Genomic DNA, 288,358 nt, shown 5'->3' with positions numbered 1-288,358 from the left:
CAGACAATGTTTGAGGAACTTTTAGACAGGTGTGTATTCGTCTGATTAAAAATAATAATAATAACACTCCCACAACCTCCGGGTTCCTCACTGCTTTTCTTTGCCTTTCCAGCTTTACCAGGTGTAAGTTATTTGCATTTTATTATTATTTTTTAAAGAGTAATAATTAGGGAGGGTGTGAACACAGAAGCACACTGCATCTGGCTACAACCTTTGCCAAACTTTGAGTCTTCTTTGCATTCCAGGGTTAGGATCAGGGAATTAAGGAGTCTTCTAATGTGGTGCTGTGGAAATACGTATTTCTCAACCAGGGCCTGAATCGTTACTCATTCATATAGATGTAAATCAGAAGTAACTACATCAAATCAGCTGAATGCTGTAGAGTTAGGATTACAAGTAGCAGAAACTTTCTGGCTCTCTTTTTTTCTGGGGAAAAGAAAAAGGGGGGGAGGAGAAGGGGGAACAAAATGAAAGCTTTCTTGTGGACAGTTTGTGTTTGCATATTTATTCCCACAGGTGCAGTTTTCTTTGTGTGGTTACAGAAGAGGTATATTACTTGGACATTAAATGATGACCAGCAATATCCTTAGAATATCCTACTGCTTCCATCAGCAGAAAGGCTTGGGTAATTAAACACAAGCTTGATAGGTCTTAGTCTTTCAGTTGACAAATGTTTCCAGCTTCTCCATGACCCCACTCTCAATGAGCCAGGTTAGAGCACCCATCACCAGGTTGTCTCACGGGAGTACTATTACTGGGTGCTGCAAACACTAATCAGTGAAAAGTCCTAAATGATACCTAGATCAGAGGTGTTCCCATATGTTTTGTTGCAGAGCTTGTGCTTTCTCTACTCTATTTTGACTAATATCACACTTATTGGGACATGGGCTTCACCCCAAAGGGACTGCCTTCACTGTGTCAGCCTCTAGTGTATCTCAGCAGTTTGACATTTGAGTATCTCATTGTATCTCAGCATTTGTCTGTTTTCTAAGCTCTTGAATTCACTTAGAACCATAAACTGATGTTATTCTACAACAGCAGGGATGTGAGGCAACACCTTGGCTAGAACATCTCTCCACTTTTCAGAACTGTTCACCTGTAGGGTAAGTTGGTCATTAACCTCTTCAAAGACTGCATTCCTTTACCATCTCCCTTCCTATTACACCTTACATTTTATTAATAACTCCTTATGGAGTATAATCACTTCTTCAGCTCCATTTCACCCCACATGGACTGTCCAACTTGCCATTGTCCTGGACCAGGACAGCTGAGTGCTGCAGAGGTAGGATATTGTGCTGTCACATGCAAATGATGGTCCATCCTTTCTGCACTACTGTAAAGGATTGTACAAAAAAAAAAAAAAAAAAAAAAAGGCAATGGAAAGACAGTTCTCTGCCTGTGCCCCCAAACGACAACTGCATGCAATGCGTGCAGTACGTTTCTATATACACAAGTCAGCTTTCTTGCCCTAAATGGAAGAAAGCAGTGCTCATACATTTTCCTGATCCCTCAATATCTCTGCAGTCAGAGGTTTTTGCCCATAAACATATATTACATTTCTGAAGTAAACAAAAAGTTCAGGGAATGTCTCATTTATCCAGCCCAGCATATTTCAGTTCTGTGAAAAGAAATAGATCTCAATACAGAGGAGACAGTTGCCCTGCCATGTGCAGAGCTACTTTTTTCCATTAAAAGGACATTGTGTTATAATTAGCCAGCCAGGCTTTGAAATACGTTTTCAGCTCTTAGATAATGGAAGGAAGGAAGGAAGGAAGGAAGGAAGGAAGGAAGGAAGGAAGGAAGGAAGGAAGGAAGGAAGGAAGGAAGGAAGGAAGGAAGGAAGGAAGGAAGGAAGGAAGGAAGGAAGGAAGGAAGGAAGAAAGAAAGAAAGAAAGAAAGAAAGAAAGAAAGAAAGAAAGAAAGAGAGAAAAAGAAAGAAAGAAAGAAAAAGAGAAACTACAACTTTTTAAACTTCAGTGAAGGAGATTATTTATGTTCAAATTATGACATTAACATCTTGTCCCTCAGAGTTTGCTAGTACCAAATAAAACTTGTATTTATTATTTGCAAAGTGAACTAAAACAGTGGCAAGACTGGACAAGGAGAGTGTGACTCAAAAAGGCTTACTTTCAGTAGAGCTTAAGCATCTTACTATCACTAGGATCTTCAAAAACCCTGCTCAGCTGACATCTAGAGCTGCAGGCAACCAAGTTCATGCCAGCAGCAACCTCTTGCTTCTGACACTATCAAACCATTTGATAGCATCTTAGCTAATGCCCAAATCCTGTCTGGGCAGGATTGAACCTAGATATTCTCCCACTTGTCTCCACTGTTCCAAACCAACAGGTATATTCTAGGTATACTCTGTACTTGCTCAGCTATATGGGGCTTCATGGCCAGGCATCACAAAAGACCACTGGTGAGAAGGCTGTTTTATGATTATCCACATCCTAATTTAAGTTTTACCAAGGTGATTCCCCTAGAATGGGGAAAACCTAGGTTCTTTCCTTTTTCCAGCAACTCAGGAGGTGGAAGAATTGGAAAATAGGTTCCTTGACTCCCAAATGACAGGCCTAGCTCTGACTGTCAGGGTAGCATTGAGAAGACATCCCGCAACATAGTGGGAAAGTGCTGGCATGCCTTAATAACATAAGAGATCACCATCACTTACAGTCTACATCAAGACTGTCCTGGAGAAAGACACCCCTTTGAAGGGGTCTAGCTGTTGGGTTTCCCCTCCAGGCAAATCAAAGTTCCTTGCTCAACTTGAGGTTTTCTATAAATCCTGTGCTGGAGTTTTAATGTCTTTAATGTCTTTAAATGTCCAGGCTTTGCAAGAGAAGGAAGTCTGGCTGCCTAACACAGGGCTGGGGATGCCACGAGACAGCGGGATGCCTGGAAGTTAGGCAATACAGTGTCCATGATCACATAAGGAGTTAGCCCAAAGGGCCTCAGAGGTATTTCACAGAGAAATGAAACAGAGCCTCTGACCATTGCAACACTTGCCATCAGAAACTGCAAAGTCAGCTGATTTTCAGAGCAAAATGCTGGTGAATACAAGCATTGGCATCTTGTGCTTTCTACTGACTGACACGTGTCTTGAAACTGCAACATTCTCAACACTAGGCTGAACATTTTATAAATGCTTTATTTTTCCCCTGTCCCCTACCATTAAAGAATGTACATGGCTCATTAGAGAAAATTCTCTCACAAGAACCGCTATCAGCAGGTTAGTGAAACAGACAAGTGCTTTTTCCATATTTGACAGACTGTTCCACACTACCCTTTGCACTCTACCAGCTGATAGAAGAAGTTGAAAATGGCCTGGTCCAGCACACCACGACTTCGGTTCTGGTCCTGGCTCTGACACTGATTTACTGCATGACCTTTGTCTCTTTGGGATGCTATTTCCCATCCCCAGTTCTGTCATATCTTGCTCTTTTTAGACAGAATTCTTCAAGAGAAAGGCTGCTTCTTATTAGTGTGAACTCTTTTGCTTAGTACAGAAGAAGACTGATACAAACTGGAGAGTTTTAAAGCTTAAATGATGCAACTGTCCACCTAGGGGAATTTAAAATAGCCAGCTATTAATGATAGACTAAAACACAATCCTCAGGCTGAAACTTCTTTTAGCTTTGGAGACTGGAAATCATTCCTCTCATTTTTTTTGTATGTCTTGATTCTTCAGCGCTGGTATGAGTGCAGCCGGCAGTAGCTGGATTTCAAGGAGGCCCATGTACTGCCAAGGCAGATGATTTTGTGAGGTCCTCATCATTCCATTTACATGAGATGCTAAGAAAATAAGTTAATTAGAATCTTTTAACACTCACTGGACTGCAAGAAAGGCTTCCTGGGTGCATGGGAAGTCTGCACTGTCTCAACCTTGAATACACTTTCTGTTAGAATTGAATTGCACAAGGTCAGATTTCCTCAGAAAACAGCAGTTTGTTACTGCAATAAGTTACTACAGCTCTGAGAAACATTCCAGATAAGCAAAATCCTCAGAATTCATTACAGCATCTTTGCTTTCAGCATATGTGGCAGTGCTGACCACCTTGCTACGACTGTGTTAAGTTTCCTTCACCTCCACTTCACCACCCAGAAGTTAAACACCAAGGACTTCCCTAATCACTTAAGGCTCACTGTATGGGGAGTTGAAAATAATTTCACCCCAATGCCTTCTTCCCATAGAATTAATACAAAAGATTCACTTTTGATTAGGTCAGACCTGAGTCTCTACCCTGTGTCACACACTCATGTACATCACACAGCCAATGGTGGTTTAGTCACAGATCCTTAAGACTGATCCCTGAAGTTGGAATCAAGGCCATTGTGAGTCTTTCCCCATTTTGTGCTTGTGCTTACACTGCTTAACTCAAGTGCTTTCATACAATCTGAATACAATGAGGTGCCTGCCTTCATACACAAAGTGGCTGATGCTGGCAAGAAGCTCTAATGGGAGATTCAGATTACTAATGGACATTTGTTTTTAAAGATAAAATAGTCCTAAAGTGTCCACACACACACACAAAATATACACTTCCCTTCATTTGTCTTCTTGTGGTGTAATACTGCAATGGGATAAGCACAACTGAATGAAAAAAAAATCAAATTTTAGGCAGAAGCTATATTTTTGTGACCAATAAGCAGGGAGCAGGGCAAGGATAAGGCAGAAAATCTCTTTGTGAATCTAAAGATTCAGCAATTAACGTGTTTTTCAACACTGATGGAGGTCTCTATTACAAGACCTGTTTGCTCCAACATAGATTGCTAGAGAAATATCACCTTCCTCTTTTACTAGTAAATCCTGATTTTTAAGCACAGTGCAGAAAATTGGAAACATGCTGTGAACAAGCATTTAAAAGATATATCCCAACATTTTGGGTGATACACATCTGCTTGTAGGCATTGTTTGTGCCAACAAAATTTGGGCTGGCATCTAAATTCAGGTAAATACCGAAGAAATCTTCCTTGTGGTCTTCTACTGCAACTGAACTTTCTAGTCCAATTTCACCTGTTTCCTACAACCGTTTCCAAGTAAACTTTCTTCTCATTTCAGTTAAGGCAAAGTCCAAAGATAACATCTGTTGCGTGAAAGTTGCTTTTTTTGTGGGCTTTACAGTAGGAACAGGGCACAGAGAGCTGAGCAGAGAGGCCACAGGAAGTAAAGAAATGTAGGACAATTGTATAAAAGGGACATAGCTCGGAAACTGTAAAAATATCTTGTTGATAGGAGAAAACATGCTGAAGATGAACACTGCCCATATTTACTGGGGAAAGAAACACCAGGCAATAACAACCTCCTTATTTTTCCTCTTACCATCAGTCCTGTTTACTCTAGGTATTAAGGAACTGAAAAATTGTCGTGTACTGTTGAGCTCTGCCGTGTTTGCTTACACAAAGGAGAATTCCTTCAGCAGAAAGAATTACTAAGTTAAATGGTATGGCCCATTTCAAGAAGCTGGATGAGATGATCTGCCTGACCCAGCTGACCCTAAAATTACAAAAAACATGCTCTAGCTTCCAGATTCTACCGTTAGGATCAGCATCTCTGAAAGTCAAGCCACTCGTCACATGTCAAAATTTAGGCAACTCTTAAAATACAGTCTTTGTCTTCTTTAGGCCAAATATCAGTTTTATGGTAAACCTATTGGAAACGTAGAGAGATAATATATCCCTGGCATCCCCACCTGTCTCATCACCCTTCTACTAATGTCAGGAGTTTTCAGGCTATAGGCTGGCTTCCTGCTTTATAATTTTGTAACTGTCTGAAACTTACAGTTTTCTTCCAAACTCAATATTAGTTATTTGCATTCATTAGAAGTCATATTTTCATTTAGAACTTTGTGAATAATATTTTCCTTCACTTAATACTTTTAGATCTACATGAATATATTTTTAAATTTGGGAACTGGGGGATGAAGCACCAGAAACTGCCTAGGATTTGGCTCAGGGCTGTAAGTGCTGGCAGTGATCCTGCTAGGTGCTTAAACACATGCTCGACTCAGCACACAGGTATGTCTTCATTGACTTTGCTGGGACAGGTATGCTGGGTATGCAACATCTTATAGGACAAAGCTCTTCACACAGCAGTTCTCAAGCACTTCCCTGTTAAAATGTAGTTTCTGACATTCTCATGACTCTAAATATTAAACCAAACAGTTTAGTATCTGTTGAGTCAGGACGCCACTTGTAACCCTCTTGGGGCATGACCTCTAGGCCAAGAAGAACTGTCCTAGAGCCCTGCAAGCACACGGAGAGTTTCTGTTGTGATTATATGTCAGTGTGTGACCACTACACACGGAAGGAAAACCTCCCCTCTCTCATTATGGAGGCTGGCTTGGGCACTAGTCCAGTGCTGCCAAGTACTTTATCTTCCCATGTAGTTAGTAATCAGTTCGTTTCTACCTCACCCATATTTACGCTGGTGGCTGAGCATCATCTCAATAGGGTGAGCAGCTCATTTTGTATTCCCTTTCCTAATTGGAGCCTTTAGGCATCAGATCATGTTTGTGCAAGACACTGTAAAACATTTCAAATAATTCAAGTTCTAGTTAATTCAGGTAGCAGAGAGCCTTAATATCATCTGCTGCATCTAAGATGAATTGGTTGCTGCAACCCCAAAATGCTCCCCAGCATTTCAGATGAGTTTTCAATACCATTTTAGATCATAGGAACAGAATCTGAAGTACCTAGTAGAGTTCCAGTTTCAATCTATGACCCTACACATGATCATAATGTTAGGTGCTTTCCCATTTCTTTTCATCCTTTGTCTCTTGTGTTAACTAGTTCTTTGAAGAAGAGACAGTCTTTCTGTTCAGTATTTATCAGCCCTTCATTCTGTTCATACAGCCTCTGTTCTGAAACTACAGCTTCCTAGTCCCTGTAATGGAAATGCTTATACCTTCTGCAAGTGAGGGAGCCAAGACATCCCATACTAGGAGGCTAATGGCAGGAAATTAACACAAAGGAAAATGTCATTTCAAATAACTATATAACTGTCAGATAGTGGTAGAGGAGGGCTGCTGGAACCAATAAAAAGCACTCTGCTGCCGTAGAGAAATGTTTAAAAATTATAAATTAGTGCACAAAGGAAATTTTTACCCTGTATTCATGAAACCAGCAGTTGGAAAAAAGAAATCTTAACACTTTCAAACAAGTTCCATCCCTTATTTTTTTCCATGTAAACAAGTATTGCCTTAAAAAAACAACACTGTGGGATTCATCCACATAAGTAAGTGCCTACAAGCTGCACCCTCCGCAGTGCAGTCCTTGAGGCTCCCTCCACGCTGGGTGGTGACACAGAGTCCTCAAATGCAACTCAATCCCATCCTAAGTAAAGTGGGTTTTGTCACCTGATACTTTTTGCTTCCCCTTTAATTGAGTGTTGCCTTGTTCTTTTATAGCTCAAGAGGGTAAACAGGAACACCCCCCTGACTTTCTCTATCCCATTCATTAATTTGTATAGCTCTTAGTCATCTGCTCTCTAACAAAGTAGTCCTATTCTTTTCAGTTTCTTCCTGAGGGAAGTCTGTCCGTGCTTAATTATTTTTGTTGCCTGTTCTCAACCCCCCTGAGTTTCTGCTGTCTCCTTTGTCAAGGCAAACTGCAGTTGGTAGTCCTGATTGTAGGGCTGACAATTCACACTGACAATTCACACTATGCTGACTAGTTATGCAAGACATTCAAGTTAGGGGAAGAGAAACTCCACATATCTTGTGTAACTAACCAAAACCATGTAAATTACTACTGAATATGCAACTAGGACTGCTTTGCTTCCTGCAGCGAAAGAAAAAAAAAAAAAGGTTGGGAGCTTCTGGTAGGCTTTTGTGTGTGTCCTGCTTCCAAGCCAAGAAGAGCCAGGGCTGTGGGAAGGAGCAGAGGAGGATGCCTTATTCTCTGCATGCCCTGCTTGTACTGTTGCAGTATCCTAGTTTTCACCTCACAGTCCTCAGGATTCAGTCCCTCTCTCCCCATACACACATCCCCTTGCCCCCAGACTCTAAACCAGAGCATCCCCCACCACCCTCAGCTACAAACCCCAGGAAAGTCCCTGTCTCTTCTTCTGCCAGACACTCCTCTCTACTTCCACGTCCCCTCTTAAATCATTCCAATGAATGATTTCAGGCACCCCAGTCCTGAATTCTCCCTCTCCTCCCCCCTGGCCCCCTCTCATAGAGGCTGGAGGGCTCAGAGAGGCTGCTCATCCATAGACTTGCCCCGAGGAGGGCAGTAACTGCAGCTGGCAGGGCTGGTTGCCATAACCGAGCACAATCCTGGCCTGCTCTTCCCACATAAAAAAGTTTCGGTTCTTGCTCTGAAAGGTGCAATAGGCTGTATACTTAGTAAAATGGTCTGAACTTTTGGATAGACCTGTGTGGTGCCAGGAATTGGACTTGATGATCCTTATGGGTCCCTTCCAACTTGGGATATTCTATGATTAGGACATCGGCCACACTTCTCAAAAAAATCACCCCCAGTGACACCTGAAAAGAGATGGAAAAGATATGCCTGATGAAAAACAAGAGCTGTTGAAGTCCTCAAAACTGGGGTTTGTTCCCCTCCCCTTTCCTTTTTTATTTCTTTGCCTCCCTTTTCTAAAAGTAGCCATGAGATACTGTCTGATGGGATGGGAAACACGATGCTCCATCCCGCTGCTGAGGCCAAACGCAGGCGGAAAGCACAAGCTGTTCACAACACAAATCATCAGCCTGTGAGTGACTTGTGGGGAAAAAATGCAAGTGATTTTCAGCAGCGAGGCAGTCTTGGGTGTTGGTTATTGGCAACCTCAGCGAGACGGCCATGGGAGGAGAGGCTTTCCCGTGAACCAGCAAGAGGCTGGTGTGTCCCACATAAGCTGGTTAAATAACACAGCATTGACGCTGCCCCTTGACTGGGCATCTTAGGTAAGAGTGAATTGCGAAATCCCCAACCCAGTATTACCATCTGACATTTGCTTTTGAAGAAGTTACCACAGAAACCTCAAAAGCAGGTTTCAACGATAAATACGTAGGGCTAAGGCCCAGCAAGGCCCTGTGTGAAGAAGCACATATCGTGCCTCCCATGGCCCTGGCACTCTATGGGGCCCTTGTGTATCCAAAAGTAGAAATGCTTTTCTTGGGGGAAATGCTCCTTTTCCCCAAAATCCCAGTGGGATGCAGAGAGACCATAGACCCCCACGAGTCCTCACAGGACACAATGGGAAGTCAGTCTGAGAAAATAGACAGCTGAATGGAGGCAGGCAGCGCTGCGTGAGTTTGCAAACCCCAGCCCAGCTCTGGGTATCTGGCTGATGAATAGGGATGGCCGGGGATGGCTGTAGGGGTTCCCATCTTCACCTCCGAGCCCTGCCCCTGCTTCAAGACACCTCAGCTGCTTGTGCGGCAGGAATTGAACCGCTGCAAGTTACAGCTGGGTGTATTAAAGGCAGCCAAAGCTGGTGCCAGTTTTTCTATTAATATTACTGCTCTGCAAACCGTGCTGGTTCAACAGCTGCCTCCAAAACAGCTGAGCCACCTTCGCAGCACGGATGAAAACTTCCGAGAGAGAGGTGGGGCAGACAGCCGGCAGCAGGAATCGCCACAGCCATCTCCGGGTAAGTCATCCTTGCCCGTGAATCAGAGGCCTTACAAAGTGGATCCGAGGCGGGATGTAAAATATTACACATAGCTCTAATAGCTCTGGGGTTTTTTTTGAGCCTCATGATGTATGGCATTCCCCCATGGCACAGACTAAATCCATGACTGCATGCTTTCTAAGAAGCTTAGGAAGTGATTGTATAAAATTAGTATTAACTAGTTTCACTATTATTAAATGGAAAATTAAAGCTCTCAACACTAAGCTATTCAAGGTGGTTGCTACACGAATACTCTGTAATGCCCTCATCAACAATAACCATCATTAAGGCTGCTCCTTAAAAGCTGGGGAAAAATGCATAATCTCTTGCATTACAATCCACTTTCCTAGAGCAGCTATGAATTTAAAAATCTATTAAGAATGGCGTGTACAGGAAGCAATTTCCTGCAAGATCACAGAACTTCTCAGCCATAAATAGAGCAAACCCTATCAGTTAAGTTGCAAAGGGTAATCAGACAGATCCTGCCCTGGATTCAAAGCACCAATTTAGCTGTTTGGCTGACTTTGTTTCACTCTCCATGTTATAGTTTGTGGTTCCAATGTACCAGGATACTTAAGGAAACCAAAAACCATAAAGGATGTTTCCCTTGCACCACTTGTCATTCATCTTAAAAATTATGCATCTTATTGTCCCCTTTTCTCTTATTTTTTGAGGTCCTCAGCATTTATAGACTTTATCCATTGCACTACCTTTAGCCAGGCAAACAAATACAAATTCCCCCTCATGACCCTGCCGTGACAAAGCAAAGGAAAAAGGTAATACCGATGCCAGCAGGGCAAAGTGTTGCCACCAGAACCAGAAGCAGCAGCTTCTGCTGTGTCAGAGCCACCAAGAGCTGCCCATGTGCAAGAAGAGATAAAGGGGGAAAAAGTACCCCAGGTCTGCATGGAGACAGCAAGCTGCTGGTGAGACCACAGTACTTTATCTGAATAGAGCACACTGGAGAGGGTCATCTTGCATCAGACTCCCAAGTTAGCTTTCCTATTTCGCGGATGAGAAAGTAAGGACCAAATTATTTCAGGCCATCTACTGGGTCAGCAGTAGGACCAAGGCTGCTTTTCTCACAACCACTGAGCAATAGGCATAGTTTTTTAGAGTACTGTATTCTGCCCACAGCATTCAAAATAAATGATAAGGCTCAAGACATCAGCAAAGAACAGCACACATTTTCTGCTCTAATGGGTCCTTGATTGCCTCCTTTGCTAGTAACCACCAGAAAGTAAGAGGGAAAAACAGTGGGGGAAGGAGCAGTCTAAAATGCCCTCTAAGGCTCAGATACTTGTAACTATTTGGGTGGGCAAAAATTTGGGTGCACACCCCCATGTTCACTCACTGAATGTGGAGGCTGTAAGTTCTCTAACAAAAGGCCTGCCAGGGAGCCAGGTGAGGTTTTGTTGGGTGAGGTTGTACGTTCAGCAGAAATTAATTGAACATGAGATGTTTTAAATGAGATGTTTCAGTCTGATTCCATGTCAGAAGGACACACCTATGCACTCCCAGAACTGTCAGTCAGGATTTGTTCCTGGAGTGAAGCTTCCAAGACAGCCTTATCTTAATAAAAAGTAGTGGAGGGAAAAAAAAAAAAAAAAAAAAAGGAGAGGAGAGGAGAGGAGAGGAGAGGAGAGGAGAGGAGAGGAGAGGAGAGGAGAGGAGAGGAGAGGAGAGGAGAGGAGAGGAGAGGAGAGGAGAGGAGAGGAGAGGAGAGGAGAGGAGAGGAGAGGAGAGGAGAGGAGAGGAGAGGAGAGGAGAGGAGAGGAGAGGAGAGGAGAGGAGAGGAGAGGAGAGGAGAGGAGAGGAGAGGAGAGGAGAGGAGAGGAGAGGAGAGGAGAGGAGAGGAGAGGAGAGGAGAGGAGAGGAGAGGAGAGGAGAGGAGAGGAGAGGAGAGGAGAGGAGAGGAAAGGAAAGGAAAGGAAAGGAAAGGAAAGGAAAGGAAAGGAAAGGAAAGGAAAGGAAAGGAAAGGAAAGGAAAGGAAAGGAAAGGAAAGGAAAGGAAAGGAAAGGAAAGGAAAGGAAAGGAAAGGAAAGGAAAGGAAAGGAAAGGAAAGGAAAGGAAAGGAAAGGAAAGGAAAGGAAAGGAAAGGAAAGGAAAGGAAAGGAAAGGAAAGGAAAGGAAAGGAAAAAGGACCCATCAATCCAGCAGTTACAGTTCTTGGATTCAGATTTCTTATTGAAAAGAAATGGAGTGGCCTTCAAATCTCCCATGTACCAGAGTAATGCCTCACCAATGGGTGTGCAATATTCAGTGGTCACCTTCCAGACAACATCAACAAGCTTTCTCCAAATGTATTTTACAGGAGGCCTGGTCTTAGTTGTCTTCCAAGTATGTCCTTGAATCCAGCTCCGTAGTCAAACATACCCAAATATGAGAATCCTGTTAGCCTGTTGATTGCCACTGCAAGCACAGGCTGTGACACATCCCATATATCAGCTTTTGGGCAATTTTGCCTACAATCACCTGGGGAAAAAAAAAATAAATAAAAAAAATAAATAAAAAGGAATCAACACTTTTCCCCATCCACAGTACTTCACTCTTCCCCAACTCCGTACAAAGCTTTATCCATGAGTATGCTGGCCTACATTTTGCCATCAAATATCTTAATGCCAACTTACTGGTGATGGAACATGGTCTGTCTTTCATAAAAAAGAGCTTTAAGTAAATCTATGTGAACACACAGGGCTCAGCAAGCAGGAAAAATTGGATTTTCAAGAGCCCTCACTGTTATTTTCATTAAAATTAGCAGAAAAAGTCCCATTAAACTTGAGGGGAATGCTGCAGCCAGTGCTAAGCTACTTTAAAAACCCTGTCTCTATTGACTACAATCTACAGTCTAACTCCAAACAAAAATCAGTCCCATGCAAGAGGCTCAAAATTACTAGACTATGAAAAATCCATAAATTAGCTCATAGGCTAATCAGCTCTTCAAAGTCATTCTTATTTGTTTCCTTGGAAATGAAAAACAGCTAGAAGAAAAAGTCGTCAAGCTCATGAAAGTGTTTTCTCTATAGCTACATGAAAAAGATCTGAGGATTTAAGTGAACGATGAGTGCTCAGTAATAACCTCTTCAAAGTGTGCCCTCTATGCAAATGTCCCTGATTGCGATAGTCAAAGGAATAATAAAATTATACAGGCTAAAATTCACCCCTGGGTGGAAGGATTCAAGTGGTGCCTGACTGATGCTAATTCCCTGCACGGAGGTCAAACTCAAGCCACTGTAAAACTTATAATCAGGTAGTGCTAAGACTAGTAGGAAATCCTGCCAATGTGTTTAAAATATACTGTTGATGTTTTTTTTGTTGTTGTTGTTTTCATAGATTTCTTTTTCTCCTTTTCAGAATGTAAATAGAGCATATTAGGCAATTTAGAGGACTGGAGCATTTTGGGGAAGTTTCATGCTAGAACATTGCCTCACGCTGCAGGATTTGAAAGGGTCATAGTATGACAGATTCTCCACCATAGACATCATTGAGATTAAGTATTCTGGTTTAAAATTGTATTTCTCTTCATATTTCCACATCTTACAGAACTAATACCATGATATCCCATCTCAGGCACACTGGCAAAAAAAAAGCTTTCCCTAAACTACATCCATCTGAAATTTTTCTGCACAACAAGCATAAACTGAGTCCCTTAAAAAAAAAAAAAAAAAAAAAAAAAAAAAAAAAAAGCATCCCACCTTTTGTTATTTTGCTAATTGGTTATTTTTTCAGATTTCCTGGTGATTAAAGAACCTGATAGTTTTACTAAAGTATGAGCTCTTTCCAATCAATTAGTAGAAAAGAAGGTTTTACATATACTTAATGTTTAATATTTTCAGCCCTCTTTACTGGGAAAATCAAAAATAAAAATAAAAATAAAAATAAAAATAAAAATAAAAATAAAAATAAAAATAAAAATAAAAATAAAAATAAAAATAAAAGTAAGACGAAGGAAGGAAGGAAGGAAGGAAGGAAGAGAAAGAGAGAAAGAAAGAGAGAAAGAAAAAAGAGAGAAAGAGAGAAAGAGAGAAAGAGAAAGAGAGAAAGAAAGAGAGAAAGAGAGAAAGAGAGAAAGAGAGAAAGAGAGAAAGAGAGAAAGAGAGAAAGAGAGAAAGAGAGAAAGAGAGAAAGAGAGAAAGAGAGAAAGAAAGAAAGAAAGAAAGAAAGAAAGAAAGAAAGAAAGAAAGAAAGAAAGAAAGAAAGAAAGAAAGAAAGAAAGAAAGAAAGAAAGAAAGAAAGAAAGAAAGAAAGAAAGAAAGAGAGTTCCTATTCTTCCATCCCACAATGGATAAGCTGCTCCCAAATAAGCCTTCCTCTATTCATGGATTTGTAAATGGCTACCTCCTGATATCTCCAACCAAAATCTGACCCAAGAACTGGACCACTTTGCACTCTACCTGACATTATATCAAGTCATTCCAAAGCTGCTTCTTCAGCAAAATGTTCTTGCTTAACTCTTTCCTCAGGAAAAAAAATAATAAAATAAAATAAAATAAAATAAAATAAAATAAAATAAAATAAAATAAAATAAAATAAAATAAAATAAAATAAAATAAAATAAAATAAAATAAAATAAAGAAAAGCTGCCCTATGTCTTCCCAGAAAGTCTAGCAGCAACAAAATGTCCCAGCTTCCCTCTGGCAACTGCAGTCTCCTCAGCATGAAAAGGCCAAACACCATAACAGAAAGCCCAATGTCACTTGCTCTCAAAAGGGTCATTTATTGCCCACATCACAGAAGTGCTTTCACAGAGCATTTGCCAGAGAAACTCTCTCTTTAGCACTTCTGATGCTTTTGCTCAGTCAGCCTGGAGGTCCTTGTGGCTAGCTAAGTAAGACTACAGCATAAGCTCGCACCCAAAAAGTGGCTCTAGGAAAGTAAAATTAAATCCCCTGGTCACCTCTGCCATCCCTGATGAATGCATACAGAGCTCAGGCAGCAGTTAGGCATGTGGAGTCACAAGTACCTTTATGTTTGATGGGACAACAATAGTAAGATGATAGCCCTCTGATAGCCCTCTGTATGCTTATGGAGATGAAAATAAACAAGTCTAATCTGTGCATCAGGAATTCAGTCCACCCTCTTATTCCAGTCCATCTCATTAAAGGGTTGGCTTGAGCCATTGCCAGGGCACTTGAACTTTTCCTTTTGCTTCCCTGAGGGTCCAGGCGGCAGTGATCCTTCCCAGCTGACCTCCTCCAGCCCTTAGAGCAGCGCCCCGAGGTCCTCACCAGAGGACCAGCTCTGCCCAGAGCCCACCGCGGTGGAGCCAGCTCCACACTGCCACCATGTGTCAGGCCCAGCTCTGGGGCGACGTGTCCCCATCAGCTCCCAAAGGGATGGTTTCGGGCTGTAGAGAGGGGCTGGAACCTCAGCATCCTTCCAGGCAATGCCCTGACCGCTGCCTGCAGAACGGGGCTGGCTCAGACCTTCTCTGGTAGACAAATTGATGGCACGCTCACATTCCGTGTTCTGTCTGAGTGTTTTAGCCACAGGAATACCTGGATGCAACTTTTAAGGGAAGTTCTGTTTTCATATGTGTGCTCTGAGATGCCTTTCGGTTCAGGCCCTAGGTGGCAAAAATGGGCAGGAGAAACAGTGGATCGTGTAGGGCCATAGGCATTCCTCAACCCGATGCAAAGCATAAGGAGACATGAAGCAGACGTGCCTAGAAGCAGGAATGTTAGAGACTGACAGAACTTTCTTGGTAAAACCTGATGCCTACTAGCTTTACGTTCCTCCTAATTTGTTTGAAATGAGCAAGTGAGTTAATTTAATGTCTGAGTTTACTCTCCTCTGGGGATAAGACTTCAATGCTGAAGTCTTTTGGTGGATTCAGTGTGACTATAACTGAATGGCTACTGTACTAGGAACCCAACAACAACATCTGGGAGACTCACGTTTCAATCCCTGCTCCAAATAATATTCTTAATGTAAAACAGAAGCCTGTATTCCAGACGAATTCATAATGATTCATAAAGACCCAGCTGTCATAAAGCTGTATGCACACTCTAGTGCTCTACCACCAGCAAAGAGCAGATTTGAGTCCTGGCCTCCTACACATGTAAGTGTTCCTCAACACTCTCATTCTCTCCAGACAGGAGGGAATCTGGTCAGGGCTTCTCTTTTCAGAGTAAAATTAAACCCTCACAGTCAGACAGGTGCAAGTACACCTACCTTGTGAACCTCGTTATCAAAGAAACAAATCAGAGCCAGTTTTCTCCAGAGAGCTGTCCAGAGAAGCATGTGTAGAAGTAATGGAGCAACAGAGCAATGGAGCAAAATATTCTTGGCAGAAATGCCAATGCTGACAAACAAAAAATAAGAGAGGTTTTGAGAGTCTAAGTTGGCAGTTAGGTGCTTAAATCCTTCTTTCAAGTATGTTTCCATCCTTCTAGATCATGTGGGCCTTAGGTAAACTTCTGCTTACAGCAGGTCAACACCTTCCTGCACTACCAGTGTTTGCATAGTAGAAGCAATACTGATATTGCTGTCTCCATACATCACCCTCGCAACAAATGAGGTCATTAGAAAAAGGCAAATAAACTATTCCATCCGTTAAATGCATGGATATAAATGCAAGTAGTCAGGCAGGACAATTAGGTTCAAGGCATCATTATATTCTCTACTTCACACACAAACTTAAATGCTGGATACTGCCTTGGAAAAGGTAACAAGATGAAATGGAAAGTGGTTATTGGGTTGAGGGGTACTATTCCTTAACATATTACACAATTGCTTATTTCCTGGTGCATTGTAATTAACACCACAGTCTTGCCCACACAGGTAAATACCTTCAGGACAGAGCTGAGGGCCACCACCAAAGCAGCATGGAAAGCATAACTAGTGTTATACTCCCTGGGGTACTGGAGGGCATTTTTTCCCTACGCATTAGATGTTGGCTTGTGCTTCCTGTCAAAATCTTGTGAATTTGGCAGCACAACACTGGGACGAGCAGCGCTTTCAGAAATACCCAAGAAAACGTTCAAAGCTGTTAATGTGCTTCTGTTCTTGTTAAAATGATGTAGATGTCGGAGCAGAGGGAGGAAATAGCAAAAATACAAAGGCTTTGCTTGATGTCTTTTTGACCTCTCTTAAGCTGCTGTTCAGCCACGGGAAGTAAGTTCCGGAGATACAACCCTAACAGATGGGCAAACCAACAAGAGAACATGTGACATCTGGGTGAAAAGCTTCTTGCACCGTGGGATGGTAAGGAGCAGGCTATGTTTTGAAAGCAGACCTCTGACACAGGGTCTTGCATTTTGTCTTGCTGTCACACTGTATTACCACACCACATCACGCTGTGTGACATAACCGACAAACCCTGTTGTAACCTGCCTTCGTATGTGTCATGGGAAGGCAACCTGCTGCTTGATGCTTGTAAGGGTGCTTCAGTAAAAAGGCAATCCTTCTACTTCCCCACGCCCAGAAGTGTATCAGAAGCAAAGCTGAATATAAAGATCTGCTCTCTTTCTGCCCGTCTATATTCAGCTCCAGGCAGTCATCACTCGTTCCCCAGAACATTTCAGAAATTCCAGAGTACATAGTGATATAAAGCCTCTGAATGGAGTAACGTCCCGTGAAGAAAGAGTCTGCCTGTTGAAACCTACTATTTCACATTCAAGTAGGAGGTGTATGATGCACACCGCAGCAGAGACCTGGTAGCATATATCAGTGAGGACAAATGAACTTTCCAGTGCTGGCCCAAGGCATTTCAGTTTTGTCTTCCACTTAAGTTTGCTCTTCTAACCCTATTCATGCCTCGTCATCTTGATGGTGGTGATACCATGATATCAGTCTGGAAGTGATACCAAAGAACTACTCAGAATCTGAGAACTTCATACTTTCTTTTTTGCTACGTTCCCCAGGAATTACCAGTTGCATCAATTTGTGGGAGTCCCCGCAGATAACATTTAACCAAGCACTCTCCTGATTTATCTGGTCCCCGGGGTATTTCTAACCTATGTGGACTATGTCTGTGGATAATGAAATACAATGTCATACCACAAATTAAACACATTAAGCTAAATGACGGTCTCTCACACTTTGTGAACTTCTATGCTTGTATAATTTTCCTTGATATGTTCAATACCACAGACTCTCCTTAAATTCAGAGAAATGAATTCTTTCATGCAGCTCAATAAGCAGCATTTTAGAAAGCCTCTTTTTATACTGACCAAGCAGATCACTCACCCCTGGGTACCAGCTCAGCAAAATGGTGAGATACTCCTTTGCACCTTGATTTAAAGGTGGATTTCATCCAGCAAGACAATTTTGCTTCGCCAGCAAACAGAATTGAACTATGAGCTTTGCAGGCAAAGAGGCAAGATATTTCTCTTCTCAGCATCCCCCAAAGCAGGGTTTTTTGTCAGCAAGAGGAATTAGGGAGAAAATGCCCCTCTGTGCAATGTAAAGCACAGTCACCCTTGGTGTTCACCTGTCCTACCAGAAGCTTCATGGTGGATAGGCAGAATGAGATACAAGGCATAGGCCAAATTCCCCCCACCCAGCCTGCATTGCAGTGACTGGGCTTCTCCTTGCAAGGTTGCATGTGTCCTTCAATTCTTCTGCTCTTGCACCCTGAATTTCCTCAGCAAACTCTCCAGCATGACCACAACAGAGCCATTTGCAGCCTCCCTGGGTCTCTGCCTCGAGCAGCACGAGGGGAGCCACACAAAGCCAGCAGATCCCCAGGTGTTTTTGTCAGGAAGTGAGAGCCCATCAGAGCACCAAGGGAGGCATTTCACGGTGTGCGGGAGCAACCCAGGGTGACATCAGTGTGAGTGGTATGGGGAGGAGAGCCGTTTACCCGCTGTGTACACAGCAGCCACCGCGGTGAATGGCTGCAGGCGGTATGATTAATGAGAGCTGGGATGTGCAACTGTCTTGATGAGGGAAGCAGACTGGATTGCTGCACAGGTTACCAGGCGTGTATTTGCAGGAGAAAGGACCATGGTAATTGTTTTCAGGGACAGACAGACATGGCCACAGCCCACTGAGATGCCAGGGCACTGCAGCCATGTGGCTGGCAATGGAGGAGAAGCGAGCTGCCGCCTAAGGCTGAGGTGGAGTGTGACAGATGGCATTTGGGGGACAAAGGCCGGATGGAGGCAGTGGGACTCCACTCCAGCACCTTCCTCAGCTTCAGGGCTGAGATGGCGGCTGGCCAGAACTGCCCTGTGGGATATTGCTGCCATCACAGCCAGCACACCGGCCTCCGTGGGCCAAAGGCATGAGGTGAGGGCCGTTGAGGGCTGATGGCGCTCAGCATGCAAGACCTGACCAGCCCCCGAGCTGGCGGCAGGCATGGGACGGTGACGCAGCCACCGGGGCCGAGCGGCCACCTGCCCTCAGGAGCAGGCCCGGGATCAGTATCTGCAAAGAATGAAATTGCTGGCTCCTGGCAGGCGGCCTGCCCTCCTCGTGCTGTGATCTTGTCAGATCACCTCGGAGAAAATGGCTGAGTGCCTCGGCCAGCTGCCGGGCAGGACAACAAAGAGCGAGCACGGGTGATTCACCGGTGCTGCCAGACGCTCCCCAGCAGCACCCCGCTCTCTCGGGCATGGGTGCCAGCACCCTCTGCTCCCCAGTGACCCCCTGACACCATTTTTAAGAGCTCAGGTTTTAATCTAAACCCCTTGTGAATCCTTCCTGGCTGACTCAGTGCAGTGGCCAATTCCCCAGCTTGCACCTTTGAAAGGCCATTTTAGAGGAAGAACAAGAGCAGATTGCATGTAATTGTACTGCTAAGTCTTTGGTTTCCACTGGTTTGTCCTTGAGTAGTTCCTACTGCAAAAATCCCCAGTCCCAACAGAGACCAGGCTGCTGTAATTAGTGTTGGATAAGATTAAGATAAGGAGTAGCAAACTAGATTATTTATCAGGGATCCAAGAAGGAATACACCCTGAACGTTGATTTATGTTGCACTTAAGGTCTATTGTTCCTCACGTCTTCACTGTCATTAATATTTAGGGGATTCATTAGCACAGCAATGTCAAGAAACTTGTAGAGGCCAGGGAAGGAACCGAATTTAAATCCCACATAGGGACTTGATCGAGCTGTATCGTCATCAAGCTCTCTGCTGTAGCAATGTATCACTGAGTGTTTGAGACACTCATTTCTAAAAGTACTAAAACAACATTTGTGTTTTTCCATTCTATTCCTCAGCAGCCTTTGTGTGAAATAGTATACAGCTTTCAGAGTCAGCAATCCACAGTGGAAAGACTTGAAGAGATTTGTAACCTCACCTTGAATGAAATTTAAAATCTTGATGTTCCTTCAAAATTGCAGGAATTAAAATGTTGCAAGCAAATATACAGATGGTCAGAGAGAAGCAGAAGCTTCAAGGCTGGAGAAATTTTATTGAATGTACATATCATATCAGACACTGCATTGATACATATCAATGCACAGATAGTCCCAGAGCCCTAGCTCCCTAACACAGAAGTTAATGTTTTATTCACTGTAAGTCCAATGCTTTGAGACTAATACAGTTACATATTACAATAAATATACATGCACATCTATATTACATTGTTGTTATCTTATTTCTACTTCATACATAGATAAAAAATACTTTGTGTCCCCTGTGGCTATGTAGGTATTTCTTAAAAGCAGAATACTTTACATCATTGTTGTACAGTATTTTTGCAAATAGATGTACATTAGTAATAAAATGTCCTACTCCAATTTGTATTCAAGCATCTTTTGCTTCTGGCTGGGGAAGCATGCTTGCAGTGTCTGTACAGTCTCTTAAAAGCTATAAACACAGCTATACATCTTCTGTAGAAAAAAAGATATGTCATGATTTATGGGTAACTCTCTCTCTGTTAATCCTAATAATAGGGTTGGGAAAAGCAATTTGCAATCTAGTTTAGCCTTCAGATTTAAGAATTTTCAGTCTCCTTCTGCTGCTCTCCAGTAGAAAAGCGAACAGGCAGCAAAAGAGGAGCAGCACACTTGGCCATCCAGAGTCAGAGCTGCCAGATGAAAAACAGGAAACCAATCCGGTTTAAGAGCAACAGCAAACTGTAAATATGCATCTCGATGGAAACACGTTCTCCATCTGCAATGTTCTTAGCATACACCCTTATGCTTCACAAATGCCTGGAGGAGGACAGCGACATTGTAAAACTGACTCCAAGCAATCTCATCTTCTGAGCTGCAGTCTGGCAGCTGTATAAGTGGCGCAAGAATGACATTCCTCTGTCCCTCACCACTGAGTCACTGATTCCCACCTATTGGCTGGGGAATGGACAAACACTGTCTTTCTGACCCTATATTTTATGGTTTCTGACCCCATTAATACCTGCACAACCCTTAAAGCAGCATGGGCAAGGCCAAGCAGAGTCTTTGCATGAAAGTGAGTCTCCCATCTGTCCCCACACCTCTCTGTCCCAGCCAATGTCATTTCTGCTCCCAGTCCCCATCATTTGCTAGCTCCACGCCTGCTTCCTGCTGCATGTGCTAGACTCCCTGGCTCGAGTGCGTCTCCGTAATGTACTGCAGTCATCAAATTGCCATGATGCATCCTGGTAGCATAGACAGCATGGAGACTATGGTGTGGTAAGTAAGGGTAATGTAATGTGGCCACAGGGCCAAGAGGCCCAAGAGGAGCTGAGACTGGAAGCACAAGAAGCCTTCTCCATGAGGCATTAGAGATACTCATGCAGCCACACTGATTAATACTGCCTCTCCCAAAATGAAATATGCCATCTCAAGGTCAGTATGAATGAAAAGCCACAGCAGAGTAAAACTCTCAGCTTGTTCAGAGTGAAAGAAGGAAAAAAGGAATGCAGAGCAGAGGAAAGCAAGTGGTAATAGCAGTAGAGATTACAGAGGAATTTAGTAAGGATTACTGTCTGTCATGATGTAGTAAAGAGGATAGCTTTTTCTCTCCCTTTTCCTGTTTTAATTCCTTTTGAAGAATAGCATAATTCTGCAGATGGGCAGTGAACAATGAGCTGATCTCAATTCAGGAAGAAGTTCCCGGTACAGATGGCAGGAGATGGAAGAAAGTTCAAATACCTCTGCAGGAAAGTTGGACGAACAGTATATGAACTACAGCAGTTGCCTCAAATAGGGGCCTCTAAGGGTTATAGCTGGCCTTCAAGGAAAGGGGAAGACAAATAATGTACTGACAAAGGAAGGAAAGGACTAATACCACAGGTGAGGATTTGGATGTGTTTTTTTGCCTCTAGACTTCTGGCAGTGACATTCTTAATGGTCTGTGGGGGTGAGGTATTTTGCAGGAAGTCCAAGTAGTTGCTTGCAGGAGATTTGTTTCTATGAGCGCTGTGGTTTCACTACACCTCTATGGATCAGGCCCCATCATGTTTTTGAGTGACACCAGCTCACGGCACTGTCTAAATGTAGTGGTTATTATTAGCACCAATGCACTGTGGATGTACAAGCTTTAACCACTCAGGCCCAGCCTTTGGGAAGAAACAGCTTGTGTTTAGCTGTGTACATTTGCAATGATTCATGAGATTGTCTGCAATCTCTGTAAAAATAGTACTTACGCAATTCAGGAGCTACTACTGAAATCCTGACATTATTGGGTCTTCCCCTCTTAGTCACACTCATTTCAATTAATTTCCATGCCACCGAGAGAACTTCATACAGAAAAGGCATAAACCTGAAAGAGGAACTGGGGGAGTTAGGAAATGCAGCAAAAGGGGATGATCATTTCTTTGCAATTGTGATGAGGAAAGATTGCAGCTGTTATTCCCCCTGTAGAAGTGAAATGTGCAAACTCAACGAAAAAAGGGAGACAAATCTGTAAGGGCTCTTTTTTTTTCTTTTGTATTTTGCCGAGCTGTTTTCCTTTACTTTTAAACTGAGCAGCTAAGACATGGCTGGAGGGTAGGAGTGGTTTTCCATTCACTTTATACCAGTGTCCTATTCTTTCCCCATTTTCATCTTGGGCCCAGCTCTACAGTTCTTACTGTACCTGCAGCCTAGTATGTGTCCGCTCTGCAGCACCCTGCTGAGGACTATCTGAAGGATGGCTCAGGGCACACATAAGCGCATGGGGTTTAGCCCTTCTACACCTAAACAGCCTCCCAGAACTGTGGTTCATATATAGGGCTCATTTCCCCCACACCTAGGGAGATTTCCTTGCCCAGGCCCTATGCCTCCACCACACAAGCCCAAATGCAGTGAAGAGACCTGTGGGTCTGGATAGGGACCAGGACATCTTTCGGTGTTCACAGCTACCCTTAAAAGAATTTTCAAGTAGAATCTGTAGGGTCAGATGATGAGCTCCTTTTCTGGCAAAGAAGCTGCCACAGCTTCCAGACCTGTTGAACCCATGGGAGTTGCTTGTTCCAGGCTGCTCCCTAATGTAATGAAGACACAGGGTAATCCACAGGCTGTCCCTAGGCTGTCAGAATAGGGGCATCTTTATCACAGGAACTGTGTGGGTTCCTCTTCACTCCTGTGTTACCTTCAACCTGTGCTGTTACATATCCATGGAGTTACACGGGAGCAACTCCAGATTGGGATCAGATTTATAACTGGTTTCAAGTCATCTGATATTCAGATGAAATTAGCAGAGCTCTGTGCATTTGGCACGCTATGAAACAAGGCTTTTGGACTGCACTCTCTCAAAGTGCCCCTTCCCTGGGAAAGGAGGGGAATATTGACAATTACACATGCTGGAGCACCAAAGGCCTTCAGAAAGTTCTTATCATAAAGTTTGTCATGTATAGACAAAAGAAAAAAGACAAAACGCTTCACAGAAATCAGGCCTGAATGAATACTGCTCAACATTCACAGCAAAGTCGGTGTGCAAAATGGGATTGAAAAACAGCTGGAAGTAGCTAGGAGCTAGGCTGACTTGTACAATAGTGTGGTATATCAGCTGAATTTGGATCCCTCCATAGTACGCCTTCACAGATGACAATGATCAAACATCTGCTTGCATCTCACTGCATTCCTGCAGAGGCTGCAAATCATTTATTTGCTTTCTCACTCTGGGATTCTTCCTAATCCACCATCCTGGCATGGAAATAGTATTTCAAAGTTCAAGGTGCTTAACACAAGCAGAAGCAATGTTGGCTTCCTACTTGGTTAAACACAGCTTGTAGCTCACTGGGCCAACAGTTTGCCTCTTCATGACTACATGGTAGAGGATGCAAAGAGACACATAGGCTTGGTAGAATAGAAAGATCATAGCAATCAAGCATGTTTCCTCAGCACTCTGGATGCTTTTCACCCGTAACCTTGAGATACCTGTTAGGCCTCCAGGTGTTATAAAAAGGAGCACTCAAACAGACAGCTGCAGTCACGGCAGAGCATGGAGTTGGAATACATATAAAGAGACTCAGGGCCATCACATCATCTTGGGCAACTTTTATATGAGCAGTGTTTCAAAACAATGTACAAAACTAGATTACAGTCTACCAGAGTGTGTGATCAGGCAGTGTAAAAAGAATAGTCATGGATCTCAGGAGCCTGTCTGAAGCAATGAGCAAGAGCAGGGAGAATTCAGGTGTGAAAGAGGTAGGCAGGTCATGGAAAAATGCTCATTTCTAGTGTTCTCTGACCTTTTTAGCAATGTGATAAAATGGGCATTGGTGTAATCTAGCTCTAAAATTCATATTTGCCTTTTCTCTGAAGAACATAGGGAGGAGTTGTAGTAGGTCAATGCTATTTGCAGTCAGCTTGCTGTGTCTCCTGATACTGAAACAGAGAGATGTCCTTCAGAGAGATGTCCCTTGTTCAGTCTGGTCTCTAAGCCAACAGAGGTGGTGATTTGCATATAGAGAAGACCAAGAAAAACAGGCAAGATGGCAGGGAGGGATATAGACTAAGATTAAGAAACAACCAAGTAGTTTAATGTGAAAATCCTGCCACAAATAAGAAAAAGCGAGAAAGGAAAGTATAAACCTTGCTTGTGCCCCACCTGCTTCCCAACATAACAGCCTGGCTGAGCTGTTATGCAGAGTACAACCATGGACACTTAGTTTATGGCATTAAAAAAGACCAGAAAGATCTAGAATAAATCAAAACATGAAGTGACTGTATAGTAAAACACTGGGTTTTCTCTACAAGCAGGGAAGCTTAGGTAAGAAGCATAAATTCCCTGAGGCATCTATAGCCCTCCTCTGAGTGCCAAGTGCTTCCTTTTCACTCTGTTCCCAAGAGTTCCCACTAATTTGGCACTCAGAAACAAGCCAGGAATTTCTGTGTGGTTTGGGTCCTTGTTGCATGAGCTTCTTGCTTCAAAACTCATTGTCAGAAAGCTTTCTCCTGAAATCCATCCTCACATTCCTTTTCCCTAACTGCCTGCTGTCCTCCGGTGCTGCACACTTCCTTTGGATGAGGGGGACCTAAAGCTGCGTGTGCCCACCTATCATGTTAGCTTTCCCTTAAAGCTGGAATCATCATTCTCACCAAGTAATACGGGCATGGGGAGCTTGGGATAATGGCAAAGAGAGCTGAGGTGTTCATGTCGCAGCAGTGAGCTGTACCACTGGGAATCACACAGTACTGGAGGGCCCTAATGAAATACATTGGCACCAGTATAAACCATTGTCTCTCTGATTACAAAATGGCTGTGTTGAAATGACTACCAGGCCCTGCTAAAACACCAAGCTCTTATATACCACTTGTCAGCCATCGTTTTCAAAGCACTTTCAGAGGGTGGGAAATGATTTATGCAAGGTCACTGAATAGAAGTAAAATTAAACCCCTCTGTGCCTGAGTCATCTGCCAGCATCCTAACCACTGAGATACTCCAGGAAACCCTGGTGTCTTTGTCCTATTAGCCATCTACAGGGCAGGGTATAGCAGCAGCAGCAACAGCTATACAGCTGGGATTTGCTTAGACAGAGTTATCAGGACAGTTTTAAGTGGGGCAGTGCTGAAGCACTACGTGTGAGAAATCTCTCATTGCAAAGGCAGCAGAGTAATGCAAGTCATGGCATATATTTTTCTCAGGAATCTATGGGACAAAGGTGACCAAGAAGTCCACACAAATATCACATTTACATTTAAAGTCATCAAAGCAGGAAACAAACAATCTGTGGGATAGAAGAAAACACTGTAGACTCTACAGTCCTGAGTGGTTAATGATCTCTCCGTGACCTTTCAGTTTTGCACCTCATCTTTTATTTAAACTATCTATTTAGAGCCGCAGGGCTGGGTATGAAGCACATGCCTGGATCCCTTTTCTTACAGCATTTCAAGATTAAAGTGTGAGGTTTTGTTAAGGAAGTTAGAGGGAGTGGAGCCTGATGTTTGTCTCTAAGCAGTTTTACAGAGCTAAGCAGGGAGTCTGCCCAGCAAGGCATGAAGGAGACTGGGGGAGAAGACTCCAGCCTTTGGCTCGCCCAGTAGCATCAGATTAGCCACCTCATCACTCAGCTTTCAGTACTTTGCTAAACTGGGAAAATGGTTACCTCAGCTCCCTGCACTGTCAATAAAAAGAGGTAATAACTCTGAATTACTGCCTAAATTCAGGGTCTATAAAGAGCAGGGCAACATGGCCTGTAGGGACACCTGCTAGCTAAAGGTGGGTGCCTGGCCTTGTTCCCTCTGTGTCTAAGGTCACCCTTCTCTAATCCCTCAATTTTTCTGACAGGATTGGGAACCTTACAATAACTCTTATGATATCAAAAAAAGTATTCCTGTAGAGGAATTTGTGAAGGATAGATTTGACAAGGATTTTAAAAACCAGACCCCAAACTTTGAGCCCATGTGCACAGTTTTCAGAAGTGGGAGCACCGGAAAACTGTCTTTAATCTGCAGGCTATTTGCACACCATGTCACATGGAAGGAGCCAGAAACCCAGGCTGAGGACATCACTTTGAGCATCTCCTTGAGAAAAGGGTTGGCCCATCATCCTAGCATGCTCAGCTCCCACTGCACAGCCGGCGCTGAAGTGTTGTGTGTCACTCCCTCTGTTTGCTGGAGCCATGAACTCATCCCATTCAGTCTTCTGGGAACTGTTTTGCCATTAAAAATGTAAATAATAGTAGCTAAAAAACTAACTCATAAAAAGCTTTGAAGTTTGCTTACAAACAAAATACCTTCATAAACTCTCCCAATCCTGTTTGTGCTAAAATATTGACTTTTCAGGGAGGTAAATATTTCTCCATTGCTCATTGCATAGAAACTTATTCCTGCTGTCTATTCGTATGCCAAGGCCAGTAAGTACTGCTGCAGTGTATATAATCCTGGTTTACAGGCTGCTGTACAGTTCCCAGCCTGTTCCCCAGGAAACTGGCCAGTGGAAATACTTTCATTAACTTCATGGAGAGCCAGGTTTTATTTGCCTGCTTGCAGTGCTACTCTGTACCTTAAAGTGTGCTTAAGAGGCTGTTGTGGTCTTTACAAAGACTCCTATTGCAAGCAGATTGTTGATCTCTCTTTTGTCCTGTGGCTGGTCTACAGTGCCTTGCACATGCCCCTCTACAAAGTTTGAATCATTTGTTTTTCTGGGGTAACAATCAATTGCAGGTGATATTTGTGGCTGAGTCACTTCTAGCAAGGGCAATAGGCAATGCCTGTTTGTGTACGTGTAAGCCATATCCCTTCTTGGGGCTGTGCCATTTGACTACAGCCGGTGATAATTCTGCCCATCCTGCTCTCCCTTACATCTCATTTAGGTTTTATTTTGCATGTTCTATTTGCAGAACAAGGTAGTTCTCTCATTCTAATATTTATTTATTTATTTATTCCTGTGATCGTATCTCAGAGTAACCTGACAAACACTGGACAAGCTCATGTAAAGTGCACCTATCTATGCAGAGGAGTAACAACTATCTACCCTAGGAGACAAGAAAATATTTCCCTGGAAACAAGAAAAATAAACCAATCTGTTCTATTTCCCTAACAAAGTCACCTCCATATCCTCCAAAACACCCCATTCATTTCCAGCCTCCCAAACACGCTCCCAGGAAAAGAAGAAAGGGAAAGAAGAAGCACCACCACAGCGCTGAATTCAATCCATTGCCGAGCATGGGGAAGATGGACCAAACCTGTCCCTCTGCAGTGAACATCCACAACTCAGACAGAAGATCAGTGGAGGCTGAGGTCACAACCTCATTACAAGAATGAGGAAAAGCTCCTGCAGTAGAGAAGCTTGTGTATCTGTTTGAGGCACACAGGGAAGAGAGCTACACAGCCGCATAACTGCCAACTTCACATGACAGAAGGCACGTGCCTACTGTGTGCAGGCTTAGCAGCATGGAAGTATGGCTAGATCTTCCTTGGCCAAGCCCTTCCTCTTCCCTATCCTGCCTTCAGCACATCTGCAGCTGGAGAAAGGGGGAAGAACAACCTTAAGAAATGGTAGGCCTTACCTAAAGATATATTCCAGATCAGTAGTGGAGGTATGGCTTGAATCAGTCTTCTGGCAGCCATGGTAATGTTCTACACACAAAGATTTACTTGTCTTGCTTTTTTTTCCTTCTTCTTTTTACCTGTTCTCAGTTACTCATCCCTTCTCCAATCCCCATCCTCACCATTTCCACAGTCATTTTACCATCTCTTACATCTCCAGAAGTTTCTGATAATTCTCTTTACCTAGTCCAGCAAGAGGACTTGGGAAAGGTGAGTCAGATGGCCTGTAGTGAACTAGTCTCATTTAATAAAGACACCTGCCCAATCCTTCCTGATCTCCTGACAGACAGCAACAAATCCAGAGGTAGCTCTTGTCTTGATGCAGTAGCAGAGGTGGTGCAGGCAGATGGGATGAAAATAAGGAGATCCATACTTTAATCCTCTATTTTTTCAGACCACAGTCAGGAAACAAATCCCCTGAAGATCCCACATGGCAATTTCCACTTCCCCACACAGTGATGCACCTTTATATAGCGATAGACCTCATGGTCACCAACATGGAAGGACTGGTCTGGGATGTGAAGGTCAGGAGAAGTCTTGGCTTCCTTGACCATGAGATGGTGGAGTGCAGGATCCTGAAATGTGGGAGCAAAGGAAAAAGAAGGATCACAACCTGGACTTCAGGGTACATCACCATCAGAAAGAAGACTAGGGAAAATACGTACCCAAAGCTGAATGGGTTTGGGGACCTGGTGAAAAGGACATGGAAAAAGCCAAGCTCCTTGATGTCTTCTTCACCTCAGTCTTTACTGGTCAGTTTGATTTAAGATTACCTACAATCAAGAATCCCACAGCTCTTAGACTGGAGGGAAAGTCTGGAGCACAGAAGGTTTACTATTGGTGGGTAAGGTCCAGGTTAGGGAATTTAAACAAAATGAACATATGCAAGTTCATGGGCCTGATGGGATGCACCCTTTTGTACTGAGGGAGCTGGCCAATGTCAGTGTCATCTCACTCTAGATTACATCTGAAAGGTTGTGGCAGTTGTGGAGGTTCCTCAGGACTGCAAGATAGTAAGTGTTAATGCTATCTTCAGGAAGGGCAAGAAGGAGGAACTGGGAGATAACAGACTACTGAGATTCACCTCAGTCCCTGGTAAACTGATGGAGCAAATGGTCTCAGAAACCATTTCCAAATATTTGAATGGAAAGAAGGTAACTGTGAGTAGACAGCATGGATTTATGAATGGAAAATTGTATTAACCAACAAAACAGCTTTCTACAATAAGATGACTGGCTTTGTGGATGAAGGGAGAGCAGTGGATGTTGTTTATCTTGACTTTAGAAAGACTCTCAACATTGTCTCCCACAATATACTCATAGACAAACTGATGAAATACAGACCAGATAACTGGATAGTGATGTGAACTGAAAACTGACTGAGTTGCCAGGCTTAAAGGATTGTGATCAGTAGCATAAAGCCAGCTCGAGGGCAGTCATTAGTGGTGCACCTCAGCAGTTGATACTGGGGTCAATACTCTAAGATTTTCATTGATGACCCAGATGATGGAAAACATCATTGCAAGTTGATCCTTCCCATCTGTTCAGCCTTGGTGAAGCACATCTGGAGTGCTGTGTCCAGTGTTGGGTGCATTTGCCATACCGGAATGAATCCATTGCAAGGCCACAAAGATAACTGAGGGACTGGAGCATTTGTTATATAAGAAAAGACTGAGAGAACTGAGACTGTTCAGCCTGGAGAAGAGAAGGCTCAGGGACATCTTATCCCTGTTTATAAACACCTGATTGGGGGCCTTAAGAAGATGGAGCCAGACTCTTCTCAGTGGCACAAAGGGATAGGACAAGATGCGAAGGGGAAAAGAAATGAAATACGGGAAATTCCATTTAAACTTACAAACAAACAAACAAAAACTTTGTAAATTATGATTTGTCAAATCCTGGAAGAGATTTCCCAGAGAGTTTGTAGAGTCTCCATCCCTGCAGATACTCAAAACTCGACTGGATGGGGTCCTAAGCAACCTTATCTAGGTGCTTCCACTTTGAGCAGCCAGTTGGGCTGGGCCATCGCAAGAGGTCCCTTCCAACCTCAGCCATGTGATACTCTGATTCTGGATTGCCTAAAGCATGGCGTCTCACACCCCAGGAAAACTGGTAGGATCTCTAAAGATGATCCTTCTTGTTTCACAACAATAGCCTTCTTTTAAAAGAATAAGCTGTACCTGTGTAATTCCTGACGCATTTGTGCATCTTGTCCTGCAAGCTCTACCGTAACAATTGATTCTAGTGTTTCATTGTCTTTCATCATTAGATTTTTTTTCCCAGTGACTAATCTGAATCTTTCCTGATGAAATTTAAGCCACTGTTTTTGTTTTCCATAGTGCATCCTACATTTCCAAAAGGTTAAATAGTCCTTCTGTGTTTGCAGAATGCTGTTGTGTTCCCTGTCAATCTTCTCTTTAAGCTGACTGCAATTTCTTCAGTCTCAGCATGACAAAGTAATTCTTTTCAGATGGCTGATCTTTTCTATTTCCTCCTTCTGGGCTCTTCCCGGTTGGCCCATATCTTTACTGAAGTGCCCCAGACTCAATATAATACCACAGCCAAGGCCTCACTAACGATAAGTGGAGCAGAAGGATGACTTCACCCATCTTGCAAGCTACATTCCTTTTACCAGAACCTAATACAATGTTTGCTTCTTTTGCAATCCAATGACACATCTGATTCATGTTCAGCATGTGATCTACTATAACCCTAGAGTCTTCTCAAAAGAGAAATAAATGAAGGTTAAAAAATTGTTCCATGTCCAAAATTGGTCTTGTTACTCTATTTCTGCTCATGTGTAGCATTTTGCACCTGCACCACTAAATTCTTCCTTTTTCATTTCATTTCTGTAATTTGTCCCAAACATTTTGAATTCTGACCACAACCTCCAGAATATGTGCAGCTTTATCATTACCCAAATCATTATAGAAGAGTATGACCCCAGGGCAGACCCTTTCAGAACTCCACTGGCTACAGTTTTTCATACTGATAGTGATTAATTCATGGTTAAACTAATAGAATATTTTCCAAGGACAAGCTAGGAAACAAGCTAGCTACAACATCAGTAATTTATTCTAGAGCATATTTGCTTATGGGACTATGGGACTTATGGGACTTATTTGCATACGGGACTATGTCAAGACAAAAGTTGAGATGGAAACTCTCCCTATTCCCTAAACCTTTTACCCTACTATAAAAGGAAAGACCAATTTTACATGAGTTGCTTTAACAGCTCCATGTTGACTGCTGTCCATCTCTTGTGCTTGCAGATGGTTTGTTTGATATTTGTTCCAGAGTTTTTTCAGGATTTGGAAAGTGGTCATGATTCTATCTCTTCCTTCTCCACACCTATATTCCTTATTTTAAACATTTATCTGATGTTAATGTTGCCAAAAGGATGGCTACTTCATGGGAGGGACTAGAGAGAAAAAAGATGTGTAAAAGATGCAGATGGATCAAAGCTTCAGATCAGAACCTCAGTACTGACCAGGTTTCTGGGACTCTTGTCCCAGGTCCAAGTCTCTGATGCATGAGTTATCCCTTCCTGTTTTGATTATGACAGAGGGCATTGACCTACTAATGTATGGGTAAATTTGAATAACACCTTCAAAATGCCTACCTCTAAATGTCAGCACTTGGGGAATAATGTCTGACTAACAAAAATTGATGGCTCCTGTGCCAAAACATGGAAAGACTGAGAATTTTAATATGCAGGTATCTTAGATTTCCAGTCCTGGAGAGTAATTGGCTTCAGAATAATATATCTATATTCTGGCATTTTGTTATGAACTTTCTCCTGATTATTGCTCTGCTTTTGCTTCTTTTTTTTTTTTTTTCTTTTTTTTTTCTTTTTGAGGTAAACTGGTACATTTTATCATGGGTCTCGTTTATCAGATGTAGTTTTAAAAGCAAATCGTGCATGCTCTTGCAGAGTACATGTACTTCCAGGCCAGACTGCCTTGAGCAGTCAAATCAAATCAAATCGCTCCAGGCTATGTGCTGTGAAGGATCTAATCAGTCTCAGAAAAGGGCAAAATCTCCCACTAAACCTTTCCCCTCTCTCACCTTTCCCCTGACTGGCAGGTTTTCCCTCCAGTATTACACTTGCTGGCTCCCTGACAGGCTTTATTTTCCAGCAGCCTGACTGTCACCAGCCCCTGTTTTCCCAGAGATAACATTTCTGTACGTCAATGCCCACTATCTAGCTGTGTCACATTTAGCTTTAATCCTTTCTTAGACTTTTTTGTGAGGCCTTTGCAGTCGGTACCTGTTGCAATGGGGGTCTTGTAACATTTGCTTGCAAACTTAGTTAGGCAACCTGATAGTGTTTGATGGAAGTATCTTGAGTAAACAGCTTGTTATGTACATGGCCACTTGCTCAAGAGGTTGAACGTTGCATTACTCATTTACACATGGGATGTTTTGAAAATAAAACCCAAAACACTGCCTTCTTATCAGATAGTGTTTAACTCATTCATGTTTGCGAAGGATGATTCTGGAATTCCCTTTCTATAGTTCCTTTCCTCTTATGACTGTTTATAAAAGGTGACCGAGCTTATGACTACCTCAGGGAGGTAGCTGTAATTAATCAAAGCACAATTTAGGTATTTACATCCCGCCTATCTGAAATCTCTCTCTAGTTTCAATTGAATGAGGCTTTCCTTTCCACTTCCTAGCCTAAATTGTTGCTCTGGAATGTTAAATATTTGCCTCAGATCACTCCAAAGCTGGCTGTACTTCAGCAGGAGATAAAGTGACCTCCGGGAACTATTTGTGACATTTTCAAGAGGTTTTGAGATCCTACAAGGAGGGATAAAAGGCTCCATATACAAAATAAGATTTTGTGCATGATTAATCAGCATTATATTCATTTTGCAAACAGATAAACTGAATCAGAAAGCCCTCAACCTTGTCTGCCTACTTAAGACAGAGCCAACTGCAACTGAAGAACACTTTCAAGAATTTGACACTAACACCATGGTTCCCAATAAAAGGGGTCAAAAGCCCAACTAGAGCGTCTGCAGCTACATGCAGGGTCATGAGTCTGACAGAAACTCACTGTAATCCAGGATTTATCCCAGTCCTGGGGCTATGCTGAATGACCAACACGGCAGGAAAGAGTTTGAGGAATGTGGTCTCCAAGTAATCAGACTGATGAAGGGAAAACATGCTAAATCACATCCAGTTCCATTTAAAATCTCCCTTGCTATTAACTTAATGTAGGTTAAAGAACATTAGGTAATTTAATAAGCTGAAGAAATAAGAAAAAGAAAAAAAAAAAGTATTTTGCTTAGAGAAAGAAATCCTATTATGATTCTTAATGAAAAATGTAAGGTTTTTTTTGTTTGTTTGTTGTGTTGTGTTTTGTTTTAAGAGAGCTAATTAACGCTATCAAAATAATCACTTTAATTCACCTGCTTCCATGATCCTAGTTCTGTGGACCAGGCCTCAAGCAGCCAGAACTGATGATGCTCCAATAGCTGCAGGCCTTCTTTTTTGACCATTAGTGTTCTTTTTCTCTTCTGGAATCTCAAGGATTCCACTTTCTAGCTTGGCAGTTTTCTCTGAAGAAAAATGTTGAGCCTGTTTTCTTTACTTTCACATCCATCTGGCCAGCCACAATAAGCCACAAATTTCAAAAACTGCCATAAAGATAAAACAAACAAACAAAAAGCCCCAACCCAAACCACCATGGAAATAGCCAAGTCAACTGCTCCTATTGAATTCTACCAGCCTTACATAGACCCCTGGGGCCAGGTTTTCAAGTGCTTATTACACTCAATTACTGCTTCTGGTTTAAAAGAGGGTGCGTATTGGGTGCTGGGCACCCACCCTCTTTTAAAGATCTGGCTTTCAAAATTAATCCAAGCAACAATTGTGCAATCCTAATTACCTGTTTATACACACTTAACTAAGTGGTCCAACCAAAGGCTATGTCTGTACAGTAAAATAAATGTGCTTGGGACCATTTCTGGCCCTGAGGCCAGATGGCATGGAGCACCACGTCCGTACAGTTAAATTCCCTCATCCATCAAAACAAGGTAGCCATATCCAACCTGCCCACTGTAAGCTGAACAGCCTGTGTTAACTCCCAAACAACCATGCCTGGGAATTGTTTGGGAGCCTAGTAGTTAACACTGGCCAGAACTGCACAATGGAACATTTTAACTACTAAATAGCATGGATGATTGTGTATAGGGCCCAGGAATGCATGCTGCTTAATATACTAATATGGACATCACCTGAGAGTCAGTTATGACCTGAAATCTTTCTATGTTTTTTTTTGTTTGTTTTTTTTTTTTTGTTTGTTTGGTTTTTTTAATCCAGAACAAAAATAAATTGTCTCACTGTAAAACCAGTGAAAGCTCTCTATGCCTGTCTATGGACCTCATTCACTTTTGGCTCAGCTGCTAGAAAATATATATTTATAGGCATGTTGTTAGTATTTATGTTGCAGTATCACTAAGGCATGCCAGTCAAGGACAGGCATCCCTTGCAGATGCAAAACAAGATGTGTCTGCTTCAAAGGGTTTGGGAGATAAGCGTTCTAGCAACTCCAGCATCATCAGCATCTACAGGACTGACTGCTTTGGCTGCTGCAGATAGATGGGAGCTCTCTCTGCCCATGCTAATCCCAGGATTGGCCATGTGGGAAGCGTGGTGTTGAGAGATTCATTCAGGCTGGCCGGGAGCCAGGTGGAGTCCAGATGCAGTCTAGACAAATCAGGCTGTAGCTGCCAAGAGCTGGGGCTTGGGAGCTCATGGACAACATCATGTAAATACAGCCTGAATTCTTCAACCTGGAGACAGCCAGATCTTTGCTGCACCTCGTTCCACACAATGGATGTGCCCTCCCTCTATGCCGGTGTCCTCCGAGCATGCAGCCCCCAGCCAGCACGGCTGGGACATGTCCATGTTGGAGCAGCAGAGGTGTCTCTGTTTCGGAGTTTGCCAGAGCTCAACACAGGCTGCACGACTCACCCGTGGAGCTCCCCCAGCTATTTCTGTGCCATGGGAAGCCCTGTGTGTCTGACCACCACATGAAAACATGTGTCTGGAGAGCCCGTGGTTAACACCAGCTGAATTAGTAAGTGAAAAACATTCAGCAGCACAAACTTAAATTACTCTTGAAGCTGTCAGCATCAGCCAGGTTGAGTTGTCCTTGATCCACGAGTGAATCAGCATGATATTTTGCCATAGGCATCGGAATTATTTTTTATATTGCAAAACATATTTCATACAAAAAAATAAGAGAAAGTCTTTGCCCTTTATCATACCCTTTGAAAATTATTGAAATTTTTCTCAGTGATGAAAAAGAAAAGCAGCACCAAGCAATCTGGAAAGATTACACAGCCTGGTCATAGCAAAAACAGAGCCTCCTGCTCCAGCATGCTCACCGCTCAACACCGCAGCCATAGCCACTGCTCATCTATTCGTGGTCTCACAAGGTGCTTGTTACATCCCCTGCATTTATTCACAGGTTCTGCTCCTGCAAAACGTCTGATCTCAGCTGTGGAGCCCACATCCCCCTAAGCCCCCTCCTGTGTCTGTGGTGCTGTGACTGTCAGCTCTGGGGCAGTTTGTCCCCCAGCCTCCCCGTGAGCCTCTGCATCCCACTGCTTGTTCACAAGGAAAAGATGTTTCACCTCTCCTGAGCTCAGCACTGAGCCTCTTGATGTCCTCCTCTACTGCAAAGGCATTTTTGGGAGGTCTGAACCCAGGTGAAGGCTGCCAGCCCTGCCCCCTTGGCACAGCTGCATCATCATCTCCAAGGCTTCTGCAGCTGCTGGGCATCATATGCTTGGTAATATCAGCTGGTGAACCCAGGGTTACAGCGTCTGAGGACAGCTTTTGAGTTTGCTCATGATTCCTTCTAATTCCAGTGCTTCCAAAGTCACTCAGAGTAATTAGGCTTATTTGGAAATAGGGAAGTGTCCTACCAGGTGGGTTGTCCATGTACCAGGTGGAAACAGAAAAGCCACGGTTCCAGGACTCCCCTGGCACTCCAGTGCTCTTGAAACTTTGGTTTAGCTTTTCCTAGAGGAAATAAATGGGAGTGAGGGCTCCCTGCGTGCTCTCACAGGGAATGATCTCCATCAGGACGTAGCACCAACAGACACACTTTGATCCCATTGAAATTTTAGTTTCAGCTACAATGCAGTGTCAATGGCTGTAGTGTGATGCTTCCAGGAAGCGGTGATTCCCCCTGAAATATGTACGTGAGCTTAGGGAGGAGGATTTGCCATCTTTCTGTGAACTGCAGTCAGTGAGCATGCATCCAACAGCAGCACCGTGGAGCCAGCAGCGAGGTGACGTCTTGCTTATCTCAGCCAAGAGCTGCGAGCCCATCCCGTGCATAGGAAGAAATTACATAGTTTCTGGGAAAATGGGTAACCTCTGCCATGTCCAGGGGCAGGTGGGCTCTGAAACTACTCAGATCCACCAGGATGGGGTTTCCTGGCTGTCCCAGGGGTGTCAGAGCGGTGGCAGCCCCAGCACCTCCGCATCAGGAAAAGCAGCGCACGCTGGTGGCATCAAAGTGGCATCTGCAGCTTCATCCCAGCACAAGCAGGTAAAGGAGGGGGTTCTCCAACCCTGTCCCAAAGAAACAAGTCCTGGCTATTCTTTTCCATCGTGCATCGGTGCTTTTATCTGCAGTCTGGCTGGCACTGTGGGTGATTTTGAGATAACCGGGAACAATACGGCTTTCCTCACCCACGGGTGTGGTGAATGAACACACGGGGTATTGGGACACCTCCGCAAGTGCCCTGGTCCTTGGCATGGGCCTGGCAAGGCCTTCTTGCCCTGCCCACCCCACCTGGGTGTCTCCCAGAGGCGTCTCCGCTGACCAGAGGAAGGGTCACCTTGCATCACGATGCTGCAGCTACACCCAGCCCCTGGGGGTCTCAGGAAAGATCTCCCAGCCTGGCCACCTCTCCTTTGTTTGTTACTCTGCCTGTGCTCTTGGCATTCAATGATGGGACCTAAGTGGGAGCGTGCTGAGGTCTCCAAAAAAGAGCCAGTTAACACAAGATGGCTGAGGATTTAATCCTGTCAAGGTGGACTGTGCTGGGACGGCAGGAGGTAGCTGTGTGATGTGTCACACAGCTGGAGGGCTTAGACTTTCCGCAGATGTTCCCAGGCAATTGGGTGCAATTACAGCTCGGAAAGGGATGTTCCTTCCAAAAACAAGCTCCAGAACACATGGTTTCAGCTCTGCATGCAGGCAGGGCATCCCAGCTGCGCTGCCCACTCCATTCCACAATGGGCACTGAGTTTCAGCTCCCTGCCCCTAAGGACCCTGCTCCAAGAGGGGACTTCTGTCCATTCACACCCTGCTGCTGCTCCTGCCACCGTCCCCAGGAGGTCACAGCAGTGGGGTGACCGTCCCTGCCTCGGGGCACCTGCCTCTTGTAGGGGTGGGAAATGGCCACGGAGGCCAGCCCTTCCTGGAGCATCCCCAGTGACTCGCTTTTTGCCCTGTGTTTTGTTCATTAATCACAGCGTTCTATTTTTTTTTTTCATGAAAGGAAGGCCAGAACGGGTCCAGCTGTCGGTTATTCCTGGTCTCTGTGCTGTTGATTGTAGGGGAGATGTCATAGCTGGCAGCTGTCCCACGTCAAGCAGGAGCGCTGCAGAGGAAATGAAATTAATCTTGCTCATTTCCAAAAGATAATAAAACATTTGCAAACTAGTTGCTTTACCTCATTTCACTCTTCCTTTTCTTGTAAAGACCATTTTGACTTCACCTTCAGGATGAGGCTCTACTAGCAGCCCCAGCTGCTGCTGAAGGGGTCCTGGCAACACCAGGACACCAGGTTTTGGCTCTGCCAGCTCTGGAAGCAAATGTGAATGCACATAATAAAGTTTTCCTTACTTGGCTCATTCCTACATCTGTGTTCAACTCTAAGGTACCATGAATACTAAATAGTGAAGTTGTCGGGAGACACGGCAAAATGAAGTTGTAAATTGCAAGGAAACAGTGGGCGAGCATACAGGAACATGCTTCTTCAGTCTTCCATCAAAGTGGAGTGCTGCTCGGTAATGGTTTTAGTTTCTTTCTTTGTTTGTTTTACGAGGTGCCGCTCCAGTTACGTGATGGTGGGAGCTGATGCTTCTGCTGGGAAGGGAGGAAAGAGCCAGTGCTGGCCAGCGGGAGGAGTTCTGGGCTCTGCTGATGTCAATGGCTGCTCCCTGCATGGAAAAGATGCAACATGTGTAAGATACGTGAGTCAGCCTGGGTCAGGCCCCGAGCCAGCGACTGCTGAGCTCTCTTCCCAGCTCTGCTACTGCTTTGCTTGATGGCCTTGGTGGGTTCGTCAGGCCAGAAATACAGTGCTGCGTGTGCAGCCTGCCCCGTGAGACGGCAGCTGGTTTCTCATGGTCCATTATTTCTCACAGCTTCCTGAAATGTCAGCCCGTCTCTGTTACCTCCCTGCTTTTCCACCTGGTTAATGGAGGTAATTGTGCAGATGCATCCCAGCGCTATGCAAACAGACAGGACAGGCCTTGCCAAGGCACATGTGCGACGCTGGGCTCTCAAACCCTTCAGTGTGGGATGGAGACATGTGAGCTGTTCCGACTGCAGCTACAGAAACACTGAGCTCCATGTGGCTCACTTAATCCCGTCCAACATCCCTGTTTCCCTGTCAGTAACTACATTTTCATGTCTGTCACCCAGCCAACTTTTAATCCAGGTGGTGTGTGCCCTATTCATCCTGTACAATGTGAGCTCATTAATCAAGCTGTCATGTGGTGGAGAAAGCCAAGAGCACCATGTCAACCAGATCTCTAATCTTGTTTGAAAAAAAAAAAAAAAAAAAAAAGACAACAGGTTTCTTTGATAAGACTTACCTTCCACGAAACACTGCTGATTCGCACTGGTTTTATTTTTAGCCTCCGTTTCCTTGCTGTCGGAGGCCTGAAGTAACTTTTGGTGAGTCTGTCGAGGGATGCTGTCCCACTAACCAGCCGATTGCTCCCCAGAGTGTCCCTTTGACGCTTGTGCAGTCCCAGAGCTGCCCTGGCAGCCTCCCATGCCTTTGGAATTTCCCCAGCTTTGTAAACATAAAACTTCACCAGGCATTTCAGCTGGCTCCTTTAAGACGCAGAGATAGCCGGGCCAGATGATGTGAAAAATGTTTAATTTTAGCAGATGCTGCCTCACATCCTCCTTTGTTCCAGATGGTAAATGCTCTGCTCCATCCGCAACATCATATGGGATGAATATCCCGCTCCTTTCCAAAGGCAGAGCAGAAATAGCTATTAAACTTTTCTGCCTTTTTTTTTTTTGCTCCACTGTTTATGATTTTACCATCTGCATTCAGCAATGGGTCTATACTGCCATGGGGATGGTTTGGGAGAGGAGGCAGCATTGTTCCCAACAGGATTTTTGGAATGTTTTCTGCATTTCTTTAGCTCTGCTGGCTGCTGAGAGTTTATGAATCCTTTGGTTTCCTTTTATCAATCCCTTACATTGTTTTAGCTTGTAATTTATAATCATTGCCATTCTATTTCCTCTTTTTTTAATTTTTCCTTCTTTATACATCATTTCTTCATGTTATATTACTCTTTCTACATCTCTTTTTAAATGGGCTGTTTCTTACCCAACAGAGCTATTTTCCATCTCCATGAGATCATGGATTTTTGAACATCCAGCAGAATATTCTTGGATAATTTCCAGTTTTCATTAACACTTCTCATTTTACATTTCTGTTTCCAGTCAACTATGCCAGCAACTGCTTTAAATATGTGCGTGCAGGCGCGCACACACACATAAACACAGTGCAACCTTGAAAACCCAGACACGAGGGGACCACAAAAGAAAATAATAAATGGTCATGTTAGCAGTAATTTGTATGAAGTGGGAACACCGAAGAAGAGAACTGGCAATGCATTGACCCTGAAGCGAGGGAGTGCGTTTAGCCCACCCTCAGTATGGTGAGCAGGCCTTCAGTCATGTCATTACTAAAAAAAGTCGGTGATCTTTGCCTCCAGGACGGTGCTCTCTGCTGCTCCGCAGAGGTCTCGGTTCCATCAGTCACAGTGAAGTAATGTGATGTACCAGCCTGTGTCTCCAAGAAGTGACGAAGTTTGTCAGCGTGTGCTCGGGCTTCTGACAATGATACATGTTCTGCAGGTCTGCTGACTTCAGCAAGGGCACCAGCATCACTTGGATTCTCTCCTGCAGAAGCCACAGCGAGAAATTTGACCACAAGGTCACAAGGGCTTAGCTTGCCTCCTGGCTACTAAAGTTACACTGGCAGAGACCCAATCTCCAGCGCAATCTCTTCCTCTCCTACCAGGCCATACATTTGTCTATGGCTTAGCTGTTCCACCACCACCACAAGCTTTGCCCAATCCTCCACCTCCAAGATACCATCTTCCTGGACGAGCCCAGGTGGCTGAAGCAGCCAAAGCCATTGATGAAGCGTAGATTGTCCAGCACCACAGAGACGGAGATCCTCCTCCCCACTCAGGGCACCAATAACCTTCCCCACGTGGGTTTTAGGTTCAACCTCGTGTGCTTTTCTGGACATACAGATGTTTAAATGTTTATGACCACAGATATGTGTGCATGCACTACATGCATAGGCTGATAATTAGTGCTCTCATCTACTTGCACGAGATAAATCTAATTTGATTATGATCTGCGGTACAAAAGCTACTTCTACTTTTCAGATGGAGTGATTAGTCCTTCCATTTCTGTCAGGAGGAGGCTCTCTTTTGAGTTACCCAGGGCTGTATGAAGCTTAAGAAATAAGCCCCTGTTGTGTTTTTTTCTTTTAACTCCCGGGAGCTGCAGTTGGCTGGACGAAGGGACAAAATGATTTGAATTCAGTGTGCTGAATTAAAATCCTGGTGGGGTTTCCCCCTCTGAGCTATGAAGAGGTGACTAGAGGACTGAACGCCCTGTCCCCTTGTGCAGCTAGGTGGTCTTTTCACAGCCGCCCATCAGTATCTCATTTCCAGTTTTATTAAGTAGAACTTCACTCCATAAATCACATCTCATTACTTGCAGCACCAGAAGGAAGACATTTCCTGCTGGTACTGGGCACTAATGCTCTGCAGGCTTTCAGGGCTTGGCAGCACTGCAGTCCTGGTGCAGAAGCACGGAGATCCCAGGTTTTCCAGGGGCTCGCTCCTCACCTCTACAGCCCACCTTATCAGAAAGCACGAGCTGGTGTGTATTCTGCCAGATGTGTTCAAATCAAGAAGGTAGGATGAGTTATATCAGTAGGACAGCGCAGCAGACAGTCTCCTCTGATGTGCAGGTTATGCTCTTGTCTCATTGCCCAGGGCAGCTCGGTGCAGTCAGGGGTGAGTTTCTGTGTGCTTTTTGGGTTGAACATTTACCTGTGCCTAACATCCATGTGACAGTAGCTGCTGTGCTCCCCAGTACAGTGTCCCAAACAGCCTGCTCAATGGTACTGTAAACAGTTGCTTTGTCTTTTCTCTTTATTAGTCCCCCAGGAGATAATATTGCCTTTGCTTTTGACCGTGTGCTCTTGCTGGTACAGCTGTCTTCCTGCCAGAGCACGTATTAGTTCCTGAGCTCAGGGTGCGCACAATGTGTTTTGTTATGTGTTGACACAGACACACACATGCTGCTTCGCCCTCATGACGTGGCTCTCTCCGAGAGCTGAGAGCTCCCTTCCAAGCGGCCATGGGGGTTTCACGGGATCCAGAACATTGCAGGGTGGCTGCCTGCATGTCAGAGGCAGTTTCAGGAAGACGGTGAGGCCAGAGAAGAAAAAGAAATAAAAGGAAAAAATAATAATTAAAAAAAAAGGTGATTTACAGGTCTAAACAAGGTGGCATCCATGATCGTGAGATTTTCCATGCCAAAGGATGGAGTTGGCACAACTAAGGTGCCCATCCTGTGAATATGAGGGTGTCCCACTGCTCCCAGTCCTGCTCCAAGCCCCAGGTGGTGGTGGCACAGCCCCTGCGCTCCGCTACCTTCATTTTTGTCACTCCTGCTGCAGGCAGGCCCAGGCAAGCGGCTCCTGGCACTACACCAACACTGTGCTGCAGGAGAGACTGCCACCGAGGTGCCCTCACCTTCATCTGACTTCATGAACGGGCACACTGCCCTTCCCCACGAGGGGATGGTGAAGGCAGCAGGCAGCAGGTATGGAAAGAGAAGCCCAGCGCTTGCAGGGGGCAAACATCAGCTTCAGCCGGGGAGCCTGGCTGCATACAAAGTAGCTTAAAAGGTTATCCTAGGTAAAAGAAGGCAAACAAAGCAAACTTGTGGGCTTGTTTCCGTGGATACTTGCCTGGAAGTGGAGGCATCCTTTAGAAGTCTTCATAGCCTCAGTGCCACAGATTGTTATGAATCACTTGGGACAAATATATCCTCAAAGCAACAATGACTTTTTAGTCCATTGTAAGTAGCTCATGTGTTGATGTTTTAGAGAATAACATTGCTTAATGTGTTTATACTTTCTGCAGGATGACGCAACCACTTCTCTGTATAAGGTAACCAGCTCTTGTGGAAAGACCCAGATGGCAGGTACGGCGCTAGCAGCACAACGATCCAAAGCATCCTGTTGTCCTCTGTGCAGGGCTTCCCTGGTGGCTCTTCGGTCATGTACTCGTGTACTCCCTGGTACTTTCTTTACCCCAGCAGAAATGCATAAGGCACCCGTTTATAGCCCATTCCAATTTTGCCTGCCTTAGGGGCAAAACTTTTTTTTTCAGAACCTCCAAAAAATGTAGTAAACTCCCTTATGTGTGTTTATGTAGCCTTTCATCAAAGACTATAGAAAGAGGCCATGTGGTCTTGTGGCTAGATCAAAGCTAGAAAGCTCCTGAGATCTAATCTGGGCTGAGCCAGTGACTCACTGGGTGGTTTTGGCAAATCACATGATCCCACTTTGCTTAAGCCTCTCCAGCTGAAAAAAGCAAGCAAGAAAGCCGTGCTGAATCCAACCTGAGCTTTCCAGCACGGATGTATTTACAGGAAAGAACCTAAACTGATCTACCGCACGTTTGGGCTAGGGTTAATGCTCCGTAGCAAAGACGCCAGGCTCTCAGTAGTGCCTATTGACTTTGGACCTGCAGTGCCTTCCTTGCATTTGCAGTTCTCAAACAATCTCAACACAGGCTGGATTATCTCAACAAAAGGCTGCACAGACGCATGAATCCTTGGGATATCATGCTGCTTTTCCCTCTGTTCTCTAACCCAGTCTTCAGTAGCGGGTGTCTTCTGTTGCCCACCTTTCCCACCATGCTTTCCCATTGCTCCTTCTCCATGACTTGGTTACTTGCCATTTCACCAGATTCTCTCAGGACACAGCGTGTGAGTGCACAGGCAATTACTGTAATGCATGCATGCAGTGGCATTTTTGCTTTGCACGGGCCTGCAGCCCGTAATGCTGCTCCCAGGCTACCTCCGATGGGAAAAGCCCAGCTCGGCAGCTGCTGATCCCAATCTCCAGCTAGTATTTATCCAACAATTCCTCCTGGAGAGATTCTCCAGTGGCAAATAATTTCCCTCACGTGTTTTCCCCTTACACCTGTTTTGAGGCTGAGAACATTTAGGAAGGCAATCCTGATCCTAATCTATATTGTAATCCTTTCAGCCGAGCACGGGGAGCAGTGAGCAATCTGTTTGCCTGACAGTTGTAATATTTGGAGAATGACGGTGCGCCTGGAGTTACGCTGCTGCGTGGAGAAGGCGTTGAGTCACAGATGGGGTGGGAGGGGGGGAAGTAAAAGGCTAAAAGTAAAAGGTTTCCAACGTGAATCTGAGATTTTCACTATTACTGAAACAGTCTTGTTCTCTGCTTGCAGTTGCAAGCCTGGTGAGTGAGTCAAAAGGCGCTGCTTGACTTGGTGAGACCACCCCAATGCCAGCAGCACTAGCCCCTTTGCTACTGTCCCTGAACTCATCAGGTCTGGAGGCAGAGCTACAAGTGCTCCTCAAGGTGAGGGGCAGTGGGAACAAAGCAGACGATGGCCTGGAAGCACAAATGATGGCTCAAAGCACTGGTGGGTCCCAAGGTACACATCACCACTACCAGTGCTTCCAGCACCAAAAACGTGGCACATGTTCTGTTCCTCTTAAACCTCCGTGAACTGGCTTTAGTGCTGAAATCACAATTTTTCCTCATTTTCACTAGGGAAAGCATGGAGAATCTGGAGGGATGTATCATAGCTGGAAGTGATGAAAATCTGCAGCCAAATTTTGAGGACATTATCTGGTAGAGAGCAGAAGCTCAGACTCTAAGTCTAAAACTCAAATACTGCTTTGAAACATTAAGGAAATACTCAGACTCATCTGCTGTGAAGGAAACAAATTTTTAATCAGAGCTAAGCAAAAGCACTTTTCAATGTATATTAAAACCCACTCCTGGTTAACACCCCACAAAGTGGCCGTTCTGCTGATTTTATTCTAAACCCAAAACACTGCATGTATTTGCCCCAGGGGAAATAAAACCAGTTTTCTCCTTCCCTGGAAATACATTTGGATTTACCTCATGGGCACAGCAGGGTTGATAGTGGCTTCTGATGCTGGGCTGCCCGGTGCAGGGTTACAAGTGAGCATCGGAGGTGAAATGAAATGTCAGCAGGCTTCGATGGTGTTGGCATCCCCTGTGCTCTATTAAGTGCATTAACAAGTAATGGCATAGTAAACTCCAAAATAGAGTGGAGTAATTAAAGCAATAAAATCTTTAAGGTTGAAATGATGCCTTTTGTTGTGGGTGGAAGGCAAGGGGAAAAACAGCTTTGCATCTGCAGCAGCCCTGTGAAGGAGACTCCTGGAAGTGGCTTGAGAAGCAGCACCCTCTCACTGCACAGCAACAAAAAGGGGCAGGGAGGGTACAAGTTCCTGAGGTCAAGCTTAGCCCTCTGCAATGTTGTAAGCACCTCCTGCTTCTTCTCATCTCCCAGTTCCCCCTCCCCAAAGCCTCACCACTACAGCTTAACCACCAGGACCCATTTGATCTGAGCAATGAGCACAATGAGCAACCCTTGCATTTTGCATGTGGCTGAATTTCACTGCAATGATTAGTAAAAAAAAAATAAAAAAATAAAAATAAAATAAAAAGAAGAGACCGGATGGTTGAATCTGGTGAACAGAACTACCGTGCTTCTGTGCTAAATATGAGAAGAGTCAGACTTCTGCCCTGGGCTCATACAGCTCTGCCCTGGATGGAGAGCCCAGAGCGGCACTTTACTTTGCACAGAGTGCTGACGCCAACAAATACCATAATAGTGGAAGTAACTTTAACAAAACATTGCTGGCTAGCACAGCACTTCTGAACCCAAGCTGATTTTTTTTTTTTTTAAAGCTGTTTTGAAAGTTAATTGTTGAGCCTCACAAAAAAAAAAAAAAAAAAAAAAAAAAAAAAAAAAAAAAAGGAGTTGGGCAACTATTTATGCCAAGGTTAAATTGGGTCAAATCCTGAAATCCTGACTTCAGGCCAGACTCTACAGTTCCCATTGATTTACACAGGAATGTTGCATGCACTGGAGAATTTGTCCCCGGGTTGCTGCTAAGTCTCCGCAGAGAGAAAACTCAGTTAGGATCTCTAGGTTTGACCCAGCAGGCAGCAAGCAGGATGGCAATGCAGCGTGCTGCTGGGCAGGGGGAGGCTGGTTTTGCTCCAGGTGACAGTGGTTGCATAACAATTTATGTCAGAGCAAAAACCCTGAATGTATCCCCGAGTGTGGCTGAATTATAGATCATGTCAGAACAAAATTTCGGCACGTACCCCAAAGATCTGGCTGGGGATGTTCTGCACATGGGACCAGATGCCCCATGCATGGGGCCTGGCTCTTCGTCTGCAGAAGACACGGCTGGGCTGCCAGGGTTTCATCGCAGCTCCCTGCTTCTCAACAGCATCTGGTTTGAGTGAAGCCTTTCTAACTTGCACCAGTGGGGTAGGACCCACAAGGGCATTTTTTGACACTTTGCTAGCAAAGGAGGGGCAACTGGGATATGGGATGGCTCCAGAGGTATCGTGCTGCGTGGCCTGGTCACAGGGATAATCCTCAGTTGGCCCATGAAGGGAAACTCCAGCTCCCTTAGGCTGCCCAGCACTGACACCAGAAAAGAAATGAGAAGCTTCTCTTGTGTATTTTCAGAGCGTGTATTTTCTATACCTACACACAGAGAGTCATATTTATTTATCCTTACTTTGAACTGCTGCAGCAGCCTGGATCATTAGCTGCATACTTTTTTTGTTTTGTTTGATTGCTTCCCAACTTAATCCCTCCCTCCCTGTTTGGTCTTTAATTGAAGAATTTCTCCCTTGGCTTTTGAGGGCTGCAGACATACCTAAGGAAGGTGCATTGCTGCCGTGTCCTGCTGGGTGTCTGGTGTGATGGCCACTGGAAAAATCTCAGGGCCGTACTGTACTTTGGCACGTGGTGAGACAAAATAATCCTGCCTGTTACAAAGTCACTCGTGCTAGTTGTTTCCAAATGAATCAATAGCCCTTTTAAAGCCACAGCTGCCAGACCCTGATCCATCTACCGCTGGCTGCAGTCATACCCAGCATTTGTTACTCTCTGTTACTCAGAGTCATCCCATTGACTCTGAGAAGCACTGTGGATGTTCAGGGCTTTGTGTTTAAGTGCCAAACCATGGACACGCTTCCACTCACGTGGTCCTGGAGCCCCTTGCGGCTGTAGAGCTTTCCAAAAGGATTCGGCGTGACCTTTGCTTGAGACACGCAACAGATTCCTAGCAAAGATGAATCTCATTTCTGGAGGAATCACACATAAGGCCACGGCGGTAAATGTCCAGAAATAATCAAACACAATTATTTGCAGGGGTCAAAAGTTCTGGACACCTGTTTCCTGAGAAGGCGGCGGGGTGGCTGTCTGGTCTGTCTCAGCTGTCCCAGAGCCCGAGCCAGATTAGCACCTGGGTAAAAAGCAGCTGACGGCTGCCAAAGATAGCAAGACTGAGGCCAAGCCGATGGGAAGGAGAGGGGTGAAGATTGCATGGCTCTTCCAGGGGTCTCTGCCTGTCATGGATGTGGATCAGCACATACAGCCCTTGCTGCAGGAGGAGCTCTGGAAGATTTATGGGAGCCCTGAGCAGCTCCTCCAGCTCCAAGGCATGCGGATACCAAAAGGAGACTTTAAAACGTCTCTAAAAACCCATCCTGTAGGGTTTGCATTGAAACCCTGACAAGGTGGCGGGGCACCCGGTTAGCTCCAAACCCCTTTCTCCACGCGGCAGGTGCAGGTGCCACCAGCAGTGAGGAGCTGTCACCTCTGTCAGCACCTAGCCCCAGTGCCCTGCAGTGCTCTGCCTGCGCTGGGTGAGGCCTCTTCCTCCCGGGCTCTGACTCATGCCCACATGCATGAGCAGGATGTGCATCACAGGCCGGCCCTGGGCCCCGGCTCGCCCGCGGAGCCCCATGGGGACAGCCCTGCCCATATCCAGCAGCCTGAGGACTCCAAGCCATACCCAGAGCTGGACCGAAGCGAGGTGTAACTCCAGCTTTTCCCCTCTAGCACAGAAATCCTGGCTCCGGGACTGTCCAAGTATGGATCATGTCCTTCTCCAGGTGGTGCTGCCATCTGCAAGCACATCTCCACGATCACACAGGGAGCTGATGGAAGGTTTCTCTCAAGGCCAGGGTCCCATCCTGACATGCTGAGAGCTCCCTCCACATGAAGTACCGGCACAGCCCTTGCTTCATGCTGAAGAAAGGCTTCCCAGGGCCTTGGCTGTGGTTGGCATGTGGACACGAGCTGCCTGGGCCACAGCGTGGCTCGTTGAGGTTCTCCCCCTCCAGCTGAGCCACTCATCCCGCTATTCCCCACACGTCAGGAGAAAAAGAAGAAGAGGAGATTGAGAAAAATGTTACTAAGTCAGGAAATAATTCTGGAGGAGGGGGAGCAGTTCCTCTAACCTCGTGTATGTGGAAAGAAAGCTATTTGCTGACTTGGCCTTATTTTTTAATTTATTGTTTTGCCAGCTGCTCAGATAAAAGGACAAAGCTCTGCCTGCTGTAATGAGGCAGCCGTTCAAGCATGCCTTTACAGTGCAGAGCATCTGGCCGGGACACCAGCGAAGAGCAGGGAACAGTCCAAAGGGTTCACAGGACACATCCTTTCAAATCCCTCTTTGCAGCAGCGAGGACCGGGCACTTGCTCTTTCTTCCTCCCATGAGAACTGGAAATCTCCTGGAGATCATTAACTTCAGCAGACAGGGCTCTTACATATTAAGGATCACAAGACCCGTGATGCAAAATCCCATGAGTTCGCTGATTAAGCCTTTCTGCCAGGCTTGAGTCCCCACTGCCCCGGGCTCTGCAGCCGTCTCCCACAGCAGCTGCCCCATTTCGCCTCCGGCCCCCGCAGGGAACAAGGGCAGGACAACATCCTGCGGAAACAGGGCCAGTTGGTCCTCCACAGCGGTTCCTGTCATCTTCTTGTGTTTTGGAGAATATCCTTCTTTACAAGAAAAAGCACCGAGTTCAGCTCTGGTGCTCACTGCTGCAGGATTTTGAGACTTGAAAGTACACAGAGGGTCAAAGGAGGTTGAAAGAAAGTCTTTGGAGGATGGTTAAATACCAAGGTGGACATTGGTGGGCCACTGTGACCCTGTACAGAGAGGGACATCGCAGGAGGAGCCCAGCAGGCACCTGCCCTGCTCCCATGCACCTCTGTAGGCCTCTGCTGGTACTTCTCCTGGGGGACGGGTAGACCTGTTGGCCTGAGCCTCAGGCAGTTTGAGCACAGGTATCAGTGTGGGGAGGAGGGGATTCACCACCATGCTGGTCAGGCAACAACTTCACACCAGGCCAGGGTGGGTTTCACCCTTTCACCTAGGCTTTGGGTGCTGTTGTCCCCCTGCTTGGTCACTAAGGCTCAGGGGTGAACTTTGTGAGCTTTACTCTGCAGCCTTTACTCACCAGGGGAAACTCTTACTCACACCAGGCCTCCTGCCACCATCTGCATGGTCATTGTCATCAGGTATGAGAGTCCTGAGCAATGAGGCTGCTGCCCCAAATTATTCGGTACTTTGCCCCCAGTTGACAGCACAGCAATGAGAACTCGCAGTATTTAAACCTCAGAGAGACTCTGACAAGTCGAGACTGGATGGGGATATTATCACAAGGCCCAACAATGGCTTTACACTCAATTACATTTATGGTTTCTGTGATTCATCTAAATGTTTATGGCTTTGTCACTACCTGGAAGTTAAGAAAAGAGAGAAAAAAGGAAAAGAAAGTGCCGTAGTGAACAATTTTCTGCTGCAAGACACTGGGTGACACAGTAGAAACTGAACGACTACCTTCGGCGGTGGGGAAGAGTCATTTTCTGTGGTGACCAGAGCTATATTTGATTTCTTAGGCAATGTCAGCTTTTGCATGCTACATTCTCTGGCTAATAGCCAGGGAGATGTGTAATACTTTAGCCACACTGTTGTTACTTAATCCTTTCCTAATCTGCAATTTGCGCAAGAGGAGTAAAATCTAAGCAAAGCCACTGAGAACATCTCCACTAATAATTTATCAAACTCCACTTTTGTTGCTGGCAGGAGGCGGCAGTCGCTGGAGGTGAATGTTTTCCCACCGCAGCGCCGTGTGATAAACACGGGGCAGCTGATTCACGCTGCACTTATTTTCTGTCATCCACCCTCCGTGTCACCCTGATCTTTCTTCGAACGATAAGCCTGCGTGTGTGCTCACAGCGCGCTGCCGAGGTCCGAGTTTCATCTCTTTCTGCAAATTGCACGTTAATTAAGCATTAATAACAGCGGGAGTTGCGTGCAGAAATCCACACCCACTGTGACAAGGCTGTGCCCTCGCCAAGCAAGGGCCCTGCTCATCAGCCATGCCTCGGTGCTGGATTCACCCCGGCAGCCGTGCAGGGCACCAATCCCTCGGAAAATGTCCCCGGAGAGGAAAACAAACTGGCACTTGCCAGCCCTAATCCTGCCGTAAAGAAAAGCGTTACCTCTTGCTCTATGAATTTTATTTATTTTGGTCCTCTGGGCAGCGCTTGCTGTTGTTAGAAACATGATTGCTTCATACAGTTATGTTAATGTTTGCATTTGACAGAATGTAATTGATACTTCTGCTGCGACGGCTTCAAAGCCAAATTAGGAAATGAAGTGCTGCACATTAGCTTGTTTAGCTGGTTAAATACTGTAAATAAATACATACAGTGCAATGAAAACTAATGAGTTTTCTTTAAGGCGTTTTCTAAATAGCTGGGTTCATAAAAGGAAAAAAAAAAAAAAAAAAAGGTCCAGCTGTGAACTCATATCCTGAAGGATTTGTAGTTTTGCCGTAACAAAGATTGATCCTGGCTGCAATACGAACCCTGAATTTCACTTGGAGAGCAGGATTTTGCAAGTTACTGAGGAATCAGTGTAAGAACTGTTGCAAATTTCACGGTACTTTTACCAACAATAGTTCTGAGAGATGTTGCATTTAACAAAGACATTTTTGCAAGGGATTAATTCAGAGCATGGCTGTATGGCAGGCTATTCTTCTCGGTGCTCTGCAGGGAAACATTGTATTTGTAAGAGCCATTTGCATAGGATATTTCTTGGTGCTGCTAAATCCATGCAGTGCTGTAATGCTAAATGTTTTTTTTCTTCCTGACAGAATGCAATAGCATGAAAAAAAAAAATGGAAAAAAAAAAAATCTGCTTTTGTATAAAGAGATAATCTGAAGAGATTTGCTTGACAGAGTGCACTCAGCACTGATTGAATAATTTGTGTGTTTAAAGCTCTCTCTCGAGCCTGCCCTCAATCCTTTAACGCAGAGCTCGAGAGGAGCCCTGCACAGGCTTTGTGATGCAGCCAAGCGCAATGAATCTCCCTTGTGCATCTTTATAAAAGTGTAGTTTTTTTTTCCTTTTTCCTCATAAATAACTGATGCAAAAGTGTCTTAAACTGAATTTAAGGTGTTGTCCTAAAATCAGGGCCCTTTTTAGTGCATGTGGAACTGAAACTCTCCCAAAACTTCTTAATTAACAGCACATGAGCCCGGCAGTGTCACCTGCTTGGCAAGGAGATGTTGACCTTCAATCCGAGCGTGCTGAGCTGGCTGCTTTACCTGGCGCCCCACGAGGAAGCTGCTTTACACACTCTGCTCCACTGCTTTAAAAGTTATTGAACTGAGGGCTGAAATGCAGCTGAATATCAATCCGGTGTTGATAAAAATATGTATTCAGGAGATAAGGTCTTTCCTGATGGGGAGGCAGTTGGGCACTGGCTGAGGATAGAGCCCACAGTGTAGTGGAAAAAAAAAATCAGCTTTATTTTTGTTTTCAGCAACAAACAGATAAGAAGCAAAGGTTTCCAGCACCTTCCAGAGAGGCTGACAACATCTTCCAGATTCAGGACAAGAAGGATGACCAGCTCTGAGAAGTAAATAAGAGATTCCTACAGCCCTCATCCAAAAGGGACATTTAAAAATAGACAAATTATGACTCTCTCGAAAAGAAATGTATGCATTGCATAAATCAAAGTTCTCACACCCACCATCAAAGTTTAATCACTTAATATGCTGGTCTTTCAACATGCTCTGAAACTTTGTATACAATAATACAAACGACGGGGTTACGAAGCAATAGCAATTTATTCTGCTGTACAAACGGATGTTGCATTATAATCCCTAAAGCAACACAGAGGCTGTTTGCAGATGTTACTACAATTTGGCATTTATTTTAATTGCTCTGCAGTGTAGCTCATGTGAAATAAAACCGTGGGGTGACCTACACATTCACCTACTACAGGTGACTTCACTGCAGGCAAGAAAAAAAAAAAAAAAGAAAGAAAGAAAGAAATGAAAGAAATGTTTTGAACATTTTCAAGGTTTCACCAAAACATGAACCTCCTGCAGTTGTTTTAAACGGATGCATCAGGGCTCCAGTCCAAGGCTGAAAGCACGGCGGGGCAGGGGTAATTCAATCAGCCATGCGATGAGGCGCATGTCTTTTTACAACTCTTGCAAGAATAACACCAGTAAAGTAACTTGAGATATTTTGGTGTCTGACATTCACTCAGCGAGTGCTAAGAAAATATGCTTACTGCACAGATTGCTGGTTTGTCAGAGTGGGAGGCAAGGCACCTTGGCTCCCTAATGACAGCAAGGGCTCTTTTCTTCACCACTGACCAGGTCCTGTCCCCTCTCTGCACTCCCAGCTCACTTTCTAAGAGCAGAGCCTTTTTAAAGTCGCTCTGGCTCCAAGACCTGCCTGGAAGCAATTGCTCTGGTGAGCAGATTTCAAGCAAAAGGACAAAGTTAAACATGAGGCAAAGTATAAATAAAAACCAAGCCTCTCTTCCTCCTCCTCTGTACTTCCAAGCGATGATCTCACCGCTCAGGGTGGATTACAAGGGTGGCTCGAGCTCTTTCAGGAAAGCACATTCTCTAACCTTGATACTGCTGCTATTTATACGCCTCACTCCCAGCCACAAAGCGCAGCAGCTCTGTCATCTTTCAGCTCATTTTTAACGGGAGCACGGGGCGGCTTCTGCGCTTCCACCGGCAGCGGCACCAGCACCAGCCCACCCCCGGCACAGGCGATGCTCTGCGAGCCTCTCCCTCAGAGACACCTGAGACCCAATTTTCCACTGCCTTGAACATCCCCCGGCTGTGCACGCAGGTGCAGGATGACAGCCTTTCGCCGCCGTCTGTGCCCAGTTATAAATGAATACGCAGGCTGAAAGGCAATCGGGTGCCTCAAGTTCGGCGGCTGAAACCTGGCAGCCAAACTAGACAGATTTTTCCAAAGCAGAGCCACTTCTTCTGCCCTGTGTTTTTCAGGTAAATGGGACACGCTGTCCCACATAGCTCTTTCCACTCCCTCCAGCCCCACAGTCAGGGAACAGAGTCCCCCATCCCCTCTCACCTTCATGCGGACTCAACCAGGGAGCTCAGGGGTGATGGAGCACGTGCAGGCAACAGTGACGGGCTGACGTGCTTTGAGGCCAAAACACTTCAAACACTGAAGCCCCGAGACACCCAAAGTCGACCCCAAGATACCACGAGGAATGGGAGCAAGCATTATGAAACCAAGTTTATTAAAACTTTCTACAAGTCAGACTTTGTCATCCAGGTTTCCACATATATATACAGATATTTACAAGTTGGACATAGTGTTTTTAGCTTTTCTGGCAGATTTTTCTACCAATATATACACAGATGTACTGTTCTTTTCCATAGAAGGGTTAAACTGTATCACAGATACAAAAGTCAAGCAATCATGAGAAGTTTAGTGCAACGGAGAGCTGTAGTGCCCTGCTCTTAATGCTCATGATTCTGTCAAGTTAGTATTGCCAACAATAATTCACATTAAATTGCTCTTTGACACCTCTTATTAGGACAAACAAAGTACAATTAAAAAAAAAAAAAAAAAGAAACAAAAAACAACAAAACCCCACACAGTAAGGTATGTACAAAGTACACAGTCCATGAGGTATACATGGTATTCGCGCAGCGCGCGGGACAAGTCCACGCTCTGCGCCGCGCCCGTGGGGTCCGTCACCCACCTCAGGGCCACCACAGACGCCTCCTCCTCGCCCACTGCAGACGGCCACCTCTTCATCTAAGCCGCCGGGCACCAGATGGGAAACATGGCAGAAGTTTTACGCAGGACTAAGCTTTACTTACCCCCAAACCCAGGAAGCTAATGATTTAGGTCTATTGGTTATCCACGCACATTGGAAAGACTATGAATAATCATGCAAAACAAAACAAAAAAATTAAGGGGGGGGGGGGGGGGGGGGAAATACGTAGCCAGAGGCCAACAACATACCTGAATAATCAACTTAAGAGTGTACGGAGATTTTATTCTTAAGACTAACTTTCTGGGGGCAAGGGGGGAAGGAGAGGGGATGTGCTGTTCCTAAGAATTGAGCCCGTAGGAAGACACAAACGTGTTTACATATACTGTACAAGATACCCCTTATCGCTGTCCAAGGGAAGGTGCCCCACCCGATAGTGTTACGTTTTGGTAAACGGATACCTTTTGGCACTGGGAGCTAACGAGACCTGCTACTTGACCAGCTCGCTGAGGGCACGAAGTCGTATGGGACACGCCATGGTAACTTGAGGCTGAAGGCTATTTAAAATGATTTTGTGTTCAGCAAATGGCATCAGAGGGGATCCAGCTGGGAGATCAGCTACGCTCTGCGTCAGAAAGGGTCACAGTAGTGATCGCAGCAGCGATTTGCCTTACAGGAGGATCTAACAGCTTCGTCCCTAGGGAAAAGCAACCAGCTGGGGCAACAAGCAGGTAGCTGGACGTGGCCGGTGGAGACCTTCCCTCACTAAAGTGCACTTACAGTCAGAAAGCTACTTTGCAAGATGCCAAGTCAATTCCCCCTCCACCTTTTTTTTTTTTTTCCTCCCCGAAAGAAACATTTTTTGTCAGATTTGCTCAATTAGAGACATGTCCTGTGCCCCCCCCCACCCTCTGCACATCACTGTCCACATCCCCGAGCCACTGCGGCAGGAGGGGAAAGCCAAGGGCTGGCTTCGAGTCTCTCATGTCGCCAGCAATAAGACTCTGCAACCAAAACGCAGCCGGTGACAGCGGTGGAGGGCACGGGAGGCAGGAGAAGAGCCAGGAGGCTCTCGTGAAGCTGCACGGGTCCTCCAGGGCCAGCGGGACGAGCCCAGCGGCAGAGCGAGCAGGCGGGCGAGCCTCCGAGCACACGCTCAGGGAGCGGAGATCGACGGGCTGACGTTTATTTTCAACAAGGTCACTTTTCTGATCATACTGGCACTTTAAGATGCTGTGAGTTTGTAACGTGGAAAAAAAAAATAAAATAAAATAATGAAACCCTACGGAGATGCCAGAGGTGAGAACAGCGAGGTTCTTGAGATTTCCGATTAGCAGAAGAAGGAACTAATATCGTCACTGTCTCCATGGTATTCTGGAACAATTTGATCAGAAGTTCCCGTCTCCTGGTCTGTATATCCAGGCTCCAAGACCGCCTCGAACCAAGGATGAAGCAAGATCTCCGGGGCTGTGAGTCTTTCGGAGGGCTCCCGCCTCAGGAGGCTGCGGATGAGGCATCGGGCTTTGGGGGAGACGTGGTCAGGAATACAGAACTGTCCACGGCGGATTTTGGAAAACAGAGTACTAGGGTCCGAGTCATGGAAGGGATAGCGTCCCACGAGCAGGGTGTAGAGCATCACTCCCAAACTCCACACGTCGGCCGACTTCCCCGAGTAAGTCCCCGTCGTGTTGAGGATCTCGGGGCTGACGTAGGCGGGACAGCCGTGTTTATCTGAGAGCGCGTCGTCCTCGCCTTTGATGATGTGTGTGTCCTCCAGGCTCTCCAGCCTCAGCTGAGTCCTGTGGAGGGGAAGGAAAGGAGCCACGGGTTAGAGATTTGGGGTGGTGAAACACAGGCAGAGCTACAGGCAGCAAAGCCGTCCGCCACAGCAGCCACCGCTCCCTTTCACACATTAGCACAGAGGAAAGGAGTGGAAACAACTTTCTAATTTGCTGCAGAGAAGTTGTTTATCCCAGACCCGAGCGCAGAGACATGCATCGGGCATGTGCTCGGCGATGCCTGCTTAGTGAGTGGAGATTTTAGCAAGGTGCCAGGCTCTCCAGGGACACCAGCAAGGCTCCTTGCATGGGATGAGCCAGAACCAGTGTGTCTGTGTGAGTTTTAAAATGCAAAATCCTGCATTCGCAGTGCTCACCAGCTCATCTGATTTTTTAATTTGTATTTTTTTTTTTTTTTTTACTATTATTTGTTCCCTTTCCAGGTGGTGCCATATCCACCTCGTCCCCCGTCCGGGTTAACTGGGAGCCTTTCATCAGCAGCGCCTCCGTTCACGTGCTGCGGCAGGGCTCTGCCGGCCGCGCCGCTGCGTGGATGTGCTAACTGCAGCCTGTCCTCAGCGTGACCTCCTGCTGCAATGCAAAATACCCATCGGTTCTGTAAACGGAAAATATGACTCAATGCGAACCGTGGGCCCGGGATTGGCCGCGGGAGCACTGAAACTGCACCTGTGCTGGTGAGCCCAAGAGCCTGCCTTGCCATTGCTTAACCCTCTTCTTGCCAAATGTGATGCACATGACACTCGCCTGTGCAACGCGTATTTCCAAATGAGCCAGGCTGTGTGCAATGTAACATTTCAACAAATGTTTCATCTTATTATGGGCGGGAAAAGCTGCAATAGTTTCCTTCAAAGGAATTACTTTCTTTGCATGTCAACATATGGTTGGCTGTGTTTTAAGGGGGGCAGTTCTGGTTAGTTTTCTTATCGCATTCATAACCGATATCCTGACGAAGCGTTAGCAGAGTTAAAAAAAAATAAAAAAAAAAATTCTTCTGTCTCAATAAATCATCTCCTGTTTCATCAGATTAAGCACAACTCCATGACAGCTTCTACTTATTTTTTAAGCTTTCCACGGGACAAGCAGCTGGTCAGAGTCAGTTTTGCCGATTAGCACAGTATTTCTGGCTCTGCCATGTGCAGTGATGGACTACAAGCGCAGCAAACACCCCAGGGAAAACGCTGAATGATCTTCCCTGACCTAAATTTAGAAACTAATTCCAAAAGCATGCCTGTGGAAGGGGGGAAATTGGAACCTCCTCGCTATAAACCGAGGCTTTAGGCTAAGTTTTACCAAAGCGCTTTTCTTCCTCGCAGGATATTTAACCGTGTCCCGCCCTCCCTCCTGTGCATGCCCGCATCCATGGCACGGGCAGAGCACCACCACCACCGGTCGTGGAGGGAGCCAACAGCCTCAGGAGAGGCAGCAGATCACCTAACCAGCAGAGATTTTGGGAGGAGACCCCTCTCGTGCTCCGCAGTGGGGTTTCTCCATCCCCTCCTTCCTCTCCCTGCCCCAGCCCTTGATTCATTCGACCCCGGCGGAGTCCCACACACGACATCTGGCACCGAGTGCCCTGACTATCGCCCCTTTGTCCCCCAGCGGGTGTCACTGAACATGTGCTGAATGAGAGGAGCCTCATGGCGAGTTTCCTCCATTTCGTCAGTCGAGACCCAACTACAAGCAGGCACGCACCAGCTGGATCCCTGACCTGCTCCACGCACGTGACGCAGCCCGCATCACGCAGGTGATGCCCGGCTTACACTGCCATTCACGCTCCCCGGGATGCTTTTTGCCTTCCCAGATGAGGCTTTCCTCCCCGCCCGCTCACCCAGAGGCTGGCCACCGACAACCGCTCACCTTTCTTCATTGGAGAAGACAAATTTCCTGAGCTTGAGGTCACCGAGGACGATGGCCGACTGGTGGCAGTGGGCTACGGCCGAGACGATCTGCTTGAAGAGCCGGGCAGCCTCCTCTTCCCTCAGCCTCTTGCAGCTCCTCACATAGGAGTGCATGTCCCCAAAGTCCTTTTCGAAGAAGACATAGGCCTTGGTGTCCCCGAGGATCACCTCCACCACCCCGGTGATGTTGCGGTGTGACGGCAGCTGGATGTACGGCCGGATCTTGTCCTGGTAGTGTTTGAGAGGGAACACCTGTGAAGAGGAAATTAAAAAAGAAAGTTCGTTTTCAAGGGCGTTGGAAGCGGCCTCACTCGTAGCAACTCTTCCCAAACAATGACGAGGGAGCTGGAGGGCAGCCAGGGCTCCGCGGGAGCGCCGCTCGCAGCGGGCTCCGAGCCCCTTTCCTCGCATCGGCGAGGGGAAAACGAAAAAAGCAACCCACAAATCGCCAAACCTAACCCCAAAGCCAAACCCCTTCAAGCCTCACCACGACCTCCAGGGCTACCCCAACCCCTTGGGCTCACCCCAAGTCCTCCGCCAGCCCCTAGCGAGCGGCGCTCCTCGCCGGGCGGCTCCGTGGCGAGGCTCCCCCGCCTTTTACCCCAAAAGAAGCCCGAAGGGAAGGGACACCGAGACTCCTCGCCCCCTCGGAGCCCCCCAACTCACCTTACAGCGAAGCTCCCTGCCGGAGCTGACGCTCAGCGCCCTCGACACCTGCTCCCGCTCGGCCAGCGGCAGCAGCAGGTAGGAGGCGATGAGGCTGGGTCCCGCAGCCCCTCCGGCGGGCGAGGACGGGGCGCAGGGCGAAGAAGGGGCGCTGAGGCAATCCGGGGGGCCGGAGGGGCACTCGGCCAGGCGAGGCCACTTGGAAGCCGGAGCCTCCTCGTTGGGGCCGTCGGGGAGCGGCGGCAGGCGCTTGGCCGGGGCGCTGCGGCAGCGGGCGGCCGGCAGGAGGAGCGCGGCGGCCCGGCGAGGCGGCGGGGGAGCCGGGCGGCTCATGGGGGGAGCCGAGAAAAGGGGAGCCGGGATCGGCGAGAGGAGCCCGGGGTTGGGGTGGTTTTGGGGTGGCTGTGGGGTTAAGGGAGGAGGAGGAGGTGGAGGTGGTGGTGGAGGAGGAAGGAGCGCGGCTGGCGCATCCCCTCGCTGCCCCCGCCGCAGCCCCGCGCCGTGTCCACCATCTGCCGCCGAGTCGGTGTTAAAGTAGTTGGTTTAAAAAAAAAAAAAAAATCGCTTTTCCCCCCTCCTACCCCGGCCCTGACGCATGGGGAAGTGGGAGGGGAGGAAGGCTCGGCCCCGCCTCGCTGCGCCCCGCTCCGCCCCGCGCCCCGCAGCGCCCCGCCGGGCTGGGCACGGGGCTGCTTGGGGGTCCCCGAAACCCCGAAACCCTTTTCCCCGAGAGCCCGAGGTGCTGGAGACGAGGGAAGGGGCAGCCGAGGGAGAGGGGAGCCTCTGCGAAGCCCCCCCTGGAAGTGGCAGCGATGCTTTGGGTCGGCGGCCCGCGGGGTGCTGCGGGGATGCGGTGGCAGAAAGCTCGGGGGGGGCTTCGAGACGGCATCGCCGAGGCTTTCCGTGGGGCTGAAACCAAAAAAAAAACAAGCTGCAATGCCAGGAACCCCTCCTGTGTGGGTTCAGCACCACCTCAGCCCCGCTGTTGCCTCGCCAGCCACTATTTAACCTTTGCTCATCCCAAAGCCTGCCCCACAGCGCTGGTGCGTGCTCGCCATCGGTGAGCGTGGGCATCACCACCAGAAATAATTTTAGCCCCTGTTTCGAAACCATGTGCTATCCCCAAAAGGAACAGCATCCCCAAAAGGCACAGCATTCCCAAAAGGAACAGCATCTCCAAAAAGAACAGCATCCCCCAAAGGCCCAGCATCCCCACGAGCAGCTGAGGTGGCAGGTGAGGAGCAGGATCAACCCCAAGAACCCCCATCCAGCCCAGAAGTGTGGCTTTAAAGCCATATTAAAGAGGTGTTCTGCTGGGACTGCCAGGAAATGGAAGCAAAAAAAAAAAAAAAAAAGAAAAACAGACAACAAATCATCCACTGAAAGAAAAAAAAAAAAGCACAGACAGCTGTAGTTTTGACAAGAGTGCTCCAGAAGGAAACTCTCCCAGCTTTGCTGTTTACATATATGCAAATGTGCTGCAATCCGGTGCTGAGGCTCCCTAATAACTGAGGGAGCCCGGTTTTGTTCCTGCAGGCCCAGCACCCATCCTGCTCTGGTCCCCCCGCGTTGGCCGCAGGCAAGGAGCGGGATGGGGTCCCCGGCGTGGTGGTGATGCCACGAGCGCAGGTACCCGCCGGGATTCCTGGCAGATAACTGCACGGCACAGCCCCGCCTGCCCTCAGCTCCTTGTAGTGTATTTTAAGAAACACATGAAACTCTGGTGCTGGATGACTCACAGCATAGCAGTCCCATTAATGCGTTTAAACATAAAATGCATATGCCATAAAGGGATATCCCAGGGGCTGCATTTTCCTTTCTTTCTTTTTTTTTTTTTTTTTTTTTGGTAACAGAAAGACAATTCGGCGAATGTCTGCAGATTGTTTCGGAGCGATTCACCGCAACCCAGAGCGTGCTGGTTTATTTCGTTCCTCTTATAGGTGAAGCACGCAGGCGGGCCCGCCAGCCTTTTTTTGGTTTACGTTTCCCCTCCTGGAAGGCTGATGACGGGGACAGCGCTGCCGGCTCAACTGGGCCAGCGGCTTCTGCATTAACGCACCGCTTGCTGCGTCCGAGACAGCGTGAGGTGGGGTGAGGAGAGCGTGTCAGGGGTTTTGGGGACAGGGGCATGGTGTAGCCACTTCTCCAAAATAGCAATGGACATACAGAAAGGTATTCATGGGTGCTGTCAGTGTGCAGCAGCACCTGGTCGGTGCCCCCCGGCTGCTGCACAGACAGAAAAGTTTCGGCTCTACCACCGAAATGTGGCCCAGGTGAACCCAGATATGTTAAATCTGGCCAGCATAAGGTCTCTGTGTGATGGGGGCAGCTCTTCCCAGCAGGAAACCTTCACGGCTTCTTTAAAACTGGCATGCTGCTGGGTGCTCATAGCATTAATATCGTGAAAAAATGTGTAGTAGAGATGCAAAATTAACAATTAACCAAATTAAGAGTGCTCAGTACCTAATCCCCAGTTAGGTTTGGGTATGGATCACAGGGAAAGGTCCACATCCAGCCTCCTCCTTACCCTCACCAAGTTCTTTCCAACAAGCCACTGAGCGGAAAGAGAAGTGATTCCAAGTTTGGGGTTTCTGTCTTTTCTAATTTTGGCCGATCCCCAAAACAAAATATATATATATCCAAAAATAAAACCAAACCACCAACCAAAAAAAGGGATGCCAAGGGTGGCTGGCTGCACAGCACTGGTGCTTCTCGGAGGGCTGAAACTTGTCCTCCTCAACCATCTCTGCCACTGCTTGCATGCGAGACTGTTTTTTTATGGACCAGTGGAGAAAGAAGTAGGGATTCAAGGAAGAGCTTTGTGAAGGGCAGAACTGCTGCAGCATTTCAGCATTAGAAGTTTTTTGCATGACGTGGGGCTCCTACCCTTGCCCTTAGCGGACTCATGTTTAGACACACTGTAGGTCACTTCATTTGGGCATCCAGGTGTATCGCCCACATTGGTGTCCTGAAATCACAAGCCATTGGGGTCTTCCTTTTTCTCCCTGCTCAGGCCTTCCTCATCTCATCTCCCTCTCCCCCTCAAAAAAGGATTTTCCTTGAGCTACCTGCTTAGCATACACAAAGAGAGAAATTCAGCTCTACCCAGCAAATATAAGGAACCAAACACCCGGCCTTGGATGCTCCAAGAGCAGGAAGGTGGGGCAGGGGCGGCCTTTGGGAACACCTTGGCAAAGGACAACACTGTGCAACAGGCACTTCCCATGTCCTAAGGAAGTCTGAGGAGTTCCCAGTCAATGGGAACCTCAGGCATCCCCTCTCCTTGCATGTTATTTTAAGGGAATTTCTCTTCTGTGGCGTTCAGGCATCTGCCCATCTCACCCTCAGCCCGTGCCTAGGCTCACCTGCTCAGCTGCTTATCCTGAGATGCTCGCAGAGTTATCTCCACTGCTCCACTTCTCTGACCCTTTATCTTTGTAACTGGAGCAGCCGGCGGCAATGAGAATTGTGTAACCAGCTCCCCACTTCCCAAGTGCTTGGGACAGGTCTGGTTACTTTGATAATGTGTCTCCTGGGACACACGGAGTAAATCTCTATTAGATTAGGCCACTTATAAATAAACCAGGTGCTTGCTATGGGAAGAAATTAAAAAGTCATTATTTTAGTTATCGGATGACGGACGCATGACACACAAATGTCTCAGTGAATATTAAACTATCAGGCAAATGATGTAAAGTAACTATCTTTATTTTACAAGTTATCTCAAGCCATTTAATGATATTTAAACTACTGTTAAGACTTTAACTGTATCAGACTTTAGCCAGTGGTGTATAACCAGCAGAGAGCCCGTGATCTGCCACGGAGTCTCTGTATAGACTCACCCCACACAGAAAAGGCTCGCAGAGAAGTTGCGCTGCCAGGTGATAAAGAACTTAAAAGCCCCGTTTTATAGCAGGAATCGCGCCTGTGGTAACCCTACAGCCAGCCTTACACATTGTGAAATTCAGTGGCAGATTCAGTGCTGAGATATAAAACACATGACAGGCGTGTAGTGACATCAAAAGAACTGAAATGTAATGGTGTTCAGATGTCTCCCCTCGAGCCCTCCCAGAAACTCTTCTGAGGGCTGCTGTCACCAGGAAAGCCGAATAATTCCCTTTTGATAACCCTGTTATCAAATCCAGGGAGTCTCATGAGCAGCGCCTCCTGACTTTGTTTCTGCATGGACCGAGGAGCATGAAGGCTTCTTCTGTTGCTGGTGAGATGTGTGAAGGCTCAGGTTTTAAACCTCAAACCCTGTTTTTACTTCAGAAGCTGATTGCACAAGCGGACAGTGAATGAGCGTCTCTCCATTTCCCTTGTGGTCAGAGAAGATCCTATTCATACCGAGTTTACAAGCAAACACTTCCTTTGGTAAGCTTCCCATGCAATTCAATTCATGTGCGTGCTTTCATGCCCTGTCTGCGGGTCGGGACTAACATCCGAATAACCGCGTGAGGCACAGTCTCTCCCCAGCCCTGCTGCTGTTTTTAGGCAGCGCTTTGAAACAACAAATCACACAGGTTTTAGGTATGTTGATGCCATCCTGTTAAGATGATTACTCACGCAGAAGGTGAAGCACATCCATGGGTACCCATCACATGATTTGCACACATCCCAGGACTTTACCTGCTTGACGATCAATGTGATATTCCTCCCTCTTACTGTCACTGGCTTGCAGCCTAAAATCCGCTGGCACCTACACACAGGATCCACCTCTGGGCACTGCTGTGACCATGCCACGTGTCTGAAATAACGTGCATTCACTGCAAGTGCTTTAGGGCCGGAAAATAAAATTGTTATTTATGGAAGATTTGGAATCCCTGCATGCAGTCAGAACCCTGTATGTTAAAAATGAAAAAAATCTTTGCTGACTGATGGCTTTGCAGAAGAATCTGCACTTGGAGTGAGAAGACATCGCTTTAAAGCTTTGGCACCAGCACAAGAGCGGAGGAACTGTCCTTGGGATAATCTAACAGCTTCCACTCCAGGAAACACATTTCCTAGGTACATCGTCCCCACTGCATCACAGAGCACCACCCCTCAGGGAAATGCTCATCTGACAGACCACACAGTACCTCAGGGTCCACACAGGGGGATTTTTAGGGCAGGTGAAGTTTGACATTCACTTGAAACTGCAGTGGAAGTTAATCGAGTCCCACGGTGAATCCTGCGCTCGCTTTGGCCACAGCGCTTGAGCTATTCTTGAGAAAAAAACGTCATGAGGCACTTGTGACCACAGGTAGGTAAGACCTTTGTCATCAGCCACTCATGAGGAAACATGAGTATATCCAAGAGGACATTGTCTAAAATAAGGCAGTGTGTTGGCCTTGGCTGTTGAGTCATCGGTATCACTTCCTCCAGCCCCTGCTCTTGCTCTGGGTATTTCTCAAGGGAGCACTGACTTAGCCTTAGTCTTTTTGATGCTTCTGGAATGAATAAGATCACAGCTCAGGAGCAGCAATGATGAATATACCCTTGATTCAGAGGAATGTGTGCTCCTTTTAGCACAAGTGTGCTAAATCTTCCATGAGATGCCTGCCTGATTAGTTCTTCTCTTCACACGTCATGGCTCCGCTGATCTGAAGGCTTCAGAGGGAGTCTCTGGTTTTAAAATGGAGAATCTGTTCCAGCGAGAGAGCTGTGCTAGAGCCCCAGGGTACCACTGAAAGCTTTTGCATATAGATCTCCCATGCCTTTTAGTTGTTTTAATGTTTGATTAGGCGTTTCTTTAATCAGTCAAAATGCTCCATGGGTCTTCCCCGGCCGACAGGGAAGGTCAGTGACAGACCCTTACTACATCTAACATCGGGACCCCAACTATCTCTAGGTTTGCTGTACTTGTAAAGGACCCCTTATGCAACAGGAGGAAAGAAAAAAAAAAAAAAAGCCTCACCTCTGAGTTTCTTTCCTTAAATATTGTTGCAAAATTCCTGACGTCAAACAATGAGACACAAATTACCCTGTGAACTGTTAACATATGCCTGTTTACATATGATATCTTACAGCCAAAACAGATTAAGATTTGAAGCTTTAACTGCTGTTGTTTCCACTTCTGTGAATCATACAGATCAGCTTATTCATCCCAGAAACTTATTTTTATTCTTTAACTCTTGCAAGCTACTTCTACCCAGAGCAGAGTCTATGTGGGCTGTGGGACACGTGGGAACGGGGAGGTCACTGCTGTGTAACGAAGCCCAGACCTTGCAAATGAAAAGCACAGAGCTGCCACTGACTCCAGCCACCCCGATGAAGCAGCAGTGTTTTATAGCTTCCACCAGGTCAGTTGATAGGCACAGAAGCCTTCTGTATTTGCCGAGGCAATTCTGTCCTTCCGCCCAGTAAATGCCAGCTGCAGCTCACGCTGATGACCAAGCCTGGATTATTCCAATTTCAGAAGGAAAAGTACTTGCAAGTATCAAAAAATCAGCCATGGAAAAGCAACAGGATGGCTCAAATTCTGGGTTCAGAGAAAAATAGATTCATTCATAGTACTAGGATTCCTTGGGCACAGTTTAAATTCAGAAGGGCCAAATTTTTGGGGGACCAAAGCTTCACTGATTGCAGTAAATACAACAAGTTTTCTCTAGCGGTTGAATCTGTACAGTACATCACTGATTTTGGCATGACCCTTTTAAGCAATCCTGACATAAGTGCATCAAATATTTGTCTTTTTCTGAATAATATGGCTGTGGCCATACTTGAAAAAGAGGTGTCTGATGATTAAAGAAACCTACCTCTATTTAATTACATACACCTCATAACCTCATATGTCACTGTTATTAAAGCTAAGCAAAGAAGCACTCCCAAAAATCAGTCCATTCCTCCCAGCTGAAGGCTGGGAAGGATTTCAGAATTTATAGGCTCTCTGATTCACTAACGCTGCCCAGCTCAGGCTAGCAAAGAAGGAAAGGAAGATCCTGTATTTTGCCGTCACCATGCCAGCAGCTTGTAGGTACAAATTAATCTGGGTATAATCTAGCATTTATAATGTTATGTATTATTTGAAGGTATATTTAAACATCCCAACACCTACATGAACTAAATTTGAGGTGCGATGCTGCAGCCATGGAAGTTGTAGACGCATCTTTGCCTCTGAAAACTTGGGAGCCTGATTACCAGTAAGGATGGAATTAGATCCACGAGGACAACATGCACGGACCTCTATCAGAAACTGCAAACTGTGGAGCCACCGTAGGTTTCACACAGGTTTCTCTTTCTGAGAAAAAGCTACCAACAGCTTAGGACATCCCTCCACCACCACCACCACAACCACCACTTTTGTTTTGTTATGTTTTGGTTTTTACTTTTTTTATTCCAATACTACAGTTAACATCCTCCCTTGTGGTATTTAATGGTATCACTTTCCTGAAACTCAGCAACCCACCTTCTGAAAAGCCTGAGACCCGAGATGTCTGAAAAGGGACCTGACTTTCACACATAAGCAGACAAACAAGTACACACTGCTCAAGTCTCCCTCCCGGCCTTTCTCAAACATTTCAGCTGGGCTTCCAGACAGAAGTACTCGTGATCACTACTGAGTTTTGAAAAGATAGACCTTTGGGGTTAAACCACATTATGAAAATTATCCAGCTAATTCCCATGAAGTGTTTTGAACACAAAAGCTCAGTGCAAATAATAATGGCCCAGTTCCCTTTTTTAGCTATGAAATCAGCTTGCAGATTAATATTCTTCAATTACAAAATAATAATTTCATCTTGAAGTGGTTTGCACTCGAAGTGCAATTGGGGTTAATAACGGTCTAATAAAGGAAAGCTGTTAGCAAACAGCGGCCCAGAATGAAAAGCTTAGCATTTTGGTAACGTGGTTGCATTTTATATTAAATGTCAGGTTGTAAGTTCAGAAAAATGACCTGGGAAAACAACATCTAACCCATCAAGGATCCCAAAGCTCAAAGAGCTCTGTATTTTCAGTTTCACACATGCCAAGATATTGTAGTGATTGGGCAAAGGGGAGTGGCTTTAAACTAAAAGAGGGTAGGTTGAGATTGAGATATAAGGCAGAAATTCTTCACTGTGAGGGTGGTGAGGCCCTGGCACAGGCTGCCCAGAGAAGCTGTGGATGCCCCATCCCTGGAGGTGTCCAAGGCCAGGCTGGATGGGGCTTTGGGCAACCTGGGCTGGTGGGAGGTGTCCCTGCCCAGGGCAGGGGGTTGAAACCAGACGGGCTTTAAGGTCCCTTCCAACCCAACCCACTCTGTGATTCTGTACGTGCCACCTGACCACCAACCAAGGCAGCTCTTTTTACCTGTGGCTATTTCTGCTGCATATACCTAGCATCTTATCTGCTAGTCTGCAGATCAATTTCAAGAGCAAATACCGAGTGTCACAAAGCTTAAATCTTTTATTGAATTTGTACCTAAATGCATGGATATAATATTTGGTTATCTGTTTTTAAATTCAAGTCATATGGTTACAATATATTCGTATTGTCTACAAATTAGTTACTGGAACACATCTGTAAATAATTGGAGTCTCCTAACATACAGTGTTACTGCAAAGCTCCCTGGGAATTCCACACGCACACACAAAATCTGAAATAAGAGCTTCTGCATTTCAAAAGAGAAGCATAATTTAGTGCAGAGTGTTCAATAATTGTAAGAACAAGGCCAAGATCCCCAAAGGTGAGCGGTAAATTTGTGTGGCCATACACAAGGTACAGACTTGTAGCACTTCATGGAAATTAAGCTCCTCTGAAGTGTCTTGAGGTTTGTATCAAAACAGGGAAGCACTCCCAAGCAGGGCATATAGCTTGGGTAAACTGTGGTCAGTGCCCAACTCTGAGTGTTCCCAGCACTTACAGAGACAGTAACAGAGCTACTTGAAACACTGAGCGAAGCAATCACTGTTAAATGCTGGCAGAATCTGCACCTCTAACAGGCTGAAAAAATTAACACGCTGACAAGGAAGGTTACATGACTGAAACCACATTTTATTTATCAAATATAAGATCTTTGAATTTCAGAAAGGGGAGAAAACAACGAGCTACACTGGAATCCCTCATATTTGGCAGTTTAAGAAAGCACTTCCAGTTACAGCTGAGACCTTCAACTTTGCCTATAAATGAAACCCTTTAAATAACAATCAGTTACACAACCTGCTTACAATCAGCAGCTTATCTCACAAGATCTCTAATAACAAATTTTCTTTGTGGCAGCAACATATCCAGCTGACTTCTACAGCGTTGACCAGCTTTGTTTATTCTGACTGTCAATCGCTCTTTTAAGTGCTTCGTCTTGCACTAGATCTGATTCTTTTACATCATCATGGCTACAGCCAATTTTAGGGCAGCTGTCAAAAAGAAAAGAGAGACTCGGGTAAATGAGAAGAATTGTATTAGTCAGATACAGGCTTTTAAACGATATCTGCTGTTTTATTGTATTTATCTGGGATTCACTCTCTCTATCAGCAGCTCGTTACCTCTTTTCCGCTTCACCAGTTCTCTGTTGGGAAAAATAAATCCGTTTATCTACAGCGGAGGGAATCAACAGCTGAAGGAAGGAAGAGGGGAGAGGTGGAGCCTCTCACCTGGGGATCGCTCTCTTGCTCCCTGTACACAAACTGCCCGCATTAGTAAGGGTACTAACACTGCACAGAAACCTTGCTGTGCTGCTTTCTCCCTTTGAAGCCCTCTCTAAGCTGCAGGTAACTACTTCTTGCCCTATTAACCTGCAGTGGAGCAGTATAATCTTCGCTGATAGATAAATAGGGAAATTAATTTCTAGGGAAATAGATAGAAGAGAAGGAGACTTGCAGGGGCTGACTGATGAATCAGGGAAACATCAAGTCGGTGTGAAAATTTGCCAGTCCTTTTATGAACTGAGAAAGCACAGAAAGGAGAGACAGGGTCAAATGAACAGCCTCTAAATGAAGATCAAATACAAAATGGCTTACAACTACTTGAGACAGCCATAGAAAGATACTACTGTTGAAAAATATTCAGGGAGCAGAGGTCATTTTCCTTTGGCAGTGGCCTAAACATTCACAGACCGTGCCAGTGGTCAGAAACCATACTTTTTCTGATTTTTTTCCCCTATTAGGAATAATCTTTATCTCGGGTGCTGAACTTATTTACATTCAGTACTCACAGCTTTTATTCCAGACGTGCCCACAGCTTACTATGTTTGTCATGAGTAAGCCACTTAATTGCTCTGTGCCTCAGTTTTCCCATTTATCACCTTATTAGAGCAATAACTTCACAGATTAATGAATAACAAGTCCGAAGAAAAGCTTCCAAGGTTTGCTGTAAACACAAAGTGTTAGCGTGTCCTTCCACGCAGTGGAAAATTGTGAGCAAACCAGATGCATCAGAACGGCCTCAAGAATACGAAACGTCTGCCAGCACAAAAGCTGGTGGCTGTGCCTGTGCCAGCTGGAGAGCTGCTGCTCAGCCAGGGGACTGCCAAACACACCGAAAAGTAGCAGCACGACCAGGGTGGTGAGCTCGAATGAGGAACTCCTTGCATGCACTAGCCTGGCTTCCCACCACGGCAGGCTATGGTTTTTTAAAGACTGCATTTTCTCAAGAAACGTTAAAATTAGAGCAAGTCAGTGAGATTGGGCAGGGAAAAGCAGGAAATCTTTCTTATTTTAGTTACAGTGAGGTCTGGTTAATGCTGGGCTTTGGCTTTTCTACCATGCTGGAGTAACTACTGTAACAAAGGGAAGGTTGCAAGCTCAAAACCCAAGATTAAGAACTGCCAGGATTCAGACTGCTCAAATCAGTGCAGTTTGGGTATAACGTAGCTTTAAAGCTGGGCATTTTACAGCTTTGATGGAGATTTTTACTCTTCATTTTCATGGTAGTAGAGAGCAGATCTTTTCCTGATGGATTTAACACCACAGAGAAATGTTTAGATATGGACATCCTAAATTCAGCTCCATATTCCAGAAGGTATTTTGTGTAGTGCTTCGGGGCTGTTGAGCACCTGCTTCCGAGCCTGACCCCGTCCTCCACAACTCTCACTTTGTCCTCTCCAGCCTGGGAGCTGTTTCCCAACTCCCCTTCCTCAGAGAGCCATCCCCATGGGTGCCTGATCTAGTAGCAGCGCTTTCCTGTAGCCAGGAAGAAGTGTGGAATAAGAAGTCCTGCTCCACCTTTGTACCCATGTGGAGGAGCGTGTGGAGTAACAGAAATGCCAGAGCTACAGATGGAGGAAGTCAGCTGACTGCAGCATTATCTCTGGAGAAATCAGGTTGATAGTCTCTATACAGACCTTCCTGAGCAAATTGTGTTTATTAAGAAGATCACAACTTGGAAGTTACCGTGAGGTCATTAACCCCCAAAACATCAAGCTCTAGCAATTTTGGTGTAAAAACAAATGTGAAGTTAATAACGACAGTTCATGATGACATAGCATGTCCACTCCATGTGCTCTAAAAAGTGTTTGAGACCTTTTTTTTCTCTTTTACATTTAGGTGTTGGGGTTCTTTTTGGAAAATCAAAACAATTCTAATTTTAAACTTTTCAAGGAGAATTTCTGGTTTAATAATTTAACTTTTACATGTTTTCATTCAACAAAATATGTCCTATGTGGAAAGTGGCAAGCTGCTTTAGTGCTATAAAGTCAGAATTATCTCACTGCACTGCAGTAAGAAGTACTCAATCCCATCTGATCATTCTTAAACTCTATACTACCTAGGAGACTGACTTTTATTATTTCTTATTTCTAATTGTATTGGAATATAACTGCAAAAGAGAGTGCACAGCGGAGACGTTTATTTTTTCATTAACCCTAAGGCTTGCTAAATAAGCAGCGGAAATAAAATGAGCAACTGGATTTTATGAAGCTTCTCTTTGTTGTTCACAGCTATATAAAATCTCTTTTATTCTGCTGTGCAGGTACCGTGAGTAGCTGTAACTTCCCTACACACTTCCTGAATATTTCCTTGCACATTGTTTTCATTAAAAAAAAAAAAAAAGGTCCTTCATGCGTACAGTACTAATGAGGAGACTGTGACTTGGGCAGACACTGAAGTATTACTTCCTGCAGCCTTGCCAATCCAAATACATTTCCTAGAACAAGTGGAGTAAAATTCCACTTACACAGCAAAGCAAATAGCTTTTCCACACATTCTTGTTAGCTTACCGGACTTTTTTCTTTTGCTGCTTTCGAGTCTGGATAATTTTTAGAATGGCATCTTGCTCATAGGAATGCCCACAGACTTTGTTTCGAACCGGCTTCTTCATTTCCATCTGTAATCAATAAGGTTTTATTTAGAGGAGCTGATAATGCCCATGAAAGTGCTTCTTATGAAATGTATGCGAAACAGCAGGAAGTCTGTTTACCACTCATACATTGCATTACACTGAGATTACAGGGTCAGGTCCCACACGGTGAACTGCATTGCTACCTGTAAGGTGTTTTCTTCCAAGCAGCATTGCTCCTTTCTGATAATGCTTGTAATTTTTACTGCCTGGTTTTTCACAAGTATTACAGATTTGTAATGAACAATCCAAGGAAGACTACGAAATAGCTATTTCACAATCTGTTATAGTAGCAGTGATAGCATACCTGTGTAATGGGACAAATGAAGTTCACCTGACTCTGAGTCACAGCTATATCTTCATCGATTTGTTCAATGGCATCATTATCATTATTATCTGATTTAAGGCGAACTATAATAGGAAACAAGACAATTTTCATTTAATATTTAATATAGATAGTCAATACTTTAAAAAAAAGCAAATAAAGTCCAGCATATGCCAAGCATTATCTCACAGCGATATCTAATATAGCACAACATATTTCTGCATCCACTCCCTATAATGCAAAAAATACCGTGCAAAAAATACCGTCTATGGTAGAAAATGTAGATTTTTTAATGGCAGCCTTTTTTTTTTTTTTGGTAGCTATTTATAGCCAATGTTAGAATGGAGAGCTGGGAAAGAAAGCAAGATGGCCTAAATATATATGTAAAGACTCTGGTTTCCCCTTTTCAAGTTCACCAAAGACCAGTAGCCTGCAGATGAGTACCCAAAATCTGATAAAAGATGAGGTGAAGCTTTTGCAGATTTGGCAGTCCTGCCCTCAAGATCAGTTGTGTTTGAATGTCATAGATGGGCTCACTATACAGCTTGGATACACAGTATATGCTCTAAGAGGAATTTGTGCTATTTATCATAATACATCATTTGTAAAGTGACGGCTCTGTATTTTAAGACTATAATTAGTGAAAAACAAAAGCTAGGGATGTGCTATTTGAGATAGACAACAGGAACGTTATTGGAGTAACCTTAAGGAGGTTACCAAAACGAAATACCGTCGTCTCCCAGAGCACACCTGATGGCTCGGGGCCAGGGAAGGAAGGGAAGACAGGCAGGAGGAAATCCACCTTGAGCCAGAGATGCTGCAGGTCCCTGCCTCTGCCAGAACAGCAAGGCAAGGTGTAACTCTGCATACCCACGGGCATGCCAGCCTGGGGTTTCATGCAGAAACTAATTAATCAGAGTCAAAACGGAGACACCAGAACAGCTAAGGAGGGTGCCTTGTTGCTAAGTGTAGCCTTAATAAATGTCTACACGTTGTTTCATCTTTTCCTAACTTCGTCCTGTTATTGTGAATCTAGGCTTTCAGTGGAGCGCATTTGTTTATCTTGCAGTGTTATCTGGGAATACAAATGAAGTTAACACCTGCCCTGCATTTCCATTCCTTTGGGGGAACTCTGCAGTGTTTCTGCAGCAGTGCCCCGGGGCGTATTTCTCAAGGTGTCCCAAGCTGAACGGGACATTTTTCTCTCTAGCTGCACAAGCCAGTTTGCAAAGCAAGAACACAGAGTTCAGAGAGGACGAAATCATTCAATGGCCTGAGTTTGCTTTGCCTGCCTATGAGGCAGAAAGAAACACAAGCCAACACCAAGGGTTTAAAGTCATTTTAGGATTTTGCCTTCTACAAAGTCCCAACCTTGGCTCCCTTTGCTATCAGCCCATCTCTGCATCCCTGGTATTCGGTCCTCCACATCTGTTAAGGACCAGTGTTTCCTAACTTAGGGTCAGTCCCGCGTGCCTGTACAATGCCATCACCTTCCGGATGACAACAGAAGACATCACCCTTGGAGCAAGCAGAGTCTCTCACACCTAGCCTGGACGGAGCAAGAACATCTCTGGTTGAGGGACTCTTGGCATGGGGACTGCAGCCATCACTTCACCACAGCACCTCTCGCTGTGCCAGTTTTCTTCCTTTGTGTGTTTTTCTTCTTCCTTAAGAGAGCTTGCCCTTCCCTCCATCCCATACCAAGAGTTTCTCAAGCACTCAGGAAAGTTTCTGACCCTGGTTCCTGCAAATACTTATGCAGGCAAGCACCAAGGGTATTCTTCTTTCTGTTAGCAAGCCTTCACTCAATCAGTAGGGTGCAGATGCAAGGGGAGGAGAGGCTCAAATATCAGATGTCAGTAATAATTGTACGGCTTTCATCTCCAAGAATATTAACGTACCTTTATCTGATACTGACCCCCTAACAGAAGTAAGTATTTGCAAATCCGAAGGAAAAAGTGGGCAAAAGTTACCTATAAATACTGAAACTGCAATAGTATAGACAGCAGAAAAAGACTTGCATCAGTTACCAGTTTTCTATTATTTTTAGACCGCTCATATATATGGGTTATTCTATCATAAACACATAGTATTTTAAAGAAAATACAACTTTTTTCCTTTTTTTTTTTTTTTTTTTTTTTTTTTTTAAGGAAGCTTTTGAAATACAAGGCAATGGGTAAAATCCCATTTAAACAGTAAGGCCAAAGAATATTCCCAACATTGGTAGGAGCAAGTTTCTGCACGGGCCGGTTTATGTAAATACCACACTGATTTTCTTCCTCTGAGTAATGCCAGCCAAGAACCTGAGATTCAGAATTCCCTTAAATTCATGTATCTGCAAATTTTGACGTACTGCAGCTCCAGCCCTTCCTGCTGAAAACATCTGGAAGCATCCATTTCAGTGTGCTGTACTTTGTGTCACCTCATGAACTTGGCACGTACCCTCAGTGTGGCTGCACATTGTGGCAGCCCATCAAGTTAGAATCCAGAAGTGCTAGCAAGATGGAGCACACATGCGATTGATCACAAAGGATGATGATTTTTTATTTTTTAATCAATAATATTTAGATGCCAAAGAAGCTGGGTAAGGTTTTAAGATGTGGGGCTTGTGGTTTTACTTTTAATCTAAGCATTCCAAGTCAGGCACGTAAGTGGCCTCTTCTGGAGGAGCGTTCACCTTGTGCAGCACCTTTTGACTTTGCTGAGGAGTTACCCCTTCACTCATCACTTCTGCATGCATTTACTTAGGTACTAACACAAGAATTTAGAGACTGGTGAAGCATGCAAGTCTGAAAATGTTAGCTCAAGCTCGGGCGCCGGTGCTTGACTTTCCCTTGAACATCTCAGATCTCGAAATTATGTGGGATAAGCCATAGCCTGGGTTTACCTCTCTCTTACTGGCTTTGGAGGTGATTTAGATGCCTCACATTTAGTGGCTGAAATAAGGTAAGTTGAGACCCATTCCTGGTAGGGGGGATACATTAATCCTCATGGATTCAGACTCTCCTCTTGCTGCAAGCTCATCTTAAGCACTTCACATTGGGACTTCATTTGCAGTGATGTCTACCAGAGTAGGGCCCTGGTTTCGAGGGCCCTGTTTTCATCACAGCACAAATGAATAATTACTTGAAATATTTCCTTTTCATAAGCAGCTAATATTTTTAATAATAAATACATAAGTCTGGGATGATGCAAGTGATACCTCAAACATGTCAATAGCAAATTAGCATAAATCAGATAAAACACCCACAGATTTGTTGTTATTGCTTGATGTTCTAGATTACAGAAGGAGAGAGGAAAATAACTTTTTCAATTACAGTAAAATTTGCAGAGATGACACAAAAGAACAGACATACATACATCCCAAACCGGTCAGTAGGATGTTCTAAACCATAGATCGACGCCTGTAAACTCACATCAGAAGATGTTTTTTTAAGGGAATTTTACCAAATGAAATGTAGAAAAGTTTCTAAGTATGACTTCTCTATAGAAAGAAGAAACAGGAACACCAAATCATGCATATTTCAGCTAAGTCAGGTTACATTTTTCTAAAACTGGCTTTTTCTTGCAAATTAAAACCAGATGCAGAATACACTAAGTTATTGTTCCTGAAATTCAGATGTTGCCTTAAGCAACAGAAGTACATACGTCTATTTTGGTACTCTAACGCATGACACTTTGAGAGACTTAAGAGTTTCTAGTTTTCTATCCCAGCCAACTGAAATCTGTTACGAGCGTGTTAACACATTTTCTATCTGGCTATCTCAGCAATGCTGTTTACAGGTAATTAGTGCCCACTGTTGTAATAAAACTGCATTCTCATAGAGGCAGCTATTTTTGGTAACACATCATAATGAATTTTGCAACTGCCAACTGTTTTTGACTTATTCAATTTTAATTAAAAGCGGGTTGTACTTTATATCTCAATCACTTTCATCTCTTGATAAAAAAGTGACTAATGTGCCTTAGCTCAGTTTTTTACCAAGTCTGCCGAGAGGCTGCGAACTTTTAAGCCAACTTTTTAAAAAAGGAGAAAACCATAGCGCAGAGATATTACCTGCCATGTTGTGGATTATATTAAGCATGGATAGTACACATATTAAAAAATAATAACAGAGGAAAGCTCCTCTTTGTCGTCATTTCCACTTTTATGACAGACGGACTGCTGTCTGCTCGCTGCTTCCAGAGCTATAACAACGTCTTCTACCCGATTCCTGTTCCTCTAAGGCGGAGAAGTTTGCTGTAACCTGGCCATGAGTAAGTACATGTTGCAATGTGAACTTAATTGATTTCTTTCCTTTTGTGCTGCACCACTCTGCCTTCTCACCTGCCATCAGCCTGACGCTAATCCCGGAAATCAAAGCATAACGTTAAGCATGCAGGATTGAGGCTTTGTAAGACTGAGCCAGCAGACAGACATGGTCTTGGCTCCCAAGAGGGTCTATTGTACTGCTGACTCTATAGAAATAACAGCAACTCACCCAGGCTGGGAAAAATCCTATCTCTGAGAGCTCCAAGCAAAACAGGAACGTTGTGAGGGCAAGTCAAATGCCAAGTGCTCCTGCCAGCAGGACAAAGCAAATAACGAGAGGGGGGGAGCTGAAGGGCATCGCATCCAAGAGTTAGATACATGAGTGAAAGGGGCAGTGACTGGGCCTGGGCCGCTTCTAGCACAAGGTGAGAAAGGGACAAGGACAAGTCAGAAGGAGGGAACGAGCCCCATTGCTGTTTTACACAAAACACGCTGCTGAGACTACCGGGGCAATGCTGAGGAGCAAGGGCAGCGCTCCTGTCGGTGTCCTGAATTTGGATCAGCCTTCGAGCCTGAGAACCAGAGCAGAGCAGCTGTGTGGTGTCCTGCCTCCCAGACAGATCCACAGTAAACTCTGCAAGAGGAATGAAAGAGAAGGGGAAGCACAGAGCAATAAATTCCCGATAAACTTTCCCAGTCTCTAGTTATTCATGCCCAAGGACTTCCTGAGTCAGAGGTAATAGCTTTGTACTTAATAGCCCCTGGAGTTTTCCTGCAATGAATTTCTCTAAACTTGGAAAGGGGAATTTAGGACTGGACTTTTCAGCTTGATTAGAGACAGTTATCTTTGCTAGAAAGGTTAGCAACAGTTTAATTTTCCTTGAAACTTACCGCAGAGGCTGCAGGTTACAGTTTAATTTGATTTTTAAAAGGGAAAATAAGGTGTGCAAGCTACAGCTGCAGTCAAAAAGTTCAAAGGCTTTCTGCTTTTGCTAGAGGCGAACGATAGTTTAATTTGCCAACCAAGCCAAACTAGGCTTTGCATTAAAGTACATTACAATTTGATTACTTGCTGGTGTTGCAATACACAAGTTGATCTAAGGAAGGTGGCCTCTAACATGTTGCTCCAGCTTGCAATAGCAAATTTACTTGCTCTTGTCCAGGCCAAGCAATTTGCTGTTAATCTACTGACAAGTCCTTCACATATGCCCCATTTTACACGTAATTTTGTAAGGAGTATATAGAGGTGGACTTGGTCCACCCAAAATAAAATGACAGTCCTGTGATTATAAGCCATTCCGATTTTCCTGGAGTATGAAGAGTAATTTAGATGAGCAAATTAGCAAATTGTGAGTTTCTTTACATAATAAGAGTGAGGAAGGAAAGGACAGTATCCTGCACAAAGCAACTGTCCTCTATAAACTCCTTTTCAATGCCATCAAATTCACAGCTCATGTGTATTTTACCTTACGTTGTCCCACTAAGCTGTAGGTCTTTCAAAATACACTTTTCCTAATGGAAATACTGTTCCCATTTTATCCTTTCACTACAGGGTAGAGCTGGCTGATGTCGGTTTTCCAGAATGACCTTATAACGAAGATAGACTATGAATTGATGGACGTGTTTTGGGACACTCAGTTACAGAGCTGGGAGCAAAGGAGACATAACAAGACTTGAAGTTAGAGAAAAATTACTGTCTAATCCATTAATGAATAAAATGTGACTACAAAACCCATGTAGGAAAAAAAAAAAAAAAAAAAAAGGCAAAAAAAAACTCCAGAGAATTGTCCCATGAAACCTTCAACTCATGCACTATTCAGAGCGAGAGGCAAGACATTGTCTTTGCCTTGAGATCTTGGGAAATTTGGCTTGCATGCAGCGGGAGCTGTGTCCCTAGGAATGTGAACAGAAAGTGTACCTTTGATTGTAAACCATGCAACTGGAACAGTTTGGTCGGAAAACAGAGAGAGGAAGCTTTCTTGCTTACTTTGTTATTGCATACAAACATGAGAAATCCGCACTTCAAAGTCCGTGGATGACATTTCAAACAGCAGTTTCCTCATCCCTACAGTCTGGACTAGATCTGAAGAAGCTCCTGGGGGAGATGAAGCTTACCTAAAAAGATGTCATGGAGGCTCATCAGTAAGCTCAGAGGAGTCACTATTTCTGGAAAATCTAAGAAGGCCATACTCTCCCATCTTAACTATCATCACCCACAGTGACGTGCAAACTTAATAAGCAAGTTAAACACCAAAGGCTTGCTGAAAATAAACCCAACCGATAAACAGATTACTTAAACAACCAGGAAACTCTAGGTCTACATGAAAGGGTGCCAGGCATATGACTGCTGAGCAAAAGTATTAGGGATGCCACAATAAGAGCAAAGAAAGACAAAAACTGGAATATCTTAGAGGAAAAAAGATACACAGGCATAAGCTACTAAATTACAAAGATGTGAAAAGTACATACAGATTACTTGGGTCTTCTCCTACTCTTTGGAATAAAAAAGGCTTAACAATCATGGCTTCATACAGTATACAGGCAATTTCCATGCTTCAAGAGCATCATTTGGTATATCGGAGATTAGAAGGAGAATAACACACATGAAAAATGAAGAAGAAATTCACCCCACACACATGAAACAAAAAGTTGCAAAAGCAACAACCAGAAAAAAAAAAAAAAAAAAAGCAAAAAAAAAAAGCCCTACCATTTCATTAGAAGATGAACCACTTTCCATTACTAACATTGTGGTCAGAATCTGGAATGTCACTGATGCAATGCTAACCATCAAATGACATGAACATGTAGGGCTTGCCTACACAGGGAAGCTGTTGCAAAATAAGCGAGGGTGTGAATTCAGAATGCATTAGCTACTTGGCATTCACTCGCTGTGTGGACGCTCTCGCTCTGCACTAGGAGTGCCTCTTGGCTGTTTAGCCTAATCCACTTCCACAGTGGACTCAAGAAAGGCACTGTTGATGCTGGACAGGAGTGCTGAGAGGACAGCTGTCGGGTATTAACAGCACCTTGGAGTCACATCCATTTATACATGAGTCCCTAGCAGGCCTCGGATGGTCTGTTCTGAAAATTTAATTCACATGCTCTCTGAACAATCCATGCCAAATTATCCCCATATTAGCCCATGAGCAGACACCATACCTACGATGTCTCTGACCAACAAGTATTGTCATGTATCTTGTAACCTGTATGATCGAAGATGGCTGTGAGCCTTTTAGGACGTCATTTGTGCATTCCCATAGACATTCACTTCAGAAAAGCTGAACTGGTGACGTATTTTGATGTGAAACATGCTTCTGCTAGAAGACATTCCTGTGACAGAAATGCTCCATGGTACCTGAGGGGCAGAAAGCAAAGAGAGCTGTGGTTCTTCCCTGACTAGCCCTGCTGGAAAACATCTTCAAAAAGTCACCAAAATAATGCCACAGGACCCAGTGTCAGGAGAGCTGTGCACATAGTTTGTGTGTTGGGGCATCGGTAAGAATATGTATGAGGTACAGGGCAAGAAGGCACGAAGCTATAACCCCTAAACACAACCGTGGTGATTTTGTGATGGCACCAACCATCTTTCATGGGAACAAACAGGTGCATGGTATCGCTCGTGAATACAGACGTGAGCTCGCAAGAAAGGAAAAGTGAAACTGAAGAAGTGCTGGGGTCAAAATATTCTTTTTCCTATCCCCCAAAGCCCAATGTCAAGACATTTAAAAGAAACTGTTAGGCGAGATATTTCATTTCAGAATGAATATGAATGAATGGTTAGAGCAACATTCGCAATTCTGCTATTAGTAATGCATCTCAGTCCTTCGGAGTGCTTTCAAGAACTCTTAACCACTTCAGAAATGAAATTATTTCGGTTAGAAATACACAGCGCCGAGCGATTACAGTTGAAGCACCATACATTTCCACACAGCTCGCTGGCGTTACACGATTAAGATGTATAGAGAAAGAGGCTGTGCTGACGTCCCAAGCTTTTTCTATAGAAATGAATTTCCGCTGTATTTCACACATCACCATGAGAACTCAGTTTGCACTGCCTGAACTACCTCTGCTGAAACACCCCTGGGGTGGCCCAGGAGGTTTGGCTGCCCACGTATTGTGGCCATTCCTCCAGCGCCGTCCTGGGCCTCGTGCCCGCTGCAGCCATGGCCCTGGGTGCTCACCAGGACCTGCTCGGGGCCATGCCTTCCCCCAGGTTACTACGGCTGTGAGTAGTTTCCACATGCATTCTTAGCAAATGTCTCAGCTCCATGCTAAAAGCACAAAATATAATCCAGAAACCAGTATCTTCTAGTAATTGCACAATATCTGGTTGTTTACTCTGAGAAAACTATCACTTGTACTGAAGAACATGTGCTCGATTTCTGGTAAGCCATATTCACATAATCGTGCTCTTTTGCTAAAATACATGGGAAAATGAAAAAAAAAATAACACCACACAACACTTAACATCATATCGAAACAAGTTAAGAAACAAAGCTCACAGCTATGTTGTTTTTTTTCTTTTTAAGAGGAACTTACGGATCTGCCATTGCTCAATCACAAAACTGCAAGGTTTTCATTTAGGTTAAGGCAGAGACATATTGCACGTGTGTGTACAAAGACATTCTGCATAAACCACGCTGTGCACACTGAACAGATCTTCACTATAATAATCCTCAGTAAACTGTTCCCTGAAAGAAATTAGAAAATGTTGCCAATCCCAATTTATATAGCATCCTTCAAAACAATGTCATGGGGGCTTGTGCAGCTAAACATAACGCTATCAGCAGTTAGGAACAGCTGAACAGTTACTTTTCTCAACCTGTGATTTAAGATTAGGCTTCTTGAATGGCAGTCAGTAGAAAAAATGTAACGCTAAAGACCAGAGCTATAAATATTTATGGATTATAACTGCAGCAACCTGGTAGCTTCTGATGGTAATTAGTAGTTAGCTTTAAAAACTGATCAATATTTATTTAAAACCTCTTTCTGCAGATTCTTATTTGCCAGGAGTGTAGCTGGAAGAGCACATCATCATTAATGCTACATGCATCCAAAAAGCATTACCATTGTATAGGTGTCATTTATACAGCAACACACGCGCTTCAGACTTCACCTTGACATTTTTGCATGGTGCAAAAACAGGATAATGTGGAAATGGCTGTGCTTTATGGAGAGTGGGCAGACTGTGCTGGGCTTAACTAAGGTCAAGCATGAGGTCTTTTAAGCCCTCAAGGTTCCTCCATGTCAGCATTTTCCTCTCCTGATCAAGGCAGTGAAATGGGACAAAGAAAGGACTTCAACACCCTCAGCATAAACGCACAGCAGCAGTAATATGAACAGCTAAGCAGGACAGACACAGCACGGGAAGACACAGCTACGTTGAATTGATGGGACAGCAGTGGCAGTGTCACTTGCACTTCATAGTAATGGCAACGTGAGCACACAGCTAAACCACGTGGCAGTCCTCATCTTTCTAACAAAGCTCACCTCTTCAATGTTTTATTTATTACCAGGATGGAGTAACATCGCTGTTGTCCTCTTAATGAACTATTAGCTTCCCTTGCAGCTTTTTGGCTGGCACATCAGCTCTAGCAGGAACACACTCAATCCCTTTGCGTGTGCTAAGATCAGGATTTGGTCTCTTGAAATAAATGCGCTGCTTAAGGAAAAAACAAAAACAAAAAGCAAAAACAAAAAAAAAAGAATGCAACGAAGCTACCCTGTTTCAAAACTCTGAAGATAAGACATGATCGGTGCTCATTTTACATCAGAAATCAAGCACAGCCCTGCAGGCCAGAGTTAAGTTTAGGTCAGAGTTACTGAGACTCTCTAGTTCATAGAGGCAGTTCAAATTCCTCCTTTTCTACAAGTTTAGCTATAGCTAGTAAACCTGTGTGGGAATTCGGTTCAGCGTCGGGGAGGAGTGGAAAATTTTTAAGGACAGATTCAGTATTTCCCTTATTCTAGGTTTTTATTTGCAGATGCCAGCACTGACAGCCATTTTCCAGGATCAAATACTGCCTTGGTGTGGCTTGCATGCTAACAGTAGAACAAGTAACACGATTTAGGAAATCTTTCATTAGATTATGAAGCTGAAATAGCCTTTCCGTACAGACCACAATGGGATGATATCCTTTAAAAAAAGCAACAGAAAACACTAGTCACAGGCAAAAGACACAGCTAAGCTCCCCGTGACGAAACACACTCAGCCTTAACCAAAAACTGCCACAGCCATGGACTTCCTAGAAGTGGCCTGCCGGTTTTCTCACTGCGAGGCTGATCGTGATTCAGCATCCTATTTTGTAGAAATGAGAACACACAAAGTCTCAGAAGGGCAATCCAGAGGGCTCATCCTCGGAACAACAACTAATTCCAGCAGGAGGGTAGAGGGCAATGCAGGGAACAGCAGTGAGTCGCGTGCCCATTCTGTCACCATCGGAAATGATCACTCCCGAACTTTCAGCTGCTTGGGGTGCCGTCCACCCATGGGTGACAAACGTGGCAGGGAAGAGTCACTGTGTTAGTGACACCCACAGGTATGCGGACAGGGCAGTCGTTCAGCAGTCAGCCCTGCTCCCTGGGAAGTGACAGTCTTTGCAATCACGCATTCCTGGGTTACTACATTTGGCCTCTGGCTTGTACAGCGCAGGGCTTGAAACGAGGAGCTCGATTATCACTGACAGGGCTGATCTGGAATTTCAGGAATGGGTTGTAGTGGGTCCGGGGAAGCAAACAGCATTTATGAAGCGAAGAAGCACTCTATACCTTTGCCAACAGAGAATGTTATATTGCGCAGAGATGTCGCAAGAGCATGCACGCAGTGTGGGAAAAGTGCAAACAGAGTCGGTGCAGTAGGAACTACAGGGGTGATGACATTATTTAGCAAGGGGGGCAGGAAGGCAGAAGGAGTTCCACACCAGTCAGCACCTGAAAATATGCTTCAGCAAATTGCTAAACAACTCAATTATAAGCAGCAAAAGAATAACGAGGCAGTAAGAGGCAGTCAATACTTTTTTTTTTCCAGATCAGATCCTGCCAAACTCATCTAACCTGCCTCTCTGATAGATTAACTGTCCTTGGTGGACAAGAGAAATCAGCTAACATATATATTCTCGTTTTAAATACGGCTTTTGATGTTCTCCAGATGACATTCTCCCAAGCAAACTAAAGGAATTAGTATATCTCTTCACCCAGATCCAAAACTGACAGAACAATTAAGCTTTCTTCTGATTACAGGTTCTTTTCTTCTAAAACATATCGCTGGTGTAGCAATGCCTAAAAACCACAATAGAGATCAAACGAGACTGTACAAGACAATATACGCGTTCATGAAAAGACAATTTCTTGCATTGTGGAGCTACGGTCTAAATAATCAGGACAGACAAGGAAAGTATCTTACCAGCACTGTCAGAGATGGGAAACTGAGGCAGAAAAAGATTAAGGGCTGGATTTTCACATGAGCTCAGCACATTTGCTGCTGAGCTCGCTTGAAATTCTCTCCGTAATCAACAGCATGGAAATCACTAGATATTGAGCTCCTTTGAAAATCAAACTTCAATATGAAAATTTGGCCCAAAGGTCTTTTGAAAATCTACATCAAGAGGCTTACCCAAGGTCACCCAGGAAGTCGGTAGCAGGGCTGGGAACCGCGCTTACATCTTCTGACTCCCACTCTGGTGCATAACTAATGTCTCTCTGCCTTCTGTTTTAATTAGCTACGGGGAGATCTCAAACCAGAGGAGGCTTTTAAAATGAAAGGAAAGAAAACCCTCACAAATGCAGTCAGTTTCCTCCCAGAAGTAGCAGCCCAATGGACTTCCAGCAACCCGCATGCAGTAGGGATTTCAAACTTCTTTTAACAGGCTTCTGTTTCCCTTCAGGAAGATAAACTTTATGCTGTTTACTTCTCACAGATAAAGGGATTCATTGGAGAACTGTTCATTTTTTTCTATAATAATATTTTCCTTCTACATGTACTATGCCTCTGACCCATACAAATACTTTTGCAGTGACGAGGATAGAAAAAGGAAGCCTGCAGAGTGCAAAGGCTCCTAAGGATTAGTAGACAACCTCTGGGGCAAGGAGTGGAGACTTATGCGATTGCTTATTATTACTACATTTTTCCCTAGGTAGAGAGAGTTGTTTGAAGTGGTTTCCTTGCTAATGCAGTGGCAGAGCAAACTATTTACTTTGCATGTATATGTGGTTGCTTCAGTACCTCTCCTGCTGGTCCTGTGGAACACCTAAGATGCACTGTTTGCAGCAGTTCACAAGCTCCTGCTGGAACATCCAAATTCCCAACATTTTCCCTGGCTCTGGCAGCATCCGCAGGCCTGCAGACTCCCTAAGCATCTTCCCTGAGAAGTCTTTTGTCAGAGAGCTACTGCAGCCATCTCAAGAACAGGAAAATATAGAAAAATTTATCAATCAAGGAAAACAAATGAAATGTGGAGTAGGTGTCCGTAGCAACTTCTTTTAGACTAACACACTTTGCTGAAACCTAGATATGGCATTATGTTTTTCAAAGACAAAATAATTGGTTAGCGTTTCTGTTCGCATTTTTTACCCTCAAAGACTTTAGCCTACTTTCCTGTAAAAGACGACGCCGGTTGACATGTCAGAAGAGCTCTTCAAAAAGTCATTTCCTCAGCTCTCTGACCCTGCTATGCTGTTTATGATCAGAGGAGACTTCTGATTTCACTTTGTGGTACTCTGGGTACCTCACTGTTAAGATACAATGAGAATTTTACCCAATGTTCCCAGACAGAAAGCTACACGTTGGCTAGAAATGGAAATTCTTGCTTATGCTGATGGCTAGAGTTTCCATAAAAGAGGAGCTGCTAGTTTCATTATTCCCTAGGTTTCTGTCAAAAGGGGGAAAAATGGCTTGCTTCTTCCTTCCAACTTTCAGTCTTCTTGTACCTCTTTAGCGCTATTTTCAAACCTGCTGCCTACTTCGGGGTACGTTCCTTTTGGGCTCAGAACGTTCCCTTCCTTCTCTGTCAAATGCACCTCCCACTTTTCTCCTTGATTTTTACTGCCGCAAAATGTGTCCAGCTGCCAAGCTGTTGAAGTTTAAAAACAGCTTTGTCTAGAAAAGCCAAGAAACACTTCGCTAAAGACAAAACATAATAGGTGTGTGAAGCTAACAGATGGTGGAGCGATAGAGATGGTGTCCAAGCAGCATGCTTGTTTCTACAGATTAGCTGTGCGCACAGTTTGTACTTGCAGAGCATTTTAAGATTCCTTTCAATCAGCAAAGCTATATTATTAGCTTTAGTTTAGCACTAGCTCAGGGATTGCTGCTGTTTCGACACTGGGGGCACCAAGGGAAAGCCACGGCGCTCCCGTCCTTCTGGAGAGCGTTTGTCATGGAAGGGATGGGGCACAGACACACGAAGTAAAGGGACACTTAGTGGGAACCAAGCGACGATGACAATCAAGGCAGCCAGCTCTGCCCAAGCAGAAGGGAAGTGGGTGATTTTTATCCGTAAATCACACAGTGCTCCGGCAGGTGTGGCGGCTCTCCCAAGGTCCCCAAGGGTAGTGCATGCTCACGGCCCGCTCCTGCAGGAGTCCTATCTGGCAAGCTCTTCTTTTATATCTTATCTGCCTCTGCTCTCACTCCACACCCTCCTTTTCTTTAACAGCTTTCTCATTGTCTCGTCTCACTTATCTTGGATTGCAAGCATTTTGGGGCAGAGAACACATCTTTATATAGCGAAGAGGCAGTGCTTTTATGACACTACATAATTAATAACAATTTGTTCAGTATGTAAAGCGAAGCTTCTCAGATAAGCTTTAACAACCAGTTGCCTAGAAGAGGGGATCTCTTCAGTAAATGGAAAACATTACTGGAAATCTTGGGTTAACCTTCAAGTATATGCCTAAAACAACCCATGACCACTATTAAATGCTCAGGTTGCACATGGCCTGGAATGCTGATTGAGCAGACTTCTGTGGCATCATCCAACACTTTTGCAAGCTGATGAATCTGAATAATTAAGTTTTTCCTCATTACAGGTCTCCGAAGCACACTAATCAGCCCTCCACAACAGCTGAGTTCATTCTGGAGGCAAGAAAACATCTTTGACTAATTGGGTGTTTTGATCACCTGGATTTGGTAAACTCGGGCTGCATTTGGGGTATCTGCATTGATCATAAACAATATCACATGCTGCCATACAGACTGTGCGTTCTGCTATCTGCACACTGACATGGCAATGGATCCTACAACGTACATTATATAAATGTACTTTTCATTTTTGACAAGTCTGAATTTTTAAGGACCTTACAAAATGTTTTCTCCTCTCTCAAATCACAAAAGGAGTGTGTGTTTGTTTTCACTACATAGGAAATTTTACTGTATATTATGATCCTGATCATGAAATAAGGTCCACGAGGCCAGTTTTGTTGACTGTGTTCAATAGAGATCTTGTTGTCCCAAAGTTCACTGAAGGATGGAAATCCTGGTTTGCATGTGCTGCTGTCATGGCAAATGTCCTGAGAAGAATTGTATCTACTTTGTTGATCGCACAAAATTTAGAATTTAAGGAACACTTATACAAAGCACACCTATGCATGAAAAATCAAATACCACAAATATCAAATAATGCAAAATGCTTTTGAAGATGCAGGGGAATTTTACTTGGAGAACGTAATTAGAATCCTTCAGGTAAGCATGCTCACACTGATCTAAAACCCTGAAAAAGGAACAGAAATCAGGCAGTGTTTAGTGTTTAACACACTAAAACTGGTATAAACCAGTAGCATTAGCACCACCCCGCTGCACTCCCGCTTTAATCCTGCAGACTTGTCTGGCATAGGTAGCCACAGGCACCTTTTCTAGCATGCAGCATCACAAAGATTTGGTTATTGGATACTTGAACATTTAAAGTGGGTTGAGCATTATAATGTAAAGATGAGTTTCTAACTGAAATCTTAGCAGTACAACGTCGCACATTCCTTCCAAAAGGAAATTAACTAACTGGAGGGAATGCACAGCTCTAACGCTGTATGTAAAGCTGTTTGAGATAGAGCACTTAACAAATACTAGCAACTTATATTCAAATATGACTTGAAATGATGAAAACTTCCTTATCAGAGGCTAGCATCAGATTTAATCCGTTGAGCAATACTTGTGATTATTACACAAATAGATGGGTGGAAATGCGCAGAGTTATTAACATTTTAGAAATTAGGAAACCTTATAATCAAAATATTATTTTACAAATTGATTTAAATACTGAAGAGGAATATGTTCAGGCAGGTCTGATATTTCAGACATCTTACTTCCCTTTGAAACTTTTTAAAAAAATAAAAGAAGAAGCAAAAGAAGACGACAGACATGTCAATGGCTGAATGGGTGGGTGGGTCTTCTGTGAGATGAATCATACTTTTCATTCAGTTTTATGAAAGTCTTGCTTCAAGCATGCCTATAATTACTATTTGTTGCAATCGGACGTATGGCACACCAGCTTGCCATGCAGTACAATTTACAAGGCTTTGCTAAATTACTGAGGGTGCGAGTCTCTTCTGGGGACACCAATTGCCATGTGGGTCCCTACCCCAGCATGTACCTGTGGGCTGGGAGAGCTGATAATGGACTTTTAATACAGGATGGTCACAGAGGTTCTTTGTTATAATTGTCCAAATACCTAATTGAAGATGTGTAGTAATCATCAGCATAGACTGAGATAACTATCTGGTTCCCTTGGCCAAAGTTAGCTCTGCCTGAGAAGGTGTTACTAAAAAGGACACACCAACCAGCACGGAGTCTGTTTTATATAACTTCCCATTACTGCCTTGCTTGGGTACCAGATATGTAAAGCTGAGACATTTTTAGAGCCGATTCCACCCACGGCTTCAGGTGCCCAGCCACTGTGGCAGGAAAGAGCGAGACGAGTTGGGTGCTGAAGCTTCTTCCAGTGCTTCAAGAAAGTCAGCTACCCAGCAAAGCAATCTACGACTACCACCAACCTCAAACCTGCTCAAGTAGCACACAGCAAACGCTGATGACAGCATTTCAGATCCCTTATTTTTGGGAGTTTGGTGTCTGATTCTGAAAAAGCCTCCTACCACTGAAGATTTAGAGGTTTGAGGCTTCTCTGGAGTTCAAAGTCCTTTCTTTCAAAACAGTAGGAGACAATATTGTTCCTTTCAAAATACGTCAGGAAGAGCAGGCAATAGTGCCACTGTTCCCTTTCTTTCAGTAACTCAGATAGAAAAACAAGGTAATTAAGCTTGGGTAGCTTGCAACCCTACCGAGGAAAATGTAGACACTCTGACATCTTCTACTGAAGTTGGGTCACTATGCAGCTGGAGTAACGAGCTGAAAATGAAAGCCAAAAATCTAGAGCACTATTTTGCAATTCCCAGAGCAGGGCATTCAGCTGGTAAGGAGGGAGGGAGGAAGTTTTGAGCTTCTCTCATAGTCCCCTGGGTTTTTCTAGTGTGCATTCACAGGCTGGCTCATGTAAAATGCAGCCCTCCATATCTCGAGAGCAGCACCAGTGCCAACACCCAGCTGCATGCCCCAAAGAGCAAAAAGCAAAAATATTACCTTTTGCTTGGTCTTCTCTTGTTACCCGTTCTTTTTTGAAGGGCAGAGGAAGGCAGGGATCTCTACCCAAATAAACAAACAAAGTTCCTCATCTCAGGCTTTTTGGATTGCTCACGAGAGACATTTAAGTGTCCCTCCCACGAACAACACACTAATGGCACACACTAACCCTGATCGAGGTACCTCCACTGCTTCATCTCCATTTAGTGGTCCAGGTCACACAGGGGGTCTAAGCACTCTGCTGCTCAAGCTTGCTAGGTGTTGTAAATCCTATCATTAAAGGTTTGTTTCCATTCGTTGTACAGAATGGGTAGGCACCAACTCGGCATTAGGCATTCTGCAACGTGACCTGGTCTTCAGATGTTTCCAAGGAACGTACCTCTAAACCTACAAATGTCTCCCCAGCCTCTCCTTGGTTTTAGTCCAACCCTCTCAGGACCTAAATCCTTAGTGGGCTGCATGGAGTCTAACACACATCTCTCTTTTAGCATAGCTTTGTGTATTTTATAGCAAGCTCATAAAAGTGCAGATTTATGTGCTTATTGCAATTAAAAAAAAAAAAAAGTAAGAGAAAATAATAACAAAACAAACAAAAAAAAACAACCTTATAATCTTAAACTATACTTGCTTAGAAACTAATTGTGGAAAACACCAAGTAGCTGAGCTATAGTAAACATTTTTACTGTGTTGACCAGTTTATTCAATTATATCTTTTTCCTTACTGTAGCTACAAATACTGGAAAACAGTTATTAAAAAAAAAAAATCATTTTCCTTTTTCTGTGTGTATAAATAAGCCATTTAATTTAAAGCTTTAATCACCATCTCATTTTAGGCTGCTTCATTTGTATGCATACAATGATAGATCCTTTAGAGATAGCATGAAAAAAAGACTTTCATGTACTATATTTAAAAAACTCTGCTAATATAACATTTCTGTCATAGAGACAATTCCTATCTTTATATTCTGTCACTACACCTTTTTCAAGGAGTGACCTCAACCACTGACATGGCTTTGCCTATTATCTACAGATCCTACATGTCCTTCCACTTCTGACCTCTCTTTTCATTTGCTCCTGTATCTCAACCCATCTCTCTCCCAGCTCATTTCAGCACCAGGATAAACATAGAAAAGGCTGAAATACAGTTCTTAGCCCAGCATCTAGTGTTCAATTTGTACAATCATCTATAAAGCAAGGAATAAGAAAGTGAAAAATATTCATGTTCTCTAGAGCCCAACACCAAACACGAGTCAGAGAAGCTACATTGTCTGTCTGATCTTGATGAGAGCCAACAGTGATACCATGAGGCGACTCTGGAGCCTGGGGATAACAAGAATACAGGGATGGCTGTTCATTGACAGCCCTTTACCTCTCAGCAAACTGCAGAAGTAGCTGTTATGCTCCTAGAACTGGGAATCTAGTGAGTTGGTATTGGTTTTACACCACCAGAGAGACAGCACCCCTTACTTTTCCTCTTGAACTGCTACACTTGTCCACGACCTGTCTCCAGTTGGGTGTACATTACTGTTGCCTTTGATATTCTGTTTTTCCATGGGCATGTTAGCCTGAGCTGGGCTAAAATCTCTGATATCAGTACTTGAGCTGCCCAGTTTAACACAAACTACTGCTGCCCCTCTTGTGATCACAGCATGGACATACCCCCGTGGACAAAGCCGGTGTCTGCCTCTTTCAACTTTTTCTCTCAAATGAGGACACAGCTAATGGGAAAGGAGAAATAAGGACCAGAGATACTGTTCAACAAGCAAATGTGGAGGATAAAATCTTCGGAGTTGGAAGATAAAGAAATGTGTACAGATAGGAAACCTACAGAACAAAGACCAACAGCTTGAAATCTGTCTAACATTTACTTTGCAAACAAATATATCCTAATTCTCAAGGTGGTCATTAGGTATAATTCGTTTTACTTGGGCCTCACTGTTTCTAGGAACTCGGGACACCTACTCACATATCTAAACACTGGCTCAGTTTATGCCAGTAAATGCCATAAGAGTGAACCAGCACCTCTTCCAAGAAACGGTATTGCTAGTTACTTCATGCACTGAATGAAACCGTATGTTAAAACTGGCCATCAGATTAGAACATCAGTTATCTACACGCTCAGAAGTATCTCTCTGTACATTATTTTCCTCTCTTCAGACATATCTTTCTAACAGAACCGACTCTTTATCCACAAACAAATGCAATTGTTTACACAGAAGGAACACGATGTCTGCTACCAAAATACCTTCTTTACTTTTCCCGAAGTCCACATTTTCTCACGTTCAAAACAAATCCCACTGTGCTTATTTTTGGGGCAAGAAATAAACACAAAGGCTATAAAATAGCAGTATTCTCTGAAGACATAATGAAGTCATACATGTCATTAAAGTTTAGTCAATCTGCTCAAAATCCTCTAAGGCAAATACATTCAAGGTTAACACAGTCAGCTCTGCTCTTCTACTGATTATATGACTTTATCTCCTCTGAGAAATGTAGATTTGACCTTCAAATTCTGCATATAATTACAAATTTCAAATTAAGCATATGTAGCTAGTCTTTGACATCAAGATATTTTTCACCTTTTCAGTAAAGTAGCTGGATAGAATTAAATAGCCCCCTCCCGTCTTGCATTTGTGTTTTCCCAATAGCAACCTTCAGTTATTTAAGCACACTTTAAAGCACCTTACCTCAGTGTTTATCCTTTTTTCTCCCAGAAGTCTGGAGCTGCTGACCTAATAAATGTGGCTTTTTAATATTTCTGGGCTAGATATACTAAACTGTATCACATTTTAGCCCTCACACTCACCCCAATCCGTCTTGACCTTAAGAATCTGACTGCAACGACTGGGTGAATAAAATAGAAAACCGAACAGGATTAACTTCCACAGTTCAATTTTCAAAATGAATGGGAAAAATGATAATATATCATGACTCTAAAGCTAGTGGAAATGTGTGAAATCACATTCACAGAATGCACACAGCTATTACAGCATCCTGATTCCACCAAATCACTGTACACACACTTCATGTTTTCAAGAAGAGCTTTTGATTGAATAGTGGACTTTAAGACTCGGAGAATACAAGTTTCTGCTCCTAATCCTACTGCACAATGCTTTTTTCTTATCCAATACATACTCAGTCTCTAAGACATTATTTCCCCTAAGTAAAACAGGAATAATAAAAAATTCCAACCTCATGGTAACATTTCTACTTCAGAAAAGTTTGTGCACAACTGTGCTAAGTATTTGGATCAAAAGCAGATAGGCAAGCTGTCCTCAGATACAAGGAGAGGTATAGAGCAATTCCTAGCAACCACATCTGTTTCTTTAATAAGTTAAAAATTTTACTGTTACTGACAATAAAACAGTATCTTGAAAGTAAACAGTTACAGTTTCCTAAGTATTTTTGCAGTGCACGAGAGGATTAACAGAAAGCACTGGCCATTCCTAAAGTTCAAGGGAAAACTGCAAAGAAGTTTGCACAATCACAGGATCACAGGCTGCTTGAGGTTGGAAGGGACCTCTGGAGATCATCATCATCAGAAGTCAAGTATTCTTGCCATATTTCTAAAAGCACAGTTAAAAACGTTTGAATTTCTTCCTAGTTTTCAAATAATTTGGTTTGCGACACAAATTAGCATTGTTTGCTCTTAATGACTGTCTCTCGGAGGATCTGCTCTCTGCATCCCGCCAACTGCTTCTGGCCAAGCTCAGCAAGGCCACGGAGAGATCTTCCTCTGCCAGCAGAGGCCAAACAGGAGGTAAAACTTGATTTAAGCAAGGCTCAGTCTCTGTGCAGCTCCCCGATTAGCTCCTTCGGCTCAACACCGCCGTAAATTACATCAATTACGTGCTGGGGTGGGCAAAGTGGGGGAACGGGAGGGGGAAGGTTCACTGTGCATTTTACCTTGTACATACATGAAGAAGGGTTTTAAGTGCAGGACTATAAGTGAATAAATTTGTCCCGATGAGACTGTGAAAGGTCACTTCTCTGCAATTCAAACACAAAGACAAAAGGGTCTGCCCCTCTGAAACTCCTTCTTCAAGCAACAGATGGCTTTGCAAGTATTTCTGGACCTCCCTTGGACCAGAACCAGTGCTGAGAATGATGCTTCATCTAAATTAACTAAATCTCACACTATCTCTGTTAATTAGCTATCTTTGTTCCCAAATAACGTTTTCAAAATTTCACACCTTTCATCTTTTGCGTTGCTTCCCAGCAGAAGGCAGGCTCTCCCACAGCGTGAGCTTACCAACAGAAATTCTGGGCAGAACGACTGCAATCTTCAGCTGATACACTGCTGTTAGGGGTTTGAGGGCTTCTGACAGAAATTTCCTGAACCTTTGGCTTTGTTGATTTTAATAGTAAATCCAGCAAATGTGGTACAAGTCTGTTGTGAGATGAAATTAGGCCAAGACATAGTTAGAATTTCAAAGATCGGTAAAACTGTGTTGCAGCTGATGAATTCAATAACCTCCAGCATCAGACATTTGGTAATAAAATGGACATCATCGTGCCATGGGTTTGGCACTTGACATCCCCACACAGAACTGGACATGTTAAACACTTAGGAAAAGAATAATTTTGCAACTATTTTACTAGATTGTTATCACTTTGGAAGCTAAAATTTCTAAAGGTTTTCTCATAAGCAGGAGCTGAGGTATCCACGCCAAAGACTATTAAAGAAAATACGTTTCTGCAGGACTGAGCAAAGATCCTTTTATGCACTGAAGCTGGAGAAGGGTCTGCTGCAGGATCAGGATCTCTCCTAGGGATCACTGCTGGAACCAATTTTCTTCAACATTTTCACCAGTGACCCAGAGAAGTGAGACTGTGGTGAAATCTCCAAGCGTGAGGATGCTGCTAAACTCTTTCAAATGGTCAAGCGCTGCCCTGATAATGAGGAACTACATTAAGACTTTACAGAAGTGGTCAAAAAGTTGACAGAAGAGCTTCAATGCAGATAAGTGTAAGGCGATTAATCTAGGGGAAAATAAACTAAACCACAGCTGCACTGTACTGAACTTGGTACTCATAGCTGCAAATCTCTGGAAAGAGATCTTGGAGTTGTTACTACCTGTCCTGAAGCAGCACCAGTGAAAGAGGCTGAATCTCTTCTGTAGCTTAGATTCTGAGTCTGAAGAGAACATGAGTGAATGGAAATGGGAAACTAGGAACAGGAGATGGAAGGAGAAGGGAGGCAGATTCAGGTAAGAAATCAGATAAGTGGTAGGAATGCACACGGCGGATTAGTTGGGCAAGAATTAGGATGGTAAAATGAAAAATGTAGCAGCAGTTGGGTTGAAGGAGGAAAGGTGGGAGTGACAGGCAGAGGCTGGGATGAAGAATGACAGGAAAGTCTGGAAAGGGAATCGAGGAGAAATACCCAAAGCTGCAATAGCAGAGTTTCTACTAATTCATTTCTTCCTTGTGTCTGAAATTAAACTTGAAATTCCAGAAGCTCAGCACTGGGAAAATCTCTCAGCAGTGGCTAGTCAAAAAGAGAACTGTGAACTGTTGCTTCTGCTGGTATTTCTTCCCCCTTCAGTGCAGGGGACACCATAAACCCAAATGATCCAAAGCAGGTGGTAACCATACAGGCCCAATACAATTTTAGACTTTCAACCTTTTTTGTATGGTCCCACATATATTAAACTGCTTGTAATAGCACACTGACAGGTAATTCCTTGGGCATTTCTTGATATTCCCTACAGCAGGTTTGGAGGCGTCTTCTCAAAAGGTGAGGACAAACCAGCTGTTTCATTGTGCTTTATGGTTTATAATGGAATAAAAATTGTTCAAACATTTCTGGAATTTTTTTTCACCACCACCCCTCCCCAGAGGAAAAAATAATAATAATAAAAAAAAAATTAGATTTGTTAGTTTCCATTCTCAGATAGAGTACAAAGTTTTTTTTAAAATACTGGAATTTTTTGTTCAGTGAATTCTAATCTTACTATATCTGATATGGGATCAAAAACGATACAAAAAACAAAGACCAAAAAAATGACAAAAATGATGCCAGTTCTAGCATTTCCTAACTTCAAGAGCTAACATCTTACAAGTCTTGTGAGACTTCTGTTGCTTTCTGACATGACAATACACGAGGTGGGGTAGTGGGCTGGCAGAAGGTTGGTAGGTGGAAAAGAAGGGAGGAGTAAGGCATAACAATGAGACATATTTCTGAAGTTTTATAAAGCTATTTCTGTGACATTTCAATGAATCATTTTCCAGCATCAATAAAACTTACAAAATACTTACAGCCTGTTTATAAGCTGTTGCAATAATGAATAATAAACTAACAAGGGATTCCTTACATCCCTAGGAGGGAGTTGTCTAACTCCACATATGCTACTCGGTATACTGTCTTCACAGAAATACAATAGCTTTTGTTCCATTACAAAAAATTAAATATAAGACATAAAAACAAACAAACAAACCTCTTTTTCAAAGTATCTCAATTTTCCAGTTAAAATACCAGTGTGGTAAGTACTGCTTAACGCCTGTAGAGAATTGGGAAGCTCTGAATAATTCTGATAAGATCAGTTTTACAAAAGAGTATGTCTAAACAGTGCTTACATGAAAGATTTCAGTTTACAGGAAAGAAAGGGAAATCCCCTCTGCAGGAATTGCACAAGATATGCCAATTACAAGGTATAACGTTATGACACAAGGATATGTTTTTATTTTGGTTTCTGATGACCGTATTAACCACAAAGACAAGACTTCAACAGGTTGCACTCCGCACATGTACGTGGTGTCAGGAGGCAGTAAACACGCCACAGCCACCTTATATGGACAGACATTTTTAGCATTGGTATGAGAAGAAATGGGTATTGTAAAACACAACACTTGCAGAGATAAAACACAAAGCACCAGGCAAAGCATTACAGAGTCAATCGCTTTCTTTCTCATCAGAAAATGGATTTACTTTGATGAAAACTGTGACCTAGTTTGATTAGTTGCTTACTCATTAATGCAAAATATTATTACAAAATAACGTTTTGTAATATTCAACATTTTCAACATATATGGCCGAGATTTTTACTGAAAGCAAAATCAAAAAGCAAGAAAATTAAAAACGTTGAGCTTCATAAATATATTTGCGGTTCCTCTATGCATTTAGAATTTACCCTTTTGACCTCATGTTTAAGCAAATAAGCATCTTTATTCAAGATATTATCAAACTAAAAATCCCTTAAGTTTATTAGCCACAACCAAATATAATTCCATTCATATTTATTCATATCTATAGTTTTGACTTGAATAACAAAATATTTCATAACAGCAAGTGTGATTAAATACTTCCACCTTGAAGGGCTGGAATTGTGCAATATTACTCTGAAACATCTTGCTAAAATACTCCTTGACACCACTTGTGCCTTGTCCTTCATTTCAAAAACATGCAATTAAAAAAGCATTCGTACAAATCTTCTTCCAAGCAGTTTTAAGTGCTCCTGTATACTCACTTAGAAAGACATCCACCCCAAGTAACCAACATAAAGTCCTTTCTATATGTTTCTTCCCACGCTATGATTCATTTTACTGCCTATCTTGTATTTCATATTACATTTTCCTAAGTCTTGGAATCCAAAGAAGAGGGTAGGAAATAGCGTATTATATCAAGAATATTCATTAACAGGATAACTACCCAAAGTATTTCATTTCTTTGTTAACATATTTCTATGCATCATAAAACTCTAAGGTACCAAAAGAAATCTATTCTGTTGCTGCAAAGAGAGCTACAAAGTCAATTAAGTTCTCCTTCTTCCTGTGAATTTAATGACTACTCATCTAAAACTCAGTGATGTAAAACATCAAATAAATCTTAATAGCTGTTGCACTGCATTCACGACATGAGAGTCTGCTAGTCCTCTGTTCCCGTTACCATCCAAGTATTTCACAATCATTTTGAACAGATGAATGTGAAGAGCTATTGAACTTGGACAAGGCTATCATCTCTTAAGAGGATAGCTTACGATCTATTTAATAGTTTTGCTCTTCCAAATGCCTTAGACATAAATTCATCATGAGTTATTTCATAACTACCTTCTCAGGGTTTGGTTGTGGCTTTTTTTTTTTTCTTCCCCATATTAAAAGCCTCTGTGTAAGCTTATATGTTTTTATTAAGTCAGTAACTTGTCCACCAATGTCTACTACAAATATGTTAAGTTTTTCCTCTTAAAAATCAAATGCACTTGACCCTTGAGCTTGAAACAGAAATATTTTATTGGTTTTGCTTTATAAATTTTGAAATGTATTACTTCTATCTTCTGAAGGATCACAGTGGAGCCTATCAGGAGTAACAGCTCTACTTTTCTTACGTATTTGAAAAGCATCGCTCTTTCCTGAAGCTAAGCTCTGGTGTGCATAACAAAACAGTCTTTCAAATACATATTTTCATACTTTAGAAAAACAAACAAAAATCCCCATGGGATGTCTGTGCTGCTGATAGCACAAGATAGTTGGAGACCAATGAACAGATCAGTCTTTATCATTCTGTCATTATGACTCAGAGCGTGGTTCAACGTCTCATTCACTACAGCCATCAAAACCCAAATTAAAGAAAGATCCATTTCCTCATAGGTTTTTCCATGACATTTAGCTGTATTCCTGAGGCTGCACCAACTGCTGGGGTGACCTTCAACAAATCACTTTCTCTTTCAGAGTCTGAATTTCCTCATCTGAGGTGACTTTGTTGGTAAAAAACTTCAAGATATATAGATTAAAAACAATATATATATATATATATACACACACAATAATAATTGAGTAAATGGCAGTTATCACGTGTTTATGTTGCAGAGGCTTGTAAAGTCATCAGCCACCCATCAGTCCTGACACAATGGTACCCATGATAATGACTATTGTTATTTTTGGAACATGAATATCAAAGAAGCTATTTCATGTATCAATGCTGAGAAATACTAGATTAAAGCAAGGAAATTCAACTTCAAACAAAGATGGATACTAAAATCAGTAGACATCTTCAAGACCATTCATCATGTGCTATATGTTCTGAATGAATCTGCTGAGGAGGAACTAATTTTACCTTTTTTTTTTCCAGTTTCACAATTTTAAAGGAAACTCCAAAATGCACTCAAAATATTTAGCGGAGTTGTATGTAGTCAGGAGAAAAAAAAAAAAAAACATAAACAGTGGCAGTGAAAGAAAATAACCAAGTAATGAGCTGGTTGTCATCCTAAAAACCCCATCCGAGCATAGAATCTCACAGTGAGAATAGTGATGGATGAGAGACTAGAAGAGCAGAAACTCTGCTGCAACCCAGGGAAGACTTTACAGATGCCCTCCATTACACTCCTACAGAAGATGATCTTGCTGCTTCAAAATAAAATCCCTAATTCTTATAGTTTCTGTACAGTAAAATAATAAAAGTGCTGCTAGACAAAGGGACTGCTGCATATTTAACATGTCAAAAAGAGCCCATATTTCAAAACACTCAGAAAGGATGTGAAACCTCACTTCCAAGTACTTATGAAATAAAGTATGCTTAATGAAACTTCTGCTAAAATGAGTAAATAGCACATGATCACATTTTGCTTCTCTATTTTAACAAAAAACTCTTCAATCTAATGAGTTAACTTTAATAGAAAATAATTTATGTTACTCTCAGTTCTGTCCTACAGCTCCTGACAGGGTGGTTTTGCTTGGTTAATTGAGATTTGGGTCTTCCATTCATCATCTTCCATCTTGTTTAAACACTATTACTTTAACATAGGGCTCAAAGTGTGTAATACTAATTACTTACAAAACCAGACAAGAACCTTTTTCATCACTCCAATCATCACACAGTAATAATAATAATTAAAAAACAACAACAACAAAATATGAGTACAGGCCATCAATATTTCTCCCAAAGAGCACCCCAAGGCTCACATCAATCTTGTGGTAAAGCAATAGTTTGGGACTCAGGAGATCTGGCCATTAGCACAGTTTGGGGGATTTTGCTTTATAAAAATTAGGAACAATTAGGAATAGTACTGAATTTCTGCACCTAGACTAAAATCTGTTCTGAGCAGGTGCTATTTTTTACTATGTGTATATGCAGTACCTAGTCTAACGGGATACCCATCTTAATTGAGATGAACAGAACCCATTTGCCTATAAAAATCAGAAATGAATACATAAATATGAACAGTATAGCTATGGGAACAGATTGGTGGGTGGCGAGGAACTTGAAAATAAACACAATAGGAACAACAAAGCAATCACTCAAGAAAAGCCTCCAAACAATACTCGAAATGTGCTTCGTAAGTTAGCAGACTGCAAAATACAGGCAGGTGGGCTGAGTTTCTACAAAGTGAAATACAAATATGAACGTGAACACTTCAGTACACAGTGCTATTGACATTGCTCACAGAACTTCTGCAGCACAAATGTTTGTGGTATTTTCAGGTTTATTAGGAGAAATCAAGATAGTGAATTATTTTCCCTTGTCTTTGATTTACAAGGTGGATCCTAGTTTTAAGAAAAACAATGTTGTTTTCCTCTTTTTAACCCTCCACCAGTTTTCTTAACCCAGCGAACATCTATAGCGTCAGTTAAAGGTTCATTTATTTCCTCGCTGATTTCCTGTAAAACCTGTGACTCAGCATGGCACCTGAACCTGCTGCTCTGTGGACTGAAAGGACATCGAACACTTTTGTAATCACGCTCCAGCTGCACGCTTGTCAGCAGTGCAGTAGCCATCGCTGAATTGGAGGTGATCATTACCCTGTTACTAAATTCACCCCTGCATTTATGACCGCACGCACACACCTTGATAACCGAGCCAGAACTATTTCTGTCATCTGTAATCACTGTTGACGAGTATACCTTTTTCTCTATTCACTGCAGAATATTTTTTTTCTCTCAATAGTTTCGATGTTAACAAGAGTCTTGAATAATTTCCTTGCAGCACTGTTCTCCAGTAACTCTTTTTGAATGAGATCTACTTTAAATAATGTGGATACCTTTAGAAATGTGACCCCAAATCATTCATGTGTTAATTTTTGAGCATTTCTTGGAATTATTTATAAGTCTCTTTTTCTCATATATGTTATGACCACTTTCAATCTAAATATTTGGCTATTTAACATGGCAGACTGAGGTCTAAAGTCTTCTTGTCTTTTAAAACCTCTCATGAGATTTCTTCCTATTTGATATTTGAATTTTTTGGTAAAGGTTTTGCTTCTGGGTTTTCAGAATATCTTTTGCTTTTATTCAAGGAGCTATTCCAAAAACACCTCTTTTATATTGAATTGCTCTAAGCTGCTGCATTTAAAATGGAGAAGAGTTTTCCACTCTGCACGTTTAAATAAAACCTACCTGAATACTGCAGAGTACATCTCTATCTGAAATAAGGAGTAAATCGTACTCTCTAATTTGTTTTCTTGGCATGATTCATTATCTTATGGTCCTCTCTTCTTTCATTTCCAGTCTAGATTTCTACATACAAGAAAGTTTTCTGTGTCTTTAATATTTTTTCCTGCCTCTCTCTGAATGTTACTTTAACTGCTTCCCTTTGAAGATAAGATCCCTGCAGATGAATACAGCATTCATGAAGAGGATGTATAATTTGTATATTATCTCTTAGGTTTATCTGTTCATTTTTAGTATGATCCTCTTCCTCTTGCTGTACTGTCAGAGGTCTGAACTTGGGGATGCAGAAAAGAAAACACTTGTTGTTTGGGGCCTTCCTCCTCCCCCAGTTTGTCAGTAACAAAATGAGGCAACATCTGCCTGGAGAGGGTTAGGCTGAAAGTCTGCTTCTGAAGAGTGTGGGAAGAAAAGCATGGGATCCAGAAGGCTTTCCGTAAGGAAGTTAGTCTGCTGCCGGGATCCCTTCTTGGGAAGGTCAGAACTCTCCTCCCTGGAGTTATTCCTCAGAATACAACTGCAGGATGACAAAGCTTCTGATTGTAACACCCGTTTGACCTTATGAGCTGAGTCCTTGTTCTGACGTGTACTTTAGAGTCATAGAATCACAGAATCATTAAGGCAGGAAACGACCTCCAAGATCATCTGGTCCAACCACCCCCTACCACCAATGTCACCACTAAGCCATGTCCCCAAGCACCACGTCCAGCCTCTCCTTGAACACCCCCAGGGACGGGGACTCCACCACCTCCCTGGGCAACCCGTCCCAGTGCCTGACTGCTCTTGCTGAGCAGAAATGCCTCCTCATTTCCAACCTGAACCTCCCCTGGCACAACTTGAGGCCATTCCCTCTGGTCCTATCACTGGTTACCTGTGAGAAGAGGCCCCCAGCTCCCCACCCCTTCCTTTCAGGCAGTTGCAGAGAGCAATGAGGCCTCCCCTGGGCCTCCTCTTCCCCACACCAACCACCCCCAGCTCCCTCAGCCGCTCCTCACAGGACTTGTGCCCCAGGCCCTTCCCCAGCTTCGTAGCCCTGCTCTGGACATGCTCCAGGGCCTCGATATCCTTCTGGTACTGAGGGGCCCAGAGCTGAGCACAGCACTTGAGGGGCAGCCAAGGAAGAATCTCTTACAGAAAATAACTTATTTCACCCTTCTGAAACACCTTGATTTTTGGTACCAAATCTTTGGGACTGGATTTGGCCAGCTGCCAAGCAGAAGCACCCCGCTCACTCCTGTGCCTGTGAGGGGCTGGATCCGGGCTGGCAGTGCCCAGCTGCCCATGGCTGCAGGCACAACTCTCAGAGCCCAAGCACACCTACGTATATTGAGGTCCTCTTTTCTGCAGACATTATCTCTAGACTTACCTCAGCTACCCTGAATTAATCTAAGGTGATGTATACTGCAGTTCACACATTTCTTCAAACCTCATCTAGTTTCTTTTTATATTTTTTAATTTACTTATTAAAACAAGTTATTAGGTTACAACTGTATTTTCCTGAACGGATTCCCAAGTCACCTTAAATTGACTTTCCTTTATGATGAAATTTGTTACTTCTCTTCTTTATTTTATCCTCTCCTTGTCCATATTTACTTGCTTTTTGAAATAAAAAGCTCCTCCTATGGCACAGAAAGGGACTTATTTTTTCCAAATCTGGTAAAGACTTTACTACCCGCAACAATTTCAGATTTTTTTCCCACGGGTCAGAAGACCAGACTAATTCTGGAGTTCAATAGTACATCTATTGAAATTATTCTCATACTTAAGAAACTCAACAATGTCAACTTGTTCACCACCTGAACAGAAATACTTTAAAGGCTTTCTGAAAGCTTTCTGGGTTCTGCTGCTCTAATTCTGAAAATTATGTCCCTGCTCATTAGGGATAAGTTTCATCTGCACAGCTTTCCTTCTGGTGAACAGACATTTCATCTGGTGCTTGTAGCCAGAGATGCCTGGCAGCAAGTCCCCTCCAGGCATATGATCTGCTGTAAGGTGTGTATAGAGACAGACTGACGGGGGAAAATAGGAAAAGACATTGTTGAGAAAGAACTGTTCAGAAGAAAAAAGTATTAACCTGTGACAGGAGAGAAATGGATTCATTTCTCTGTTCTGACACACTTTCTGAAAGTTCCTGTACAACACACTTAAACCCAGACCCACAAAGATAATGATGTGCCTAACTTCCACTGAAACCCATGAGAGTTGAGTCCCCAAAAATACTTTGGTGGAAGTAAATCTTGTTTTTCTGGGTCTCAGCTATCCATCTGCACAATAGGTATTGCTGCAAGACAGCATTTCATCGGAGACAGCTCATATATTCCCCGTCAGTATCCACAGGACAGAAGAATTTAAAAAAGATATTGGCTGTGCGGGATATTATACAAATAGGAGAAAGGGAGACCTAGAAAAACACATTTCAGTGCCAAAACTGTACTTGTATTTAAAATAAGCAGCCCCAGTGTCTCAGCCGTCTGTGTCACTGTTTCTCTGCCATGCTGCGGTGGTAGGAAGATTACAGTACAGCAAAACCCCAAGTGGCACTGCTAAGCATGGGAAAAAGAGAGATAACCAGATAATATAGCAAGGCTATAGCAACCTACCCTTCCTTTCCAAGCTTAATAGAAAAGAGAAACATTTCTACATTTGAAACAGAACCAAAGGTTTTCTGCCCAAATATTCTTGTCATTAAGTTTCATGCATTTGATTTATTACCACTTCCTGCTGTTCATATTTAAACTCTCCTTTCCAGCAGGCACATAATCAAAATCACATTAAGCGTTCCAACAGCTTGCTTGTAGTGGCTATTTATAGTAAATATTTACTGATAGATACTTTAAGAGAAAAATAAAATCCTACACATGACAATTATTTGCAAAATACCGATCAAATTCAGTTGGATCAACACTTCAGCATAGGATCTGAGGTTAAGGACAGAAGGAGTCACATTTATGTTATTTTTAGAACCTATTTTGTATTGCCTCACTGTGAATCTATAGTGCAGTTGCTTGCTAGCATGTTGCAGAGACATGGAGCCAAGAGAGACTTTTGCTGCATCCAGTTATCTCATTAGGTATGAAAAAAGTTTTCCCTGTATGAACTCTCACATTGGTGAGAGCAGTTGTCATATGCCCAACTCATTAGCAAACTGTCCTAACAGACCCTGTAAAATGGGTCTTAGGCTTGATGACAGTCAAGCCGCCCTTCAGACATCTGAGAGTTTGGAAATTCCACATCCTGCTAGAAATTAAAATGTGTGTGTTATGCAAAAGTTCAGTAACATACAATGGAAATTACCCTGTATGGGGTCAAACAGTCTGCAGAACAGTTGGAATTCTGAGGCTGCAAGATTGTAAATTAAAGAGAAACCAATCCATTTTTCAAAGAAACGCATTAATACAGCATGCTTACGGCAGTGCCAAAGCCCTTTCTTTTAGCGCTTTTTAGGACTTACGCCTCTCAGTTCATGATTGAATTGTCAACTGAATGCATTTCATGCTAACTGTCTCAAGGCACTAAACTTGTGATCAAGCTGATGATTTAAGAAGACATCACAAAAGACTGCCTTAGTGGCAGGCAGCATGAGTATGTATGCCCCCAAGGATGAAGCTAAAGAAGGTTTAGTGTATTTAGATACACTAATGTGAGGGTAATGGATACCAGCCTGAAGAGCTCAAAAGAAGCAGATACCCAGCCTGAATCAGCTTCATTATAAGCTTTTAAGAAGAAATGGTGCAACTCTACGGTTAACCTGTTACTCTGGTAACAGCTAGCATAAGGAATCCGAAAAGGAGCCATATATTTAAAGGTGTGTGCAAACTGGCGAGCAGCTGTGTTGTTGAATCAAAACAAATTACAGGCAGCAGAAAAGCCCATCTGTGAGCACTGATACATAAAGTGCTGCTATTCTGACATAATTACAAGCAAAATAAACCCCAGACAGCACAAACCGGGTAGTGAGAAAACATACGTCGTAGCAACCCAATGTAGGGATTTCTGTGAAAAGGGCACGGTCCTAGGAGATTCTGAAATCTTTAGCTTGGCTTTGTTACTTGTGAACACAATGCCTGGATAAACAAGGAGACAAAGGCAGAATAAACCTCCTTATATCAATGACCTTTACTCAGCAGTAGCACTTGAGTTTTCCCAGGGTTGAAAACAAGGTAGCTTTAACACAGCCGGCAGTATCATCCAAGCATTACTTCATGGGAGATGCTGAACTTTCAGGTTCTTCTGAGGAAAGAGAGACACGTCTGTGTTTCACCAGCAGACTGATGAGTCTCTTTTCTAAATTCTGAAGTGGTGGCTCTGCAAGGCATTGTATTAAACTATCTGCGAGGCACGGTATGGCCTTAAGGACTGCTGCGTTTCAAAACAACTGATGACGACACACAATTGTCTGCCAGTACCTGCTGAGCCCTTTCTCAGAAGCGTGGTGAAGTGTAAGAATAGCCTACAACTTATCTGCCATGTCCCTCATTCACCCAAGCAATAAACCACAATCAAACGTTCTTCTAGGCACTCAGCATAAACGTGATGATTCGACGACCTAGAGCTAAGAGGGAAGAGATGAATGCACAACCAACCCACCTTGTACAAAACACAAAGGAAAGCCAAACCTGGCCTGGAACCTTTCCAAACACCACCGACAGGCAAATTTGGGGACAATAACCAAACTGTTCTCTACTCTTAAATGAAAAAACAACACAACAGATGAAATCTTGGTCTCACTGAAGTCAGAAGCAAAACTCTTCATTTAACAGCGCCTGCACTTCATCTGCAGGAAATTAACTGTCAAGCTTTCAAGCATTTTGTCTCTTGGGTAATACTTGAAACATTCATCAGCAGTGCAGCAGAATACCAGCATCTCTGCTTCATTTTCCTCTTGGTAGATAAAGATTGCAGAAGCTTCCATGTTGCTGCATTTATCTACACTTTAAATAATGGAATTATAATCTTTCTACTTCCCTTTTATTTTTTTTAGAAAAGAAATTCCCTGACGGGATGGCCTTTTTCCAGTTCGAGGTTTTCATTTGCCACATCTGCAGCTGTTAGTAAGTGAGAAGCTGCTTTGGATCATCTGAGTGCGTATTCTACCACTTTCTGCTTCAGAAACATGATTCTAGTAACAGACAAGTCAGCTGTCAAGAGGTTGTTTCACAGATGTACTTGGCAACATGTGAAGCCATTTTCAGCTGGCAATAGCTTGAATAAACATGTAATTCTACCAGCGAAAAAGGCTTAGGAAAAAGCAATGATGAAATCAAGGGTAAGCAGCATGCATTATTTAACCGTTTTTTGACGTTCAGCATCCCCTTCCAGAACCCGGTGTCCATCTCACTGCTGTTTAGCCCTAGCAGGCTGCACTCCTTTTATGAGACCCCAAGCACAGAAAAAAGGAAAATGAATGGATCGAGGCAGGGCACTGTGCAAGGGATCAGCAGCATGGGCAAGTGGCACACCAACAGATGTAGGTTTAGTGCCTTGATTCACCTATCAAACTCCACATTTTATAGGGCAATAAAAATATTTCCTTGATTACGCAACGGTTGGACATTCAGCTTTGCTGCTTGTGTCAGCAATACGCTCATGTTCCTATTTTTGGAGTCCTGTGAGCCTCTTACTTGATAACACACAGAAGTGTGGAGCACAGCGTTTGATGTTGAGCACTCGATTATCTTGCCAAGCACAGTCTCTACTACGGATTGAGTTTGATTGCAGGCAAGTAGCATTTCTCACAAGGATGTTCTATGAGATGAAATATTTTCTGATCAGTCTGTGTAGCTGGAAGGGAATAAGCAAGTTTATTATGTGTTACTTTCCAGGTTGTATTCAAGCAGCACCCAAACTGTACAAGGTGTTTTATGTGGAAGTTTTGCTCATGCCCTCCCAGATGAGTTCCCAATCAAAGGAAACACGAGAGAATAAAGATTCAGCTTACAGAAAAATCAATTAAGCACTTTTCCTCCAAATAAGAGGCTTATTCACAGTGCTGTAAGAAGAGACTGAAAATGCACACTACAGTGTGGATACCGAATCCATAACTAATCCTATATAAATGCACCAAAGCGAATATTCCAGAATTAACAAACAATGTGCACTTTCTCTTGCACATCACATTCCATCAAGTATTTGTACTGTAAGCTGCTTGGAGCAGGGACCTGTCACTGTTAATTAGGCCATAAGAATTATGTACATTTAGTTACCACATTTAAGATTTTTTCTTCTTTTCAAAGAGCATATTTCAGTTTACAGTTCTCCTATGAAACAGAGGTTGAGAAATAGAAAGCAAAATCTCATTGTAAATACCAAATAACTTTGGTTTGATCCTGATCTTAATTTCTTTTTTTTTTTTTTTTTTTTGATTTATGTATAATTTTTATTAATGTAAATGGTAGGACAGCACGTTTTGATGTTTCACACAGCAAAACCTCCAGCCTGCTCCAGCTAGACTACCTGCACAACACCTGGAAGAGTTTTCACACGTTCAGGACACATCCTAAGCTACATATCTTACCTTCACAATCATGAAGGGTTGAAAACATCTCTTAGATACAAGTATTCTGTGGAATCATGTACTAGGTAGGGGACTACAGAAAACCAATTACTGGAAGTCCACAATTTTGTGAACTTTGGACTACTTTTTTTCTTAGAAAGACAAAGAAAAATAAATTCAAACTTCCTTAAAACTCAAGAACAGGAAGTTAAAATCTTCCAGATGCCCAGATTCACAACCAACTTGAAAACTGATTTTTGAGAACAGACAATAAAAGTGACTGAAACATGAACAAAATCATTCGTGCTGTTATTGTTCCTCCCATACTGTTGACCACACTGACTCTTTCAATATGCAGCTCTGAAGGAGCCAATCCAAAAGTAAAATATTTCTGAAATACAATTTAAAATGAGAAAAGAGGAACAAGACTGGGCACACATTTCAGAAAACATGACCTCATATGTAAGTTTTTGAATCAAAATCTGTTGTTAAGAACTTCCATGTGAGTTACTTCCATATCCAGAGCAGAAAATCCAACTGAAATCAGCAAACTACGATCTGTTGCCCAGATACTTTCTTTTTGAGGTTCTTAAGAGGACAAAATAGCATGTACCTACTGCAAGGCTCTCTGACGTACAGGTAAATCCATGATTGCTTATCTTGTGGAATCAACCTCTCATGTAAATGTGAGTTTCCATATGGACGCAGTTGCAGGAAATGAGCCTCTGTACTCATTTATGCAAAGAAAGGGTTCTGACTCCTGCAGCTATTAGCACACTCCCTTTGCACCATCGAATTCATCCCTTCTCAACCAACCCCAGAACTCAGCTCTCTTCTGACAGAATTGAAAGGTTTCAGTGAAGATTCAGACATAAAAAATCAAACTTAAAAAGTGGAGGTGAATACTCTCAACACCTGAGTATATATACATGTACACACATTCCTTAGCTGAAAGGTTTGGGGCTACTACAATTATTAGTGAAAGCATTTTTTTAAGAAAGAGCGTGTATTTTGCTACAGCTAAAGCTATTTCAGAAGCAAATATTTTGAACAATGGGGGTCTGCACACCTGGGAAGCTGGCAGCCAAGCCTTAGGCTAGTAACAAACAGAGAATGTAACCTTCCTTTAAAAACCTCAAAGTACTAATTTGGACAATTAAATGTAATACTGGTCTTTTTTATATGCCTGGTTATGTTGTGTAAAACCTCTGTGATTTTTTGAAATTCTGAAATTTCCTTCTGTAGCTAAATATCATTTATAATAAGATTCCTGAAACGCTAAAATGATATTTATCTTTCTGGTGCCCTGTACATCTCTGCCATTCATAAATGTTTTGACACTATCATTTCTGTGTTCAACGATTTGCAAGATAAGGCCCCATTCACTAAAAAGCCTTAAGTCAACCATCTTCAGCCTGTGGCCTGTGAGACTGCAAGCTTTCAGAGAAGCAAGCTAACCTTCATGAGACGTAGGTTTGTTTTGGAAGGGCCTACACCTCAAAAATAATCTTTGTTCTTGAAGCTATCAGTCACTACTCTGAACTCACTTTAAGCCTACATGTACATCTCTTTCCAGTTTGGCTTCGGTTAGAAAAGTAGAAAACCATTTTTCTACTAAACCTTCTTAATTTCATCACCTTTCTCATCCAGCAGTAACAAAACCCATGGCAGCAATTCAGCCCAGAAATCCAGAAGCTATGAATTGCTACCTAGGAAGATTTCTGTTGACAATACTCGGAGATACACAAACCAATTGTTAAACATGAAAGTTGGCTTCTGCTTCTGCCCTGACCAAAGCTGATGCCAATGCAGTACATCAGTTCTGCCACTGAGGATACATTCTGGTGAGGCACGAGGCCATCAAGCAGAATTCTCCAATCTTCTCAGCAAGTGTGCTGAGACAGGAGCAAATCGTAACAATCATAAATACTATTGCATACATAGGAAGATTTTCAATCAAAGAAGAGTAATTACTACAGGAAGAGTTCTATACATTTCTCTCAAGATGAAATTTTAGAGGTATCTTATAAAGATAGCATCAAGTAAGGTAAATTAATTATATTTCATACTCAATATATATATATTTCATCTCATATAAATGTATATCATGTATATTGTATATCTGTATATATGTTGTACACGTATATTTCATATATATACATTTCAGGTATATTTCATACTCAAAAATATATATATTTTTGCAAGCATTGGATTTAGCTGTTTTATTAGAAATGGCAGTGTTAGTAAGACAGTAATACTGGGCTACATGTTGCTAAATGGTATTTACTTCGACTAAAACTGATGGACTGACTGAATTTCAGTCAAAAAAAGTGTATCCCGTTCACCAAACCCAAGAAGCTAAGAAAATCATGCCATGTTACCTCCATAATTCTGATAATTTGTTCTTTGGACAGCTCCAAGGTCATTTTGTGCTGAGTAGGGACCTGTAGTTAAACTCAAGTCAGCTCTATGTTGGGAATAATGTTTTGTCTTTCCTATAAGAATCTGCCTGTCCACGCACAATGACTTTCTGAAAACCTGAAGTCTGCACGTTCTCAAATAAGAAAAATCTGGCCTTAGCGATACTGAGATTTCATCTCGACTAGGTACAAGGCCAGAAAGAAAAAAGGATGATGATCATTCCCCTGCTTAAACTGAGTGGAGGAAAAGGCTTTCTGATCCAAATGGGATAAGAAGAAAGCCTTCGAAAGGGAAGAGGAAGATTGGAAAGATCAGCCTGCGGGAGGTGGAATGAACAGAAAGAAGACTAGCAGGGGAAGGAAGAGGGAAGTTAGAAAGGGAGTTTCCTTATTCCAAATTCAGAAAAGGAGAGAATTGAGATGACCTATGAAACTTGATGTAAGATTGCATCCTGCTAGCATAAATGCTGAAGTCAGTGGGAACTGCGTGCCATTTAACAATGCTGATAAACCAAGTCCTAGACTACCAAAAGCACCCATGTTCATCTCTCTGAAATTTCAGTTTTCCATCTGTCAAATTGGAATAATAATAATCCTCTCATATGGGTAATGTAAAAACAAATTCATTAGTGCTTGCAGATACTGCAATTAATGAGTGTCATTAAAAAAAAAAGCATAACAGAAGTATTTCTCTCCACATTAAGAACAAGGATTGATTGGTCTGCAATAAACAACAAGCCAGCCTTTTGCTCTCTGTGTTTATATCTTGAGTTTAATACAATGAAGTCTTGATATTTAATAACTATGCAATACCCATAACAGCTGTTAGAAAAAAGGCACTGCCTGTATATAAAACAAGGTAAAGAATACAAAATTCTGAGTAAGAATTAAGAGAGAAAAGTATACCATGACCATGTGGCTTAAAGGATATCTGATTGCTTAGGTGTAGAGACTGAGGGGGAGATAAAATAATCATTTTAATTCAGACACTTCTCAGTGTGCAAGCTTGCCTTTGCAGCATTTATGATATCCCCTTAACAGCATATTATGTGTATGTACATACCTATGTTCATGCTGGCACTCAAATCTTCTGTACTGACATTGTGTAGACAGCTATACTCATATATTAAGTAATTTTCCCCTAAACCCATAAAATATCTCTAGAACTATACATTCAGTGTTACTGCACAAAGAAGTTAAAAAAATCATTTATAGCATAAATTACTCATGAACAATAGCAGCTTGAAAATATATTTTTCAATTCTTTTGAACTTAAACTAATCTTAAAACAACAAATGATGAAAGTTCAAACAAAAGCTAATTTTGTTTAATGAACTAACCAAGGAGGTATTGTGAAAGTATTGTGCAACCAAATGCTAAGCTAATTATTGTGAGATCAAATAACTGTTGCCATAGTTACTGGACAGTGTTTTCCATAACCACTTTTATCTCTTCAATAAATCTTTGTGACGCAACAAATATAAAAAGTTGACTGTAAAATGACTATTATGTTTCAAGCGGCATTTAGTTATGACTGACCTGTCATTGTGATTGTGTTCCCATATTTCTCAGAGGACAATAAAGGACAAGTATGTGCTCAAGTTAACACAGAAACAGCAATAGCCACAGCTTGGCTTTGGGACTGTAATTCAGGTTGTTGATTTTAGCACAAATCTTTGTGTGTGTGTGTGTACCAAACAAATTTGTGTTGATTTGTTTGTCTTTAGACAGTAAAGTATCCAAAAGGTCATCCTGTTGTGCCATTTTCCCCCATTAGAGTAACAGTTATTCTTTTATGTTAGTTCCCATTAGAGAGTGCAGTGAACTCGACAGTAACTGAAAGCTAAAACCAAAATCTGGGTCGTCAACAACTGCATATGAAAGACAACATCAAAAGCACATAGTACTGCATCATAAAACGAGCCCTGCTGCTCGGATTTAATGCCCCGTGAGGAGGCTGGTACGCTCCGTGTCATAGACTCAACTGTTGGCTTTTGTGAAAATTGTCCACAGTGAGTAAGTATTTTATGTTATCAATATTTTTATGTACACAGTTTTACCAGAGGATTCAGGATTAAATTTAATGCTTGGAATTAACTGAAATTGGAATGGTCTTGAGAAAAAAAAAAAAAAAAACTGTTTTTGACTGGTGAACTACAAAAAGACGAAGATGGATACCACAGAACAGGCTGAGTCTCTCAGTGAAACTTTCTAAATTCAACATTTTAGTACAGATGTTGAAATGAAATCCTCAAGAGCAGAAAATAAATGCTGTCTAGACCTTTGTATTAAACGTCAGTTCTCTATTTCTCTAATATCCTGCAATTTCCTGCAAATCCTGCCAGCTGACACAGGATGCTGCAGAAAGTCCCACAAAACAGATGTGGCTCTGAATCTGCTGCTGTCTTAAATTCATGAGAAAGTGATTATCAATTAAAGCCAGCCACAAATTCTGCAATGTAAGAGTTTCAGAGGAAAATGTAAAACTGCCCAATTCCATATGTTCTTGGAACACATTCTGGATTTGTGCATCTTTCTTCATGTCACCAGCATGTTTCTGATTTCCTGACGGGGGTGAGGAACTTTCGTGAACACGAAGTATTCTCATCACACATAGGTGTCCCAAATTTCAGGGACATGTTGTTGGATCTCCATCACCATCACAGTTTCTCTGCCTGCCCCAACAATGGACTGTTTGTCCCAGCAAGGAACAAAGTTCAAGACTTCTAACATGGCAAGCCAACGAAGCAGGAGGTAGGTTTTGGAAGGAGGGGGTGTGTTAGGGAAGACTTAGTGTTCCTGCAGCTGGAAGTGCCATTCCTGCCAGCCCTGTAGAGGTTGCACAAACAAGAACAGCACAGTTCAAGTCAACTGTTGGGTATCAGTTCAGAGCAACTTGTCATTTTTCTTCCTCAGCAAGTACTTTCACAATTTCCAATAGATAGGAAATTTTCTACTTTAATCTGTTCAGCAAACAAAAATCCTACTCCGGGCTATTTTTGCCACTTCTGTCAAGCAAAAGGACAAGAGGAATGAGATGGCACTTATGACCCAAGACATTCCAGTTCTCAAACGAACTCTGAAATTACGCAGGTTTCTATCAGGCACAGATCTGTGCAGACTCCACAATGTTTTTTCCAAACTTTGTGGCTCAGACATTAAAGCTCCAAACAATGCCGTTTCTCTCTGAGCCACATGCATCCAGCCCTCGTGTTGACAGCATGGCTCACAGAGCAGACAAGTGGCCCGGGCCATCTTTGCATTCCTCTGGTTTTTGCTGCTCAGATGGCCCCCAGACAACCTCGAGGCAGCCGGGCAGTTGTGCTTCTCAGCTGAATCGCAATTTAATGCATTCTGTTGGGAAAGACAATAAAATAGATGCACATAAAACCATCTGAGCAGGTGGCTACCAGGGAGTGAGGTAACTGAGAAGCACCGCGTAGAAGATAATAGCTTATAAAATGAGGTTTGAAAACAGCAGAGAACAAAGGGGGTATTATTTCTACAGAACCAAAGAGGGGAAGATTTTCATAGGACTATAAGGGACTGCGATGCTGAATTTTGGATCACAGGTGAATGACTCACACGTTGCTGAGTATTTTTTCTCCTTTCTCATCTTCCCAGGCCAGTAATGAATTTCATTATTAGTTTACCTAATTTGAATGCTCAGCTCAACCTCTAGCACACTTTTCAGTGTTTCTATAACAAAGCTGCCATCTGGATATTACACGCCTGCAATACACACTGTCACTTACTAAAACTCTTTTTCAGGTAGAAAACAAAAGACTGCATGTGTTCCCAGGATATAACCATTTCAGGGAAGAGACAAATTGGTTAGTTACATTCATGTCACCTAGAAACTACAAAATTTTAGAAAGCTAAAAAACCTCAGACAAATAAACAATCATACGCCCTGTCAGTAGCCTTAATCCCCACAGTCCTTACTCAGGGCAAATGCCTGTTTTGTTAGAGAAAGGACAAGGTTGCAGGAATTGCATTCGTCTGAATTACAATACCAGGGAATTTTACAGCAAACTACATAGAGGTTGAGAACATTCTTTTTTTTGATGTGTGATATGTTGGAGATTGAGACACTGTAGCCAATAAAAAGTCGTTTTTTTGTTTGCTTTTTTTTTCCTTTCTTTGTTTTGTTTTTTAGAATATTCTTCGACTGTTCATTTGCCTAGAAAATTGTGCAGATCTAGTGGTGTGGTGGATTTTAGCCTTGCTGATGTTAACATTACTTTGCTAAGCATTCAGTGCGTTACACAGAAATTTCATGAGGTGAAAAAAATATCTGTGCAATCCCTGTTAATGGGTACACATTTTGCATTGTCACCTACACTGCCATTATTTTTTTGCTTCTTGCAACACCCAAATGCACAAATTTACAAAGACTTACACAGTGCATCTCATAGACAGCACCTCTCTGTGCATCACAAAGATAAAGCTTCGAGCACCTGTTTGCAGGATGGTTTGGAACTTATTTCTCCAATAACCTGGCAGAATAAAGCCCTCACAAACCCAGACTACACAACCTCTGACAATACCAGCCATTCCAAGATGCCAGGCAGCCCTGGAAAGCAGAGAGCCTGTTTCAGAGGGCAAAAGAGGTCAAATGAGGAAGAAAAGTTGAATGAATAGTAGTTGAGGGAAGGAATTCAGACTTTGGTGGCTGGTCCTAGTGCAGTGATTCCGAAGTTTTTCCTGCCATAACCCCACTTCTAGCATTACACCCCAATTTTCACTGCAAATTTTGACATTGATTATATTTGAGATTCACAGATTTTAATACTAATCTTAAAGTTTTTAGGAAATTGAATGAAGTTCATCAGTAACTCTGAAGCACTGGACACACCATTGTTGCACCACTGGTTTAGTGGTTTCCATTGAATCATACCAGTGTAAACAAAGTGGGGGACAAGGCTTTGCATCACTTATATAAATAGAAAATATTCTTTGTACTGTTACATAAAACTCATTCTGCAAAAGACTTTTTCTAAATCTTTTCTACTATTTTACTTATTTCCGTGCTAATTAGCTTTTAACCAAATGTAGATGTTTTCCCTGACCTATTTTCAAAGCTAACTAATCCCTAAATCCCCCAGTTATGCAATCTTGCAGGATTAAACATTTGTCATGAAAGAGTCTGGATTTGTTTAGACTGAATAAATTTCAGTGGTTTAAATACAGTTCATTGATTAAATTACATTCATAGAATGCTGGCTCTTGTCACGGGGAGTCTGCCAAAGTAGCTCGATTTAGATGTATGTGATATAAGCTTCTGCTCATAGTTAAGCCTACAACATGTTTGCATGTGGTGCATCTTGGAAGATAATTGGGCTCTTTTTATATAAACCTGATCCATCTCTGCAAAAGTATTACAATTATATAACGCGTACAGTGCCGCAGCACCTGAATGCCAACCTGGTCCGAGCAGCATTATCCTAAGCAAAACGTCGATCTTTTCTCCAAAGCAAGCAACCTAAAAGGCAAGACAAACCAGGTGGAGGAGACAAACAAGTGGGTTGGTCTGGGGGTGGTAGCAAAGACGGGATAACAAATAATAGGATGCACAGGATTGGCAGCCGATGAGGAAGAGCAATCACAACATGCCATCTGCCCACCCATAATTAGATTAGACTTGTCCCCATGCAGTACCACAGAGCAGTTGTGAAGAGACACTTGGAGGAGGAGGACAGGACTTTGTCCTGGAGCTTCTCCTATGCTTAGCAAGGTGTCATGAGGGCATGGATGAAGATGCTTAAGTGGAAGACTGAGAGCAGCAACAAAGGTAGCTGTCAAGCATGTAATGAGATAACGTCATACACAGAAAGGCCTAAATAGCCAAAAAGAGATACTCTAAAACCAGCTTGCTGGTTTTCTTTCTCATTCACAATGGACTGGGAACTACTATTTCCATTCACAGTATCTTAGCTGGCAGGGTATAACCTCAGCCCCTTGGCACAGCTGCTTCGTACTTCTTAGAATGCACCGAGATCATTTGCAGTGAAATGCAGACTTCTTTATTGGAAGCGTGAACACTCAGAGAGTGATGTAAAAAGAACTGAAAATGTATAACTGAAGCGCCTAAATATCCCACCCACACTCTCTGTGAGGCAACCAGAAGGATTTCTTCAGGGTTATATGTGAACCTCTCAATGAGGAAGTCAAGACTTTTTTTTTCCTTAGGGTTTCCTTGCTTGGGTTTCTGCCCTTTCTTCCAAAACAGTATGTCTGTCTGTCAGGGGATGGGAAATCAGAATACATAAACTGCTGCTTCACTACTCTGGTGGCTGCTATTTTAAACAGCTGAACTACGCTGGGCATTTACTACTCACTTTCAAGCTGTCTAAATCTGTAGATCCAGAACTTACTCAATGGATTTAGATGTGTGGTTCAGTTCTGAAATGAAAAACTTGAAATTTCATTTTCAATTCATTCTGATAAGTCACTCTACTGCATGAGCAGGTACTACAGATTAATCAGTCACGACGTCCACGTTTAGCAAAAAGGGTTATAGCACTGCAAAACATCTGCTGAATAAAGAGATGTAAAATTCTATCATGACATTTTCTGTAAATACAGTGTTTTACATGATTACACGCTCCCTCCTTTCTGGAAATGTAAGTTATTTTCAGTTTCTGCTAGGGCAGGAAGAACAGCTCGCTGAACTTTAGGCCTCAGTATTGCAAAATCCTGTTAGGATAAGGCAGCTTTTTAAAAAAAAGTCACACTGGGCTTGCTCACGTTATGGGTGGATACCCTGAGTGGTTGCACTGCATGACTTCAACATTACCCTGCAGCAAGCAACAGATAACCACAGCTTCAGAATAGGTACAGGCAGCAGCAGATTTGCTGTGTTTAGGACAAAATCTGGGGGAAATTCACAGCTGCCACAGACAGCTGTGCACTTGCAGCATCACAAAACAAAAATACTGATCAAGGATGAAAAATAACCTAGTAAAACTAAAAGTAGAAAAATAAGAATACCCTTGAAAATAATGAAATGGAAATGGGGAAATGAAAATTAGGGGCAAATTAGGTACAGAGAAGCCCTGGCAAGACCATTTGAGGCCTTGAGAAATAGAAGTAACTATGCTGGCACATGGGCTTCGTGCTGGGCAGCCTCATCACACAATCTCTGAACAGCTACTACTGATCAGACTATGGCTTAAGCAAAATTAATTAAAAAAAAAAAAAAAAAGGCAAAAAAAAAAAGGTGGTGAGCAGGAGGATTTAACACAAAATCTATTTCAAGGAAAATTAGTTCACGGAAGTAAATCAAGAACACAAGCTTAATAAAAATAGCAGAAAAGGGATTTTGTGTGTGTGTGTTTTATTCTCCTAATGTTTCAAGCATGTCTTCTTTATTCACTGTTATTTCCCAAACCACTGCAGTCTCAATACACTACCAAAGCAGTGTAATTGATTGACTGTTACACAAGGCTATTTAACAGCACTTGCTCTAGGCTTTCTACAGAAGAGTTAAAAAGACTTTCTGGAATATCAGCTGAATTAGCAGAAATCACACAGAAAGCACCTCCTGTTGCTTTTATTTCAACAGCAGGCAAGGTTGAAGAGCAAGGATGTGTGTAGGGCCTGCCATTACTTACTGCTCAGTGTTAACTCTGCACAGATACACGAGCCTCCACGTGCCTGGTATCACAGCACAGGCTCTGATCTGGCCCCTCAGTAAGGACAAACCAGACTGCAGGTCTGGGGAGGGCTTTGGTGCCAGGCTGTTTCTCAAAGGACCTTCTCGCAGATCTGCTCGAGCACAGGGTCTGGTTTGATGGCACAGCCACCACGACAGCAAAAGTGCAGAACACCATCCATCAGCCACCTACCAGAAAAGGAGAGACTGCAGGGTTGTAAAGCAAAGAAAGGAGCTGTAGGCAGTGCAGGGAGTGCCTTGAGATAGTAAATCCCATGGTGGGAACACTACTTGACAGGGGTAGGTAGTTACAGAAGTGAGTGTATACCCATCAGGTAATTGTATACCCATCAGGTAACATACACAGCGTTTCCCAAAGACATTTGTAAAAGGAAAAAAATCCTACTTAAATCAACCACACTGATAACTACAAGGGATGCAAAGTTTAAGGACGAGTATTTTTAAAAAAGCACAAGCTTTAAGAATAATGGTGCTGGGTGAAAACCAGCAGTGGCCCTGGGTAGAGCCTTAGACCACACATTTTGCATTCTTACATGTTTCTGGACAAACGTTGAGTTAGTCGATAGCACGTTCAAACATAATATGTGTGTTTCTAACAAAATGCTTTTTTACTTCCTTTGCTTCACATACTTAATTCTGAGCATAAAAATTCATGTATCATCTGGGAACATTATTTGTCTACTTACTCCTACACCAAAATACCGTACTTTTGCTAGGTTTTGGAGAGAGAGCAATCACATAGCTTCCAGCTCAGCTCTTGAAGGGAAGCTGAGAAGTCCAAAGACTCGATGGCAATGGTTACACCAGGACCTGGGGAAAAGAAACTCCCCTCACCCAACATCTAACCATCCGAAGATGCAATTTCTCAATTAAAACAACAAACAACTCTGCACTAACACAGCTTTGACATGTTTACAGACATCTGGTTCCACTTCAATATTCATTTTCACACAAATAATGTCCAAACCAAACATTAAACCAAAGGTGTATGGAACTTTTGGAAAACGTTTCCCATACAGTCGGAATGGCATTTGCCGCGGTACTGATGACCTGCCTAAAATCGAGGCACGCTTTATGATGGTGGGAAGTGCTTGCTGTGGCACATTTTCCTCTAATGTCTCATACAACTAAGTCCAAGCAGTATGCAAGGTTTTCCAGATTAAATTGTTGTGCTACGTATACGAAACATCCCTTATTAATTACTGTTTATGAATTAATTTCTGTAAGGGAAATGCATTGTGATGGTACAACTCGGTGACGGTGTTACCGGCAATTTAAAGAGAACTAGTCTAGCAAATAAGCAGAACGGAATGCATTCCTTCAAACCAGATCTTTTTTTTCAAGTCTTTGGTTGTTTATTTTATGGAGAATAACAATTTTCCTCCTGAAAACTGACTTTCTATTTTAAGCCTTAAACAATCTGTTTCATGAGCCACCTGAAAAAAACGTGCTGAGAAATAGTTTGAAAACATCCTATTATTATAATTCCTGGAAAAAAAAAAAAAAAAAAAAAAAAAAAAAGTGACAGCCATTATCTATGACGAGACTTTTTTATTTAAAAAGAGTGAATTTAAATAACGTGTTGATCTCTCCTTCCCCCTCGAAACAATGCTGAGAGATCGGAATTCATTACGCTGCCTATTACAAATCGAATGTCACCATTTCTTCTCGTTACGAGGAAGGCAGCATATAAAACACACCAGAATGGAAAATATCACGCGGGAAAACGAAAATGGTATTTTGCATGAAAAACACTTCTCTACCCTCGACACCTGCACGGGAGCTGCCCTACAGACCACTGCCTACGCGCTGCAGTGGTGGTGATCCGTGCTCAGAGGCTCACTGACCCAAAGAGATATTATCAGGGCTTATGTTACTCAGCCACACGTCTTAATGAGAAACTTTCCCGTTCCCCTGCCCGCAACCGCTGGCAGGCCGGCTCGCAGACACACCTTCCCCTGCATCATCCCAGCCGGTCCATGGGTTGTACGGGCGGCCTGAGCAGAGCAGCGCAGGCGGGGAGCGCTGCAGCACCTTACGTTTCGACGTGGAGATGCTGTGTGCTTTTATGCAACCGCTTCTAAGGAGGTTAAGGAGCTGTAATTAGTGTACATCATCTCTCTGTCAGCGGAGCTAATCAGGCTGAAAAATCCCAAGCGTCTCCACTCCTCAGCAGCCCGGCTTCTTGCTTCGGTGTTTTCAAGCTCTTTCTTGCTAATTGCTCACACTGCCTTCAGACTCGCTGGCACCAGGGAAAGCTTCCTTCTCGGGTGGAAATGGGGGAGACTTTCTGTCTGGAAGAGCCCTTTCCTCTCAGCTAGGAATTTCATTACAGCTCCGGACTCTGCTGAAGACCTCTGTTGGTGCTTACTACAGAGACCATTTCCAAGCTGCTGTTATACATTCAGCTTAATTCTCACTGAATTCAGGGGGAGATGCTTGACCTCTGCCTGTGCTGGAAGATCAGCGGTGGGTTGAAGGCAAAGCTTGGTGTCACGGCTGCCAGCTGCCAGCACAGCTGCAGCTCAGGCTGAAAGCATCCACACTATGATCACACAACAGAGGTTATGGGATCTGCTGGTGAGCTGCGGTGGTTACATGCTCAGATCCGCCTGCACCCGATCAGATCAGCCCACACGACTGAAGGCTCGGGGTCAGTGCTAGCAGCCTCGCGCTTCCTTCGCTGAGAGCATCTCCCAGAGCCAGACCTACGTCTGCAGCTAGGAATGGATGCACTGCTTACTATTCAGTTATCTTGAACAAATTTACTCAAAAACTTCACAATCTAAACACCATTCACAATACCCGCTCACATCTAAATGTACTAATGTTCACTGTCCTTTGAGCCACAGATGATCTGAGACCCAACTGTTTTAAGAAACTATCTAGCTGGTCTTTTTTGGTTATGGCTAGTGTCTGCTGGGCTTCCCTCTAACTGACCTTCCTATGACCAATAGTAAAATATTCTTCATTGCAGACCTTGCCTTTCCAGCGTGCTCTCTCTGCTTGTTGGATACCGTCTTCATTTATCAGCTTCCCGGTGATTTTTCTCTCATTTTGGTTGTGAAGTAAGGTGTACTTGTAGCAGAGTGCTTCATGCTATTAAAATTCAACCCTCAAAATAAGTCACTGTGTAGTGAAAGTTACGAGCACAAAATAAATTGTAAAAGCCAAGAACTAAATAATAATTAGATTAGTTTTCATATTCCCTCTCGCATCATATTAATATGATTTAATTTTTGAGTTGTAATTATTTTTTCAACCAAATGATTTTAGGAATCAGAGCTTCATGAGTTCACCTTAGAAAAAATAGGAAAAAAAAACAAAAACACACTAAATAATATATTATTTCGTTGTATTGATGTCAGAAGGATGATATAGATTTGATACCAGAGACACATACTTTTAAGGTCTGCCTCTCAATATCAAAAATTACATTTTTTGTGTTTACATTTGATTTTATTGCCAGTGTAAATGCAAACCCTAAGTATATCTGCACATCATAAGATTACTGAAAAGGCAGAAAATACAGAAAGTTTCAGAGCTAGAGGACATAGTTTAAAATATCAAGGACGAGATTTGCTATGTAGAAGTAGGGTGGTGCACTATATCCTCATTCATTTTTTAAGTTAAAAAAACAACAACAACAACAAAAAAAACAAACAGCAATCTCCCTTCTTTATTGAAAGGTCACTGTAATGCAATAGGACACAGTAAGCAGTTGTGAAATTAAGCCCTCCAGAACCTGGTTGCAACTTTGGAATGTGACCATTGTTGTGCAATGGAGTTTGTCACCATCATATGAAAAAGCCATTGGGAAATAAATCTTTTGTTTACCTGCTTATCACAGATATTCATCAACTGATTCACATTTTGTAGTATTTTGCTAAGGTCTAAGACAATACCTGAACTACAAACATCTTGACCTTTTTCTTTAAACAACTCAAGTAATCTTGGTACAATCTTCATACATCCTACATACAGAATGTTCTTTTTTCTTTCGTTCCTCTTTAAAGAGAAGGTACGTCAGTAGGTTCACAACTTCTTTCTCAGTTCCTGCCACATATTATTACCTGCTTAAAAAATACAGTAATGATGCCTTAATGTGTTAGATATCCAGTGTCATAGTAATGATGCCGATGTCTCAAGCAGGGGCTTGACCTCTGCTCAGGAGGTACGAGCAGTAAAAGCAAATTAACCCACATGTAGAGACATCTGTATACCCAGAAGTATGAGCACATTGTTCTAATTATGCTCTTCGTTCCCTGGAATTCTGAAGAATCTGAGGACATATGTACCTCATATGGTTGTAGGTGTAAACACGGCTCCTTCACCCATTCCCCTGGGTGAGCAGATGGAGACTGCTGCTGATTCAGAATTTGTGCAGCCACATTTGCATGGCACTGAGCTGGCTAGATGAAGAGACAACGCAGGCAGAGGAACTCAATATGTCTGCACATGTCTGGAGATGCTCACCCTGAGCTGCAGGCTTTCCCTGATATACAGAGGGCAACATAATAAAGATGTTAACCAAGCTTCTCAACCTGAAGTGATACTTTATATAGAAACCAAAAACACGACTCCTAAATGGTTCTTTAGGTTCCTATATGGGGATTTAGTAACTTAACTTTGTAATGTGCACTCTATACAAGAACTTAACTCTCAGGATCTTGAATATCTCAAGTGGCACAGCTAGCTAGCTAGATCTGAAATACACAAGCTAGGTATGCCTTCAAGTAGGAGTCTCTACCCTGCATAGTGAATAGCATCTCTCTTCTCTTTCTCATTTTCCTTGGTGACTTGACTTTTCCAAGAGTGTGGAATTTCATGACTGGTAGATCTTTTCAGTTGCAAGTATCTTTGAACTGTCTCTGTTCTCTAGGTAATCTCAGGGAAATTTGTCCACTAATCCTGCCACTATTAGTATAAAAGTCTTGCCAGAGGTTTTAAGAAGTGAGGAAAAAAAATAAATAAATAAATAAAATAAAATAAAAAAGCAGCAGCAGTGAAATCTGCTAGACTAATGGCTTTTGAAAAAGTGAGGAATTTGGCAGCTGCTTAGAAATGCGCAATTTAACACAGAGCCTCTTTTTCTCAAAAGGTGATAGTGATTAAGTCAGTCCAGTGATGCTTCTGGATCTTGTATGACTGTGCTTGTGAATCAACCTCTGACGAGCTGCAGTAAGAAGGACTACATTCTAGATTAAAGGCTCAAAGGACAACCTTAGTCAGTAAGGTTGGTTCTACAAAGGCACAGTCACAAAAACCAGGGCAAAAGACAAAGAACAGTTGGTTGGTTTTTTTCGGGCCATCTGTAGTTTATGCTATGCAAGCACTACATTTTATGTCAAATTTGCTTAGTAATAAGAATATTATTCAAAGCTTATGGGCAATAAGGAATTTTATCCTAAGCATCCTACCCATTATATATGAGTAAGAGTTCTCCAGGTTAGATGGACCTGATAAGATGAATTTGAAGGGTGGGAAAAAAAAAGCCTTCATTCTGCAGCTGAGGGCAATGCTGAAACTTAATATGTCCGTAGAATACAATTTGTTACTGCTTTGTTAGTCACTTTTCCATTGACATCTTACAGTCATATTGGTTCCTATACTTCAAACACGCTTGGAACACCCAAGAGAAGAATGCAACAAGGTGGACATCCTCGCAGCTGAGTGGATGTGAAGCCTTTCAGCACTGTGCACATGATTTACAGCTTTATAAAATGTGTTCTGTTTGTTCTATCACTTGAAAATATTAAAGAAAATCAGATTGGATTCATAACTGGAACAGAAAGTGATTTGAGAACTGAGAGTTTTCGTCTGTCACTTTAGGATGTAGATGTAACAAGATGCCAGTTTCAATTCAATAGTGTGTTTCTTAGGCATTTATGGAAAACAGTTAGCACTCAGTAATAAAGTTCACGTTTGGTGATAGACTACCTTGCTCCCGTGAGCTTAACCTCGAGCTCAGCGCATCATCTTCTGGTATGTCCTAAAGAGCAAGACTCCACGTCACTGCCCTGCCCATCCTCTCCGTGCTGATAAGTGTGAAGGTGTACACAGAAGCACACGCACGGTAAGGGCAATGATTTGCTGCAGCTTAACAGAAACATCACTTACACGGCGTGTAAGGAGATGCCCAAGAGATATCATGCCTTAGGCAGCTCCAATCTTCCTGATGATCCTCAGAGCAGAAAAGCCTCCTACACAGAGCTGTCTTTTAAAAGGCACAGTCTTACTCTTAACATAAATTCTCATGTCTATATTCTGCATAACATGTCTGGAGGTGTGGCTGAGGTACAGCCTCAGTGGCTTTGAAGAGATTGCTAAAGAGCATCTATCATGAGTAACTACTGAAACCATTTTAATAGCAGTGATTTGGGGGTCACTGTCAAAAAGGTAACACAGAAAAACATCAGAACCATGTCCCACTTTACACTGTTTGCTTTAACACAGTCATTTTTTTAATCTAGGAAAATTACACAGTATCTCTTTTGGTATGTCTGTTAGTCAGGAAAACCTATAGAAAAATGACTTGAGGCTTATTTTAGTTAAATTTACTGAACAATTTCAAGCCTTGAAGAGAAGAATTCTCTTCAGTGTAGTGATCTGTGTACCTTTATTCATAAATCTGTGTTAAAATATTATAGAACAGGGCACATCAGGACAATGCATAGGATGCCACTGTTAAGCTGAACTAATCATTCTTGCTTCTCTCTTCAGTCATCAAAATGAGACTTTTTATAGAGAAAACACTGCAATCGAATTTCTGAGGTTGGTTTTCTAACAGATTAGACAGAGAAAACTCTTTAGCTTATAAAGATCCTGCAACAGCATGTATTATTAAACACAGGGATGAACACACCATCCAGTCTCTATTCTCATCATCTGAAGTTCAAGGAAGAGATAGATAACAACCTTCTTAACTGTGCCCAGATGTTTTGAACTTACTTTATTGGTATTTTAATTTGTTTTCTGGTAAATCCTTTAAACACAGGCAGATGGTTGCATGCTGATAGCATAACATTTCCCTTCAATGAATTTTTTGCTCTCCACAAGCCATGGTGATAATTTCAACATGTAAAAAAGGAGCATGGAAAATATTAAAGCACGTTAAGGTTTTGTTATCTTTTGTTCTCAGAAGTGACTTTTAGTTAGAAATGACATTTAGTTGGAAACTGAGTTTTAGCATACTGATGAGTGATATTTGGCCCTGCCAGTGTATTTCAGGCTATCATCACATGGTTGCCTCAGCACGCTGCTTTTGGTTTCAGCCCTCTCTCATTACCCCTTCCCATCTGACCGAAATCAGGTGATCTTTCAGAGGCATTCCCACAGTCGGCCAGCGAGCTACTCGCTGTCGGATACCAAGCACCATATTTAGGGTGTGCCTTTGAAATACCCAGGCCAATAGGAACACAGTTGCCTCATTTTGTCTGCCCCGTAGAGCTGTCTGACTTCCCATCCAAAATCCTTTGCCAACCAAAGAGAAAACATTCTCAACTACAGGCTCCGTACTCCGATTCCACGCATGCCTCTGCTGAAAATGTAAATAATAATAATAAAAAAGAAAACGTTTAAATGTTTAAAATATACGCTACATAATCTGGATAAAGTGTAATTAACTTTTAACATCCATGCAATCACTTTGTTATTGCAGCTAAAAAATAATTCTCAGAACCCAGCTCTTCCAGAATCTCCAAGAAAAATACTCTTTGTTTCACCATTTTCTGATTCATTCGACTTTGGAAGCAAAATAAACACATTGCTGTGTTTAATATTGTTGCACAAGAGAATTCACAAGAATGAAATGTGTTCAAAGTTCCTAGAAAAAAAATGTAGCAACGCAGGCTGCCAACTTGTTCAATGTCAAGCTCTAGGCAGTATAGCAGGACGAGCAGTAAATGACTCACAGTGAGTCACGCTTTAGCTATTTTTGCTTTTAAAGTAATGCCAGGCGCTGTGTTAATATTCAACCCAGAGTAAATTTAGCAATGCAAGAAAACAAGTGTTTCCATGGTTGCTCCTTCACAATGTTTATGGTATATACACAGCCATTAGGCAGAGGAATTAAGCCAGATGAAGAATATGGAAATGTTCCTCTTTCATTTACAACCGAATTTTGCTACAGTGGGTTTCATGACTCACTCGGCTACCAGTTTTTCCAACTCGAACAAAAATGTAAAGCCATGGCTAGCACAGCACCAGCGGTACTGTTAGTGGTCAATAACCACCACTTTCCTCCAAATTACGGCTTGTGCTGTGCACACAGCTGACCTGGGAGCACACCAGCGTATCAGCAGCTGTGCAGTCAAAAGCAAATGCAAATGAAGCAGTTTCAAGGCAATTACGTCGCTGATATTTTTATTTTTTTTTTCCAGGACAAAACAAGACCGATGAAGGCCTCACCAGTGAAACTAAACACATCAATCACGGGCAACGTGTCCTGTGACACTGCGAGGAGGAGCTGGCGGGGAGGCAAGGCGAAGAGGAGCACTGCAGGGAGGAAGGTCGGGAGCCTTTGTGGCGTCATGCGAAAAGGGAAAGCAGCTGCAGAAAAACCAGGAAGGATGCTGATTCAAGCTGGGGAGCAGTTGGGTAAAATGAGGGAAGTGGTAAAGAGCACACGACGGAGCTGGAAAATATCTGTCCGTGACACAGCCGTGTCACAGATGTGACAAAAGCCACACAGTTTCAGTGGAGCTGTCTGCACAGTGGTGTTTCCTTAGGTGAAGACATGCAGACCATGTAGACCATCTTATCCTTCTTGTAGGAGGGGAAAAAACACAATGGATGCTACAGCAAAGGTTAGGTGAATACCTTTCTTTGCCCACACTAATAACAGAGGTGCCAAACGATTACATATGATTACTTGTTAAACTTTTTTGTTCACATTTTAATACAGTGATTTATTCATTAGTCTTAAATTGCAGTAATTACTATTTTTACTGCAGAGGCTGATAAAGCAATCAGGCAGCTTTTACATTTTTCCCCTCAAAGAAGTCTCTCTTCTGCTTTTCTGCATAGTCTTCCGTGCTGCGATACGCAGGGCTTTATTTTTCCTGTGTTCCTATCTGATTGTAAACTAGCTACTTAGTTTATACTGGAAGTTTATAGATAGATCCTTACGAACCTGGAAAGCCTTCCTGGAAAGGCTTCTTTTGATTTCATCAAGTCTTGAGCTGACCCATAAACTTTCAGATAGGGAGTGCGAGAAAATACTAAAGTCTGGGCCAAATCCAAAGAACTGAAGCAAACTACAGACAATGAAGTCCAAAATGATGAAAAATCCCGTTCAGTGGCTTCCTAACCCCGAAGGCATCTAAATCTGGTAAGTCCCTCCCAGGTTCTCTGGGAATCTGAAGCTCTGCCTTGCCCAGAGCTGCCCCATCCGCAGTAAGGAGGAGCAGGGCTTTGTCTTTTTGGCTCTCGAAATGAGGTGCAGCTCCATCCAAGTGGCAGAAGAGAAAGCGGCAATGGAGATGCAGAGAACCCACCTCCTTGTTCCGTGTTAACCACCGGAGTGCACAGTCACGCACCCTCTTGCTTGTGGTCTTGCCTGCCCCCTCACACTCCTGCCGCACACTGGGCAAGCTTTGCTTCAGCCAAAGGGCTGAAGAGTGCCCTCTGCAGACTAGCCGAAAGCCAAGGGGTTGCTTACAAGCACATGAGCAAGTCCATGATGTCAGACTTCAGGCCCGTCCCACCCAGCCGTCGGAGTCTGCTGATGAATAATAGCAAATCCCTACAGAAGGCACGAGGCCGGGGAAGCCTACAGCGATGTTTCTTGGTATCCTTGCCTCACCACCAGCAATCTGGGCAGAGGCATTTGGAGGATCCAAAGGAACCAAAAGCGCCATCTTCACATTTAACAGCCCGTGGGTGACTTGTCGTATGTGTGGATTTGTTTGCATCGCTGGGCACGTGCTGCAGACACGGCGCTCTCCTACCAAACAAGCACTCCCACCATTGCTCCACTTGCAGTTGCTGGGTGACTTCTCTCCCTCGTGAGGTATTTTTGGTGGCTGCCGGCACACCTGTTGAGTAACTTTGCCTTTAATCCTGCAATCGCTCACGGCAGGTCCGGTAACACAACAAACCTGCATCCATACTCGAGATGCTACGATGTGATAAACCCATCCACGCTTGTCAAGTCGGGTGGTGTGTCTCAGATGAGAGCTGGTAACAGCGGAAAGGTGACAGCTTAAACCACTCCTCCCTCAGTTGTGACAGCATCTGAACACTCCTAGCCCGTTTTAGAGTAAGTGTAAATGCTACCAAAGATGTTTGACTTCAATTTCATGCTAATGGTGACTGAAAGGCTGCATATCACAGGTTACCCCAAGAGACCATACACACAATTACCACTTCAGCTCCCAGACATCAGTAATTGTTTGAGCGCCTGCAATTCCCCAAACCACAGATTAGAGCCATGGTCTGCTTCCCCTCCATCCACATAAAACGTGTGCTCAGTCTTACAGCTAAAGCTCTTAATTCTCTTCTTTTGTGTTACTTTATACTTGGCATGCTTTTAGCCATCTTACGCAATCCTGTGATTGACATTCTGCTGACAGAATAGATCCCTCACTAAACAAAGTCATTCACGTAGACGTACCCTAACCCTCCTGGGGGGAGCCAAGGCACTTAGCTCCGGGCTCTGGCATCCAGCCCGAGGTCCACAAACCTTAAAGATGGATTTTGCAATCCTTCAGCATTTCTCTAGCTCTCTTCAGGTCAATTTATTTAACAAGCTCAGGGCAGTGTGAAGAAGATCTCCAGTAAATTTCACGGCGTAAAATTTAAGATGGAAAGAAATTATGCTTTTCTGCAAGGTTATTGGTGCCTAAGGCTCTCAGGAGGGAAATGAAACGAGATTATCAAAAACTATGGGAAGCAGCCAATACACATGAACCACTGATTAAAAAATTAGAGGATGTTTATTCATCTTCCTGCACATTATTAGCTTGCATGTTATTGTATCTTTCAGGGAAATTCCGTTGACTTCAGAAGCTGCACTGATGCTTAGCAAACAAAGATCTAGCTCAACCTGCAGCTCTTCTGAAGGGCACACCAAAGAGATACACAGCAAATAGTTTCAGGAACCATAAAAGCACCAAATGTTTTCCTTTCTCTGAACTAGAGTACTCTGAAGTTACCATGCAGTGCGATATGCAGTGATGGATTATTATTTAGTCAGCATTATCTCAGATCTACTTCCCTGTACTTTGTCAAACGCTTTTTGTGCTGGCACTCAATCCAAATGTTTTACTTGGGTGAATTCTACTTATACTAGAATTTCTTTTGATCTCTATGCATACTGGTGGCACAAAGTCACACATGTAAATTGCTGAAATTAACTCATAGGAAGGGTAAAAGAAACTACTATCTCTCCTGGAGTATGACAAATACTTAATAAGCAGAATAAATGAGTAAATAAAACAAAGTTCCTTAAGTTTAAATCTCTATTGAGCCTTACTTTTCTGCTTCTTCATCAATACCCTAACCTCCAAAAGAGAACGTCTCAGCTGAAAAATCCTAAGACCAAGATGTTCTCTCCCCATCTTTTTTCATTGCCTCCTTCTCCTTGGGCAGTTCTTCACTTTATTTGCTGTAATCACACTTGAAGTTTAAGCTGTAAACTCATGGCACAAGAATGGAATTCCTCTGTTCTCTACCTTTGAAATTTGTCTGAATGACATACAAAAAACATAAAGCAAGAAAAATTATAGTGAGATGGCAGACACAGTCCTTGCATTTTCACTGCTCAGATTTTTACAAGATCTTTACACCACGAAAGAAGTGAAATTGCTCATGTTTTATTACCAGAAAACAGATTTTCCATAAGGTATAATGCTTCTATTAAAGTTTTCTGAATTCTGTGGGCAAACTTTGACATCTATTTCTATACCTCTTACTCATCTGAAATGTATAAAACATTTCTGATTATTTCATTTATGGTCACAAGACATACGCTTTTTTAAGTTTCAGTGTTGCAACAAAAGGATTGCCATACAGCCAAGAAATACAGGAACTGACTGAATTAAACTACACACCAGTGAGGGAGAAGATCTACATAAGCTAGGGTGCAGTGCCAGCTCAAGAACAAATGAGCACAAATTTAACCAAAGATTTACTTTCCCTGAACATTCCTCACCATGTGAACAAGGTTCTAAGGTTCTCCATCACTTTTCCCATATAAGTAGAGGGGAAAAAGTTAATGTATGGCATTTTGTTAGATGCTGTGATTGACTGCAACAACAAGGGAACAGAATCAGCATCCAGAAACGCCCTTCCTGACCTATGTTCAGTAAAAATGCCACACTAGTAGCCATCAATGTGCTCGCTTAAAAGAGAATTATCCCATGACAGTAAATTACCCAAACAAAGAATTATCCCTAAGTGTATAATAATAATAATAAATATTTCTATGCAACACTCCATTTCCTTCCTAGACTTTATATACTCAGTGCTGAGCTGAAAGCCCTGAAAGCTGGGCTGGTAGGAAAGCAAGAATTATACCTTGCAAAGGCTTGTGCAATGGAGTGAAATGTAGATCTTATAAATATACATGTATAGATCAGATGAGAGACATAGAGATAAAAAGAGTTCACCCTTAAATATGCACTGATTGGAAGGGCAGTTATTTATAACTAGACAGACCTTCATCTGATGCTCCTTCTGATTTAGATACCTCTCAGCTGAGTGCATTTGCCATAGGGCTAAAGGATCCATGTCTTGACACTGGATTTTCTTCTGCAGTTGTTTCCACTTCTACATATAGTTAAACACACAGTGAACACAGAAAGGGAGAATCTGACTCCAGAGCCTACCAGTCAATCACAGAGTAGACCCAGAGTCAGTTCAGATTTGATTTTAAATCACTGAGACCAAAACCCATGTTTCCCACACCCCGGAGCAGGACTGTTTGAGGAGGTGGGTTGATTCCTCTTTCATTTTAACTACCAATTCCACTTCAGACCTGTCAACGCCAAAGCAATAAACTTCTGCAGAAAGTACTTTGATAAATCACACTGCAGAGGCAATCTTTTCATCAAAGAAACCTGCACCAGATCCATTGGCAACGGATATTCTCCGTGAATCCACTCACAGAATTATTGCTATAGGAAGCTCTTGCCTGCTGTCCTATCAATGTGTTAATTTTTGACCTGGAAAAATTGCCCCAGATTGCATGAGAGGAACTCCAACGGCATCATTTACTCTAGAATTGCTCCTTCCTTGCAAACTGGCAAGAATACAAGCTCTGATAGTAATTTTGCAGTTTGGATATTCATCTTAGGTGCTCTGTAACTGCACTGTTGTAGCATTTGAGCTTCTTGTTTCTCTAGCTTGTTTCTCTTTCCAATAACTCTGTGAACCAGAGGGTTTATATGTCAGACATAATTATCATCACTCTAACTCATTGAATTTCATTCCCAGGCCCTGATCTCCTAATCCTTCACAACTACAAACATGCTGTCTCACTTCTGAACAAGCCAGCTAGTTCCTCCCAGAAAAGATCCAGACAGAATAGTCCCAAAAGGACAAAACCATGCCAAGTTTTTCTCTCTCTAATCAGGGCAGCCCATTAGCCCTACCCAGAAGTCAGGTCTCATTCACACAAATGCCTCTAAACATCTTCATGTCACTCTTCGGGGTCCGCAATTTGCTTCCTCAGCATCACGCCATGAAAACATTTCTCTGGCAGGCTAGAGCACAGTTATGTTATTGCTTCCAGCTCTTTGAACTGAAAAATCTGAAAAAATAATGACGATGATTTAGTGCCACAGGAGAGCCACATGAGAAGCAGGCCAATTGAATGCTTTGCAGCGCAGAGTGGACGTGGCTACTTTGCTCCGCGGGGCAGCAGCCCTGAGCAGCATGGGCACGAGCCAGTCCACGCTCATTACCCTCTCCTGCACTGTCCACAAACTCAATATATACTTACCAAATTTCAGGCACAGGTGTAACGTTCAGACCCGCAGAGATTTTAGACCTAACTCCCAGTGAAAGCTTTGCTGCTCTGAACCTAAATGACCTGAGCTAACACAAAAAGACTGTAACAAAGCAAAGAACTAAACTCGAGTATCCTAAACTGCAAGCTACCCTCCTAAGTCTTAGATCAGCATTCATTTCTTTTCTAGTTACAGGGCTGCCTATAAGGAACTCTACATAAATGAAAAGTGCATATCCCACACACACCCCTGAACTGTCATAACACCAATCCCACTTTCAGTTAGAATCTTCAACTTTTGTGCTGACGTTGTTTTACCGTAATTAGTTGGTAAAGGGATCTTAAATGAGTGTTTTTTATTTACAATACAAAGAAGAATAAATTAACCTTATTTTTTAGCTGATCTTCTGCCAACACGTGCAAGTATAAAGATGAAAAGCTAAGCACACAGATGAAGATGTGACTTTGCCCAAATATGTTTTTCTCAAGTTTCTATTTACTTATTTATTTACACAGGTAACTATTTACTCAAGTTGCATGTCTGTTACATGGTGAGGAATAAAATTAACTTGTCTACCTCGGTACAATGTTGAGAGGATTAATTGGATTAAAATTGTCAAGGATTATGCTATACAGTGTCATGTTGCAGCTTGTTTTTTTTTATCCTAATAAAACCAAACCAAAGACTTTAGTCTTTCCTGAAATCTCTAGACAGACTGCTTTAGGAATTTAAAGAGAATTCCTTTCACACTGTTGTTTTCTTCTATCCCAAACGGCATCTAAAGTATCACTGCGTACATCACTTTCTTTCAGCCAATTCATGGTTTTAAAATATATGTATGAACAGTGCATAATGATGTCCTACTTGAACATTAAGTATTAAAGTTTGTTCCTTTGAATATATTTGCTGATTGGTAACAACTATGAGCCTGTCCCAGCGAAATGTTAAATCTGATACATACATTTTCCTTTCAAAATCTTTGAGATTTTATTTCTTCAGTGAAGAGCACTACAACCCCACTGTAGACCTTCCAGACTAAATTATTTTCCTATGACCAAATGGTTGCCAAAACGAATACTGCATCTCAAAATGATTTGTTCCCTATTAAAAAATAAATAAATAAAATCATTCTTACACTTTCCAAATTCACTCCTTGAACTGTTTGGCATAGCCAGCGATATTGTCATTCACTCAAATCTTAACACTTTCTATGAAGTGACTACTGCTTCAGTGTACATCTGTTGGGCATTCACACAGAACGTGGTTATCAAGGACTCCAAAGTGCAAGTTATCAGCAGGGCAAGTTATAAAAGGGCTATGAAACCTGTCCCACTTTGTGCACTGAATGTGAAACCAAAGAACCTTCAGCAAATACAACAGTGGTAACTGGGGTCACAGGAGTAAAGATTATACCTTCTGATTAGTTCTTTTCACAGGGTATCAGAAACTTAAGCTGATACATACAGATTAAAGGCTGCATTTACTTTCATTTTGTGAAGGCAAAATTCTCATACTCTGTGCCAGAAGATGCCTTTGATATATATACACTGGCATGAAATAAAACGACTCGGTAATACTACATTAAACAGAAAGGGGGATTTTAAATTTACAGAAGATACAAAATGCAAAGTTACAATTCCTACAGTAATCATGACTTAGCTCCTGTGGGCTCGGTCCTGCAAGGTTCTGTTCTGTGGTTACAATCCAACAAGGAAGTGAAACATGCCAGCAATTTCACCCATTTCAAAGGACCTACTCATGCAATTTAGCTTAAGCAATTTGCTTAAGCTTTTTGCTTAATCAAAAGTAGATCACTAAGCACTTCACAGATCTAGGACCCTTACGTGTAAGGAGTGCATCAGTCATTTAGGGGCAAGGTTAGAGAAAAATTTCCGTCAAAACCACACATACGATCATTTTGAATTCTCTAGCACAACCAGATTTACTGAATATGCTGCAAGAGCTCAATTATTTGGAAAAGATAATGCAGTCATTTCAGGCTACATGAAATGTTAAAAAAAAATAATAATTTTAAAAAATCAACACTTCTGTTTTATTGTTTACAATCTAATCAGCTTCAAGTAGAAGAATGAAACTGCTTCCCATTAAAAATAAGAAGTGGGCATTTAGGTACGTAAGATAGTTCTGGAAACAGACTTCACAAAAATCACTTGCTGTTCACATAAAACCTGTCTGACAGTGTTTTGACACATACCATCAGAGGTGGGGATTTTGCATCATTCTGCACAAATTCCAGCTAAAGTAGCTCAGAGATTGAGGGAAAACGCCTGCAAACTGTCTGAAAGATGAGCAGAACAGAAACTGCTCTAAGGCACTGTATCATCTGCTGCTGCTTAAAGTTCAAAGCCAAGAAGGTCTCCTCCCTGCAGAACTGCCTAAAGAGGACAACGTGAAGGTGACAGGGTGCCTTTCTCCTCCCTGAGTATCAGAGCTGCCCTCTGCAGCACATCACCTCTCAGGTGGCAGGTAAGAGCCATGCAGCTCCCCTTCCCTCGCATTTGCTGTGGCAGTAAACATCAAGAATCTCAAGAAGATGGAAAATGTATTAGCTCTCTTCATTTTCTGTGAAAGCAAGGTTATATTTAACTGTTTCATGCTCTGTATTGAACCTGAATTCCTTGTGTCAAGAATGTTTTTCTCCTTCAAATCCTAGTTGATTCCCAAGTAACAAGATAACATGAGGACATAATGTGTCCTTGTTCAGCTATTCCAGAATACAAATGTTAAACCCTGCATAAAATATATGCAATGATTAATGGCAATTCATCATGCAAGGCAAATCATTTTTACATCTACCCCTTCTGCCCCTTTGAGGTGGAAAAGGCTGGGACAAAGGAGAATACCATGAAACTCCTCTGAGAAATCTTGGTTGCAGTTCTGATATTTCATCTGAGTTGGCAATAAAACCAAATCCCAGGAAAGAGCTAAAAATTGGACCACACTGTATATGTCTCTGCACTGCTTTAAACAGGCCAGGGGTTATGCACAGAGTTGTGCCCAAACCTGGCAACACTAATAGTTGAAAAGAAGGTATCAAACGGGTTAGCTGTTAATGAAGCTGTTGATATACTTAACCCCCCAAAAGCAGTTTTAAAGTCTGTAGCAGAATTTGCAGACACGCTATAATAAGCTATATTATGGATATGTATTGAAGGACCCATGCTTAGGAAGGCACAACTCATAAAGGAGAAGCTAGAGAATACACATGCGATACTCTGAGCCCACTTTATGTATAGTAACACTGCCTTCTACTTGGTATATGTGATATTTTACATAATACTCTCAGTGCTGTACTACACATCTCCACATACTGCTTTTTTACATAGAGCCCAGCAATGAGAAAATGTTTTTTGTACTCGTTGGAGTTCACGAGTCAGTTGAGCCTCTCACAAAGATGTGAAGATCAGAGGTCCTGATCCTACGAGAACGTATCTGTAATGTTTAAGCTTGTGAATACTCAATTCCGTGTTTAGAGTTTACAGCCTGATTAAAGGCTAGACATGAGCAGGGAAAACTCATAAAAGGAGGGAGAGAGGATGAGGGTAATGGCAAGAAGATCATATTACTACATAAAATAGAGAAATTGGGCAGCCTTACTGGTTCCAGGCCACTACATCACATGGAAGCAAATTTATGTATGTGAATATAAACAGACTTCACTGATCTTCAGTCACACATTATTACTCAAGAATTTCTGGTAGCCTTCCTGGTAAAAGAGGATTTTGGAGAGGAAAATGAAGCACGAAAGTGACTTTATGGTGGATCAACAAATTACTGAGGCAGAAGAGGCTGCACTGATACACGTCTAAGGCAGCAGAATTCTTGCTTTGAGAAATTCACCTCTGAATTTTCGTCTCACTTCTATCTGCAGACCTGAGGTGGCATTTAGTTTGCCATTTCAAAAAAGGGGATGCTGAATGAGATTGCTTATTTGAACACAACCTCGTTATTTTGAATACGAGAACATTGTATCACATCCGAGACTGCCTGTGAAAACTAACCAACGATTTTCCATTCAACCTTTCAAATTTCATTAAATGCTGCAATAGGAACCAACGTGATGGATTTATGTTATCAAAAACATTGTGAATCCTACTAAACCTAAGCTGACTCGGCTGATAAATAGTCTGCATGCTGATCGCATCAGTTCATCCAACATTTTCTATCTTGTCAGCCACAGTCTGACCCCTGCGCCCAACCAAAACAAAAGTCCAAGTTGCTACTAAGACAGATCTGGATTTCAGGCAGTTGTAGGATAATGATGTCCTTGTACTCCTTTTTTTTTTTTAAAAAAAAAAAAAAAAAGAATACTTATTTATTTGGGGGATTTTCGATTTGGGGATTATTTAATTTGGGGATTTTTCAACAGGCCTGCCAGTTAGAACTCAGTCACATAGCTTGAACTGAATATATTACTAGGGCATACACCCCCTCCTCAGGCAATTACAGGGTGGAAAGTAAATCCAAAGTCAGTTATCAAGATTTTATCTTCCCAGTTACAAACACCTGGAAATTAGGAATTACAACATAATGGTGGGGCAGTAATAATTTTATGGTTATGTAGGGAGTGAAAATTACACTTTTTTGTGGTCTGCAACTTGCTGTGTTCATCCTTAGAGTGGTGCCAAGAGCTCTATTAACCTCAGAGATCACTGCTAATACTCAAATCCAAAATGTTAAAAACCATAAAGATGGGAAACAAACGTATTAAGCCCTCAAGCTCTAGTCCTAGCGAGTCTTGAGATATCAGATCTAAAATTCACCTTGTCAAGCATGTCCTCACACTTCATAAATCTCTATGGGGAAGTAATCCAAAGTCCAGTGAAGTCAGCAGGAAAATTCTTTCCGCTAGTTTCAGCGGGTTTTGGATTGGCCTCCAAAAAAACAGAACTTAGGAGAGCTACAGGAGAGAATCCAGAATACCAGTTTCCAATGGTATAAATCATTAATCTATGACTCCTGAAGTTCCTGAGATACCAGTTTATGTTGAAATCAAAATGTGGGCTAGGAGGGAATAGGTACAGGGGTCAAGGGATAGCAAGCAGAATTATATGATTTCAAACATAATCATGATTGGGGAAGAACAGCACAAATAGTGTTAGAGCCCATGAACTTTCTTTCCCAACAGTAATCAGAGTGATTTTTAATAGCTGCAATTTGTGCAGGGCAATAAAAATATACTACTTTGTTGTGTTGCATAAATACTAAAACTGTTAACTCTCCAACTTTTCTTGCATTTCAGGCACAAGTAACTTAAAATTTTACCACTTGATAAATGTGCACAAAATAAGAAAAACAGATCTTAATATGTTGCAGCATTAGATGGTGCGTGCATAGAAGCTGTAAACCTGAGAACACACAGAGTAAGCATTTTCCGACAATATAGTTCTACGATTAAAGCAAAGGTCTTCTTAGAGTTGCAACACATCCGAAGTTGTGAAACAGGAGCAATTTGTTTAAGTGACAAATGAAAACAGCTTACCTAATCCTTTTAGCAGATCCTATCAATTAAGGAAAAAACCCTGTCTTCAGATGAAAAAGCCCACCTTACAAAAAGAGATGTGAAGCAAGATTTCCATGGTACTCGTATCCAAGCAGGACAGGAACTGAGAGAGTCTAAATAAAACTACCTAAGTAACTACGCTGGCTTTTTGCTCCACAAATATCAGTTTAAATATGTTTTGAAACAGACCTCAGTTTGGGCCATAAACTGAGCAGTTTGAGTACAAACTGTGTTTGGCAGTTCTATATTTTAGGATATTTACTACATGCTATCATTTAATGTTCAAAGAATCATTAAAAAAAAAAAAAAAACTTACATTGTTTTCTCATCTCTTTAAGTTGATCCTTAAAGTATATGTATTTTTCATTCTTTTCCAAATCTGAGTCACTGTTCTTGCTCTCCAGTGCAGTGAATTTTTCTTTTACTAAGTTTTTTAAATCTGGTATATTTTCTGGTTTCTCTTGTTTTATCTGTAAGGAACAAAAAAAGAGAATGCTGTTATTCACTATGAAACATATTGCAATACAAAGCAATAGATGTCCAACAAAAATTCATGAGCATAATCCTACTTTTTTTTTTTTTTGACTCCAGTTAGGCATTCTGCTCTGAAACCATAAACTGGTAATTATTTATTTCAAGAGAAGTAACTATAAAACGTAGAGATTAACCTCCATTGTCATTTAACTCATGTAATTGCTGTATATGTGGTATATCTTACATTAACAATAAGGAAAACTAAATGTCTGGGGTCACATTTACTTCCGTGAGTGGTAAAGGTCAACAACAACCAGCATGAGTGATCATGAATGGAACCAAAGAATACGACTCTGTTCCAAAGAGTAAAGATGACTGAAAAATAGAAATAACATTTTTAAGTGTTAAAAACCTCCCCCTCATCATTTTTCAATAAGGTTTGCAGAATCTTATAATCTCTATGCATGATTGGTGTAATAACATCAGTATACGCCATACAGATAGCTAACATACAAGGGAACCGCCTCAATTTCTTTGTGTCGTGTAAACAACAAGCATTGTGCCATACAGGCACACCATTTCCCTAAAAGCCCCTGCTTGCAGTATTGCCTCTGGAATGATGTGAAGAATAAACGCCTGGAAATAATATGGAGGTCACCACATAGGCAATACGAAGCTATTCCAAGGATGCAAAAAGGACTTTGGGAACCCCCCAAAAAAGCTATAATTAGAATGTTCCCTTCTGTTTCTCAAGCCAACATTAAATTTTAGGGCACTGCGCCTTTGGCAGGTCTTCCTAAGAGCTAGCTGCTACCAGTGCTGGGCTAGGGGTGGTGCCGTGCAGTGATGACCTGCATCAGTACAAACCCTGACAGAAAGCAGCATCGCTCAAATCCTTAATCCTAAACACTTTCTGAACCAGACAAAGATTATTTCTACTCTAGCCTATCAGGAAAAACAAGAGAGAAGGAGGTAAGCACCATTTCTGCCGAGCTGCTCCTCCCCAGCCGCACACGTTAAATTCTGCCCCTGAGCACATGGACAGCAAAGAGCCTCCTGAGGAAAAAATGGTCAACTTCAGTATATCAATTATAGGTTCCAGCATTCATAGAGAAGTTGGAAATCCTACAGAATTAGTAAACGTTTGTGTAACGACGGTTCCATAGAACTATGTTTTCTTCCAAGAGCAAAGCCAGTTTGGCACATTTACTTTAGGCAGGTGCAAGTTATGGCAAGAAAAAAAAAATAAGAAAAAACCAACATGCACAGCCAGGTGATAGCATGCAGTTTTCAAAGGCACCTGGAGATGAAAGATCACCTGCTACAACATCCAACTGCGAATGGGACAGACATTGTACCAGGGGAGCACACTATTAAAGACCAACAGCAGGTTGCTTAGACCGCTGCATAACACCAGGCAGTCGCTTACAGTCCTCATCCTCAGGAATTTGGCAAAGGGAGCAAAGAAAAACAGACATCCTGTGCCTGGGGCAATGGGTCAATCATACGCACACGAAAGATTGATCTGTCTCAGCATCATTGCAAACTGCTGTAAAAGAGACCCCATCACAGTGAATACCAACGTTGATCTGCACTAAGCTGGAGGAGAAACTTGGTCATCAGCTGTGCGCAAGCACGGGAAAGCAGTTACTACACCAAAATACATTTTAAATATATTATAAATCCAACACATGATAAAATCGCAATTTGTCTTGGACAATATATAGTGCAGACATACTCCTTTCTGGGACAACTTTGTCGAGCTGTTTTTACAGCCTGACACAGGACCACACTCACAGGCACAGCCCAAATAATGCCCAGTCACTAAGAGGTGCCCTCATCAAGACTGAGCACCATGGCCTGATAACATACCCAAGATCCAGTTGTGCATCCTAAAAAAACCCCGAGTGCTTCAAGTTGCTGATATTCACACAAAGAGTGAAAGGAATGCCTTGGACATTCATTACAGACATCCGTTTGCCACAAAGATAACGTCAATAATCTTTGCCTCTCCGCAGGTACTAATGTCACACATCGATGTGGTTACATCAGGCTCTTTTTATCTATTTCCAGACTCACAAAAGATGTGAATGCAGAAATTCTCCAATTTAGTGTCTCCAGTAATCCCGGCTGAGTGGCAGGTGCAGAGAAGGGCACAGCCACTGTTGGCTCAAACACCACTCCCTCAGCTCCAGCTCCCAGATAAAGGATTTTGCACATGAGCAGAACAAAAGCAGGAACCATAACTTACACTTAGAAAAAGGACAGATGTTTGAGAAGCCACATTATAGCCATACAAATAAGTTTTGGCCTGGCACCAGTAGAGCTACAAGAAGCTGTGTGTAGACATCCATACTAACCTCAGGAGCCCCCCTTAGCTGCATATCTACATGCACTTTTTGACAGATACCTAACCAAGTACAAGCTATACGTTATTTTCTAATGGCAATGTGAACAATTCCACCATTTATCAAGGAAAAAAGTCGTTCACAGCAGCTATTTTCCCAATAGCAATGCATGAAGCTGTGGGGATAGTCCAGCAATGTAGTGTACGTGACGCAGACTCAGACAACCACTTAATGTAGAAATCTATAGTGTCAGATGAGACAGATGGTCAAAGAATGCTCCCTCCTGTAGTTTAACTTATTTCACGTGTTTACAAGATTAAATTCAGTTTCTGTTCACCTCCAGATGATTGCTTTCATTAAAATGATTAACAGGGACACCATCCCTGACCACACTCAATATTGTATTGTCACATATGCAATTACTAAAATGCCAGGTAGACCTTCTGGAAGGTCAACATGTCACAGGTGAATAATAAGGCATGTCCACCCACTGTAATAACAAGTAAATACATTTGCTGTGCATAGGCAATTTCTCTTTGGTGCTGTACATCCTATGCCATGAATAGGGTGAAGAATGGTCTAACTCAACAACACACATGACAAGAAAAGAAAGAAAACTTGACATCCATCCTAGTTCCTCACAGTGGGACAGCATTGCAACATCTTACGCACTGCATCAGCACGACACACTTGCAGGTACCTCACAGTTTTCTTTAGTACTCACCACCCACTCCTGCTCTACAGATTCATGATGGATGTAGTGATGAGATCAGCAAAACAACATGAAGGAGGGCAATATAAACATAGGGCAGAGCTAAGGGATGGGGCAAAATTATCAATATTCCAGGTAACAAGTTGGGGTCGTACTTCTTTTTGATCTCAGGAGTCAGTGAGATAAACGCTCGCCACCAAACCTGAAGCCACCAGCATGTTCAATTTGTCAGGAAAAATTACTTCACATGGGAACCATGAAAGACATGTTAAGCAAACGACTGTTCATTTAGTAGCACTGTCAGCCAAAACCAGCATGCTAAGCAACACCTTGCAGTCGTTAGTCAATCCATTGAGAGTAACATTGATTTTGAAATGGGGCGGAGGCATACACACCCTACCAAGCATCCTGGAAATGACATATAACTATGAACTGGGAGTGTTCGGGACATATGGTAAAAAGAAGTATCAGTCACAACAGCTTGTTTACAGCAATAGAAAAAGCAAAAGCATCTGCTGTGACAGTCCCATAGCAGCAAAGAACCACACAGGCATTTACATGGAAGCTCAGCCATGAGAACAGGCATGTCGTATGTTATGATTATTAATGGTACACGTGATCTACTAGCAGCGCTGATAGGAAAACAAATTTAGAAACACACACCAAAAAGTAGTGTTTAGAGAAACGTAGCTGTGGTATACCTATCAAATGATACATTTGTTCATGGCATGATCACAGCTGATAGATAGACAGAGGTTAGTGTGTTTGATGGGCAATGCTTATGAAGGAAGCCAGTTCACGTCAGGTCTTTGACTTCTATCAGTACATATCCCTAATAACCTTTTGCAGGTTCTTTCACCGGTACGATGTGTATGGTATATGCATAAACAGACTGTGCCCCCCAAAATTAAGCTTTTTGCAATGCTAACTTGCATAAACCTAAGAAATCTGTAAACTCTGGGAATCCTAAGTGCCAGTCTGGGGAGCTTTTATTTCATTGATTAGCACAATAAAAAAGGAAATAAGCTGTTCTGTTCCAGATCAATCCCAAAACCAGTTAGGTTGGACCAGCTTGCAGTACCAAACTATACACAGTAAGCATCAGTGTCTAACAAGGCACTGCTGAGCACAACTCTGCATGCAGCACTGCAGTGTTTAGCAATTTGTCCTTCCCAGTATTACATCTCAAAGCACTTTGCAAGCATTAAATAACTTAGCCTCAAACATCCATTGTGCCATATGTACAATTAACTGTATTTTACAGAGAGTGAGACCGTGGCATGAAGAGATGAATAGCTTGGCCTAAGCCTGCACAAGGAGACTGCGGCAGAACCAAGAATAAATAAATCCCAGTCCTCTACTTTGAGCACAAACCCATCCTTTACCTTCTCCTTTAGTTGAGGGAAAGTTCAAATTAACACATGCATTTGGTTCACTCTCATCAAAGAACCCTAAAACAGCTTGTGGCTGCTTGGAAAACTTTGTGATAAAAGGACGGCATTCTTTGTACCACAAAAATGCTTCACTGGACTTTGTGTTGCAGTCGTTCAGCATGTGACATCCCAAAGTTAATTTCTAGCTTTTACCTTCTTGTCTCTCTAGCACAGAAGTCCTTTAGCTGCATGTTTTAAATCCTGACACGGTTCCTACGTACCCTCCCGCAGGGTCATCGTTTATGTTCCTTGGTTTCAAGGAATTTGCCATTGCCATTCATTTTATTTTGCTGAAATTTCCTTCCCACACCTGAACCATGCTGACATTTTCTGCACAACCTGCAGAAGAACTGTTCTTTCCAAAGAATTCAGAATTATCTCCTTAATCTTTCAAGCCACAGGTTATTTGTTCCCTATAATTTAATGCCTTAAAAATATGGACTTGTAAAGTTTAATTTATGGATATTATTGGCATTTGGTATTTGTGAGGGAAAGAAATAATCCTGTTTGCTAATGACCTTTTTAATGACCAAGTCAGCTGACGTAGCATAATTTCTTAATTTTCCAGATTCTTTGTTGTTTCATTTATGAAAGGGAGAGTGATTACTCACCCAGTGCTAAGAAGCTCAGAGGTATGTAGCTACCTAGATATTTATATCCTTTTGGGACAACCCAAAAAAGGATATGCTGGCAGTCTCTGGCTAGCTCTAAGCTCAAAACTCGTAGCAACATGGACTGTATTTACACTACAGCCATGTGTCTGTGAATATGCTTATGCAACACTGATAGCAGTTGTGCCTTTTGAAGAAAAACTTGGTGTCTCATGGCTCCTGTTGGGACAGAATGGCTTACCTCTGTGAATTTGATACTGTATTGGAACTCGGTCAACACTTTTGCAGGCAACTTTAGGTACTTCAGGACTTTGCATGACCAGCTGAAGACACCCTACAAAGACCCAGTTTTCAGAACTCCAGTATCTCACACTTTCTGAATTGGCATCGCTTGTCTGACCCAGACACAGAGGTACCTACACCTACTTATTTCAGAGAACAAATGCCAAGGACTGGCTAGCTGTAGCAGTAAATATGGACATTGTCAGAATAGCCTTGCTGAACTCCTCCATCAGATAAAAATAACTCTTCTTCCTTTATTTAGATCTGCTATGCAGCAGAATCAACCAAAATGCATGGCACATATCTTTCTTGCTTAATGATTCCTACGTCCTATTATTTCATCCTTACCTCAGTAAATAATTTATTATTACAAATATGCAGCCTTTCAACACACACATTTATTTTACCTCAGGGTAAGTCAAAGTTTGCTGTGATTATTTATTACAACCAATTTTTTTTATTTTTTTTTTCACTGAGAGGGAAAATAACATGGGAGCTAAGTAAATTTGTGGGTTGAGTCACCCATACTCTTTGTGAATCATGTGAGAACCAACTCTAAGTGAGTCACCACTGTAACTGAATCAGGCTGCAAAATTTCAGCTTAACCTAAACAGTCATTTATTATTCTTCAATGGCTGGATTCAAACCCTTAGCAAATATCAGGTCATTTGTTGATGCGCAAATAAAACACAGCTCTTGGAAACGTCTGCAAGAAGGGCGGTCAGAAAGGATATCATCATTCAGCAGCAGGGTCGGCGCTAGTTTGAGCACGGCTCTGCTGCAGCCAGGGTTGCCTCAGGGCCCACATCTGATCCAGGAGATCCAACACCTCTACAACACCGTGGCTGCAGGGCTGGGACTCCGGTTGAGCAACACCTTCGCAGACAATTGTGAAACGCCAAGAGAGGCATATTTATGAGGGCTGACCCATACTTATGACACATAGGGCCTATTAACACCGTGCCAGCACAACAGAAAATGGCTGTCAGCACGTTTCGAAGATCCCAAAACTCTGCCAGAGTTAACAGTCTGAAGGTGAGGTAGGGTTGCGGGGCCTGGGGAGCAGCACGTCAAAATGGCGGCAGCAGCTGAGGTATTACCCTGTAATGATATGGTTATACCCATCCATGGCTTATTTTCCCTACTAAAACACAGCTGGAGATGTTTAACCTTCATAAAGCAGGCACAGAGGCTGTGTGCTGCTCCCGGGCTCACTAGGGTATTTCCAAGTGAACTCCTTGTACGTTGGAGTCATCTTGCTAAGGCTATGAAGGGACTTTGGCCCACTCTGTTTTTCTTTCTCCTGTTTGGAAATGAACCATATATACGGAGTGGGATTAACTAAGTGAGCACCAGGTGAAGAAACAAAATTGCCAGGGCGCAAATGCGAAGTTTACAGCCCGAACAGGATTTTTTGGGGTTCTCAGCCATTACAAGTTTCACCTCAGGTAAAACGTGGTACTCCTCATGTATTTTAACAGAAAATAAAATGCTCTATTTTCCCCTGTTACCCACTATGGTAGAGACAAGATTGTTAACATCCTTGTGTTTCTCTCCAAGACCCCCTGAGCCTTGCTTTGAAAAGTCCAAAGGGGTAAAAAGAAGTAGTGAAAGGGGATCACATTTGAATATCAGCACTGAAACTACTTGCTACCAATAGTGTAAAACTAGCTCATAAAGACAGCAATAAACGCAATCATTACAGGTGAGGTTTTCCCAAAATACCAAAGTGAAGAAAGTTAATGGATATGTAGCACCTTAATCCCTTCAGCATTCCTAAAAGCTCAACTGTCTGTGGTTTGCCTCAAGGCTTGGACTGAATTTCCTTAGCGACTATAACCAACTAGAAGTCTGTCCTCATCTTGTTTCTCTTTAGCTTTTCAATATATGATGTATAAATATACCAAGCAAATCACAGGATTTAGGAAATACTTATGGAAACATCCAAGAATTATGTTTCAAGACACAATGTAGATACTAACGTTTATTTCTCTACATAAAGTTCTGCCACAAACATAGTTTATACACACGGCCCAGGAGAGGTGCACCACATCTTGTCCTAAGCAATTTTGCCTGAGCACAGATTGAGGCCTTTAATGGCAAAAATAACTACTTTTATCAAAATGTGGCTTTGTTTTCACAGAATGTTAGAAAGTGGGAGGCAGGTGGTGCATCACTTTTAGCAAGGTTGATTCAGCAAATGCATCAGGCTGTTGAACCAGTTTACCAGGTTGCTGATTAATTCATATATTTAGAAAAAACATTAACATGGATATTAGTATTGTGTGTATGTGTGTGAGTGTGTTTAATGTCCCACTCAAACTGATGGGAACTTAGACATTGATTTCAGTGGGAGAAGAAAAAGGCCCTAAGGTAATTTCAGACTAACAACCTGTTTACTCTTGTATGGTTCTGCCTGGTTGACTGAGATCACTAAAACCCATGTTTTCCATAGTGTGGAAAGGGCTAAATCCTAAAATAAGCACAATTCAGTATTATCTTCATCAACTCCTACAAAATCCTGTTGATTTATACCAGCTGTGAAGCCGAGCCCTGTTCAAATACAAAGTGCGACTTATTCTCGTTGGACAACTGCACACATCATATATTGTTAAAATCAGCTGATTTTCCAGAGGGATGTTTTCCACATTCCTCAGTGTAATAAATGGCTCAGGTATACCTTTAGTGAAAGTCAAGCAGACATTTTCAATTTTTACTCTTTTTTTTTTTTTCCAATCTTTTTTGTTCATCTGATGAAATTCTTGTCCCCTGAAAGTTCTTTAGCACTGACAGCATTTCTTCTTCGTACTCTCTGAAACAGCAATGTGAGTCATATTGTCATTTTTTATTAAGACTAAATGTAACCTTTAAACTTGTGGGAAACAGCAATAAGATTTCTAAGTACAGACTCATGCTTTACTTGAATTGACATTAGTTGAAAAACATATATCCTGTCTGACACTTGCAGCCTAGCCTCACTGAATTAATATATCTATATTAATACGCGGATCGAGATGGCAATCAATCCATCAGAGCCAGCTCCACCTTTAGCACAGATGACTGATTTCAGTGATGGTGCAGAGCTGCACTAACCAGAAAAAAAAAAAAAACAAAAAAAAAACTGAGTGCAACTGCAGCTGCCCCAAGAGTTCAATAGGAATAGATAGCACCTAACTTACACCTGCAGTGGGTGCTAAAGTGGGTGCACCTTACCTAAATGGCAGCCCCAGTCTGTGCCCTGGAGCAAAACTGCCTTTAACTTTGCAGGTTACTGGGAATGCCTTAGTGACAAATCTCTCCCTTGAGCCTTTCCACACATCACATTCATCAATCATTAATAATGTTTTCCTATCTGGCTTCCTATTGGGACAGTCCTCAATATAATGATTAGCCACTAAATCCCAGGCCCTACTTCCATTCTGATCCTTCTTGTTTTACCAGTTCTGGCCGACGGCTTGCATCTCTCATGCTGTCTTAGCAAACACCGTGGGCTTTCCTAGTACATGCACAAGTGATCCTCTTCTATGAAGTTGCATAGGACACTCAGGAATGCTAACGTACCCCTTTTGCTATGCAGGTGTCCCCAGTTTTTATAAGTTCCCTGCAGGCAGCGTATCATGCGACAGAATACAGCAGTATTTTCAGCTGCAGTTCTTTTTCTCCTTTCTGCTTACAGATCCCATCACTGTTGCTAACACAGTTCAGCAAAGCCTCAGAAACTGATCTGCGTCAGAAAATTCGGATTAAGGGGCCTTTGTATGCTAAATTAAGCTGCTTATATGTTCCTCTGTAGTCACCATTTTTTGCAAAGACAACATGTGCTATGTAACAGCCTGGATTAATCTCGTCTACATTACCACCCTACACATCCCTCCATGGATTTTCCAAAATCCTTGGAATCTGTCCCCACCTTTCCTGTTATCTGTCAGAGCACCAAGAGGCTGCTTCTTGCCAACTGATGGTGCCAGTCGCTGGCACTCCACCTCTTCCATTTTCAAAAGAAGTGCCTTCGCACCTTCTCTATCCTGGTTCTTCTGCTGTGGGAAAGCTCTTCATAAACATGTGGGAATGTATCTTTAAATCCTTCTTCAAAATCTTCTTCAACATCAAAACGTTTAAAAACATTCTCCTTTACTGTGATGCCCACGAACCCCTCCACAACTTTCCACCTGCTGCTGTGCCATGTCAGCTGTGTGTCCAGCGCGCCTGGTCTCAACTCCCTGTTTCTGGAACATCCCCTTTTATACAGAACCTCACAAAACTGTGTCCCCAGAAATATGATGAAGACTGAACAGCCTTTTTATTACAGGTCCTTATATTGACTTGCACATCGTAGCTCAAAACCAGCTTGCTTATATACTTTCTGCATTAAAGCGAACCTCAAAATTTATGAATACTGTATTAAGCTATAATTAAACAAAGTAGTAGTGATAGTGATAACTAACTGTAAGGTGGAGAGCAGATGTAATCTGCTATCTGACTGCAGAATAGAAAGCATGGAAGAAGAGTTTTTAAATTTTTATAGACATTTCTTTTACAGTTCTCCTGAAATTTATATGTGATGCTTTTTTTTTAAAATGTAAAGGTAAATTATCAAACAAGGCTTAAAACTATGAATAAAAATGAAATTATATATCAAATCTACAGCAGCATAGATTCCTCCATTGCACATAAGCCCTTGATTTTTACACGTTGTTAGAAGTAATTAAAATCCAACTTTCATTTAAAACAGTTTTTAAATAGTTCATAGTCAAAATAACAATTTCAGTGAATGAGACAGGTGTGTCACAGCAGCATTAACTTACGTACATCTGCAAAATGTGACAGCCTGGTGAGAAGAAACAGGGAAAAATGAGAGCCCTCTACTGCAGCTACAAGGCTGAAGAAGAGGTGGCTCTACCTGAGAGTGTCTGCATGCCAACAGGAAAAAAAGGAGCATGAGACAGAAGAATTCCTAAATGAAGGTGCTTCTCAGATATACTGCTGAAATGCTTTGTTTTGTAAAAACAAAACAAATTGAAAAGCTTTGACTCAAATTTAAATACACTTTTATTTACATTGCCTCGGCTGACAAGAAAAGGTTACACAGTAGAAATCATGTCTGACTCAATAAGTATTTATTCACTCAGGACGTCAAACTGGCATCAGTTTAGCCATAATACTGCAAAAAATGAGTACATTTTTTGTATGTACTGACCATCAACAACATTCCCATTATGCTGGCTGACAATCCTAGACATTCGATGTTGTCCGTGACTAGAAGCTCTGTCACTTAGCGTAAGATTTAAAAGCATGAAAAGAAGTCATTTTCTTCCAAATATATCACTCTGTGCATGCAAGCATTTCCTTTCTGTTATTTCCAAACTCAATAGACATATCTTTTCTTGTTTCAGTTTCTGCAACGCTATCAAATTTGTCTCCCCAAACTCTCCCAGGCTGCTAGCATAAACCCTATGCCAGCCAACTCTCTTGATCTCACTTCTCCTGTCATTCCAAATTCTCCCCTGAATTTACAGTCCTAGCTCTTGTATTTAATACTGGTTTTGAACTTATCCTTCCTGTCTTATTACTTTGCTTTCCCTTTTTTTGTGCTCCTTCTGAACATCTCATCACAATTCATCACAACTTCTCAGTACTGCACTCTCCCTTTTACATCTATCAAACTCATTTTTCCTTCGTTTCTCTGACTCATTCACTGTATATCACATGCCGAACTGATTCCTCTCTTATTACGAGCCTTAATTATGGGATGCCTCCATTCTTCCCTTTTTATATTACATTCTCATCAAACACCAGCTCCTGACTCACTGGCAAAGAAGCTGGGGAGCAGGCGGAGTGAGCGAGTGCCTCCCTGCCACACAGGGCTCACCAGTCTCACGGACAGGTTATGCTGACCCTGGGGCATATCGCACGCGGTGTGTGCTCTCCCGAGTGCACGCGTTGGCTTCTAGGAGTATTTCATCCTGAGTGTGCCGCTGCTGCACGCTTCCCTCAGCAGTCAGGGGCCTCCTTAAGTCATCCCCCTACAAAATGAAAATACGCTGTCCAAGGTGAAGCAGTATAACTTGCCATAAGTAACTCCCCTTCATAATTGCATCTCACTTTTCAATGTGGATTTGAAAACATTGAAAATTTGATTTGAAAACAGATATTCACAATCTGATAAGATTTCAGCCAGAAGTCAGCAAACCACTAGCTATTTTGGGTAGTTCCTGGAGAATAACTTGACGTTTCAAACTGTTACGAATCTGCATCATGATTGTGCCCCTTAGTTCCCGTCTTCTACCATGCAATAAGCAGTCTTGATATATTATTACTTGTTTCATGAGTATCTCTTCTCCACCAACCTCACTGGCACACTCTGTTGTCCAAGGAACCTTAGTTTTGAAGCAGGCATAGTTCTACAAAATACGCAGCTGATATCTGCCGTTGTTCTTGAAGTTCATGTCAGACTCCTGTGAGGAGGAATGAGGAATCTCATCCTGTTATATAAGATATTACATGCAAAAGAACCCAAGAACAGGACACACAACTCCCTGAGGAAGCTATGGATTACAATCAGTAAATAGACGGATCATTAACTGGTCAATCATTTCATTGTTTGCTTGACAGACAGAATGAGACATGCCTACTGCAAAGTGTCAGGAACACAGCTGAAAAGAAAACGAACACCCAACTCACCAGAAGAAGAAAAAAAAAAAAAAAAGAAAATACCTTTTGCAGAGTCACTAACTCAAAACGGAATAATTAAAACTCCCACTTCAGAAGCTACTGCTTTGAAGTGGAACTGCAGATCTCTATTTGCATATTAGGAACGCTTGTGTCGATTTCCACGCTCAATCTGGGTATGAGATTGCAGATGGGGATGACAAGGCTCTGAATTAGGACAAATCAAATGGATGCAGACTCATGAAATCCTGCAGAGATAATTATGAGTCTCTCAGGATGATGTAATTAGTACGTTAGCATGGTTTCCTCCTTTAGCAGCAAATGCATTTCAACAATGTGTAAAGCCTTTATGTCTAATATGCCAGCCCTAGTAAAAGTCCTTTGTGCCCTTCTGTTCGGTCTGCCAGCATCTTTATAAGCCCCTGCTTGGTGGCAGGCAACCAGATTCACAAAGAGACTAAGCTGTAGCAGGGATGCAAATTGTAGCACTTCAACTTTAGACACCCCAATAACCAATGCAGTCCCCTCCCTAAATCAGACAGCCAGACTTTTTATAAAATGGGTGAAGAAAAACAAGCGCCAAAAAGCAGGAACCACAAAAGCCATCTATCTAGTCAAAAAGTTGTCTGAGTGACTCAATAGGACAGGCAGTCCCATTCCTCTAATGGGGATGGGTGCCTCCACCACAAACCCTTTCCTTGAGTCAGATGCTTAAGCCAGCCAAATCCTTCCCAACAAACAACGATGAGAAAGACCCACGCACTATCAGATTTAATGTCTCGGTGGTTGAAACAGTCATCAGTAAGGTGAGTGACCCGTTTTCAAATCTCTGCTCATCCCATATGAGTTGTCCTAGCCCATAGGCTATTGGGTATTCAGGGGTAAGACATCTCGATCTCTCCTGTTTGAAGTTGTTCCACTTTGTATAACTAATTAAAAGATAATTGGAGCAAGTACTTGAACCTGACTCTCCCACATCCCAGGTTATTGCCTAACTACTTAGCTGAGGATTCACTCTCTCATTTTGTTTCTGAATGGTTCTTGAATCATGTAGGCACTTCTGAAAATCCTTTTCTCTGTATTTTACATACAAAGACTCACAGAACACAGTCGCATTCATTTGAGAATTACCACTACAAATACCTCCAGTTCTCCTCATACACAGTCCCAGCTCACTCACTCGAAGGTAGGTGCTTTTTGTCTGGTTGTTGTCAGGAGCTGTGAGGGAGGGATGCTACTTCAAATATTTTGTCACAACGTAATCCATTTTTGCAAGTACAAAACCAACTTTTCCTTGGTTGGTTTTCCTTGGTTCTTGTTTTTGATTTCTGCCTTGGAGAAGACAACAAGAAGCCTCCAGCAGTATTCATAGACAGCAAAATAAAGGCTTACTGGTCTTTTACAATCCCTGATGATCACGCTTTGGATTCTAAAAATATGGTATGGATTTCAGAAGGACATGATAGGATGAGCAGATCTCCGCTCTGAAGAGCTCACAAAGTAAATGATGGATCTGGCAGACAAGCAAAGATGCAATATAAACCACACGTCAGGAAAAACACAGATTACAAATCCAGGATAATGAAGCACAAGTGAAAGCTTGTAAGGTATTTCAAAATAACGCCAGCCTGGTATAACAGGCATTTGTTCAAGGACTAAAAGAGCATTACGAGCTGATATAAGAAAGATAGCAGACTAGGGAAGAAATAGTTCAAGAAGCAGTCCACATGACGAAGTAATTCAAGGAAGGAATTTACATGCAATAAATGCAAACAGTTATCCCTGCACAAAACTTGCAGATCCTCTTCCTTTATTTCAGCTTACATGTCCTAGATGTGAGTTCAACAAAATAAAAACAAAAATAATAAAAACAAATAATTAAGAAAAACAAACAAACAAACAAAAAAACACTCATCCCAGAGCAAGAAGGCAGGAAACACTGATAAAACTATATTAGTTTCCTGACACTGGCAAAACCTTGCCCACGAACAAGCCCCAGTTTAACTTGTGTGCAGGCTGAGAAGAGACAAGGGAAAATTTTAGAAGTGCTGGGCGAACAGTGGTGTAGGAAAACTTCAGAGTCCAACAAGAGTATTGTGAAATGCTCCATGTGACAACATTACACAGCACGCAGGGGAAGATCTGATTCAAAAAAAAAAAAAAAAAAAAAAACAGAATTTTGGCTGGCAAAAACACGTTGGCTCACTTATGGTTTCCAGAAATGTTTTTGCTATACAGCATGCTGAAAGTCTTCAGCTTACAGGAGTTCTTGGCCATGGCAGAGGCTTGTGGTGACATAATGCAGGCACAAACCAACCCCCAGAACAAAAGGTTAAAGTCTTTTACAATATTTAATTTCTGTAGAGATTTAAACATTTAAATATGTCATTACAAAACAAAATGACTCAGGATAGATGTAATTCAGATGTACCAAAATGCATTAGTCATTCAATAAAACCGGCACCGAGGATTTACTAAAAATACTTTGCAGGAGGAAAACAACAACGTATATTTACTTTATTGAACGGTTGTTGTGGAAAGCACATAAAAACAAATCCTGCATAAATCACCTTAATTTGCCTACCCCTAGCTAGGGCTGCTAGCCCCACTGGTAGAGCAGCAGAACTCGCTCAGTGTCCAACCCTTGTGCCGAATGGCAGGAGGAAGCGAAGCGTGGCGGTGCCGGTGATCCCACAGCAAGCAAACGGGGCAGGGATCGAAGTAACTGGCAGGGTAGGAGGCTCGCTACCAGGTGGAAGTCTCAGGAGGAGCAGAGTTAACCTGTATCAGCTTCCTCCTTCTCCAGCACCCCAGGGAGCACCAGCAGCAAGGAGCCGCGCCATCAGGACACCAAGGCAGAAGCAACGTGGTTAATAGGGTTGTTGGATGGTGAGGAGCACAAAGAAATCTCCCCACACGGTGAAAAGACAACACAAGTCAGCAGCACAGCCCCTTCTGGTGCTTCAGGTCCCTCCGTGGAAGCAAGCAGGCTCTGCCACAGCAGGGGTGACCTCTGGAGATCTGCAGGAGCTTTGAAGAGGTTTCTCCGAGGCCCCAGCAGGGCAAGAAGGAAGGCGTGAGGGAAGGAAGAAGACACGGACTTGCAGAGGGTGGAAGCTGGAAGCCTGGGACTTCAGGGAACAGGAATAAAGCTCTGCTTCCTCCTGCTTCAGGAACAGCAGTGGGTGTTTGGGGAGAAAATCCTGAGTGGGTATCTCAAGTGTTTGGATTAGTACCAGCACTAAGGGAAATACCAAAAGCTGAGAGCCTGTTTGCAGTCAGAGAGTTATGACTGTGATCAGGATCACGAAGATTAATGGGATACCTTTAATGACTGGAATAGTGTCCCAGGAGAATCAAGAAAAAGGGCAATTGCACCTGCTTACAAAGGGTTTCATCGTCCATACAGAGTTCTAGGGTGAAGCAGACTGATCCACCAGGGCTCTTCTGGTCCAAAGCAAAGGCAATATTGGTCACACAGCAGTGGGGTCTGTTACAGACCATCTGACCAAGGGGAAGAGGTGGATAACCCAAAACAACTCGCTTATTGGCCTTGGTCCTCACTGGGGATTTCAACCACGTGGGCACCATGGCACTGTGCAAGCAATCCGAGGTCTTTCTAGGCTGCATTGGTGATAACTTTTTAATGCGGATGCTAGAGAGAGCAAGCAAGGGTAACACTCTACTTGCCCTCTGCGCACAAACAAGTGGCAAATGTGGTCACAGATAGCAGCTTGGGATCAGTGACCACAGGCTGACTGCATTCAGGATCCAGAAAAAGGCCAGGAAGGTAAGCAGGAAATTTAGGATTCGGGATTTTATGCAAGTGGACCCTGGGTTATTCAGGAATTCTTCAGCAGAAACTCCTGGGAAACTGACACAAAAGGTGCCTACGATAGGTGGTGAATCTTTTACAGATAACTTATTGATAGGTCAGGAATAAATAATCCTGTTGTACAAGAAAGCTAGAAATTTCAGTAGAAGGATCACTTGAAAAAGCAAGGATTTCCTCATGAACTGAAATGAGAAAGGACAGCGTAAAGGAAACAAGAATAGGTAGTGAAAAAGGAACACAAAAGCAGCGCTCTGACACTTAGGGACAAATTCGGGAAACCCAAAGCCCATTTAGAGTTAACAAAAATGAGGGCAGCAAGAAGAATTTCTGTAAACTCAGAGGAAATGTGGGGTTGTTACTGAACAGGGGAGACAACCTAGTGGCTGTTGGGATGGAAAAGGCTGAAGTATTCAGTACATTTTTGCCTAAATCTTCATGGGTAATGATTACTCCAAGATTTCCAGCTGTACCAGGATTGTTTGGCAAGTAATAAGTTACAGAAGACAAGTTAGGAATGAGTTAAATAGTAGCTGGATGTGTTCAAAACCATGATGCCAGACAAGATTCACCTGAAAGTGCTGAAAGAGATAGCTGACATGACTCCAAGACACCTGTACCTACAAAAAAGCACGACCAAGAGAGCAGGTCCGTGACAAATGGCGAAAGGCCAGTGCTACACCTGTCTTTAAAAAGGGCACGAGAAAGGACTCGGGTAAGTACAAGGTTGGCCTCACCTCAGCCCCTGGAAAGATTAGGGACCACATCCTGCTGGAACTCGCTTCCGAACGTGCAGGGAACAAAAAGGCAATCAGCAATAACCAAGGTGGACACACAAAGGGCAGCTCACATTTGATCAACCCGATTGCCTTACGGGATGAAATGACCCGCTGTGCAGGCATGGGCAGGGTGGTGGATGTAATCAAACGCTCCGGTCGGTAGGTTGGAAATTACTGGGACAGCCAGGCTGATGGTAAACACTACTTTGACATCTAATTGGTGGCCTGCACCTAGCGGAATACTTCAGTGGGGAACAGTCGGGCTGAAAATGTTCAGTAATTTCATGACCAACCTGGCTGCTGAAACAATGCACCCTCAGCAGTCTTCTTGTCCGTAGGACAGCAGCAGCAGTACTGGGAGCAGCGTGGCCAGCAGGAGCAGGGAAGTTACTATTCCCCCCTACGAAGTATGGATTAGGAGGCTGCTGGAATGCTGCACCCAGTTTCGAGCTCCTCGGTTCAAGAGGGGCATGGCAAAACTGGAGTTTGGGAAGAGGTAAAAATTACCTGAAAAAGAGTTACAAAATGCTGGACCCAAGCTTCCTTCTGCAAATGAAAAGGTGTAAAATCATATTTTTTTCTGACAGTGCTATCAACTAAAGTGTTTCTATTAAAAAAAAAAAAAACATGCTTCATGGTCTCTTATTTATTGTCTCCTGTAATAAGCAATGCATACCAAAACGTTATTGGTCATATATATAACCCCAGTTGGACCTTTCAAGTTTATAGCACTGTTGGTTGGGGTATAAAAGGCCTTTTTTGTTTGTTTGTTTACTGATCCAAGAATCTCAAGAACTGTTCTTAAAACTTTCAGATTCTCATCTATTAAAATAAGTAGAAAACCTCCACTGTATGGACCGTAACTGCCCAAGAAAGCACTTCATCCCATTTGGTGTGCTTGAGATCAGAGCAGGTGCTTAAGTTGGAATTTCATCAAATTTATAAGAAAGGGCCCCGTCAGACACCCAGAGCTGTAGCTCACTTCCTCTCATCAATGTTACATGCTTGATTTGTTATTTAGAACAAGTTATTAAGTTTTTCTTGGGCATTAAGGGAAAAAACTGGCTGCATGACAAGGATCTAGCTGAAGACTTCTCTCTTCTTTGGTCCAAGTGGGTGTAGCTCTGCTAACTTCAAGGAGGATTTTATCTGCTGGTACCTAATTATTAAATGGTTTGTGTGGTTTTATATGATACAGATTTGAAGTGAGCTTTGAGATTAAGAATTTTTCAATTATGTAACAATGCCCAAAGCAGGAGATGTTCATTTACTGATTTTTTTTAAATCATCAAGTATAAGAGCAAGAACACAGAGATAAATTACTAGATACCTTGAAGACTTTCCATATATTAAAATTATGGAGGTGAAAGGTAGTTTTTAGATAGAACTATGTTACAAAATAGGTTTGAAACAGAGTGTAAATGTTATGCCTCTAAAGCTAAGTAGGCAATCAACATAGATTTCAGGATGCAGTAGTGCTTGTAGAGTCTATATTTTCTGTGTAGTTTGATTTCTGTTGCATGAAGATGCAAGAACTGCATCAGACCAGGGATGGATCTAGCATATTTTCATCTTTGACAGTGGCAGAAGCAAAATTCTGGAGTATTACAAGAGTGCCAAATAAAAAGATATTCCTCTGTTCCCCACCATATACTTTCCCTACTTCTGTCAGCCTTCAGTTTAGCAATTTCCCAAGACAGTGACTGTGTTTGTATCCTTATGTCCAATAGTCATCAAGGAGCTTCTCTTCCATGAATTTGTCTAGCAGCTTTTTGAACCAGTTATTACTTCTGGTCTCCATAACATCCCATGGCAATTAATTCCACAATTTAATCATTCACTATATAAAACCTTACTTCCTTTTGCTGGTTTAAAACGTGCTGCTGGATAATTTCACTAAAGGGCTCTTTGGTTTTATGTGACACATTGTGAATAAGCATTTCTGTTCCATCCATGACTGTACTCACAGCTATTTTAGTCACCTCTTATCTGAATGAATTGTCAGTTTCTCCTTGAACAGCAGTAAAGCCACACCTATGATCCTTCAGAGGTGCTTTTTGCTTCAGTTGGAGTTTCTCCTTATCATAAAAAAAACGCAAACATTGTTCTATTAGCAAATTAACAGACGTATAAGCAATGGAAAGAACTAATCTAAAGCGGAATTAGTTTGGGTTTCAGTTTGAGGGTTTTTGAAATGGGTCATTTTGAGCTGTAAGACACATTACAACTATAGTTTTCTATGCTGTACACACAAAGCTGGTTGATGACATTTCTTGGGATGTACATTTTTAAGCCTGACCGAAGAAGGAGGCCCTATATATGTGTATGTAAACTTAACTGGTAGATTAGGGAGGGTGACAAGCTGTCCTCGGGACCGAGATACCATGCACTGCTGTGGATGGGGGAAAAGCCAATGTTTCTGTAAGTCTTCTCCAAGTGAATGCAATCAAACTAACAACAGCCACTTCTGGTTTTGGTCAAAAGAGCACAAGAACAGGATTCTAAATCCTAGGGCTGTAGGAGGGGAAGCAGAGAGAGAGAAGGGCAACCTTGTATGCAACATTGCTGAGGCTGCAGCTGGAATCTTGTGCTCAGCTTTGGGCCCCTCACTACAAGAAGGATATTGAGTTACTGCAACACGTTCAGAGAAGTGTAACAAAGCTGGTGAAGGGACCAGAAGGTAAGACTTATTTGGAGCTGCTGAGGGAATTGGAGTTGTTTAATCTGGAGAAGAGGAGGCAGAAGGGAGACCTCATTGCTCTACCTGAAAGGAGGCTGCAGCCAGGAGGGTGTTGGTCTCCTCTCTCAGGTGACACACGATAGGATATGAGGAAACGGTCTCAAGTTGCACCGGGGAAGTTTATATCAGGTATCAGGAAGAATTTCTTCATAGAGAGGGTGATTAAGCATTGGAAGGGGCTGCCCAGGGACATGGTGGAGTCCCCATCCCTGGAGGTATTTAAGAGACCTGTGGACGTGGCACTTAGGGACGTGGTTTAGCGACGGGACTTGGTAGGTCAGGTTGATGGTTGGACTTGATGGTCCTGAAGGTCTTTACAGCCTCGATGACTCCGTGATTCCTGAGGAAAGAGGTGGTGGTGAGGGCTGTGACTGCAGCAGTTCGTGGGGTTTAGCAGCCTGGAGTGGAGGAAGGCAGGATTGTTTTACGATAAATGGGTACGGTGGGGATTTTCATAGCTGAATCCATAAACACCCCATTTCACTGCAAGACTGTACTGAACTGGACCGTACTGCCTCTGGCACAGCCCAGCCTTTACCTGTATCCCTTGATCACCTCCAAGTAAGCATAAAAATATCTGTGGAGAAACATTTCATCCACAGCCCACACTTCATTACAGCAATTACCACACACCACAATACCACACCCTGCCAGACTGCCCTGCAGAAGCTGCCATCTCTCCAGAAACCCTCGTCATCGTGCCTTTGCATCCAGGCCCTTACTTTACTCTCCTTTCCCCACACACCAGACTGCTGGGGAAAAAATAGCACAGCAACAGCTTTCAACAAAGGATGAGCATCTAGTGGAACAAACGCTGAGAAATGTTCCTACAGAAGCGGTGGCAAGGCAGCAAGGCACAACCATTTCCAAAAAAGCCTGAGTTAAAAGTAGCAACATCATCGAGATTTAATTTCTCTGCTTTTGGGGAATTTATCAGGTGCATGTGTGTGAGCCCATTAACGTGAGCAATACACTTTACGAGGAAGATTTGAGTGTATTGATGCACACGCTTTTAAAATATGTTTCGGTGTTAACACACAAGTCTGGGGGTAAATGAAATACTTCAGCTGGTTAAATCAGCTCGGTCGGGTCGCGCACTTAGCTCGGTTAAATATCCGAGAGCCCAGAAATTGGTTCAGTTTGCCAAGCTTTATTATCGAGCGCAGTGTTTGTAACTCACAGCAGGTTATCAACAGCGGGACTGCATTCAGGAGATACCACAACAGCTGGTATTGATTTCTGGCAGGATTTAGGTCTTTTTTTTTGAATCCTCTATCTCAAGTTGGAATGATGATTAAATGTGTATGTGCTTTTAAGCAGAAATGTATACATTTATTAATTTTAAGAGGCATTAAAGTAGGCAGAGTTGCATACTGCAGCAAACCACAACCACAAAGAAGGCACGCTCCTTTTTTTTTTTTTTTCTTTTAAATCAAAGCACTGCCTCCCATCAACGGGAGCAATGAGAAAGGTGAGAAGGAAAGACAATTCCACATCTGCAGAACAGGTTACCTGCAAGTGCTGAAAATCCTGAGCGATCCATTATTTAAGGCAGTGAAATAAAAGAAACATCAAAAAGCTGCTCTTAAACTCCCAACGTGAAAAAAGAAAACCATGAAACGCTCCACAAACCTTCAGTTGTGCCCATTTTAGCAAAGGCCCTAAGTGTGTAATCCAGTAAAAGATGGGCACTCAGATCAATGCATGTCATGAAGTCACAAGAATGCAGTGTATTCAGTAGTAGCAGCCAAACAGTCGAAAAAAAAAAAATAAAATATGATCCAGTTAATGCTGTAAGCAGCATTTTATCTGTGATTTATTATAAAGCTGCTAGGAATTATGCAGAGGGAAAATCTGTGGAGCTTAATGCTTTTATTGATAAGGTGGGGAAAAACACACCAGGAGAAAGAACACGTGTTTAAACGAGTGGCCTAACATTTAAACTTTTGGGGGAGGAATATGGAAATACCAAACATACACATATAATCTCTGGAAACAATTACACTAATTAAAACAATACCGAACATTTGGAGAGAGACATGGTACGGAAAGCACTCCAAAATGATCTCCCCAAAGACACTGATCAAACTGGGTGTGTTCAATTAAGAGGAGAAATTAATTGCAAGTCAAAACCCCCGCTGCTGAGAATCACTCAGCCTTTAGCACTCCCCCCAAGCCTGGCCCCAGCGTTTAAATCCTTGGACTGTCAGCAGGAGCTTTTCAGATGAGGCGGTTAATTGGAAAGGCTATTTTCACTACTGGTCTAGTGAAGCCCCAGCTCCAGTGTTTCCAGTAATGAGTTTCATCATCAACAACAAAATTAATCCATGATTTGAGATGAAGATGGCCTTTTCTTTGCACTGCCCGTCTACCTCAACACCTACATTTCATATTTTTATCTCCCTGCTCTAGGCTAAGCTAAGCCAGACAGAATTAACTCGTGTTGACTCTGAAACGCAGCCATTGCCTAGAAAAGCAGGGATCCAAACCACAGAGCCTTTCGGTTGCTCTCTGCTGTGACCTTCTGGAATTCCAGAAACAGTTCAGGCTGCCAATTACCATCCCGAGCATTCAAATAAAATCATAACGAAGCAGAATTCAAACTGCTTTGAAAGCTTCAGATAGAAAAGAAAAATAATCTCTTTTACAGACAGAGATATGGGATGCTGCTCGCATTTCACAGATGTGGAAACGGGGATCGTGGTTGCACCAGATAGTAAATTCAGTTTCAGTATGTCTAGCACAAGATCAAAAGCACCACAGCTGCATGACGCACTGATGAAGTGCAACCCACTCTGCCAATTCTAATTTTGCACCGGGTGATGCTCCAGCAGGTAGCGTCTGCCCTTCTGCAGGTGGCTGGCAGCCAGCGGGAGGGTGATATCGTGTGATCTGGCTTATTTGGACGTGCTACCGGGTGATTCGGCACGGCACACCAGTGGTATTGACGAACACGGGACCGTAGCCCACGGCTCGGGGCAAAACAATTTGTAAGGGTCAACCACAGAAGCGCTTCGCAGACCTGAGAACGGTTCCCGGTCCTTCCTTCATCCCAGGCTGGTTTCCCACCTATTGGGCAGCTCTGCTGCCCAGCACAACCAATGCAACATTCATATTAAGACTGAATCCTGAGGATTTACTTTGCAGGTTTGTTCTAAATACTCTCCCTGCTCCCACCCCACTTACAGAGGTCCCGTTTCCATCCGTCCCAGGTCCAGCATACTTCTTTCCCCTCAAACCCTCGCTCTGCTCACCAGCTGTGGCCCCCGCTGCCTCACCTCTACCCTCACAGGCCGAGAGACGTTTCAGCAGCTACAGAGTTGACACTGCAAATATTTAGGAAAACATTTAGCTTGACAAATGCAAATAATCACAGCGAAGTCAAACAAACCTATGCGTGTGTGCAAGGGCTTCCAGGGTCTAGTATCCAAAAAGTAGGACACGTTTTTATGCTTGCTGCGAGACACTCGGAGACGCTACTGAAGATGTGCTATATAACCCACATAAATCAAAGAACACTACTCCTACTGCTTTAAATACCGCTTACTAGAAAAGTATTTTTACTGCAGGTTATTAAGTGTGGACTCTAACGTATGAACGCTCTCTGGAGGTGCTCAAGGTCATGTTGGATGGGGTCCTGGGCAACCTGATCTCGTGAGTGGCATCTCTGCCCATGGCAGGGGGTTGGAACTGGGTGATCTTTAAGGTCCCTTCCAACCCAAACCACTCTCTGATTATTGTAATGAACTATACACATGGATTACTAATTCTGGGAAAAACAACAAAAAAATAATAATAAAAAACAGCTTTCATCAAATGCTTAGCCCAACACAGAGACAGACACAAAAGGTAAAGTAAATATTAGAAAGTAAATGTTAGATATGTGTTGAAATGCATCCTTGTCCCAGTTTCCGCAGCAAACGCAGTACATGACTGCAACAGAGCACCGCTGTTTGAATTGCAGTTTGGGGACTGCAGTAGGACAAAGCAAGCATTACACTATTACAATAAACTATGTCAAAGGAATTGCAAAGAACAAACTTTAAAAAGTTAAAGAACTCCAAAGCCAGAAAATGCAAGAATTGAGTCTGCCTGCAAAAGTTTTAGCAAGCCCTATGGCATTATACCCACACAAAGGCACAATTACAGTCATATTATTTTCCTCTCCTGTCCTGCATGAGTGGTGATAAGGATTTGACCCAATGTCTGTATTTTGCTTATTCTGTAAGATGAATTATTGGTCTGAAGTGGCTTCATTGGTGAATAGCACATGAACCAAGACGTAACGAGCAATTTCAACTAGCATCCACGGTACCAAAATAATGGCCATAGAGGTACCCAGTGTTAACAGTAAGTTTAAATATGAAGCAAGTTCTCCAGAAATCTATTTGCTATTTGATGAGAGAGAAAACACTGCACCCATACGGTGTCTTTCACCAGGGGACTGAATGTTGCTGCTGATGGGGCACTTCAGCACACTATATGTGAACTTTGAGATAGATTCACTGGCTTCTACAATTACAGAGTGAGAATAAGTGCAGTGAAAGACTACAAGAGCTCTTTCTACTTTTCCTACCAGCCCAAGAAATGATTTATCAACTTCACTAAAGCCACTTTCATGGTAGCAGACTTCAAAGACATATTCCTGAGCAGCTTCTGTGTAGCAGAAGGCTTTTTTTTGAGGAAATGAAGGTCTTAGAATTGTCCTGACTGGCATGCAAAGTTTCAGGACCAAGAAACACCGACACCTTGCACGTACCAAACAGAGCCAGTGCTCTGAAGTCAGCTGGAACAGTAAAGGTCACAGTTACAGATACAGATATCACCAGTGGATTTTGCCCTAAAACATGCTGTCATGACAGTGTAGCAAGAAGAAAAAGAAGAGCAAAGTGCTCATTAAGAAAGCATCTGCACCAAACCAGGCTGTTTCTTGAGCTTCTCTCAAGCCCAGTAAGGCCTTAGGAAGCTTCATGTCAAAAATGGTTTCAATGACAGCACCATAAGGGGTGTCCCAGTGCCAATCACCATGCACTGGCAGAGTGCTGAACCAACTGAAAAACAACAATCCCGAGGGATTCATGGTCTTCCCAGTACTCAGCCCTTAGAAGACCAAGTGACAACCTGATTTTGAGGCCCTGCCCTGTCTCTTAACAGGCAGCAGGGTCACTGATGACACTAATCTCAGTGCCAGCTACACGAACTGGATGTGATCACCACGTTAGCTCTGCTGCCACAGCTGTGCCACCAAGGAGCACGGGGGCCAGGTGGCACCACATCCCCTGACTGACCTTGCTGTTCCTTCAAAACCCGTGCTGCAGGTGCAGCCACCACTCCTCAACGTGTTTTGTTGGCTTCATTTGCTTGGTCAAAAGGCACGACTTGGATATAGTGGCAGAGCCTTCTCCAGCAGGATTCAGTGCCAGCACAGCTACGCTGGCAGAGCCTGGGTAACAAAGATGTTATCTGCAAGTCCCTTTCATTTTTCTCAGGCCGAGGAGGATTGCCCAAGTCAGGAGAGCATTATGTGCTAAGTCAAGAAGCTGGAATTCTTCTAAACCATTTGTGAGTCAAATATAGCCCCTGGACTTTCCTGAGTTTTAAATAGGATTCTTTCCTATCCTGCAATGCTGCTTAGGTCAGTTACAAACTGCGCTGAATGGAATTATTCCTGAGCAGGATTAAAACCTATACACTTGGCCACGAAGATAACAGACCTCAATACTTACTAATCTGCTCTACATTACTGACAAAGCTAACAAACATCCCCCTACTGCCCCTGCAATGAGCTATCACCAGAAATAAATAGTTTTTATATTTATTTTATAAATAAAAAGGAACTATTACCACAAATATAAAATAAATATGAGTAGTTCTTGTATATTTTGTAGAGACAAAACTGGTTTTGTTTAAGGAACACGGGAGCATCCCTCATTGCTGTCAAGGGAAGACTCAACACTTGACGGGAGGTAACAGCACACAGGGCTGAGTGAACCAGGCTTCAACTCCCATGCAAGATGCACACCTACACCGATTGTATGTACTTTTATAGGCAAAAAACAACGAAGAACGTGTTTAATTCCACTTCGTGTGTTCAGATTATAATTACCATTCATTTCATTTATAAGCTGAGCTCAAGCACTTGTTTCTGTGCAGGACAATCAGGAAACACAGAAGACACAAGCAGCCACTGACACGTTGCTATAAATCACTCACCTGAAACAGCATGGGAAAGCTGGGGCAGGGATAAAAACCCAAGCAACATGAGAAGTTCTAATACTCCGACCTATTTCTTCCAGCTTAACAGCTTCATTTTCAGAGTACTCTTTCAAGCAGCCTCCTTTCTGTATATCTCTATGAATTCCCAATGTCCCAAGCCCATGCCCTTTACCCTTCTGTCTGCCTCTTCCAGCTCTCAGCCATTCTTTCATATGATGCTAAAAACTCTTCTTAAACACAACTCCTATGCTGTTCTTCCACATCACTCAGGCTTAGATTTCAGGCTTCCTCACAGTGCTCAGACTTAGCAAAAGGAAGACAGGATGCAAGCAAGATCGATCTCCATTTGGCAAAGCAGTAACTTACAGCAGGAAGCACCAAGTCACCTTTGCCAGTGTGCCACTACCAAAATCAACGCTTCTCTAATTTGAAGGGAAAAAAGAAAAAAAAAAAAAGTCCAGATCCTCTTTCCTTGACAAATTTAGTGGAGAGATGAGACATGGGGGTGCAGGAGAAGAAAAGAGAGGCACAAATAATGCAATATTAGGAGTGTTAGTTATGTCTTCCTTGCTCTCTAGCTAGAGCTAGAGTATCTTGTGATTCATTTTATTTAGAGAAGCCTGGGGACTTCAGAAAAATTATCCCAGCTCTTTCAGCCCCCCACAAATCTAAATGCTTGAAAAGATGAGAAAGCAATTGGAATCCTTGGCCAACACCCTTTCTAATCTAGAAAGCAGAGTAGGAGACAGAGCAGGCACAATATGCTGGCACTCTGGCCACTCGAGAGCGCTCCCACAGTAGGGGACACTTGAGCTGGCCCAGCCAGCCTGGGTCCCCATCGCTTGGGCCACTCCAATGTATGAAGTCAGCAAGAGGTACTGCAGCTCCGTCAGTCCTCTGGTGCTGTTGCTACATTAAAAAATAAGAGTGTTGCCCTGACATTGCATGGAAAGGGCCCAAACATTGGCTAAGTTATTTTGAAAATACTCATTAAAAAAAAACTCAAGAAGGCAGCAGCAGTAGGAGTCCAGTCATTCCACAGTTACAAGAAAATCCAGTGGCACAGGGAGTTTCCACAGTCAAAGGGTTTCCCACAGCCTATTGTTGGAACCACTGTGATTGAATTGCTCACTTCTTACTCAACAGGCTGCTGATTCAACCAGAAGGCGATGCCGATAATTTCCACCTTCTGCATTCCATCCACTGCAGCCCAAACCAATAAAAACTCCACGTTTAAGAACACGTAACTGCATCTCGTACTAGTTCCTTGTTATTTACAGTACATACTTCTTTTGTATGGTATCTTTCTGCGAGTCATTTAAATGTACACATAATAAAACCATAAATCAGGAATTTTAACTGATGCCATCCTCCTTATCTTGCTAGCTCCCAGCTGGACATGGACTACAAGCAGGTGATTAGGAGGCAAAGCACAGCGTACAACCTACTTTCAGATTCGCTGCTGTCTGAAAAAGAAAAACACACAGATGAGAAAAAAATGACAGCAGAAACCCTGACAAAATAATCGGATAAAACGTGTTGTCCAGCTGGAGATAAACACTATTAATACAGTAGACAAAACCCAGTCTGCTTGTGAAATTGAGTGACCTGCTGCAACTTCCCAGGGAAAGCCCTCAGGCAAGGAATTCAGATGGAGCCAGGGAGCAAGCCGGTCGAGGCTATTTTAAACCCAAGCCTTGCTACAGCTACCTCCAGGTGCAGCCCTAAATTCAGCAACGGTGTCTTTGTTTCCCAGAAGCAGATTTGAAGCTGATCTCTGACAGGTAACTGGAGATCTGCTGTGCAGTTCTGGAGGCACAGCGTGCAGCTACCCTCCAGAACAAAGCTTGAGCTGTTGGTTTTTAGGGAACAATTCACATCTTTGTTCTACTGCAGAACCCTATATGCATTTCTTTCTCTTATTCTGAAAGGTTTGCTCAGAATGCAGGCAGTGGAAAGTACAGAAAATTCCCTAGAGTGAGGCAGGGAAAAAAAGATAGGAGAAGCATGGCTTGGGGCTAATAAATTAGTCATTACTGACTTGATAATCCACGCAAACCCTTAAATGTGCTCAACATCTTGGAGCTGCGTTTTTAAAGTCTTAGGAATGAAAGAACAGGGAAGGAGCTTGTTTCAGCAAATTAAGGAGGAGTCTGACACAATCTAAACAAGTTAAATTAGGGAGGGGTTAAAAAAAAAAAAAAAAAAGCAGCAAACCAAGCTTCCAATACTTGCTTTCTTTACACATAAGCATAGGTGTGCACACAACAGATGCTGCTGAAGCCCGTCCAAAAATCATGACTGTATCACTGCCCTACCTAAGCCCACAAAATTGCCTTTGCTTCAACAAACAGTTAAGCCTATGCTTAACCTAAAGATCATGAGTAAAGGCAACTGATGTAAACAGGATTTGAGCGCTTTGCTAGCTAAGGCACAGACTTCCTCTTTATACTCCTAAAATATGAAGAAAGTGTTTTGCTGATACACAGGAATAATGAAAGAAAAGAATGAATGTTGAAAATTACTTGAAATTCCTATTATATTGTTACAATAATAACACCCCATTTAGTTAATAGCTTATAATCAAAATATAAACCTACCACATGTCACTGAAGTCCAGGTATACACCATTAATCACCGATGATGTGAGCACTACCTTATGCTTTATTAGGGAAACTTTAAAAATACTGAATATTCCAAAGAAGAGGAAAAAGTTCTGACCTGTCCCATTTCTGAGAAATGTAAACCACGAGTTCTGCAATGATGGTGACATGTCCATTGAATGCATGTTTAAATACTGCATGGGGGACACTGAATATGCTGTCCAACATTTGCTGATGCAGACAGTCTCCAGCTCCTTTTAAACATGCAATATTTAATTACCTGGATGAAGATTTTTCAGCTGAGCATCTGACTCAGGATGATTTATAAAACTCACTAAAAGAAAACCTGTCAGAACTTCTCAGAATAGAGCTAGTGCAAAAATGCATCGCTTCCTCTCCTTTGTTTTAAAAATAGCAAAAAAAAAAAAAAAAGCTGAAATGCTCTAACGCCTTCGTACCTTGAAACACAGATTTTATACCTTGAAGGGAAATCAGGGACATGCATTTGCTTCCTCTAGAGAAATACCTACAGAATTGATGCTTGAAAGTCTATTTGCAGCTACCAAAAAATGGGTTACTTTTAAAGTTGAGTTCTCTGAGTATGATGGGATGGAATGGGACAGAATGGGATGCGATGGAATCGATTGGAAGGGACCTTCAAAGACCACCTAGTCCCACTGCCTGACCTCTTCAGCACTAACCAAAAGCCAAAGCATATTTATGAGGACATTATCCCAATGCCTCTTGCACACTGACAGGCACGGGGCATACCCACCTCTCCAGGAAGCCTGCTGCAGTGCAGGACCACCCTCATGTTAACGTCATTGTTCCTGATGTCCATTGGAACCTCCCTTGATGAAAATAAAGCCATCGAGTAGCCAGCACTGAAACTGATTCTCTCGATGCATGGATCTGCCGTTGCATCCAAGTTTTTGATGCCTTGCTTGCCGCTGGCCAGGCAGTGCTGGTGAGAGCTGAAGGCCACAACCCCGAGCTGTTGGCGAGGTGAAGCAGCAGCAGGGGCCTGGTGGCCTGGACAAGGCACCCCTGGGGGTTGGTGGGTGGTGAGGGGCACGGGCACAGCATGGGAAAGCCTTTATTAAGGATCAGCAAATCCATGTGGGCTGAAAGACACTGGAAACCAGGTTTCACTAGTTCCTCTCCTACCACAACCACTCGTTTATGCCTGAAATCAGCTGCCCCGCTCCTTACACAGCTCCTGTCTCCCACTGCACGTGAAACCAGTACCATCCGAGACACCGGTGACCTAACTACATGGTCCTCAAATGTTCCCAAAGCACTGCTCGTCCCGTACTCTGACTGGTGCAAGAGTATTGGGGAAAGCAGTAACACAAAAACGTGCAATTAGGAACTGGATCATGCTGCATGCAGGAAGAAAAATTAATTGTTGTCCTGGCAACTTTGGTATTTCATACCGTTTGATGATCTATTTTTCCCAAATTCTGTTTTTTTAGTGTAACATTTGCATCTACTAAAAGATGGTGTTTAGATAAGGACATGTTTTTGTAACTAACAGAAGGTGACAGTTTACCTGATTTACTGTTTCTTCGATTGCTTCCATATAGTGATTAAGTTCTCTGTCCATTGCAGCGTATTCTAACATGACTTTCTCCATACTGTTAACATCCTCCGCATCATCTGCAAAACAAAATATTTCGTACAGGGATGATCAGCCGTGTTAGTCTCAGGCAGCATTTCTGCTTTACAGATATGAAGACAGGCATTAATGTGAATTTCTTACAACATCTGTAAGGCACAGCAGGTGTTTTCAAGCTCCTCAAACATATACCTCCTTCCTATTTTGCAACTGTAAACCTTGACATTTCTTGGGTAACTTGAACAAATTTACTCAGAAGGACACTTCCCTGGTTTCATGTGAACAAGAGAGAGTGTGTGTAATTGCATCTACCAGCACCTAGTCATTAGGCAATCAGGATATTTTCTGCAAAAGTTGTATTTCATGACTCATCACGTTGCCTCAGAAGTACTCAGAAGAAACTGAAATGCCCTCTCAGCACAGTATAGTCCAGGGCTATAACCAGACCCCTTTGTCCCCAATAAACACAGCTAGTGCAAAATCAAAACAGAGCCAGCATTTTATAACCCAGGAAGCAATGGAAAACTGAACAGTATTGGTGAATCAGACAGTAACGTTTTAATTGCCAGTGAAAAATCAATGAATAAAGGCCACGTGCTTAGTAATTCACATCCACTTTCATTCTCTGCCGCACTGCTCCTAATTTCACCCCTTTCATCTCTACCTACACCTCTGCTTTCCCATTCTGACCTGCCGTGCATCTCCTCAGCTGGGTGAGGGCTCTTGGTGGGTGCTGCAGGGCTGAACAGGCGGCAGCAGTAACTCCTGCCACAGGGGCACGCACAGCACCAAATGCTGCCACCTGTGGGAGAACTGCCAGCCACAACCCCTAACCCATTCGGGAAATTAAGGTGCTAGGAAACAAGTTTCTACTTCTCCCGCTCCCTTTTATTCCCACTCTGCAGTTTCCAGGTACAGAAAAAACAGCTGGAAGGTGTGAAAGAGCCCCCAGGTTTGTCACGCAGCATTATTTTGGGGGCAGTCATTTAATGGAGGGTTCTCCTTTACAAGCAGTGGAAGCGCCCTTAAATTGTGGTATTTTCAGGAAGAAAATCACTGTATAGCTGCTTTTTTGTGTGTGTGTGAATACAGGGAAATGTTTTCCTATTTGGCAAGGCAGCACACTTCTCAAGTTGCTAACCGTGTGAGTGTGCTGGAGCACCAACATCCCTCTCTGCACAGCGCTACCATAAAGCTGTGCGTGGTGTATGAGCAGAACCGGGAGTTGTTGCTGAAATGCATCAGCCGGGGAGGAGCCGCACACCACACCGATGGATCCAGGAGACAGAAGGAAAAGTGCTAAGGCACATTTACCCCATAAAGGTCCGTAATAAGCCATACTATTTTGTGAACACGGCAACTACAGTCATGATGTTTCCCGTAAGTCTATCCAGGCTTGGTATGTGTCCATTTTTCATTAAGCAGATGAATGAATAACGCAGACAGTTTTGGCATCCCCGCATCTTTCTTCTGAATAATCGGCATTTCCCTCTCCCCTTTCCCTTCCCTCCCACCCCGTTTCCATGCCCTATCTGGTAACTGTGACCGTGCTCCTTCCTTCCTGCTAGGAAGCATGTGAATGAAGCACCTCCTTGGAGGCTGCCACAAACGGCACTCCGTGAATCACAGGAAAGGTTTGTGCAGCAAGTGACTGTCATTCTCCTCCCATGGCCAAAATGAATCACATCCACGGCATAAAGAAACTGCAGCGGCCTAAATCGATTTTATTTTTATTTGTTTTTAGGGGAAGAGAAGTACATTGTTGAACACCGAGAGAGCTGCATGAACGTCACCTGTCCTGACTTCACAAAAAGGTTTAGGTAAGGAATAATAACGCTTCACCTGATCCCACTGCGCTGGGGAAGCGCGCTCAAATAAAGCACACCGAGCCGGAACAGCTCAGGGAGGAGGGACATGATCTCTAACTATATCCTGCCCCACATCCCTCACGTCCTGACTGTTCCTCCCATCCACCGGCCTGGTTTAAGTCCCGGCGATAGTCACTGCTGTCTCCCTGGGCTTCCGTGCCCATGAGGCTCTTTGTGTTATGTTATATATACTGTAAAAGCTCTGAATGTGTCCGACCCTAACACACAACCAGAGCACACCCTTGAAGGCACGATGGAAATAGAGATGGGTCTGAAGGACTGCCTACAGGCCAGCGATGGCCAGCCCCCATTTGTGCCCCCTGACAGATCCGGGATCACGTTTTCCACCTGCAGTTCAAGGTCCTGAGAGCTAAGAGGAGGTCTCCCACATTGCTCCACTCATCTCCCAACTCCTAAAGGAGACCTAAAAGAAAACTTACATTACAGGGTATCCCATTGGCCTTTACAAAACTATCACAGCCGTACATTAGACATGGCAATAGCCCTCCTGTGCATGGCTCCCACCACACTCTCCTTTCCCCTGGTGAGTTAAGATCACTTCTGCCCCTCCCTGGTAAGGAGCAGAGCAGACCTTGAGCACACGTGGTGAGAAGCCGTGGGTTTCTGTATGGGGATGTGAAGTTTTACAGCTCACCAAGGCAGGGATCCCAGAAGCTTCGACGTTTCCGTACAACAGACACCCCCACAGACTAATGAGCACATCCCAGCTGACCTCACCTTACTGGGGAACAAGAAATTAGGGAAGAAAGACTTACCTCTCTTTCCTAATCACCATCCTGCACCAAATTCCACCAACCCACTAGTTTAATCACGCTATAATCACAAGAGGAATCAAAATTTATTTCTGACATCAGGCTTCTGGAAGATTGAAATGGCACTGTGTGTTACCCACTCCACAAACCCCACCGCCACCTTTATTTCAGCCTGGAGAAAGGCACTGGAGGTTCATGGCAGAGAGAGACTCGAGATACTCTCCCTCTCCCACCAGGCTGGGACCGCGTTATCTGCTGAGTGCCCTCCGACCAGACTCCAGCCAGCTCTCCAAAGCACTCAGACCTTTCCCTCTGCAGGCCAACAGCCCAGCTCAACGCCAAAACCAGCCGCTCTGCGAGTGCTGGATGGGTGCCTCGCTGCTATCTAATCAAAATTTATCCTCATCTTGTTTCTAATCCATATCTAAGGAATGCACTGCGAACCCTCTGCATATGCTTTTAGCTACTGCCACAAAATACCATTGAAGTTGCATGCTGTAGTTAAGTCTCCTTGTTATCTAGGCTAAATACGTTGAGTTTAGTAAGCATTTCTCCACAAGCCTTTACCCTCACCACCCAGAGATTACACATTTTGCAACGTTACATCTTTTACTCAGAGAAAGCCCAGTTCAAGGCCATAATTTTCATTTTCAAAGGCTCATGTGCTTCATGTTAAAATTGGCTGGCTGAATACCCCCCTCTTCGTAAGAATGAATTCAAGCTCACATGACTCCATGAACGCTCTTTATAATAGCGACGGGGCTACTACTCTGAAAAGTCTCCCTACAAATTGAGTAACAAAACTACACAAAGAGATCAGCAAGAGTTCGATTTCTCATTTCTAATACGAGATCAAATTGATCATGCTCAGGTGCCTCACTGCTGATTCAAACTGTCATCAATCAGGGCAGGGTTACATATCATGAGCCCCAAAGTGCTAAAACAGAAGTTAAAGTAATGGGATAGTCAAATCAGTTCTGTTTTAACACTTTCTATATTAACACTCGTCTAAAATGCCCCCCGTTTGCCCCAAACATGCTTTCCTTCTAACATCTGAGTTCATATTTAGTGTTTGGTTCCCAGTATACATCCACAAGTTAGCAAATTTCTAAAGATTTTTCACTGAAAAAAAAAAAGATTTTTCTCTTTTTCTGTGCAAAAGTTACTAACCGCATCATTATTTGCTTATTTATGGTGTAAGAGCTGACCTCCAGCCAAGGCGTACCAATTAAAATAATCATTCACTTCCACAGCAGACTATCTGAAACACAAAGTAGGCTGGAGTATCATGAAATTACAGGCAGGCTCCAAGCCTCCAAGTATAACAGTCCATAAAATGAACAGTTAAGCACAGACAGCGTGGATTAACATAAATATCAACATTGACATCTTCCTATTATTGGCTAACGAAAATGATTTGCTTCCAATTTTAAGCAAAACAGGACGCTGGGAGTTCTACCTCTTGCACTACATATTAGGTTACTCCGAATTTCCAGGCTGCACGCTGTTTTTTCCATCATTGTACGAGGCAAAAGAGGAATGGGAAACCGTTGCCCACAGATTTTGACAGCGGATTTCAGACTTTTAAAACAGATGCAACACAAACATCTGCCACTCAAGCCAGCAGCAACAGCAGTAGTAGGCAGCTGTCTCCGTATGCACCAGCAGCATGAAAAAACACACACTTGGCCAACAGGTTTCAAGTTACTGCTGACAGCAGGGGAATACAGGCTCCAGGGCTCCTGGATTTAGTTCCATCTTCTGCGGGAGAATGTGCATGCTCAATTCAGGATACAGCTAAGCATTTTTGTTGGCTTTTTTTTTTTTTTTTTTTTTTAAGCAAATACATTAAAAAAGAAGTGCAGACTCCCCCTGCCCCATCTCCTTGCCCCCAGTTCTAGTCAACTCAAACCTGTTTGTAATTAAAGTTGGACAACGCATCTGGAAAAATAAAAAATAAAGCTATCAGCCTACGCTTTATGAATCTTTACGAATAAATTCACACAAAACATTTGGAGAAGACAGTAGCAAGATGTCCTCCTACTGTCTAGATGCTCAGTGGAGATGGCAGACCTACAGATGAGACCACACAGTGTTAGTTCCCTTCTCTGTCCAGATGTACTTGAAACTCGCCACGGCACTCAGCCCATACAGACCATAAGGAACTTAAACAGGAGGCTGATCACTTCTCCAGCACTCAGGATAATCCTTCACTTTTCCTCCTCCAGATATATGGACAGCTCCTCAGAAAACTCTCACTGAAGATTTCTTTCTAAGCCTCATCCCCCTGGTCTGTAACACATTTATTTATTAGGCTGCAAAAAGAGCAGCCTAGTACAGAAAGTTGTGAACAGAAAAAAATCGGAAGTAATGCAAAGGAACAGCAAAAAGCTGTTTTGTGTCCTGGAATTGAATCTCCTGAATGCAGGTGTCTTCATGTGAAAGCCAGAGAAATGGTTGAAACTGGAATGCCCCAAAATGGCAGGGAAGCCCTCTGGATATGGAACTAACCACTGCAATTAGCAAGAGAAGAACAATTATTGCTGATCAGAGTGCCAACAACCATATGAGGAATGACAATTGGTGGAGTAAAGGGAACTCAGGGCAGTAATTGCAAAACTTCCTTCCATACAATGATCAGAAGCTACTTACAGCTGAAGCCAGTCCTAAAGACGCCTCCAACTTCTCAGGAAATGCCTTAGCAGGGTTGCAGCGTGTTTCGAGCTGGATTTCCTTCGCTGTTTCCTAATGAAGTCATTCCACTCACGCAGAAAGCTTTTGTACAGAGTTACAGGCCGTGTGCGACAGTGATTTTACAGACCTGCACCTTCACCTAGATACCAGGACTCTAGGGAAAATGAGGTATGGCTTACAAAGTGAAATGGCATCAGTGACAGAAAGAGAAACCAGCTGTAGGTGGCCCTTCTTGAGCAGGGGTTTGGAGAAGACGACCTCCAGAGGTGCCTTCCACCCTCATCCATTCTGCACTACTCCTCGATAACCGACAACGTTGTCTCTAAACCACCCCTCTGGAAGGTGGATGAAAGCGAGTTCACATCTACAAATAGCAGTGCAAGTCCTCTCAAGGAAAGGGGGAAGTTGAATCTGAGTTTCCAATATTCTAGCAAAGAGAAAGGGGAAAGAAAAGAGATGAGTGTGGGAGAAAGGACTGCTGGAACCTGCCAGGGACAAAGCAGCACAGCAGAAACCTGTTAGCTGATCATGCCCATGGCTCCACCAAAACTATCGCCTGTGAATGGTTCCTAAAACTTCACCTTAATTTCTCTTTGGCTTTTGTTTTTTTAAAAAAAAAAATCCAAATCACATTACAATACTTGGATTCAGGTCAAACATTTTGCTTCACCACCTGAGTCAGGTCTTCTGAGGTTTTATTTTGCAGAGGAAAGGGCAGTGGTTCGCAGTCTGCATTGAAACATTTATTTTATACAGCAACTGAAAGAAAAAAAATAAAATAAACTCTTCAATTATCCAGTTCTCAATGCTTATATTTTATTTTTTTTTAAAGTCAGATGAGCCAAGAGTGGCTGTTAGATTACAAACTGCTCCTGACAAGAAAACTCCTCCTATGTTACAAGCCATTTCCCTGTAGGCTATGACTGTCTGAAACGGGAAGACAAGATTCAGTGACTCAGGAGGCTCTTGCCAATCCCATAGAAATGAAACCCGAGTGCTTTATATTGTAGACGGAGTCCGAACTTCAAGACAAATGGACGATGCAGGGTGCCTGCTTTCCGAATGCCCAGTCTGAAACAATTCAAGGGGATGGCATTTTCGGCAAGTGGGTGTCGCACACGTTCTGAAAACAGGAGTCATCTCAGAGTGGGCACGGAGCAGCGGAGGTACCCGGTATTACTAAGCGCTTTTGAAAACAACTTGCTATATTATTCTATAACAAAGTAATCACGAAACTTTTGCTCAACATGAAACTCCCTTAAACTCCACTGCCAGCAGAACTAGGCCAGCAGCGCTTTTGAAAGATCCTTCCTTACAATGCTTGTTTTTCTTAAAGACGATCAGGGGAAGGCTAAAAGTCAGAACGATCCCAGTTCAGATTTGAGAGCTCACCAGATATTTCTGCCATGGTCTCCAAGCAGGCTGCGTGGCAAGGAAGGGCAGCATCTCCAAACACTTGGTGACACTGGGGTGATACCTAGTGAAACGAACAGGGTTCTCACAGAGAGCTGGATTTTGTAAACACTCCAATGTGTGCTGAGAGGTTTTGCTGTATAAAATCCTAAATAAAATGTTATTCAACACAAAGACTGGCCGGGCACTGGGACAGGCTCCCCAGGGCAGTGGTCACAGCACCGAGCTGCTGGAGTTCAATAAGTGTTTGGACAACGCTCTCAGACACAGGGTCTGATTTTTGGGTGGTCCTGTGTGGAGACAGGAGCTGGACTCGATGATCCTTGTGGGACTCTTCCAACTAGAAATATTCTATGAATCAGTGATTCTCTCCTTAGTAAATTACAAGGACACGGTGACATTAATCTATATTTAACCAACTAACGCCTATTTGGTTCTGCAGAAAGACAGAAATTTAAAGTTAACAAAGTCTAACTAGTAGGCAGGAGCACTGAAAGGAGCATAAAGCGTTGACAAGATGCAAGAGTTTGTGAGAGGGGAGAGCTTGACTTGCTTCTACAATCCTGTCTTAGTTTTCTGGTATTACGGTGATGTCCATTCGGGAATACTGTGCTCTGCTCAAATAAGGAGTACATCATCATTCCTCAAAACCATCCATATCCACAGACCCAAGAAGAACAGAAACAGAAATTAATTTGACAGACAAGTAGCAATTAAATACCAAGGTTCATGTACCCTTGGCAACAGAGGCAGTCCCACAGGTCACAGCGCCCATCCTTGCTGCTCCTCCACCGTCCTCCCCTGCTGGGACCATATGACTTTTCACCCCATTACCCTATAAATGGGATCGATGAAACAATCCAAGCTAAAAATAGTATTGTCCCCCCCAAAGCAACAAGAAACCCCCAAACAATGGTCCCAGTAACTGGATTTGAAGCGCAGGTATGTTACCAGATGTACCAGCCCACTCGAGGGGGTGGCAAACTGTAGCCAGGTGGAATTGCTGGGGGGGGGGGGGGGATAACATCCAAAGCCAAATTATTCACCAAGAACAAGGTGGAAGCACCACACCTGTGTTTTCTAAGCAAGCACAATGTATACGTTATCTCCACACCAGAATCTCAGTTCAATCTCTCATGAAATCAGTAATTTCTAAAATCCCCCTATTTTCCTAGCTATATATATATATATATATATATATATACACAACCCTCTCTTCTCAGTCGATTTCAACATACGTCGCAATTGAGGCTGAAAACAACGTTCACTCATAATTTTAATGGGAAAGGATTTTCCTATGACTAACAAGCTCCTTGCCTGTGGAGGCGTGGGCATGTCTGCACCACCCAACAGAGCGTGGTTCAGGGCCCCGAGCTGCTGCTGACCCAGCCTGCCTGAGAACTGGAGATGGGAAGCCTGGCAAGGCTTAAACACAGAGCCCTGCTCTCCTCCTCCTGCCCTCGTCCTCCTCTGGAGATCCAACATTGGCAAGATCAGAATTTCAGGGGGCTAAAATTTCTCTGCATGAAATACTTGCCTCACCAGGAACAGAAAAATCCTCCTTACGGTGCTGTAATTGCTTTTCTTTGATCCCTCAGAGCCCTTGCTAAAAGTGCTACTTAAAGTCTTTTATTCCAGGACTTTTAATGAGAGTTTCCAATTCCCATAAAACGTTCATAAGCTCCTGTACCTATCACCTCCCTCGTAAAGGAATACCAGCAAAATCACGTTGCTCATTTCCAACAGGCTGGGTTTTTGTTTTTTAGGAAGCACAATTTCTTCTGTATGAACACAAGATTTCTGCTTGCACACCACAAGTTCCACAGAGATAATCCCCTCCTTCTTTCTTTACCAGTTAATGCTTCCTGTTGTCAATAACCGATTCTTCTCTTGCTTTAAATTTCATCAACACGTGGAAAATAAATACTTTTGGGTGAAGTGCAAGTCTGTCTTTAATATAAGGCATATTTCTTATTATCTACCAGTAAACAACACTGTTAGGATCTTTACAAAATAAACTTTGCTTCCACTAATGAATCTGTTACAGCTCTCATCTGAGAGAATCTCCTTCAAACTGCATCCTCACCAAACAAAATGCAGCAGTTACTGAGAATTTCCTCCGTCTTAAACTGACTTTTGAGGAAACAGGAGGAAAAAAAAACAGCAAAGATAGGAAAATTAACCTTTTTCACCCAAGTCCTTCAAAATTCTCAGACGCATCGTGTCTCTGTAGAGCACTGGAGGCAGCCTAGCTCTGCGAGCACACCAACGAGGCCTCATCAGAGCGCATTAAATCAGATCTAATGTTTCAGTAAATGCAACGATCTTGGTTCTGGGCTCCAGCTACCATAATATCCGAGTCTGCTGCTGATGTATCAGCTTCAAAATCTAATTGCGCCGACTAGACATGCTCCACGTGGCACCACTGAGGCTCGGAGCTGCTCCTTCTCGTGCAAGCAAAGCCCCAGTCAGCAGACTGCACTGGTGCAAGTTAAAGCAGTTGAATACATATCGCATGGGAAAGTAGGACAAAGGAAAGCCCTCATTTCAAGGCAATCCAGTGCTGACTTATTGCAGCTCGGTTTAATGGCCATAGTTCTTTTACCAAGCAAAAGAAACGCAGAGCCCAAGCTCATCTTCCCCAACCAACGGCAGCAGCAGCAGGCAGACACCAACGAACGCTGTTCCAGCACTGAAATTTTAACATTATTGACCTAAAGTGAAACAGCTGGGGGAGGAGAAATGCCAAAATAAGTCTGCTTTTTAAATGTCAAATATTTTGATTAGAGACTTGCAAACATAACTTTTTTTTTTTTCCCCTCTGAACCCACACAGTCTCCCATTCTAAGGTTTCCTATTTCTGCCTCGACAACCCCTGTCTCTGCTGACTTCAGAAGCCAGAGAAGAGAAGCAGTGGCCCCAGACAGAGCGAGACTGTTCCTCAGCTAACTAGCCAGGGGACTACATGTACTCCAGCTGCAGCAGCAAGCAGCTCAGGGCAGAACAACTATCCAGTTTTATGCTCAAATTTGTACATGAATTTGGCTGGCAGGCAAGCTGAAGTTCTGTACCACTACAGACAGAGCGGTGATGGATCTCACAGCAGTGCTGACACTGGTCCACATGTGCACTGGAATAAATTAGAGAGAAATTGGTTTTGGAATAGATAGCTAACAATACAAAGGTTTGTTTTTAATATCATAAATATCGATCTGTTAGCATATCAGAAATGGCTCTGTCTTGTAAAGGTTGGAAAAATATAAATTAGTATCCTCTCCAAAGTTAATTCTTTCTTGGAAATGTAGATACTTCCACATGCCTTGGGTATGTTCTAGTTTCTGTTGATAACAGGATGCAAACAAGGTTGGACTATAGCAGCCCAGATAACCAGAGCCTCACGTAAATGAAGGTCAAGTGATGTCTCCCACACTAAACACCTAATTCAGCATGAATCACAGATTGATACGGTGCCCTCGAAGTGCTAACCATGCAGCAGTATCACAGACAGGATTTCCAGAGCCCATAATTCCTCAATACGACTTGGAAAAGAAAAAGACAAAAACACACACACAAAAAAAGCACACCCACAACCTAATCCTCTTACACAGACAAGGCAAAGGCAAAGTCTGGTCACAAACTCCAGGCGTAATGAAAACCAGCAATTCATCCTGCCTCTAGCAGGCTTCTTTCGCATAAAATCTCTTCTGTGAATTGGCAGATCTCCCCCTTTTTGGCATGAATCGCTGGTATGTGGCGTTCATTCTGTTGCTTGCATACTGGTAAGTGACAAAGCTAAATCTTTCCATGGCTGGAATTTCATTTTCCACAAACTTCAGACTAGAATTTCTCCTACTATTAGAAGTTGCCGTTTTGTTATCATACAGAAAATGCACATCTCTGTGCAAAAAAACAGTGCAATTCCATATTGTCCAGGTCTCTCACACATGCACAAGTATTTATGATTTTGAGAGGAAACAGGAATTTGTTTCATAGCTTGAAGTACATTACAGAAGAGGATCTCTCAGCATTTCTTTAGATAACCCTGTTATCTTTGTCCACGGTAGAAAAGAAAGAACTTTGTGGGGCCTTGTGTCATTTAAAGGGGTGGTTTTGAAAAAAAAAAAAAAGAATATAAATTGAGACCGGGTGTGGAAATGTTCTGTAATCAGATACAGGAAGGCTCCCTCTGTTCAGTGCTCAAACTGAACTGGAAAAGTATCACATAGCTATGAGACATTGTGTTAATAAAATAAATTAAATCCAGAACCATATCACTGTGCTCAAGATTTGTGTAGCTGAAATGTACTAGCTCAGAGAATCCCCCCCCCTTATATTAGTAAACTTTTTAATTTTGTCTAATTTTAACGTGGCTTTCAGTAAAAGTGACTGAGCCAAATCTGTGCACTGAAGTAAGTATCTTCAGTGGAAAAGAAGTCTTCATTTTTAATTAAGAGACTACCTTGAGACATCGGGACAAACTACACACCTCCAACGAAGTATGGATAAAAGATGGATCTAAAAATACTGAAAAAAATACAGAATTTCAATAAGTGATGGCATACCTAATTCACTCAAAAAGCAGCTGTGAATTAGATCCACACCCACAAGTAATAAACTTTAAAAAAAAAATAGTATTGTGAAAATGTCACATTAATCTACCCATACAGAAAAAGTCTACTCACCCACTGCTTACTAAGATGATTAGTAAGGAAATCACAAGTTAAACTTTATTCATCTGCTTAAGAAAAATAGGAAAGAGTTTGCAAGGTTGATTTAACTCACAAGATATTATTGTCACTTGACATTTACATGCAATGTATAATTCCATTCCCACTTACAGTCTGGGGAAAGCCTGTTAAAATACTTCCTTAATGTGTGAACACTTCTTTGAATTGTGTTCTTTTCATCTGCCACCTTCTCCTTCAGCCAGCTGGCTCCTTTTGTTAAGCCTTTTCTCATATGGAAGTTCATTATATGTAATTTATGGAGCAGTTTGAGATTGTCACCTTCTATCGAGCGCTACAGCATATGCCTATTTCAGAACGCTACAGCATTTTTTTTTTTTTTTGATAATGTCAAAAAAGCAAGGAGCTTCACACATTGCTATATCCTGAACAAGCCCAGTGTGTGACTAATCCAAAAGACCACGTATGCCCTCTCATCCAAAAGCGACGCCTGGTCAGGGTGTCCCTGCTCAAGCAGGGGTTGGACCAGAAGAGGTACTGAGGTCCCTTCCAACCCCAACACTTCCGTGATCTGTGATTCATTTGCAGCCATGTGAACCAGCTCTCGTTCAACTTACATGCCAGACTCCTCTCCCCATTTTGTGAAAGTGTAACAGCTTTGTAGAAACTACCGAAGTTGCTTCCATGGAAAACATCGTTAGGAAAGCATCTGAGTATCTTTCGTCATCTAGAGCACAATCAATGTACTGTCCTGGTTAATCCTCTTGCTGTGGCTTTCTTATTTCTTACCTCTTTTCTCCTTCATTATACTTTCCTTTACCACTTGCTCCTCTCCCCTTCTCTTCCTCTGCAACCAGTTCCCCCGTCTCTGCTCTTTTTTTTACTAGCCTGCTTTTGATTCTTTCTCTCTTAGCAAGTGATACCTTCCTGGTGATCACTGTCCTTGGGGTCACCTCCTACCTTCTCACATCTTCCTATATAACAGCTCACAGCTCTTTTCTTAGCGGTTTTATTGGCATAAAAGTACATTAACACACACACGGAAACCTGAAAACAAAAATAAGACATAAGCTCACCACTCATTAATAGTAACTGCTTTGTAGTTCACAGTTTGGGAACTAACAATATAAATGATGCCTAAAAAACGATGCCTAAAAGCGTGGCTGGGACAACAGCACAAGCAATGATGGATTACCTGTATTCCCTACACAGAAATTTGTGCTTTATGATATTCACAACAAATGCCAGACCCCTGTTCAATATCTAAAGAAGGTTTGTGTTTTGTCTTGTTGTTTTTTTTTTAAATAAAAATGGGGGCTGATTGTATGCTGACAACTTTGCAGTTATGTCCTTATCTTTATATGGCACATACTGTATAATTTGGGGAAGGACTCTTTCTAGATCAACGAGCATGAGACTAAATCCTGCTAATTGCATTCTTCAGTAAGCTCCTTCAGTATTTCAAAGAAAGAGCAACACAAATTACTCAAAGGCTGGAAAGCACGTCTTACATCAAGACTTGCTAAAGCTGCTTAACTTGGCTAGTTTGAGCAAGAGATGTTAAAGGTGACTTGCTCGTGACCTACCACCACCAACCTGAAGATTTCTCAACGTGTTGGGCTCTGATTAGCAGAGAACGACATACAATCCAGTGCCTGGAAACTGAAACAAAGCTAATGAAGAAAGAAAATACGTGGTTCTCTGTCAACGAGAGTTGAACTAAGTATTCAGAGATAAAGCGGATTGTCTTTCACTTTGGCTGACTTTTTGCTGGACTGTGGGTTTCACTGATAAATTTTCTTTCGATAAGCAGTTTTCAGCAGTTTCACATTGTATTATTTATTGACCCGTTATTAAAATGTCAATCTATCCTCCTACAGACATAGCCAAAAGGTCCACTCAAAAAATTCATCTAAGTGCAAATCTTCACTCAGTGTGCTATGCATATTTCAGAGATGCAATATTGGAGATGACTTACTGGAGCCGTGGTACGTCTCGTTAATCCACAAAAGGAGAAGTTGACATCTTCACTAGGCTATTGGTTTCCACTGCCTGTTTTTCCCCTGCACACATGATTTCTGCTGGCTACCTCTCTCTTACCTTTTCCAACCACCTACCGCCACTGAGCTGAAATTCTTTCCAGACCCTCACAACATAATTTCCACAAGCACAGAAGACACAAGCAACAACGGAGGCAAATACCTACACAGGGGTATGTGATATTCAAATGTTAATACATCTTCTCTAAACACTCCTGACATCTCTTTTTAAAGAAGGGAAACTGATGCCAACAAAGCTTGAATGACTTCCCCAAGGCCACACAGCAACAACCCCAGTCTGAGAGCACAGCTGTTCCTTGCCTCAAGGCCTCAGCAAAATCAGACTGGGACCATCTCAGTTGGTTTGCACTCTTCATATAATCCCATTACGTCCTCCTTGTTCCTATTGAGACAAAATGGGAAAGAAGAAAAGGGAAACAAAAAATCTCTGAAATGTGTAAGGAAAAATAATCTAAACCTACGGTTCAAACAAACAACTTCTGCCTGCTCTCCAAAGGCAGGAATTTTTCATAGGTCTCACTCTCAGCAGTCATAAGAAAAATGCATGTCTTGTGTGAGACTCTGACTGATGAAGCAAACATTCCCATTTAAATTCTTGGAATTTAATCAGTACATATTACAGCCTTCATTCTTCACTAGAGTGTCAGTATGCCACATAACACTGGTGTAAACAGAAATATGTCATAAAGCCTGGATTTCAGTCAGAGTGCATTTTTAAGTTGCCTTTTTCAAACCGTTTTTTATCTGAAAGTATTAAAAAGCTCATAATTAATTCTATCTGCACTGATAGAAAAGGTATTTGTGAGTAACAAAAAGCAAGGTTAAAAAAAACAAACAGCTACAAGTTCTTGAATTCTTGAAGAGATGAGCACAGATGAGGATGGAAATGAAGGGAAAATAGAAGTTAAAAAAAGAAAAAACAGGGTGAGTGCCCACTGCCTCTTGGGAGGGGATCCGGATGAAGGTTTCAGAATGATGTCCATGGAACTGTTTCGTTAGTGCTTTGACCAAACACATCTGCACAATGCTTACTTTTAACTTAGATAAATCTTTTGCTGATGGAAAAAAAAAAAGGCAAGAAAAGAAATACAATTACTTTATTTTCTTAATCTTGATGAATGCTGCCAACCCCAGATTTTATTTTTTTTTAGAAAACTTTTGTGGGTTCCTCCTCCCTCCCCAGTTACTTAGGCAGACAATTAGATCACCGAAAGCTAAACACTGATCTACTCAAATTGATAAAAATTAAAGCTTCAGAGTGGGTTCTTCAAAGCCCACACTATTTTCTATATATACTGTAAGCCTCTACATTTAAACAGGAGCTAGCTGTATTTTCTTATTGCCATATTTCTGTGGCAGAAATACGACGATAAGAAAATGACAGATTAATATACTACAGAGAATATTTTCATACAGTAAATTATTCAGATAAAATATTCCTCTCTGGCTTTTGTTCAAAGAGGTTGATTTATCTTCGTGCTAAAGAGCCCACACAAGACCTCTGCAGTACTTCATAGTATTTTGAAGCTGGAACAGACCATTAGGATCATCTATTCTGATCTCATGCATAGTAGAGGCCAAAGAACCTCACCCAGCAATTTCAAGCCTATAACTTACAGCTGTAAGCGTGCTCGTTCTCTCAAGGTTAACTCCACTGGCGTGCAGAGGGTCTGCGGAAAGGTCTATACAGCATTTAAATCCCACTTATGATCTATTTTGCAAACTGCTGCCGATTTATGAGGTCTAGGACACAGAAATTTATAGTGACTACGGATGGGTACATGAGGTAACCCAGCAGGTGACTGCAAGCCTTCCTAACTCCTGATGACCTTTGGGGAATAAAATTACCCACTTTGTTAGGGGGTAAGAAAAAAAGAAAAGTATAAATATACATACATTTCAAGTACACACGAATGTATGCATGTATGTACTCGAAAACCACCTACTGAAACCTGAGCACTAAAAATTGTGCAGGTTTCATCTCAGAGCTCACAAGAGCTCTGATAAAACTGAGGCTGTCCAGAGTATGACCTCCCGTTCGGGTGCAATACGCTTCCCTGAGAACACACTGAGGACAGTTACTCAGCAAGCTAGCTTTAAATCAAGATTGGATTTCACTCTGAGTGATGCTCTCTAGTTCAGCCACAGCATACCAGCTCCATGCAAGAATACTTGGATGAAATGCAATGATCTGTATTGCAGAGGAAGTCAAACTGGGAGATCACGTTGGTCCCAAACAGCTTTAAAAACCTATGATCTGATAATGCTAACTCTCTTTCCCCACTGTTAACCTTAACCCTCCACCTATATTTTCGTGTTACTAAATATAAGAGCACAATGCTACAGAAATCCATTCGAGGAATGAGTTGCTGCAGTGCCGCAGCTGATCACAGCAGGTGAATGAGGAACTGCACGAGCTGCAGGCAAGCCTCTGCTGCCACCTAATGGGTTTCCTTTTCCTTCAAGGACTGCAAAAGCTGAGGAACAAAGACACTTGGATGCATTCAGCTGAGTACCCAAAATGAAAAGAGAGGCAACGGGACAAAAAGCATGTTGCCTAACATAGCTGCTTTCCCCTCACCGCACCGTGTCCTTTTTGCAGTCAGAATTCCAGCTAGGAAATAGCAACAAGCCCACCTATTTGCTTCTTCCCACTAGAGAAGATTACAGACTACGGGCAGGGTGGTTTTTGGATAAATACAAAGGAGCTCAAATCTTTCATTACAAGTCACGGTTTCCAGATTTTGAAACGAGGCATGTTTCCAAATTGGCATTTTTCAGACAGCTTCTTTGAAGAACAACCTTCAAAACCAAGCTGTATTCCAGCAATGGGCTCGCCAGTGCTGGCTATAAATGCCGTAAGAAGTTCTTCCACTGTAATCATTGAGACACAAGTGTAAGTCAGAAAAAAAAAAATCCAACCCTCTCTTCTCAAAATTGTGGTATTGATTGAAGAGTGTAACATCCAAAATGGAATTTTTTGTCTTTGGAAAAGCATTTCACAAACACCAAAGCATCCTTTCTGCTTCAAAACAATGAAATTACTTGAAGAAATACTTTCATGGTTGATACCATTCACCTACCTACTTTAAGAAAATATACATATCTTCCTTACTGTTAATTGAAAGGTTACATACCCGAAAAACAATCCAAGAAGCACAATGTAATACAGGACACAAGCATAAATTACTATAAAAACAAAAACAAACAAAAAAAATCCTGAAAGAATGAAGCTTCAGAGAAGGATTTGAAGGAAAGAAAAACAACACCGTGTTCTTGAGAAAGGGAATACAAAGCATTCTATCTCAAATACCCTGGAAATACACGTTTACTTTAAACAAGAGGAAAAGAGCCTTCCCGAGAGAAACGAAGTAATTCTGGTGCCCACACCGATGTTGTGCTTAGCACCAATTAGTACCGCTGACATTGGTGCAGCAACAAAGCAGAGCAGTTAACAAACAGCTTCTGGAAGATAAATGCCTGGGATCAGAACGAAACTCCCCCTGTGAACAGCTTTGTACAGTGGGGGAATTCTTGCAGCTTCCAGCAAACCACCTGGTAGAGGCTCATGGTGAAGGGTTACTGAACTTAATGGATCACTGGTCTTGCTTCATTTTCTACCATACCTTCTCTCAATACCTAGGAAACTTTTTTGTATACCAAGTGTCCATGAAAAGCCATTAGTCTCCAGGACAGACTTTGACAGTCTACACTTAACCAAGAAAAAATAAAAATCCCACAACCCTTCCTTGGAATTTACTCCAACCTAAAGAAAAGTAAATTCTGAGAGACACACTCTTGGGCATTTCAAATCCAGGTAAAATTGTTCCCTCATGTCCATAAAAAGGTAATGGATTGCTCAGTTCTAACACTATCCCTTCACAGTATGTAAAATTGTTTGTTATTTCCTTCCCAGATCTATGGGCACATAGGGAGAAAACAAGATCTGGTTCCTCATGCACAGTCCCTACAGCACAGCCCCCAGTTTTGTCCATTAGGAGGCCACTAATCCTGCAGGTAGGCAGCAGCCTGACCAAACCACAACTCAAATGCAGAGGAAGGTAGGATGTGCAAGAAAAAATCTTATCACAGCTTATCTTCCCTGGCCAAGGACAGCCAGGATAACAAGTCAAAGTTTAGTCCTGCTCATTTCCTCATGCAGCAGATCTTCATCCTACCTCTTTACCAAGCAGATTGCGAAGTGTCATTCCAGCTGATAGACTGTAGCCTGTTCTCAGGACAAGTACCTTATGCTTTGATTATTTTTATGAAGTGCAGTGATCTCTAACATCATGGAAACTAACAGAGAATGACAATTTTATGAGCACAGGTATCAGCAGGAGCATTTCTGGATCTCAGAACAACGACATCGTGGTCACTTCACACCCAAGACCTTCTCCAAGGTTAAGATTCCTGTTATGGCACTGCAGGACGCCTGCATTTGCAATTTCATTGCAAAATAAACTAGAAAAAAAAAAAAAAAAAAAGGACAAAGGAAACAAATGAACCAAACCATTATACAGTGAAACACAAGGAGGGATTCCATCCTCATGCTGGTGTTTGCACCATTCCAAGCAGGAGAGCTTTAGGTCAGTGACAGAGGAACTTCCACAGAAAGGATCCCTGCTCTCAGCGATGAACGAACTTCTGGGCTTCAAGCCTTTTTGTTCATTATAGGTTGCCACGACGTCTTCAGCAAGCCACTGCATGTAAAAATAGCGGATGTTCCGTAGAACCTTGTGAATCAACTGTCTATTAAAAGGCTGCCAACAATTTCTTAATACCAGGCTGACCTACACGTCTATATTCCCTATGCCAACAAGGGTCAGCAATGTTTAGAGTGATTCCCGTGTAACACTACTGTCATAAAGCAGTGAGAGAAACCCAAGTGCTGTGGGCAGTCTCACAGAGCTAAACCCACGTTGAAAAGATCCGACATCACTCCTTGGCTGGTATTCAACAGGCATCACGACCCAAGAGGATCCCAAGGAATTTAGTGAATAGAAAGCAGTAAAGGGAAGGACGTCACTCGTGTGAGGTGCAGCACAGCACTGAAAAGTGCAGAGACAGCTCTAGGGCAAGGGGAATCAGACGAGTGGGATGAGCAGCCAGGGCTGAGGGAAGCTGCTCCGGCAGAGGGAGCAGGTTATGCAATAGGAAACAAGAGCAGACAAGCAGGAAGACCCAGAGCCGTAAAAGGCTCTTAATCTGGGGCACATGCCACAAAATTGTATCACTAATACTCCGGAAGAGCCACGGGCCTGCCCTGTCCGGAGCAGTGAGCAGAGAAATCCTTCAGAGCACGGAGAAAGAAAGCGGACGGGGTGTGGGCGAGGAGCTCTCACGTAGGGGAATTGCAACAGGAAGATTCCTGCTATGTTACACTGACGGCGAGCAGCCAAAGATACACTGACCGTGAGATTTTAGGGCAAGTTTTTGAGGAGAAAAAAAAAAAAAAAAGCTCATTTTTTCCCCCCTAAGAAAGATTAGACCTCAGGTGGATGCCTGCTTCCCACCCACCTGTTCTGTACTCTACGGCCTCTGCATTTTCGTGGGCACGTAACATGTAGCTGGGAGAAAGTCCCAGACATCAGGGAAGCACCTTGCTGTCTCCATGAAAACCTGTTCAAATCATCAAGCAAAACACCATGTGCTAATGCTTTATAACAACTTTTAGACAATTTATTCTAAGAATTTCTTAGCGTCTTGTCTCTAGCTAGCATCCTCTCCAGGCTCTCCAATTATTTCCCAATTTGCTTCAGCCATTCTTCCCAGTCCCACATGGCTTTGGCTCCAGACCAGAGACAAAAGCAATTACCCCTTTAAAGAGCAAAGTGCTGGGCTGGAGGCCAGGAGGTGACCATGAATTAGTCTTCTTTCCTCCAACATCTACAGCTGTGTCCTTCACAGCCCCAGATTCTTGAGAAAGTTCTGCATTCGAGGAGCCAGATGAAACTGCCATCCTCAGCAAGCTGGCAGAATTCATATCCCACTCTGCCAAGCAGAGCTGGGAAGGGATGTCTGCTTTGTTACGGCATACCCGTAGCATCAGCAGCACATCAGTCCATACATACGGCAGGTTATAGCAACGCAACAAGAGGAAAAAGACTTATCCTTCAAGTGCTTTGCGTGGATATCCAGCAGTGCCTTCTAACTCTACAGCAAGATGCTGAGTTAGGTAAGCCGTGCAAATAGCTGCTCCTCGGTGTGCAGAGGTGTTAACAGGGGACTTAAAGATCAATACTAGGAACGTCACAGCTGAGAAAAATTGCCAAACAAGTACTGACAGTGAATGCTTTTTTCAGTCACACTACAAAAGCTCAAAAAGACTGAGGCTGAATTTCAAAAGACAGAAATTACAGTAAAACTTGATGATTTTACTCGCATTGTAACTCACTTCTAGCAGTGTCACCTTCAAATTCCTGTATCTATTAGGACTCCAATCAAGCAAAGGATATGAGAATGCATTTAACCATTAAAATACACAGATCACTCTTAAAGTTGGCGCTCACTCCAGAACTTACATGTAAATGTATCCTTTCCTTCAGTGTTTCACTGCACTGGGCCACAGAACGCCCAAGAGTATTTTGAGCGCAGAGAGGACACACTGAAACCAACTCTGCACACTCTGTTTTGCTGCTTACGTGGCCTTTTCTGTAGTGACATTTTATAGTGTCCGTGTACCACAATGCTATTTTGGAAAACAAAAGGGACCAAAGAAATAGTGTGACCTTTAGACAATGTCAGTACCTAAAGATAAACAGCAGGATGACTGGGATGGACATAAAACAAATCTTTCATTTTATATTGTTAAATAAAATAAACTTTTAAATTAATTGTTTCCCTTTCACATTCAGTTTGGTGAAACCAGTTTTCATCTCTAGCTCGGATCCTCAGTTCCTCAGAAATCCTATTTCACTCTGTCAATTTGCCAGCACATGCTCACAACACAGCGCCACAAAGATGCTCCGTGTTAAAATTCTGCAAATTCTCAATGAACAGCCAAATCTTAATTGTCAATGTAACCTCATGGATATCAAAGTTATTTGAGAAATAAGAGGTCTTCAGGTTCAGACACATTAAAATCAACAGAGCTTAACAGACACCCTGAACAACACTATTGCCTTACTTTGGTAGCGATCATATACATTCACAAATGAGTGAAGCCCGACCTGAATATTTAATACTCGCATTTTCTTTTCATAAGTCTATAGAGGACTAGAACAAAATGGACTTAAATATACTAGGGGACTACGTAACAGAAATGTTGATGAAAGTAAGACTTGGGTAAGTGAAGCTTACATCAGTACAACCCTCTCATCCCTACAGCACAGGGTGAACAGGAGGATCCTTAGAGGAAAGAGACTTGGGGACCACTGTGATCAGAGCTCACTGAAGATTTGTTTCCAGAGCACAGCAAGTGAACAAGATGCCAGGAGGCACAAAGGAAAGAGGAGGTAGTAAAAAGCTGGGAACAGATTCTGGGTGTTCATATCATTAGAAGCCTCAGAGATATTTCAGACTGCTTTAATTCTACTGCAAAATATTTTTCTTTTGACTTCTTCATGTGAGGTCTGTTACTAATGACAATTCCATAGTAAAAATACCCATACTTGCACATTACCTCTCACTAGGATTCCCACAACACCTCACAACATTAAATAAGGATTAAATGGACAGAAATCATTTTAAACTTACTATCATGGACTGCAAGCAGATGTCAAGACAACTATATGCATACATAGAGATAACTGTCAACCTGCTTGGAAATATTGGATATTAAATCTTTCCAATATTCCTGTGAAATGGGTAAGCATTATTTTTATTACTATTATTATTTGCAGAAAGTAGTAAAATGAACCCATTCCAGGTTGTGAAGAAGTAGATTAACTGCTACATTTTGTCCTGCATTGCAAAATGGGGTATCATTGGACGAAAGGCTATAAATCCTTAAATCTTCAAAGCCATTTTAATTGTAATTTATATCAGTGAAACAGGTTCCCTCGATTTTCTACCTTTCTCAGACTAATATTTATTGCAGCTTTATTTCAGCTTTTAAAACTGAAGAACTACAGCAGCACATAACACATGGTAGCATCGGTATGTGCACTAGCTTGCAGCCATGCCACCTTCCCCCAGAAACAGATCAAATCCCTTTAAACAGGACTGAAGTGAGTCGGCGGGTAGATGGCAGCTTCCTAAAGGGAACTACGGTGCTGAGAGAAAGGGAAGTCTGATTTCAGTAGGAGGAATTCTCCGTGGGAAATTACTGCTTAAAACCCAGTGCTGGATTTTGTTCTGAAACTTCAAAGCGCACATCAACATAAAGCCACAAAAGATCTATTGCGATATTTATTCAGGAGTAAGCAATTTTAATCTGACGCCCCCAATGTCCAACTCAAAAACCCCTTTCTATCTTCTCTAGTTCAGTTTTCTCTGCTGTTTCAGTCAGATGAAGGAAATCTTATTTTTCTTTATTCTTATTTTTTCATTATTATGGAGTCACAATGGTTCTATATAGCAGCCCTGATTCCCTCAGAATTTTCATTTCAGCCCTGGTAGAGGAAGTAATCCTTGCAACCACTATTTACCTCGCAGAGAGGCTTAGCCAGTGTTTGCAAAGCAGCCGAGATCCTCTAAAGAAAGGTTACTGTGGGTTGCAAGGTTACCATAAAGCAGGGTTACCATATCCCGAGCCAACTGTGGCACACAAGTGGCACCTCTTCCTATCGGCAGCCCTTGGGGCTTCACGATCTAACAAGTAGGCTTGCTCCCTCTTTATTCCACGTAACACTACCACCACCTGCTAAGGAGCTTAGATTCAGTCATCCCAAGAGGTTTTTGTAGCTCCCATAACCACTGGGAGAAGAGGTCTTTGTTCTCTGGACGGTTTAACTGGAGAGGGTTTTAGGCAGCTCATGGATCACGGCCAGATCAGCAGAGGTAAAGCAGCCAGTTTCTTTTCAATATTTTGGGAGCTTCAGTGGAAGTACTGTTTACTTCCTATCTTCTCCTGCCCCCTAGTGAGCTTTGGTTTTCACTCCACCTGAACGATCCTGGCTGCTTTGTAACTTACATGCACACAAATGGCCTGAAACACCAAACTGTTTTCTTTTTATGTTCTTCAGAACTGTTCCCTACATCCTTTTCCACTAAGTATCTCAGAAATCGAAGAGCATTTTCTAGCCCTACAGTGCTGATATGCCGTAAGTGACTTTTACTTAACAGGGAAACATCCTCAAGACTGAAATACCATAAAAGCACTTTATGTCAAAGAAAAGTCATATGTTAATTTATATTCCTTCTTCATATTATTCTTATATTAGAGCTCTGAAGTTAGAAAAATCACACACAGGTTCTTTCATTAATCACCCTTAAGTCTTAGGGGGAAAAAAAACAAAAACACAACAAAACCATAACGTTTGCTGCCTATAAAACATCTCAAATACAACACACAAGCAAAGCCCCTGTCATAATCTAAAGAAAAGAGGAAGAGGGAAAAGTGACCTAGTGAGATTTTTTAAAAAATGAAAATTAATAAATAAATAAATAAAATAACTTCCTATAAGGTGCATTTATGGGGGATCCCTCCATGACACTGCATTTAACAGTAGCCAGTCCAGCAAACACTTATGTGTATTATTTACTAAATATGCCTACCAGTAAATGTTTTGGGGATTGGGCTTTTGGAGAGCAGCAATTCAGAAAAGAAACAGACATCACTTACTGCGCTAACTCTGCCTGCCTTTTCAATTATTTATCTTCAGATGTAAATCCAACCTCTCTCACACACTTCCTAGGAGAATTTTACCCCAGTACTACTCCCAAAAAGCAGAGTTGTGTAGCGTGCAAGTATCTTCACAGCAACACTGCTTGTAAAATAAAATACAAACCACATAATCACAATAGAATTCTTTTGCTACTGCAAAGCCTAGCAATGAAACCTGTCAGAAGCTGGATGAAGCCAGATTTTGTGAAGGAAATTAAAACAAACTGCAAATGGACAAGAACAAGAATGCAGAAGCATATTATCTAAAGCTGTCTCAAAATTAAATAAATACTTTGCCTCAGAATATGCAGGCTAAGAAGAATAGGTGGGTGACAATGTTATATTAACACAACTTGTCACATATGAGTTGGTTATTCGAGCTTAACAACCAGGCATTGCAGACCAGATGATGCTACCTCAAAAACACTCAAAAACAAAAACCCACAGCAGTTATTTACCAAAAGTATGTCACACCACAGAAACTTTGTATCTTCCTGGTGGCATTGTATATGGAACATAAGAAATTGAAGCTCAAGTTAAAAGGATGCATGACCTTTATATATACAGCTAAGGGAGTTAAAAACAAACCTTGTAAAAGAACAGTAAGGGAGCTTCACTCATTTGCTTGTTTCACATGTGCATAAATCAGCAAAGAAAAGAGTAAGAGTGAAGGAGAGAATTACTACAAGTAGAGTTAACACCACAGCACATAGACCATAGGGATTTAAACTACACAATTTTTAAACTACAAAAGTAAGTCTGTAATAGCTTTTCTATAGCGCAACAAGGTGGACTATGTTAAAAGGTCATGCTTCACAATCCCAGAATTACAATTCTACAGGATGTTACCCCTGATAAAATAAAATTAATGTTATGGTCTGGGAGCTGTTTCCAGTCACATGATATAACTTAATTGTTACAATGGCCATAAGAAGCTCATCAAGAGTACTCCCCTCTCAGGAAAATATATTACATAAGGTCCTTTTGGTTATTGAATGAAGTGGACAAAATAACTTTAGGGTTGTAATTAAAGACTAATATGCCAGAAGTAGGTGATTGAGAAAGACAATGAGATTTCCTAGGAGTATCATGCGCAGACCTTCAGCTGCAAACCTGCACAGTGAAGCTTAAGTTGCCTGTCATGGCTCCAAACCTGAATGCCACAGGGGCTTAATTTGGTTTCACCTGAAAGGTGATATTAATCAAAACTTCTACTTTTGTTGCCAATAACTAATTTCTGCAGATCATTCTGGGATTACAGGAATTCAGTACGTTCAGTGCGTTTCCATCTGTTATGGAAAAGTAGGAGGGACGGTGGCTGCAAAAGCAGCGGGGAAGCAGAACTGGCTCTACCCGTCATGCCACAAAGGGAATCCCCAGCTGACTGTTCAGACAAGCTTTCCATTTCCTCTACCATCCAGAAACTGCACGTCAATTGTCTCTGACAGCAATATGGATAAAAAGGTCAGAGGAGAGAGAACTATCACACTAGACAACCAGAGAAGCATTCATCTTGATGGTACAGAAACCTTGGCTTAGTTGAGTGCAAGATTTATAATGAATGACAAATCTTTTCTTTTAGAGGACTTTCACTCTCTGCTCATAATTAAAGCTTTAAAGGTTTGGTTTTTTGTTCCTAGTGAAAATATTATCACAGATCTAAGGAGTTACAGAATATTTGTAATATTTGTAAAATTGTAATATATAATATTTGTCTTTGAAAAGTATCTTTGCACTGCACCTGTTGCTGTGAAACAGTAATGACAAGACTGTTAGGAATGATTAGACATTTATGGTATCCCAGTTTGTAGATGTCCAAACTGAAGCACCCTTAAAGGGTCTGTTTTTCAGCAGACAAACAGACAGCATTTTAGAAAATTGTATCCCCTAACAGACGTCTCAAGCTTTGTACTCAAAATCGTTAGCATTATTTAATATATCTTGCCCTAAAAATTAAATGAAACACACACAAAGAAGCAGTAATAGAAAGAAAAGTCATTTTATTCTCCTTAAAAGGCCTTCTCCATCTTCTTCAGTAATACCAAAGTTTTTACAAAGCGATAGGATAATAAACACTGGAACATTGTTAGTCTGAGTTGTTACAAAAGCTTTTTTTTTGTAACAATGTTTGTAACATTTTTTTTTTTTTTGTAACAATGTGGGTTTTTTTGACAATGTTTGCTTGGTATTTACATTTTCCTTGGATTTATCATTGAACGGAATGAAGTGAGTGGGATGAAAACACCCCGTATAGCCAGCAGAGCTACAGTTCCTACAACAAAGATAGATAATGACTGTAATAAAGTCAAAACATGTAGACCTAGGATTCACCTGTGAGATTCAGGATGCAATAGAAGAAGATACTCAGAGGGATTACTTACTGAAACTTTCCACGAGGTCAAGGGCAACGTTAGTGGCGATATCCATTCCAGTATTTATGTAAGACTGGCAGTTTTTCAGAGATGAGAGAGAGGAGTCCACGGAGTTGAACGAAATTACAGGCCCTGGCATCTTGAAATCGTTACTCTGGAAATAACAGATAGAACATTCTGAATGCAGTTTACACCTGAAGACTTTGGAAGATAAAAGTGCAAATAGCAGTGTTCACAGGATGGCTGAAACACTACAGAGCAGGGATAAAATCTTAGCTCATGAGTGATGTACTGGCACAGGCTGCCCAGAGAAAACTGTGGATGCCCCATCCCTGGAGGTGCTCAAGGCCAGGCTGGATGGGGCTTTGGGCAACCTGGGCTGGTGGGAGGTGTCCCTGCCCATGGCAGGGGTAGGAACCAGATGATCTTTAAGGTCCCTTCCAACCCAAGTCATTCTAGGATTCTCTGAAGCGTCGGTGGAACTGCAACTCACCAGAGGTTTTCAATTGCCTTCATATTCAACATAAAGCAAATATTAAGCAAAACTAAACCCCAAAAAGCAACTTGCCATTTTCACCTGCTCATTTCCATTGCTAAACCACAATGAAATTTAAACTCAGTGATAATGTTAGTTTGAAAATTACTGCTCTATTTCAGCTCTGAAGAAAGCCCACATGCCCCAAGATTTGCCTGCGTTTTCTAGACACATTAGCAGCCAGGCTGGTAAGAAATATGACTTCCACATCAAATTCAGCCCCACCATCTACAAGCCTGTTTCAACAGTTTATCCAGCGGGGAAAAAATATAAATAAAGAAAGGGCAAATGCTCTAAGAATGTATTCAGCAGTAAATCATCTAACATCATTTTTAAATAAACGCCCACCTTACAAATGGTGCCTGCTGACCCCAAAGTTGTCACAGGCTGTGTTGTTAGTAGCAACGTTCCACTGGCACACAACAGCATCACACGAGAATCACGTTTGCTTCTTTACCATCACCTTCCCCAATACAAACCCACAACCTACAACTTTCCTGGGATTAACTGCTTCTCCTCTGTCATTAACGTAACCCTCAAGTCGGTTTGCTTACGCCATCCCTATCCACAGTGTTCATATCAGTTGGTGATCTCCCCTCAAAAGTTTCAGCTTCTACCCTTCCTTTTTTATGCTTTACCATAACTTGCTTGGACGACATGAAGGTATTATAAGAAACAAGGATCCAGTGCGCACAGTTTTATACTTTAAGTTCCAGGAGATAAGAAAAATTCTGCTCTGCTTTAAAAACACACTTGTTTATTAAAGTAAGTCTTGGACAGACAGAAATACTGTATCAGTCCATGTAAACAGTAACTGAGATTTTCAGGGACTACACTCTGATCGTATTGAAGGAGGGAGAGAACAGAATCCATAACCAAAATTGATTTATAGTAGAAATTTTATCTAAATAGTACCCAAAATTACAAGGGGATGAGTTGGTATATCAACAAAAGCCTTTGACAGGCCACAATCCAACAGAAATATGCAAAATATTAAAGGATAAAGCTTTGCCCATGGTTTGCATATCTAAGGCTGTATCTCCCTCTCTCCCTCTACTACTTACCCTGGGATTCCAGAACTACATCTTATGCTCATCCTAACATGAATAACATTGCCATGTTCCTCATTAACATCGTGCAAATTGTGAGACTTGAGTACCTGCCATCACAGTCTCTCCTCTCCTAATGTTTTCTTTCATATCTTTTTGGTTTTTTCCTGCTTCAAAAATGTGTTTGGCTACTCAAGACCATCTTTTATGACACTGTTTTCAGGTCATGGGCTTACAACAGCTTTTAACCACATAGTGATTTTCTGCGTTTGCCACAACTTGGATTTCTGAATTCCATATTAACTAACTTCCTCTCCTTCCCTTCTAAAGGAGCATCTTGCCAGAGAAGATGCAGCACTCTTCAACAATTGCTCCGGTTAGCTCAGTTCATGCTCTCCCTGTCAAAAGACAGCAATTGTTACCTCTGGATGCTGTCAGACTGACAGCAGAAGACACGCAAAAAGTTCCTGACAGAACTCTGTGAAAGTTTAAAAAAAAAATGAAATAAAAAGATGCTCTTCGAGATATATTTAATAGAACAACTTAAAGCATTTGTTATTATTTTAGCTTTGTTTTTTTAAGCAGCTGTTTGCTATCTTACCAAGACTGTTTGTAAAGAACCTCTGTGCTCCAAATTTCATACACCGTTAAATAGTCACACAAAATCATGTTATCAGCTTTATCCTTCTGGGCCTATTTAGAGCATCAAAGTTAACATCAAGAACCTAATGGACTTCGTGAACCTGCTAAATCTGACTCATCAAGCAAGCCCGCTGTTCTTTTGGGAATTTCACACTTTTACACTGAAAGACAGGAATCTGTAAAAAACAATAGTGAGAAATTAAACCAGCTTCCTCTTTCTCTTAATATTTGTGGAAGCACTGACCAAGCCAAACAGAAACTTAAGTTACTGTTTACAATATTAGGTCATACTACTGTATTGGTATATAAACCACTGTATCTCAATTTGTGTTTTGGAAGATAATGTAAGTTCTCTCAAACAAAAATACATACATACGTACATATGTGTATATATATGTGTGTATATATATACATAAAAAAAAATAAGCTTTATATATATAGAAATTGTTTTTGATCCCAAAGATTTCCCTCTCAAATTGTCTAAGTGAATTCTTCAACATCAGCTTGCAGCTGTCCGTGCTGCCAGCAGAGGAATAGCCACATCCTCACTGGTTTTACTGCTGTAAACCTGTACAGTTTTGTAAACCTGTACAGCTTTTGAGCCTTTTTTGCCTGAAAAAGTCTTAAGCGGGTGCATCCGCTTGCAACTCCCACCCCAGCACACCTCACCTCAGGAAGACACAAGCAAGACCTAGAGTTGAAAAAGCGACCAAGTGCAAGCAGCGAGGCAGGTTTCTTTCCACGATAAGCGACCAAATGGTCCAAACAGGGCTGCAGAGCAGAAACCTCAAATTACACTTCATCTTCTACCACATAACTTTGAGATTTGAGCAAGCGACCTGGCTTCCTCCCCCTTCACCCTCCCAACACGCGAGGCGGGGACCCACAGGCGCCCACCTCCTGGGCTCCTGGGTGACCGCCTGCCCCATGGGGCCGCTACTCCCCTCCCACAGCGCTGTGGAGAGGAGCCCCCCAAGCATTAAGCTCCTTTCCCCATGCCTCCATCCCCTCATCTCGCCCCCCGACCCCAATGTGAGACCGCCCGGCCGCCCTACACCAGTCCCACCCTGAGGGCAGCGGTCCCCCTCCATCCCCTCACAGGGTGCACGGGGCGTGCGGGGGGGGGGCTCCCTCAGCAGCGCCCGCTGCTCACCTAGAGCCAGCCGCCGCAGCCCGGAGGGGTCCCGGAGGGGTCTCGGAGGGGTCCCCGAGGGCCACCGACCCTTCCCTCGGTGCTAGGAGCTGGCGAGGCGGGCCGGGAAGGCGGCGGAACCGCCTCATCAGCCGGCGCCTCTCCACATGACGGCGCCATCATGTGATGGGAGGGCTGGGCACGGCCGCCGCCGCCTCCCGCCGTGCTGCCACCGCCGCGGCGGGGAAGAGGGTTTTTTGCGGGGAGAAGCCGGAGCTCGCCTCGCTGTCGGCAGCCCTGAGGCATGGGGCTGGCTCCGAGGAGGTCTCCCCGGGGCTCGTCCAGGCGGTGAGGGGTGAGGGAGGGCCTGGCAGGGCGGCCGGGGGAAGCGCCCGGGGCTGAGGGGAAGGGACAGGGATAGGGAAGCGCCCGGGGCTGAGGGGGCTGCGCTGCACCGGGGGCGCGTTTCGGGGGGCTTGGGTGGGGTATTCGGGCTAAAAAGGCACCCTACAGCCCGACAAGGAGTGGGGGAAATGAAATGTAAAGCCCAGTCCTGTTCCATCGGGGTTGCATCCTGTTACACCCCGCTGGGCTCCACACGACGGGACGGGCAGGCTCCCGGGTCGGGTCAGGGGGCTGAAGGGGCGCCCCCGCTGTCACAAGGGGCTTGGAAAGGTCTTGGTTAAAAAACTGAAGTCAGCTCGAAGCCTCACATAAAGGCTCCTAAAAAATCAAAGCTTAGTTTTAACGGTGCTGTGCCGCATATCTTGAAGGAAAAAATGTCAGTAAATAAACGGCTGCAGCACAAATGCTGGCCCTTTTGCTGCAACAAGTTTTCCTTGTTTTGCTAAATCCCGTTACAGTTACTTTGTTTGTATTTTAACCTATTATAGACACCTAACGTGTTTTGTTTTCCTTGCCACCATCTCCTGCTTGGCCTCAATTGCTTCAATATTTGTGATCGTTTCATTCTTTAACCATTCTCTTCAAATTTTCTGGTCCAAGAAACCGTGCTTGTCTTGCCTGGTTGCACAGGTGACTGATTCAAAGGCTGGGTATATACTAAAGATGATTTAAATGCACTTTTTTCACTTCACCAGCTGCTTTAAACAGAGCATTTATCTTTCAACTGAAAGATTTCAGCATGTGCTTAAAATCTGCATGGATTGAACTATCAAAAATACAAACATGAAGCACTGAATGTGTGTGGTTTTGTTTTTACAGGCGCTGTTGATGGAGCAGCTAGTTTCCTCATTCTTCTTCAAATCACCTGAAAACTAACATTCAGAAACAGACTACAGGACCTGTGCTACGTGTTCACCTCCGGCTCCACGATGGTTGATTTTCTTGCTGAAAATAATCTCTGTGGTCAGGCAATTCTTCGGATTGTCTCCTGTGGAAATGCCATCATTGCAGAACTCTTAAGACTCTCAGAATTTATTCCTGGTGTTTTCAGGCTGAAGGACAAGGCTGATCAACAAAAGTATGGAGATATCATATTTGATTTCAGTTATTTTAAGGTAAATCCTTTTCTTCTATTGTTAAACTTCACTTTAAAGTGTTGTCTTGGTAGAGCATAAGGGCTACAAAATAGCCATTCCTGAGTGCTCTGTTTTATTACCAGCGTGCTTCAGAATTGACTGCAATGACTTGCTATTTGCTTAGTGCTTACCAGAAATCTACTGACTGAGATAGTAATTGGGATATGCTCACATGCTAACGTTCCATGTCTGGACTGTCTTGTATTTTGTATAGTTTTGGTCACACTTAGCCTCATCTTACTCATTTGAGTGAGCAGAAACAGTCTGGTGAGCACGCCGTGCTTAGGCCCCTAGGCAGAATATACATTTAACCAGTACCCACACTGAGAGTTTTAGGGCAAGAAGTGGAGGCAACTTTAAGTGCATGCATAGAATAGCAGTCTTTCAGAATGTATGATGAGTCATCTGGCCTGCAAATTTTGATGGGTATTGATCATATAAGACTCGAGTCCTTGGTTATTATTTCCTGAAGGAACTTTAAATTTTGCTTTGACCAGCAGGTCCTGAGCCTGTGCAGTGGGTTGTTTTTCTTTGGAGCACTACTGTGGGCAGTATGCCCATCTTCCTTTGGTTATCTGTAGCTTATTCTTTGCAGCCGTGAAAACTGCTTCATGCTTTCCTGTCTGACAGTACCATGATTGTTCATTCACTGGACTCGTCACGTGCACTGAATCAACAAATAAATCAAAGAGCAGAGAACGTGAAAAGCCCCTGTTTCCCTTACAAACTTAAAGCTTCTTGTAGAATGTATTTCCCTCTATCTTTCTCCAGCATGATTTAGAAGAAGCTGTAGGGACTATATAATTTGACTTTATCTGAATTGTAGAATAAAAGAAAAGTTAATAATACAGCAATATGGCAGGGGTGGAGAGGAATTGGTAAGAGTTGTCAACTTTGAGTACTGGCTCAGAACCTCAGGCACTGAAAACCCTAAGCACAGGTGATTTCCCAGATACCTTTAGATTTAAGTGTTTCAAGTCTCTCTACAAGTCTCTTTTTTTTTTTTTTTTTTTTTTTTTCAAACTACTTGAAAATTTTAAAGCGGATAGGTGTAATTGGTAAGAAATACAGTTATCCTGGAAACTGGAAGGATTTTAACATTAAGGAAACAAAGCAGTGCTGCTACGTTCCGGAGTGATTGCACCAAAATCAGTAAAATACATAAAAAGACATACTTAAAAAACAGATTATATCACTGCTAACACTTCATTCCTATATACATGATTCTTAAAATTAATTAACAAGAAAAGATTTGACATTTTGAAAAAATCCATAGGCAGTTTGGAACCTACTTTTATCCTTTGTTTTATGTAGCAATTTGAAAAAGTGAAACACAAGACCATTTTCAAACTACACAACAATTACCAACCAGATATTAGGCTTGATATTTTATTTTAACTCAATTTATTTTTTTAATCAAGTTCATGTTTTTTGAAGTCATGGTCTTGTGCCATGGTAAGTGGCCTGTGGAATATCAACAATATTTTCAATTAAATATTAATGTTTTCAATTAAGCGTAAGTGATATTTTCAATTAGATCTTAGTGATGAGACCAAACAGAGATATTTTATATAATATTTTATAAGAAATATTTACCATGCTAAATAGTTAGAAAGAAAAGTTTGTGGCCTTGTTTTCAGAAGGTCAGGCTTGTCACCCTTACCCTTTTTTCACATGGTTCTTAGTGACAGTTTTTGCATTAATTTCAGGAACTGTTGCTGAGCTAGATCCAATCTGTAAAAACTCTCCGATAAGTCTAATGCTTTCAAGCAGTTCAAATGCATAAGAAAGTACTAAGCTCACAACTGTTTGTGGAGCCTCAATGCTATGTAATCTAGCTGAGAAATCAATCAGATCAAATGTGTAAAGGAAGAAATTCCAACAGGGAGATGGATAGTACTACAGAAAGTCCATTGTGAACCACACAGCAACTTCAAATGCGTCAAAGTTTTACCCAAAGTGTTAACTATTCTTTTCTATTGGTTAAGTGAGAGAAATCATATTTAAAATAAAAGTGTAACAAAGTATAAATCTAATTGTAAGTGTCATGAACACAGTCAAATGCTGTCTCTAAACGTGACTGTCTTTTCTTAGGGGCCTGAGGCATGTGAAGGCAAACTGGAAGCCAAACCTGAGTTACTTGACTTAGATGAAGAATTTCGTGAAAACAACATAGAAATTTTGACAAGATTTTATCTAGCTTTTCAGAGTGTACATAAATACATTGTAGATTTGAACAGGTATAGTATATTTTATATATATATATACATGTAGAGTTTCTGACTGGAGTACTGTTGAGTCTTAATGATGGTAAGCTTTTTCTTCAGAGACCCAGTTTGCTCACTGTTTAAATGTAATGATGTGCACTTGGGAGCCTGGATTATTGGAGTAAGCATTAATGTTTAGAATCATAGAATCCTCTTGATTGGAAAAGACCTTCAGGATCTACAGGTTTAACCATCAGCATGATCTACTGAGTCCCATCACTAAGCCATATCCCTTAGTGCCACATCAACGTGTTTCTTAAATACCTTAGGAATGGGGACACCGCCACTTCCCTGGGCACTTTTTCCAATGCTTGACCACCCCCTCCACGTAGAAAATCTTCCTCATGTCTAATCTAAACCTCCCTTGGCACAACTTGAGTTTGTTTCCTTGCATCCTATAACTTGTCACTAGATAAAAGGCTGCCACCCTCCTTGCTGCAACCTCCTTTCAGGTAGTTATAGAGATTGATGAGGTCTTCCCTCAGCCTCCTTTTCTCCAGACTAAACAACTCCAATTTTCTCAGCTGCTCCTCATAACTCTTGTTTTCTGGTACCTTCCCTGCTCTTCTCTGCACACACTTGAGCACCTCAATATTCTTCTTGTAGTGAGGGACCCAAAACTGAACACAATATTCAAGGTATGGTCTCACCAGTTTATTCCTACTGTTGCTTACCAGCTTAATACATTACTTGAAAACATTCAACCTGTTAATTAGAGATATTTTTTCTCCTAATTAGAGATATTTTTTCTCCTTTATCATTGATATTGTCATGAAGATTTTTGAATAAAAGGAAACTCCATGTTGTCGACCTAAATTTTTGTGGTCTTGCAAAACAATCTATCAGAGAGTGTGTTGTCTTTAACTTTCATTGTTGTTATTTTCCCGAACTTAATTCTTCAACTGAGTTACCTGAAGTTTTCAAAACTTGGAAAAGCAGTATGAAAGGTTCATGGAACACTCTGAGAAAAAGTTCCTGAGAATCTTAAGCATAAGTTTTTTTTGTTGCTGATTTTATCTGAAAAGATTTATTGTAGGGTGATATGTAGTGTTACTGGGAAGTCCTTTAATAAGAAGAAACTCTGTTAATCCACAAGAACATTCCCTGTTCTGAGCTCCACCTTCCATATTGCAGTTGAGATAAATTTAACCTATTTCCAGGGGATATTTTGGGGATAACTTAAAAATGTGACAGTTTTACTAGAGTGGGGGAGGAGCTTTTCTTTCTCAGTATTTTGTTCTCAGGCTGTTTTCCACCCATTTGAAGGTTAAGAGGATGTCAGCTGTAAGGTACAGAGTATCCTCCAGCACAGTTCACACACACCATCTGGAAATGAAAGGAGGATTTTGCCAGCTGGTTGGCTCTAGCTAGGAGTTCCAGCTTTTCATTTCAGACTAGCATTTCTTCCTCTTTGAAAAACTTGATGCTGCTTGTGCTAGAAAGATTTTCTGACGCCTCTCTTGACTTTCAAAGGATTTTGGTCAATTGAGTTATGAAGAAACATAATTTGAGAGCAAAGCAGTCAATGACCAACTCTCTCTGTTGTGATTCCTAGATACTTAGATGACCTCAATGAAGGAATTTACATTCAGCAAACATTAGAAACCGTCCTCCTTAATGAAGATGGAAAACAACTTCTAGTAAGTATTCAATAATTTTGTAATATTAAACAAGGTACCAAACAGTTCTGTGCCACTCTAGACAAAAATGAAAATTCACCAAATGCACAGTAATGCTATGGCTTATTTTGAGGAAGACAAAGACCGAAAATCTTCAGTCTACCATTTTTGACAGTGTGTTGACTACATAGTTGCCATTCTGTTAGTTTATCATCACTTGCTTGTCTTTTAATGTTACTACAACATTGTGTTGATGCAGTTTCTTCCCTTTGTTCTTTCTGTTTCCGAACAGTGTGAAGCACTCTATCTGTATGGAGTCATGCTACTGGTCATTGACCAGAAAATTGAAGGAGAAGTCAGAGAAAGAATGTTGGTTTCCTACTACAGATACAGGTAAGGTATATTGGTGTTCAGAAGCCCTCAAGGCTGAAAGAATGTGACACGGTATACTCAGTTCACTGGGTTACTGAATTAAGATGATGTCAGCACCTGTTTGACCGTACAGATAGACTGATAATTGTGCAGAGCTCTATGAATACCAGTAGGGCTCCTTGCATGTTTTTGCAGGTCTGGCTGTAAAACTGCAGCAACAGATTTTTCATGTTATCACAGTAGAGATTTGAAGTCCACTGACAAATAAGCTTTCAGCTAAAGCTTTAGCATTGCAATTGTCAGCTGTGAAGATGTCATAGATAAGTGAGCAAATCTTGGTGAAAAGTCATTTTTATCCAGATGGCAGATGCAAGTCAGGCTTCTTGTAGTTACAGTGCTAGGCAAGTGGAACTTGTGGTTTTTGTGGCACGTCAAACACTAATGTCACAGTTCTTAACTATGATAACTGAGCTCATAAAAGGAAAAACAAAATAAAATGGGATTTCCTAGGAAGACTGACAGCTTTGCTATAGGACAGGTAGCCTCTCAAAGAGTGAAAGGGAGCATCCTTTGCCTGTGCTGCTTTGACTACATTGAATGCAGAAATGGAGCAACAAGCAGAATTCATAAAAGGCAGGTGGAAGAAACAGAACAAAACTATTCCTCTGAATATAAAGCTATTTTTTTCTGTCCCTAAATAAAGTTCATTTTTTTGTTTGTGCTTTGTATGTTTATCTGGGATTTCAGTGTGGATATGTATCAGTGTCCTCCTATAATGGTGAAAACTGTATTCATGGGATAAACATCCAAAAACATCCCAGACCTTAATATCTGATCGCTTTCTTAGAGGAAGGTCATGATTACAAGGGAAGAGAAAGGAGGAAATAACTAGGTCATAGAGCTCAATTTTTGTTCCTTCCTTCTGTAAAACAGTGCAGCCCGATCCTCTGCTGATTCCAACTTAGATGATATCTGTAAATTGCTTCGAAGCACTGGGTACTCGAGCCAACCTGGAGCTAAAAGACCTCCAAACTACCCTGAGAGCTACTTCAGCAGGGTACCCATCAGCGAAACATTCATCAGCATGGTTATTGGCCGCCTGCGGTCAGACGATATTTATAATCAGGTAAGTTACTGTGAGATAAAAGAGAGATCTAAAAAGACTAGCAGATGATTTCTCAAGTAAGCTACTCAACAATGAAGCACAGAAGAAAATACATAATCACCAAATTGTGGAAGTTGGAAAGGACTTTTTGCAATCATGTAGTCTGAGCTCCTGGCTCAAGCAGGGTCAACTCTGGCAGATTGCCTGGGACCACGTCCACTTGGGCTTTGAATATCTGCAGAGGTTGGAGAATGCAGAACTTCTCTAGAAAATCCATTCCAGTGTTTGACTAACCTCACAGTAAAAAAGAAGCAAACAAACAAACAAAAAAGAACCCACCCTTTTTCTTTAATGTCTTTAAATCTTAAATGATTGGTCACTCCTAATAACTAATCCCCTCAGAGATTGTAGTAACTAACTAAAATAACAGCAAAGAGATTTATCATCCCTTAGTAGACAGCTTGATTAAAAAGAAACCCTAATGTCACAGTTCTTAACTATGATAATTGATTTAATAAAGGGAAAAACAAAACAAAAGAAGCAAAGTATGAACAATGTCTGTCTCCTCTAATATGACTCCTTTGAGAGAACTTTAAAAAAACATTTGCTTTTGAGCAGAATTTGGTCTGTAGCGTGGACAACCTTTTATCTGTAACTTTTAGCACACATTTAGTGAATTCTGGATGACTGAAACAGGATGTAGATGCCAGAAAAACAGTGTTTGAAGATTAATGAAAGATAGAAGAAACGAGCAAAGGCTTAAGTCTGTAGGTAGGAGTAGTAATATAACAGTAGGGACCTTACTGAAAATGCTTTCAGACTGTGGACAGACATACTAATGTTCAAAGGAGAAAAATGCCTCATTGGGTACTGTACTGCAGAAATTTCATTTTTGATAATTCAAATTATCATCATTGATAATTTGAATCTTTTTGGTCTTGCTGATAGACGGAATTCGTGAATAATTAAATTACGATCATTCTAATTGCCTCTTTTATTAAATTACTCTTGCTTTTATTAAATTAATCTTTGTTTTTATGTGAAATGAACTACAGCATCCCCAGTCCTTATGTAATATTTATTTCTAGCTCTGTTCCTTTCATATAATCTTAAGCTCTTTTGTTCGTCCCTTCTTTGATTCATGTACGGCACAGTACTATCTTGTGGTAGCCTATTAAATTAGCAGATATCTACACAGTCAACTTTTATATCCTGTAAAATATATCTGGTAAATACACTGCATGTATAAGCATGTCCCACTTACATGCACATGCTCTTTGTGTCATAGTAGCCTATATATAATGCATATATCCTATATATATATAGGATATATAATAATTATCATATATATATTATATGATGTGTATATATATGATGTATGTATTATATATAGGTTACTATGAGACAAAGAGCATATATATATCTTGTAGGATATATATATTATAACATATATTACTATATGTTACTATTATCTAATATGTATTACTATATAATATGCGTATTGCTTTCTAATGTGCCTCATGATATTTGCAAGTGGTTTATGTTGCTGCGTATTATATTCTTGTTTTATTTTGCTCCCTTTCCCTAGGTTTCTGCATATCCTTTACCAGAACACCGCAGCACTGCCCTGGCTACTCAGGCTGCTATGCTCTATGTGATTCTGTACTTTGACCCTTCTATTCTTCACACACAGCAAGCAAAAATGAGAGAGATAGTGGACAAATACTTTCCAGATAATTGGGTAAAAATTAATTTTGTTTTAAAGCTGTTCTGTGGATTTTATGTTACAGAAATAATACGCTTAATTTTTACAGCATGCATTGCAGAAAAAATGTTCTAAAAGAATCTTATTATTTTCTGGTGAAGTTTTACTTGGCTCAGAATGAACCAGTCTGAGTCAAATCTGGGTAAGCACAGAAAGCTATCCTTTGAAAATAAGAATTATCACTGTAAATCACAGAATTGTAGGGGTTGGAAAGAACCTCAAGAGAACATCGGGTCCAACGCCCCTGCCAAAGCAGGTTCCCTAGAGCAGGCTGCCCAGGTAGGCATCTAGATGGGCCTTGAATATCTCCAGAGAAGGAGACTCCACAACCTCTCTGGGCAGCCTGTCTCAGTGCTCCATCACCCTCACCATGAATTTCTTTCGCATGTTGGTGTGGAACTTCTTGGGCTCCATTTTGTGGACATTGCTCCTTGTCCTATCACCACAAACCACTGAAAAGAGGTTGGTCAAATCCCTCTGTCTCCCACACTTAAGGTTTGTAAACATTGATAAGATCCCCTCTCAGCCTTCTCAAGGTTGAAGATGCTTAACTCAAATGCTTAACTCAACTACATTCTGATACCACAAAGGTAAAGTCAATCGTTAAAAAAAAAAAACATCAGCTGGAAGGTGCATTTAGGCTTCTTCTAGTCCAACCTCCTTAAAGCAGGGCTGGCTTTAGAGTTAAATCAGGTTGCTCCTGTCTCGTCCAGTAGAATTTTCAACATATCTAAAATTAAGATTCTAAAGCCTCGGGGCTCCTGTAGCTAGTTTAATCACTCATGGTGAGGAATTTCTTCCATCTGTCCAACTGGAATTTCCCTTGTAGCTCATGACTGTTACCTCTTGACTTTTCACTGTGCACCTCTGAGATGAGCCTGGTTCTGTTGTATCCCCAAACTCCTTTTAGATAGTGGAAGGCTGCTGTCAGTTCCCTTAGCCTTTTTTTTTTTTTTTTTTTCTCTAGCATAAGCAAAGCCAGCTCCCTCAGACTCTACTTCCATTGTGAGTCCCATCCTAGTAGCCTTCCATTCGATTCACTCCCCTTTGTCCATGTCTGTCTTGTACCGAGGAGCCTAAACATAGACACGTTACTCTAAATGGAACCTCACGAGGTCTGACTAAAGGGAATAGTCACTTCCCTCAATCTGCTGGCCACAGTCTGGCTGGCATAGTCTAGTGTATGATGAGTCTTCATTGTCGTAAGGCTGTGTGTCTGATTCCTGTGCAGTTTGTCCACCAGGACACATATGTCCTTTTCTAGAGAATTCTTAGGCAAGCAGGCAGTTCCCAGACTGTGCTGTTGCAAGAATTTGGCTTTGTCCCCAGCCACAGGACTTTGTGTTTAACATTATTGAACTTCTTCTGGTTTTGCTGGTGAATTCTACTGATTTGTAGAGGCCTCTCTGGATGGCAGTCCTGCTCTCCAACAAATAGCCCACGCACACATGTTGTTTGAAAACTAGTTTGAGGACACATTCCGTGCCATTGTCCAAATAACTTAGAATCAAAGCCTGTCACTGTGCAATTCTATAGACTGGTAAGATGCAGTGATCCAAAGGGCATTTCTGTGCGTCTCAGTGCTAAGATTTAGGATCTCCAACCAGAAGCCCTAATCTGGACAAAAATGCTACTGAAGTAGGCTGGCGTGTAACAGTATAGTCTCCGGGTAGTTTATATCAAAGGGAATCAGACTTCACAAAAAAAATAGAAATTTATGTGTATCCATTGGTTTTAAATTTTATTCCTCTGTACCATTAATAGAACAGTGAAAAAAGGAGTGAAGAAACTGCAGTAGCTGCCTATTTTAATATAAGCTCATTACAACTCATCAGGTTTTTTTCACCTTTTTTTTCCTGGAAAACTTTAAGCTTATATTAGGGATGAGAACTCAAATTTTTGAGTATGCCAGCATTTTTATTCACTTGACTTCATTGTACAGACTGTTACTTCAATACAACGCCTGTCTTGTGATCAGATATGGCTGAGTTAGCTGTATCATACAGAAGCGTTTCAAATCAGTCTTAGCAGTGGAACTGTAGCCTTTTAAGGAACTGACGGCAAGAAACACTGAGCTTTATTTCAGCAGTATTAGAAGGATCTTCTCATCAGCAGACCAGCATCTCATTTACCTCTTCAGGCTTCTTTTTTGACATTTTACAAAAAGGTCAGTGGTTGACAGTGACCTAGATGTGATCACTCCAGGATGGACCAATATTTTTTGCTCCAGTTAGAGCGATAGTGTGATGAAGCTGATAATGCCAAAGCTCTGTATATTCTTCATCTGTCAGTCACCCAAGACTTCCATTTTTAATCATGCATCTTACAAACACCGACCACAATTCAATTTTTAATCACATTTAAACTTGGTCTGGGGGTCTGAAAACAGTTCCTCTTTGTTCCTTGAAAATCAGTGTGGAATCATAGCTTCCTTCTGTTTGTGTTTGCAATGGAAGACACGTTACGTTTCTGTTTGGCACTTTGGGCATTCTTAGAGTAGGATTCATTTAGATGTGTTTTGTGTTTTTTTTTTTCTTCTGTTATAGTCAGTTCCCCAGTCAGTCTTGCTTTTGTCAGTTTTGTGCACAGGAACATGGAAATTCAGAAATGAAAAGGAAGTCATAAATTCTTGGGCAGGAGTGCGGAAGAGAGACAGAGGATCAGACACAGTGACTGAAAAAGCTGTCAGCTTGTTTTTCTGAACTAAGCTTCAATTAACTAATTAACTATATTTTTTGATATCTGTATTCTTTGCTTCAGGGTAGGAAGACATAAAACGAAATACAGTTATCTCCTATTCATACCTGCAACATATCACTCCCTACTCATGTTGCTAAATGAAAAGCATGTCTTCTAAATAAAATTGTAAACACAGCTGCTTGTTTTCTGCTTAGGTTATCAGTATTTACATGGGAATCACTGTAAATCTAGCAGAAGCATGGGAGCCCTACAAAGCTGCTAAAACCGCCCTCAACTACACTCTGGATATTTCAAATGTCAAAGAGCAGGTATGTAAGACAGCATTCAATATTTTTAGCAAGGTTTCAGGCCGCGTGGCTATCTCAAATATCTATATTTTTCTTCTCTTGTCTACAATTGTTTGAATTGTATACTAGTACAATACTTTGAGAATGTAACTTTTTTATAAAACTGAGTTATAAATACTTCAAGATCTCAAAATCTTGTATGCCCATCATTGCTTGTTTCCCTTCCTCTTGTGGAAAAAGAGGCTAGAAGATTCCCTTTTCCCTAAAAGTTCCTGGGTCACAACTTGACAAAATAGATGCTGGCGCTCAACACCATCTTGTTCAGTATGGCATATCTTAAGCTGACTATGGTGTTTGGTCTTCCATAGGTAAAAATTTTAGAAGTTATACATTCATTTTGATAACGTGGTACTCAGCCAAATAGTTGTGCATTGTGCCTCAAACAATAATCTGGAAAACCCACCTGATTTAAAAGAATGATACCTTAACGTTGCAATGTAGTTGCTGGGTTTTTATGTGAAATTATTTTTCTGTGCCTAAAAAACAGTGAATAATACTGGCCTGTTTGTAAAACCAGACAATAATTGGGGGATTTTGCTGGATTTATGATTGTTTAAATGCCTCCTTAGGGTTTGAACAAAGTGTTCAGAAAAGAACACCACGCAGAAGTGTCTGATGAGAAGAACCATGTTATACGTTGTCTTCTAAACATAGGGAATATGAGCGGACATTTCTTGTTAGTCTTCAGGGAAAGAGTTTGCTAAGTAGAACTGGCACTTAATTCATGACAAGTATATCCCATTCTCACATAGATTTTCTTTTCTTTCTTATCACCATGTTTAGGAATGATTTCTAGCAAGTATGTAAGTGAATATATAGGAAGTTCACAAATCTGCATTTTTGAAGCATTCCTTTGTAGAGCAAAGATCCTGAAATACACTTTGCATTCATTGTCACATAGCTGCAGTTGATGATGTTGCCTACTAGAAATGATAGTGATTTTTTTATATCACTTTCCTGATCTGATACCACTTAAATTTTTAGAAGCCCCAGCTGTATTTTACATGAAGCATTCCTTTTGAGGCAAGGATCGTACTGACGCAAGCATTGTGTATTCTAAGGCAAGCAGGTACGCTGCAGTCACTGAGCGGGTGCACACTCAGGTGCAGCAGTTCCTCAAAGAGGGCTGTCTAAGGGAAGAGCTGGTGCTGGACAATATTCCCAAGCTGCTGAATTGCCTACGAGACTGCAACGTGACAATTCGCTGGTTGATGCTTCACACTGCAGACACAGGTAAGACTTCGTGCCAGATTTTTATTCCAGAGTTGTTGGTCCTGCTCTACTGGTGCTTCATCTTAGGTCCTGAGAGAAGTTCACTGTGTGCTACTGTTGAAGTCAGCAGAATTTAATTTACTGTTTTCAGTGTTTTGTTGATCTCTTCTTTTGTTAACAGTCTCCTAAAATCTTTGGCTGAAATGTACACGCATACATTTCCTTAAATCTTGCAAACCATGTACAGGTATAAAAACAACCTTTGAGAAGTCATGATCCTGTTGAATAATATTCTGCAGAAAAAGTCTGGGAGTGTTATCTTCTTGTGCCTTATCACTTGAAGCATCATTGTGAGAATTGTATGTATCACTAAAATGAAAGCCATAGCCAGCTTTTTAATATCTTAGTAGTTATTTGAAAGCACAGTTTTTATTCTGATAACTGTTGAATAATGTCTCTGACATGAGTTTGGATCTGCGAACTTACTTGCTTAGGCATAGCCTTGGTTGAATGCCTGTGCTGTCTTTGTGACTTCTTGGTATGTGAGATCTTCTGTTGTACCTCCACATGTTCTCTGTAACAGTCTCAGAAATGCTGATCTCTGGGCTTCTCAGACAGGAGTACTAAATTCACGCTTAGTTTGCAGAAGCTCGCAGAAGAATTTTAATGAAGCTTAAGCACCCCAGAAACCTTAATTATTCCCTCTTCTAAGGAAGGGCAGTGATACCCATGTAAATGAAGAACAAGTGGGGACTGACATATCAGAACAAAATGTTTTTGCTATTAACCTATTAAAGAGTCTATTTACGAAGATTTAAATGCTTGGTCAAATTCCGTAACAGTGGAGAAATGTTGTCCTTCCATTTTCAGCTTGCGATCCGAATAATAAACGACTCCGCCAGATAAAGGATCAAATTCTAACAGACTCGAGGTACAATCCCAGGATCCTTTTCCAGCTTCTTCTGGATACAGCTCAATTTGAATTCATTTTGAAAGAGGTAACATGCTGCTGCTTTCTTCAGTGTTTTATCTTGAACAGCAGAGCAGAGATGAAGACTTGATTTTGCCTGAATATCATGATAATCAGCACCCTCAAATCTGTTGAAAATGCTGCACAACTTTTTATCCTCCCATACTTCCCTTTTCCAGGCTTTCTTTAAAACAAAAAAGAAAGCCCTTGTATGTTGAGGATAAGCTGCTAGGAAAACTCTTATATCTATATATAAATTTATGCCGTCTGTAAAAACACTCCTAATTAATTCTGTGCTACTAATCTGGTAAAATACATACAAGCATGCTTAACTTCAATTACATTCTCTTTTAATTGAGTTTCTGTGTATAGGCTGAGATGACTATGCAAAGTCTAACTCAAAATTAGATCAGTCTTCTAGCATCTCTAAGCTAAAAAAGTTACTGGATATTTCTATACCTGTCTAAATGCCAACAATATCTGTCATATATATATTTTTAAATTCAGTTAATTTATATCATCATATGTACATCCCACTGGCTGTATTTCTCAATGCTTTAAATTTTGTATTTCATGTTCTGGTGAGGTCTTGAAGTTATTTAGTACTCCCTGTAAGTCAGTTCCATCTGTTTTCGGTATTTCATTTCATTTATTGTAGTTTGCCTTCTTGACAGTTTCATTTACCAAATGCTTTGTTTTCAATAGATGTTCAAACAGATGCTGTCAGAAAAACAAACAAAATGGGAGAACTATAAAAAAGAGGGATCTGAAAGGATGACTGAACTTGCTGATGTCTTCTCAGGAGTTAAACCTCTTACAAGAGTAGAGAAAAATGGTAATTAATAAAAATTAAACTGATGGGAAAAAAATAATTTTCTTTTTTTACTTCTAAATGAATACTGAAAGAAAATTCATGAGGCTAATACTGATGATAATAAAAAAAATTCATGTCCTTCAGCTGCCACAGACATTTCTTACAGGCTGTCTTCCATATGTTCTATATGTGAGCCGTGTTTAGATTCCTAATATTTAGATGGCTATATTTTAAATTATTTTTCTCTTACTGCTTTGTGTAGAGATGTTAGGTAAGGTAACAAAATGCCATTTCACTTTTCCATGTGTAACAGAGTTACAGAGTCGGTGTTACTGTGTTCTATATTCAAAGGAGTGGGAAAATCATATCTGTTAAATATGGGGTTGCTTTAAGGTCTCCTTTCATTCTTTTCCTGGTTATGAACTGCATTTGTTCTATCAGCATTTTTTTCAAAGCTTCGTTTACTTCTATTCTGCACCGAATCTTTGAGATTCTCCAATGAAATGACTTAAAAGCATGAATTTGTATTTCCAAATTTCTTGCTCTGTTTTTTGAAACCTTTTTTTTTTTTTTTTTCCCTCAGTTGATGTAAGAATGAGAATTTTAGATCACTGTCTCATTTGATCACAAACACCGCATGTCAGTGTAAGGGCAGTATTAATGATAGCTATTGTGGAACTAAATTTAGAATGAAGACAATTTTATCACTTTCTTCCATATAAAAGCAGAATTACCTTACTGAATTCTTTCTCTCTATCATCTTGATGTCAGCAAACTTCTAGCTAAAACACAGAAATTGCAGCTGCCAACACAATTACCGTTGTAAAACCATTTATAAAACACAAATTCATAATTTAAAAGGCTTTATCTTCTTTGTATAGGTTTTATTGTGCCAATTTGTTTTGGTAATTGTTTTTTTTAATGTTCTGTGTGACACTTACCTAAGCATTTGCTCCTTTAAGAGTCTGTGTCTGGAAAGGCTAGAATCGTAGAAGTAAAATGAAAACATTGTAAATAATGCCCTGTATGTATAGTGTTGAATATTTTTGTTCTTCTTATTGTCTAGCACATTCCTGGTGTCTTTATGGTTTACTGCACTTGCAAAGATTTAATAAAATTTTTCTTGTTCTTACATAGAAAATCTTCAGGCATGGTTCAGAGAAATCTCCAAGCAAATCATGTCTCTCAACTACGATGATTCCACTGCAGCAGGCAGAAAAACTGTGCAGCTCATACAGGCATTGGAAGAGGTATGGCAAAGAAATCTTGAGACAAGTGATGAATTACAAGACAAATCTTCATTTTAACAATAGGTTAAATCTGTGGATCCTCACAGTCTTGCATATACAGTCATCAGGACTTGCCTGTAGACCTCATCATTGTAAAATAAGGAATACTGTATGAAAAACCATGCCACATACAACTGATGATTAGTAAGATTTTCCAGAGAAATGAGTTCAATAGTAAACATTTTTTGTCAACATTACATACTATTTTATTAAAAATTCTGAAAATAAATTCATTTGAAGCTAGAGAGGATAATTTGGAAAGCAGAATAAAAATAGTAGGCCAGGATTTGTTAAGTGTTTTACTGTATCATAGTCCTGAAGAGAGAGATCAGTTTATTGATTTTATTAATGTTGTTGTCTTTAAAGATGAAAGGACAAAAAGGGGAATTTTTTTTTGGTTTTGTTTTTAAACACAGGTCCAAGAGTTTCACCAGCTGGAAAATAATCTGCAAGTTTGCCAGTTTCTGGCTGACACCCGCAGATTTCTTCATCAGATGATCCGAACTATCAACATTAAAGAAGAGGTCTTGATCACCATGCAGATAGTTGGTGATCTTTCTTACGCGTGGCAATTAATTGACAGGTATCCTAGCACGAGGTCTTTCTTCTAAGTCATTGTTAGTGAAACATTTAGGAAATAACATGAGTAAATGTTTTTTATAACACTGTTGGACTTGATAACCTTTGTAGGACACTTCCAACTGGAAGTATTCTATGAGTTGTTGAGAATATTTTGCTCTAACCAACTTGAATAAGAATTAACAGCCATTCTTGGCATGTTGTTAGCTGCAGGCTAAGTAATACCATAACTTTTTAGTTTCTACCCTGTTCCAACTAAAACAATTAATTAAGTTTCTATCTCCACCCTTCAGTATAGTTAAGTGTTCTCCAAGATACCAGAGTGCTTCTTTCAACCAAAAACAGACAAAAATGTTACAGAACTTCTTTTCCAAGGTGTGATTTTGCTAAGCTGCTACTCCGTTAGTTTGGCTGCTACTGATGCCTTCTTCTTTTGCCCCATTTTCCCCTTTATCATAGAGTTTTTCTAGTCAGTCTCTTCAGACCGAAATTCTCCTTTAGTAAAGTTTCACATACCTCCTGTGCCATTTCTGGGTCACGCTGCTGCTAGTGACATATGAATTAAGAGCTGACAATAAGTTTCAGGGGAAAGAGCTGATTCGTTTTCTTTGTTTCTTACCCCAGCTTTACATCTATTATGCAGGAAAGCATAAGAGTCAGTCCGTCTATGGTAACTAAACTCAGAGCTACTTTTCTAAAGGTAAGCATGAAAGAAAATGAAGGTACTTTAACACTTGTAAACCAGAGCATTTGTTAAATAGACCTTGAGGCTGTGAAGTCACAAGTGATTAAAGTCTTTCTTTTACCAACATCTTCTATATCCAGCTATTTTAGAATTAAATTATTACATTAACTCAAGGTTAGTTTTAAAGAAAATAAAATCCAGTTATGTATGTTTGTCTATACAACCAGTGACATTGCCACCATTAGACAAATTAGTCTCATCATCCAGGCTCTACTCATTACAGTTACTTACTGGAGATATCATATCCAAAGGGTGAATTCTCTGCATATGTATCAGGAGAGACTGAAGGAATTACAAAAGATAGGATGGCTATGCCCTTTTTCTGTCATGGTGAAGATTTGGCATCAGATGAAAATATTTTCCGTAGAAACATGAATAGGAAGTAGCATGGGGAGGGAAGGGTAAAATTACAGAAAGAAGATACCTCACATAACTGGTAAGATTAGGGAAAATGAATGCAGGGAATGTAGCACTATAGACTGCTGAACTTTTCTGATATTTTAGCAAAAAAAAGTATATATTTTACTTTTTTTATTGGCAAATCTGATGTTGTAACACTGCTGTTTAGGAAGAATGTAGTACTTCAAGGTATAGTTTAAGAGCCTGAGGAAGAAAATTTAGGCATTTAATTTATATTAGGAAAGCAAAGGTGAAGTTAAAATGTTAACTTTGTTTCTAGCTTGCTTCTGCTCTTGACCTGCCACTTCTTCGTATCAATCAAGCCAACAGTCCTGATCTTCTCAGTGTATCACAGTATTATTCTGGCGAGTTGGTTTCCTATGTAAGAAAGGTAGGTATTTGAAGAGACATAATTGTCTTATTCCATAATTACCTTTCCTCAGTTGATGATTTTTTATTTGGAGAATGTTCTGACTGTGTTTGTCTCGTCTCTCTTTTTACAAAGGTTCTACAGATAATTCCAGAAAGCATGTTTACTTCTCTTCTCAAAATTATAAAGCTTCAGACTCACGATATTATTGAAGTGCCTACTCGCCTTGATAAGGATAAGCTACGAGATTATGCTCAGCTCGGACCACGATACGAGGTGCAGTTAAAATAGGGAATTCTTAAAAAGCATGTCTTAAGGGTAGCCGCCTTCAGCCTAAGTTTAAATAGGTTCAGCTCCACAGAGTTAGCACTTTAACAGTGAAGGTGGGTTTGTTGACTGAGTAAAAATTAAAACTGACTCCTGTTACAATAATACCTTAGTTTTCCTGAAGATAGATAAGTACCTCCTCTTTTGTTTGTAAAAGTCCAACTTTTGATCATGCAGAAAAGGAGAGGAAAAGTAAATATATTTGTAAATGAGTATAGAGATTTTGGATTTATTTATGTGGTGGTGGGAGTGACACTAAAAACCCAAGTCTGAAATTAAGCCATCATATTTGGAATGCTTGTTCTGGGAGAAGGAAAAAGTTAAAAACTGAATAAACCAGCCGGGTTAAGCCTTTTGTTGTCTTCAAATGTGAAGGAAGGATGGGGACACGTTGATTTGATCAGGTGAAGAAGCTGGTATTGCTTGTTGAAATTTCTGTCTGTGTGAAGTTTCTGACTTCTGCACTGTTACTGGTTTGGAAGAGTGAGTAAACATAAAAAAAAAAAAAAAAAAAAAAAAAAAAATGGTTTTATATTTCACAGAAGATTGAGGAGCAAAAAAAAATGAGTAAACCTGTAATTTTTTCCCCTCAAATAAACTTTTTCCCCTAAATATTTTAGTTCCCCAAATACCAGTAAGGACGCCATCTTTTTTTCACCAGTTTTTGTGAAAGTGTTATGAGTTTTAAACAACCAGGTTGAGATCTCTAACGAAGCTGACATTCAAACCTGAATACTAGCTTAGGCTTTCCCATTAAACTCTGTAAAGATAGCTTATTTGGGAGTGAGTGGGGGGCAAGGATAGAGGAGGAGGCAGTATTCAGTAACATTCCTTTAATTTTGAGGAAGGAGAAGGGTGACTTCTTACTTGTGATTTCTGTGGAACTGTAAGTCTGAACTGTGTTGTTTCTATTCTCTATAGTAAACGTCTTAAAGGCAAAAGACTGGCTTGTCTGAACTCTGAGCAAAAGGATTCCTACCTAATAATTTAATACTAAGTGAATGTGCTTCTGTATTTTGTCAGTGGAAAGGGTGAAGTGGTCTCTTTGCTGGCAGCAGGCTTTGTTGCAGAATAACTACTTCAAGCCGTGCCCCTTGCCTGCTCAAAGCTACTAATGTGCTTACTAATGTGTACATAGTTTTATCTATGATGTTTTGTACTCATGTGATATAGCCAGCCCGGTCTTTTCTCTCATCTTTATAAAGCTGCTGGGAAATACTATTCTTTCCTGCTGGTAACATATCTGTATCGATCTAATCAGAAGATAGATTATTAGTGTACTATATAAGTAAGCTTAGAACAAGATGTGAAATTGAAAGTACATCAGTGCATTATTCTGCGACAGGAAACTACCACTGGAGAAGATGTTTATCTTTCTAGCTTGATTATCTGAATCTGTTGAATCACTTGAATAAATTGTATCCTCTTTTTCTATTAAAGGTTGCCAAGCTAACCCACGCAATTTCAATTTTCACTGAAGGTATCCTCATGATGAAAACTACTTTAGTTGGTATCATCAAGGTAACGTTCCATTATTTCAGTAGTCATTTGGTGGCAATTAGCACTTAAGCACAGCTATTTCAGCACAATAAGCAAGACCCAGAAGACAAAAAGACAAGAAAAAAATGAGCTTGCAGACTAGTTTTCAAACAGGGATGCCTGATATGGCATCTAGGTATGAACTGTGTTGTTTAAGGTCATTAAGAACCCACAGTTCTCATTGTGCATAGGTTCCTCAACCTTAATTGACACATTTTTTTTCCTATTAGAAAAATGACTGCAAGCGTTTCTGAAGAGCTGTTTCTTCCACTGGCAAAGGCTGCTCTACCTACATTAAGATTCCTATTTCAGGACTTCGGAAGCAAGCATTCTTGAAGCAATATATACTTCTTAATGTATTCTGGCTTTTTATAGTTGTACAACATTCTTAATGGATCGTTATCAAAGCTTGAATATGGGAACAGACCTTTGCCATTCAACTTAAAGGAATGATTTATTATCTAGTAGAAGTATATAAATATTAATCTTCTGGACAAGTAACTGGTGGGAGAGTGGATGTGTTAGCATTGCTTTCCTATCAGAAAATAAGTATTTAACGTACTTCTTGGTAAACCTGAAATCTTTTCATATTTTTGATACACTTCCAATTTTCAGGAAAAAAAAATATTTCTTCTACTTAGGTGGACCCAAAACAGTTACTAGAAGATGGAATAAGGAAGGAGCTAGTAAAACGGGTAGCTCTTGCTCTTCACAAGGGACTCATCTTTAATCCTAGAGCCAAGGTGTGTAACAGCTTGATTTGTTTTGATTTTTTTATGTATCTCAGTTTTGCTGACGCTTCTTTTATTGTACTACTTTCTAGAAAATAATACTTAATTTTCTGTACAGGTTTCCTTTGTGTAAAATACATTTTCTTAAAGGTTATTCTCAATCTTATTTGATGTTGCAATGAGTTTATAAACTGGTAAGAGTGCACAGAATTCAAAAACCTATTTGTATTCTGTTCCAAGTGTCCTGTGAATGCTGAGTTCACAGTTGTCTTTGTGATGATTCATGGCAACACGTGATAATCTATACAAGTCAGGTTAAAAACAAAAAGAAAAAGTAGAATAAGGATTACGACTCTTTGTTTTATTTCTGTCCAGATTGTTAAGCCTCTGTCCCAGATCAATCAATAGTATTATTGAAGCCTAGAAAAAAAATTAGAAACAGGAAGAAAAAAATATTTTACAAGAAGAATCACTTAAGATATTAAACAACCTGTAATGCATCTCCCAGTGTTTTTTTTCAGTTCTGTAAGGAATATAGTGAAATCCTGGAGAGATTGTTGTGTAAAAAGGCATTTAGAAGCCTATACATTTAGCTTGTATTCTGCCTGCTCACAGTTCTGTTTTTCTTTTTCTTTCTTCCCCTCTGTAGCCAAGCGAACTGATGCCTAAATTGAAAGATATGGCAGCAACAATGGATGGATTCCATCGATCATTTGAATATATCCAGGATTATGTCAACATATATGGTTTAAAAATTTGGCAAGAGGAAGTGTCTCGTATTATCAACTACAATGTGGAACAAGAGTGCAATAACTTCTTAAGAACAAAGGTGCTGGTCAAAACCAAAAATGAACAAAAAAGATGATAAATGCTTTTATGTTGGGACGTTCATGCTTGTGAGTGATGGAACATGTAATGAATCATGCACGGTCCATAGAGTTGTGTCTTCAACTAAATCTGGCCTCAGCTCTGAAGAACATCTGGCCTCAGCTTTTTCTGAACGATTTCAGCATCCCCCCTGCATTGGTTGTACATAAGAGCAAAGAACCCCAACCAGAATATTTTAGTGTCTTTTGCCAGTGAGCAATATCTTTCTTCTCTTTCTCAAAGAAAATAGAAAATAACTAATGAATCCCAGTAGTCTTCTCTATATCTATGGTTAGCTATCTGTGTGCAGGCTTAGGAAGACTGCAGTAGTTACCAGCTCTTTTGTGATATTTCCCAAGCAGTGGAAGGAATACATTTACATTTGGGAAACAAAATGGTAGACAGTTTTCCTGCAGAAAGGACCAGATGGAATTCTGAGCAGGAGTGGAGGTAGTTCTCTCAACCTCCACACTTAGGTTTTCCTTGCCTTTGTCCTAAGACCTGTTCTCTGCTTTTTTATGGTTTTTCTTTTGTTGTTTTTGGTTGGTTGGTTGGTTTTAGTACCCTGCATTGTATAATTACTATATTGTTTTACACTATACTCCTTTAACTTAAACAAAATCAATAGAATTCATAGGGCAGATTAAAAATGTGCAATGTTAACGCTGCAAAAACTCAAACTTATTTTTCAGATTCAAGACTGGCAAAGCATATACCAATCTACTCATATTCCTATACCAAAATTCACCCCTGTAGATGAGTCTGTAACATTTATTGGTCGGCTCTGTAGAGAAATCCTGAGGATCACAGACCCAAAGTAAGTACTGTACATCACAAGCCATATTACTAGCTCCATGCATTGAATTGGACCACTACCACTATATGCAAATGAACTATATAATAGCTTTCCTTCAACTGCCATATCATCATCTTTATCTAAAACCAAACTTACCCAATCTGCCCTGTATATTTTAAATGTTAGCTTAGAAAATTCCAACTTGAGTATACAAAGCAAAACTGTGCATGAGCCCTTGCAGAGAGACTTTCTAATGTCTTCCAGAACAAGATGACTCATTACTCTTATCACAAAAACCGTCTGCAGCTTATTCTGAAATACGTTATTTCTTTGTTTAATTTTTCCTTAGAATCACGTGTTATATTGACCAAATGAACACCTGGTATGATATCAAAACTCATCAGGAAGTAACCAATAGTCGCCTCTTTTCAGAGATCCAAGACACTTTAGGTACCTTTGGTCTCAACGGTTTAGACAGGCTGTTATGTTTCATGATTGTAAAGGAGCTGCAGGTAAACTTTTGAACTTCAGTTTCTCAAGATCATGTTGCTTTTATTGCTTGGTAACTTTTCTAGTGAAATAAAAATCCAATTAACTTTTGAAATGGCAAATTCAAATCAAAAGCATTTGAAAAATGTGCTTTCAAACCCAAAGGTAAAATCTGAGTTGAAGATATAATTATTGGGTTTGTTGCTCTTGAGTAAATTGAGCTAGGCAGTGGTTATGTGTTAGACGATGCCTCTCAGAGGTATACAACTTCAGGTCAGCTTTTGTTTTTTATGTCTAGATATCAATGAAAAATTGGATTGTTTGAGTCTACTGTGATATGAATAAAGTGTCGATTCTATGCAATGATGCCTTTCCATAATACCTAGGAGTGCAAGCAAGGTGTTTTGTTTTTTCTTTGAAAAATCTAGTCTGGGTAAAGATTTAAAATAAAAATTAAAAAAAATGATGAAGACAGTTTTTCCTTGCGAATTGAATACATTATTGGCTACAGTGGGTATGTGTATTGAGGAGGTGAATCTGCTAATTGTCCTAGCACTGATTAGTGTAAGTCAGAAAAGCAAAACGGTTAACTACATATTTGTCAACTCTTAATTTCTGGAAATAGTCTTTCCTTGCTTCTTCTGTAGCAACAAAGGACTGCTGTTGAAAATTTGGCTGTTGTACTACCAAGATTAAGCATAGCATACGTGTGTGAGGATTTTACTTTTCTTTCTTTTATTTAGAATTTCCTCAGCATGTTTCAGAAAAATATATTACGAGACAGGACAGTACAGGATACCTTAAAAGCACTTATGAATGCTGTCAGTCCTCTCAAAGGAATTATAGGTAAGTGCTGGTTGGGATGGAAGAAAGCTGTTGTCTTAGTACATTTGCATTTATTTATGCCTCACCCTTCTTCTTTTCTCAGCAAACTCAAACAAGGTTTATTCTGCAGCAATTGCAAAAACTCAGAAGATCTGGACAGCATATTTGGACTCCATAATGAAGGTAGGCTCATGTTATTCAGTGATATAAGGAATCTGTTCTAAGCACTTTGGTTATATACTTCAGTCTGCTTATTTTACAGTGTTGTGTAATGTTAACATAGAATTCTGTAACATTGCAAATGAAGCAGGACTGGATTTTTGAGAGCTCCTGAGCTTCAACTATGTGCACAGCTTAAACTCCACAAGGTGCTTAGCACTGGAGTCCATATGTAAAATCCAGTAATTCACTAAAACTGAGTACAGCATTAGAGTTCTGATCTGGGAAGACTGAGGCAGTGCTCAATACCAGGAGCTCTGACACACCTGACAGTGCCATGTGGACTCTTGTGTTCCTAAGGCTAAAGTTTTGAATAGTGCCATGTCCTGAGCTTGCCTCCTTCACACAGAGGGTGGTCTGACATGCCAGAAACTTAAACTGTGCCATTAACACGTCTGTTTGCCTTGCATTTGTAATGATGCTTTGCAGCCATTTTAGAGGGCCCTGAGAATATTTGCTTATGCTATTGAAGAGAAGAGGAAGGGGCAGGCACAGAAGGAGAAGAAAGTTGACAGGAATAAGCCTCTCCATGATCCCCTGTTGTCATTTAATCCCTGCCATTGCTGACCCTAAGGTCTAGGGAGAGGTGGGGAAAAGAATCTTCACTTCCCAGTGAAAAACAAGCAAGTAACTGGGTTTTTGTTTCTGGTACCTTTTCAGTGCCCTCTTCACACTGTCTGTATTTGCTGTCACGAACTGCATAAAAATCTTGAGCAATGTGACTTTGCCCCCCCTTTTGCGCAGGTGGGGTCTGTCAGTTCTGAATTTGGGCAGTCTGAATCAGTGCTCTCTTACAGAAATGAGAGAGTAGCTCCAACCACTGTGTATGTCCCTACTTTGGGCAGCCCTGCAAAGGCTGTTAGTTGTAATTAGGGCTTTATATAATCTATTTAAATATTAATTACTGTTGCTTTAAGTTTTTCCTTAATTTGTCTTTCTTCTTCCCCCATTGCATTCAGTGTAACACCACTTTTGTTTGTTTGTTTGCACAAACAGGTTGGTCAGATGCAGATTTTAAGACGGCAGATTACCAATGAGTTAAATTATTCCTGCAGGTTTGACTCCAAGCATTTGGCTGCTGCACTGGAAAATCTCAATAAGTAAGAAGTAAAATGTGCTAAAGAGCTGTGTGTGTTACTGTGATGTGGTTATTCAGGTTGTTGTCAGATAAATGATCTGTGAAATCTGTATTATGGCAAAATATGGAGTCTGCTTGGGTTTCAGTTCTTGTTGATGGTTATTTGAATTTGAACCCAACAAAAACTGGTTAAAAATAAATAGAATAGAATTGTAGAATCATCCTAGAATGGCTTGGGTCGGAAGGGACCTTAAAGCTCACACAGTTCACGATAGCAGAGTAGAGGGGGTGAATCACCTCCCTCGACCTGCTGGCCATGCTTCTTTTGATGCACCTCGGATACAGTTGGCTTTCTGGGCTGCAGGCACACATTGCTGGCTCACATTGAATTTCTCATCCACCAACGTCCCCAAGTCCTTCTCCTCTGGGCTGCTCTCGATCTATTCCCCACCCAGCCTGTATTCATGCTTGAGATTGCCCCAACTCAGATGCAGGACCTTGCACTTGTCCTTGTTGAACTTCAAGGTTCAGTTGGGCCCGCTTCTTGAGCTTGTCAAGGTCCTTCTGGATAGCATCCAGTCCCTTCAGCATGTCGACCACACACCAGAGTCATTGTAGTAACTCTGCTAGTATAAATAACTCGGCTACTAATTGTATGAACATATTAGTGGACAGCACAGGTTTTCAACTGCATTTGCTTTTACTTAGCCTTGAATTCATATTTGGATGAGAAATAAAAACAATGAAAGCTTATTTTGAAGCAAAAATTATCTTTGTAAGAAGACATTTCACAAAATGTTGTTCACTCTTGCTAGTGATCATTTACAGGTTTTGAGTGCAAGAAGCTTTTATATTAATACGGAAAGTGGCATCACATTAGCTTTACTTGTGGATAGTTCAAATAAGTATTTAATGGAAATAATTTATTTCCCTTTTAGAGCAATACTGGCTGATATAGAAGCACATTATCAGAATCCATCTCTGCCTTACCCTAAAGAAGACAACACTCTTCTGTATGAAATCACAGCTTACCTGGAAGCAGCTGGCATTCACAATCCTTTAAATAAGGTCAGGCTTACATTTAAGTGCTTGATATAGTTTGCTTTTTTGCTTTCACAGATGTGGAAAAACCATGCTTTTTTTTTCTCCCCTCAGATCTACATCACAACAAAACGTCTGCCATATTTTCCCACTGTCAACTTCCTATTCCTGATTTCACAGTTTCCAAAACTTCAGTACAACAAAAATTTAGGTATTGTATAAGTTGCTTATTGTTTGTGTAAATCTGATGAAAAGCTATGTGAAATCACTTGCATTGAAGACATTCGGTTTTTGACTTGAGTCCACCATGTTCAGACAGGTTTATTTTAATATTAATGCAAAATAAAATGGGGTTGGAAACAGAATCCAAGCTTCTTCCTTTCTCATTCCATCCTATGCCGTAGTTAATATCATTAAGCCATTTGCTGTGGAAGAAATACAGTTGCTACATTGTTTTTTGTTTCCTATTTATGGGCAAGCAGAATGGGAGGCACAGCAGAAAACCTCATGAAAATATATATATATTTGTCCCTGCCACAAACATATATTGTTTTATAAACATGTGTTGTTTTTGTCTGTTGTTTGTGGTTTTTTTTTCTTTTTCCTTTGCAGGAGTGGTGTGCAAACGGCCAGCTGATCAAATTGACTGGCTTCCTCTAGTGCTGGGACTCCTTACTTTGTTGAAACAGTTTCACTCAAGATACACAGAACAATTTCTGACTCTCATTGGTCAGTTTATTCGTTCAACGATGGAGCAGTGCACAAGGTATCCAGGTGTCACTTTCTACTTACCTGCAGAGGGTTTCAGTATTTTTACTACTGCTTTTTCAGTGTGTTCTTCTAGTAAAGTATATTTGACATAATAATATTATTATTTGACTTAAGTGTAAGATTAAAATGTTTGTCTCCTTGTAATTGAACCACACAGTAATTAGTGGAATAAGCATTTTTGAAGACTGGGATTTTAATGTAATGCTATGCAAATAACTGACCAGCTAGTAAGACCGTGGTCTTCATGATTGCTTAATATTAGCCAGAAGATACCAGAAATGCCTGCTGATGTAGTGGCTGCCCTCATGTTCCTGGAAGACTACATTCGCTACACAAAATTACCAAGAAAGGTAAGAGAGAATTCCATGTCTTCTGTAGACAGCATTGGGAGTGCTGGCCCCTCTGGACTTAAATATATCTCTAGATCCTAAGACAGTGTCTGAAAGAGAATTTAAAATAACGAGACATTTCTTTATGTGACATTAACTGTTGTGGAAGCCAGTGATACAACACTTTCCTGTATTAGCTTGAATCTGTCTGGATTATTTTCAGACTATTTAACTGCTACTCACTGTAAATTATTTTCCCCCATTGTTCCTTACATTTATGTTCTTAAATGCAAAAAAAAAAAGCACAAAACAAACAACTGTAATCAGGTCTTCTAGATAATTAGTGCTGTTTCTGTTTCGAGAGAGATGTGTATACATTCTTTTGTGTCTGGAGTCCTCCCCAGAGGAGCTAAATCTTGCTTTATGCTGCAGCTGCATACCAGCAGTTTGATCACGTGTGCCTACTCAAGAATGTGGCATCACCTGTAAATGAATATGCAAAATAATGGGCTTGCAAAGTATGTCCAAAAAGCAGTATTTGCCCTTTTCAGATGATCTGTAAAAGGTTACCAAACTGAAATGTGGACGAAAAATCTGTTACCTCATAGAAAATGGTCAAAACAGACTCTCATACTCTGTACAACTTACAGCTTGTGTTACTTGTATACTTTGTGTAACTATTTTCATATTAATCTCAGTGTCATTGGAAAGAATATTTTTCTAGAAAATGCAGAAAGAATAGAAAATACGAGATGGATTTCGGTTTTGCATGCAAGAGTAGCCTGTTTCCATTTAATCTTTGTGTCTGTTGCTGGGGGCCTTTTGGGAAAGGGAGTGCTACAACAAAAGTTCTGAGAAGTTGCAGAATTAAATAATAACAAGCTTATCAGTATTCTAAATCCAGGGCTAAATGCTATTTAGGAAGTGTAAATCTCCAGTCCTTGAGTTCCTTTCCTTCCCTTCTTCCCAAAGAAGCAGGACTTCCTAGGCAGCTTCTGTATTTCACGTGCAAAGAAGTTCTGGAAGATTGTGCTTGTAGAGACTTTCTTTTAGGATTAAATGTGACTTAACTCCTTTTGAAGATAATATTTATACATGGTATTAAAAATAAGTCATAATCCTCTTTGCTATTGTCTGTGCCTCAGTTAAGAAAAGATGATTCATGAATGAGCTATTTTATATTTCTTAGATAATACTTAGGACTAAAAGAGATTTTTCCAGCTTCACCCTTGTTCTGGCAGGAAGTCCTCATGTCGGTCTTTCAGCTGATGTGTCTGGTACTTGTGCCAGCTTCCACTTCAGCCTGGTGCTATGTGAAGAAACAGCGGAGAGGGTGTCAGTGTTCTTCCAATCTCGCACAGTAGCTCTGGTCCCAACAACTTTTTCCAGCCCTGAGCTAGCTTCACATGTCTGATACCGTGTTCCTGCCTTGTTCAGGTCGATAGTATTGCATGCTTGATTAATAGATTAGATATTCTGTATTAATTGGTGAGCAGAGCATACAGATTAATAATGAAGAAAATATCTGACTGACTTCCTTTTTACTCTAGGTTGTTGAAGCACATGTGCCTAGCTTCATTTTTGATGAGTTCAGAACTGTTCTGTGAAAATGGAGAAAGACCAAGGCTCTTCCCCAAGCCCAAAACAAGGAATTGAGGATGGGCCAAGCTTTTCAGAACTGTATCTTTTCTGTGCTTTGAGGCAATACCTGCAACTGTCACTACAAAATATAACCATCAGCACAAGTCTATATCATTAACACTTGTTTGAATCTTGGCATGAAATGCAAACCATATCTCATCCAAACTGTGTACATTTTGTACTGCACATTATAAATGCTGTATGTAATTGTTTACGTATAAATCATTTAGTTTTTTGTTCTGAATAACTATTTGTGGAAGTTGGATTTTTGTATCACAAACGAGCAATGAAACTGGAAATAAAGGTATCAGATTCTTTGCCAGGACTCCTGAATCCCAAGTGTTGGGTTTCGTGTCCAAAGGACTGTTAGTGAGAAAAAGAGAAAATATGTTTGGTGTCTGTCTCTGTGCTACAAAAAATAATTTTCTGTTTTGTGCTGTACTATTTAAAGGCACAAAAATTTCTTTCCATGCAACTGTAGCATGACTAAGGGTAGAAGCAAGCTCGTGTAACTCTCAGTGCTGGTGTGGAAACTCTTGCACCCAGCATAACTTCCTGCATAACTTCCTCACTGGGGGCTGCTGTGGGAAAGCCAAGGGGAGGTGTTACCCTGCCAGGGGACAGCTTGGTCATTATCAGGCTGAGTCTTGACTTTTTTCTTTTTTTTTTTTCTGAAGCACTTCAAATGCAACAGCAGAAGGAAAGGCAGCAGAAGGATGTTTCTGACACTAATGCAGACAGGAATGCCTAGGGAGCAGATAGATGGCAAACGAACTCACAGTTTGTGGAGTCTGTGTGAGAAAGCAAGCATAGAGGAGAAAGGGCAAAGCCCCAGGTCCTATCTGTGTCACCCCCTGCCTCCAGTGAGGATGCATCCTCTTCAGCTGCTCCTGCATACCCTGGCTTTTCTTCCTGGAAACAACGGGTTGTCTTGTCCACCTCCACCAAGACAGGTGAAGGGGGCTGTCCAGGGCAGCTGCCACCCACACCTTCCACTTGTTCTGCATTGGATTTGGTACAATAAATAATGGGTTATGGCCCTCCTGGCTACCAGGGCAGGAATAACCTTAGTTCATGAAGCATCCATCCTGTCACCCCCAGCATAGACAGATGAATGCTAAATGAATTAATAAGGGGCAAGAAGATCATGAAGTTCTTGTAATTTTGCGCTGTTTCTCAGATCAAGCATGGACTATGAGAGTGCCTGAACATACCACAGAGCACGATCTGTCTGCACAAAATATTTTTTATGCCACTGGGGGGAAATCTTGCGCTGGCACCTGATCAGCTCAGACCTGGAGCTCATGGCAGGGAAAAAAACGTGGCTGCAACCCTTGTGGTGACCTCCCCTCCGTGCCTAAAGCCTTAAAACACCACCGGCTGGCTGGGGGGGCATGGTGCTGCCTCAGGGGTACCCACACAGCCCCACACAGGATTGTCTCAGCACCTGGAGGAGCGCTGCCTGTCCCCGGGGTGTCACCTGCCCCCTTACACCGGTGGCACCCTGCTAAGAGCCTGCAGGCAGGATGGCAGGGAGGCACTGAGCAGTGCTGTGGACAGCATGTAAGAACATGCTTGGGAAATTCATACAAGGATAAAAACAATACGAGGATATAAAACAATTCAGGCATCATCAAATTCCTGATGGAGTATGGCTGAATCTGCTATCAGATCAACCCCCCCCCCCCAAAAAAAAAACAAACATGATTTATAACTGAGCCCCAAAAAAGGTCGATGTACAGTGTTGTGTAGGATTGCTGGGGTAGTGGTGCTGGTTTATCCTGTCCAGCACAGAGTTTAGGGTCCCTGTGTAAAGCAGTGAGAAAAAGGAACCAGTCAGTATGGGGGAAAGATGAAATGAGCTTTTGAACAAGCCAGGCTTGCCATCATTCTTGTGCTGGGTCTCAAGCAGCCTCACAAACCTTTTCAGCTGCATGTCCTAGGTTCAGGAGAAGATGTGGCTTGTTGGAGCCTGAGGCAGAACGATGAAGGGAAGGAAGCTGCGCCCCCCGCCTGGGCTCCTGACACCTACCCACTGATGCGCTGCCCCCTGACAAGGAAGCCCTCACAAAAAGACCCACAGAAATGCGAGCACCTGGCAGCAGGGTGCAGCTGGGGCCGGATGGTTTTGTGCAGTGCCAGCAAGCCAAGGACAGGTAACGCTGTGCTCATACTCAGCTCGCTCCGGTGTGTTCACACTTCTCTTTGCTGAACCCCATAAAGTTACTGTTGGCCCATTTCTCCAGCCTGTCCCGGTCCCTATGGATGGTAGCAAAACCTTCTAGGTTTATCCACCGCTTCTCCCATCTTTATATCACCTGCAAACCTGCTGAGGGTGCAGCCCACACCATTATCCTGCTCGTTAATGAAGAGGTCAGACAGTATTGGTGCCAGCACCAACCCCAGGGGTCGATGGAGCCGGTGCTGCTGATCTCCTACCCCTGTTGCAGGCAGTTCAGCCGGCTGGTTAAGTGAGGTTTTCCCCTCATAAATCCACGCTGAATACTCCCAGTCACCTTCTTGTCCTTCACGTGTTTGGAAATGATTTCTGGGATGATTTGCTCCAGCATCTCCCCAGGTATCAAGGCGAGACCGGCCCTCCTGTAGCTTCCCAAATCATCCTTCATGCTGTTCCTGAAGACAGGAGCAGTGTGTGCTGCCATCCAGGATCACCACAATCTTTCCAAGAGACTTGAGAGGGGCGTTGCACTGCCATCAGGTGGCTCCCCCAGCACCCACGGGTGCATCTCACCAGCTCCTATGGCTCCAGGTACACCCTTCTTGGTTAAATATTCCCCAAACTGGTCCTCTGAGGCACGGAGTACGAACCTTTGGAGTTCAGTGCTGCAGGGGGATGCTGGTTTGCCTACTTCCAAAAGGAGGTTCACAGTGAGAGAGAGAAAGGAGGTTCACAGTGATAGTAAAATTGCAGGTAAAAATAAATAAATAAATAAATAAATAAGATATGTGGTGAAATGGAGGAAGAGTCAGAGGAGGAATGACCTCCATCAGAAAGCAAAAAGGCCAAGAGTAACAAAGGAAGGAAACAAGTTGGTATCAAAAAAAAATAAAAAGATTAAAAAAAAAATCCCTATTTATATTTTTAAGCAGTTCCTTTAGAAAACCCTACATTTTCCCCAAACAAAAGAAAATATCCTGTCCCCACCACGGAATTAGTTTCCTAAAGTTGGTTTTACATAAGCTAACATCTGGAGAACACACTATAATATCAGTGTCTTTGTTATTAATGCTTAGTTTTAACATTTGTGGCTCTCTAAACAAAAATCTGCAAGATGAATACTTTAAATAATCAGATATGTAAATCCAGGAGACATCAAGTGGTTATATCCATAGTTTTTAATCCTTCTATAAGCTAAATAAATAGAAATCTGCAGAAAACAAGGCTTCCAGCTCTCACATTCTGTAATTTTTAGAAAGGAACAACAAATAATATATTAATAAAGACCAGATTATACAAACAAAATAACAACAAACCGTGTCCTCCACCTTCAAATCCTCCATCTATAAATCTTTGTAATGCAAAAAATAAGTACTGAGCATGAAGGAAAATTGAAATTTCCCTGCATTTACAAAACCTGCACAGTAATAGGGTGTTTGAAATGCCTTCCCAAGGAGAGCAGGAAACCCTAACCTGAGTCTCCGTAGGGACTCCCTAGCACTAAAAAAGCACGTCCCAGTGCAGGGCTCCCTCCTGGCCATGCTCCCCAGAGATGCAACGGTTGTGAAGGATCCTAAAACCTCAAGCTGTTTGCTAGCAGAAACACACTGCGCCCTTGAAGCTAATGGTATAGCCTAGGCTAATACAGATACAATCTCATGTCTTTGTGCTTGTGTCTTTTAAAACTGTGAATACTGTGCTTGTCTCCATGTTGCATTTGGCAAACAACCACCTTCATTTACTCGTTTGAATGTAACTGGTTAAAATCGGGACAGTCCTTTCTGGAGGGATGCTGGGCCCTCAAAGCAGTTATAGGGATATCTCTGCAGCATGCAGCTCCAGGGCATCCAAAGAGCCACCCTGGTAGCATGGGGCAGCTGAGTGACTGGTGATGTGCAAGTCTGAGAGCCGAAACGCCTCCCAGGGACAGACTTTAATTTGTCTGATCATAACGATGGCGTGTGACAGGCACAGCAACCGCGAGGTGCTGCGAAGGCACTGGATGGAGCCGAATGGTGCCAGCTGAGGCTGATGTGATCGGACACCGAATATGAGAGACATTGTAGTGCTGTGCTGTGAGCTACAAGCACATCCGATACCGAGGGAACCGGGGGAAGCCAGCATCCAATTTCCAGCACCGCACAATTGCCTGTAGTCACTGCACTCCTGCGTGGCCAAACACAAGGCCGTGCTGACTTACCGCTCACCCCATGACAGAAACAAGGAAACTTGAGTTGAAAACTGCTGCTGAATCTGATCCCTGCCTGGTGATATTAGGAGCTCCTGGGGAGATGGAGACTTTGGAGCACAATGTAATGTAGGTGGCAATCGATTGAGAAGCTTTCAGGCATGTGGTGAGGCAACGGGGAGAGAAAGTGGCCACAGACATCCTGAGGGGGGCAGTGGCAGAAGCTTCTCCTGCCTCCTGTTGATTCCCAGCTGACGGAGAGAACTGGTCCAGGAGAAGCAGTGTTAGGCTCAGGGTTAACGGAATCGCCTCCCCCCGCTAGGGATGGTAACGGGGACTTGAGGGAAGACAGAGGCAAGGGCAGGGACACAGAGCCAAGATGGATTTCCTGCCTGTGACAGCATCTCATCTCAGGTGCCGGAGGCGTTTTGGTGTCTGCAGTGGGATGTGCACTGAAGCACAATCATCGTCAATGAGTGGCATTTCAATCCATCCTTCGATGATGACACTGCCTCGCACGCGTTTCAAAAAGCCAAGCAAAAATGGCTCAAGGCCACAGCAATGCCCAGCATGTTCTCAAAATAGCAGCCAATTTCTTGCTATTTGCATCCTCTTTTGATCCTCCAGCAGATCGTAGGACAAAGCACATGGTAAAATGATTGTCCTAGCACAGAAAGCACAGAGGCAGCAAATACCTCCAGTCACAACGAAGGTAGTAGGGCTTCGTAACATAATACACAATAAAAGGTTTATATGGATGCTGAAATATGGGTGAGGGAAATGTTTATGCCATACTTTCCACACAAAGGGTGAACCAGTGGCTTCTGGGCTCCGAGCTGTGCCTAGCAAGCCTCACGTGGGCATTTGGGCCCAGGATCTCAGTATTCACTCCATAAAGCTCGTAAAACACGTCAGGACCCATTCTCTGATCTGACACAGCGTGGCTCGTCATCCCTCACAACCCTCACGCCCAAAGCAGGGCAGCCCGATCCACCCAGCGCTGGCAACGATCCCCTGCGCGAGCCGCCCTGTGCCAGCACCACTAAGGACAGAGGGCTCCCGATGAAGGGGGACAAACAGCCACTGCCCCGGTGCATCCCCCAGTGGGGATGAGGCCAAGATCTCGTCTTCATGCCAAAAATCCCCAGGTGTTACGCTAGAGGCAAATTTCTGAAGGAAAAGAACTGTGCCTCAAAGACCTGAAAATGCACTACTTGTCTCAGAGCGGCCCACAGGCAAATGAGGTATCGAGATGGAGAAACCCTAAAAGTTCCCGTGGAAAAACAAATTACCCGCTGTGATAGCATAGGTGGAACCACTTCTAAATGAGGGGTGAGAAAGCAACACGCCCCACAAAGTTGTGTGGGTGCCTCTCCACAACTGCTCGCTGTGGCGTTGACAAGCGGCCCAGTTCAGTGCTTGGTTCCTGGTTGTGTTTGTGGCAGGCTGGCCTGGTAACCCCTGCTGGAAGACTGGCTCTAAAACATGGCTGAAAACCTGAAATCCTTCAGCCACGGCTCTTCACTATCTCTTCACTCTTTGAAAATGCAGCCAGCAAAGCCCAAAGCTTCACTTGACTCTGCCCAAAGCATCATTAGCTCCTGTTGTGACGCATACCACTTGGTGCAAAGGCTCGCTTCATGCTGAATTTTGTTCTCCATGCTTTTTATTTTTCCTTTAGCTCTCCACTAACAGTTTCAGCACCCTGTTTACCTTTCTGGCTGCTGCTGCGAGGTGAGCAGAGGCTTGGGGAGGATGAGTCACGGTGACTGCAGCACCTCAGCACCTACAGCTGCACTCCAGCACCAGGCCTCCTTTTCCGATCTCTGTTCCTTCCCTTACATTGATGGATTCCAATTGCCCCTCAAAATACCCCATCAGCTTTCATTTTCAGTACCTTGACTAACTTTATCTCAGCAAGCTGTCGTGCTGCTGCTCACCATGCACAACCCAGGGGCTGGCACAGCTCTGCGGAGCTCCAAAGGGAGCAATTTAGGAACTGCTGACGCTGTTTTCCATGTGGTAACGTCATGCTGATCAAGCCTGAATTTCAGGATGCATAATTTATCAACTGACCATATTTATTCGGGATTGAGTGGACTTTGCTTTTGTCCAGAACACAAAAGCTGGTTCCAGACAGCAGAAAAACCAGCAGCAGGGATGGGAGAGCAGGGGCGTACGACCTGAGTGTGAAGGAGAGAGATGACACAGACATCCCCATTATCAGGAGGGAGCAATTATAACCACGCTCAAGCGTGCTTAATCAAAACCATGTCGCTGTTCAACAGGAACAGAGCTCGGGCAGTACCCCATGTTACTGTTTCATTACTCCAGGTATTAGTGGGATTGTTCTAGGAGTAAAGGCTTTGAGTGCTCTTCAGCCATTACAAAGCATTTACATCTTCAGGAAATGACGCACTCCTCTTTGCTTCAGCTGCAGAACAGAATAGTTAAGCCTCTGCTCACATCATTCCCCAAAGAGGCACTATAATTACGCTGGCGATATCTAACATCACATTTTACTACCACTGTCAGGACAATCATGTTATACATTACAAAATCCAGCGGCTGACCCAAGACTAATCAGGTAGTTTCTGTGTTCCAGGTGAACAATCCCCAGAAGACCAGGAACACTTAACCTACACGACAAATTTCTCAGACCAGCTCCAAGAAATGTGATACTTTAATGCATCGCTCAGCTCCCCACACTACCACCAAGCCACCTACGAGCAGAGAAGGCAACTGGCTTCCTATTTCCTCCCCCCCCTTAGCATTTGGTTGCCTTTTTTATTTTTAAAGCTACAACCTCACTATATATAGCTTATATAATTATATATAGCTTAAGTAACTATATATAGCTTAAATAACTATATATAAGGAGTCATTTAATGAGTCTCGGTTTCAGGTCGCTCTTCCTTAGATGTATACACGTGATTTTTTCTCTCCTCTATATTTACCCCATCACAAAGACAGTTAACCATGCACTGGTTTAAAGGGAAAAATTTTTTTAAAGTGCTTAAACATGTATGTAAATCTAAGCACACTGATATTTCCTGATCAATCAGACCCTAATTAAAGCTCATTATCCAGAGATACACAAGAGAAATTGAAAAATCTACAGATATCAAATTTTATTTAAGTTAGCTGAGGGTGTGTATTTGGCTCAGGATTGCTTATCCTTGAATTTAAAAAAGAGTGACTGCAAATACTATTAAAGAATAGGAAAAGTAGTCAATCCTTTTAAAAGTGTCACAAATTTTGAAAACACTTGTATAAATTCTGTGAACTTTGTATAGCCTTAAATGGGCATCATTTAGTTACCATGAATAATGATATCTGAAAATATTAGTACTTCACCCTAAAGTTTACATGCATCATGAATGTGCTTATATTTAATTTCAAGAGGGTATCAAAAGTGATAATGGTTAGAAAAATATATACATTTTTGTCTCTTCTAGAAAAAAACATGGTCATTTGAAATAACTGTCAAATAAAATACTAAAATATCCCCTCCACAGATTTTTTTCCACAATCCAACATAAAATGTAGGATTATATACAGCTTATGCAATCTGTCATTTTTAAAACATATAGCCAAAGGTTTTTTTAAGTACAGAAAAACAAATTACTGCTCTCTAAACTCTTGGCTGCACCGATGCATGATTGTTTAGGCAAGCCAAAACAGGAAAGCCACATGGTGATACACAAAGCAGTCGTAAGAAAGGTAAGGAAAAAATGGAAGAACACAAGAACAAAAGAAAGCGTACTGGTTAAGGTAACATCGAGAGGAATATTGGCCAACAGTGGAATACATGGACTGTCAAGTAACATGCAGTAATTTCTACAGGAAGAAGAAAATATATTCCAAGTATTAAAAGGACACTTTCATGGTACTTCACATTTTTTTTTTAGAAGTAATATTAATGATTACTGTCTACTGGAAACAGCCTGGATTGAAGTTGCATTGGACACAGTTTGTTGCTGTGCTTCAGTTAGTGGCAGTATTGAACTCCAATTGCACACACACCGAGCAAAACAAAACAAAACCTCTACGTTTTTAAAAGGAAGCAAGATGGGAAGAAAGTTTCAAAAACCATGTGCTTTCAGTACCTGGGTGCAATGCAGTAGTCGACATGACCATGGTTTGATTAGTACTTGGTTAAAGTAATTCTGGTGTGAAGAATGATTTCAGAAGAGTAATATGGCATTTGCAACAGTGACTGACATTAAAGATACAGTGACATTCAGAATCTGAAATTCTTTAGTGTCCTTTTAAGTGCCAGCATACTAGTATCTTAGCTGCAAATGAAAAAGAACAGAAGCAGATCCTAATGAAATCACCCAAATCAAGAATTTTCTTACAATATTTGACAGAAATGAAGAAATATTTTATGGAACTATTGAACAGAAAGAAGCATGAAGGATAATAGCAGCATATGGTTTACAGTTTTCACTTTTCAGTTTATTAATATTAGTGGTGCAGTCTGCAATGGATAAAGCGAGGGGTGAAATTCTGACAAAACTGGCAATTGTCTACCATATGTCAACACTTAATTATGGTCCTTGTAAACAGCTAACTCCTCTTTGAATTTTAATTGCAAAGGAAAGAATATTTACATATAATATATATGTATATAACCACAAAACCAAAATTAAGTCAAATCCTGATCAAGGAAATCGCATTTTGAAGAAAACATAATATAATATTAAATAGTACGTGTCCAAAGATTTTAAAGGCATCGTGATCTTCATGTTTTCTTCTTCCAGTCATTTCCCCTTAATAGATTAGGGATTTCATTTCAGAGTAAATGAGTGGAAATATTATAGAGCAACTCCTGTAAAGTATAGCTCCACTACTGAAAAATGCTCGAGGCGTGGTAATCCAGGACTCTGACTTAAAGCAGAAATAAACAGCATATAGTGCCACAGCAAAGAAGTGGCCAATCAGTACCATTGGCTTAGGAGATAACCTGCATAAAAAAATGGAGAGATAAAATATGTAAATAAAAAGAACAAAAAAAATTATTGTCAAATTTTCAATTTACAAATTGAGCTGTTTACTCGAGATTACACACAACCCTCTGATGTAGGCAGCTGGGATCCTAATGTCATCTCAACTAGAAATAATAAATGAGTCTGATTGTCCTGGAGCTGCGACACCCCCTGTATTCCCTTCCAGAGGTTAGTCAATACACAGACTACTGGACATGAAGAGAAAGCAGGGGTGAATCTGTCTTCAGCAGCTCCCAAGAGGTTACACAGATATTTACCTGTTTTGCTGTTCCTTTTGCTGACTTGTGGGAGACCTCAGCTGTCACTACTCTCAGCTTTTCAAGCATGGAACACCTCCACCAGCTCCTCACTCAAACTCCCATGCCACCTATATAAACTCTCTAGCTTGTAGAGGACCTTTTAAAAAAGCTAAAAAGGCAGCGAAGACACGGCTGCAAATAACACTTCAGGCTTTAGTATAATTCTAAAAATATTGGCTCACGTTGACCGTTCTCCTCATGAAAAGTTGACTGACTGAGAGCAAAGCAGATTCTAAGCGAGGCTCACAATGCTTGATCTGGCTGACATTAACTATTATCAGCGCACTGAACTTACACAGACAGCAATCCAACAGGCCCCGAGACACATTCTCCACCAAGTCTGAAGTAATGGAAACAGGCTTTCTTCAGCTGATGCAAGGAATCTATAAAATTAATTAAAATGACTCAGCAAAGACTGTCAACAGATAGTGAAAACCTTTTCAGAAAATGCAACAAAGATATAAAATCCAGGCCTTTGGCACTTTGGTAGCTGTTGCTCTGTTAAATTCAGCTGGATTTGGAGATGGTTTTATTTAAGTACAGGTTAATCTTATGGAGTATCTACATATTCCTGAATACTAACTGACACAAGAACAAGTGATTTCAGTTATTTTGTGTTTTGTTACCAATATAAACACAAACATATACTAATATGCTCCTCTACATACACATCCCCTCCCCAGACATATCTATTTACCAAATTTGAATTAACCAGAAGTTATCTTTAAAATATATTTACCATCTGTGGCAGCAAAAAGTTCATAAAGTGCTTGGGCAAGAACATTCACTACAAAAGAATGAGACTTTTTTCTTGACCAGTAAAATGATTTTTTTGCCTGCAAAAGAAAAAAAACAAAAAAAACACCATATTTATATCAGGCAATATAGAACAGCATTGAAGTGATTTCTAAGTAGGTGATATGAGTCATAACCCATGTGAAAACACAGAGTGGATTTAGAGATACACTGGGTATGTTCCGAGCTAGGTCATTAAGGGACCTTGGATATTTGTTAAACCAGTTATGTGGCTCCTCTGACACTGAACATAGAAAAAAAGGGCAGTTTCAGGGTGTGCTTCATCTCATCCGATGGTAGTTGGCTGGAGTAATTCAGACACTGGAAAGATAATACTTGCTTATTTCTCCCTCTTGACTGAGAATAAATAGAAAATAACTGAAAGTCTCAGGTGATTAGCTGAGATATAGGTATCTGCATTTGGTCAGGTAAGTTCTGTATTGTCCTGACATTCCTTTTAAATGTTTCTCACTTCAAAACAAAACAAAACAAAAAAAAATCTTTTTTCTTTGAATAATTTATTTGTGGTCTGTAATTACTTTGGCTGTCATTTAGCCAAATCAATATGCCTGCCCTGATCAAAAGTGGTAAACAAATAAATCAGAAATCTTACCATCCACTGATCAGAATTTTTGGGTCTAAACCTTAGTGATGGTGCCGATTTCTGGGCAAGAAGGATGTCTTCTAACTCTCTATTGTGAGATTAACGTGGCAGGCAAGAGGCTGGTGGAGTGTCAAGAGGCACCTTGACAAACGAGGTGTACGTGTTCATTGTTCTTTAAGTACACTCATGCAAGGTAATGGTGCAAACCCGTCCAAACCCATCCCATATGAGCTCACTCTACGTTAACAAAAACACTACCAATGCAGGAACATCAGGTACTACGCTAGCAAAGCACAATGACGAGACACAACACACCAGTCTCCTGAAGCAAGATTGATCTGTAAGCCCTGTCTTGTATCTGCCTCACAGCCATAGCACTCAGTAATCACCACTGTTACTGACGAATGCCTAACGCATGATTTGTAAGAAGTATGAAGAACTGTGACTCACTAATAACTTACACGTCCCCCTGCTGCATAAAACTTTAAAGTGTGTCATCTAAAGTGGAACAGAAGTCACCTGAACGAAGTCCAAAATAAAGCTTTACCTTAAGAATATCAGAATCTTCATACAGGTCTGGAATATCCTGGAGCAAGCTCCTCCATATTTTGACATCGTTTAAAACAACACTCATTCCTCCACCAGTCAGAGGGTGTCTTATATTATATGCATCTCCCAAAAGAAGAACTCCTAAGTAGAAGAAAAAGATTAATGGACTACTGCCCAATCACTATATAATCTTACAACTCAAACCGTCTGTTACCAAGCTTATTGAGAATTCAATCCCATCAGGAAATAAGATGAATAACTAGGAACTGAAAAAAAATAAATATAAAGGGGGAAAAAAGAGATGTCCTTACTTTAACAAATTTAAAAACTTCAAAATACAAAAAGTTCAAAATATTTTCCCCTATATGTATGCATATGTGTATATCAAAGAATAAAAATACATAGAGTTCAAGGTAATTTCTTTTTTAAAGAACAAGTTTTCCTTAAAAAGACAAAACTTATATAAGCATGAGCAACTGAGTCATTTAAAACTAAAAACTGAAGCAGACATTGATTCAAAGTTTTGTGTATAAATAAGCATTCTAGTTAAACTGTGCCAAATGCATACATTTTCAAACTATTATCTTTTTCATAAAAGGATGAAATAGTTGTACTGAGCAACAAGCATAGATTTGTGCAAACATGGCCTTAAGTCCCAGAAGTTTATAATGCCACCCTCCCACCCTCTTTATTTTACGATACACACCTTTTTTGTTAACAGCTGAAGGAGGTAAGAAGCTTGCTGGCATAGTCCTTAAACGATCGTTCTGAACTGCTGCTAAAAATGGTTCCTTCAGGTGATCTGAAATAACCAATTTTTCAGTTACCCTACTTTGGTAGAATCTTAAATAATTTGCATACAACTCATTTTAACCTCTTCTCAGAGATGTAATCCTTCCAAACATCTAAACTCATGGATGTCAACTGAACAAACTGCTATTTGATGTGGAATTTACGTGAGAACAGTTACTGAAACAGGAACTGTACATATGGAAAAAAAAAAAAAAAAAGAAAAAAAAACACAAATACACAGTTCATTGGATTGAAGGAAGCGTGCCTTTTTGGCAGACTCTAATTGTGACAATCATGAAAGGATTTCATAAAAGTTTTGCAAACTTACCAGGTAGTTGTGGATGAATGTTCTCAATCATATATTCTTTTAAGTTTTTTGGCATTTTCCCTCGAATATCAACAAGGACTCGAGTCTCAGTTGAAGAAATCTGATAGATTAACACTGGACTAGTTTTAGCTAAAACAAGTTCAGCATAATTAGCTTTAAACTGTGATGCATCCTAAAAAGAAAAAGGGGAGAACAGTTGAAATTAATTAATAAAAGGATGCTAAACTTCAGATATACAAAATCATTTTCTGACATACTTCAAAATAAAATCCTGTATCAATATTAAGTTAATATCCTTTTATTAATATTATTAATATTTTATTAATATTTATTAATATATTTGAGTTAATTTTTTTTTCTTTAAATGAACAATAAGAGTGTTTTCAAGAAGAAAGTTCTGAACTTCTGTGTAATTACAATTCTTTTGGCAACACATTTTAATATTCATTAAAATACATTTTATATGTTTCATTTGAAAGCCTCACTAGTATTTAAAACATGCCACTGAAAACCTGTAATGTAATCAGTGTAGTGGCTTTTCATAAGATCATTTTTACTTCTATGAAGAAAGTTATAGGAGAGAAAGAAGGACACTAAGCTGTAGACAACTACACTTCTCATGCTTAAGCAAGTTTCCAAAAGTACAGAAAAAGAAGGCAGTTGTGCAGCAATAATTATAGGGATAAGGACCCCAAAAGTGCTGAAGCTCCTCCAACTCAGACTTCTGAGGCCAGTGGAAGTTCTGTAGTTTTTGTTCACTCTCCCTTCATTATTTTTTTGTTAATCCAACAGTTAACACAGCAGCTTTGGAAGACAACACAGTCAACCATCCAGCTACCAACCTGAATTCACACTTTTCCCACTCACATTTATAGATCCTGAAGGTTTATATGTACCCTGTTACAAGGTACCCCATTTTTAGGCAGGAACAGAGTTTTGGGTATTCTTCTGAGATATAAACACAGATAGTTTGACCCACAGCTGCTAGGATATCAGAAACTCAAGGTCTTTGCTCCCTGAACAAGTGCCATAATAAGAATCCTGTGTTACTATCTTTGGTATAGATATCTTAACATGAACTAGTCAAAACACCCATATCCAGAGTGACAACTTTACAAAGTAGGTTCCAGCACTGCCTACCTCTAATCCACAGATTAAAGCCAGTGCACACGTAGCAAACGGTTATGTGAGATCCTGAAACTTTTTTTTCCTTCAGTATTTTCCATAATCTGCTTCAGTGCTCAGTTTAAAGTAGCTATGTTGAAACCTAATCCAGTTGTTTAACCCTCTCTTGCTCAACTGCAGAGAAATTATCTGATTAGGTTTCTGGCTTTAAGAGTAGAGTTTGTTCTTAATCCAACTTTTAACCACAATATTCATGTAAAAAGAAATATGGCTCACAGATATTTAAATGTTTTGAAAATCTGACCTATACTTTTACCAAATATCCTAAATCTGCAAGTTCAGCTATCCCAGAGATGGGACAAAGTATACATCAATAATTTAAAAGTTAAAAAACAGAGATGCAAATTTCCAAGCACTTTTCAGTGTGGCGGAGAAACCGATAGAATAGCTGAACAAATGTTTAAAAGCACTGTTCTAACTGATTCTGTTGAAAAACATTTAATGTTAGAATTCAAGACAGTCCTTACAATAAAGTGTCAACAGTTGCTTTAACAAAGAGTGCTTAAGTCTTTCATTGAAATATTCTCTACCTACGTAAACTTCTGTAACTCTGCAGTTACATTTGATTAAAGTATTTCTTGCATAAATCTCCTTTCACAGACTTCTGGACATGTCTTTCATTTCACAAAACTCTACTATAAACTCCCCTTCTGTAGGAGCTCATATTAACAGGTTCTGTAGGCATCTATACATTTGGATGGAAAAAACAACCAAACAACAACAAAAAAAAACAACGCCACTAAACAAACAGGCCAAAGAGGTGTTGGAAAGAAAGCGTGTGAACATTTCCCAAGGACAAACAGGCAGCCAGTGGAGACCAGCAACCTGTTGATCCAGAGGAGCTAATAATACTTTATTATACACACAGGACTATATACACCCGAGGCACTCTCCAAACACCACTCAGAAGCTCCTGGAGTATCACTACAACCCTCTGCTCCTGATTACAAAGACAGGTTTGGCCTGCTAAGCACTGCTGCAGCCAAGCAACTTTGAATATGAGAGCCAGGTACACGAGTGAATAACTCAGTGTGCTGTACATGAATAGTTATCTGCCATTAATAACTGCAGATGAGTCTGTTATTAACAACAAATTAATGAATAAAAGGTGTTCCAAGCAATGCTTACTGTGACCTGTGTACCCCCTAAACACATGCTTGGCCCCCTTTTAGGGTAAAAGCAATTTCCAAAGCATATATACTAAATGGTGGTTTTTGGTACCACCTTGCAATGATCTTTCCAAGAACACTTGGATGCTGCAAGGCCTTTGTAAGACATCAGACTCTGGGATTCTTCTCATTTCTCAGTATAGTTCACAACAAAGACAATAAAAGATTATTGAGTGAAAGCCAGGCCCGCACTAAGAAGAGGTAGCATAGTGGCTTATATGCAGTAATACGCAGAAGTTACCTTCAAAATGCAACCAACAAAATGGGATGAAACAGTAACGTTGTTGGAGACCAGGTTCTTTCTAAATTTGGAGAAAAGTCCATCCGCTACAACAGTAAGAGGTGCATGAAGTTCCTGCAGCATAATAGAAAGACAGGATATTTTCAATTTTGTTTCGGAACAATGGGAAACAACACTCAAGCCCTCCTTATCAGTTGCCTGTTAGATGCTCTTCAAAACAATAAGCATGTAAGAGGTCCACAGACCACACCTATAAAATGTCTGTTAGAAATAAAATACTTTTGCTTTCCTCATCTTGATATTAAACTATTTATTCTGAAATTTAGCCCAACAATATTCTTCAGCTTTTTTAGACATGCAATCACATAACACAGTAATGGGGACTGTGTCAGAACTCTGATAAAATGGGACAAAAAACAGAATAATTGCTTCACTCAGCCTAAAATCCTGGTCAGGAAAACAAAAACCAAAGTGCAATAAACCAAAATGCAGTCAACATGCCCAGATCTCCATTCAAAGAACAAGCACTGGACTCTGAACAGTTCCTAGTATACTTAGGAACTATAAACAGAAATACTGTATATAGAGAAAATACAAAATAAAAACTGAGTAAACAGATTAGGTTCAGCCTGAACGCATGCACAAATTCCTAATGTTTAATACATACACTGTTTCCTAGCATGAGCGAATTATTCTGTTTTTTAAAATATATTTTAAAGCATTTTATTGTTATGATAATGTAACACCAGAATGAGAAAGCTTTTACAGGTAGATGTTTCTTCCCTCTATGTACAGAATTCTCATTGCCATTTGCAGTTAAATCACTGAATATACATAACTGAATATATAGATTTATAATGAGCATTAGTCCTTTGTCTTCACACACTTGCATAAGCAGAAAAAATAATTTGCCTTTTCAGCTTCCAGGTTGTAAGCAACAAGGCAAAACAAAAGCATACTGTGCTTCATTATTACTATTGGATAAAAGTGTCTGGTGAGGCACTGTGCTGGTTTTACCCAGTTGGGCAGTTGAGATCCACCACAACCACTCTCCTTCTCCCCTTCCTCAAAGGGAAGATGGGAGAAAATACAAAAGAAAGGGCTCAAGGGTTGAAATAAGGACAGAGAGATCATACAACAGGCATCATCACGGGCAAAAGAGACTCAAAGTAGAGAGATTATAAAATTTATTATCTATCACTAACAGACTAGAACAGCGAGAGATTAAAAACAACTGAAAACACCACCCACCCTCTTCCACCTCCTCCCCATGAGCACCACAGGGGAAAGGGCAATGGGGGCTGCGGTCAGTCCCTGACGCTTCGTCTCCACCGCTCCCTCACGGTCCCTCTCTGCCCCTGCTCCCCATGGGGTCCCTTCCCATGGGATGCCCCCGAACTGAGCCTACGGGGGCTGCCCACAGGCAGCAGCTCTTCAGGAACTGCTCCCACACGGCTCCGTCCCACGGGGTCCATCCCCCGGGAGCAAACTGCTCCAGCACGGGTCCCCCACGGGTGGGCGGCAGCTCCCCCGAGACCCCCTGCTCCTGCGTGGGCTCCTCTCCACAGGCTGCAGCTCCAGCCCGGGGCCTGCTCCTGCGGGGGCTCTCCATGGGCCGCAGCCTCCTCCAGGCCACATCCACCTGCTCCACCAGAGGCTCCTCCACCCATGGGGGGGCTGCAGCGTGGAGATCTGCTCCATGTGGGACCCATGGGCTGCGGGGGGACAGCCTGCTCCACCAGGGGCCTCTCCACAGGCCTCAGGGGAACTGCTGCTGCCTGCCTGGAGCACCTCCTGCCCTCCTGCTGCACTCAGCTGGGGGGCTGCAGGGTGGTTCTCACTTCTTGCTCTCCCAGCTGCTGTGTCACAGCAGGTTTTTTCTTTCCCTTTCTTAAATCTGCTCTCACAGATGTGCAAATATCACTTACTGCCTTGGTTCTGGGTAGTGGTGGATCCCTTTGGAGCTGGCTGAAACTGGCCCTTATCTAACATGAGGAAGCTGCTGGATGCTTCTCACAGAGGCCACCCCTGCAGCCCCCTGCTACCAAAACCTTGGCCCAAAAGCCCCATGCAGGGGCTTGTAGATGTGAACTGTACATCTACATGGAATGAGCTCCTCTAAGCGCAGTTCTCTCCTGCAGAGCAGTGGGACTCAGTCACTTGTGTGACACGATCTTTACAACTTTTTCTGAGTGAACTTGGACAAAATGAGAGTAAATATATACGTAATATATATTTTAAAAATGTATTTATATCCCTGAATAATATACGTGTTTCTAGTCCCTGAGCTTACAAAAGTGAGTTCAGAAACAGCCCATGAGACAGAGCTAACATAACCTCTTTCCTATTGCAAGCTCTAATTATTCCTGCAATTAGAGCAAGGTCTCCTGCCCATATGGATTCCCTGTTGTTTAATGAGCTGAATACTCATACTACATTTTTTCCACAGTCAACACACTAAGACCTTTCCTCTGTTTAATTGCCTCTTTTTGATAAATTTTATAACTTGGCTTTTATCATGCTGGCTAAATTAAACCTCATTTAACAGAACAAAAACCTCAAAGGTAATTTGATGGAGACTGGAGATGTGGAGAATTGAAAGTCACAGACATACAACATACATTATCCTCCTTTCCTTAGGAAAGCAGGCTAAGGAACAGACACAAGCTCTCCCCCACCCCAGTAGTTCCCCAGCTGTAAAAATTAACAGATGGTGTAAGAAAATTCTGATAAAAAATTCTTCTGTGTTTCCCACATTTCCATAATCAAAGGCTATAACGGACAGCAAATAATATCACTCTTTCCAGCCATGGAACATCAGCATTCAAAGCAAAATGTGAATTTGCATATCCCCATTGTACAGACGGGAAACTCAAGGCTTTAAGAACAACATCAATGCTCTCAGAAATATTATCAGCTAAAACACTTATCACCCTACCACTGGTCACATAGGTCATATTTAAAATTACAACAATAAAATCCATAAATGTGTTTTATGGAAACATTTTATGTGAGAATTTCCATTTTCATTTCTAAACGATCTAAAGATGAGAGATTTCGTTAGCAATGCCTAGAACTGAATCCGCCAACTACTCAGAAGCTTTCTGCATCTTGTACGTAGGGCAGCAGAGCACAGACAGGAGATTCCTGCCTCCCCCATCAGAGCACATCTGAAGACACTTAGTACATAACTTTAGGCAGCAAAGGAATTTTAAAGCCATGAAAGTGGAAACTTTCAAATTTGGCTTTTCTAGAGAGTAGGCAGTATATCCAGAACTTCAGAACTGGTCTCTCCTAAACTTATTATATTTTCACTCAGTTTCATAGCATTTAGGCAGCAATTTAGTGTTAGTTGGGGCAAAGAACAATCACAGGCAATTGAAATAGGCCAGAATTCTCTTTCTGTGATTCAGTGACTGGACACAACTATATTCTGACCTTTAGACACCTCAGTCAATGGTGGAGGTACACGTGGAAATGTAGACCACTGTGTACAAACAAAGCATCAATTGCTTTTTCCATCAGTAACTTTCAAAAGATTTTAAGCTCCAGACATACAAACACGGAAGAAAAAAACAAACTGAATTCTCCAGAGACACTGATATCAGAAGCTGTGCAAGAAGTTATAAAAAGAATTCCCATATGCCAGGACTGCATCCACTAGAAAGCAATCTCCCTTTATTAAAGCTTTCACCTCCTCGGTAATTGCAGTTTCTCTGCACCACTGATCTGAAATAGCAATGTTTCTGAAATTCTATATACATATAATTCTACTCCCACAGCAGTTAAACGAAGTTCAAAACAGAAAACTGTCTCACCTTGGTATCTCCAGTTTCCTTGTCCTTGTACTGAACACCCACAACGCAATCATCTTCTTCAAGCAGTTGTAACACAGTCCCTTCAATGAATTTTGCACTGGAGTAAAACAGAGGAGTTAGAACAGAAGGGAAGAGGATTAAGGATGCATTTCAAGGCACTAGGCACAGAAGAAAAACCTGATTTCCACTAATCTCTGCCAACACATTTTTTTTTAAATATTACAAAGAAGTGTCCTCAACCACTATTCCAAAGCCATACTAAGTGTCAAAAAGTGCTTCTCATTAATTTCAGTTCACCATGGCCATTTGGCTTGACATTTGAGGATATTCTAAAACCATAATGCTTAATGTAAACACCCTGCCACTTGGCAGAATCCCCAGTTTTGCCTCAGGTGCTCCATGGCCACATGAGAGACACAGGGAGGAGTCTGACACCTATTTACAGTCAGAAGTCAGCCAGCTGAGTCATCTCTGCTGAATGGTGAGAAATGCTGACACTCCAAGTGCAAGAGAAGAGCAAGATCCAAAGCAGCACTGCAATAATTAACAGGAACCTAATTTTAAAATCTAGATGATTTGGGACTATTCTTTGTGAGTTCTGTAAACTATCTAACCTGTTTAGGACAGAAACATAAAGATCTGATAACGCTTATGATCAGAGTTTGAACAGAGCATCCCTTGCATTTTACCTCCCAACCAGAGCTACCTGGGTTTCACAAACTATGTTTCTGCCCACTTAAATCCCTTGTGGGGTCTGAGCTGTTAAATCTGATCCCAGCAGTTCAGGCCAGCTTGAAACAGACACTCTCTCTACTTCACAAATATTTTCATATCCATATGGAACACAGCTTCAAGAAATGAGATGAAGACCCATATGAGCATATGACAGCTTGGTACTTTAGGCTCTCAAGGGAAACACGAGTGATTGAATTCATGTCTTTGCTACAGCTGACCACCACAGAAATTTCAGAGCAGATCTCCCACATCCCAGCTGAGTGCCCTAATCCACATGCCAGTTGTGCCAAAATTTCTTAGCCACAAATGGGCTTCATAAGCAGTTCATGTTCCTAGGCATTCCCAGAGTACATCTGTCAAATTAAACCTCACAAGTAAGATGTGGAAGTGACCAGCTTAACTTTTCCAGGCAACAAGCGGGTGGGCTTTATCAAAATACGAATGGTTATGCATAAGCACACCAACAGGAACTTCAACAGCAAGGGAATGCAGCAACCTGTTAGTTAACAGCAGGTGAACCAGTTCTGTGGATCCTACTGGCTTTTATATTTCTTCTATAGCTGTTATGTCATTTATTGAAGTGCTTACTTCCTTTTCTGATTCTAATCCACTAAAAAATAATTAACTAATGATGCCCTACCTCTTTTCTCTGTGGAATCAATTTTACTCATCTGAAATTAATTCATATTGCTTAATACAGATAAAGAGGACATAGAATCATAGAATTACTTTTGTAGTGGGCTAGAATCAGAAAAAGAAGCACTTAATAACTATAAAAGAAATATAAAAATATATATTAATCAGTAATTATTCCCTATATTTTCATAACTTATAAGATGAAAAACAAAGCTTCCCAGCACTATTAAGAGTATTTGATCTCCCCTGAGCTTTGATTTAACATGCAGTTTTCTGTGCTATAACGAAAATGGAAAGCAAACATATCCAAAATGAACATTAAATAAAGTGTGGAAGAAGGGGTAACGATTGAATTCATGACTCAAACATAATCTTTTAAGCAGAAATTTATAAAAGCTTATGTACAGCTCATGGAGTACCCTACAAATTCAACAACAGATGTCCAAATTTCAGTGAACTTGAAGCCTTAAGAAGAAAGCTTTAGCTTTTATCACTAGTAAATGCAATTGTCATTGATTTTAACTGCATTTCAGAGTTGCTGTATTTTAGTGTTAATAATTCATATCACATAAAAGCTATGATAAGAGAAAGTAATTTTCCAGCTCAGAATAAAGACATGCAAAGTAAAAAGAAGATAATGCCTTGTGTATTTCTCTGGTAAGCAGTATTTATGTAAAGAAAAAAAAACAAACAAACAGTACCAAATAGAAACAGCATCCAGAATCTATTCTGTTTTAAGAAAAGTTACCTTCTATCTCTTTTATACAAGGAAGTGATCAGTTAAAGTGGAAATACCAAACACTACTTTTTATTTCATTGTGAAGAGGACGCATCTTCAAGATTCTAAAATGCAGAGGTTACTGGCAGTAGCTCTTTCCAGGTATTTAGTGCTCCTTTCTAGCTATTTCGTTTGACTTCTTGTTAGCAGAAAAAGCAGAACATGCAAATGTAAAATAAGTTTGTTCTCTTGCATGCATCATAAACAACACCTCTAGAAGAAATGACACCAGGTGTATCGTACATTTCTTTACCAAAGAAGTTCTATGCATTGCTCCCTGAGAAGAGGTCGCTGCTTCTGGTAAATATCAAACCCAAGAATCAGAAGAAGAGAATCAGCTTTTAGCCCTGGACTATTCTCTCACATGGACAGGCCAGCATCTTGCCTCACATTTAAAGCCTATATTCCCATAAGTCTTACAATTAATTTATCCCAAAGGTGAATGTATGAAGTATACTCCATTCATGGGTCTGTCTACAGAAAACAGAAAGAGTAACTACAGCTGTCACTTTGTCTCAGCCTCATCCACTGGAACCCTCTGTGTTGGGACAGAACAAAATGGACAGGGAACCTCTCTGACCCTGGGAACCATGCTACAGCATCTCAGGATCCAGCCTGTGACATTCACTACCACAATGAGACTCACTTGGGCTCTGCCATAGCTGCCTTTCGGAGCCCCATGATGAACTTGCCATGGTGAAAAGACCTTCCACTGACAACACGGCCATCTTCAGATGTTGGATAAGGAATTTCAACCTCCGACTTGGTCTCTATGTCATGAATTACATAGCCATTTACTGTTTGTGCATCGATACCTTCTACCGTATCTGCAAAATAAAAGCCAACAGAAGAGTTTTAAAAAGCCTTTTAAAAGCTTGATTATGTATTATAAGTTTTTATTTATGTAAACTCCCATTTTCTTAATCAAAACATAAACAAGTGAGGAAAGAATATTTTAAAATGCTTTTAATTCAATTAATTTAATTCAAATATACATCACAGGTAATCTATTTCTTCATCTTCCCCGTAGACATGCTTCTTCTAAAAACATAGTTGAGTGCAGTACCTGTTGTGTTATAGATAAAAGTACGGTTTGAAATGCACTCACCTTCAAGACCCAAATCTCTAAGTGCATTGAAGCCTCCAGGTTGCAACAATTCTCCAACTATCCTGTCGGGTTCTTTCAGATCCCTCTCAATTACAGTCACTTTCCTTCCATCCCGTGAGAGCACTGCGGCCAAGGAAGAACCAAGGACACCCGAACCCACGATGATAATTTCTGGATCGTACTGTGGTGATAAGGCTGTATTTGTGGCAGTCTCTGTCAGATGAATGTCTGAGCAGTTTACTTCTATTTTACCCTGCAGAAAAGAAAGACAAAGTTACATGTGCTGATAATATCTGTACCAAAACCTTTCCAGAGGGCTGACCTTGGACTAGTTCTACTTTCATCCTGCAGACTGAGAGCTTTTGTGGTTGGACGGCAGCTTACTGTTTAAGTTTTGTTTAAAATGAGACCAGTCACACTCGACAATGCAACAAAAACAAATCCTAGAACCGTTTGGGTGGAAGGGACCTTAAAAATCACCTAGCTCCAACCCCCTGCCACGGGCAGGGACAGGTTGCTCAAATCAAGCAGGGAAAACAAAACAAACTAATTAAGACTCTATCAGGGAGTGTAGTGATAGGACAAGGGGAAATGGCTTTGAACTAAAAAGGGGTACATTTAGGTTAGATGTATGGAAGAAATTCTTCACTCAGAGGGCAGTGAGGCCCTGGCACAGGCCGCCCAGAGAAGCTGTGGATGCCCCATCCCTGGAGGTGCTCAAGGCCAGGCTGGATGGGGCTTTGGGCAGCCTGGTCTGGGGCGAGGTGTCCCTGCCCAGGGCAGGGGGGTGGAACTGGGTGGGCTTTAAGGTCCCTTCCAACCCAACCCATTCTGTGATTCTAAGACACCTGCTTACAACTGCCATCCTGATCAAAGAGGAACCATTAACATAACCATGGTCTCAGATATCCTCAAAGTCAAGTTCCTACAAAAGGCAGTAAACCAAGGCCGCCCCATATTCTTGATCTATGAAGTAATATTCCAATGCCTTCGTATCAGTGAGTTCCTACTACATGGCGGACTTTGCACTGAGCAATTTAAAAAATTACCATATCCACTGGAAAATGTATTTTTCTGATTTTATTGTAAGTGAACCTGTGTGTCAAAAAATAATAATGGAAATACTCAGCAAGGAAAAATGTCAGGAGAAACTGCTATGTAGGAAATGTTATAAAGAAGTGGTCCTAGAATGAAAGCTCATCAAACAGTCAAAAATACGTGCAAAATTACCATATTGCATGGTACAATGGCCGACATTTAACTGCCCAGATGTGACATACTTCACATTACACACCAATTAACGTGTACCTGGTACCTGATGACCAAATATGCTGTAGTAACCTCATAGCAATATTTAATCACTCAGTCTTCAAAGTGAGAAAAAGTTCCAGCACAAACCTGCAAGTTGTTTCTCCAGCCACTAGAATGAAGCCTGGAGTCCAATCCACTCTTTTACAAATGCCTCAGCACTTCGTTGCTGACAGCAGTAAAAATACGATTACATCAGTGAAATGAATGGCCAGAACAACGCAGACACCAGGATTTCTAGGGGCATTGTGTCATGTTTATACCTACCACTCAGCAAGGGCGTGCAAAAATAACAGTATGAATTTGAGCAATGCAAGAAATGGGGGGAAAGGCAGGCTTTTACCAGCAAAATCAAATAAAATCTGGGACCTACCAAAAAATTTCATGGGGCACGCATCCAAAAAGTTTCAAGTTCTTTTGTGCAAGGGGTCAGTGCTCAGCTGAAACATGCCCAGAAGTGCTCAGGCAGGTAGCCAAGCAGTGCTGACCCGCAGAGGTACTGCATATGCATGTCCACTTGGTGCTCTTAGATTGCAGCACCGCTGCCAAACCCCAGCTCTCCCCAGTGCTCCCAGCAAGCCTGGTGAGCTGGGCACAGCTCACCACACTGCCTACTTGAGCTTGGGCTCTGTGATATTGTGCAAGCACTGTTTTAGCAGGAACTCCCAAATAAATGTATCTGCAGCTCTCCAGACAAACGTGCTGTATGCAGAACTATAAGGATGGTACCCACAGAATCCCAGAATATCTGAGGCCGGATGGGATGGTGCTTTGGGGACCATCCTCAAGCAGGGACACCCAGAGCAGGGTGCCCAGGTCCACGTCCAGGTGATTTTTTAAGATCTCCAATGAAGGAGACTCCTCAGCCTCCCTGAGCAACCCGTGCCAGTGCTTCGTCCGTACAGAAATGCTTCCTGCTGTTCAGATGAAACCTCCCATGTTGAATTTGTGCCTGTTTCCTCTTGTCCTGGCACTGGGCAGCACTGGCTCTGTCCTTGTTATACCTTCAGCAATGTGTACATGTCCTCCCACGAGATGCTCCGCTCTAATCCCCACCACAGACCTCCAGTCGAATCCACCCTTCTGCTAGTCCCAAAACCCCCTTACTACAACCCTCCCTTCGAGCAGTCTCACGCCAGTCGACTTCACAAAACCCCTATAAACAAGTTTCTCCCTTCCCTTTTCCCCAAAAAAACAACACCGAGCACAACCCACCAGCCACCCGGGGGGACATCAAGCCAAACCCTCCCCAACCCTCGCTGCCCTCAGCGGGGCACACCAGCAAGGTGAAGCCATCCCCACCCCACATGCTGCCACCCCCCAACCCCATTTACCTTTCGGGCTTCGGGGGCCTCAAACCTCCGAGCCCCAGCGTTGGGCTTGGCCCAGAAGAAGCCAACGAGCGGCAGAGCCGAGAGGAGGTCGGAGAGCATCCCCGGGTGGCTCTTCTGCCGCTGCTGCTGCTGCCTGGGGCCCCCGAAATGGTACCTGTAGGACAGCAGCAAGCCCAGGGAGAAGAAGAGGAAGGCGGAGAGCAGCAGCTCCTTGTTGGCGTAGCTCAGCAGGTCCCCGCACTTCTTGTACACGTAGATGAAGGAGGCGATGCCCAGGAAAGTCCACATCGCGCCCTGGGGCGGCTTCCCCCTGCAGCCGTTACCGCCGGCTGGTGCTCCCCAAATGAATTGATTGATTAATTAATTTATTTATTTATTAAGGGAGATATTAATTAGGGAAACGGAGGCTTGCGGTGCGATGGAAGGAGGGGGGGGGCAATCCCAGCCCCAGCTCCAAAAGGGGATCCTATAAAAACCTGCCCTCGGATGTCTTCTTAAAAACCCCAAGGACCTGCACAGCACCTGCAGTGCATTCCAAAAAAATAAAAATAAAAACAAAATAATAAAAAATGAAATTATATATATAAAAAAATAATTCTTGCAGCACCTGGGCTGCCGCAAGGGATGCTCACGGAGCTCAAGGCTTCTCGCTATGATGATTCCCTTCCCTAATCTGGCTGTGGGGCCGCCCCTTTGCTGTGCCCAGCCTGCCCCTATCCCCTTATCCCCTATCCCCTATTCCCTGTCCCTTGCCCCCTGTCCCTGTCCCCTACCCCGGTCCCAGCCGGGGGGGGGGGATCAGGGGTGGGAGGGGGGAGCGGGCTGGCGCCAAAGTGGGCGGGGCTATGCTAATGAGCCTCTAGCCCCGCCTCTCCCTCGGCACCGCGCGCCCCGTGCCCCAGCGGCGGCTGGCCAATCGGCGGTGCTATGCCGAGATGGCGCTATGGCCCGGTGCCCAATCAGAGGGCGCGGGAGGCGGGGCTTGCGCTCGCCGTGCGGCTAGGGCGATGTGACGAGGGGAGGCGGGGCGGGGGCGCTGCGGTTGCCGTGGTGATGGGATGGAGGGGGGAGAGCCGCGCATGCGCGCTGCTGGGGGCGCGGGCCCCTCAGGGCAGGTGGAGGGGCTGAGGGGAGGGAGGGTTGCGCAGCGTGAGGAGGCTTTAAGGCTTTTGTGTTATAAAAGAAATTCCTATGCGTACGGCTGCAGGGCACTGAGAGGGGCAGGGGATGGCTGCCATCCACTCAGCCGCAAACTGAGCCCAGAAATGTAAAGCCAAGGGATGGGGGAAAAGGATAACGTGCCCCAAACTCACAGACAGGAAGGGGAATATAGAGGTTTGGTCCTTGAGTTACCTCTTGGGCTGTATGAAACCATCGCAACAAAACAAAACAAAACAAACAAAAAAAAATCAATTTTTTAACACTAAGTTCCTCAGGAGCAGACACAAGTGGTCCTTCCTGCTCTCTGTAACCTGCAAACTGTTACTGAGCTGAGTGTGTGTGGCAGCAAACAATGCTGAGTGTGCCTCTTGGGACATGGTACAATGATACTCAAAAGTAACGAAGTCATGAAACACGTCAGGGCTCCACTTCACACGGAACTGGTAGAAAAATAAGCAAAACCACGCCAACAGAACAGCGCACTCAGGCTCAAGGAGGAGATGAAACCCTTGCAGTGGCAAAATGACACCACAGGAGTGGATTGTGAAGAGGGGGAGAACTTTTAGCAATGTCCTGTGCAGTAAAATAAATAAATAAATGAATGAATGAATGAATAAACAAACAAACAAACATAAATAAATAAAGTACGTTTGTATGAATAAAGGCAAAAATGGGAGCCAGGAGAACGGGGTTTGGTTCATTCTCCAGGTAACTCAGGCTAAAAGTAAAGATGTGTGAGGTAAAAAGGTCAAGCACAGGTTATTTATATATATATATGTATGTATATATATACAATAAAGACTCTAGTTTCAGTCTCATCCAGTGATGGTGCTTGTGCCCTTAGCAATGGCATGAACTTTGATGAACTTCGGTGCAACAGAGACATCTGTAATGATAGGCATCTACTAGTAAAAAACATGTTCACAGACAAGCACAGGCTGCTTTTCCCCAGTTTGAACTTTATATATAAGTTTTATATTTAAACCACTTGAGACTGAACCTTTTAGATACCTCTGCACTTGATTTCTTCTGTTCAATTCTCCCATGTTCCTTAAGCCCTCTTAAAAAGCCTGTTTTATGAACTGGGCATCACAGAGTTGCTCGGTACTTTGGAAGACAAAACTAAACCATGTATAAGCCTTCTGGGCATTTCATGTCAGGGACCAAGCATGAACAGCAGCACAGTTTTTAAGTTAAAACATTTACTAGAACCAACACAAGCCTTCTGAAGACTAGGACAGGTAAAACAGTTGACAAGCATGATCCAAAAATTACTGAAAATAAAAGCAGGGTAATGCAAATACCTAGTAAGAGTTGGACAAAGGACAAGTAAAATTTAAGGAGCTAATAGAAAAAAGAATGGTGTTTAAGGAAACTGAAGCAGAGTGATGTGAATGAAGATGCTGCTATGATGATTTTAAGGTTAGAGTCAATTCATGCTCCTTTTTATTTCAAATACCAAAAATCCATGTTAACCCCCAACCTGGATCCTGATTTATGCAGCCGGAAGGTTATTTGCATCAACTCCCTGGTAACATGGAAATGTGATCCACTATGGAAAACCAACTTTCTGTCCTGTCCAGGTCATGCCGTGGACACCCAAATGCTGCATCTGGAGAAGGCAGTAATATATGGCTGGTAAAAAACTGAGCGTGGGTTCTCTTCTGCTGCAGGTAGTAATTAGATCTTATTAGTGAATAACAAAACTACACACTTGGTCTCCTTCCACCCAGGCAAATGTTGATGAGATGCTTGTGCAAAACGTCTGCCAGGATTATGTAATTCCCGAGTATTTTTTTCTTGATATTTCTGTTCAGAGTAAATCAAAACAATTACAGGATTCTGGTTTTGTATACAATGCTCACAAGTGCATCTGCTGGAGGCTCAGATGTGCTCTGAACATTTCCAGCCAAGGCATGAAATGTGGGTGGCTCCTCACTGTCTCCTAGTTTACTCTCACTGGACTGGCTATGGTGAAGAGCTTGACACAGTTACATTTCTCCATTTTCTGTAAGAAAGGACTAACTTCTGTTGCTTACATTATTGTAAATAAGAAGGTATTCCTGTGGATTTCCTATTTTCCAACATTACAAAACAGCTTGTTGTTTTGTTCTGTATTTCTATGTGTTCTTGACCTTTGCTATGAATTTTGTTTCTAGAATAAGAAGCTTCTTGCCTCAGCTGTGAAGCACTGTGAAGATGACTGCTGTGAAACAGCATTTAATGATCCAAATTTCACAGCAGCAAATACAGACAGGCTGGAACAAGAATTTCTAAAACTGGAGAACAACTTCACAACCAGGAAATAAGGGCACCTGAGAAGAGTTTGGAGCAGACTTTTCTCTTCACTCTTTCCCAGCAGCAGCTTCACTTAGCAAAATGCAGTTTTCAGACTTGGACAGCCAGCTGTTGACAGCGATGTGAAATTGGGACAACCAGAAATGGTGGGCAGAACTCCAGGGTATACAAAATAAATAATTCCATTAAGATAGACTTTGCTGGTTTTACAGAAGCAGGCTTCATAAGAAAGCCATCCTAAGATGCCAACCCATAATACTCAAGACAGGTCCCTAGTGCATGGTCACAACTACCCTGGCAGTCCATGGATTAGGACCAATACCCAATTCTGTTGAGAAGTTGGATAGTTTAATTCATTTTTTGTAACAAATTAGAACAGAACATTTGGATGTTTTCTAGAACTGATCACAAGAACTCTGCAGATGTTTTGAGTCAGTTTTTAATAAATGTCAACAAATAACAAGAAACAGGAAAAACATTGTCAAATATAAATGTAACGCATGAATTGGAAATCCACTAAAAATACTATCAAGCACATTATGAAAGTTCATCCTCATGACACACTTTATTTTTAAAGTAGCCAAAGAGATGCTCAGCAATAGCTTCTCTCTCTGTCATCAGGCAGATTGTAAAATGCTTTTTCTCTCATTCATGCATAATTCGGGAATTAAATCCAGTAGTTCTTGTGTTTGTTGCACAATATTTAAGAGGACACCTCTTTAGGGGCAAAGCTGTAATACCTGGGGAGCTCAAGTTATAATTTAAGGTATCCAGGGCTTGAGGAATGCAGGTATTGTACAGGCTGTCCGTGGTACAGGAGCAGCCACACCACCCCTAGTCAGCCCCAACAACCACATCTATAGGCACTGGCCCCTTAGTGGGCTGGAATCAAGCTGCCCATTTTTGTATCACTTCTATGAGATTGTACATCATGATTTTTTTAATATATTATCAATGTGTTTAACTTTTTATTTTATTTTATTTTATTTTATTTTATTTTATTTTATTTTATTTTATTTATTTTATTTATTTTTTTTTAATGATGAAGAGTGGGCCAGTGGTCAGTCAATGATATCCATAATCACAAGTTCACAATCACAGGTTTCCTTTTGAGCAGTTACACGGCATTTAACAGAAATGCAGCCTCTGCAGTGCCTGCTTCCACACACAATCCAAACGGTTCTTTCTCTTTACAGCAGACCAAGCTTGGGTCCCAGTGGTGATTTCTCTCCATCATTTGCTCAGACAGCAGTTTGTTTCTCCATAGCTGGTGATTAGATTCACCCAGAAGACGATCAAGTCCTCAAGGAAGGAACAATGCTGAAGCAAGAGGTGCACAAGATGTAAAAACCAGAAAGCAGCTCATACCTGTGAATTCCCATGAACTGGAATTGCAAATTACACATCGACAATAACCCACCCATTCACTATAATTTCACAGGTGAGCTCTAGAGATCAGAGAGAAAAGACAAATGAAATAAGCTGAAGGGAGCAGTAGAGAGAGCTTAGCAAATAGGAAAAAATTCTTACGAGGCAGGAATTAATCCCCACTGACTTTGCTGCGAGTGAACTTTTCTTGCAGCTGAGCAAATTTACTTCCCAAGAGAGTTGATTGCTACATGCTAAACTGCTTGCCAGTAAACATGTTTTACATATAATTCATTTAACATCTATAAATGTCAAGGATAGGTAAAGTTTATGGCTGGAAATTATGGGTTGGAAATGTCAATAAAAATGGGGCAGCCTTTAATTACAGTGTCTGGAGGGGCACATTACAGCAAGATGCCTGCCCTGCAAAACTTGGTGGAGAGCACCCACACAGCTGGCAAGCTGCATTTATCTGATCTTTTATTTTTATTTTTTGATGAACCAAGGAGTGTCTCTTTAGCCTTTAGGTATGCAAGATAAAAAATGCTGAAAATTCATCATCTCGAGGTGTAGATAAGTTCTTCCACTCGGTTCTGTATCTTTCACTACCACTGATCTTGTTTCTTTTCTGTCTTTTCTGTCATCTACTCACCTTTTTTTAATCAGGAGCTCCAATTACTTTGGAATCTTTAAAAACTAGAAAAAGTTCTCCCAGTTTAAATACACATGTGGAGCTGAGAGCTGAATATTTTCCTCTGAAGTTCCAAGTTTAATTTACTGGTACTTGTAAACTTTTATGTCACCTCCTTGAAGATACTGAGTTTTATCGTGCCCGGATGAGGGTGTCAGAGGTTGTTTTGTTCTGGTAGCTTTTACCATCCTAGTATAAACTCTTTAAGCAGGACAAACACATTTTAAGGACAAAAACTGCTGTGCGGGGCAGGCGATGGACGTCATCCATGAAGCCATTGAGAAGGGTGGGCTTTGTAGAGCTGGCCAGTAAAACCAGCCTGAACTGATCCTGTGTGGCCTTCCCATGGGCTGCGACTCTTCAAGAACTGCTCCCACATGGCTCTGTCCTGTGGGGTCCATCCGCTCCTGCTCCTGCACAGGTCTTTTTTTCTGTAGACACACAGCTCCCACGGTGTCCTGATTACAGAAGTACTTCTCTACTAAGCATCCAGAACTGAGAAAAGAAGAAGCTGCTTTGAAAAATCAACCTGTGAATCTTGGATTTTGCAGGACAAGTCTGAGACTTTCTTGCTTCAAACTCTCAAGTTTGGGAAAACAAAGAAATTAGCAAACAAAAAACAAAAACAAAATAAAAACAAACAAACAAACAAAAAACATATCCAAGGTATCTAAGGTCAAAAGGTAAGAAAAGAAGTTAAATACTGATACAAATACTGCTCTGTATAATGCAGTCATATATGAATGGTGCTGGCATAAATTAGACCTGCAGTTTTGACTCAGTAACATTCCCTGTGGAAAGGGATATCTGTTTTGCTTTGTTTTCCTCCTATTCTCAGATAAATGCATGGGAACACATTCTACTGTTAGATGCTGCTGCATTTCCTTCTTGAGTCAGGGTTTGGCTCTCGTCTTAAAAGCTGAAGTGCCTGACACTACAGATCGAAAGGGTGAGATCCCGGCTCCATTTTCTGAGCAAACTTTGCTTTTAGCCAGCAGCACCCTCTTGTGGACCTCTGCCACAGTGCATGCTCAAACTCTCCCCTGCTTTTTTCTAAATCAGGACCCGATTCACAGCCCTGCTGTGCACGCTGCTTTGCAACTCAGACCCCACAAAGCTAGACAGGAGGGGATTCCAGCAGAGGAATTTTAAGTATTTTCAATGTTATCACTACTTTGTGTTGTTTTGTAATCATCAGGCAGTATCTTTAGCCTTTCTGCTCTGGAGTTTTTCTCTTAACTGTTTCATACAGATTTTTAGGAAAACTAATGGGTACTGGAGGCTAATCGCATGCCTAACTTATTGCAGCAGTGATGTCTTCAAAGCTCTCTTGACACTTCAGTCAATATAAAATGAGGGGCTGTAGCAAAGAAGGAAGCAACCATGAAAATCAGGAAATATCCATATCCATGACAGCATTGTAGCAAGAGGTATTAAAGCAATAATTTTGGGATGTATAAATGGGTACACCAAGTAGGAAAAGTAAAAGGATTATACTGTGGTATCTGGCATTGGTGACAATGATACCAGAATGCCCTGTGGAATTTGTGTTCTCAAAAGCAAAAATCTACCTTAAAATAAAAATAAAAAATATATGAGTGAAAGAGCACCACACCTGATTCTTGGACTAGAGAAAATGCATTTCAATAGGCTATATAAGAAATTCAGCATGTTGAATTTGTCAAATAGATGGCTGAGAAGTGACTGGATTATAGCGGAGAAATACCTTCAGATAAAGCAAAATCCCACGTGCCAATGGATTCTTTCAAGCAGCGGCAGCCAACTCATTCAGAGCCATTCAGCTGAGGGACAAGACCCTAATATTTGGCGCTGACTGTGATTAATGCCTGGCACGGACTCTCAGGAGAGATGATGGAGCCATCTCTTTGTATCCGTAAATCAGGTGGCACATCGTGCAGTTTTTGGCCAACGACACGCTATGCTTGTGTTCAGCACAAGTAATTGGGTTAAATGTGGGGCTAACTGGTTGACACAAGCTGGCTTGTTTTACATGTGGCAGCGTAAGTGACCGTGTCCCCTCCTGGAACTTAATTCTATGAATTTGGATCCTCTCATGGCTTCAAAACCAGCTGCTTACCTGTGTGAGAGGAAAACAGAGTTCAGGAAGGAAGCAGTTCTCTTCACGTTCCTGAGATACCCTTTGAACATCTATAAAATGCCAAGGGATAGTGATAAAATGAAAGATCAGGAAAAATCCCAAATACAAAAGGTAAGGATTTGACTTTGAGCAATAAAGATGTATCCATAGTAGGAGAGGATGGGGTCTGGGAATACTTAAGCAAAGTGGACCTACATCAGCCTATGGGCCCAGACGGGCTGCACCCCTGCCTGCTGGGGGAGCTGCCTTTTTGAGGCCACCTTCAAGAATCCTTGATCCATTGTGGCAACTGGGAGAAGTGGCCAAAGACTGGAGGAAAGTAAATGTCACAGCTATCTTCAAGAAGGGCAAGAAGGAGGACCCAGGGAACTACAGGTCAGCCTCACCTGGCTTCCTGGGAAGGTGATGGAGCAGCTAATCCTGGAAACCACTTCCAGGCACGTGGTAGAGAAGAACATCAGGAGCGGTAATCAGCATGGCTTCACCAAGGGGAGGTCATGCTGACCAAGCTGATAAGCTTCTATGATAAGCTGACCAGCCTGGTAGCTGAGGGGAGCCATGGATATTGTCCTCCTGGGCTTCAGAAAGGCCGTTGGCACTGTCCCAAGAGATCCTCGGGCAAGCTGCTGATGGATTAGCTGGATGGGCAAATATGTGTAGGCATATTTGAAGGGAGGGTGCAAACAGGACAGAGCCAGGATTGTATCGGTGGTGCTCAGGTCTACCCCAAAATTCAGGCCATGTGCCTAAGAGCACAGTCCAAACGCTTCTTAAACTCCGACAGGCTCGGTGCAGCGACTGCTTCCCTGGGGAGCCTGTTCCAGTGTGCGACCACCCTCTCGGTGAAGAACCTCGTCCTGATGTCCAGCCTGAACCTCCCCTGCCTCAGCTTGACACCATTCCCTCAGGTCCTGTCACTGGTGACTAAAGAGAACGGCGCCTGCCCCTCCACTCCCCCTCGTGAGGAAGCTGTAGGCTCCCATGAGGTCTCCCCTCAGCCTCCTCTTCTCCAGGCTGACCAGGCCCAGTGCCCTCAGCCGCTCCTCATACATCTTCCCCTCTAGGCCCTTCACCAGTTTTGTAGCCCAGTATCGCACTGACCTGAAAGAGAAAGCACCAGGAGGTCAAAACTTGATATTCCTATCTATTGATCTAAAATTAGCTTTCAGAAGTCCTTGTCTCCTGTACACTTCCTTCTCCATCTCCAGATTTAATTTATTTTCCTGCCAATAAAAAAACAATAAAAATTGTCTCCTCCTCAGAGATCTTAAAAGCCATCTGGACGTGGTGCGGGGCACCCTGCTCTGGGTGTCCCTGCTTGGGCTTTGTAGGACCAGACAGTTCACCAGGCAAAGCAAAAGCCACACACACAGGCAAAGCAAAGCAAAGCAAGGAAACCCTTCTCCCCATCCCACCCCTAGGCCAGCAGGGCTCCCCACGTAGCGGTGCCTTTGGGAAGACAAACGCCACCACTCCCAGCGCCCCCCTGCCTCCTTCTTTCCCCCAGCTGCCATCGCTGCCATCCCCGTGCTGTGGGATGTCCCTTGGGGCATTTGGGGCCAGCTGTCCTGGCTGTGTCCCCTCCAGCTCCTGGGGCACCCCCAGCCCCTGGCAGGGCAGCATGAGGAGCTGGGCTCTGGGTGAGCACTGCCATGCAACAACTGAAACAGCGGTGTGCTGGCACCACTATTTTCATCCCAAATCCCAAGCACAGCATCACAGGGGCCACTACAAAGAAAATTAGCCCTATCCTAGTCAAAACAATGACAGTGTTAGAACATACTATTAGAAAATATAGTCTATAAAGTAAAATATAACCTTTCCAAATGAAAATGAGTTGGCTACTTCTTGATGGCTGATATAAATTAAAGGCAACCATGATTCGACCTCTGAATGACTGGGAAAAGTGGAAGGCTGCTTCCTCCACAAGCAGATACCTGAAATGAGCTTGTGAAGAGAGCTCCCAAATGTACAGGAACTGCAAGGAGACAAGAACAGCTAAGGCCAGTCTGAAGAAAATGCATCACAGAGAGAGAGAGAAGAGCCTAGAGAAAGGGGACTGCTTCCATTTTGTTGTCTACATCAGTTCCTTTTTACTGACATCTGTTTTCCATCTACTTTTTGTTGCTACAGGCTGGGCTTGTACGTGAAGACACTCAGACTCTGCTACCCAGGCTGCCCTGTTGGCTGCTGCCTGGGATCTTTCAGGAGTGAAAGAAAGCAATGTGGTGTTGGACAGCAGCTTTTGTGCCACAGCTGAAGTGCTTCTGCTGATAGTGGGTATCAGTGAGACAAATTTTATCCTTAGCTATTTACCAGGGGGCCAGACACAGTCATCAGGAGGCACCGAGAGAGGCTTGGGGGTGCGCAGTAGTAGTGGGAAGGAACAGGCAGGGACCATAGAGCCCGACCTGGGGAAGTTCACCTGCTGAGCCCAGACCACGTTCTGACATTTGGGGAATCCTGGTCCAGAATTACCCGATGGGCTGTGGCAATGCAGATATTCCCGAGAGGTGCCCTTATTCCTGAGAGGAAGCCCTTAGCCGAGGGCTAAATTCTTTTGGCCACGCTCATGCTCCCATGTGTAATCAAGACAAAGTCAGCTACACGAATAAGGGCTCTTCTTGTTTTCCCCCCATCCTGTTCCCAGATACAGGTGATGGACCCCATAGCCTAAGCCAAGCCTTTACCCGAACAGGATGGATTTCACCCACAAACCACAGCTGCTCTGGCTTGGGCTTTCCGTATGTTTTTCCTCGCAGATCAGACTGAAGATTTTTTTTCTCAGGTTTGTCTTGCCCAATGACATTTCTTGGCTGACGTTTCCTCTTCTCTGGCAGCAGCAGAACTGTATGCAATGCCTGAGCACGATGTGATGGCAGACTCAGACTGATGGCAGCTTCAGCCCACCCCACATATGCGCCTTCCCCTGCCGCGGGGTAAGTAAACGACAAGTGAAGCAGCTTTTGGACCGCTGCAGTTTTCAGGCCACTGTGGCAAAGGAAGTTGCATTCGGGGTTAGTTTGCTTTCGGATTTTAGATTTAAGACACTGTGGCATTAGCTCTGCTGTAAAGGTTTGGCAGGCAGCCAGTAGCAGACCAATTTCAGCCAACCAGATTTAATGTGTCACTGCACGTGTCAGAGACCTAAAGGTGAGTCTGCAGCTGCAAGAAAATCCTGTTTTAATCCGATTCATTATCATCTATGAAAAAATTGTAGTAGTTTTTTTTTTTGTGTGTGTGTGAAGTTTTTATCCTATTAGCTTCCCATAGTTTGAGATTTTCCATCTGTAAATACACCATATGTGTACACACACACCAGTATATATTTGCCTTCAGTAAAGAGACTTATCTCTCGGTATCTGACAAGTGTGAAGTGTTCATAAATGTCTAATTCAGGAAGTTATTTCCTAAATTTTTTTTTCGCATTTCCAATTAGCTCAGTCAAAGTTCCCATTATGTAAAGCCCTGCCTCTGCTGTAGCAGTACTGAACACGTTTAATGTTTCTGGTCCATTTTCAAACTTTCTGCTGATTCTCATTTATTTCTTTCCTTGTCTGCTGTGTTCAGATTTCCCTGCTTCGAAAACCAGTTTGAACAATTTTCCTTTCAATGTTGTGTTTTGTACATAATCACACACATTGTTCTCCAGTATTTGAGAAAGAACAGAAGGGTAACTTGAAGTTTTAGTTTACTTTATGGCTGTCCCAGAGTAAATGCTAACAAAAAAATCGACTCTTCAAAGCATTTCAAGGTCTACTTCAGAGTTTTGCATTTGAAATGCTATTGAGTAGTGCTGCCCTTTTTGCTCAAGTGGATTATCAAATTGAACGACCTTACTAGGAATGTTTTTTCTACTTGAACAGAAATTGTTGATGCAAATTAGATATTTCTTTGTGTAATCTTGCTTATTTGCCCAAAACATGCATGAATCCCATTTCTGTTTATGCAGAAGAAGCAAACCCTGTTAGGAAGTTTCCTTTCACACCCACAACATTGGTTGTGGGACTCCAAGGGCTTGGACCCAAAAAGACCATCATCTTTCAGCCTCTTCTCAAAAGCATAACTATAATTCTCTGCCTTTCCCTTGTTAATGTTCATAGCTTGCAGGCAATATCCCATCCCCTTTGTTTTCAACCATTAAAACCTTTCTTAGTTTATTTTCCTTAGATCTGGCTATATGCATTTCTCTTCAACTGAAAATAGAGCTAGACTGAGGAAACAATGCTGAGAAGACACTATTTGAGATGAATTTAGCAGTTTTATAATCACAAATCGATATAATTCAGACTCTGCTCTTGGCACCCACAGAAGTCTTCTGAGAAATCGTGATGGATAGGTCAGTCTTTTTAATTGTTCCTTACACAATTAAAGCAAGTATTACAGCACTTCACAAGACAACAGAATAGCTGGAGGACCTCAAACATTTCATCACAAATACATCAGACCTGAATAAGGGAACATGCACAGTCCGTAAGGCTCTGCTGGCATGGGGAGTTCAAAAGAGAAAGTGAACAATGGGGAGAAAAATAAGCAGAAAATTAATGGAAAAAAGAAGCATTCACAATATCTCTTCAGTTAAGAAGTTTCCTGATCTTTTAATTTGGGGAATTTCTAAAAATTATAGATGCTATAGGAAAAAAAAAAAATCCTAGTTGTTCCATAAGAATCTTTTTTTTTTTTCTACCATCTGGCTGAAGATGGTAGGGCCCTGCTGAATGAGGTCGGCTCTTCCAAGAACTTCGTTTTTCTTTGGTTCTCACCCTCACTGTGGGCCAGATGAACGGCAGTAGGCAGAGCTGCCACGAGGCTGAATGCATCCTAAAATCTCAGCATGGAGACCCCTCCCAGGAATGGGAATAAACACACTCTTTGGCTTTACTCTGTGAGGGAGAGCAGTGACACCTCTAGGAGGTGTGCCAGTGGGTGGGAAGTGGTGCTTTTCACTACACAGCGATGTCTGTGTGTGCAGGGATGCTTCTTACCACACGTCAGCTCTCAGGATGACACTGGAACTGCTTCTCCATTCCACCCTACACGTCTGTGCTGCGAAGCTCCCCTCTCCTCCCCAGGGACCTGAGGCAGGCATCTCCTGCAAGCATCTCCTGCAGGGGTCCTTCAGTAAGCGATCCAAAGTTTTTTGAGATGCTGACTTTTAGATTAAAATGATGTCAGATAAGGCCCAGCTGTTATGTACTATATTTGTGGCTGTCCCAAATCACCGTCATTTTTACAGGAAGCCTGAGGTTTATTTTAGCAAAACTTTGGAGACCTTCCCTTATGATCAGCGTTAAAGCAGCCATTGTAGATAAGGTTTCAGCCTTTTATCTCATTTGCTTTTAGCACTGCCTGGCCAAACATGACAGTTTGGTGACTATGAAAAACATTTTTCCTGGATGAAACTCCAAAGAACCACCCTTAAGTAAGCCTCTTACGTCTAATTATACCCACCTCGTTTTCTCAAGCATTTCCTGTTTCGTGTTTTATTAACACTTCAGTGTGTCCCACAAGCCCTGAGGAATGTAACTTTGAATTTGGCCCGGCTTTGATGGGGAAGTTGGACCAACCTACCTCCAGAGGTCCTTCCAAACTAAATTATCCCAGGATTTTAAGACTCTTACCTGCTGAAAAAGCACTCCATTTCATTTCTATCATTTTTGCATCAGCAGTTACCTCAGCAGTGTGATTATCCTGTTTCATCTTAACCTTGCACTTGCTTATTGACATAAATTTTAGTTAACAAGGTGAACTTCATAAAAATACCATGCCAGTGTTTTCTTTACTAATCAGCAAATAAGATCCCTATGACTTTCCCACATAATTGGGTCTCTTATGAATATTAATATGCATTCAATAATTAATGCATGTCAGGCAGTCTTCTCAGACTGAAACTTTCCTGGTTTTACTTCTATACCACTTTCATAAAGCACCACGAGAAAAGACATCTCCCATTGAACAACAGAATCAACAGCACAGTTTCCATTACATTTGACAGGTTTGGGATTATATCGTGAACACAAAATGTGCAAGAAAAAGACAGCATCAGAACAGGTCCTAGGTAACTTCAGAGTTAAATACCGTTCTTGAGCTGCTGCTGCTTGAGGTTCTGATTCTGCCAACTGGGAGGTGTAATTCTCATGGGAAGAACTCCTTTGAGATAAGCCCACAAAGGAGGCTGGGGTCAGCCCTAGGCTTTGCAGGGCTCACCATTCAGGCACTGGAAGTATCTACTCTCTGGTGCAGTTAGGAACCTCTTCTCACCTTTCAAACAGTGAAGGTTATCAGCCCTTTCAAGGGATAGACAAGAGCTGACCATTTACCTGCATGCTCAGGGTAATCACCTAGGTGCCCAGATAAGGTGCCCAAGATGTGGAATACCAAAGTCCAGGTGCTTTTATTCTGGAGGAGGTTTAGATCCAAGCTCCTTCCTCTTTCTGCCACTTTACCCATCTGCTGCAGGATATTCTGGTCCCCTGTGGATGTTCTGCTTTGTATGGCATACCCAAATATTCAGCAGGATGAGAAAAACAAACGAGTTATGATAATACAGTGTGGTCATTAGAGTATTCAAGGGTGCTGGGTGTTGTGCCCAACAGCAGTTAAGCATTTTATTGAAAACAGTGTTTAGAACATCTCCTGTGAATGCCTGGCTGATTACAGCACTTATCTAGACACTTCCAATGTCCTGGGATGAAACTGGAAAAGAATTTAGGTCTAGGTGAATGCTTCACTTCTGAGCAATTATGGAAAAGAGGCAGACTCTTTCAGCCATGGCTGTATGGAGCTGCATGTCGGCATCTACATCATGTTAAATCCTGCAGGTGAAACAGGAGGGGCAAAAACCTGTTCCCCAAATCTCAGTGGGTATCTGTCTAAAAGAAATTCTAAGTATTTGGGTGCCGTAATGACACAGGTGCTGGTATCAAGGCACAATAAACATCTTCAGGTTTTGGCAACAGCTAACTGCCCGTGTGCGTGTGTCTGTATGTTGTGTACATATATAAGCAATAATAGCACCTCTATTTTGGTCAAATACAACTCAAGTGGCATGACATGGAATCACTTGAAGTTACGCAATGGGATTTCAACATTCTAAAATTTCTTAAAATTTTACAGAATCAAGTCCTAGTAAACCAAGAGCAGCAATTTTTTGGATCTTTCTCAGAATTGATAGTAGGAGACTCAATGAAGAATAATCCATAACTTAAAAATTACATGAAGAAAATACTTTTGCAGCTCTGAAGTGTTGAAGTCTTCTAAATTTAAAAAGTCTAAATAGTCTTACTAAGACTAGCTGTCAGCTAACTCTTTTTTTTTTTTTTTTCTCTTCTTAAACCTAGATGTTCAACACATGAAAACTTTTACTGCAACCTGCACCACCTTGCCCAACTAGTCTCAAAACTGGGACACAGAAGTATGACAGCCTCACACAGATGCTTTATCTGCCTCTGACACCAGATAGCAGCGTTGCAGGTTTGTAGCCACGCCATCCGGTTACTAAAACAATTTTTTTCTTCCTTGGAATTCTGTGAAAGAAAACCACAAATGCACACTGAAGCGGTTTAGATGTGTCATGAACAATTAAAGACCATCCTTGGCTAGAAGGGAAGATTTCGTACAGCATACAGACAAAGAGAAGAAAGAAGAGTGAAAAACAATAAAATTGTCTCTTTAGCTAATTAGGATAGCACTGATAGCTTGTTTGTCCCTGCATTTATTTATAAGCAGAAGTGAATTCCTGGGAAGAATTTGAGTGCAGCAAAGAGATGCCTGGCAAAGAGCTTTGGGAATCATATTGTAAGTACACCTTCTGCCAAATGGTATCAGCAGTAAGAGAGAGCTAAATTTAAATATCAAAGACATTAAAATTGACAAACACACTGGCTGCCAGCCAGATAGCTGAGGAAAGCTGCGTTGTTTGGTTTGTTTTTTAATGAGCTTCTTTTTGGATCCCAGTGAGGTGGTAGCAAGCTATCTGTCAGGATGTAGCACTATGGAGGCAGTAAGATGCAAAACCTACATGCGGAAGAGCAATCAGCAGTAGATAAGCACTTTAAAGGCAGTTGACATGGAGGTAATACTTACATCCACGTCAGCAGGAGAGGTCACCCGAGGATGGAGAACAGAGGGTGGGAGGGAAGGCACTGCGGGAAGTTTGGAGGGGATGCTCCACTTGGGGGTGGGAGGGGAGATTTTGGAAAGAAAGCCTGGACTGAGAGAAAAAGAGCATCAAAAAGGCACTAACTCCAGTGTGACAAGATGGAAAAACACAAGCATTAATAATAGTGTAAAGGGCAACAAAGCGGTCAGAGAGGTTGAGGATGGCAATCAGGCTTGAGCCTCAGTTCAGAAGAAGACTTTGAGTGGTATGGCTAGGACAAAATCTGTGGAGAAGAGCTGACAGAAGGAAACTGCTCTGAAGTTAGATCCCAACCATCTTCTGTGTTCCCTTCTTGCCACCACAGTCAGTTCATTAATCCAGGTCTTTTTCATAATGGTCTCAGACAGCAAGAGCTTGAGGACATGGCATCTCCATTTTATTCACTTCGACAGCACCAGAGGCCAGAGCTGTGACGGGGTGTGTAGTGGGAGAGGAAGGTGCTTTGTCTAGGCAAAAATAAATCAACAGGGTAACCGAACAAATGCAGTGAGCAAAGAGTGGGGATTAGGGAAGAAATGACACAGTCAGAGGCACAGGAAGGGAAAAAACAAAAGATGTTGATCGTCCTATTAAATTGAGATTAGCAGGCCCAATTAACATTCGGTACCTTTGCCAGGATGTTTACGAAACCTGTGACATTACTACAGAAAGTTATGTGTTAATTTAAAAGAAATCAAGAGGCACAGATAACATCTTTTATTGGTAAAATCAAAGCAGCTGCTTGCCGGCTGATCTTGATAAGGCCTCGTGGAAGCAGGATGGCGTTATCCCCAACAGCAAGGGGAAAAAACCTCTCCAGAACCACTCCCTTAAGCACGCCTTCCTGTGCCTTATTTAGTTTGCATCTCGTTTTCTGCACACTTCTTCATTGATTAACATCTTCATTAGTACATTGGGATTTAACTAATACTGGCTATGCAAATTCATTTAATCAAGGTACGAGCTGCAGCTCACGTGCAACACACTGAACTTGTGTCAGGCTCTAGGCCTGCCTTTTCCCTGCACTCCTGCAGAGCTAAATTCAGCTGTAGGGAAGGACAGGGGGGTTTAAAGGATTTCCTCATTTATTTTCTAATGGGATGCAGCACATCATCTCCCTCAGCTTCTCCTTCTTGAGGCCAGGGTCTGAAGAAACACCAGCAAGTAGCAAGAACTGCCAGACATGCCCTGGTGGGGAAGGAAAGAGGAAGAAATCCCCCCCGGGGCTGCAGGGAGCCAGCAGGTGGCTGCAGATGCCCACTCAGAAGTGGTCAGAAGTCTGTCTCCAGATGCCTTCACAAACATCTTTATGGCACATGAAGTTATCCGTGGTTATCCATGCCCCACAGAGGCTCAGCCTGCGTAAAAGGAGGGTGAGTAAATGGCTGCATCGCACCACGCGCTAAGTCATGCCCCAAATGTTTATAAAGGCCTTTCCTAACCCAACGAGCTAGGGCGCCTTGATCTGTAAAACCAGAACTCATTGGCTTACACTACCCTTTAACACTGCTGTTGAACTCTTCTCTCGAAGCAGACACTTGGAACTAGCAAACCATCAACCCCCTGGCTTGGTACGGTGAGGGGGATTTCAGGCAGGGAAGCAGCTCGGAGCATTCTCTCCCATCTCGCCAGGTGGGTGTCAGGCAGCAGGAGTCTGACAAATTTTCCTTAGAAAGTGATTGGGAAAGATTTCTTTTTTTTTCCTGTCTTCCCCAGCACTGGCCTGCACGTTGGACTCCCGTGCCCCAGGATTTCACAAGAAGGCAGTGCTTTGGGGGATTGTGTGTCAAGGGATGAGGAAATCACCGGGACCGGTGGAGGCATTAGAGAAGGGAGCAGGCTGAAGCTTTCTGTAGCTGCACAAGCCAGCAATAAACCGAGAGAATTACACAAGCATTGCACAAGGGAGGCCTGACTGGAAGTGTTGCCTCTGGCTCGCATTCCTTTTAAGCTGTTATAAAACTTTAAATATAATTAATAAATAACCAGGCCTCTCAAGCAGGGATGAGTCCAAAGCTCTGCCCCCTGCGTGAACCGAGTTTGTTATTTCAGCTCTGGATATAAAAGTCCAGCATATCGCCGTGTGCTATAACCAGCCTCTCAGCTGTAGGCTTGCTGCTGGAGGTCAGCCAGGCGGGACGGGCTGCGCTGCTGCTGCAAAGGAAACACAAACCCCGGCAGCTTAAATAGGTGGGGTAGGCTAAAGCCTAATGCCCAGGTAGGGCAACGTCCCTCCCGCGAGCTGCTGTTTGGATAGAGGGTGAAGGAGGCAGCCGCTTCCCTCCTCCTCCCTTCCCTTCCCCTTGCGGCGACAGCAGGGCTGGGAGATCAGAGCCGTGCTTGCAGCCTTCATCTTGGTGTCCTGCAGTAACAGGCGGGAGGGATGGAGTGGCAAAAATGGCCCAGGAGCCACTGCAGGAAAGGAATAACCATCCACATCCTGGCTCAAGGATGGAGAGAATCTCCAGCTCTCCCACCGTGTCCTTCAGGCGGTTCTGGAAGGGAAAGCTGACCGTTTGCTTTCCCCCCTTCCTTTAGAAAGTGTTTATCAGCCTTTTCAAAGCTGTGGGTTGGCTCTGAAACTAAAATATTCTCAAATTCTTCAAGTATGCAGGCAATTTTGTAGAGCCATGTTACCGTCTGGCATTGTTATCCGCTCGCATTCATGTCTGAACTAATCAATGTGTTATCGTACCTTTACGGGTAGGACCTGGATTGTGGTGTCCCATTGGCCACTGCTGTAAAATATTAATCCCAAGCTTAAAAACTGCTTTTCTAATGTAACAGGCTGTGTCTGGGCCAAAATGGGCCTAGTCAAGGAGATATGACTTGATACAAATACAGGCGGGTGACTACAGACTATATTATTTCTATTTCCTAATTAGGAATGCTAGTAATTAATTTTTGTTGATTTCTTTTTTTTTTTTTCTTTCTAATGTTTCTAAAAACCAGATCATTTTATCAAAAGGTATAAATAATGGATGTCAGAGTGCAGCTTCTGCCAGCTTTGAAAACATTAGTTATAGTTGCTGGTCTTTAGCTAAGACAACATTGACTTAACAATTCCCAGGGCTGAGAAAATCTCAGTGGGTGACAAATACCACACAGAAGGTTACGGAATGGCTGTCGTAATTACCTGCTTCATATTGCAGTATTTTTCAGAATAAGCACAGACTAACAGATTTGAAGTATGAGAAGAAATAAGCACTGACTACCAAAAAATCAGCAGCCAGACGCTCACAGGTAGAGATGAAGAACAGGGATATCTCTATAGCTTTATAAAATGTTTGGCAGCTGTGAAGTAATAATTAATATCAGGACTTGTTTAGACTTGTAAATTAATGGTGCATGACAAATTGCAGCTCAGAATTGACCTAGGGAGTGCATTAAAATTAAATGTAAAACATTTTGCAGGATTAACACAGAAGATAAAGCCCAGAGAGTACATTAGATGGCTAATTTGTGACCTCTGGTTGATGATCCATGATTTCAACACTAACTCTTATAGCAATATGTTCTTATAATAAATTAATTTAGTGTCTTACAGTATTTAAAATTGTGAAAGGCACCTCATAGTCTACAAAGAACCTTCATACTTCCCAGCGCTGGCTTTGAATTTGGAAACCATTGTACGTGTGAGAATACTAAAATAATACATTAAATTGCAGATTTTAACCTAAGAAGAAGATACAGTAAAAGTTAGGAAGAATAGGGGAAAAGTCAGAAACAGTAAGCAATTGTTATACCGAGGGTTATGGTGGAGTTACTCAGCTAGAGCAGTTGCATATCACAAGACAAGAGATTTGTTGGTTGTCACAGTTTTTCCCCATCTTCAACGTAGATATGATTTAAACATCAGCGTTGACTCATACACTGGGGCATCTCAGGAAAACTGAAACCGAAGCTGGAATAAGAACAGAGAGTACACTAATTTAAAAGCTTCTTGTACTTCTTAAAACAATACTCCTTTAAATCTGCCTGTGGCTGTAGCATCCAACGTAAAGAACTTCTCAGAAAAAAAAAAAACAACCCACAAAGCACCATTGCATGGCTGTGTCCTATGGGTGGGATGAAATCCCCTTCTCTACTTTTTTCTGAGTTTACTAAGAAGTTCTGAGAAGTGTGGATGATCACATAGAACAGTTCAGAAACATGTTTTTACAAGTTTTGTAACACCACTGACATTCCCTATTGTGTCAGGGAAATATGAAAAAAATAATAAATAGAACTATTGCTCTGCTTCTTCTAAAAAGAAACAAAAATGACTAATTATACAGCCAAGCTATAAAAGAAATAGAGACCCTTAAGGCCCATATACAGTAATTCTTTACCAACAATAGTCTTCATGGGAATACCCCTGCTGTACTTGAGGAGACGGGGAAAGGCTGCCCCCTTCTTCACGTCTGCCACACACCCCTTGTTGCCCTTCCCCGAGAGCATCTGAGCTACACAGCAAGTTGTGTGGGCTCTGCAAGGTTTCTGCTAGCCGTGTTGCCAAATGAAAGTGGCATTTGCCATAGTAGGAAAAATAAGTTATCATTAAGTGAGCACAGCAACAGGATCAGGACCTTCAAGGGGGTGACCTGACTGTAGAGCAGAGCTTGGCTGGTGCTTCTGAATAGGCCCAGAAGTTGCTGGGAAATTTTGTAAGTGAAAACGTAGGTGTCTGCAGACTTCATAGTGCTAACTGAAATTTGGGGGGGTTCCTTATTCTGTAGTTTGTACCTAAATACCACCTAAATCTGACTTCAGGCATTTATGGCCCATTGCAGATCCAACCCAATGGGCTCAACAAGAGAGATTTATGGGGGCAAGATCATAAACCAAGCAAACATCAACATCTTCATTTTTTATTTCATTTTTCACATCAACATTTTCCTCTTGGTCTTTTTGCGCCCGTCTACAGCTTCCTTGTGAGAGGCTCTCTGGGGACAGCAACAGGACCCGAAGGAACGGCATGGAGCTGGGACAGGGGAGGGTCAGGCTGGGGGTTAGGGAAAGGTTCTGCACCCAGAGGTGGTTGGGCACTGGGACAGGCTCCCCAGGGCAGTGGTCACGGCACTGAGCTGGCTGGAGTTCAAGAAGTGTTTGGACAACGCTCTCAGACTCTGATTTTTGGGTGGTCCTCTGGGTAGCCAGGGGTTGGACTCAATGATCCTTGTGGGTCCCTTCCAACTCAGGATATTCTATGATTCCAGGAGGTGCATCATTAAACAAACAAACAAAGCCCCCAAAATGACAGTAGGCTGCAGTAGGACAATGGACAGAAAACTGATCAGGAAATTGGGAGACGTGGATTTTCTTCCCCCTGACCTCCTGGCTGGCACAGTATGTCCCTTCACTTCTCTACCTAGCAGCTTCCCAGTTGTTTTCCCATAGCACTGATTTCCATTTAAATGTACCTTGAGATCTGAGCATACCAGTGGAAAACACTTCATAAGAGCAAGACGCTATCATCTGATCACTCGTAATATAATTCATGGGTTTCAACTTTGGTATCTATCCAAGCAGGTGCTTTATCTTTCCCATGAACAGGCGTCGTGATCAGGACCCATTCACTATTTGCATGTCACTAACAACCCAGAAACCCCCTCTTCTGCTTAGGAACTGGGCATGTTTACTACACAATAAATACCCTTAAAGGCACTGCTTCCAAATCCAGGGAGCCTTTTTTTTTTTTTCCCCCTCTCTTTTAAACATATCAAAGCTGAGTGGTAGTGCTGCAGGTATGCTGCTTGCTTAATGCTTATCAGACATAGGGATGTGTTGAATGAGAAGGACATTTTTCCACTTAAAAAGAAGCAAAAAAATAATACAAAATGGGAAGAGCGGTTGATCCACATTATGTTGTACCTGGTTCAAAAAAAAGTCGATGTTGTAATCTGGAGCATTTGCACTCATGCCCCTGTTGTTGATTGCTCCCAGATACACAAGGCTGGCTTTGATGCACTAAGAAGGTGAGCTACTGCTGCCAGCTTTTAGGAGAGCACCTGATATCACTGGCTAATTACAGACACTTAAGATTGATGCTGAGTGAAGACAAGCAACAGCTGGGATATTCAAACCTGCGTGAAGTAATCCTTCTGTATGTAATTGCCACAGCCGAGACCCCTACAAAGATGAGACCCTATTCCTTGACAGAACCCCTAAAAAATGAGTCCGTATGTTATCAGTGCTCTCTGAGCCAGTGCAGTAATGTTCTGTCTTAGCAGAGCTTCTGTATATCACTAGGAAAAAATGAAAAAATAGTAATTTATTAAAAAATAATAGTAAAAATAAAAAGTATAGCCACTCTGATGGATATTTCACTACCCAGAAGAGCGTGTTTTGCTATACAGCAAGCCTGCTTCTCTTCTGCATTGCCTTGCACCTTTAAGGTTGGGTGAAATTACCTCTTGTATCAGGATGTCCACAAAAAATAAAAGAAAAAAAAAATTATTCCTTCCCCTCTTCCCTCCTTCATTGTCTGTACTGCTTGTGCTGTGTTACTAATTAATCTTGATTATGGCTGGTTATCCAGGCAATGTGGATATTTACAGTTTGTCATTACAGGGGTACGAGATAAGATATTATAAATACTTAACTTTTCATATGTTATCAAACACTGATTTATAGCAGCTTTATTGTTTTCTGCTGCTGATTAGCCTTTAATGAGATCTTGTAGTGGTGTTGGCTTACATAGCCTACCTGAACCCCCTTGCCTTCGCTTTCAGATTCACCCATGTTGTTGAGAGCAGAATTAGGCCTGTTATTTATTAGCTTTTTAATACAGCGTAACTTCTCGTGTCTTAGAGCTGAAAGAAGCAGCACAAGAAGATGTGAGATTTCTAAATCATCAGAATTGCTCAAAGGCATGTAGAATCCTTTTAGTTTTGGCTTGGGTTACTACTTGCTTTTGATGTTTCCATCAACCCCAAACACTGATTGCTCCTGTAATTTACTTTCTGTAAATGAAAAGGCTAAAATTTATTAGCATAAGCCGGGCTTCTGGTGAAGGGCACGTATAGAGTCATTTACCTCAGAATATCTTTAGCCAGTTTTTATTTATATCTGTCTTAGAGTGCAGCTGCTGTAACTATTAAAATACATGGATGAGTTCATAGTGAAGAACTGGATGAAGAGTATAGTTATGTGTTCATCGTTAACCCAGTTCTTAACTCTAAGAAAAAAAAAAGATTCCTTATATAAGAAAGAGACGAACAAAAAAGACTATTTGCTCTATTCTATTAAAGCTCAACCCATTCAGAAAACATTTCCCTGCGGTCAGAATCTAATTGCTTTCTGAATAACCATTATGTATTCGCCTTTGCCCACTGGGCCATTCCAAACGTGACATTCTTTAGAGGGGAAAAAATGACATCCAGCTGTCGTATGAATTTCTTTTTTCCTAGTATATACCAATATTTCTTCCAATGGCTGTATTAGAAGAAAATTGAGTTACAAATGCAATAATTCTGAAGATGTTAGAATTAACATTTACTGTGTAACCTTAGTTTATGCCCTTTCTGTGTGTTATGACACAGATTTTCACTGCATGATTTCATGCTCTCTTTTCTGTATGTTGTTTGCTTTGTTCAGTGCAAAAGACAGATGATGGCTGCTGAATGATCAGCTTTAACAATTTTGCTGTGCAGCTCTGGATGGTATTCCAGCGGTTTCTGTTTAATGCTGCACTGAAGTCATAGATTTCCTCTTGGCCCTTCTGTGGTTCTCAGAACTAGCATTAATATAACTGAGTTAATACCTTCCTGGGGATGACTATGATTTCTTGTTTTACTCAGAGAAAAGCCCAGATAAGAGATCTGAAGCCTGAATAAGCAAATATCAAGGTTATACAGTTTTGGATTTCATTTATTTGGATTTCTTTACATGTGCTGTGGATATGAACATATACCCATGGCAAGAAACTGGAGACCAGCTGAAACACGGTAAATTGTCCTTCCAGTACAGCCCCATCACCACTGTTTCTCCTTGCACAGTCCCTTTCTGTCTAAACCCTTCCATCTGCTGTCATAGTCACCTAAATGCTATTTTCTTTGATTATCAACGTCAAGTCACCACACCAGTGTTCTGGTCTCCCTCCTGCTCAGTCTCCTCTAATTCTACATCAGAGGACACGTCAGAAGTAATTGCTAGGGAATGGTACGCTGCTAGCAGCTGGACGTAGCCCAGTATCAAGCCTGCAGATGTGGTGGTCTTTGAAGATTCTGTCGTCCAGATGGTTGCTGGTATCTTTTGTACAGGAGAAATGAAAGCGATGTGAAACACCAGCAGAAAAACGAAGATGTGACTGGTGGATGAGGAAGGCCAGGAATGGCGCAGGAAGAAAGCAAAGAACTGCAGTGTTTGGTTTTATTTGCTTTCATTCTAGTAGTCTGAGCCTTAGGGGCATGGTGCAGTGGGTGACATTGGTGGTCATACTAGAGCGTGGACGTAGTAGAGTGTGGACACACTAATACACTTTTGTTGAACTTGCAAAGACTCTGAAAGTGAAGGTTGCTGCTGCTTTTTGGTAAGCCTCAGGAGAAGAGACATCATGCAATGCAACATCCTGCTTACCCCTGCCACATTAAAATACAAAAATGTTTTTGGTAAATGTTTTTGGTCCTATTTTTCAGGACTAGCAAACTGAGTCTTTTTATTGGATCAGTGGTCATCATGAGATGTTCATGGTGTTTGAAAGGCTGAACTGGGACCTTAACCACAAACATTTACATCTTGTCTACTCATAGTTTGGGCTTTGCCAAAGCAGTCCCAGTGAATTCGGCCTGAGAAGTAGAGGTATATAAATAAAATCAGTCATCTTATTGATTTGGTAAGCTCTTTCTCTTTCTCTTGAAACCCATAATATGTTCCTCTATAAAATGCACATTTTTTATCTGAAAGATAAGCACCTACAAAACTAAGGTATGTAAAGATGCCAGCAGGAGATCAACCTTTTCAAAACTTCTAAATAAGCAGACTGACTTTAAACCTTTATTTTCCCTGGAAATATAGGTCTAAGTTTAAATGCTGGCTCCAGGCAAACTGTTTGAATTGTTCAACTATCTAAAAATATAGTTAAAAGGTGCATGTGACGAGACAAGAAGCTGAAGTAGAAGCAAAGGAAAAGACAGAATGTCAGGGCCTTTGGGAAGCTGTAGCACAAAGGCTTCACAGATGTTCCCTTCAAAGAGTCCCTCATCTCCCTGCCTCTTGGTGCCAACATTTGTGTGGAAGGAGCACGCTGAATTCTTCTGTGGAAGTTAAATAAAGAGATAATCTAAAAATAAAACTTTGTGGCCAGTAGACCTAGAGGCAACGAAGGCCAGAAAGATAGAAAATATTAGAACTGGAAAAGCTGTTTTGCTTCATACAATCGTGCTAGTAAGCAAATAGGGGGGGAAAATATAGTGCTGTTTGAAATAGCCCCTAAACACAGAAGACCTTGCAAGCACCTTAGATTTTTCCTTGCAAACACAAGATAGCAGATGGTAAAAAGACTCATTTTCTTGGGCACTGGGCCTGCCAGATCAGGAACTGAGGAAGATAAAAGCAGAAGATTGCAGCAGTGACCCAAGGGGCAAGGCTGATGAAATGGGCTCTTGAATTTTGTTCTCTGAGGCGAAGAAGATTTTGCAAGGCAGATCACCTGATTCCTTGCTCCATGTGCAACCTCTTTTCATTCGGTCACAGGAGGACTGAGATAGTTTATGTTGCTTTATAAATGGCTTTGAAAGATTTCTGATCTGCTTTTAATTGGGTTACCATCCAGTCTTTCCCTGCTGTTCTGCATGAAATGTTGCTTTGTGACATACATTTCCTCTTCCTTTCTGAAGAAAAGGAAAAGACGAAGATCAAGTTATTTCTGAATAACAATGTCTAGACTCCATCACTGGACTCCTTCCAAAAATGTCTAAAGAGGTCATGGCTTAAGCGGGTGCAAACTGGCACAGCTGCATTGTTCTAGTTGTCCTGACTGGGGCAGGTGAGCATGTAGCACATGTTAACCTACACTCTTCTTGGTCCCTGTGTTCTGGCAAAGATTTTTCTGAGCTTCACTCAGGCTTATTTATTTATTTTGTATACAGGGCGATGGTTTAATGTGAGAAGTAATGAATGGGCTTAAAGTGCATGACCTGATGTCTGCACTGTTGCTAGCACTTAATCTTCAGCCTTCCACGTAGGCATTGTTTATGTGCTTCTTAATGCTCTATTCCCGTTCTTACCTCTCTGTTGGACTGTGTACTGTGTGGACTATAGTTGTACCTGCAAGTTAAGGAATGTGCGCAGGGGTTGTTCGGGACTGCAGAGAAATTGCTGCAAGTGCACCGTGTTACTTGTCCTTCGTGTCTTCTCTTTTCTTCCTTCTTCCTCTTCTCACCATCCTCAACAACCTTTGGTTTGGAGACGACAGCATCAGCAAGGAGTTATGAATCATCCAATCTGGGGAGAAATATTTCAATGGCTTTTCATAATCACCTGTTCTGTCATCACTAAGTACAGAAGAAACAAAATACTGTCAGGATTTACCTCCACACTCTTGTAAACAATCTGGTCTTGCTGTTTGTCCGCTGTTGAAATAACGAGGTGTACATCAGGCTGTGGAGAGATGAGCCCAACCTCTTTGCCCAGAGTTTTACAATGACTCCTTCTCATCTTAATACATGTTCATGGCTGGCATTGCGCAGGTCTCAGCACGCAGTGCTTCATCAAAACCTTGCTAACTCCACTTCAGTTGGAGGAAGAAATCCTTTCCTTGTTAGCTTTGGACAGATTTGGGTTCTGTTTGAATGCGTTTTGTATTTAAAAAAAAAAAAAAAAAAGAGGGTAGGTGAGACAATTGTTGCTGACACAGAGAGTGCTGTCTCAAGATACCTAAAGGCATTTTGCTCAGAAAGACACAAAATGCAGATTTCCTAATCTCAATTTTGTTCCAGATGATGTCCTTGGTTAAGCAATTGAATATATTTTAACTCTGCAAACTGCTGAAAATGCAGGAAGCAGAGAAAAACTGCATGGGCCAGCAGTTGCCTTGTTGCAGGGGGCATGAAGCAGGTGAGACCCATGTGTGGCCTTACTGCTCAGGACCGTGGTGCTGCAGGGGAAGGAGGGATGTTGTTTGGAGAGTCGGTGGTCATTTATACACATTTATATAACTATAGTTAATACTTCTGGTCACAGATGAGCCTTGTGCAGGGAGGGGAGCGATGGATCCCCCTCTCTTAATAAATAGTGTGATGGAACATGAGGGTGTATTTTTTTTAGATGCTTACAAATGATAATGCCTGGAATCCGAGACATGGTCTGTAGTTCAATAATTTTCATAACAGGTCATAAAAAAAAAGATTTTGTGTCCACTGTGTTCCCCGTTAACCACCACCGTTGCCAGTTCACCCTCTTCTTTCAAAGCACTCGCTTTTAGAAGGCGTTTGCTCAGGAGCTGTTCCTGACTTGGCTGCGTACGAGGATGTCAGCAGGCCTCTCTCTATCCCAGTGCCACAGCACAGCGTGTTCAGGAGCCAGAGGCTGCACCTCGCTCTGCGTTACCCTGTCTGAACTCCGTACCCTTGCTGCACCTGGGCCTGCCCGGTCTTGCTGCTGCCTACTCGCCTCGCCTTTGTCCCAGTCCTCTCCTCTGTCTCCGAGCTGCCTTCTCCCGTCACACATACGCCTACTCAGGCGTGCTGCGTGCCTCCTGTCGGGTTTTACAGTCAGGAAGCTGAGGCCTGGGCTTCTTCAGGGATTTCCAGACTAAACCAGGGGATGGGGAAGGATTGCACAGCGCTTCCCAGCAGCATGGGGGAGCAGGAGGAGGTGCCCAGAGCTTCCCCAGGAGGCAGAGGCCCTCTGTGCCCTGGCTGTGGGGGTGCACAACCTGTGATGTGGGCAGTGTGAAAAGCTCAAGAAGGGGAGGTCACCATGATCCCAATGTTCAAATGCACGCATGGGGCTGACCCTTCCGACATGCCCTACTCCAAATTTCTCCTTTGTAGATCTCCCCAGCCCCAAACACCCACAGGCCCCTAAACTGAATCAACGAGACCTTTCCTCTTTCCTTCACCACAGCCCCAAATCCATCAGGTACACCTTCCCGTCAGGACTTTGCATGCCCACTTCTAACACCTCGAGCACCTCTGGGTGTCCTGCCACGCCAAGGTGACATTTGCCCCTCATGTCAATTATCACCAACAGAGACAGAGGCAGCCGGACGCCTCTTCTGCTCCTCTTTCTCCTCACTGGGTTTGTGCCCAGGGTGAAGTTCAATGGCTGCTGTGTGCTCCTTGGAGCCCATCGGCCTGCAAATGGACAGAAAGGAAAACAGAAAACCTTTGAACTGCTCTGCCTGCCCTGCAGGCTATAATTTTTCATGACAGTACAGCTCTTTTCTATCTACAGAGCACTCCCCTTGTCTTCTAGTATTAAAGACCAGAAGGTGTTTTGCTCTAGATAGGCTAAAAAATCAAGAGTTTGAGGGTATCTGTGGTATAGTTTGAGCTGTGGCTCCTGTCAGTGTTTTTACAGTGTAACTTTATCATTTCTAAGTTGTTCATTAGCGGATTACATTTTTCTGCACTTTGGTCTCTGGTGTTTTTGTTTGTTTGTTTGCTTTTATGTTAAATATTTTCTACAAATTCTCTCACTGATGTTTGTGGAAAAAATTGATTACAATCATTTAGTAGTCAACACTTGAGCTCTTCCTATTGAATATATGGAGTTACATTAGACTTAAATTCCACCTAGTCATGACTTAAGGCACTTCATTTGAGGCTGTACTCAGGCTGCTCATGTGGCTTCAAAATTTAAGTGAACCTTAAAATCAATTAATGGTTGAAAATGGAGACATTAAATCACCTGGGAGCCCAGGCAAGTGCTCCCATTCATTCCCAGAGGCATTAATGGGAAGTCAAACACTCAGATCTATGTCTAATGTACCTGGGCAGTGGTGTGTTTTGGGGGAAAGGAAGATTCTCACTTTTAGCCTAATGGACACCTGAGAGGGTAGCTCCATAGCTCCCACCTTCTTGAAGAGTGTTCTACCTTAGACGCAGAGAAAACTGCTTTCCAGGTGCTTGTTCTAGCAGGATGTAGGCCTTTGGTTTTGTTGTATGCTGCAATATATGCAGAAAACTTTCTGTAGATCTTCCTGACAAACAAATCCAAGTGCAAAAATATCCTTAGCAAGTAAAACCATTTCTGGTGAGGAGAAAGAGTGCTAAAAATGTGGCCAGAAATAGCAGCATTTATGCTGAAATTGTTCCGAATAATCTCATATAAGGTCTCATACGTAGGCCAAGCAATGAGCTTCAAAGTGGTTTAATAAATGGTTGGACAATGTTTGCAACTGAAGACAAACTGCTGGATTTACTTTGGGAAACAGCCCTAGCTCATGTGTTTTTAATATGAGTCTATCACCTTTGCGGGCATTCCTTCACAGTATTTTCTTCATAATTTAAGATTATGTTTGTAAACAGGAGTTAGCATGAATATGCTAACTGGACACACATTTAAATTCCAAGTAAGACACCTGATTTACATGCATGGTAGCTATTTATGTGATTATACTGGGTTATGTAAATGAGTTTAATTTGGAAAAGCTGTCTTTAGAGAAGTACCATTACCACTGGTTAGTCAGTATTGTGGAGAGTGGATGTGAAGCAGGTCCCACAACTGCATTTTTTCTCCTCCCAAGACTGGAGAGAGATCAGCATTTGCCTGAAAGCAAGGCATCATAAAAGCACTGTGGTCTCTGTTTCCCTGCCTGCTCTTCCAGGGTGCCTCCCTGGTTGCCATCCAGTTCTTTCTACTCTTTCTGCAGCTCCTGGAGTAATGGGATGTGGCTCTGTAGTCAATAGTTGATGGCATTCTTTATGTGCCGAAGGTATATCTGCCCATCGTCGTACACCAAGACTAGTCTGTTACTGCACTGACTCGCTCTGTGTGTGTTGAAGAAATAAAGAGATGGGTTTGGGAAATAATTGTGTTGGGTGTTAGATCAAATTGTACAAGATTGTTGTAGCAAATCCTATAAAATATAGCAAAAAATGCTAATAGCTAGGACTGACATATTTTAATTATTTGTATATGTTTTATATAGATTTCTATGGGATACGTTCAACATGTAATTATTTTCTTAGTTTCTTAAGCTTCATTCCTCAACCTTCTTCCATCCCCCCCCAAAATTTGGTTTTAGAGACCTGTCCGTTGCTAACTAAAAGCCAGGGTAGGAAGGAGAAGAAAAATCTTAATGGGATTTTTGAAAGGTGACTAATATCTAATTGCCATGGAAATTGATGCGATTTAAATACCACTGAAAATCCCTCTTCAAGATCTGTCTATGTCTGCAGTGAGCTAAATGCTTCGTAAAACCTGGCCCATCACCTCTGCAAGGCTACACGATATTTTTCCATGTATATATATATATATATTTCCATCATATATTTCCTTCTGTGGCACAAGGAAGATTGCTGGCCTCTTCAGCAGAGCTCTACAGTAAGAGGGAGTCTTCTTCAGTAGTTGCTCTGTAACATCTGCTCAGGATCATGTTATTTCCAGGCTTCCAGTTTGGAAACACCAGTGGGATGAAAGGCATTGAAGCCTGTCCTTGGTGCTTACTCTTTCATTATAACGATGGGCTTTCCAACTGTGAGGGAAGCAGGATGGTTTCTTAGGGGGAAATTGCAGTGTTTGAGATGCTTCCCAGACCGCTGCTCCCTGCCAGCTCGGGACTTCCTACAGTAGGAAGAGGATGGTCACATTCCCAGCAAAATAACCCAGCACGGTGCACAGTAGGTGGGGTTGGTGCAGGTGGAGGTGCTGCTTTGGCTGGTGTCCCTTGGTGAGCTGATCTACAGGACTTCCCTACACAGCAGGCACTGGAAACAACCCCTCAGCCCCTTGCTTGTGTTTCCACTGCTGCCAGACTGCAAATTCCTTTTTCTCTGACCCAGGGTAAACACACCTGTGTTCTCTTCTTGCCTTAGCATTTTATTTTGCCCCAGTGAATAACAGCAAAACAGAAGAGAGAGCTTTGCGGTTCAGGAAGCTGACAGTTATTAAAAGTAAATTTTACAAGAAGGCAAGATGGAGGAAGGGGAATTCTGGCTAATCCCTGATATGTATGGAATGTTTTTTATATGGGAATACAGCAGACTTTGGTGTTTCTTTAATCACAGTTGAGAAGTTTTGTTATTTGAAAATAATTGTTTGGAGTTTCTTTATTTTTCCTTGCTGGGGCGATTTTGATTGACGGGTCTGGAACAAACAGGATTGCATAAAGCTGCAGAGGTTTCCTGGTACACTGGCCAGCTACAGGCTTTGTACTGATTTTTATCATAACTGAAATTCTCACCTGACATCTGTGCTAGCACATCATGTAGCTTGCAGTAATGCTAACATAATGTGATGTTAACATAGTGCACCCCTGCCAAATGTTCTCCAGCACATCACTTTGGAAGGGGAGCGTGCAGCCATCCTGAGCTTCTGCTGGCCCACGGACGCAGCAATGAGAAAAATAATCCCTATGATTTAGCAAAACATCAGGAATGCCAGGTCAGCTTCAGCTCTACTACAGGTGGTTCGACTTACATAGGATTTCTTTTAGAATGCTTATGAATTTAATTCTAAAGTCTTGTTGTCATATAGAGATAGTGTGGGCAGAAGTGAGCAAATGAAATTATCAGCTCTATGGGTCTTTTCCTAGTTTTTTGTTTGTTTGGTCATTTGTATTTATATCCAAGTAAAGCTGCTATTCACTGCTTTTTGATCATTGTTGGGTTTTGTATCAAAAGAACTCTTTGGAGGACAAAAAGCAATATTGCACTGCAGCAAGTCTATTATTTGAAATGCTTGTTTGTACCTGAGAGAAAACCTTTGTTTCTCAATTTAGAGCAATGAAACCTCCTGAATGCTGGCAGTAGGAATGGAAAGGACGTCTGTGCACTGTGGCAACAAAGTCATTACATATGATGGAGACCTGCAGAAGATCTTCTAAGAAGGACTATTTGTGGTGACAGCAGTCTCCTGACATTGACCTTAGCACCTTCCCCTTGCAGGTAATATAAAAGCCATTTGGGACCCCAGCTTGCATTTACAAGACAGATTTGCAAAAGCCTAGGAGGCTGTTTTACTGCCTCCATCTGTGACTCTGTTATTTCTGGCTGGAATGATATTTAATGCTGGTCACATAGGAATAGAGAAAGGAGAAAAAGCTTTCTACCAGCTCCTAGCAGAGTGCAGTTCTGGCCTGATGGAGGCATCTAGCCACCACGTATGCTGGTAACAAGATGGTATTCTGGGTGTATCTGGCAGCAGGTCTTTCTCTAGAATGGTTGAGCTTTTGGACGGCCAGATGTGGGATAAACTCTTCAAAACCAGCAAAGACCAGAGAGAAAAAAAAAATAGTTGTAAAATTGCAAGGGGTGCTTTGGTGCTGCTGACGTGTTTCACAATGCCATATTTGAACAGCTAAATACTCTCAAAAGCCAGTACTTTGGAGTCCTTGTTTCATTGCTTATTAGTGAAACCAAAGCTCTTGGCCCAGGTTCTCAGAAGTACTTGGGCATGTTGGATCCTACAGGTCTCTGTGATCAGGTAACTCAGCTGCAGCTGCTTTGGAGACTCGAGCTGTCACTTTTGAGAAGGCAGACTTGTGCTGTTAAGAATGTTACCCATTATTTATAGGAACAAAGAATCCTTTTAAAAGAGAAGCGCCTCGTTCCTTAGCACGGGGCCAAGAGTGCTGTCATTCCCCAGGGTGAGAGCTGCTCTGGCTGTGCCGAGGCTGCTGAGCAGGGCTCCTTCCTCGGCCGACCTGCAGCAACCCCAAATCAAGGTCAGACCCTGGCACTCGATTAGCCCTGTGCTGGGAGATACCTGCCTGAGGCAGCAGCTGATGTTTGCATTCCTCATTCCTGCCTATTTAGAAAGCAGGCGAAGAGTAATAAGCTTTAAAACAATTCCAAGAAGTTTGTATTTGCAAACAAGCTGTGGGAAACTGATCTCAAATCCAGTATCTATGTGTATTTTTTTTTCTTTTTTTTCACAGAACACATGGCTGTTTCCACCACGGAACTAATACACACATTGTAAACAACAACCATCAGAATTATTCTGCAGGATTTGAGGGGCAGTGTGTAACTTCATCGTCACTGGATTCATTCCTTCTCCATCCCGTGTAAATCCGAGATGCAAGAGGCTCTGAAACACTGTTAGAGCTGTGTCCTTACATTTGGAGACTTAGTGCTTTCTATTTTATTGTTTTCTATAAGCTTGGTGTAGTACACTTTCTAAGCATGTTTCTGGCCTTTAGTAAAGGACAGATAAGCAGGAATAAGTTGTGTGGTACCGAAATGACTGATGGATGACTGACCTGAACGGGACCTTCCAGTGCTCCCGAGATACTCAGGAATGGGACCCACAATGTGTATAACCTCATGAAAGATACTGCGTACTTTCTGTGACAGTACAAAATCCTGATGTCCATGCATTATTTTGAAGGAGCTTTAAGTCGGTCAAAATCCTCATGGAAAGTGTAGGCAACGGTAGCTAATGGGACTTTGTGATAGGGACTCCTGCTGTGTAAGGTACTTGTCACTTTTTTTCTTAGGTTCCCTTGGGGCATCCTATGATGTAGCTTTTTCCTTCCTCTAAGAATGAAATTCAGATGTTTTTCAATTTTAGAAACCTCAAAGCCTTGCAGTGTTTCTATAAAAAAATAAGAACTGCTGTGTCAGCAATAGAAATAACATAATCTGATTTTCCCCTCACCGCCATTTACTGGGGACATACAACAAATTTTCCAGTATCTAAGAAGGGTGATGGAGCAAATAAACCCAGGTATTTAGGACTGATCAGCATGGACCAATAAAAGTGAAATCATGGTCAACCAACCCATGATTCTACAATGAGATGACCAGCTCAGTAGATGAAGGGAGAGCAATGGATGTTGTTTACCTTGACTTTAGCAAGGCTTTCAACATTTTCTCCTGAGAGGAAAGGCTGAGAAAGCTGGGAGTATACATCCTGGAGAAGAGAAGGCCCCATGGGATCATATCATTGAGCATCAATACCTGATGGGGAGGGCGTGAGGAAGACAGGACAGATGCTTCTCAGTGGTGGTGCCTCATAACACCACCAGAGAAGTGATGGGCATAAATTAAAATATAGGAAATGCTGTGTGAACATATGAAATAACTTCTTATTCATTTGTTCACTAGTCAAACACTGGTTCAGGTTGTTTTGAGCAGTTATGGAGTCACCATCCTTGGAAATACTCAAAACCAAATGGACATGGCCCTGAGCAACCTGTTTTAATTGCCTGTGTTTTGATCAGGGGTTATACCAGATGGTCTCCAGAGGTGCCATCAAAGCTCAACTGTTCTTTGATTCTGCAGGGAAGGCACATCTACACATAGACACACCGAACACACAGATAGTTTGACTGCATAAACCTTTATTATTATTTAAAAACAAAACAAAACAAAACAAAAAACCCACAGGCTTACAGAGAAAACAAATATCATGACACTTGTCTCAGGGGAGTTAAAAAGTTTGGAGCTCATGTGCAGAGCATTTTTTTTAGTCTGTTTGAGGTTGGTTCTTCTGCGCCATACAGGCCACAGACCTTTTAGTGTATAATATCTACGAGTCTATTTAATGTATTTTAGTGTGAATCCTTCAAAACTAGTTGAAAATGCACATTAAATTGAACATTTTGTATATCACATAAGCAAATTGGACTAGATTTCAGTTGCCTTATGATGTCCCTCACCAAACTGTGCTGTTCTAGCTCTATGTGGTTTTGGTCTACCCATTCTGCTTAGCAAGTTTTCTATGTCATGTTTATTGAGTACAGGGAACTGCACTTCCAGCTGCGACACTCAGCCCTGCTGCAGAAAAATGCCATGCAGAATATTCCAACCTAATATCTACATAGTGCTATAATAATAATTAATGACAATAAAAGCCACCTTTTGTCCTTTCTTCTGATGATTAGGGATGAGCATCTTTCTTGCTTCCATTGCATCTTCCCTCCTCTGACAGTGTTTAAGCCCTTTTGAACAGCAGCCCGTGGAAGGGGATGGGTGGGCGGATGGATTGTCTACTGAAATGGGTAAGCCGTTTATTGTGTAATAAATAATTCAGCACAAATCATAACATCTAGCTACACTTCTACTTTGAATCTGTCTTTAAACCTACACATCCTGTATTTTATTAGTTCAATCAGCTGCAAAGAATGGTACACAAGCGGAACAAGATCAAAGGCTGTGTATTATTTCGCTGTGTAAGGCTGTAATAGAGGCACAAAGGAAAACAATTTCTCCTCTTCAGTCTATCGTCTCATCTTATACCAGGGAGAGTAAATGAAGGCTCCTCCCTGCTGCCGAGTAAAAACTTCAGCAGGAAACTGATGAGCTGAGGATAAGGAAGGGCTGGCACATGGATTCCCCGTGGTAGGGAAGTGCTCTTGATTTCCATCACGTTCCAGGGTCTGCTGTCAGTCAGCAGCAGGAGCTGGGATCCTGAATCCACCCCTGTTTGGGGCCAGTCAGTGCAGCTGAGTCAGATAAGCTTGGACAGTCATGGGAACACAGATGTTATAAATGTTTTCTTGAGGAGTCCCCATGACTCAGTTTTTATTATCTGTATTGTGTTGGTTAGGGTTGGAGTCAAGAAAACATTTGACCCTGAGCTTAAATTCTCTCCTGGTCAGAAAGGCACTTTAGGGCTTTGTGCACTTCAGCATTTTCCTGGACTGTGGTGGTTTTCTGAGGCAATGCCTGCAGAGAGCCCACTGGCGTTACTGGAGAAAGACCCTGATGGCTTTTGGAGGCTTGGATTCAGTTTCCTCTTCAGTAATGGCAACAGTGCTGAAAATGAAAGTCTGGGATCCTCCAACAGGCCTCACTGCGAGTGGGCAGCCAGGGCCGAGGTGAGTTAAGCCACCTCTGTTGGTTTTGCTGCAGAGACTGAGGCCATTTGGGTGTTTCAGGGGACTGATACCAAAGAATCAATGACAATTCAGGCAGCTGTGGAGGAGGTAAAAGTTTCTATCTCTCTGCAAAACCAGGGCAATGCAGACCTGGAGTACTGCTGCTGCATCGAGAGCTTCACTGTTATCAGTAGAGCTGCCCACCAGCTCCGGGTGTCATTTCTGCAGCCCTGGATCCCACCTAAGGGCTGTTTGCATCCACCCCTGCAGCAACGACATCCCATTTCTCATAAATCACCTTTACAGGTGGTCCACAGAAGTCCTGCCCTACCTGAAAACCCAGCTTTTAAATACCCCTTGATATACCACCCTGTCCTTTCCCCACAGCACGAAGTTGTGGGGTGAGTTTTAGCCTTTCTGCCTGCCTGTCGCTGCTCCAGCCGAGAAACCCCGCGAGCAACACGCAGCCAGGACCAGCCATGGCAACAGTAGATGTACAGTGACCTACTTTCAACGCAGCTTATGTAGCCTTTCTTGCTGCTTTATGCTTGAACGGCAGTATTTGCAACAAAAGGTCAATTTATGGCAGCCTTTTATTGCAAGGCTCTTTCGCTATAGCCCAAAGTTATAATGACAAAATGCTCCTCCAAGTACAATGAGGACTGTGAAAACCAGCCCCACTTTTTCTGTAATGCTTTACAGTTTATCTGTTTCAAACAGCTTTTGGTGCTAAGCTGATTTTTTTGTTGTTGTTGTTTGCTTATGAAAAGAGCTTTATTACTTGCATGAAGAGCAATAGATGAATGTCTGGGTATGAATAGAAAGGCTTGGCCAAAGGTGATTTAAGTACAACTGTAAAAAAATATTCCTGAAGTTCAGCAAAGCCCCGTGCTTGGAGGGAGAAAAATGAAACGGGAACCTGGTCCCTGCTACGGGAAGGCACCAGGTAAATCTGATGTGACCCGAGCACGCAGGGCCCTGAACAAGCCGAGACAAATGCAGGAGGAAGGACAGGGTGACAACAGCCAGCCCAGAGGGCTGGGGCACATGGTTGAGTTCCTGCATGTCAGCTGCACTGCGATCGCTGGCTGATTCATGCGCTTAGCCCACGGCAGCCGGGAGGTGAAACAAATTAAGCTAAGCCTCGGTGGAAGAGGGTTGGAAGAATGTGCTCTTCTGGCTGTTGGCAGAGGGGTCAGAGTGTGTACGTGAACAGTTACCACAGCTCAGCCAACGTGCTGGGGTCCCCCTCTTGTCGCAGCGTTCCCATGAGGAAATGACCCCGATCCCTTTGTAACAAGGTCAGGCCTTGTGCAAGCAGGATCTGTGCTGTGTTTAGGGGAAACTTTTCTTGCTGCCAGCCCAGGGAGAGCACACAATGCAGCAGCGTCTCAGGTGGCGTGCAGTTCCTCAGTAGGTTGAAGATGTCCCGAGCCAGCAATGAGCCTTGACGAGCCGAGAGGATGGCTTGCCATAAATCCTGGGCGATGGCAACCTGTGTCAAGCTGTCCTAGCAGCACGCCAAGAACCCATCCCCGGGCTGGGCAGAGTTTTTGTCTCTGCTCAGCTGCCTGCCAGAGAGCAAGAGCAGCCTTGCCAAGGTTGCTCTACAGCCTCTACCGCTGCCAGTAATCTGGGTGATCTCTTATCTCTCCTTATTTCACTGTTTATAGCCATGACAGCCGAGCCCCAGACAATGTGTAATGGGTGAGTTATGCTGGAAGCTGTTGAGCCAATGCTGATTCTGGAGCACGGGGATCGCTAGCCCAATGCTGGAGCTCAAAGCACCACGGCTAGAAATCGGCAGGGGCAAGTGATCTGAGAAACCTTGTCCCAGCTTCAGGTTACTCACTCGTTGCGCTGTCTGCTGTTTGGGGCTGATGGAGGATTTTGCCTGGAGGCTGTTGAGTGTTACTGATTATGAGACAGCCACGATTTCAAGTGAAAGGCTTGTTAGTCATCTTTCCTTCTATCTCATGTATCACCGTGGCTAAGAAACATCTTGCAGATGTCTCCCAGGACGCTGGGAAGTTACACGCTCTCCGGTTTGAGCCTTCTGCACCTCTGTGTGCTCCCTGTGCTTTCTCCGGGTTTGCTTTGGTTAGGACTCTGGCTGAAATGACTCTCTGGCAGCAGCTGGAAAAGGAACTAAGAAATCATATTTTTCTTAGCTGGGTTGACTCCTGAGCTTTGGCAGGACCAAGGAACTCTTCAGCCAGAATTGAAGCTGCTAATATAATCAGTTACTCCACAAAGAGCATCATTCTTTTTTATATATATATATATTTTTTTTTTGCATGCAAACATATTTGCCCAGTCCTTTCTGAGTCTTAATTACTGGGTGGTTCTAAAGATAAAGGTGATTAAAAAAATATCATCCGTCATAAGCCAATATCACTGTTTGCATCAAGAACGCAGGTCCACATTTCTGTAATGTGAAATCTTAACTCGAGCCATCACTGCAGAACTGGCTAAGCTGATGTTTTGTTTTTAAATAAACATGGAGATAGCTTATTTTAAGAACCTGAGCTGAAGCTGGGCTGAGCAGCTCACGAGTCCTTTCCTGGAAAGTGCTCAGTGTATTTCAGAATCAGACCGGCTAAAAGAATGATGATCTAAGAAAACGGTGCCTGGATGTATGATTTTTGTCAGCTCCAGTCATTACCACATCCTGGCTTAGGGTGCGATGTTTGCAGTCATCTTACCAAAGAGCACTTGCTGCTATCAGCCTATCGGTGACACCAAGGCACGAGCGTCGAAACAGAGAGAGAAATAAAGGGAAGGGAAGATCTCTGAGCGGTCAGCAGGGAAGACAAGCGATGCAGCCCCCCGTTGGGTGCCCTCTCCAGTGTGGCAGGCTCCTCCCGTTATCACTTTCCATAAGGTTTTGGGTCCCCTAACAGAAAGCTACACCCAAGGGGAAAGGAAGGGGGGAGGCATGCGTCTCACCCCAGTGGCATTTGCTTCCCTGTCTGAGATGTGGGAAGGAGAGGCAGAGCACCCAGCCTGTGCACCCATCTCTCCATCCCATGGAAACCAGAGAGTGGGGGAGAGTGGAAGGCTGCTGTGCACCTCGGCGTCCCTTGGGCAGACAGTCAGGACGTGGTACGAGTGATCACCCGGCCTGGGGATTTGCAGAGCACTCCCACTCCTATCTGTAATCCTCCCCCAGGGGAGAGATTGCCAGCTCACTTCTTTTTTTTTTCTTCCTGAACACGACTGGAACAGCTAATTCCTTCTTTTTGTGTAAAAGCCCAGTAGTTCAAGCACCCAGAAGTTACAAGACCTGCATTTCACACCCTCAACCCCAGAGCTTTCAAAGCTTCTGCTTCCTTTTCCCCATGAACGTCCTCACGGGTTTGCTGGGGTTCAGTGAGAGGGGGAAATGATCCCCATTCACCTTGTCCCTATTTGTAGTTGGGTTGTGGCAGCTGCAAGCTTTCTGTTCAATTCTTCCCTCTCGAGTCGTAACCTTTTGTAGACCATGCCCAGGTTTTTGAGATGTGTCTATGCACCAGCTGGAATGATGCTGCCAAGCACCTTGCTATTATCTGGTTACTCTCATTAATTACTCAATTAAAGCCGGTCATGATATGTTAATGACAAACCTTATCCTGATTTCTGAGGAGAGCCGAAAATAAGGTTAGTTTTCGTAGCTCTGGTCTCATTAAAGCTCCATGCCATCCTCATTATAACCTGATTTTTGTGACTTAATCCACTATTTACCAAAGGGGAAATCTGAAGTGGACAGAATAAATTTCCGATGTGAAAAGGCTACTTGGGTACTAATCTCTGAACCGATGATTTCTCACAAGGAATTGCTTTAGAGCCCATCTCATAGCTACTTTTAAAACAATGCTACTTAGAATAGATGGCTAAGGGATGAGTAACTGGTTGGGGCTTTGCAAACGCAGACATTAGATCACACTGCCCCTCCGCCTCCTGGGGACGACAGCTTCCCTCTCGCTTCCAAGCCACCAGATGATGTGTGCAGAGCAAAGCCAGCTTAGGTCAGGGAGCTGCTCGCATCCCCTGCTAATTGGCGAGCTCCTCAATTAGTGGTAGAAGCATTCTGACACCAGGTAATGTCTCAGTCCTACGCCCCACTTGCGATCCAGTGGAGCTCTTCCTTTATTAGGTTTCATTTTAAACAGCAGTGTTTTCTCCCGGAAAGTCCTAACATTTGTGAATCCAAGGCTTTTTTTTTTTTTTCTGTCTCATCCAGAACACGGGATTTTGATGAATGCTGCTCTTCCTGATCCCCGTCGGTGGGTTTGGCTGTGACTCAGGGTGAGCCATGCAGAGGGCTCGGTGCGGCTCCCCATTCACAGAACTCCCTCACCACCGAGACGTCTTCGTGGTTTGAGGCGTCTGACGGGACAGCCATCAGAAATGGAAGAATCGGGAAGTTCCCATTCTGTTTTGACATCAGACGTCGGTTTCAAATGCCAAAGCTCGGAGAACAAAAACCCCACAAAGGTACAGGAACTGCTCTGCAGCTGTTGTCAAGGTGAATGCACCCAACACGGAGCTGCGAAGCAGGGCGGCTGTAGGCTGACACTGCAATTACACATACCTCAATTTTTCCTCCCAGAGGCGGGCTCAGAGGCTTTCAATGAACATGCTTCTGCACAGCCATCGGATTCATCTGCTACTTGCCATCTACAGTTAGATCTGTGGATGTTTGATATGGCCCTTGAGGAATAGGAAGAGTTAAATGGTCTTGTTTTTATAAAGAAAAAAAATAGTCCCTTGTTCTCTTAGCAGGTCACATATTTTCCAGTATCTCCACGTTTGAAAGTCCAACCTGACGCCTTTTGGGTCTGGTGCCCCTGAAATTGGCAGCTCTGAGTGGCGTTATGAAGCTGTAGCTATTCAGGTTTTGGGGAAGAGCAGATGACTGGAG

The 288,358-nt window shown here is 42.3% G+C and overlaps 4 protein-coding genes across 7 annotated transcripts; 1 reads left to right on the top strand and 3 right to left on the bottom strand.

Moving 5' to 3' along the window:
* Nucleotides 1–52,970: 52,970 nt before the first annotated feature.
* On the bottom strand, nucleotides 52,971–58,361 carry TRIB1 (tribbles pseudokinase 1). The gene is made up of 3 exons (XM_082752267.1): nucleotides 57,834–58,361; nucleotides 57,127–57,419; nucleotides 52,971–55,269 (listed from the first exon to the last, which is right to left on the bottom strand). The coding sequence occupies exons 1-3, from the start codon at nucleotides 58,164–58,166 to the stop codon at nucleotides 54,801–54,803; spliced, it is 1,095 nt and encodes a 364-aa protein (XP_082608393.1). The 5' UTR covers nucleotides 58,167–58,361; the 3' UTR covers nucleotides 52,971–54,800.
* Nucleotides 58,362–66,194: 7,833 nt separating this feature from the next.
* On the bottom strand, nucleotides 66,195–194,112 carry NSMCE2 (NSE2 (MMS21) homolog, SMC5-SMC6 complex SUMO ligase). Of its 2 annotated transcripts, XM_082755032.1 has the most exons (8): nucleotides 193,980–194,100; nucleotides 193,496–193,597; nucleotides 190,610–190,754; nucleotides 164,901–165,007; nucleotides 134,966–135,119; nucleotides 70,369–70,472; nucleotides 69,943–70,049; nucleotides 66,195–67,144 (listed from the first exon to the last, which is right to left on the bottom strand). In XM_082755032.1, the coding sequence occupies exons 3-8, from the start codon at nucleotides 190,737–190,739 to the stop codon at nucleotides 67,030–67,032; spliced, it is 717 nt and encodes a 238-aa protein (XP_082611158.1). In that variant the 5' UTR covers nucleotides 190,740–190,754; nucleotides 193,496–193,597; nucleotides 193,980–194,100; the 3' UTR covers nucleotides 66,195–67,029. The 2 variants fall into 2 exon arrangements, with proteins under 2 accessions (XP_082611158.1, XP_082611157.1); XM_082755031.1 differs by lacking the exon at nucleotides 193,496–193,597 and having other exon boundaries at nucleotides 66,197–67,144; nucleotides 193,980–194,112.
* A 54-nt stretch (nucleotides 194,113–194,166) lies between these two features.
* Nucleotides 194,167–223,023, top strand: WASHC5 (WASH complex subunit 5). Of its 3 annotated transcripts, none has more exons than XM_082755030.1 (29): nucleotides 194,167–194,282; nucleotides 195,183–195,478; nucleotides 197,594–197,739; nucleotides 199,322–199,406; nucleotides 199,678–199,778; nucleotides 200,691–200,883; nucleotides 202,451–202,603; nucleotides 205,522–205,635; nucleotides 206,736–206,907; nucleotides 207,757–207,884; nucleotides 208,562–208,691; nucleotides 209,808–209,920; nucleotides 210,376–210,542; nucleotides 211,163–211,238; nucleotides 211,963–212,073; nucleotides 212,188–212,328; nucleotides 213,820–213,900; nucleotides 214,560–214,661; nucleotides 215,299–215,478; nucleotides 216,209–216,333; nucleotides 216,662–216,824; nucleotides 217,545–217,647; nucleotides 217,730–217,809; nucleotides 218,842–218,945; nucleotides 219,862–219,991; nucleotides 220,079–220,175; nucleotides 220,577–220,730; nucleotides 220,998–221,085; nucleotides 222,615–223,023. In XM_082755030.1, exons 2-29 carry the CDS (start codon nucleotides 195,293–195,295, stop codon nucleotides 222,669–222,671), a joined length of 3,480 nt encoding a protein of 1,159 aa, XP_082611156.1. In that variant the 5' UTR covers nucleotides 194,167–194,282; nucleotides 195,183–195,292; the 3' UTR covers nucleotides 222,672–223,023. The 3 variants fall into 3 exon arrangements, with proteins under 3 accessions (XP_082611156.1, XP_082611155.1, XP_082611154.1); XM_082755029.1 differs by having other exon boundaries at nucleotides 194,169–194,306; XM_082755028.1 differs by having other exon boundaries at nucleotides 194,172–194,313.
* Nucleotides 223,024–229,883: 6,860 nt separating this feature from the next.
* On the bottom strand, nucleotides 229,884–248,479 carry SQLE (squalene epoxidase). Its single transcript, XM_082752774.1, has 11 exons — nucleotides 247,764–248,479; nucleotides 245,122–245,374; nucleotides 244,660–244,840; nucleotides 241,865–241,961; nucleotides 238,047–238,160; nucleotides 235,452–235,623; nucleotides 235,038–235,133; nucleotides 234,330–234,472; nucleotides 233,123–233,219; nucleotides 232,679–232,766; nucleotides 229,884–232,041 (listed from the first exon to the last, which is right to left on the bottom strand). Exons 1-11 carry the CDS (start codon nucleotides 248,049–248,051, stop codon nucleotides 231,849–231,851), a joined length of 1,722 nt encoding a protein of 573 aa, XP_082608900.1. The 5' UTR covers nucleotides 248,052–248,479; the 3' UTR covers nucleotides 229,884–231,848.
* Nucleotides 248,480–288,358: the final 39,879 nt, after the last annotated feature.

Source organism: Aythya marila (genome assembly GCF_965140915.1).
Source record: "Aythya marila genome assembly, chromosome: 2".
Lineage (NCBI taxonomy): Eukaryota > Metazoa > Chordata > Aves > Anseriformes > Anatidae > Aythya > Aythya marila.
This window is presented reverse-complemented; position numbering and strand designations above follow the sequence as displayed.

What these genes read in the sequence shown, in the direction of transcription:
- WASHC5 (XM_082755030.1), top strand. Translation starts at nt 195,293, where the DNA reads ATGGTTGATTTTCTTGCTGAAAATAATCTCTGTGGTCAGGCAATTCTT. An exon ending in AAGATGGAAAACAACTTCTA is followed by an intron (nt 199,407 to 199,677) that starts GTAAGTATTCAA and finishes GTTTCCGAACAG; the next exon opens with TGTGAAGCACTCTATCTGTA. An exon ending in ACGATGGAGCAGTGCACAAG is followed by an intron (nt 220,731 to 220,997) that starts GTATCCAGGTGT and finishes GCTTAATATTAG; the next exon opens with CCAGAAGATACCAGAAATGC.
- SQLE (XM_082752774.1), bottom strand. Translation starts at nt 248,051, where the DNA reads ATGTGGACTTTCCTGGGCATCGCCTCCTTCATCTACGTGTACAAGAAG. An exon ending in TAGAGATTTGGGTCTTGAAG is followed by an intron (nt 244,841 to 245,121) that starts GTGAGTGCATTT and finishes TTTATTTTGCAG; the next exon opens with ATACGGTAGAAGGTATCGAT. An exon ending in CCTGTTGGATTGCTGTCTGT is followed by an intron (nt 232,042 to 232,678) that starts GTAAGTTCAGTG and finishes TTTTTTATGCAG; the next exon opens with GTTATCTCCTAAGCCAATGG.
- TRIB1 (XM_082752267.1), bottom strand. Translation starts at nt 58,166, where the DNA reads ATGAGCCGCCCGGCTCCCCCGCCGCCTCGCCGGGCCGCCGCGCTCCTC. An exon ending in GCAGGGAGCTTCGCTGTAAG is followed by an intron (nt 57,420 to 57,833) that starts GTGAGTTGGGGG and finishes TCCTCTTCACAG; the next exon opens with GTGTTCCCTCTCAAACACTA. An exon ending in GTCTTCTCCAATGAAGAAAG is followed by an intron (nt 55,270 to 57,126) that starts GTGAGCGGTTGT and finishes TCCCCTCCACAG; the next exon opens with GACTCAGCTGAGGCTGGAGA.
- NSMCE2 (XM_082755031.1), bottom strand. Translation starts at nt 190,739, where the DNA reads ATGCCAGGGCCTGTAATTTCGTTCAACTCCGTGGACTCCTCTCTCTCA. An exon ending in TCGAAGAAACAGTAAATCAG is followed by an intron (nt 135,120 to 164,900) that starts GTAAACTGTCAC and finishes TGTTCCTTACAG; the next exon opens with ATAAAACAAGAGAAACCAGA. An exon ending in TCATTTGTCCCATTACACAG is followed by an intron (nt 70,050 to 70,368) that starts GTATGCTATCAC and finishes TATTGATTACAG; the next exon opens with ATGGAAATGAAGAAGCCGGT.